At 54.9% G+C, this 266082-nt stretch overlaps 85 protein-coding genes across 85 annotated transcripts; 40 read left to right on the plus strand and 45 right to left on the minus strand.

The window, feature by feature from the left end:
• Nucleotides 1-2620: 2620 nt before the first annotated feature.
• On the plus strand, nucleotides 2621-4982 carry pit1 (Sporulation protein kinase pit1; the record flags this gene model as incomplete). Its single annotated transcript, XM_036634783.1, has 2 exons — nucleotides 2621-2737; nucleotides 2799-4982. 2 exons carry the CDS (start codon nucleotides 2621-2623, stop codon nucleotides 4980-4982), a joined length of 2301 nt encoding a protein of 766 aa, XP_036499839.1.
• A 4967-nt stretch (nucleotides 4983-9949) lies between these two features.
• On the plus strand, nucleotides 9950-12207 carry HSPA12A-2 (Heat shock 70 kDa protein 12A; the record flags this gene model as incomplete). Its single annotated transcript, XM_036634784.1, has 5 exons — nucleotides 9950-10152; nucleotides 10322-10921; nucleotides 10970-11221; nucleotides 11272-11800; nucleotides 11875-12207. The coding sequence occupies 5 exons, from the start codon at nucleotides 9950-9952 to the stop codon at nucleotides 12205-12207; spliced, it is 1917 nt and encodes a 638-aa protein (XP_036499840.1).
• Nucleotides 12208-14711: 2504 nt separating this feature from the next.
• CGCS363_v002936 (uncharacterized protein) lies at nucleotides 14712-15223 on the plus strand (the record flags this gene model as incomplete). The annotated part of the gene is made up of 2 exons (XM_036634785.1): nucleotides 14712-14876; nucleotides 15134-15223. The coding sequence occupies 2 exons, from the start codon at nucleotides 14712-14714 to the stop codon at nucleotides 15221-15223; spliced, it is 255 nt and encodes an 84-aa protein (XP_036499841.1).
• A 1403-nt stretch (nucleotides 15224-16626) lies between these two features.
• CGCS363_v002937 (uncharacterized protein) lies at nucleotides 16627-18210 on the minus strand (the record flags this gene model as incomplete). The annotated part of the gene is made up of 3 exons (XM_036634786.1): nucleotides 16627-17087; nucleotides 17146-17355; nucleotides 17418-18210. 3 exons carry the CDS (start codon nucleotides 18208-18210, stop codon nucleotides 16627-16629), a joined length of 1464 nt encoding a protein of 487 aa, XP_036499842.1.
• Nucleotides 18211-19370: 1160 nt separating this feature from the next.
• CGCS363_v002938 (Uncharacterized protein) lies at nucleotides 19371-20096 on the minus strand (the record flags this gene model as incomplete). Its single annotated transcript, XM_036634787.1, has 1 exon — nucleotides 19371-20096. One exon carries the CDS (start codon nucleotides 20094-20096, stop codon nucleotides 19371-19373), a length of 726 nt encoding a protein of 241 aa, XP_036499843.1.
• Nucleotides 20097-21438: 1342 nt separating this feature from the next.
• Nucleotides 21439-22147, minus strand: mpr1 (Multistep phosphorelay regulator 1; the record flags this gene model as incomplete). The annotated part of the gene is made up of 3 exons (XM_036634788.1): nucleotides 21439-21697; nucleotides 21869-22041; nucleotides 22127-22147. 3 exons carry the CDS (start codon nucleotides 22145-22147, stop codon nucleotides 21439-21441), a joined length of 453 nt encoding a protein of 150 aa, XP_036499844.1.
• Nucleotides 22148-29667: 7520 nt separating this feature from the next.
• CGCS363_v002940 (uncharacterized protein) lies at nucleotides 29668-30798 on the minus strand (the record flags this gene model as incomplete). Its single annotated transcript, XM_036634789.1, has 1 exon — nucleotides 29668-30798. The coding sequence occupies one exon, from the start codon at nucleotides 30796-30798 to the stop codon at nucleotides 29668-29670; it is 1131 nt and encodes a 376-aa protein (XP_036500746.1).
• Nucleotides 30799-32252: 1454 nt separating this feature from the next.
• IKI3 (Elongator complex protein 1) lies at nucleotides 32253-36563 on the plus strand (the record flags this gene model as incomplete). The annotated part of the gene is made up of 4 exons (XM_036634790.1): nucleotides 32253-32434; nucleotides 32742-33682; nucleotides 33733-34509; nucleotides 34558-36563. The coding sequence occupies 4 exons, from the start codon at nucleotides 32253-32255 to the stop codon at nucleotides 36561-36563; spliced, it is 3906 nt and encodes a 1301-aa protein (XP_036500745.1).
• A 167-nt stretch (nucleotides 36564-36730) lies between these two features.
• On the minus strand, nucleotides 36731-37925 carry CGCS363_v002942 (54S ribosomal protein L40; the record flags this gene model as incomplete). Its single annotated transcript, XM_036634791.1, has 2 exons — nucleotides 36731-37435; nucleotides 37488-37925. The coding sequence occupies 2 exons, from the start codon at nucleotides 37923-37925 to the stop codon at nucleotides 36731-36733; spliced, it is 1143 nt and encodes a 380-aa protein (XP_036500748.1).
• Nucleotides 37926-42231: 4306 nt separating this feature from the next.
• Nucleotides 42232-43340, plus strand: rhoA-0 (GTP-binding protein rhoA; the record flags this gene model as incomplete). The annotated part of the gene is made up of 5 exons (XM_036634792.1): nucleotides 42232-42299; nucleotides 42463-42490; nucleotides 42671-42868; nucleotides 42955-43089; nucleotides 43182-43340. 5 exons carry the CDS (start codon nucleotides 42232-42234, stop codon nucleotides 43338-43340), a joined length of 588 nt encoding a protein of 195 aa, XP_036500747.1.
• A 3281-nt stretch (nucleotides 43341-46621) lies between these two features.
• Nucleotides 46622-48438, plus strand: POLI (DNA polymerase iota; the record flags this gene model as incomplete). The annotated part of the gene is made up of 3 exons (XM_036634793.1): nucleotides 46622-46681; nucleotides 46766-47063; nucleotides 47120-48438. 3 exons carry the CDS (start codon nucleotides 46622-46624, stop codon nucleotides 48436-48438), a joined length of 1677 nt encoding a protein of 558 aa, XP_036500750.1.
• A 2037-nt stretch (nucleotides 48439-50475) lies between these two features.
• Nucleotides 50476-53091, plus strand: CGCS363_v002945 (uncharacterized protein; the record flags this gene model as incomplete). Its single annotated transcript, XM_036634794.1, has 3 exons — nucleotides 50476-51430; nucleotides 51477-52325; nucleotides 52376-53091. The coding sequence occupies 3 exons, from the start codon at nucleotides 50476-50478 to the stop codon at nucleotides 53089-53091; spliced, it is 2520 nt and encodes an 839-aa protein (XP_036500749.1).
• Nucleotides 53092-53311: 220 nt separating this feature from the next.
• On the minus strand, nucleotides 53312-53875 carry CGCS363_v002946 (Glutamyl-tRNA(Gln) amidotransferase subunit F; the record flags this gene model as incomplete). The annotated part of the gene is made up of 1 exon (XM_036634795.1): nucleotides 53312-53875. One exon carries the CDS (start codon nucleotides 53873-53875, stop codon nucleotides 53312-53314), a length of 564 nt encoding a protein of 187 aa, XP_036500752.1.
• A 533-nt stretch (nucleotides 53876-54408) lies between these two features.
• On the plus strand, nucleotides 54409-55518 carry CGCS363_v002947 (putative vesicular-fusion protein sec17-like protein; the record flags this gene model as incomplete). The annotated part of the gene is made up of 4 exons (XM_036634796.1): nucleotides 54409-54441; nucleotides 54549-54672; nucleotides 54739-55045; nucleotides 55104-55518. The coding sequence occupies 4 exons, from the start codon at nucleotides 54409-54411 to the stop codon at nucleotides 55516-55518; spliced, it is 879 nt and encodes a 292-aa protein (XP_036500751.1).
• Nucleotides 55519-56310: 792 nt separating this feature from the next.
• Nucleotides 56311-59874, minus strand: CGCS363_v002948 (DENN domain-containing protein; the record flags this gene model as incomplete). The annotated part of the gene is made up of 3 exons (XM_036634797.1): nucleotides 56311-56747; nucleotides 56799-59093; nucleotides 59175-59874. 3 exons carry the CDS (start codon nucleotides 59872-59874, stop codon nucleotides 56311-56313), a joined length of 3432 nt encoding a protein of 1143 aa, XP_036500744.1.
• A 1465-nt stretch (nucleotides 59875-61339) lies between these two features.
• CGCS363_v002949 (uncharacterized protein) lies at nucleotides 61340-61827 on the minus strand (the record flags this gene model as incomplete). Its single annotated transcript, XM_036634798.1, has 2 exons — nucleotides 61340-61540; nucleotides 61765-61827. 2 exons carry the CDS (start codon nucleotides 61825-61827, stop codon nucleotides 61340-61342), a joined length of 264 nt encoding a protein of 87 aa, XP_036500743.1.
• A 5104-nt stretch (nucleotides 61828-66931) lies between these two features.
• TRAPPC13 (Trafficking protein particle complex subunit 13) lies at nucleotides 66932-67962 on the minus strand (the record flags this gene model as incomplete). Its single annotated transcript, XM_036634799.1, has 2 exons — nucleotides 66932-67838; nucleotides 67892-67962. 2 exons carry the CDS (start codon nucleotides 67960-67962, stop codon nucleotides 66932-66934), a joined length of 978 nt encoding a protein of 325 aa, XP_036499781.1.
• A 1610-nt stretch (nucleotides 67963-69572) lies between these two features.
• CGCS363_v002951 (Uncharacterized protein) lies at nucleotides 69573-71556 on the minus strand (the record flags this gene model as incomplete). Its single annotated transcript, XM_036634800.1, has 8 exons — nucleotides 69573-69596; nucleotides 69654-70236; nucleotides 70290-70498; nucleotides 70545-70709; nucleotides 70760-70812; nucleotides 70866-70887; nucleotides 71064-71299; nucleotides 71355-71556. The coding sequence occupies 8 exons, from the start codon at nucleotides 71554-71556 to the stop codon at nucleotides 69573-69575; spliced, it is 1494 nt and encodes a 497-aa protein (XP_036499782.1).
• Nucleotides 71557-72953: 1397 nt separating this feature from the next.
• CGCS363_v002952 (Acetolactate synthase small subunit) lies at nucleotides 72954-73957 on the plus strand (the record flags this gene model as incomplete). The annotated part of the gene is made up of 2 exons (XM_036634801.1): nucleotides 72954-73726; nucleotides 73777-73957. The coding sequence occupies 2 exons, from the start codon at nucleotides 72954-72956 to the stop codon at nucleotides 73955-73957; spliced, it is 954 nt and encodes a 317-aa protein (XP_036499779.1).
• Nucleotides 73958-74098: 141 nt separating this feature from the next.
• Nucleotides 74099-75263, minus strand: CGCS363_v002953 (Ornithine carbamoyltransferase; the record flags this gene model as incomplete). Its single annotated transcript, XM_036634802.1, has 3 exons — nucleotides 74099-74139; nucleotides 74190-74880; nucleotides 74934-75263. 3 exons carry the CDS (start codon nucleotides 75261-75263, stop codon nucleotides 74099-74101), a joined length of 1062 nt encoding a protein of 353 aa, XP_036499780.1.
• A 1046-nt stretch (nucleotides 75264-76309) lies between these two features.
• CGCS363_v002954 (uncharacterized protein) lies at nucleotides 76310-79147 on the plus strand (the record flags this gene model as incomplete). Its single annotated transcript, XM_036634803.1, has 3 exons — nucleotides 76310-77132; nucleotides 77249-78208; nucleotides 78315-79147. 3 exons carry the CDS (start codon nucleotides 76310-76312, stop codon nucleotides 79145-79147), a joined length of 2616 nt encoding a protein of 871 aa, XP_036499777.1.
• A 681-nt stretch (nucleotides 79148-79828) lies between these two features.
• Nucleotides 79829-80029, plus strand: CGCS363_v002955 (uncharacterized protein; the record flags this gene model as incomplete). Its single annotated transcript, XM_036634804.1, has 1 exon — nucleotides 79829-80029. The coding sequence occupies one exon, from the start codon at nucleotides 79829-79831 to the stop codon at nucleotides 80027-80029; it is 201 nt and encodes a 66-aa protein (XP_036499778.1).
• A 1366-nt stretch (nucleotides 80030-81395) lies between these two features.
• On the plus strand, nucleotides 81396-82046 carry CGCS363_v002956 (uncharacterized protein; the record flags this gene model as incomplete). Its single annotated transcript, XM_036634805.1, has 1 exon — nucleotides 81396-82046. The coding sequence occupies one exon, from the start codon at nucleotides 81396-81398 to the stop codon at nucleotides 82044-82046; it is 651 nt and encodes a 216-aa protein (XP_036499775.1).
• A 283-nt stretch (nucleotides 82047-82329) lies between these two features.
• snu66 (U4/U6.U5 tri-snRNP-associated protein snu66) lies at nucleotides 82330-84346 on the minus strand (the record flags this gene model as incomplete). Its single annotated transcript, XM_036634806.1, has 2 exons — nucleotides 82330-83462; nucleotides 83521-84346. 2 exons carry the CDS (start codon nucleotides 84344-84346, stop codon nucleotides 82330-82332), a joined length of 1959 nt encoding a protein of 652 aa, XP_036499776.1.
• Nucleotides 84347-86662: 2316 nt separating this feature from the next.
• Nucleotides 86663-88878, plus strand: gla-1-0 (Glucoamylase; the record flags this gene model as incomplete). The annotated part of the gene is made up of 6 exons (XM_036634807.1): nucleotides 86663-86957; nucleotides 87014-87235; nucleotides 87283-87430; nucleotides 87481-87554; nucleotides 87605-87736; nucleotides 87800-88878. 6 exons carry the CDS (start codon nucleotides 86663-86665, stop codon nucleotides 88876-88878), a joined length of 1950 nt encoding a protein of 649 aa, XP_036499783.1.
• A 111-nt stretch (nucleotides 88879-88989) lies between these two features.
• Nucleotides 88990-89874, minus strand: nrk1 (Nicotinamide riboside kinase; the record flags this gene model as incomplete). The annotated part of the gene is made up of 3 exons (XM_036634808.1): nucleotides 88990-89526; nucleotides 89577-89682; nucleotides 89735-89874. The coding sequence occupies 3 exons, from the start codon at nucleotides 89872-89874 to the stop codon at nucleotides 88990-88992; spliced, it is 783 nt and encodes a 260-aa protein (XP_036499784.1).
• Nucleotides 89875-90566: 692 nt separating this feature from the next.
• CGCS363_v002960 (Peptidyl-tRNA hydrolase 2) lies at nucleotides 90567-91342 on the plus strand (the record flags this gene model as incomplete). The annotated part of the gene is made up of 2 exons (XM_036634809.1): nucleotides 90567-90948; nucleotides 91017-91342. 2 exons carry the CDS (start codon nucleotides 90567-90569, stop codon nucleotides 91340-91342), a joined length of 708 nt encoding a protein of 235 aa, XP_036500683.1.
• Nucleotides 91343-91696: 354 nt separating this feature from the next.
• On the minus strand, nucleotides 91697-93428 carry utp7 (putative U3 small nucleolar RNA-associated protein 7; the record flags this gene model as incomplete). Its single annotated transcript, XM_036634810.1, has 2 exons — nucleotides 91697-92668; nucleotides 92718-93428. The coding sequence occupies 2 exons, from the start codon at nucleotides 93426-93428 to the stop codon at nucleotides 91697-91699; spliced, it is 1683 nt and encodes a 560-aa protein (XP_036500682.1).
• Nucleotides 93429-93845: 417 nt separating this feature from the next.
• Nucleotides 93846-96391, plus strand: tsr1 (Ribosome biogenesis protein tsr1; the record flags this gene model as incomplete). Its single annotated transcript, XM_036634811.1, has 2 exons — nucleotides 93846-93954; nucleotides 94056-96391. 2 exons carry the CDS (start codon nucleotides 93846-93848, stop codon nucleotides 96389-96391), a joined length of 2445 nt encoding a protein of 814 aa, XP_036500681.1.
• A 196-nt stretch (nucleotides 96392-96587) lies between these two features.
• CGCS363_v002963 (putative urease accessory protein ureG-like) lies at nucleotides 96588-97575 on the minus strand (the record flags this gene model as incomplete). Its single annotated transcript, XM_036634812.1, has 2 exons — nucleotides 96588-97227; nucleotides 97388-97575. 2 exons carry the CDS (start codon nucleotides 97573-97575, stop codon nucleotides 96588-96590), a joined length of 828 nt encoding a protein of 275 aa, XP_036500680.1.
• A 514-nt stretch (nucleotides 97576-98089) lies between these two features.
• YPI1 (Type 1 phosphatases regulator YPI1) lies at nucleotides 98090-98670 on the minus strand (the record flags this gene model as incomplete). The annotated part of the gene is made up of 2 exons (XM_036634813.1): nucleotides 98090-98415; nucleotides 98472-98670. 2 exons carry the CDS (start codon nucleotides 98668-98670, stop codon nucleotides 98090-98092), a joined length of 525 nt encoding a protein of 174 aa, XP_036500679.1.
• An 810-nt stretch (nucleotides 98671-99480) lies between these two features.
• CGCS363_v002965 (Genetic interactor of prohibitins 3) lies at nucleotides 99481-101515 on the minus strand (the record flags this gene model as incomplete). Its single annotated transcript, XM_036634814.1, has 2 exons — nucleotides 99481-101126; nucleotides 101176-101515. The coding sequence occupies 2 exons, from the start codon at nucleotides 101513-101515 to the stop codon at nucleotides 99481-99483; spliced, it is 1986 nt and encodes a 661-aa protein (XP_036500678.1).
• Nucleotides 101516-102010: 495 nt separating this feature from the next.
• On the plus strand, nucleotides 102011-102829 carry CGCS363_v002966 (uncharacterized protein; the record flags this gene model as incomplete). Its single annotated transcript, XM_036634815.1, has 3 exons — nucleotides 102011-102049; nucleotides 102198-102304; nucleotides 102388-102829. 3 exons carry the CDS (start codon nucleotides 102011-102013, stop codon nucleotides 102827-102829), a joined length of 588 nt encoding a protein of 195 aa, XP_036500677.1.
• Nucleotides 102830-103230: 401 nt separating this feature from the next.
• On the minus strand, nucleotides 103231-106884 carry mug30 (putative E3 ubiquitin-protein ligase mug30; the record flags this gene model as incomplete). Its single annotated transcript, XM_036634816.1, has 2 exons — nucleotides 103231-104153; nucleotides 104202-106884. 2 exons carry the CDS (start codon nucleotides 106882-106884, stop codon nucleotides 103231-103233), a joined length of 3606 nt encoding a protein of 1201 aa, XP_036500676.1.
• A 2656-nt stretch (nucleotides 106885-109540) lies between these two features.
• CGCS363_v002968 (uncharacterized protein) lies at nucleotides 109541-110380 on the minus strand (the record flags this gene model as incomplete). Its single annotated transcript, XM_036634817.1, has 2 exons — nucleotides 109541-110222; nucleotides 110301-110380. The coding sequence occupies 2 exons, from the start codon at nucleotides 110378-110380 to the stop codon at nucleotides 109541-109543; spliced, it is 762 nt and encodes a 253-aa protein (XP_036500675.1).
• Nucleotides 110381-112635: 2255 nt separating this feature from the next.
• ARD1 (D-arabinitol dehydrogenase 1) lies at nucleotides 112636-114265 on the minus strand (the record flags this gene model as incomplete). The annotated part of the gene is made up of 8 exons (XM_036634818.1): nucleotides 112636-112793; nucleotides 112845-112942; nucleotides 112995-113260; nucleotides 113336-113539; nucleotides 113608-113712; nucleotides 113776-113859; nucleotides 114029-114104; nucleotides 114231-114265. 8 exons carry the CDS (start codon nucleotides 114263-114265, stop codon nucleotides 112636-112638), a joined length of 1026 nt encoding a protein of 341 aa, XP_036500674.1.
• A 3112-nt stretch (nucleotides 114266-117377) lies between these two features.
• Nucleotides 117378-118061, minus strand: CGCS363_v002970 (40S ribosomal protein S10-A; the record flags this gene model as incomplete). Its single annotated transcript, XM_036634819.1, has 3 exons — nucleotides 117378-117420; nucleotides 117521-117936; nucleotides 118023-118061. 3 exons carry the CDS (start codon nucleotides 118059-118061, stop codon nucleotides 117378-117380), a joined length of 498 nt encoding a protein of 165 aa, XP_036499716.1.
• Nucleotides 118062-118586: 525 nt separating this feature from the next.
• sde2 (Telomere maintenance protein SDE2) lies at nucleotides 118587-119453 on the plus strand (the record flags this gene model as incomplete). Its single annotated transcript, XM_036634820.1, has 1 exon — nucleotides 118587-119453. One exon carries the CDS (start codon nucleotides 118587-118589, stop codon nucleotides 119451-119453), a length of 867 nt encoding a protein of 288 aa, XP_036499717.1.
• A 305-nt stretch (nucleotides 119454-119758) lies between these two features.
• On the minus strand, nucleotides 119759-120291 carry cox12 (Cytochrome c oxidase subunit 6B; the record flags this gene model as incomplete). The annotated part of the gene is made up of 4 exons (XM_036634821.1): nucleotides 119759-119793; nucleotides 119843-119906; nucleotides 119959-120071; nucleotides 120243-120291. 4 exons carry the CDS (start codon nucleotides 120289-120291, stop codon nucleotides 119759-119761), a joined length of 261 nt encoding a protein of 86 aa, XP_036499718.1.
• Nucleotides 120292-120647: 356 nt separating this feature from the next.
• Nucleotides 120648-121158, plus strand: CGCS363_v002973 (uncharacterized protein; the record flags this gene model as incomplete). The annotated part of the gene is made up of 4 exons (XM_036634822.1): nucleotides 120648-120710; nucleotides 120775-120790; nucleotides 120906-120968; nucleotides 121025-121158. The coding sequence occupies 4 exons, from the start codon at nucleotides 120648-120650 to the stop codon at nucleotides 121156-121158; spliced, it is 276 nt and encodes a 91-aa protein (XP_036499719.1).
• A 260-nt stretch (nucleotides 121159-121418) lies between these two features.
• PPIE (Peptidyl-prolyl cis-trans isomerase E) lies at nucleotides 121419-121927 on the minus strand (the record flags this gene model as incomplete). The annotated part of the gene is made up of 2 exons (XM_036634823.1): nucleotides 121419-121553; nucleotides 121607-121927. The coding sequence occupies 2 exons, from the start codon at nucleotides 121925-121927 to the stop codon at nucleotides 121419-121421; spliced, it is 456 nt and encodes a 151-aa protein (XP_036499712.1).
• Nucleotides 121928-122486: 559 nt separating this feature from the next.
• On the plus strand, nucleotides 122487-126403 carry SEC31 (Protein transport protein SEC31; the record flags this gene model as incomplete). Its single annotated transcript, XM_036634824.1, has 3 exons — nucleotides 122487-122695; nucleotides 122752-126304; nucleotides 126359-126403. The coding sequence occupies 3 exons, from the start codon at nucleotides 122487-122489 to the stop codon at nucleotides 126401-126403; spliced, it is 3807 nt and encodes a 1268-aa protein (XP_036499713.1).
• Nucleotides 126404-126933: 530 nt separating this feature from the next.
• On the plus strand, nucleotides 126934-128066 carry CGCS363_v002976 (uncharacterized protein; the record flags this gene model as incomplete). The annotated part of the gene is made up of 2 exons (XM_036634825.1): nucleotides 126934-127081; nucleotides 127171-128066. 2 exons carry the CDS (start codon nucleotides 126934-126936, stop codon nucleotides 128064-128066), a joined length of 1044 nt encoding a protein of 347 aa, XP_036499714.1.
• Nucleotides 128067-128451: 385 nt separating this feature from the next.
• ustP-2 (Peptidase S41 family protein ustP) lies at nucleotides 128452-131327 on the minus strand (the record flags this gene model as incomplete). The annotated part of the gene is made up of 6 exons (XM_036634826.1): nucleotides 128452-128732; nucleotides 128795-129386; nucleotides 129448-129576; nucleotides 129635-130671; nucleotides 130734-131123; nucleotides 131177-131327. 6 exons carry the CDS (start codon nucleotides 131325-131327, stop codon nucleotides 128452-128454), a joined length of 2580 nt encoding a protein of 859 aa, XP_036499715.1.
• A 1342-nt stretch (nucleotides 131328-132669) lies between these two features.
• Nucleotides 132670-134894, plus strand: CGCS363_v002978 (uncharacterized protein; the record flags this gene model as incomplete). The annotated part of the gene is made up of 3 exons (XM_036634827.1): nucleotides 132670-132885; nucleotides 133045-133625; nucleotides 133769-134894. 3 exons carry the CDS (start codon nucleotides 132670-132672, stop codon nucleotides 134892-134894), a joined length of 1923 nt encoding a protein of 640 aa, XP_036499710.1.
• A 511-nt stretch (nucleotides 134895-135405) lies between these two features.
• Nucleotides 135406-137790, plus strand: CGCS363_v002979 (uncharacterized protein; the record flags this gene model as incomplete). The annotated part of the gene is made up of 3 exons (XM_036634828.1): nucleotides 135406-135754; nucleotides 135798-136568; nucleotides 136619-137790. The coding sequence occupies 3 exons, from the start codon at nucleotides 135406-135408 to the stop codon at nucleotides 137788-137790; spliced, it is 2292 nt and encodes a 763-aa protein (XP_036499711.1).
• A 5950-nt stretch (nucleotides 137791-143740) lies between these two features.
• Nucleotides 143741-145159, minus strand: CGCS363_v002980 (Protein WBSCR14-like protein; the record flags this gene model as incomplete). The annotated part of the gene is made up of 2 exons (XM_036634829.1): nucleotides 143741-145044; nucleotides 145117-145159. 2 exons carry the CDS (start codon nucleotides 145157-145159, stop codon nucleotides 143741-143743), a joined length of 1347 nt encoding a protein of 448 aa, XP_036499199.1.
• Nucleotides 145160-149395: 4236 nt separating this feature from the next.
• Nucleotides 149396-151364, plus strand: CGCS363_v002981 (uncharacterized protein; the record flags this gene model as incomplete). Its single annotated transcript, XM_036634830.1, has 4 exons — nucleotides 149396-149695; nucleotides 150048-150109; nucleotides 150205-150463; nucleotides 150516-151364. 4 exons carry the CDS (start codon nucleotides 149396-149398, stop codon nucleotides 151362-151364), a joined length of 1470 nt encoding a protein of 489 aa, XP_036499198.1.
• Nucleotides 151365-153880: 2516 nt separating this feature from the next.
• inhA-2 (Isonitrile hydratase) lies at nucleotides 153881-154733 on the plus strand (the record flags this gene model as incomplete). Its single annotated transcript, XM_036634831.1, has 2 exons — nucleotides 153881-154516; nucleotides 154578-154733. The coding sequence occupies 2 exons, from the start codon at nucleotides 153881-153883 to the stop codon at nucleotides 154731-154733; spliced, it is 792 nt and encodes a 263-aa protein (XP_036499201.1).
• Nucleotides 154734-155000: 267 nt separating this feature from the next.
• On the minus strand, nucleotides 155001-156029 carry GRE2-1 (NADPH-dependent methylglyoxal reductase GRE2; the record flags this gene model as incomplete). Its single annotated transcript, XM_036634832.1, has 1 exon — nucleotides 155001-156029. One exon carries the CDS (start codon nucleotides 156027-156029, stop codon nucleotides 155001-155003), a length of 1029 nt encoding a protein of 342 aa, XP_036499200.1.
• Nucleotides 156030-160336: 4307 nt separating this feature from the next.
• On the plus strand, nucleotides 160337-161566 carry GPDA (Glyceraldehyde-3-phosphate dehydrogenase; the record flags this gene model as incomplete). Its single annotated transcript, XM_036634833.1, has 2 exons — nucleotides 160337-160465; nucleotides 160679-161566. 2 exons carry the CDS (start codon nucleotides 160337-160339, stop codon nucleotides 161564-161566), a joined length of 1017 nt encoding a protein of 338 aa, XP_036500269.1.
• Nucleotides 161567-162871: 1305 nt separating this feature from the next.
• CGCS363_v002985 (uncharacterized protein) lies at nucleotides 162872-165201 on the minus strand (the record flags this gene model as incomplete). Its single annotated transcript, XM_036634834.1, has 2 exons — nucleotides 162872-164645; nucleotides 164705-165201. 2 exons carry the CDS (start codon nucleotides 165199-165201, stop codon nucleotides 162872-162874), a joined length of 2271 nt encoding a protein of 756 aa, XP_036499194.1.
• Nucleotides 165202-172088: 6887 nt separating this feature from the next.
• RVB2 (RuvB-like helicase 2) lies at nucleotides 172089-173610 on the plus strand (the record flags this gene model as incomplete). Its single annotated transcript, XM_036634835.1, has 3 exons — nucleotides 172089-172097; nucleotides 172150-172376; nucleotides 172434-173610. 3 exons carry the CDS (start codon nucleotides 172089-172091, stop codon nucleotides 173608-173610), a joined length of 1413 nt encoding a protein of 470 aa, XP_036499197.1.
• Nucleotides 173611-173810: 200 nt separating this feature from the next.
• CGCS363_v002987 (LIN1-like protein) lies at nucleotides 173811-175211 on the minus strand (the record flags this gene model as incomplete). The annotated part of the gene is made up of 1 exon (XM_036634836.1): nucleotides 173811-175211. The coding sequence occupies one exon, from the start codon at nucleotides 175209-175211 to the stop codon at nucleotides 173811-173813; it is 1401 nt and encodes a 466-aa protein (XP_036499196.1).
• Nucleotides 175212-175888: 677 nt separating this feature from the next.
• Nucleotides 175889-177140, plus strand: ufd1 (Ubiquitin fusion degradation protein 1; the record flags this gene model as incomplete). Its single annotated transcript, XM_036634837.1, has 3 exons — nucleotides 175889-175891; nucleotides 175952-176257; nucleotides 176310-177140. 3 exons carry the CDS (start codon nucleotides 175889-175891, stop codon nucleotides 177138-177140), a joined length of 1140 nt encoding a protein of 379 aa, XP_036500270.1.
• A 753-nt stretch (nucleotides 177141-177893) lies between these two features.
• Nucleotides 177894-179010, minus strand: CGCS363_v002989 (uncharacterized protein; the record flags this gene model as incomplete). The annotated part of the gene is made up of 3 exons (XM_036634838.1): nucleotides 177894-177999; nucleotides 178128-178535; nucleotides 178853-179010. 3 exons carry the CDS (start codon nucleotides 179008-179010, stop codon nucleotides 177894-177896), a joined length of 672 nt encoding a protein of 223 aa, XP_036499202.1.
• Nucleotides 179011-179851: 841 nt separating this feature from the next.
• CGCS363_v002990 (uncharacterized protein) lies at nucleotides 179852-180427 on the minus strand (the record flags this gene model as incomplete). Its single annotated transcript, XM_036634839.1, has 3 exons — nucleotides 179852-179924; nucleotides 180007-180219; nucleotides 180279-180427. 3 exons carry the CDS (start codon nucleotides 180425-180427, stop codon nucleotides 179852-179854), a joined length of 435 nt encoding a protein of 144 aa, XP_036500155.1.
• A 496-nt stretch (nucleotides 180428-180923) lies between these two features.
• Nucleotides 180924-181440, minus strand: CGCS363_v002991 (uncharacterized protein; the record flags this gene model as incomplete). Its single annotated transcript, XM_036634840.1, has 2 exons — nucleotides 180924-181191; nucleotides 181271-181440. The coding sequence occupies 2 exons, from the start codon at nucleotides 181438-181440 to the stop codon at nucleotides 180924-180926; spliced, it is 438 nt and encodes a 145-aa protein (XP_036500156.1).
• A 1584-nt stretch (nucleotides 181441-183024) lies between these two features.
• Nucleotides 183025-184076, minus strand: CGCS363_v002992 (uncharacterized protein; the record flags this gene model as incomplete). The annotated part of the gene is made up of 2 exons (XM_036634841.1): nucleotides 183025-183592; nucleotides 183925-184076. 2 exons carry the CDS (start codon nucleotides 184074-184076, stop codon nucleotides 183025-183027), a joined length of 720 nt encoding a protein of 239 aa, XP_036500153.1.
• A 3333-nt stretch (nucleotides 184077-187409) lies between these two features.
• On the plus strand, nucleotides 187410-188266 carry CGCS363_v002993 (uncharacterized protein; the record flags this gene model as incomplete). Its single annotated transcript, XM_036634842.1, has 2 exons — nucleotides 187410-187481; nucleotides 187541-188266. The coding sequence occupies 2 exons, from the start codon at nucleotides 187410-187412 to the stop codon at nucleotides 188264-188266; spliced, it is 798 nt and encodes a 265-aa protein (XP_036500154.1).
• Nucleotides 188267-190655: 2389 nt separating this feature from the next.
• CGCS363_v002994 (uncharacterized protein) lies at nucleotides 190656-191169 on the plus strand (the record flags this gene model as incomplete). Its single annotated transcript, XM_036634843.1, has 2 exons — nucleotides 190656-190979; nucleotides 191041-191169. The coding sequence occupies 2 exons, from the start codon at nucleotides 190656-190658 to the stop codon at nucleotides 191167-191169; spliced, it is 453 nt and encodes a 150-aa protein (XP_036500159.1).
• Nucleotides 191170-192474: 1305 nt separating this feature from the next.
• On the plus strand, nucleotides 192475-193244 carry CGCS363_v002995 (uncharacterized protein; the record flags this gene model as incomplete). The annotated part of the gene is made up of 4 exons (XM_036634844.1): nucleotides 192475-192555; nucleotides 192603-192655; nucleotides 192711-193156; nucleotides 193210-193244. 4 exons carry the CDS (start codon nucleotides 192475-192477, stop codon nucleotides 193242-193244), a joined length of 615 nt encoding a protein of 204 aa, XP_036500160.1.
• A 1612-nt stretch (nucleotides 193245-194856) lies between these two features.
• Nucleotides 194857-196224, plus strand: CGCS363_v002996 (uncharacterized protein; the record flags this gene model as incomplete). The annotated part of the gene is made up of 1 exon (XM_036634845.1): nucleotides 194857-196224. One exon carries the CDS (start codon nucleotides 194857-194859, stop codon nucleotides 196222-196224), a length of 1368 nt encoding a protein of 455 aa, XP_036500157.1.
• A 1262-nt stretch (nucleotides 196225-197486) lies between these two features.
• cdk-8 (Cyclin-dependent kinase 8) lies at nucleotides 197487-198703 on the plus strand (the record flags this gene model as incomplete). The annotated part of the gene is made up of 3 exons (XM_036634846.1): nucleotides 197487-197760; nucleotides 197818-198179; nucleotides 198227-198703. 3 exons carry the CDS (start codon nucleotides 197487-197489, stop codon nucleotides 198701-198703), a joined length of 1113 nt encoding a protein of 370 aa, XP_036500158.1.
• Nucleotides 198704-199188: 485 nt separating this feature from the next.
• On the minus strand, nucleotides 199189-199716 carry CGCS363_v002998 (uncharacterized protein; the record flags this gene model as incomplete). Its single annotated transcript, XM_036634847.1, has 1 exon — nucleotides 199189-199716. The coding sequence occupies one exon, from the start codon at nucleotides 199714-199716 to the stop codon at nucleotides 199189-199191; it is 528 nt and encodes a 175-aa protein (XP_036500161.1).
• Nucleotides 199717-200567: 851 nt separating this feature from the next.
• hsp60 (Heat shock protein 60) lies at nucleotides 200568-204556 on the plus strand (the record flags this gene model as incomplete). Its single annotated transcript, XM_036634848.1, has 7 exons — nucleotides 200568-200675; nucleotides 200741-200882; nucleotides 200939-202451; nucleotides 203940-204123; nucleotides 204182-204255; nucleotides 204311-204359; nucleotides 204416-204556. 7 exons carry the CDS (start codon nucleotides 200568-200570, stop codon nucleotides 204554-204556), a joined length of 2211 nt encoding a protein of 736 aa, XP_036500162.1.
• A 353-nt stretch (nucleotides 204557-204909) lies between these two features.
• CGCS363_v003000 (uncharacterized protein) lies at nucleotides 204910-205583 on the minus strand (the record flags this gene model as incomplete). The annotated part of the gene is made up of 2 exons (XM_036634849.1): nucleotides 204910-205416; nucleotides 205473-205583. 2 exons carry the CDS (start codon nucleotides 205581-205583, stop codon nucleotides 204910-204912), a joined length of 618 nt encoding a protein of 205 aa, XP_036499727.1.
• Nucleotides 205584-206028: 445 nt separating this feature from the next.
• Nucleotides 206029-208270, plus strand: nop2 (25S rRNA (cytosine-C(5))-methyltransferase nop2; the record flags this gene model as incomplete). Its single annotated transcript, XM_036634850.1, has 2 exons — nucleotides 206029-207572; nucleotides 207631-208270. 2 exons carry the CDS (start codon nucleotides 206029-206031, stop codon nucleotides 208268-208270), a joined length of 2184 nt encoding a protein of 727 aa, XP_036499726.1.
• A 951-nt stretch (nucleotides 208271-209221) lies between these two features.
• byr4 lies at nucleotides 209222-212275 on the minus strand (the record flags this gene model as incomplete). The annotated part of the gene is made up of 2 exons (XM_036634851.1): nucleotides 209222-209796; nucleotides 209848-212275. 2 exons carry the CDS (start codon nucleotides 212273-212275, stop codon nucleotides 209222-209224), a joined length of 3003 nt encoding a protein of 1000 aa, XP_036499725.1.
• A 2442-nt stretch (nucleotides 212276-214717) lies between these two features.
• Nucleotides 214718-216014, plus strand: CGCS363_v003003 (uncharacterized protein; the record flags this gene model as incomplete). The annotated part of the gene is made up of 3 exons (XM_036634852.1): nucleotides 214718-214859; nucleotides 215004-215185; nucleotides 215256-216014. The coding sequence occupies 3 exons, from the start codon at nucleotides 214718-214720 to the stop codon at nucleotides 216012-216014; spliced, it is 1083 nt and encodes a 360-aa protein (XP_036499724.1).
• A 288-nt stretch (nucleotides 216015-216302) lies between these two features.
• On the minus strand, nucleotides 216303-217491 carry CGCS363_v003004 (NAD/NADP-dependent indole-3-acetaldehyde reductase; the record flags this gene model as incomplete). Its single annotated transcript, XM_036634853.1, has 3 exons — nucleotides 216303-217021; nucleotides 217074-217194; nucleotides 217384-217491. The coding sequence occupies 3 exons, from the start codon at nucleotides 217489-217491 to the stop codon at nucleotides 216303-216305; spliced, it is 948 nt and encodes a 315-aa protein (XP_036499723.1).
• A 1235-nt stretch (nucleotides 217492-218726) lies between these two features.
• On the plus strand, nucleotides 218727-220673 carry CGCS363_v003005 (UPF0061 protein; the record flags this gene model as incomplete). Its single annotated transcript, XM_036634854.1, has 1 exon — nucleotides 218727-220673. The coding sequence occupies one exon, from the start codon at nucleotides 218727-218729 to the stop codon at nucleotides 220671-220673; it is 1947 nt and encodes a 648-aa protein (XP_036499722.1).
• Nucleotides 220674-221856: 1183 nt separating this feature from the next.
• CGCS363_v003006 (NADH-ubiquinone oxidoreductase 78 kDa subunit) lies at nucleotides 221857-224389 on the minus strand (the record flags this gene model as incomplete). The annotated part of the gene is made up of 6 exons (XM_036634855.1): nucleotides 221857-221974; nucleotides 222035-223939; nucleotides 224014-224028; nucleotides 224084-224135; nucleotides 224186-224209; nucleotides 224275-224389. 6 exons carry the CDS (start codon nucleotides 224387-224389, stop codon nucleotides 221857-221859), a joined length of 2229 nt encoding a protein of 742 aa, XP_036499721.1.
• Nucleotides 224390-226694: 2305 nt separating this feature from the next.
• ATG37 (Autophagy-related protein 37) lies at nucleotides 226695-227506 on the minus strand (the record flags this gene model as incomplete). Its single annotated transcript, XM_036634856.1, has 2 exons — nucleotides 226695-227247; nucleotides 227319-227506. The coding sequence occupies 2 exons, from the start codon at nucleotides 227504-227506 to the stop codon at nucleotides 226695-226697; spliced, it is 741 nt and encodes a 246-aa protein (XP_036499720.1).
• A 475-nt stretch (nucleotides 227507-227981) lies between these two features.
• Nucleotides 227982-228761, minus strand: CGCS363_v003008 (uncharacterized protein; the record flags this gene model as incomplete). The annotated part of the gene is made up of 3 exons (XM_036634857.1): nucleotides 227982-228037; nucleotides 228104-228211; nucleotides 228692-228761. 3 exons carry the CDS (start codon nucleotides 228759-228761, stop codon nucleotides 227982-227984), a joined length of 234 nt encoding a protein of 77 aa, XP_036499729.1.
• Nucleotides 228762-229026: 265 nt separating this feature from the next.
• On the minus strand, nucleotides 229027-230284 carry RNT1 (Ribonuclease 3; the record flags this gene model as incomplete). The annotated part of the gene is made up of 2 exons (XM_036634858.1): nucleotides 229027-229959; nucleotides 230018-230284. 2 exons carry the CDS (start codon nucleotides 230282-230284, stop codon nucleotides 229027-229029), a joined length of 1200 nt encoding a protein of 399 aa, XP_036499728.1.
• A 449-nt stretch (nucleotides 230285-230733) lies between these two features.
• RSM27 (Mitochondrial 37S ribosomal protein S27) lies at nucleotides 230734-231200 on the plus strand (the record flags this gene model as incomplete). Its single annotated transcript, XM_036634859.1, has 4 exons — nucleotides 230734-230772; nucleotides 230826-231031; nucleotides 231084-231130; nucleotides 231181-231200. 4 exons carry the CDS (start codon nucleotides 230734-230736, stop codon nucleotides 231198-231200), a joined length of 312 nt encoding a protein of 103 aa, XP_036500757.1.
• A 1238-nt stretch (nucleotides 231201-232438) lies between these two features.
• Nucleotides 232439-235024, plus strand: mcp2 (Meiotic coiled-coil protein 2; the record flags this gene model as incomplete). The annotated part of the gene is made up of 5 exons (XM_036634860.1): nucleotides 232439-232549; nucleotides 232664-232741; nucleotides 232790-233752; nucleotides 233816-234442; nucleotides 234494-235024. The coding sequence occupies 5 exons, from the start codon at nucleotides 232439-232441 to the stop codon at nucleotides 235022-235024; spliced, it is 2310 nt and encodes a 769-aa protein (XP_036500758.1).
• Nucleotides 235025-235794: 770 nt separating this feature from the next.
• On the minus strand, nucleotides 235795-236750 carry CGCS363_v003012 (uncharacterized protein; the record flags this gene model as incomplete). Its single annotated transcript, XM_036634861.1, has 3 exons — nucleotides 235795-235965; nucleotides 236040-236537; nucleotides 236646-236750. The coding sequence occupies 3 exons, from the start codon at nucleotides 236748-236750 to the stop codon at nucleotides 235795-235797; spliced, it is 774 nt and encodes a 257-aa protein (XP_036500759.1).
• A 2660-nt stretch (nucleotides 236751-239410) lies between these two features.
• Nucleotides 239411-241044, minus strand: CGCS363_v003013 (Ribose-phosphate pyrophosphokinase 5; the record flags this gene model as incomplete). Its single annotated transcript, XM_036634862.1, has 5 exons — nucleotides 239411-239487; nucleotides 239539-239842; nucleotides 239896-240100; nucleotides 240232-240257; nucleotides 240328-241044. The coding sequence occupies 5 exons, from the start codon at nucleotides 241042-241044 to the stop codon at nucleotides 239411-239413; spliced, it is 1329 nt and encodes a 442-aa protein (XP_036500760.1).
• A 2009-nt stretch (nucleotides 241045-243053) lies between these two features.
• Nucleotides 243054-243619, plus strand: rpc17 (DNA-directed RNA polymerase III subunit rpc9; the record flags this gene model as incomplete). The annotated part of the gene is made up of 2 exons (XM_036634863.1): nucleotides 243054-243188; nucleotides 243311-243619. 2 exons carry the CDS (start codon nucleotides 243054-243056, stop codon nucleotides 243617-243619), a joined length of 444 nt encoding a protein of 147 aa, XP_036500753.1.
• A 99-nt stretch (nucleotides 243620-243718) lies between these two features.
• Nucleotides 243719-244413, minus strand: rhoA-1 (GTP-binding protein rhoA; the record flags this gene model as incomplete). Its single annotated transcript, XM_036634864.1, has 3 exons — nucleotides 243719-244000; nucleotides 244063-244276; nucleotides 244346-244413. 3 exons carry the CDS (start codon nucleotides 244411-244413, stop codon nucleotides 243719-243721), a joined length of 564 nt encoding a protein of 187 aa, XP_036500754.1.
• A 575-nt stretch (nucleotides 244414-244988) lies between these two features.
• Nucleotides 244989-246557, plus strand: DEG1 (tRNA pseudouridine(38/39) synthase; the record flags this gene model as incomplete). The annotated part of the gene is made up of 1 exon (XM_036634865.1): nucleotides 244989-246557. One exon carries the CDS (start codon nucleotides 244989-244991, stop codon nucleotides 246555-246557), a length of 1569 nt encoding a protein of 522 aa, XP_036500755.1.
• A 75-nt stretch (nucleotides 246558-246632) lies between these two features.
• Nucleotides 246633-247379, minus strand: gpi15 (Phosphatidylinositol N-acetylglucosaminyltransferase subunit gpi15; the record flags this gene model as incomplete). The annotated part of the gene is made up of 1 exon (XM_036634866.1): nucleotides 246633-247379. The coding sequence occupies one exon, from the start codon at nucleotides 247377-247379 to the stop codon at nucleotides 246633-246635; it is 747 nt and encodes a 248-aa protein (XP_036500756.1).
• A 1937-nt stretch (nucleotides 247380-249316) lies between these two features.
• CGCS363_v003018 (uncharacterized protein) lies at nucleotides 249317-254410 on the minus strand (the record flags this gene model as incomplete). Its single annotated transcript, XM_036634867.1, has 5 exons — nucleotides 249317-252041; nucleotides 252091-253380; nucleotides 253448-253759; nucleotides 253814-253940; nucleotides 253996-254410. The coding sequence occupies 5 exons, from the start codon at nucleotides 254408-254410 to the stop codon at nucleotides 249317-249319; spliced, it is 4869 nt and encodes a 1622-aa protein (XP_036500761.1).
• Between the last annotated feature and the right edge of the window lie 11672 nt (nucleotides 254411-266082).

The raw sequence follows: 266082 nt of genomic DNA on the forward strand, positions 1-266082 counted from the left end.
GGTCTTTAATTTTTGCTGATGTTGCCGATGAAGCTACTGGTGCTGCGCGTTGCAATCTGCAACGCGTTATCCCATGTCGATGGCAACGCAGTATCCGTACAGCACATTGCATGGTGCCTTGAACAGGTACATGATCTCTGGGCGAGTGACTGATGGGGACGCAGACCAAGCTCTTTCGGGCAGTCGAGGCAGCGTTTCTGGGCCATCACTGCCGACCGCCCCGGACGTCGATACTCAGTCGGGTTGTGCCAGTTCATCAAGCAGCGACGCCGCCCCATCAAGTCACGTCCCATCAACTTGGATTGGACTGGACTTGGGGAGAGGAGCTGCAAATGCATGAGCACCCTCGTCGTCCCGTCCAACCGTCCGTCAATCAAGAGGAACAGAGAGGTGCGGGAGTGGGCACGATGAGTGTCGCTATGTCGGAGACGAAGGAACAGACACAACAGACAGCTCGCTGACGGCGGGAAACCAGCAGGATTATAATTCAATAAAGCCAATCTATGCCGCAGCGATCCCCAAACATTGAACTTGTTCCTGTTGAAATTTGCATTAGCAAAACCGAACGAGCTGCACTACGCGTAGTACGCCATTGCACACCACATCGAACACACACTACACACGGCGGGCGGGAAGACAGACGCCTGAACCAACGTCCGAACATACCTGGGTAATCTTACCAAGGTCGGCCCTGCATCCCACCATAATCGTTTTTATCTTATTTTTATTTCTTGTTCTGTCTGCGACGCTGTGCAGACTCACACACGGAAAAAAGGTACTTACAGACTCTCACAGTGAGAGCTTGTACCTCGCAGCACCGGCAAGGGAAAAAGGTACATCTCTCTGGAACACGCGCGCGCACATACACACACCTTCTCAGTCTCTCACTCTCTTGCAGTCACTTCACTTTCCAGACATCCTGACCCTTGTCTCGCAGGCTTGCCAGGTCCCAGACTCCTAGACCAGACACCCAGACCACGCCCCCCTCCCCTGGACAAGACTTGCCCACCATCCACCCACCCCCAGCGCAAATTGGCCCTCGCCCGCCAAAGTAAAAGGGCAGAGACGGACAGGAGAGAAGGAGGGCAGGAAGGAAAAAAAAAAAAAAAAGCACGACTGCCCGCCCCCCGGGATCATTAGCGAAATTGGGCCCCTATCGACGACAGCTCCGTCCCTTCCCCTACGCTTCCTCTCTGGTTTTCTCACCCCCCCAGATTCATTCATTCATGCTAAGAACGGGCCCCGGTCACCTTCGAGTCGTCGATGGCATAGTGGCCGGCTCCTCGCTCCATTTTATCAAGCGTTCAGTCAATCAATCGACCTCTCTTTCTCTCATTGCCCTCCCTCGCCCTCGCTTCAGGCCCTCGTCCTTCGCCCATCCCGACGCGGCCCACGGTGAATCACTCTCGCTGGATCGTAAGTGGGTTTCCATCTCTCGCTGTCCTTCGTCCCTCTCACTCCCGGCCTCTCTTCTCTCTGGCTCGCCGCTCTCCAAGCACACACCCGTACCCATCGCCGCCCATCCCCATCCCAGTCCTCTCTGCTGGTCTGCCTCTACTCGCTCTCACGGCCTCCCTCGCCCGCCCTCTCCCTTCTCGCTTCGCTCCTCCCCTCTCGCACACTCTCTTTCCTTGAAGCTGCCCCTCCTGGTCTACCCTCAATTTTTTTTTTTTTATTAACGCTCTTCTGCGACACAGCTGCTCCCCGCCAAAAGACGGATACCTTAGTGCAAGCATTACCCGTCGCCTAACGCTCTGGTCGGACTGCGTCTCCATAACCAGGTACATGCACCAGCACCTGCACCGGCAGTGTATGCACCCAAGCACATCGCACATACAATATCTCGCTCCTGCCTTCATGCTCAATCTCAATTTCAATCTCGACATCAAGCATACGGATACTGCGCTCCCCAAGGACAACCAACAGTGCAAGGAAACGACGTCGACCTTGTCCCCGTCGCCAATCCCTCCTCTCCTAGGGTCGCTTCCTCATCATCGCAATCTCGACCCACGCCTCCAAGAATATCGTACCCTCTGAACATCCACGCCTGAGGATCCATCCCCGATCGACTGGTTCTAGCTCCATTCCCACCCCTGGACCCTTACCTGGCCCTTTTAATAATATCGACCACCTCCTGACTTTGCTCGTCCCTCTCGAGTCTCCTCTCCTTCATCTGGTTTCGCTCTCTTGGTTTATCCCAGTCACTTCTCTTCGCGCCTTTTCTATATCCAACTTCTACGGTTCCAACCATCACCCACAAACAACACTCGCATACCATTTCCTTACTCTACATCATCTACAACAATCCACCTCCACCACCAACAACCTCTACATACAACAGCATACCATACAACATCGACTCGAAAATCAGACCGGTCTGAATGCTACAGGACTCGCATCTTGCTCTTGCACAGAGCTCCTCCTAAGCAGGCACAGCATTGGTACGGTCTAGGCTAAGACGCCTACGAAGCGGCCTTGACCAGCTGACTCGCCTCAGAAACACCGTCATCACGAGGATCTTGACTGGACTCAACGATCATATCCCCCCACGCACACAGACAAAATGACGGTCGCACACGATTTGACCCATCGAGGGTCGTCATCTCATTCTGCCAACAACATGGCTCTCGAAGATCGATTTGAGGTTCTCAAGGAGATTGGCGATGGTAGTTTTGGCAGTGTCGTTCTCGCCAGAGTCCGTAGCGCAGGTGCTAGCGTGGCTCGTCGCGGTACGGTGGTAAGTACCTGCAGATGGATCTTCGTTCTTGCAGCACAAATGGTAACGATTGCATTTCTAGGTCGCCATCAAAACCATGAAGAAGACCTTTGAGTCTTTCACCCCATGCTTAGAGCTTCGTGAGGTCGTCTTCTTGAAGACCCTTCCTCACCACGCTCACCTTGTTCCCGCACTTGACATTTTCCTCGACCCTTACAGCAAGAAGCTGCACATTGCCATGGAGTACATGGAGGGTAACCTGTACCAATTGATGAAGGCTCGCGACCACAAGTGTCTCGACAACGCCAGTGTCAAGAGCATTCTTTTCCAGATTATGCAGGGTCTCGAGCACATCCACGCCCACCACTTTTTCCATCGCGACATCAAGCCCGAGAACATTCTGGTGTCCACTTCTTCTCACCAAGACACCGTCGGTTCCTTCCGCAGGTATTCCGCCCTCGTCACGCCTCCCTCGACCCCCCCGAACTACACCGTCAAGATTGCCGATTTCGGTCTTGCCCGCGAAACCCACTCCAAGTTGCCCTACACGACGTACGTTTCGACGAGATGGTACCGTGCCCCCGAAGTACTCCTGCGTGCCGGCGAGTACTCAGCACCCGTCGACATTTGGGCAGTCGGCGCCATGGCCGTCGAGATCGCCACATTGAAGCCTCTCTTCCCTGGTGGTAACGAAGTAGATCAGGTTTGGAGAGTGTGTGAAATCATGGGTAGCCCCGGAAACTGGTACAACAAGCAGGGAGCTCGTGTCGGCGGCGGTGAGTGGAGAGAAGGTACCAGACTGGCCGGCAAGTTGGGTTTCTCGTTCCCTAAGATGGCACCCCACGCCATGGACACGATCTTGCAGGCGCCGCAGTGGCCTGCTTCCCTGAGCCATTTCGTTACGTGGTGCTTGATGTGGGATCCCAAGACGCGCCCGACATCAACACAGGCCATTGCCCACGAGTACTTCGTTGACGCCGTTGACCCTCTGCGGCCCAAGTCATCCGCCTCGAGAATCCTCGGTCGCAAGCAATCCGACATCAGCCGCGGCAAGGACTCAAACTCGTCGACTCCCACGGCTTCTAAGCCGTCTTGGTTCAGGAAGTCGCTCATCGGTCGCTCGGAAAGTGCAGAAGTTGCCGTCGCTCAAACAGTTTCTAAGGACTCAACCCCGAGACCCTCCCCCGTACCCTCGCAGACAACCAACGAAGTTCCCGTTGCCAAGACCCGCCCTGCTCAGTCCAAGCGCACGACCTGGACAAATGGCCCGTCGAACGTTGCCCCCATGCCGATACTGCCCACGATCCGCCCGATCTCCCCTCTTTCCGATGCCGTTACTGCTCAGGCCAGCAACGGATACAACGACTCGTACGCCAACGGCAACCAACGCCACCTACAGGCCGAGGAGAAGAAGAAAATTGGCAGGCAGTTGTCGGTTGCGTCCAGCACTAACCATTACGCCGAAATCCACCGTCAGCAAGCTGAGCGAGCCCTGAACGGCAACGGCGGTCTCGCCTCGCCCCCCAACGGCCATAAGGAGAGCTTCTTCTCCCACCTCAGGAAACGTGCCCGCCGCTTTTCTGGTCGTCACCAGGCCCCCATGTCTCCGAACTCCGATGATGTCGAGGCTCAAGCCGGCTGTGGTCCCTGGAACAGCAACAGGTCATCCATGGTGATTGACAACACGCCTACTCCTCCGCCGAAGCCCGCCGAAATCTACGAGCCGCTCGACAAGGCTTTGAGAGAAGTTCAGCAAAACCGCGACCACGCGCCCGTTCCCCCTGCACACCTGATCACTCCCAACAGCACCCTGAAGAGGCACCACTCACTGCCGCAGCACCAGCCGCGCTCTGTGGACAACCTCATGGGTGCTGCCCGTGGAACCGGCCCCATCTCCAGTCGCACGCGCAGGTCACAGGCGGTTCAAGGCGTCCAACACTACGACGCGCCCGATGAGGAGGACGAGTTGCTGGACGAGGTTCTGAACTCAACACACCGAGCCATGAAGCGCCTCGAGAAGGACGGAAAGCCACACATGGCCAACAACCTCGCGATGGCAAACCCGTACCCCACTCCGTCACCTTCAGCCAACGGCAACGGCGTTCTCTTCGGCGAGAACCACGAGGCAGTCACCCCCAAACCACTGGACCTGAAGAAGTCACACGGCGCTGAGAGCCAGTACAAGTGGCCCACGCCTCCGTATGAGGAAAGCGAATGGGCTGCTTCGGCATCGGCAAGCATCTGGGCTGCCAGCAACCGATTTTAGGTGACAACTGGCAGGCTTTCTGAGAGGGCCGCGGGGATTTCACCTCAAAAGTTTCTTGTGTATTCACATGCATGGGCCTGGTGTTTGGCGTTGGCCGGCGTATCAATCTCGTCATCAGACGAAGACGATGTTCACACCGGATTTCGATTTTCTTTCACCCAAATGTTTGGGAGCAGGGTGGCATTTCGATTATTCTACGATATCTTCGATACCACAAGGCGGCATTGCGTTCGCTATCGCGCACATCACAATTTCCTTCTGCTGTTTATCAACTCATCTGTTTCGAAATACCCGATACTATAGACTGGCGGGCAGCCGATGGCGCCCTCGACCAAAGACAACATTTCTTTTGTTTTCAAGGGCTCACGCGGGCAAGGAGTGGCAGTCTCCCAATCTGGTACAACACAGAGAATACGGTCCGAGGGATTGGGAGGGAAAACATATGGTTAGGGAATACAACAATGGTCACACATCTTTCTCTGTTTTAAGGGAGGCAAACAAAGGCACGATATTTTCTAGATTCTCTGCGGGCTGGACACGTCAGAAGATTCGGGGAAAGGAAAGCCATGTGGCCAAAGATTGCCCTGACGGATATTTCTCACATACACGGACCGCAAGGGGCGTACCCCACGCAAATGGTATACACAAGGGTATCTGTCTATAGCTACTTACGGCGGTATTGAGTCCAGCAGCGGTTCGCTGCTTGGAAAACGCTCTTTATTATTTGGTTTTGCGGATGAGGCGGGGGAGAACAAAAAGAACCTAGTCAGAAGGACAGGACTGTATGTAGGCGGACGATTTTCAAAGTCTCGCAAACTTATTTACATAATAGGTGGCATCCAAGAGATTATCCACTGTCATGACCCCCATCTACCGTTTCCTCTCGTTCGCAATCATGATGTGAAGCTTAATCACAATACTGGGATGGCCGCTGAGAGATTGTCAGCGTCGACCGCCGGGTGCCTGCATGGAGCTGAGGGCATGGTTCAGATGAAATTAAACGCTGGATTTAGAGTGCTGCATGGTCCATGCATGTGGGAGCGCGCGCGGGATGCAGGAGGATTTGTGTAGCTGTAGGTAGCTGTAGGTAGCTGTGTTGTAACGTGGCGGAGGAAACGAACGGGGCGGGAGGATCGGGCGGGCGGGCCAGGTTTGCTGCGGCCGGTTTTGGGGGCCGGAGGATGGAGACTTCGGGCGGCGGGTGGGCGTGGCTGTGTCTGTTCAAATGGCCCGACGAACAGGATTGAAAATGAATGAAGAAACGAGGGGTTTCTTCTGCGTTGGGATGACGGGAAACGATTATTGTGGAGTTTTTGGAAAGAGTGATTGGGTCTTTGATATGTTGTCGTCGTTGATGTTGAAGGTGAGGCGGACACGGAGGAAGGGGGTGGGGATCGGTGGGAGTTTTTGTGGCTGAGAGGGGTCTCAGCCTCCTTCCGCGGGTGGTTCCGAGATGTCTCTTGCTTTTTGGCGGGAATGTCTCTCGGAAAGAATAGGGTTGTGTTTTCGGGAGAAGAGGAGGTTGCTTTTGATCGAACGTTTTAACCGGGCGAGTTTGTTGTGTCGATTTGTCGAGGGGCTTGAGACTTGGTGTATGTGAGGTGGGCTGCGAGACGGCGGTTTAGTTCTTATTCTGGGGGAGGATGATGTAGTTGGTTGTGGTCAAACCGAACATGCTTTCTTTTGGCGGGTGATGGAAAAGGAAGCGTGAGATGTCGTGAGCCTGTCTTGGATTTCGTGCCAACTCTGTGCCGGGTTGAAGGGCTCAAGTAGTCCGGTTTGGATTGAGACTGACTTTAGTGACGACTTTGTGTTTAGATACCGAGGATTCGCTTGCTTCCGTGCTTCTTTTCTTTTCTTGACGGGAGGCTTGTTTGATCTTCTCTCCTTGTGTCTAAGCTGTGAGAACGCTCAGGGAAGCTAGTAAGCCACTTGACAGTTCAGGGAGGACTATGACAACGAGATGATTGAGCCTTTCGGGGTTCAGATGGTTTGGATTTGGTTTCATTTAGCCATCTTGACATGTAACGGGTCGGGATGAATACACGTCACAGATACAACGGCCAGGTACATGCGAGCAGCTTTTTTTCAACACCCACTTGTTGTGGGTGTGTGAAAAGATGTGTCGCGATTTTCAGCCGACATACGGATAACTGCCTCGAGATTGAGGTTGCACTATGAACGACTGGTGGCACAAATTGGAGCCGGAGTCCAAAGTATCCTCGGGGCCTGCATTCGTCCCGGCCCGTAATTTCAAACCCTCGGGACCTTGCAGCTAGGCGCAAAGACGAGAACGAGCTTGGTGTATGTGAGGCCCAGACTACGCTTTGCTGGGTCATCGCTGGGTTTCGAATTCTCAACTCATAAGATACTAGGAGGAGTAATCGACTGTCATCAGCTCTTCAATAGATACCTTGAGATGCATGCTATTCAACCTTAAATGTGTTCATGCTTACTTTCAGGGCAAGTGAAGCAAGTACAACGAAGACCACGAGGCATCGACAATATGCTTACAATAAGGAAGAACGGGTTTTAGCCGATGAAATTTGTATAAATATGGTCCAGAGTGAAAAATCAAAGCAAATACACGATCGTAGTGGCTGAGTTGACAAGTACAGAGCGGACAAGATTGACGAAACTAAGACTTAGGTAAACGATGAGGAGTATGGCAATGCGTAAGTGTCGGATGTTGTGAACGTCGAGAACTGGGTTAGGCAACCAGGACCATGGTCACTAAGTCTATGCAGATCTGCCTTCAATGATACTTCAGTCTCATGGGTCTCACGGAAGTTTGCTGAACAACAATACCGGCGTCTGTTTTGCCCGGGGTTGCTAGTCAGTGCCCTCTAGGCAGATAAGCCAGCTGCAGTCAGTAGGACCTAGACACTAGCCACCCAGACATCCAACGGATCAGTCACTTCATTGACACTATTCGCCGGAAGTCCATTCAACCTTTGCCAGTTGAGCACTTCTACCGGGCAAAGTCCCACTTGGTCTTTTACTGCAGGATTAAAGCTAGCGAGACCCATCTGAGCCCTGGATGTGGGTTGTCCACTTCCATGCCCTGAGTCGGGACGTCCATATCCCACAATACGGAGTAGCTTCAACATCGAAAAGCGACTGTAGTTTAACGGTTAGAATAGCTCGTTGTGGCCTCTCAACTGGTTCCGAGCAGATGGAAGTTCGATTCCTCCTAGTCGCAAACTCTTTTTTTGGGTTGATAGCCGTTGGCTGGTGGATACTTGTTACGATAGGGCTTTGATGATTGGCCATTCTGAGCAAGTTCGCTTGGACAACCAGATGAAGATCAATGGCAACTGCTCCTTCTGCCACGTTAGCCGCTTGCGTAGACAGACGATTGAAATTTGCGAGGTTGGTGGTGACGGGTAAGTCCTGCCTTGGCAAGACGAGTCTTTCTGCTCCACCGGTGTTACGTGACTGAACCACTCGATGGAGCTGCCCGGTGCCTGAGCGATTGCTTGCTAAGGCGTCGGCCCCGTGTCTTTCGGCATTGAAGCCCGAGCTTCGAAGCTGCAGCTCCACTGTATAGGCTCCTCTTCCTTCGTGCGTCTGTACGAGGACGCAATCGGCGCACTGTCGAGGGAGCGACAGCTGTCAGTGTGTTCCAGCGTGTCTTGGCATGGGAATACGAGACTGTTGCTCGTCATGGGCTACGCGGTCTGCGATATTTAAAGACGGACGAGATGCTGGAAAGACTCCCGTGCCCGGGCATTTTGAGGTGATGAGTGACGACGATAGGTACGTTGGCCCTTTTGCAAGCGAGACACGCCAAGAATGCGCCTCGGGAGATTTCCTGGCCGCCGGGCAAGTCGAGCGTTGTTTGCCGGCCGAAGGTGCCTTCTTGTTGTCGTCGGCGGCATCACGTGATGATGCATGTTCCCCTCCCCTCCTGTCCAGCCCAGTCAGGTTGCAGCGCTGCATCTCACTCACCTGCAGTGAAGAGCATCATCGGCCAATTGGTGGTGGCTTACCTCAGCCATTTATCGGCACGGTACTTTGTCCAAGTGACCTTCCCCAACCTTCCCTGCTCGCCCTGCGCCTCATCAGCGCAGCGCCAGTACGGATACAGCAAGTAGCCTTTACCTCAGGCGCACCAGCTCCAGCTTTCAAACACTCACAGCCCAGCCAGCTTCAGGAAGCCAGCAGGAAGGAAGCACTCGCCCTTCAGCCTAGGAACTCAACCCAACTCTTAACAGGCGACGTGAGGTACACTAGTAGAGACGTGGGGCAGTGTTTGCCTGCCTGTTCCGTGTTCTGCCCTGTCATTGCTCTGCACCGCACCACCCTGTCGCGAACCAGCACTGGCTCCTCCCGCTCTGCTGCTGCTCTGCCTGACGCTCCGACGTCCCCTCCTGCGGTTCACCACCACCACCACCACCAACAACCACCTGGCAGCGTCAGGGTACATTGCTGGTACACGCTCACACGCTCGACCAGCCAGCGCTGTCGTCTGCCATCATTCCTTCATCCCAAGGAAACCAGGGAATCCGTTAGGCAGCAGAATACTCTACTCACCAAACCGCGTTTCCAAACTTCAGACGTGGCTCAAGCCGACTTCGTATCTGTCGAAACCGACCTTCTGTCGTTACTTGTCGTCATCGTCGGCGGTTGCCGTTGCTCTTTGCTCCAGGCCCGAAGCCGTCTTCAACTTGTCACTTTTCCCTCCTTTTTTTCTGCCACCAAACCGCCCGCCTCCCACCGAACCCCTCCTCCACCGTCTTCCCCCCACGATCATGGTCCCGTAGCCTTGCTGTTCTGAAGAGACGATCTGCACTCTTGCTTTTTGCGCAACCTCACGAAACGACGACGTATCGCCTTGATCCATCTTTCCAGTCAGTTCGCCAAGGGTCGCATGCGAGGGCTTGTCCCGCTCGCTTTGTCTCTGCCGCTGGTCCCGTCGTGCGGATTATGGGTGTGAGCAGATATCCAGATCTGGTACTGCCGCCATGAGCTTCAATCTTCCCCTCCGGCCGGCCTCGAGCAGTCTACGGAACCAAGCGAGCCGGAGCAGCTACTTCACCAGCTTCACGCCCAACTCCTCCACCGAAGCCGTCAATGGCCCTCCGCAACGACAGGCTCCCCCACGTGAGCTGTTCGGCCCGGCCGATCGACTGATTGTTGGCGTCGATTTTGGTACCACTTTCTCAGGGTGAGTTGCGCACGCCTCGACGCCCGTCATGATGCTCATGAGATGTCTTCTTCTTTATTTGCACCCTTCGCTTTCGTGATGCTTCCTTTCATTCGCGGTGATCTACCCACACCATCATTGCACTGGCAGTCGTGCCTGACCCTAGTCACTTTGGCTGACTTCAGCTCAGCGTCGCCGCCGTCTACACGTCAACACCAGACGATGTCGAAATCATCAAGACATGGCCCGGCGGCAATGGCATCACGTCGGACAAGGTGCCCACCGAGATCAGCTATGACTTTCCTCAGAATGCCCCCGAAGGCACAAAACCTAATGTGAAATGGGGCTTCCAGTTCAAGCCAGAGGAATCCCGCCTTCGGTGTATCAAACTATTCCTTGACCGCTCACAGAAGTTACCTTTCTACGTGAGCCCGCTGGAAACGGCGGCGCAGCTAAAACGCTACAACAAGAACGTCCTTGATGCCGTTAGCGACTATCTCACACAAGTCTACAAGCACACAATAGACACCCTGACTCGAAGATACGGCGAATCCTTCATGGCGTCCACCAAGGTCGAGTTCGTCCTGACCTGTCCAGCGGTGTGGTCAGACGCGGCGAAGAACACGACTTTGCAAGCCGCCGAACGAGCCGGTATGGGGTCCATGTCGGAGATCCAAATGATCAGCGAACCCGAAGCCGCGGCTGTCTACACGCTGAAGGCCATCCAACCAAACCACCTAAACGTTGGCGACAACTTCATTGTATGTGATGCTGGTGGCGGAACTGTCGAGTAAGTCTTGCGCGGACGAGTACACGCAAACATTGCTGACGGCCGTAGTCTGATCGCCTACAAAATTATTTCACTCAAGCCGCTCAAGGTCGAAGAGTCTGCCGTGGGAACCGGTGGTCTTTGCGGAAGCGCATTCCTAAACTACAGATTCGAAGAGCACGTGAAGAACAAGCTCGGTCATACCCGGTTTGACGAGATGATGCACAAGAAACAGAAAACATGGCAGATGGGCCTCAGATATTTCGAAGAGTTTGTGAAGCGGAACTTCAACGAAGATGAGCACCAAGAGGTCAACGTACCGTAAGTTTACTTCTCACACTCGCAAAGGGAAATATTCTAATTTGGGCAAGATTCCCTGGGTTACCAGACGACGAAGAGGCCGGGTTGGACTGCGGATTTATGATCATGACGGCCGCCGAGATCAAAGAAATATTTGAGCCTGTCGTCAAAGAGGTCTGCGATCTTGTCCAGGGCCAGGTAGATGGGATCCGCCAAGCGGGCGGCGTCGTGTCTGGGATCGTGTTAGTCGGAGGGTTCGGCCAGAGCGACTACCTCTACCGCAGACTGAAGTCGCATTTCAACAGCGCGGCACCACCACCTTACACCGAACGGCCGACTCATGGAACCATGACCACACTGCAAGAGACTGCTTCCATCGAAGTGATGCAGCCTGTGTATGCCTGGACGGCTGTTGTGCGTGGAGCAGTTCTGCGAGGACTTGAGGGCAACATGGTGATATCGAGAAAAGCCCGGTACCACTACGGCACATCATACGCAACCGTGTACGACGAAGAGAAACACTCGGTCAGCGAGCGGTACTGGTCACCACTGTGGGAGCGGTGGATGGTGTCGGACCGCATGCAGTGGCACATTGCGAAGGTGAGTCTGAATTCTATTGCTCAGTGTTTAGCGTACCTCCGAGGGGACGACGACTGACCGACATGCGATTGCAGGGCGAGGCAATATCACCTCAGGAGCCTATCGCATTCCACTATACTCGAAACTTCCGCCCTGGGCAGTCCCTTACGGTGACAGACGATCTAATTGCATGCGAAGCGGACGAACCGCCCTCAGCATACACTCGTGACCTCATACACGTATGCACACTCACAACAGATCTTGCAGCAGTGCCACGAAGCTTGTTCACAAGGTTAACAACAACACGAGGCGTGGAGTTTGACAATCTTGACTTTACACTGGAGATGATTGTCGACAGTGCTGGTCTGGGATTTGAGCTGAAGGTGGACGGCGTCAGGTATGGCCGTGTCGACGCCGAGTTCCACTGAGGGTGAATGAGACGTAATGAAGGGTAATTGGCGCGGAAGAGGTATTTCGCACGAGGGCGTTTCGGCATGAAAGAAATTCGAAATGCGGACCTCGTGGGTTGAAGCCTCCCTTTTGTTATATATAGTTCGTGAGGAACCAGTCTCGAGAACACAATATCTCGCCAAGCAAGAAGCACATTGTGCCACAATTGACGCGTCCGACACATGCATCCGCCAGTGCTCCTCCTCTCCTTATTGGGAATAGACGGCAACTTTAACATGCCAACCAATCCCGAAAACGAGGCCTAACAACAGCAGCTCTGGGATCCCACAGGGCGAATACCCTGGACGACCCTGCATATTACATGCTCTGTGACATGCTCAACGGTCATATTTTTTCTTCTTTCACATCACATTCCCATTCTACGACGCCAACGGTGATACTACCTGAGCGGAGACGCCGGACCAATATCCTCGTGTCTGAGTTCTCGTCGCTCAGCTGGACTTGACTCCCGCGCGGGCCGAGTGAGGCTGTGCATGCGCAGCATGTAAGTCAGTGGTTGGGAAAAAAAGGTCGGGAGCCACGCATCTCGCCACAGCCCTGTTTTGGATGGAAGTAAGCCTATTGGGGGGGAGACTCCATCGAAAATCTAGCTGCAGCGATAATTGGCTCCTGGCGAAAGATTCACAGCAAGGCGAAGTGATCGGGAGTGTTGGGCAAACCGACACAACACATAAAGTGACATGTGGACACCTCTTGCTCAAGCCTGATGCCTGAGCAGTCAAGAAAACCTGTAGCACAGTCATGCAAAATCTTCATCATAAACTTGTTGTCGTCAACGTTGTGCTATGGAAGGTCTGGTTCCTATGTATGTCTGTTATCATCCGAGGTTGCGCTGACCAAAGTGGAGAGCGGCCACCTTCCTTCTTTCCCCAAAAGCATAGACGAAGCCGGAAAGAGAAACCCCTGCAGTGAATGCGGTAGAGAAAGGTCCTTGTGCACGTTGTTGCCTACCAGGGAAGCACATGATCCTCCCCAACGAACGACGCATGTCCTCCAATTTCACGCGAAACAAAAACGTCCTGAACCCATAACTTACTCGCCCAAACTTGTACTAAGCATCTCACAAAGGAAAGCGTGGCCATCGCGAATTCGAACCCTCGTGGCCCTCGGCACACCGGAAGAGGGGTCATCTCCTCCAGAACACCGAGGGAGTCCCCTGCTGCTCGACTTCGCTCTCGACCTCGCTCTCGCCCATCGCTCGGGATCACCACCAGTCAGCCTTACACCTAGCCTGTGCCTTGCCTTGGTGCACGCGTCCTCCTCTGTGGCCTCGCGGAGGTCTTCAGGCTCTAGGTATACAAGACTGAGTATTCATCATAGAGGGCAGTCAGACAGGCAGGAAGGCCCGAGGGCCTCTGCAACTGCCTTCGTCCGAGGTGCACGAAGTGCCTTGTGCAGCGTGACGAGATGATGAGGAATGGAAAAGCTTATCAACCGAAAGGAAACCAGACGAACTGTGGTTCGCACCAACGCCTCCAAAGACAGACAAATCGGGAGACTGCCGGCTCCCCCCGCTCAGTGATCGACACCGGCCCGCTCCGAGATCCAAGCAAGCGCACCTACCCACATCCCGGAACAACGAGACTGGCCACCAGACGTTCGACATACCTCTTAGGCATGACGCCGGGTATCTCTCTGTCGTCGCCGACTACTGTTCGACACGTACACCACTGATTCGGGCCTTGCTTGTCGCGCCGCTGGTCTGAAGCCTGACGGATGCACACCCGGTGGTGCTGCCGGCCCTTCACTCTGCCCTTTGGCTAGCGCGAATGCCTCAGGCGATATCAGTCCTATGCTGTACACATGGTCAAGGAAGTGGAAGTCGGGTCTCCTGTTCTCGAAATGGAACCCTTCCAAGACGTGGTCTGCGATGTGCTTCATCCTGTACTCGAAGTTCATGCCGGGATCATGGGGCAGTTCGGTGCGGAATTCGACATCATCGCAGAACCAGCAAATACAACGACTTGGGTAATTTCGCCCAAGATGGTCATCCTCGACATGGCGTATCCACTGGCCAATTTCGTCCTCTTCAAGCCCGAACGACCGCTGACAGCCCGTCCAGGCTTTGAATTCACAACCAAGCCGGCGTGGGCTTGATATGGCTGTCGTTTGCCCATTGAATTGCTGCTGCATAGTGCTCAGCGCCGTGAAGCTCGACGGAGCAGTCGATACAGAGTAGCTGTCGGGTATGCGATGACTGTTGTATTGTCCAGAAGATCCCGATGAATAGGTATAGCCGCTATCGTTGCTGCCGCCAGAGCTGGACTGCCAAGAAGTGGAAGACGTCACGGACGTGGACCCTGCTCGAGGAACGTAGCGAGGAGTAGATTCACGATCTGCGGAGGGATACGGATACCCGTATCCGAAATTGTGTCTCTCCATGGTGAAAAGGTTGGATCAACGCTGAAGTAAAACGAATGTTTGCTGTCGCTGACGAGATGAGCCTTGTACAACGTCAGATATGTTACGCCTTCAGAAGGGAACTGGCGAGGAGCTCACTAACTCCATCCATACAATATGGAAGCCAACGAGTCTCACCTCCGAGGGTCGACGCAACAGGCGAAAATGCGACGACAGAAGAGACAACGAGAGACACGAAGACGAGAGAGGATGGTATTCAAGCTGGGTGGGTGGGGAGTATGCCGGAAGACTGAAGTGGATGTTCACAGGGGATGGATGCTGCAGCCAAGTGCCTGCACTTCGATCCCTACAACAAAGTTCCAGCTTTCAACGGGCAGATGAGGGTTAGCTCCTGAACGATCCAGCTCAACAATAATGGAGAGAAAGGAACGAGGAAAAGAGGGAGGAAGTCTCCTCTTCTCTGCGTTGTTGGATTTCCGTTACGCGTCAGTCTTTATGGGCTGGAATCTTACGTGCACCAAGGACCTAAGCGGCTTGCAACCCCCTCGCCGGCGGCCTTCCGGATGCGAACCATGGCCATCGGCACGAACCCTCACCCTTCGGGACGGATAGCAGCAGCGGACTAGCTGGCTATCCACACCACCCTCGAAGCCAGCATCAGCTCCCACGGCCGGTATCGTTGACTCACCAATGTCGAAAGATGAATGTCAGCAGACATAGCTTTGGCCTTGGTCCGCGATCGTCTTCAAGGAAGGTGTTCGTCTCGGTCTGATGTCGTCTCCGAGCTTGTGCCCGCCGCAGAAAGATCGACGATCTTGTGGACGGTCAATGGACCTTCGGAGCTGCCGTCCGATCAGCTGCACTTGTGACAGCATAGGGCTAAGGATCTCCGAATGCACAGTCCCTTGATGTTGTACAGAGAAACCCGCACGGGGGTCGCCCGAGCTCTCGTCAAGGGCATCTTGGCCGAATTGGTCCAGGAGAATAGTTGCGTGAGCCACCCACTATGCGGTGTACACGTGTATGGGCAGTTGCCAGGGTGGAAAGAGAGACAGGCAGAGCGGGGGTTTGTTGGTAGTAACAGAGCAAGCGAGCTGCTGCGCGGCGCCTGCGGTGATACATGACGGAACGCCGGGAGAAGTCTCCCTCACAGACTCTGGAGCAATGATTGAAAAAAAGGGGTCGAATTGCTAACATCGAACCAAGGGAATCCCTTCCATGAGCGAACGTGGCTCGAAAATTTGTCTTTTTTTAGGCGTCGGATTCCAATAGTTTCTGCCTTCACTGGCGGTTGGAATCGCATGGCTAACTCTCACCTGAAAACCCACGAGTATCAGGTGCTGCAGTCGCCCTGGGCACAACGTGGTAGGTGACGCGAAGAGCCTGCAAGCTTTGGGGGGTGCCATAGACCCGGAAGCATCGCTCTGCATTGTTGCAGAGCCGCACAATCCTTCCTCTTTCATCCTCCCCCTCCACTGGTGAGCAGTCGGGGGAAGGATCCAGATTGACTTCCATAGCAGGTGAGGTGGTGCCGTAGGGAGAGAAGAGGGAGATCCGTCTCTACCACCAACCCCGCCCCACACTGGTTCTTGTGGATTCGGGCGTGGGAGCTGCAGGTCGCTGGCGCTGCATGTCTCTTGGGGTGGGAACCCGCGTCGATTGGTCGGCCATACCGGGGTTGTTATCCCATCCGCCCATGGGTGCTTGGGAAGCTGTGAGTTGGTGATGGATGGGATACGAAATGCGGCAACGGCGTCGGCTTAGGCCGCGGCGGGAGACAAGGGGGAAAGAAGCGGTAAGTCGTCATATGAATGCTAGTTGTGGAGGGGGTATTCGCCGGCGGCCAAGACTGATAGAGGAGGGCAAGGATGATAACGGCAGACGGGCTACAAATGTGCACTTTCTGTCATGGGCGTCGGTGCGTAAACGTGGGCCATGAGTATCATCATCATTATGGAGGAGGATTGGACGATATACGCCAAAAGGGATGGTGGGTGGCTACAGCTTCTTCATCATCATTCGGGACTACAAAGTACCCTAGCCTTGGCAATGATATTCTGGTATTGCATGTGCCCGCCGTTCTCGTCCCCGCGCTTGATGACGCCGGGGAAGGTGACGCAGGAAATGTTGCGCCCCGCGAGAGCTTCCTCGTCCTCCCCGCCAATGTCCTCCATGGTTGCGGGGTCGAACTTGGTCTCCTGGTCCGGGACGATGTCGGGCATGTGGATCCGGAAGACGGCTTTTTGGACCGCGAGCTGCCGCGACAGGTCCACCGCGCTGCCGACTAGGGTCCGGAGGGCCGTGTCGCGGGCTTCGGTGGCCTTGGCGTCGGTGACGGCGTCGAGGATGCCGTTTACGCGGGCGATGACGCCGTCTGTCGATTCCGCTGTTTCTGCCTGCATCTTCGTCTCCGCCTCGCGCTGGAAAAGCGCCAGCGTCGAGGACCGCCAGTTGTTGAGTGCTTCCGCGTCATCCACTAAAGCTCTTTTGTCAGCACCTCGTTGGATGGATCCGGCCAGCGGCAAGTGACAAACCGTAGCTTGACAAGGTCTCCTCCATCGCCCTGAATTTGTCCGCCTGCTCTTTGGGCAACCCGAAGAAGCAGTTCTCGAAGATGACATCCATGAGAATCCGCGACACGATGGACTGCAGCATGTGCACCTTCGCCGATGTCTCCAGGTCCGCGTACATGGGTACTAAACGCCCCAGCTCGTCGCGGATCTCCTCGCTGGCGGCAGCAACATCTGCGCTGGATCAGTCTACACGCTCTCAAGCTGCATGGCTTCCAAAGTGGAAAGAAACACACCTAGTTTCGCCCTCCGAAAGTGGACAATGATCCAGTTCTGCAAGCCGTTGCCTAACCTCATCATCCCCTCACAAAAGACCTCGTCGGACGTCTGCCCGTTCGTCCGCGTGCTCGTGCTCACAAACTCCTTCAGCCCCCTGACCTGCGCCCTCAGCTCCCCGACCTCTCGTCGCAAGGCGTCGCGGTCCGCGTCGCGGTGCTCAGCCTCTTGCCTCAGTATCCTGAGATCCGCGTCGGCTCGCAGGAACTGCTCGTTCAGCTCGCTGTGCTTCGCCTGCCAATAGACCGCCGTTTCGCTCTCGGCCTGGGAGAGCTTGTCGAGTTCCCTCGTGAACTCTTGCTCCATTATCTCGAGCTCGCGCTCGAGCTTCGCTATACGAGCATCCTTGTCCTTGAGCAATGTCGTACTGCTGCTGCTGCTGCTACCGCTGCCGGTGTTGACAGCGCTTCCTGTGCTGGGGGTATCTTTTGTTGACCTGGACTCCTTATCCTTTGCATCTTTCCCTGACTCGCGGGAGCTGCTGCCCTCGTCGGGCACAGCTGAGCTCGTGGGCGCATGGTGTGCGCGGGGCGGCGGCGCGATGATGCTCGCCGCGGCGCCTGAGCCGGGGCTCCGCGAGCTCGTCGTGTGTAGCGAGTGTGTGTTCGATCCTCCTTTCGATCCAGCAGTCGAGCCTCCCGTGGTGTTGTTGCTGCTACCGCTCCCGGTATTACTGCCGCTGCTCGTATTGCTGACACTGCCGCCGGGGCGGCGCTTGTCGGACATCTGGAGCAGCTTCTTATCTTTCGTCATGGGAACGGCGGGACAGAAGGGGGAGGAGGAGCATGCGGCTTCGGATGCGGTGCTGCTGCATGTTGTGTAGGAAGTCGAAGGGCGGGGGAGTTCGCGATGGAGGGGGAGGAGGATGGTCTCTCTATCCCCCCGCTTGGAGCTTTCGTTTGTTGCCTAGAGGTGGGGGGAGGGGAGAGCGGCCACGATGGTTGAGGGGAGGAGAACTTCGTCGGGTGCCTGCAGGAGGCAAAAGTCGTCTGGCGCCTGCCCTCTTAAATGGCGAGAGAGGAGAGATCTCACTCTGTGTATCCCTCTGTCTCTCGTGTCGGGCTGAGCTGAGCTGAGCTGGAGAGTGTCGTCGCAAGCAACCGGCGGAGGTCGCTACACAGTAGGTTTAGGTAAGGCAGACCTTGACGGGGGGGCATACGTATTCGTCCGTCGTGTTGGGGGCGAGAGCGGGGATGCTCGCTGAGTTGGGGGCTCCAGTGTCTATAACCCAGGTAGAGCCCGCCGTGACTGGACCCTGCCGGGGCCGTATTTTTAGCGGCCCGGCGGCTTGTGGCCGCGTGCTTGGGGCTGACAGTCGTGGGGGCTGGCGGTGCGGTTAGGTGGCCTAGGGAGCCCTGTGGTGATGCGCGTCCATTCAGACCCCTGCAGCTTCACTGCAATCTCCTTTGGAAGATCCTGGCGGTTCATCTGAAGCACCACAGAGAGACATGGAGGGACAATGGCAGGGGCCGAGATGAGAAGATTTTACAGTAGGTATATTGCCCTGGCAGTGGAAATGATGCTACTCTCAGGTCTTCCTACCTTGCCTGGAAGCGGTGTTTGTTACCTTGCCAAGGTTACATAAAGGAATCATGTGTTTTGGCTCGGTCTTGGGCACTCACTCCCTCCATTTGGGTATTAAACGTGAGCTTCACTTGCAGCATATCTCGAACTGTGTCTACATAGCGTTAGAAATAGAGGTCGAATCTGGTGTAATACTGCCGATGCTGCCCCAAGGCACCCTGCTTCTGCAATGGGACCTGATGGCGCCGACATGGCGATATCAGTTTGCCTGAAGTACCCCGTCTATGACTAGTTCAACTCGGGTGCTTCTCCTCATATGAGTCCGTTCGGCATATAGCTAGTCGAGGAGGTATCCTCTCTAGACATTCGTCCAGAACCATATCTCGTCCCTAAAAGTCGATCTCTGCCTCAACCTCGTATTCCTGATCGTCTACACCCTCAATCTGCTTGGCCCCCATACGACAGATGGCAATCTTTTCCACCGGCACGTCCTCCATCCACACGTAGTCATCGTACCGGTCAAGTATATCTCTCGCATCGATGGTCATCCTCGACCCCTTCTTGCCCCTGCCACCCTTGACGTAGATGGTGTTCACGATGGTGGCGTGCAATAGCAACGGCCGGTCTTCCTTGTCCATCACCTCGGACTCCTGGAAGACTCCCCTCAGCTTCTCGCAAAAGCCACGGAAGACACCGTCGGGGTCGATCGGCGGCGCGTACAGGACCGTGGCTTTCTGAGCGGGCTGGATGGAATGGAGACCGCGGAGGGTGAGGGAGAGAGGCTTCTCAGGGGTCGAGGAGGCTGGCCCGGCCAAGGGGGTTATGGAGGATAGGGGCTTGACGGTTGATAGCATCTCTCGCGGCTTCAGCGAGTGAAGTACTTCGACGGCCTTCTCGACGCCTTCGTTCTTGGGGAAGCTCATTACACCGAGGGTGAGGTGGAGGGTGCCGAGGGGACGGACGGCGTCTGAAGGGATGGCGAAGCTGTCTGGGCTAGTGACATCTGCTTTAAAGGATGCCAGGCTTTTCGACAGCTGGGGCCGGGAAGAGGCGGTGACGAGGGGTATGCACAGGAAGTGCGTGGGTGAAGTGCGTGGAGGAGGTCGAGGAGGCATTGCGAATGCCGAGGCCGATGTGGTCAGGGAGTATGACTATGATCTTAGCGTCTGAGAGACTCTTTCCAGGTTTCGGTGCAACGTTGACTGCCTTGCGTAGTTGGACGACTCAGAACCGTATGACCGATCCAACGATGCTCATGGGCTTTTGCGTAGATGATGTCCGGAATCTGCTAACCACGTTAGAGAAAGTGACAAAGTATAGAATCGAGGGTCCGTCAACGGAGACAGCAAGAGCCTCCCGACGGCCCGGGCCGAAGACTGGCGTCCCTAGTCGACCGTGCAGTTTCCATCTGCGACTCCCGGGGAAACAAGAGATCACGATCTGTGGGAACGGTAGTTGCCATAGCAAAAGACAGAGAAACTCGGCCGGTAGGCTGGCCGCTGGGCCTGGGGAGGCAGCTGTCTCCCCCAAAGCCGCACAGCCACAGAACCGACCGCTCGGAAGGGCCCCATAAGTTTGGAGAGACGTCGAGACGTACCAGAATCAGGCTATGGCGTCAATTTGTCGATCTTTCGCCTGGGCTTCGTCACAGCTCGCGATGATGTCAGTCCGGTCAAGGCTGAAAGGTGACGCTCGGGAGAATTTTGGCGGGTTCCCCGCTGCCCGCACTTGGAACTCGGGATGGAAGCCTGTTGTCAGCGAAACCCCTGTGGCTAGGGCTCTGGCGAAGCAATCAATATTCAAACCTGATATGTCTAATACTGTCTAATGCCAACAAAAAGATGTCAATGGGATTCCTTTTTTTCGGTTTGAACTTCTTTCGTGCTTGAACTAGTTGGAGATTTTCATAACGCATCTTGATTGTCTGCGTGGATGACGGCCTATTGATATCGGCCAAAAGGCCTTGCATTGCCTATCAAAACACAGGTTATGCTGCTGCCCATCTATCCGCAGAAGTGGTAAAGACCGCAATATGCATGCTGTTGATTGGGGACTATAGTAGGCGCAGATGGAACAACCCAGGGAACAGGTATTTAGAACCTTCTTGTTGTTCCAGTAGACTACCTCGGCCATCCGACTATTCTTTCGGCTGCCCCCAGCAGTGTTGAGGGCCTTCCGCGCAGATCAAGTCCAGGTTTCCATGCAAAAATTCCATTTTTTTTCTTCATGATTCAGAAACGTAAACGTAGGGGAGGGGTATGAGGAGAAGTAGGTTCGTGAGCAAAGCATCCAAGGTCCAAGATGGGTTGAAGAGCTGTAGGTCTCTTCGGGAAGGGCAAGACCGTCCCTTTTGTTCCACGTCCTTGCCGTCGTCGCAGCCATCGTTTCTAATGCTGGAGACGGTGCGGCTGATTCCGCGACATGGAGCGCGACGTCGTTGGGAGTCGTACGTCGGCTTTAGGCGTCGGTGGTGTTGTAGAACTTCTTTAGAACCTTCTCGGCGTCCTCGTACTCCGTCTTGAGCGCCTTGAGCGTCTCGGTAATGCGTTCCAGGCACAGCTCCTCATCCTTCTCCGGGGTGCCATCCTCGTTCTCCTTCTTGCCGTAACGCTGGATCTTCTCGCAACTGTCTCTAACCTTGACGAGGCCGAGCGTGGCCGATGAGCCCTTGAGGAAGTGACCCAATTGCGACAACTTCTCGAGGTCCTTTTCCTCTCTGCATTGACAAGAGATGAGAGTCAGCGCTGTCCAGGAGCATATTTGGACCAGCCCAAGGCCCACGGAAAACCGTTGGGCCGCGGGTAAGAGGGGGCTAAACGAAGAAGAGGGGGAAAGGATGGGTAGTGGGGGGCAAAAGGTGAGGGCGGGCGGTGATGATGCGACTCACAGAGCCGAGTCCATCGACTCAAAAGTTTCTTCTGCTTGCTCGAAGAAGCCAAAGACGATTGACTGGCTGAATTCGCGATCATCCTCGCTGTCATCCATCTCCAGGATCTGACCGAAGGTGACCGAGTCAATCGCGTCGCCAAAGTCGGTGGTGCTGAGGGGACCGTCATCGCTCTGTGCCCAACACCCCACGTTAGCCCTCACAGTCCAAACCGCCGCATGACCACAACATATTTTTCTTTGATGGTTGCTCACGTACTTTGTCCTCAGAGGCAGGCATTTTGGCGATTTGTGTTTATTTTGTTAGACTGGTTTCTTTTTTTGTTTGGTGATCAGGCAGGAGTTGACAACAGAGCGGATAAAGGCTCTAGAGGGGTAAGAGTGACCGAGAGTGACACTCAAGTGTGACTGGTGGCAGCACGGAGACACGGAGGAGCTACTGAAGCGAAGATTTGGTTAGAGAGCCCGAGGCAAGCAAGGAGGTTCAGTCCAAGGGTGGATCCCACGATGGATAGATGTGTGTGGTGTGATGTGGATTGCGGGATGGGAATCAAAGCTTGGGAATATCTGCGCCCGGTCCCTGGAGGCGAGGAAGGGTAATGCTGGGTATGATTTGGTTTCTTTTGTGCCGGGTAAGGGAAAGCAGCATCAATGATTGTTGGAGCTGCGGGTGATGATGAATGAGATATACCGCAACAAGGGCATGTGCAGCTGAGTGTGGGTATTCGGATGGAGGGGAGGAAGGGGACAACGCAGAGGCAAAACAGCCGCCGCAGAAGCAAGCGAAAGCGGGAGAGAAGGGCACGACAAATTACTTACAGATGAACGATGAATAGGGTCCGGGAGTGAGGATTGGATACAGCGAGCAGTTGTTTGGGCGAGCTAGAGTAGGAAAGGGTAAGCTGGAAGTCGGGTCCGATTCTGGTCGGGTGCGCATATAAGACGAGTTTGTCTGCTCTGCTAAGGTAAGGCGAGGCAAGGTGTAAGGTAGGCAAAAAGGCAGGTAGGGCTTCCGAGGTGTCTAATAATTTTTCGGCGGGGGATGCAGTGAGTGATGTGGGTAGGTGGACTTTTTGGAGGGGAAGAACTGCGTGGTGGGGTTGCGTTGGTGACTGCGAAGTACCTGGACTTGCTGGGTTAGGAGCGAGACGGCCCACGACGGGAGAGGACAGGACTGTACCTTCTGGAAAAGGAAGATCAAGTAGCGGCAGGGTTTGTAGTTCGTCTTCGGCTTTTGCTTATGCGCGAGGAGGTTGCAGCTGAATTAAGGTGAAGGAACCTGAGAGATGCGGCTGTTAGGTGAGGTTGAAGAAGTGATGTAAGAAGTATGCGGGCGAGGGTGAGGTGACTATGATGTGTATCAGGGAGGCGGGCAAAAAAAGAAGCGTTCAGGGTTGACAAAAGAGAAATCTCCCGAAATGTCAAGTGCAGCAATACGGCACGCGACGACGACAAGAGCAATAAGAAGCGTCGTCTAGGGTATCCAGTTGCGGCAGCCACCCTCACCTCCAGGACGAAGATGAGGATCAAGGTCAAGGTCACTGGGAGGTGAGAGGTGAGAGGTGAATGGGCAGGCGGGTTGAGCGAGTGCCGTTGAGCGCCTGAATTGAGGTAAAATAAAAGGTACACCAGACGCCAGGGTCGAGAGGGCCCTGGACGGCTGATTAGAAGCGGAAGGCGTGACGGCCGGGGCAGTAGGACCGGGGCACGAGAGGAGGGGAGATGATCTCTCAAAAAGGCCAAGGGCAAATCTGGGAGTGATCCCTAGCGCGATTTTGGTTGGGAGCTGCTGCAGTTGCAGTTGCAGGTGCAGGTGCTGGGTGCTGAGGGGGCAGGCAGAGATGCGTGCGACCTTACCTTCCGGCTGGGAAACGTGCGCCAGGTGTCAGGCGCCAGGTGAGGACAATGTGAGCAACTGAGATGCGTCGGTAAAGTAGGTACGGTGAGTTGAGGTGAAGTTCAGTGAGACAGGCTCACGAGTCCAACTAAGCCGGAAGACAAGCCTTGAGAGCCGACGGGTCTGGAGAGGAAGCGCGCTGCTGCTGCTGCTGCAACTACTGATGCCGATGCTGATGCTGTGGTAGTTTTGGTCCTTGTCCTTGTCCTGGTCCTGGTTGCGGTGCTTCTGCTTCTGCTTCTTCCCCTGCTCTTGCGGCAGCGGACGACCCTTACTGATGCCGGAAATGTTACTGCAAGGCCTGCGTGGGACGTTGCTGCGGGCAGACGTTGTACTGCCCAAGAGGAGGGGCGGACGGTGGAGGGGTCGTGGTGACGAAGGAGTGGAGGGGGGAAGGAGCGGGGGGCACGAAAGTCAGGGTCAAGCGATGATACGGCGGGATTGGGTCACCTTTTTCTGCAGGGCCTTCGTCCGGGTAAGGTATGTGGTACCTTAGTGGGCGTGAGTAGGTAGGCAATGTATGGATGTAGGCAAGGTACCTGGGTAAGGAAAGTACGGCGTAAGTAGGTCGGGAGGTAGGAATGTTGGCGGATGCGGTTGCTGTCTTTTTTTTTCGTGTCTCTCCCTCGTTGTTGGTTGGAGGAACGCTGCGGCAGGAGGTGGTGCGAAGTTTGAACGGTAGTGAGTAAGGTGGTGGCTCAAATACTAAGGTAGGTATGGAGACGAGAACCGCTGACAAGAAAGTCGGCGGACACAGGCAGGGCATGTACACTTGACGCTGGTCACTGCACTGCAGATTGACGGGGGAGTACAGCAGAGTAAGCAGCAGGAAAGTGTAACCAACGTCCTCGACCGCATCCGTTTAGATCACAGAGACGCTGTCCTGGCTTAAAAGGAGAATCCAGACTGGTTGAGACGAGATATACCAGAGGAACTCAAAGCCAAAAAGCAAGGCGGACGAAATAGCGAGTCGAGCATCACCGTACGGAAGGCAGCGATGACCCAGCCAGTGCGCCGCGAGGTCTGGCGGCCGCCAGAACTCGGGTTGGGAGATGCTGGACTGGGAGGGAGCTTGATGCTGCTGGGAGCTGGGAGCTGGGAGCTACCGCCGTATGTACGAGAGGGAAGGAGGAGGCTGGATATCCACCGCACGAGTTCTAGGCGCGCCGACCTGACCTCATACTTAATAAACTGATGGAAGCGTCGCCAGAGCTGCATCACTCATAGCCCTTGTCTTTCAGGGTCCGTCCGGGCGCCTCCGTCAACACACAACAGACGCAGCAGCTAGCAGCATGCAATCACTTTGACGACAGGAAGAATAGCTGCGACTGAAGTGACCGCCGTATCTTAGGTACCGAGCTACGGGAGACGGGAGTATCTGAACGACGAGTACCTTACCCCTCGGGCCAAGCATTCAAGCAGGCACCTTCTTAGCCTGCCGCTGCTGCAGCCCAACTAAGGCAAGGAACCCAAGGTGGATAAGGTAACCGAATACTGCTGGGGCAGAGCCTGCTAGCACCTTTAACGCGTCTGGCATCCCCCTACGTACGGGGCTCATCGTGTCATTGTCTTCCTTCGATGCAGCATCTCTGGTCACTCGTCCATGAGCTAGGGACGCCCTATGTAACCCGCCGGGACAAGGCACGCCTGTCCTGAGGGGGAATCTTCTTCTTCACCGACGACCGTGAAGTACGCCGTAAGTAGCTAAACGGAAGGAACCAACCAACCTGCCTTCCTATCTGCCTGCCTCAAGTTTAAGGTGAGGCTCTTCCGACCTTGACAGTCCTGCAGCTCGCCCGTGCCTTCCTTCCCTAAGGTACCTTTGGATCCGTCTGAAATGGTCTTCTCTTCCACAATCGCGAGCTCTTTTGTGTTATCAAATGAGGAAAAGAAGCAAATCCATTCACAGTGCAACTCCTACAAGTACCCGGCCCCTCCCTCCAACTCTTGGCTTTCTGTCACTTGCGTCCCGGCTACCTCTGCCGGCCTCTGATTTCTTTTCTCCATGCAATATCCGTACGTCGACCGCATTCGCACCAGTAGGTGAGTCCCGACGATCAGCCCTGATCAACCACGCACGTTCTCACAACGTCTTACCACGGGCGTTCTCGGCGCTCTATTACAGAGTCTAGACCATTGACAGTTCCCACACTTACCAACTTTCGCAGGAAATAAACCAGGTTCGCGTCATGACAGCGCCTGGTTCAGCGCCTCCAGCTGTCAGGATTCAATCCGAACACGCCGGATCACTTGTCATTTGACCGACAGCACCACAGCTGATAGACACGCACCGCTGTTACCTACCCGCCGTCGTTTTCCCCCTCCCTCGGAAACCTTCTAGACCGAACGTGGTTCCGTCCTCTGGTTGAGGATATCCATTCTGCCTTACGGACACATACAGTAAGTCTGAGCACCGACACAGGACAACCACGCTACCTACCCCTCCGTCTGCCGGGCCCTCCTTGCGACTGTGCCCGGTCGCCAGGATCCTGGACGATGCGAAAGCGCCGCCCTGCATGGCAAGCTAGATAGCATCTCTCGCGCCGCAGTCATGAATAGGTTATGATCAGCATCTTCCGCTGCCTTCCTTCGACTTCCTCTCGGCAACCTGGCGCAGCTTGGTCTCTACTTGCTTCCAAGCGGGCACTCACCGACTTTGAATCTCACTTCCGTCTCATCTTGAGGTTTACCTTTTGTTTCGCCTACTGCCGGTCGTTTATTGAATTTTTATCGGCCTCTTCTCTGCCACGTCCTATCAAGAGTGACGTGACGGCAGATTTGGCGCAAGGCTACGCAACCTTCCTAGAGATTGCGTCGGAAAAGCAAAGCCAGTACTCAGTAAGTGAGCTCTGAGGTCCGATTCCCAGCCATAGCTCCAGGAGTTGGTCGTCACTGGCCCCGTCAGTCAAACCCCTCCTTCAGCCAGCCCCTGACTAGCAGACGAGGCCAGTCAACGGAGTACGGGCGCAAATTGGACGATCCATAGGCAATGTCTCGATACACTCCAGTCACCCATCAAAGACCCTCGCTGGAGCTGTGGCAAATTGACGATACTTGCTCAACTATTGCGTCTGGAAACTCACGATGCCAATGGTTCACCACTCCACACCGATAGGAAGCCCCAGACATGGTAGGAGGGGTCGAAGCCAAGTTAAGGGCAGCCGCGGGAGGCAGAGATCGGGGAGCGAAAAAGAGGCAACTGGATGGGCCAGCAGCGGCGGAATGCAGGGTCCTAACCCCGTCCCCAAAGGCCTTTCGACGATCCGTTCCTGATTCAAGACGCTTGGCCATGCTGACATGCCACCCAATGCCACCGGCGCAGTACAGTCGACAGGGAAAGCTTGGTGAAATACCGTCCCACACCGCTGCAGAATCAACTCGTTGGAGCTCGTCGATGGAGGCTAGACTCTCTCGGCCGACGGTTGACACCCCACTTCCAGATTCTTTTCAGCAAAGGAAAAAAAGGAATTTCGTGTGGCCGGTGTGGTGGTGTTGTCCACCATGCTCTCCGTGATGGGGTTCCGTCGAGGTGGTTAACTGGTAGTGAGGTGGGGCTCCTTGCATATGCACTCTGGGGGGTTGGAGTTAGTTTCTTCCCAGACGTCATAACGCGCCTGAACGTCATCGGTGGGTCGCACCGCAGGCTATGCAAGGACCAGGGTGTATTGGCTGCTGGACGCTTCCGTTTTGGGTCAGAACCGTCTGTGGTCCACGCCGACGGCTGCCTCTAACCACCACCACCTCACAGCCTGCCGCCGTCGCCGCCGCATTCTCGCGGCTCTCGTCTGGCTGATTGCGAGTCCAGTGTGGCGGAGAGAAGAGTTTCTGGCGACAGAGACCTGTTCCGGTGATTCGGCGGCTTCGGACTATGGGCGTGGTCTCTCCTAGTTCATGCTGGAGCTCAGCCGCTCGAAGCTAGGTAACTCTGCGGCCTCACCAACGCCAAAGAATCCGGCAGGGCGGGACCGTAACGTGGCGGGCTCCGTGTTTTACGGAGATCCACTCCTGACGGTCGGGTTACAGATGCGGTAGGCCGGAAATCGGCATGCCGCTAACTGAGGACTTCATCTCCACGGGCTTCGTCGGTCCCACCACCACCACCACCAGGCCCATCTTAGTCGCCCGCTCGCTCATGCTCTGGGATCCAAGACATATCGCTCCGCACCTTCCAGAGCATTTTCGACGTTCTGTGAACAACAGGACGGGAGCGCAGCCGCTTCGATTCGTCTGATGATTGGTTCGGCTGAACTTGGGTGTCACGCATGCGCCAAGTCCGCTAGGATGGCAGTACGGCTCAGTAAGGAAGGGAGCCAGAAACGAGGTGAAGAAGAATTACCGAAGTGACAGCTTCTTTGACTCTTTCTCGTCAAACCTCGATCGTCGCATCAGTGGAGGAAAGCTCGATATCGCACAGCCAATGGCTAATGTACGGTGACATCTTTACCACCAGCTTCTTCAGAGCTTTGGCGCGAGGCCTAAGCCAGAGGATTGGCTCCGGTATTCATGACCTTGAACAATGGATTCCATGACGAAGGCGTTAGCGCGTTCAGAGTCTGAGCATTACAAGAGCCTGCCTGTGACAATAACCGACGAGTTTCATTCGGGGAGCATGCGGCTCGGAATCACAAAGCTTACTGTAAGTTCTGAGGGATGTTAAAGCAAACCTCTGCTGGCCTCCAGATCTCATCGCGGGTGGACACCAGATGACAGCCGGAGCCGATTTGTCTGTTGTACGCAGTAAATTCATGCTCACTCGCCCCCCGCTTTACGGCTGAATCCTGGCTCCACTCTGGCGGTCGGCATCCGTCCGAATGACAAGGGGCATATATCGGTCAAGCAACTTTGGAAACCGTGGTCTGCGGAACGGCCAGACGGTACGATATCGCGGCGGAAACGTTGATCCACGGGCGTGGTTCACACGAGCGACAGGTATTGGGCGATCGCGAGGCGACCTGCTCCTCCCCGACTGTGTCCTTCACCGTCTCTCGAGGCAGTCTGCGCGGACAACACGAGGTTCCCGCCGACGCTGCATGCAAGTGCGAGGTGACACTCCCAAAACCTGTTTTTTTGATCCTGCCGTGCGAGTAGCCTCCCTGCGCCGGCTTGGCCGGCTATCATGGCCCCCTGGGGCTTCGAGACGATGGTTCAGATGAAATCTGCATCTTTCCGTTGGTCGAGAGCCGCCGTTTCGCATTAGACTTTTTCTCTATTATTTTCTAGACGCCCGAAGAAAAGCAAACATTCTGCCCGGCCGGATATTTTGACGGGCAGCATTCTCAAGGCCGTGGTTGATACGGCTGAAAACGGACCAGACGTCACCAGCTCCGCCTGCTGGTGTAAGTGATCACGTGGTTTATAGGCTCTTGGCCGGAAGGACGAAGAGCGAGCTTCGTTCAACTTCGCAGCTGAGGTTGTACATGTCTTTTCTACTGAAACAGGCAGGTGGTTCTTCTACGAGAAGGGTGCTATTGATTCCATCTCGCAGCGCCGATCATGGAAGAAGGAATGTTTGCGCCGCAATCTGCACGAGGAACCATTAGGGAGGGGACGTGGGCAGCAGCAGCATTCCCGAGTGACGAGGGGCAGACAACATGGCCCATGAGCAGATGGCTCCGAGACGCGGTAAATATTGCTTCTCGCGGTACATTCAACTTTTGGAAGGATCCGGCAAAAACGTAACGTGGGGCCCAGTAAACATTAACAAACATACCCTGCAGATTCGGCTGCCGGGGTTCTCAAATAGTCTAACGGTGATGCTCCCAGTCCTGCCAACTGCTAGGGCTGTCGTGATACCCACATCACCGTTCTCCCAAAGGGCGGCCGAAAGGCCCCTTGGCAGGCATTCTTTTCGTGGAGACACCTATTTTTTTTTCCCTCCCCTCTACCGCCGTACCATTGTCCACTTACAATAAGACTTTGGTGGCCACACTGAGCAACCATGCCGCATCCTGCCAACCACCCTCGTTAGCCTTTGGGGGCGGAATCCGCTCTTCCGGGGCGTTGGGCACGCCCTCAAAATGCCGTGCTGACCACGAGCGGAGCTCTTGCGCCTCGTCGATTTCATGTCCAAAATCCCCGTCCATGTCTTCGTCGTCCGACTCTTCCTCATTTTCTTCAACCGCGAACAGCGGCCATCCCAGGATATTTCCCACCCACGAAGCGGCACCAGCCCTCTCCCCCTTGACAAGTCTCCGGACGGCAGCTTCGTCATCTTGAGTCGTGTCAAAGTCGAAGGCTTCGAGCTTCTCGTCCAGATTGACAAAATCGGGTCCTGGGACAAGCTCGTCACTATCATGGTGACGGGGGAAATATCCTTCGTCAGAGTGTCGCTCCATGGGAGTCAACATCTGGCTTCTGGTGCCCGCCCTGCTAGCTGACCGACTTCCAGGACGACTCGGACGTGCGGAATGGGTGTAAGCTCCGTCCATATCTGCAAGGCTGCCACGCCGGCTGCCGCGACGACTAGCCAGCTCCCGCTCGCGAGCCAATTCCCTCTCGAAAGCCTCGTCTTCCGCGTCCCTTATGCCAGTCAAGCTCGTGGAGCTCTCTCTCGACACCAGCCACGCCTGGCCCTTGAACTCGCGGCTCTCGTTGCTGATGAGTGCGCCAGTCCGCAGAAGCCAATCGCTGTCATTGGGGTCTCTGGCGGAGAAGTCATCCTTGCGGCGGCGGACAGTAGGAGATGTGGTGCCCGAGACGGACTTTCGGTAGTGGGCTTTGCGGTCGTTGGCGGCGGGGGCCAGGTGCGTTGCGGACTTGCTCTTGGTGAGCTCGGCGTGCGGTACGGAGGCGCGGCGGACGTGGGAGTTTGAGCGAGCGGGTGAGCGGGTCAGAAGGCCCGGCGTCGTGGGTGCGGATTTGCCCTGCAGATAGGAGGTGCTGTGGGCTGGCGAGGTGAGGTGGTCGGGCAGGGCATCGTCGTCTTGCATCGGCAGCCTCGAGGTGAAGGGGGCGAGAGAGAGGTGGTTCAGGTTTGTGCTGGAGCGGTTCTTCCGACGCGCCTGATTCGCGTACTGCTTATATGCCTCCTCCATTTTCTGGTGCTGCTTCGTATCAGGCCTGTCGTCTGGCAGGTAAGGTAGGTTGTGTAAAAGTATGGATGAGTGGACGCGAATTGGTTAGCCAGATGACGACTGGGGAGACGCAAAGCAAGGGTCTAAATGGGTCGTTGGTTCTGGTGACAGATGTGTATATGCAGGACAGGAGTTCGGGTGGTTTCGCTTCAGGTTATATGGGAAAATGGTTGGGAAGCGCCAGGAAAGCTTGTTGAGGAATGGAAAGGGAGTCGACCGGCTCGGCCATTGACGGGACAGCACAGTCTGTTGCAGCAGAGAGAGCTACGCCCGGGGACATGGCTTTTTTGCATGCGCTAATGGCAAAATCCGGGGCAGCCAGACTTTTGGCCGAGGAGGGAGGAGACGATCGGCTTCCAGGGCTGTGATTTGCTGGCCGGGTCCTGCGGGGAGGGCGGTGATTGGATGCATGATTACGTAGGTACAAGCCGACTGGCGAATGTGCTCGGGTAATGCTATGCGGGATGAGTGCCGGTCTGCTTTTTCGGCCCCCTCCCCTACGCAGTACTGCATATCCTTCCTCCCGTCATGCAACCTCTCTACGCGTTACGGAGGTCTTTGCGCTGTAGTTCTAGGCCTTGGTCGCCTGTTGTTCACTCTGATATGGGCTGACTCTAGCACCATGTTGCGAGACGCTGTTCATGCAAGCGGTGTTTTGTCAGGTGGTGTTTAGGGTCTCGCAGCGGCCCGGCTGTTACCTCTTTGCAGTGGCCGTACAACGATGGAACAAGCAAATGATTTATCAGAGTTTATGCCTTTTTTCCCCCCGTCAATATGGAAGAAAATGAATCGGAAATGGCCGTTACGAGAAACTCCGTGGAGCTTGCTGAACAGCTCTGGGATTGCTAGTCTACTTTGTGTGTCGTCCTAACAAGAATCTGGAAGGAGAAGAAAAAAACATGGAAGAGACGACGACAAGTGTAGCAGAGACGAGGCAATCCTCAACTGAAGCTGTGGGCAAGCGCGGAGGCGTGTGGCTTGCGGCGGGCGGAGGCGGGCTTGCCCCCCTTATTCCGGGATACCCAATCCGCCGCGCTGCTTGAAGCGCCCGCCCGCCGCCGAAGCAGAGGGCCCAGCGAGCTTGGGCCCCGCCAAGGTACTCAGGTACCTGACGGCGTGCGGCGCTACCAATGTTAGGGCGAGGGGCCTTTTAGTGTGCCCGCGTATGGGCCGCGACGGCGCATATGAGATTTTCAGCAAGTGAGGCAACGGAGGGGGGTCAAGGAAAAAAAAAAAAAAAAAGTTGCAGTACCAGAGGTGGGCGGGACACACTCACGAACGCAACGACTCACTCACTCACTCACTTGCTTCACAACCCGACCACCACCACCACCGATGACACTGCGGACATAACCGCAATCGGCCGAGGAATCACAAGAGCCGAGACTCACGAGCCAGAGTGAGGAAAAGACGATATGCGGAACCTGCGCAACATTCGATACGGCGCCTGGCTGCAAGAGTCACCGTCGGCGGCTGCCGTCACCTCGGCATGCTGGGACCCCGCCAAAGACGAGGTCCTCTGCACCACTGGGCCGACCGAGGCGAAAGCCACCATTGAGCTGGTGAGGCTGTCGGACCACCAGCAACAGCAGCAAATGTGTGGCGCCATTTTTCATCTCTGTCTATGCCTCTCCTTGCCCCCTTCCCCCCTACCCTCCATTACCTAGTTTCTTAGCGTTGTTTCTATGTTTAACGTTACAACCGGTTTTCCCTGTTTCACGATGGTTGATCGTTTGACGGTTTATTTCACCCAAGCTCCTAGACTTATATCCCCAGGGTCTTGGGCGGCGGTCATGTGGCTGTGGCTGTGATTGTTCAAGCTGACATGGCTACGAGTGGCTTCGGACTGTGCACTACACGTGTGTGAAGCGGTGACGGACTTTTGACTAACATGGCATTGGCAGTAAATCACACGTCGTTGCGAGCTGGGATGCGCCGAGCCCGAGCCCGGACCTGCCCGCGGACAGGGTTGTCAGCATCCACCACTTCAGCGACACCCTGACGACATGTATTATCCTCGAGGGGGGTGACATCGTCACGGTCCAGGAGGATGATGGCTTCAGCGGCGCTGGCGATGTTCAAATTGAGATTGTCGGCTCCATTGACGCCGGCATCGCTGCTGCGGGATGGTCCCCTGACGAGGAGCTGCTCGTCGTCGTGACTAAGGAGGGGAATGCCGTCTTCATGGGCAGGACTTTCGATCCTATCGCCGACGTCGAGATGACCGCGGAGGACCTCAAGCTGTCGAAGCATGTCTCTGTTGGATGGGGCAAGAAGGAGACGCAGTTCCAGGGCAAGGGTGCCAAGGCGCTTCGTGACCCGACGATTCCTGAAAAGGTCGACGAGGGACTGCCGAGTGTGAATGAAGACGGAAGCGCGGCTGTCAGCTGGAGGGGTGATGGCGCATATGTCGCCATCAACTCGACCGCTGGCGGCGCGAGGAGAGTCGTAAGAGTCTTCTCGCGCGAGGGTGTGCTTGACAGTGTCAGCGAGCCTGTGGACCACCTTGAGGGCAGCCTCAGCTGGAGGCCGTCGGGCAACTTGATTGCTGGCATTCAGCGGCTGCCCGAGAAAACGGACGTCGTGTTCTTCGAGAGGAACGGTCTGAGGCATGGACAGTTTACGCTCCGCAACGCTGATGGACCCCTGAGCGAGCATGAGAAGATCCGGCTCGAGTGGAACTCTGACTCGACCGTTCTGGCTGTCATCTTGAAAGACAGGATACAGCTGTGGACGATGGGCAACTATCACTGGTATCTCAAGCAGGAACTGCCATTGGCGTCCGAGTTTTCAGGGCTTTCTTGGCATCCCGAGAAGCCGCTTCGTTTCGCTGCCGCGACAATAGGTATGATGGCCCCTTCGGTTCTGAAGTTTATGGCGTTGACAATAGCTCAGGTGGTGTGAACTTTGCTGAGTACATCTTTACCGTGGCCCGCGGCTCCTTGAGCCCCCCGAACGATCACGGATCAGTTGCCGTGATCGACGGGCAAACGGTCAAGCTGACCCCTTTCCGGACGGCGAATGTGCCGCCGCCCATGGCATGGGCTGAGCCGGAGTTCCCTGCTAGCGTCGTTGATGTCGCGTTCGATCCTAGCAACTCGCTGATGGCGGTGCTGCACCGTAAGGGACTGGACGTCTTTGAGTGGCAGACGAAGGGAGACAGGTCAATACGTCCCAAGGAGCTGGCCAAGGTTGTCTTTGATGCGGCTGGAGTCCCGCTCCAAGTGGCCTTCTCGTCAAAGACGGAGTGCCAAATCCTGGCATCTGCAGATGGTCTCAAGATCGAGACCTACGCTCTTAATGCATCGGGGCTGAGTCTCACCAATACCACGCAGCTGAAGCCCACAGAGACGATGTCGTCCATCTTCAGCTACGAAGGCGATTCAGGGGTTGAAGCCATCGCTCAGGATCGCTCAGGCAAGCTGTACAGGCTGCCCAGTAAGCAAGCCCCTGAGCTGCTTGGGACACAGCTTTCAACCCAGCTTCCATGGTGCGAGGTCAGGGACATCAACGGTAGGCCTGTGGCTCTGGGCATGACCAGGAATGGTCACCTCTATGCCAACTCTAAGCAACTGGCCAAGAACGTTACCTCGTTCGCCGTGACCCCGGCGCATATTATCTTCACAACGAGCAATCACTTTCTCAAGTTTGTACACTTGGTGGACCCAGAGGGTATGTCATCGCCGTAAGATCAATGCTACCGTTGCTGACGATCTACAGAAATGGAGGTTCCCGGGGACGACCCGGAGATTGACGAGAGATGCCGAAGCATTGAGCGTGGCGCTCGTCTGGTCACAGCCACTCCTACCAACATGAATCTGGTCCTCCAGATGCCGAGAGGAAACCTCGAGACTATCTACCCCCGTGCTATGGTCGTTGCTGGTATCAGGCAACTTGTAGACGAAAAGAACTACGGCAGAGCCTTCGCTTTTTGCCGCACGCAGCGGGTTGACATGAACATCCTCTACGACCACCAACCAAGCCAGTTCCTTTCCAACGTTGGTCTTTTCCTGGAGCAGCTCAAAGACATTAGCTACATTGATCTCTTCCTGTCATCACTGAGGGATGAAGACGTCACTCAAACAATGTACAAAGACACGAAGCGCTCCCCGAGGTCGTCAGAGCCAGAGCCCGCCACAAAATCGTCAAAATCCAAGGTCAACAAGATCTGCGACGCGATCCTCAAGAGCCTGGCTCCCAAGAAGGCTACAAACCTCCAGAACATCATCACCGCCCACGTCTGCAAGGACCCACCAGCCCTCGACGACGGACTTACCCTTGTGTCGGAGCTCATGCAAGAGGACGAGAAGCTCGCCGAGCGCGCCGTCGAGCACATCTGCTTCCTCGTCGACGTCAATCGCCTCTACGATAACGCACTGGGCCTGTACAACCTCGACCTCGCTCTGCTCGTTGCTCAGCAATCTCAGCGTGATCCGAGGGAGTACCTCCCCTTTATCCAGAACCTGCACAAACTTCCGGACCTGCGCCGCAAGTTTGAGATCGACGACCACCTCGACCGCAGAGCCAAGGCTCTTTCCCATCTCAAGGCCCTGGACGCGTTCGAAGAGCTCCAAAACTACGTCGTCAAGCACTCGCTCTACCAGGAGGCCTTGGGCTTGTACAGGTACGACCAGGCGCGCCACCAGACCCTCACCGGCCTGTACGCAAGCCACCTCGAGTCGAACTCCAAGTACCGCGACGCAGGTCTCGCCTACGAGACTCTGCAAAACTTCTCCAAGGCGACAAGCTGCTACCGCGCCGCCGGCGTGACGTGCTGGCGCGAGTGTCTCTTTGCGGCACAGCAACAAACCCCCCCGCCGTCAGAGGACGCCTTCACAGAACTCGCATCAACACTCGCCGAGGCATTGTGGGAGGGTAAGGAGTACGCCGCCGCCGCCACAATCCACGCAGACTACCTCTCCGCCCTGGAGACGGCGGTCAAGTGCCTCTGCAAGGGGTACCACTTCGCCGAGGCCCTCCGCCTCATCGCCCGCGACCGCCGCCCGGATCTGCTCCCCACGGTCTTCGACTCCGGCCTCGTCGAGGCGCTCAGCAGCAGCACCGAGTTCCTCGCCGACTGCAAGTCGCAGCTCCTCGCGCAGGTGCCCCGTGTGGCGGAGCTCCGCAAGAAGGCGGCCGAGGACCCGCTGGCCTTCTACGAGGGTGAGCGGCCCGGTGGGCACGGCGACATTCCCGACGACGTCTCCGTCGCGGCCAGCTCGCGGATGAGCACCAACGCGAGCTTGTTCACGCGGTACACCGGCAAGGACGGCAGCGTGGGCACGCTCGGCACGGGGGTGTCGCGCGCGACCAGCAAGAACCGCAAGCGCGAGGAGAAGAAGCGCGCGCGCGGCCGCAAGGGCACGGTGTACGAGGAGGAGTACCTCGTCAACAGCGTCCGCCGCCTCGTCGAGCGCGTCGAGGGCGGGGCCAAGGACGAGGTCGGCAGGCTCGTGTTCGCGCTGGTGCGGCGGGGCATGACGGAGCGCGCGAGGGCGGTGGAGGTGCTCATGGCGGAGGTCGTGGAGGGGTGCAAGGCGGCTGTCAGGGAGGTGTTCAACGTCAAGGAGGAGACCGAGGCCGAGGCCGTCATGGGTCCCGACGGGGAGATGTGGATTCCCTCCGGGGCGGATGCCGTCCTGCAGGAGCATCTCGACGCGAGGGCGAAGAAGCTCGAACCGCCCGTCCTCGGGGCGTTCCAGAAGCTGACGCTGTTGGGATCGTAGATTCAGGGGTTTAGAAGCTTAGACGGGATGTACACAAAAGTTCTTTGGCAGAAATAGACGCGGCTTTTTGGGTCTACTAAAAGTACAATATTGCACATTTGAGATTTTACTTTGCTTGTTCATACATAACGCCCCGTTTCCCGACGTCTCACATCGTGGCATTCCCCTTATTGAGGCGGCGGATGGCTCTCCGCCGTGGGTGTTTCCGGGACGGCGGCTTCCGGGACTGGCGCAACCTCGGACATGCCGGCGGCGTTCAATGTTCTCGCCTTGTTCTTCGCAATAACCTCGCCAATCTTCTCGAGCATATCCTCCGTCAGCTCGGGTTGTCCGCGAGCACGGCGGGCCAGACGCTGCTGGGTGTTGAATTCCTGCAGCGGCGTGCGGATGGTGGCGGCGGCGTCCGGTGTCAGCCTCTTGCTCGCCTTCTTCTGCATCTCCTCGACCTCCTTCTTGAGGATGTAGTCTTCCTCGTGGCGGGTGCGGAATTTCGAGTACTTGTTGCGCAGCTCGTCGATGACAGTTTCCGGCATCGGCGTGCGGAGGAGGGTTGGAACGAAGGTCTCTTCACTGACTTTATCGCTCTTAGTATCGACTGGGTACTCCTCACGGTTGGGTTCATCTGCCTCGGGCCAGGGGATAATCATGTTGTAGCCCGGAATCTGGCGCTGGAAGTAGAATGTCCCGTTCGGCAACTTGCGGGGTTTGTAGCTACGGAGTTGGCGGATGATTACGTCGCCGGTCGAGCCAGTTATGGGATCTTTGATTGGGTGGACGAGGCGGATGGACGAGATGGGAACGGCTAACGGAGCGTTTTGCGTGGGGGGCGCATCTATGGCTTTTTGGAAGTTCTCGGAGACGGCGATGGTCATCTGGTGGATGTTAGCTTCTCTGCTTCGTCCCATAAAAGGGCATCTGCCGTACCTTGGCAATGGTCTCCAGCATTACGGTACCCGTCGACTTGTCAATGCTCTCGATGCGATCAATCTTGCCCTTCTCGGGGCCGTCGAGGAGGACGACGCGGTCCTTGGGTTTGAGGCAGAGTTGGTTGACACCCCCGGCCCAACTGCACCGGTTTTCGATCTCGCTGAATTTGAGACTGGTCTGGCGACTGTTGCGATTGACCTCCGAAGCGCCCCATTCGGGTAAGAGGTCGCGGCGCGGGGCCATGGTGCCCATACTCCATTTCTCCTGGCGGATGAGGCGGGAGGTCCTGATATCGTCGTTGAGCTCGTCCAGTTGCTGGCGCTGTTCCCTGAAGCGCTGCTGCCTCTGATCGGTTATCTCGTAGCCCTGGCGCTTCTTCATCTTTTTCGCGAAGACCTTTTCGGCCTGTCTCGTGCGCTTAATTAGTTTCTGCATCGTGGGCGAGGAGGGGGGCGGTCGGGGCCCGCCGCCTATTAGACTCTCGAAGGTCTCGTAGTTCGGTTCAAGATGATGCCGCCAAATTCATCGAGGTCCCTGGGCGCTTTGGCGGTGATCGCTGGGGGCGTTCGAAGAGCGGCGGCCGTGGTGGTGCTATCGACGACCCTCGAATTGGTGATTTGGAAATTTCAGACGGGCCGGTAGCTTCCAGGACCCCTGCAGCTGGCGCCGGACCGGGGCCACGCTGGAAACGGGGCTGTTCACGGATAAATGGTAGCGCCGATGCTCCGGATCAGTCTTCTGAGGTGCCCAGCTAGGTTTGACTCCGCTTTCCAAGGTTGTCACTGTCCCATTTGCTCGGTGTCAAGGATGGGTTGATGGACGAATTGGCGACACCCCCCAATCCCCCGGCCCAGGGGAGATGGCGGTAAGTACCCGCTCCAACACTTGGCTGGGTGGGATTCTATCCCAGCGCGCGTGTTCGTCGGTGCTCGCTCCGGAGGCTACTTCAACGGGGACTCGACATGTTTCGACCCGGCTCTCACAAGAGATGAGGTACGAATTGAACTCTTTTGAATGTGTCCTCGTCTTGCAATTTCCGTGGTTGATGCCGCATGAGTTCGTTGAAAGCATCTCATGGCTATCCAGGTTGACGGGGCCATCATGCAGGATCTACGATGATCCCTCAAGAACAAACCAAGAATAGTCATGGGAAAGGCTAGTCGGCAACAAGAAAGATAGTGGGCGGTTTGTTAAGTCGGAACGTTGTCTAGTCGTGCCGATGGCAACTCGTGATCGCTTCCATTTGTTGACTCGAAATGGGCCTCGAAATGGGCACCTCGGATTTATCGGGCATCTTTACTCGGTGATCCCATTATCAAACGCTGAGATTGTCAGAGGACATGGTTCGTATGGCAAGGAATTGACACCAAGGTGCCGGTCGATGCAGTGCCCCTTGCCAGCTGGTGAAGACCGTATGTGAAGCGGCTCAAGGGCGAGACATGTACACACCATCTTTTGCTGTTGTCGATTCCCAGCCTCAAACCGGTACGGCTGCTCCCTGTGAAAGAGAAGACGACGACGACTCCAAACAAATTCCGTAGGTACATTGAAAAAGAAGGCCGGCAGGTAGTGCTGTCGCTGTTGCACAGTTTAACAGGCGACGGCATTCTCGGACGATATTGGTTTGCTCCCAGCGGCCCTTGATATTCAAAGTCGCGGTCAGTGGTACGTCAGTCACAAACGCGCAGCGCAGCAGTCTATCAGTCTCCAGTCGGCGCACAGTCCCTGGAAAGTTTAAGGTACGGGCGTGTGGCACAGCTGCCAGTTGGCAGGGATTGAGTCCTAGATCCAGGACTTTTACCGCCTCAGTGCGTGACGGCGCCAGGAGCATTCAGCAAGGCGTCATTCGAACGATACGTACCGGCTTTATCTGTGCAGAAGGTAGCAGATACGGTCCCGATGACCTCTCCTCCTGGACCTCCACGTCCCTTCATGTGGGTGCATATGCACGAATGGCTGGAGCATACCAGCGTAGCTTGGAGCTTGTGCAAGCTAAGGCTTTTCTCTCCATCTCTAGCTGGAGGGGTCTGCAGGCAAACGAGGCCACAGAATTGTCTGGGGCAGCGTATCGCCGCTCGCCATGATGACTTGGCGGTGACTTGGTTAAGTATTGATCGCAGATACGTGAAGCATGGCAATGGAAAAACACGAGTTGCCGGCTAGGTCGACGTACGAACGTCCCAATGGCTTCGCCTCGTCTGGAAGGAAGTGAGATCAGGCTAGTAGGTCTCTGGTCAGACGAGCTAGACTCCCTCAGGAAGCAGTGTTAGTTTCCGGGCTGAAGCTGCGGCTGGGGCTGTTGCTGCTGTTGTCGAACGTTTGCTTGACGGTCCTAACTGATGACTGTTCGTCCTTGACTCTCATGGCGGCCATGAATGATAATCTGACTGAGCCCCCGTACATCTGGTTTCAGCCCAAGCTTGGACCCTGAAGGCAGCGATCTTGGCCGGTTCCCCGAGATGCACTCTGCGGCATATGCTTCAGCAGAGGCGACACTGACCTGGACGAACATCAGCGCAAAAGGGGTCGACGTCGAGGCATAGGACGACAAAGGACCTCGCGTCATGATCCCGGCGAATGATACGGGGTTCTTGTGTTGTCCGTACCTTACCGTCGGGATTCTTGCTTGGATATGTTAGTCGTCAGTCAGTCCTGGGCCGGTGTATCGTGTCTGTGCCTGGAGGATTGACAGTGAAGGACCTTGATCAAATCAAAGGAATAGGACAGACGGGGCGATGGCCGAGGAAGATCCGTTGGAAGATGAAGGCCTGCGATACTTGGGTACATCTGAGACCAGAGACCAAGGTCAGCTCGGCATTTAAAGGTGCTTTGTTCGTCACTGTTTCTCTTCATTGGAGGCCCACTATCCGAATTGCCAGTCACAACAGCTCCGACCATCATTGACACTTGCCCTGCCTTGGAGATCCAGACCCGAGCTTGGAGATCACGACCAGCAGCAGGTCCCTGGCCGTCTTATCGCACCACCGCGGCTTCTGACGCAAGCCCGTCTCTCCTTTTCCTCCAGACTGGATCAACAACAAAAACGCGTTTTGCGGACATAATCTTCAAACGACAGCAAAAGCTCCAGGCCTGTAATAACATCTCTCACTCTCTTCCTCTTCAGAACGGGCATCCAAAGGCAGGCCGTCATTGTGCATATCGGGTGTCGCTTAGTGGACGAGATTCCCACAAGGCCAGCAAGACAGGGGCTCTCTAGTGCAAGTTGCCACCCAATTGAGAGGTGAGGGAACCCCCAGAAGCCACCCCGCCCCCTGTATCCGTAACGGCCCCTTCCATCCAAGTCGCATTTCAATTCGCCTTGTTTGGCTGCCTCAGGACACCGCCTTCCCGACTCCCTACCTTAATAATAAGGACACGCGCGCACTCACCTGCCAACCGGGGCAACGAAAGTACTGATTGTATGGTTATCGCAGCAAAAGTATACCTCTTGTCGTAAGCAGGAAGAAAAAAAAACTACTACCTGGGGAAAAAAAAAAAAACCAAGGACACCCAGCCCGGCTCCCTCATCACACTCAACCGGCCGGCCAGCCCCGTCAGTCGGTCCTGAGGTGTGAAGTCCAGTCACTGGCCGGCACAGCCAGTCAAAGTGAGTTCATTTGAACTCAGTCCCGTCACTGTTACCGTCGCTGGTTATTTCAGCTGAGAAGGCCACACCACTAATTGCCAAATACGCACAGCACAGCCCGGTACACACCGTCTACAGCGTCGCTGCATCCCGTCTGCATCGACCTAACACCAGGGACCACGCTATCAGCACAGCAGGCTCCGCTCCGCACCTTTGCTTTCCTGGTCTGTTGCTGCGCATTACGCAGAACGGATTTAAGATACTTTACATTTGTCCAGCTGATCAACTGGCTACGAAGTATCTCTCTGTTATTTGCTTCCAGCTTCATCATAAATCAATCCGACCGCATAAAGGGTGAGCGAGTGGTCAAGTCTCCCGTCTCTAAGAAACCATCAGAAAAAGAAAAAGACAAGAAGCCCAGACCACTTCGCCGCCTGCTGCATCTGCCTGCATCTGCACTACGGGGCCCGGTACCGACCGCTGCCTGCCTGCCTTGCCTGCGGTTGCCGTACCTTCCTTCCCTTGCCTACCTACTGACCTACTACATACCTGGGTAGGTACCTGCCTTACCAGCCCAGCTGTTCCTTCATTAGCACTACCTAAGCCTGCGCCTGCACCCTGGATTGTTACCTTAGGCCTCCCCCTAATCCCACCCGCATCTTTGTCTCCCTCCCCGGCGCCGCTGTTGTTGCTGCTGCTGCTGCTGCTGCTGTCGCTGACTGCTGGCACTTCCATCGTACTGGCACTGGCCACTGCTGCTCCCGCCGCCTCGCCCTCACTCACAATCCTTCTCTCGCTCTCTGTCTCTGCTCTGCTCTGCTGGTCTCTCTCCCCCGTCCCATCTGCTCTGCCTTCTTTTCCCTCCAGTCCCTCTTCTGACACGCCCCCCCCCCCCTTCCCCAACACACAAGCCTGCCTGTTGTGCCTGCGCCTGCCCTGCTGCACTGCTTGCACGTCGTCGTCAAGTGAACTCCACCCGTTACTACCACGCCTTACCTTACTTCTACCCATCCCATTCTCTTCCACCTTCAGATTCCCCCTTCCGACGCAGCTCTTCCTTCTCCATCTTCTCCGCCGACAAGCTCAACCTCCCAACCGCCTCCAACTCAATCCGACCTCCAACGTCCACTCTCTCACATATAAACAACAGACATCATGGCTGAGATCCGCCGAAAGCTCGTCATCGTCGGCGACGGTGCCTGCGGTAAAACCTGCTTGTTGATGTGAGTGTCCTTCCCTCCAGCCTCTGTCTCTCCCTCTCGCCGCCTTTCGCGAGGCCCCAGCGAGCATCATCAATCATCGTCGCATCGCCGACGGGAAACTCCAAAACGATGCACCTCTCCTTTTTGCATCCACTCTGATCATCATCGCGCTGACATCAAGTAGTGTCTTCTCTAAGGGCACCTTCCCCGAGGTAAGATCATCTCCTCACGACAGCCGACGCGGCTTCCGCCTCCTGTTTCCCCGACAAGACCTGGCCGAGATGCAGCGTCGTTCCATCACCGCTTCAACCAGCACGACTTCGCCAAGCGATGCAGCACCCGCCTTTCATCAATCCATTTCCGATCCCGAAATTTTCTGACAACTAATTCAGGTCTACGTCCCCACCGTCTTCGAGAACTACGTCGCCGATGTCGAGGTTGATGGCAAGCACGTTGAGCTGGCCCTTTGGGATACGGCTGGCCAGGAGGATTACGACCGTCTTCGCCCCCTTTCTTACCCCGACTCCCACGTCATTTTGATTTGCTTCGCCGTCGACTCTCCCGACTCCCTGGACAACGTTCAGGAGAAGGTACGATTTTTTCACCCCTTGTCTACCAATACACGGGTCGCGTCCCGATAAGCAATTATCGCTAACACGTGCTCCTCTTCCTGTAGTGGATCTCCGAGGTTCTGCACTTCTGCCAGGGCCTTCCTATCATTCTCGTCGGCTGCAAGAAGGATCTCCGCTACGACTCCAAGACGATTGAAGAGCTGCGCAAGACCAGCCAAAAGCCCGTCTCTCCTGAGGAGGTAAGCTTATCCGCCCGTTCAGTTCGCCTCAGGCATCTCTACGCCGGCCAACTCCCAACATATCCATCGAAACATGCTAATCATCTCTACAGGGTGAGGAGGTCCGCAAGAAGATTGGCGCCTACAAGTACCTCGAGTGCTCGGCCAAGACGAACGAGGGTGTCCGCGAGGTGTTCGAGCACGCTACCCGCGCTGCTCTGCTTTCCCGCAGCCGGAGCAGCGGCAAGAAGCACAAGTGCATGGTTCTCTAAATACCCCTCTGGGCGAACATCCCAAAACCCTTTCTCCCTCTTCGACCTCACCCCCATTTGTAATCATCAAGTTCCCGGTCACCATTGTCTTTTCCCAATTCTTCGGATGAGAAAGGGTTTGTGGTGGCGGTCTGGAAGGCGGGGGCAATATCTGCCTGCATAGGTTCTCGGAATTTGGAGTTTTGCTCAATCATTGTGTCTCATAACAAACCTGGCACATTGGTCGGCGTGTCACCGTGTCTGGTTCTTCGGGGTTCTTTTACTGAATCTATTTTCTTTCCCTGCCGAACGGTGACTGGGAGAAGCAACAGCTAGCCATGACTCCGATAAGAAGCTGCGAGGGAGGCCGAGTTCAACCGCGGGTTGGCTCTTCTCTCTTTGGTCAATGGGGAGGAAAGGGCCCAGTGGCTGGCGTCACCGCCGGCTGCCAGGTGACGATATGAACAGTGAGTCGTTTGGTAACTTTGGGAACGGCGGAATGGCAATGGTTGAATTTTAAGCTGTGGGAATGGTGTGTCTAAGCCGAAGTGTCGCGACGAAGCCCGGCTACATCATAAATCTTGTCGTGTTTTTCTCTTTTGACGCCTCGCAGCTTTAGATGGCGGAGATGGACATGTTGTTTTTGGGCCGCTTCTTCTTCTCTCTTGTCGATTCTCTCAATCCAGGTCTTTGATAACTCACTCGTGGTATTCCCTGTTAGTGACATGGCGTCCTCCGCTCAACTTCCAGCTCGACCAAAAAGTGATTCGTCCGCGTCCATGGGCCACGATTCCGTCATAGCCGTCATACTCACGTGTCAGGGATCCTCAAAGATGGGATGAAAACACGGGGTTTGTCAGGCACCATCACTTCCAGAACGCGGAGTCGCGATGGACCGTGTAAGGTAACCCAAGCAACAAGCAAGATAGTCGCAGACGTTATTGGAAAGGGAGCCCGTTGTTTAGAGTTTGGTGTACTTGATGTCCCGATCTATAACCACATGACGGTCGTCGTTCTAAAGATAGGGCAGCGAGTGCCGGTAAGGGAAAGTAGAGACTTGGGGCTTTCTTGGGGTAGCCGTGGTTGCAAGGTTAGACGGCGGTGTCACGTTGATTACGATGCCCCGCCTCTTGGTAAAGGGGACGGCCCTGTTCCGTGGGCAGCAAGCAGGAAACACCATCACACGCGACTTGGGATCTTTTGAGGCCGGACAGATGCCTCATGGATGAGTTTGGGGGTATTTCATTTGATTTGGTTTCTCCTCATGTGAGAGGTCAAGGTTGCCGGGGAGGGCTGGTGAAGGCGACGGACTGTCTTATGCCTATCGTCTCTCAGTCCCTGCCTTTCCCTCTTTCTCTCACTCTCTCTGTCTCTCTGGTTGGTTGGCTGGCTATTGAGGTGAGAGCTACCATTGAGATAAGCTAGAGTTTGATCGTTTCAGAAGAGCGAATCCCGTTCCTAATCCGTCGTGCTCTCCTCTGCCCGTGCGTCGAATAACATCAAGTCATTTCTGAAAGAATGTGAGGGGTTGTTCAACTTTGCGTTTCTCATCGTCCCATGCGCCTTCGTCCATACGTTCCAGTCATTTCATCTTCAGCTCCTCCCAAGTCAGGTGATATGGTTGGGTGTGTTGATATGATGATGCTGCCTTAGGCGGGGCAGGTCTGAGGAGGGTGAGTTGTTAGTGAGATGGAGTCAGACGGGAGTTGGGAGGAAGGGAGAGCTGAGGGACAGGCTGAACGCGGCTGGGTGAGGCAACGTGAGGGAAGGCGTGTGAGAGAGGGGAGGCTTACAGCTCCGCAGGATGAGCAGGTCTTGGAGGACGAGGCAGTTTGGGCGCCGCACTTGGGGCAGGCGGAGGTGTGGGCGTTGGTGAGAGGCTGCATGTTTGCGGTTGTGTAGTGGGTAGTTTGGATGTCTTTTCTTACGAGACGGACTGGAGTTGTTCTTGGTGGTGTGAGGCGGTTTGAGTGTGGAAGAGAGAGAGGGAGAGAGGGTGCGAACTTGGGAATGTGAAGTAGACGGAAAGCGGGGTTCTTTTTATTCTAGTCCTTGACCCCCTCCTCTCCTTCTCGTCTCTCGCCTACTTTTGCTCCATCGCCGCACGAGGCGGCCGTGGGCTGGTTGGCGTTATTTTTTGCATGCCTGTGACCAACGCAGAACTATGGCATAGACTACACACACTACGCGCTGTAGAACTGACCCTCCTTGTGAAAGTGTCTCTCAGAGTGGAGGGTGTGGGTTTGGGGGTGTGGGCAACAGGCAATGGCATGGGAGCATGATGAGCTTACGGACGGGCTGGGTAAGGAACCGTCATGCGAGATGGAGGGCTTCTCGTTGGCTGGAGGGGGGGAACCAGGTGGTTTAGTTGGTTAGGTGGTGGGCTACTGCGTGGCTACGTGGGAGGTTTGACTTCACGCCCCTCAGTGCGGTTCGACTTTCGCGGCGGTCTTGGGTAGTTGTGGTACGTTCGGGATGGGCCTTGGAGAGGGCAAGCGAGCGAGGGATGAAAGTGTGGTGAGCGGGCGGGACGTGGGTTGGTGTGTTGGTGTGATGCGGTAGCGTGAAGTTCAGGCGGCGGGCAGCAGCACCAGAAAGCAGGCAGATTCAGATGGCGTATGGTTTGCGTCGGACTGGAGGTTGCAGTAAGTGCAGTATCAGAGACAGATGGTCACGTTCTTAGAGGTGAGGTATGGCAAAGTAAGGCGAGCTGTGAAACAGATGGCGACATGTGGACGATAAGGGCCCTTTTTGGCTGGAAAGAGCGCTTTGCAGGATGCGCGGAAACGACGCGCAGAACGCAGAACGATGCGCCGGGAGTGGTTGGTGGAGAGGGAATGGATATCTTCTGCGGCGAAGAAACCCGCTCCTCGGCGCCGTCTCGCTTTCGGAGGAATAAACTGCTCTTGCTGCGGATTTACCCCCCACTCAGGAAGGTTCATCCTTTGAATTGCGTAGCAACGACGTCCGGTGCCAAAGTAGCGTGGCCTGCGTAAGCCTTGCAGTTACTGGCTTAAATGGTAACCCGAGGTACCTACCTACCTACCTTACACATTAGGTATTCCTTGTCCTTCGGAAGCGGTCGCCGGCGTGGCCTGTCGGTCGGGTGACTCGGTGCGAAAGATAAGCGACCGTTTCGCGCGGGTCCAGTTGCCTTTCCGCCCGCTACATCCCATCCCATCCCGGAAGGCAGTGCCGTTGACGACACACGGAGCAACGCCGCATGGGCTGGCGATGGGGAGGGTTCATCTACTGACTCATCAATTCTTGTCTTCTTTTGATGAAGAAGATTGAACATCACGATGGAATTGCCCAGGAAAAGGGCGCCGAGGAGGAAGGATGACCGAATCATTCTCCACTTTGTATGTCTGCTCTGAAGTCGTTCACGGACCTCATTTAGTCAAGATACCAGCCATGCCCTATTTCACTGCTAACGCCGGCGCCAGGACTACGACTGCTTTTACGCATCGGTGCTAGAGAACCGGGATCCGAAGCTGAAGGCCCTGCCGCTGGGCGTGAAGCAGAAGAACATCCTCGCGACGTGCAACTACGTCGCCCGCCGGCGGGGCGTGAAGAAGCTCATGTTCATCACGGACGCCAAGAAGATATGTCCCGATCTTGTCATCATCGAGGGCGAAGATCTGACGCCATTCCGAGACATGAGCAAGACGCTCTTTGCGTTCCTCAGAGGCTTCTCGTGGTGTGGCAAGGTGGAGAGGTTGGGGTTTGACGAGGTCTTCATGGGTGGGTGTGTTGCCTCTTTGTCCGGTGCAAGGGTGTTTTTTTGCTGACGACTGCAGATGTTACGGACATCATCCAGTACAACATGTTTTGTCTAAACAGAGTATCTCTGTCGGAGTCGTTCTTCCATTTGTCGAGGCAGGATCCTGAAAAGGGGTTCGTCTGTGACTTGACTAGTGTTGCTGGGTGTGTCTACGGACCTGTCCCCGAGACAGGAGATCTCGACGACCCGAAGTATGTGCGGCTTCTCCTAGCAAGCCATCTGGCTTACCACCTGCGGTTGAAGCTAGAGGAGGATTTTGGTTTCACCGCGTCGGTGGGAGTGTCGACAAATAAGCTGCTGAGCAAGCTGGCGGGAAGCGTTCACAAGCCGCGAAACCAGACGACTTTGATGTCCCTTACGGACTCTGTAATCGAGGATTTCATGGACGCGCACTCGGTCAGAAAGGTGCCGGGAATCGGGTTCAGGACGTCGCGGATGCTGGAATCACATTATCTCTCGACGCAACCTGGTCCGGACGACGCGGACAGGGAGACGTCGCCGTTGAAGGTACGCGACGTTCGACTTCATCCCGACACGGCACCGGACTTTTTGGAGAAGCTGCTTGGCGGACCTGGCTCGGAACGCGGTGTCGGGGAACGGGTATGGGGGCTCTTGCACGGCGTTGACGACACCGAGGTGAAGGACGCCAGCGACATCCCGTCTCAAATCAGCATTGAAGACACTTTCAAGGGTTTGGAGAACATGGTGCAGATTGAGAACGAGCTACGGAAGATTTCCGCATCTCTTGTGAGACGGATGCGGACAGACTTGTTGACGGACGACTCCTCTCTAGATCCAGGAGGCCAGCGATGGATCGCCCACCCGAAAACGCTCCGTCTTTCCATTCGATCCTGGCCAACCGACGTGGCGCCCAACTTTCAACGCATATCTCGCTCTCAGCCCCTCCCCAACTTCATCTTCAACCTCAAAGATACCCCAGAGTCCATCGCTGAGCGACTCGTAACCGAAATCCTCCTCCCGACGATGAAGAAATTCCACCCTGCGAATCACAAGTGGAACTTGCAACTCATGAATGTCTGTGTCGCTAATATGGCTGCCAGCGGAAGCGAGGCCGGCCCTGGTGTTGGGCGGGACATCTCCGTCATGTTCAAGCGGCAGGACGACGTGCTGCGGCAGTGGAGGATCGATACCGCAATCGTCGAAGACGAGCAGCCTGTTTCAGACGATGAATTCGAGGAGGCGGAGTTGATGGATTTCGGGACCGGAGACTCATGGGAAGATGACGAGGAGACGGCACGGTGTCCTTTATGCGGACATTGCATACCCCCTTTTGCCCTGGCTGCCCATGCTCGGTATCATGACCTGGGGGACTAATGCCGCAACAGAAAGCGTATTATAATCCTGTACTCATCGCAACTTGTTTCGTCTTGCTCCTGGCCTAACATGTGTCATTGAGCGCGGACTTGGCGTTGATGGCGAGAGTCTTATTTTCCGGTCCTTACCTTTGTTTGGGCACAGTCAGACACTTCGGGCACTTGGCTCTATTACTTTTCATAGGTCTCATCGACGGGGGTTTGCTTACAAGATCTGCGGATCTTATGCTGAGAGTTCTATTGTCAGGGTCGTGGACGGTGATTAGCGGGATATCGTCTGCAGGTTCGAGGTCTGCCATTTCGATCGAGTTGTCTTTGGTCGCATCCTCGTTGTGTTGCTGTTGATGTCGTCTCCCGAGCAGACGGCGGTACCTCCTGAGGCAGTTGAAGAAGCGATCGACGATTTGAGCCATGGTTCTGCGACGTTGAATGCTGTGCGGTTTTGCAGCGGGTGGAGCTGATGCATGGATTCGTCCGTGTCCGTTTGCGAATCATGCCGGCAATCAGGTTTTTATGGTCCTTGGGGGGCGTTCCGGGTTGGAGCGGCAAGGTCGATGCAAGCCGTTGAGGTTCGAGGCTGTTGGTCAGTTTGCGGCCCAAAACGAGAACCGTTTTGGTCTTTCAAGACTACAAAAATAAGTGTAGGCATCGCGTAGAGGGCGGGGGAAATTGAAAGAAAGAAGTCTGGTCCTGGATTCGGAACCCAGGCTTGGGGAGATAATCATGATCTCTGTATTTCAGCTGGTATATATGCTGTAATATACTGGGCATATTCAGTTCCATTTGCTTCGACTCTGTTGATGAGATCATTGGCAGTCATTTCCCATAATATGAACCGTTCGTCATCTCGTGACTACGTAGCATCACTAGGAAATCTCCGAACAATCGTTCTTGGCCTGGTCTATCCTAACTGACGCCAGACTGCCTTACCTTCCCATTTTGATGGCAAATAATTCTTGAGCAATGGCCATTGACTACCTACCTGTTAATCACAAAGAAACCTTGTCGACTGTCTTGATTGCTCAGGACGTTGCTGCAAAGATATTTCTCGCAAAGACGAGCACAACCTCGGACAGATTCTAGAACGCGGCAAAGGTACAAACAGACTTGACAGGGATCTGTATCCGTCTATCCTCCCGGTGAAGGATATATGCATATCACAACGAACAAGAAGCAGATACGGCCGAATCGCGTTGCTTCCGACTTCATCTGAATACACCGATATCGACAAAAATAGAGTTGACAGCGGTACAACGGGGGGGCGGTGTCAAACGGGACGGGACACAACCACTCGACCGGGTCTAGCTCTCCATTCCTGCCAGTGTAAAGCTAGGGGGAGCTGGAGCTTCCAGAAAAGGGCGGCCCATCCTTGCATTAGCGCCTGCAAGCATCCGCGGAAGGTGGCTCGGGGAGAGACGTTGCAGGCGGTAGGCGCCAATCAGACGACGCACAGCGCACAGAAAGACCCGCTCGGCGTCACCTCCACAGACCACTGGGGGCGGTTATCGATAAGATCGGTACCTACCCCGGAAACAGCGTCAGCGACCCTGGACACTGCACTGATGCGGTATCCGCGTACTGTACGCCAGAAATGCTGTCTGCGTGCAACATGACAGCTGACGTCAGGGGCCGCTGGACTAGTCTCAGCGACGCAGCGCAGCACGGGAAGCCGCAACTACAAACAGAGCTCCTGTCCCCGTTACTCGTTGCTCGCACGTTTCCCTTCCCGTGTTCCTGTTCCTGTCCTGCCCAGTGTTTGCTACCCCGTTCGTGATGGGTACGGCCTGAAACGAAATCACCCCAACAGCCAGAGAAAGTCCAGTATCTCAATTTCAAGTCACCGCCACCCTCAGCTTGTGGTTCCCAATTATAGTCATCTGTACTCTATCGTAATCTGGAACCGGTCCCTCCATTCGCCCTGTAGCCCCTGTGCGGTATCGTTGGCGAGGTGAGGTGCCGTCCTCGCTCCTTCCCACCTCTGGGTGTTGCCTACCGTATTAGTTGCTTGAGGAAGGGACCGTTCGAGAAATCGCCCGATATGGAAACCACCCGCTCAGCTTCGCCTTCCCCGGCAGTACCTGCCACAGGGGAGGCAGACACACCTGCCGTGCAAAAGAAGCAGGAGGCAGCTTCGTCGATGCCATCGCACAACGACCCCAGGAGTACAAACACAGATGCCCCTCCTACTTCTGCCACCTCGCAACCATCTGACCCTGATCACAACATCAACACTTACCCACACTCGTCCAACGACCACGACGACGACCAATACAACTACACTTACTCTGACGAGGAGCACTTGGACACATCTTCTATTTGCTCCTGGGAGGAAGAAGAAGACGGCAACTGGGAACAAGACCCTGACAACGAAGACACCATGGGCGGCTCACGACGCCCCCACGGCCAACGCCGCCGCACCCAAACCGACCTCACCGGCGTCTTCTCTCTCGAGGAGAAGAACGAGATCATCAAGCTGGTCTCTGACGTTTTGGACAACATGAAGGATCAAATCAGCAACATCTTCCATTCCCCTCCCATCACACCGGCATCTACCGAGAACCCCCAGCACTCATGGCTGTCGCTTTCACTGCTCAAGGGCAGAGGCTCCAAGCCCACTCCCTCTCCCCAACCACAGCCCCAACTCGCCGGCAAGGAGAATCCCACCTCATCATCTGGCGGAGACGGTGCCGGTAAGACGTACGCTAAGGCCCACGAGATTGTCGAGAAGGAGGAAAAGGAGGCCATGACGCCCCAGCTGCAGGAGCTCAAGAAGGAGTGTCTCGTCGTCTTTACCAAGTGGCAGGGCAACGTCTTGCTACGCGTCAAGGACATTTCGGTCAAAGACCCTGACGCTGCCGAGGCCCCCGCCGCCCGTGGTGGTCGAGGTGGTCGCGGATCCCGTGGCGCTCGCGGTGATCGTGGTGCACCGCAAGGAGGTCGTGGCACGCCGCGCGGACGCGGTAGAGGCGGCAACCTCAGTGTCAAGACCGGAGGTGAGTTCGAATGCCTCACTTCATAGTCTTTACTAACCAGCTGCAGGCCCGCCAGCTAGCCGTCAGCCTGAGACCGACCCCTGGCTCATGCGGCGATTCCCTCCGATTTCCACAACCCTGTCTTCCCTTCCTGTTGAGCGTCGCAAGCTTGTCCTTCACACGGTTCTCTTGCTCTTGCTATCTCTGGAGCAGTACACCGCCTTCTCCCGCGTTTTCATGATGAGCCTCACATCCTCGCTCCATCTGACTCTCCGCACTTTTCAGGAGGATGAGGTCCGCGTCGCTCGTGGTCTCGGCAAAACCGTCTCAGAGGTAAATGCGGAGGAGGTCGTCGAGGAAAAGGCGGCAGAGAACAAGAATACTAGACGCTGGAAGGTCGGCCTCGCCGGAGCTGCGGGCGCTGCCATCATTGGCGTGACTGGCGGTCTGGCTGCTCCATTGGTTGCTGCTGGCATCGGCACCGTCATGGGTGGTGTTGGATTGGGATCTACGGCGGCAGCTGGTCTGCTTGGAACTCTCTCCTCCAGTGGTGTTGTCGTCGGCAGCTTGTTCGGTATCTACGGCGCACGTCAGACATCCAAGATGATGGACCAATACGCCAAAGATGTCGCCGACTTCGCATTCCTGCCGCTGCATGGTGAGATGAAGGATGAATATCGCGACGCCAAGGAGATCCCGCCCAAGGACCGACGCCTCCGTGTCGTTCTCGCCCTCAGTGGCTGGCTGACCCAGAAGGAAGACGTTGTCAATCCCTGGCGTTGCGTCGGCCACCAAGGCGAGGTGTACGCCGTCAGATGGGAGGTCGCCAACCTGATGAATATGGGTAACTCGCTCGAGACCGTCATCAAGAGTACCGCCTGGAGTGTTGCCAAGAAGGAAATCATCACGCGTACTAGTAAGTCTTGCCCGCGTCAAGTAACCAGTATAAAATGCTGACCTTTATAGTCTTTGCCAGTCTCATGTCGGCCATGTGGCCGATCGGCCTTCTCAAGGTCAGCAAGGTCATCGACAACCCCTGGAGTGTCGGTATGGTCCGAGCGGAGAAGGTTGGCATGATATTGGCTGAAGCCATCAGCCGGAAGGTCCAAGGCGACAGACCCGTCAGCCTCATTGGCTACAGTCTGGCTGCCCGCGCTATCTACACCTGCTTGATGGTCCTTGCTGAGCGTCGACAATTCGGCCTCATTGAGTCAGTCGTCATGATTGGCACGCCAGCTCCATCTGAGAGCCGCGTTTGGCTTGCGCTGAAGAGCGTCGTCGCCGGTAGACTGGTCAACGTCTACTCGGAGAATGACTACATTCTTGGTTTCTTATACCGCACATCCAATCTGCAGTTCGGCGTCGCAGGACTGCAACCGATTCAGGGCGCAGACGGTGTCGAAAATTACGACGTGAGCAACATGGTTAGCGGCCATCTGAGATACCAATACATGATTGGCACCATTCTCAAGAACATTGGCTGGGAGGACCTCGACTATGCCCAGATCGCGAGGGACGAGGAGACACTCCACCTCATGGACGAGAAGTACGGCCGAGACAAGAGCCAGAAGCCCACCTATGTCGACCCGGACAAGGAGGCAGTCCAGATTCAGGAGGAGGTCAAGCACAAGAACGACGCCAAGCTCGAGTCGAGAATGAGCAAGATGAAGATCCAGGATTAGGCTACGGGAAGCATCTTAGCTGGGATGATCGGTAGAGACATCGTTATAAAAATGGCATGGTTACAGGGGCGGAAAGGCGTGGATATTGGCATCATCCTTATTATAAGGTTAGCTTTGTTACAGGAGGAGTCGACGACGTATACTGTAGTAACAACACGAGAAACGAGAAATGCAAATTTGTCTATCAACGCTTCTCACCGTGCATATTGTATTGTGGGTATCATGACTCCTCCTTCTTGCTTTGAACGACAAAGTATTTGCCGGCCGTCCTGGACGCCGTCTCCAAGGGGTTCCAGTCCTCGACGCCTTTGGTGTCAACCTTGTTTCCACGCTGCCTCTTTGGTCGTTTCTTGTGGCCGAAGCGGACCTCCTTTCCTAGGACTTCCGATAATTGCTGCAGTCCTATCGTTGCTTCTGCTATGCCTTCGGTCGTCTCGTCACGTAGCGAGCGCAGAGGTTCTACGCCTGAGGTATCGACACTCTGTACATCCCGCACGAAGTGAAGCTGTGAGTGTAGGGTGCGGAGCATAGCTGCCTCCTCTGCTTCGGTTTCAGGCAGTGGTAGGGCGGAAAGCCGCAGGAGATGATGCAGTTTCGATCGCGTGATTGGCTCCTCCGCTGTTGACTTCGCATCGTCTGACTTTGGCAAGAGAGACGCAACAGACCACGTCGGCTGGGCGAGGACTTGTTGAATTGACTTTTGCGCTGAGGGCCGGGCAGCGGATGTGGTGAATGCGCGCTGATGGCGGAGGACGGCGCTGCAGCGCGTGCAGAGGGAGCGCATCGTGTGCTTTGTCTGACGAATCGATTCCGGATGCTGTACGTGGTCTTTTGGGTAGCTCGCGGGAAAACGTGGCAATTCGTCAAGGACCGTATGGCATGAAGTCAAAGTAGCTTCGAGGCTCTGGAGAATTAATCTGGAGCTCAGTCGGTGCTCAATGCAAACGACCCAGTACCTTGGCGTAGGTACCCCCAGGCAACCCCCCACCAAGCCACTGATAGCGTCTTTCTAAGCCACAGTGCCCCGCGTCATAGTTCGCTGCGCTGAGTGGGCGAGACGTGCTGTTCAGGTCGGGTAAGGCAGAGGGGGAGTCGTTCGGCTGCTACAACACTTGACGCTGATGCCAGCGCACGCAACACCTCGAAACCTCCTTACGCAACAACATCACACACCGTCCGTCTCTGCACCCTTGCGACCTGTCCTTTCCGGCTCGCTCGCACCCCATTTAAACCGAACCCAACCCCGACTTCCGATCCCTCCGAGAGTTCTTCCATCGACAGTACGATTGCCGTAGATTGTTGATTTCCTTCGCAATCATGGCTCAGGACCCGCGGGCTCTGCTGCAGAAGGTGCGTTTGATGCATGCGTCCCCCCCGGGAAGGCGTCGCCAGAGTGACGATGACCCGCCCGTGGGCGAGTAGTACTGGGGCCATGACGTTAACGGAGAGAAACGCAGGCAGACAAGACGCTGTCGAGCGCCGGCGGCGGCTTCAGCTTCTTCGGCGGCCGCGAGGAGAAGTACCAGAATGCGGCGGATCTGTACATCCAGGCCGCGAACGCCTTCAAGATGCAAAAGCTCAGTCAGTATTGTCCCGCCCATCAGTATGCTTTGCGACCCAAGGACCGGCACTGACGAGTGTGACCAGACCGCGAGGCCGGCCAAGCATTCGAGAAGGCGGCTCAGGTCCAGACCAACAACCTCAAGGAGCCCGACGACGCCGCCAACACCCTCGTCGACGCCTTCAAGGCCTACCGTAAGGAGGATCCCGAAGCCGCCGTCCGCTGCCTCGATGTCGCCGTGAACCAGTACTGTGCCAAGGGCAACTTCCGCCGCGCGGCGGGACACAAGGAGGCGCTGGGCGAGCTGTTCGAGGTGGAGCTGGGTGATTCCAAGAGGGCTCTCGAGGCGTACGAGGCTGCTGCGGGGTGGTACGAGGGAGACAATGCTGCTGCGTAAGTCCCTTTCGCCTAGATCGCTGCGAAGGAAAGCTGCTGACTTGAACGGAAACAGGCTCGCGAACAAGCTCTGGCTCAAGGTAGCAGACGTCGCGTCCCTCGAGGGCGACTACTACAAGGGCATCGAGAACTACGAAAAGGTCGCGGCGGCCTCCATCAACAACAACCTGATGAAGTACTCGGTCAAGGACTACTTCCTCCGCGCCGGCATCTGCCACCTGGCATCCGGCGACATGGTCGCCGCCCGCCGCGCCGTCGAGAAGTACACCGACATGGACCCCGGCTTCGCCCAGCAGCGTGAGGCGATGCTCCTCAACGACCTGCTGGCGGCCGTCGAGGCGGGTAACCAGGAGGAGTTCACCGACAAGCTGTTCCAGTACGATCAGGTCAGCAAGCTCGACAAGTGGAAGACGACGATGCTTGTCCGGGTCAAGAACACCATCGAGGAGCCCGAAGACGAGTTTGCTTAAGAAGTTTGTTGTTGTAATGGGAGTTACTCTCTTTTTTTTTTGGGTTAAGGGTTGCTGGCAGGGTGGTCAAATGCTATTATATCGAACGTCGAGAGCGGAGGTACAACAGGCTCCGGATACATGTGTTCGGAGGGTGAGGCATGATGTGCGTGAATAACGCTTCATGCAGTGAGCAGGTCCCTGGAGGGTCAAACAACGACACCCAAGAAGAGCCGTCATGGTAGTTTTCGTTTGAATAGAATCCACATCCAACCGATCCTCATTGATACACACACAGAGAGAGGCCATCTATCACCACGCATTGTAACATCCTGTACAGTCGACCTGGAAGGTCTTGTGTGTATTCTCATTGTTTCGTCTTTTGGGTCTAATTGCGTGTAAAAAGTCAACCATGTCAGGATCGTCGTCCGCAATGGCAACCTTGCAAAAAATCCCTCCCGCTCACCAATGCTTTCTCTCTACCTATTTGCTTGCTCAATCGCAATTTCCTGCTCGACAACAATGCAATTATCCGGAAATGGCTTCGGAATCCAAATTCCTGCTCGCAACTGGAGAAAAAGCAACAAAGACTCGGCAAAAAAAAACTGAAAAAAGGACAACTTCTGGTGAGACCCCCTGGCCTCTTTTATCCCCGGACTCCCCCCTTATGCCATTTGTGAATTTTGTACAGTTCTGCCTCCGGTCATTTATTAAACATACAGTCTCCCTATCGTACAGCTCCAGAAGCAGAAAGTGAGTTGGTCGTCAAATCGTGACCGGCGTGGTGGCCTGGCCTGCGTCATCGCCGACCCTTTACTTTGGCGGGCTGCCCACCATGCTAGGCACCATCTTGCGCAGGAGGCCGCCTCTGCGTTGCTCGGGTCGCGGGACACCCTGAATAGCACGCGGCTCCCTCATGAGGGCGGGGTCTAGCTTGGTGGGAATCCGAGTGACGACGGTCCGGTACTCGCCCGGAAACTTGGCGTTGGGTACTGGCACCGAAGCAGTTCGCCACATGTGGTCAGAGGTGTCGCCCAGGTAAGTGGGGATCTTGAGCTTCGCAGGCGCAGCAAAACCCGAAGCGTTGCTCGATGCGCCATGTGACATGCGAATGGTCGACAGACGGGACAGTCCAGACGTCAGTGTGGGACGGCCTCTGGCCTTCTTGGCCATGATGATCTCGTCAAATAGACGAATGGACGCGTGGGTAGCAGAGTTAGTCTCACGCTCATGGATGAACTCGTTAAATGCTAAAAGGCCGTTAGTGACAAGCAACGCGAATTTGATGCCGAAACACATACCTTGGGTTTCCCGCAACATGGTAGCGTACGGTTGTTGGTCGTACGGGAGACTCTTGATGTAACCATCCATGTCAAAGGCGTAAAGCTGGCCGTTGCTCTTCTGTTCCCTGGAGGGGCGTCCGAGATGCTTTCTGTACGTGTACAGCAAGCTAGCGAGGCAACGTACAAAAGCTGCTCGGACGCGATCAGGATGGAACGCTTCGCTGCAGACGATCGAAACGTGTCCCAGACAGCGACTGTGGGCGAATCCACCGCAATGAGAGCACTTATAGATACCGTCACCCTCAGATCTTTCATCGCAGACAGTACAAGTGGACGATGAATCGTGGGCAATCCAGTTGAAGCAGTGACCTTCAACCCACATGGTCGTCTCAGTGTTCCTCACAGGCTGGATCAACATGTTGGGCATGATGGTGGAGGCCGCAATGGTGGACTGCGCGTAGGTCGAAGGAGCATATCCGCCGTACGACGACTGCGAGTCAACCGAGATGGCAGAGACTGACATGCTCGGGTTGTGTCCGTTCAGGAACGGCAGGCTTGGTCGGTGGAGAGGCGGATGCTTGTCCATGCCGAAAGACGAGCTGCGGCGGGACTTCTCGTCGAAATGGCCAGACTTCTTTTCTCTAAGGGTCTGAGCGAAGCCAGAGTCACTCCGAGAGACTGGGGTGGTCGGCATCGGTGGGAAGTTCATAGAAACCGGTGAAACCGATGACTGCGGACTGGTCTTACCGGACTTGCTCGTATCAGGGCGGTCGGACTTGCCGTGGTCACCCCTCGAATGCAAGAAAGCATTGAAGATGGGAGGGCGCACGGAGTTGGGCGGTTCCGGTTCGCCAAATGACGAGGAGTTCTGTGTAACCCACTTGCCAAGGGAGCTAGAGCTGACGCTTGAGTTGAAGAGCGTATCGTTCTCTGCAGAGAAGGCGTCGTAGGGGAATGACTCCATGGCATACGGCGGAGGACCAACGGTCACTCCATACCGAATGTGGTGGGGTGCGGCCACATGAAGCAACGAGAGAAGCTTGCGGCGGTGCTGGCGGGGCAAGCGAACAGGCTGGGTGGTCGCATCAATCGTGTCCATGTCCAAGTCCACCAGCACATAGTCATCGTCCGGCAACTCAATCTTCTCGTAGCGTCTCTCGATGCCGACAATGTAGGGGCAGGGCGCGTCTAGCGCGGAGAGAAGACGCGCAGGAAGCACGGGAATAAAGATGCTCGCCCACTTAAGGGGATACAACAGATTCGCCAATGCATGGCACGCCAGGTGAAGCATGCCAGTGTGGGAAGAGATGAAGATGATGCGAGATTCGGACATGGCGTATTCGAAGAGGGCAACAATATTCTCCATCGAAAGACATCGAAACAGGGCATAGATGTCGATGGTTCTTGCCCCAGGAATCTCGTTCGTAGCTTCCTTGCGACAGTACATTCGCAATTCGCGCACGCCGAGCTCAACCTGTGTCTTAGAGCTCAAAGGGCTGAACGCCTCAGTGCACAGGTTGACGACGTAGCGCTCCAGCGGTTGCCAACGGCCAACCTTGGGAGAGCTTGGCGGGACTCGCAGGATTGCTCCATCAGTCATAGGCACCACAATGGCGCGCAACCACTCCTTCCAGAACGACATTCTTGTGACATCTCTGCCCAAGATGCCGTAGGCTCTGGGGGCCCAGAGACCGCTCTCGCCAGCAGTCAACCCGTCAATCTTGGATGCAGCACCGTGACGCAATGGTCTCAACATTTCTGTCATGAGACTGATCTTCTCCTCCACAGCACTGATTTGGTCATCCAGAGTATCACGGGCTGACGATCCGGAAGGAATCGTCGGCAGCTTCGCGAGCAGCTGTGACAAATGCGCACGTTCAGCCGCGAGCCGCACACCAAGACTGGCTGCCAACTCCCGCTCCTCGTTGGACATGTGACTCTGGCGCCACTGCTCGCATCGCTTCTCCACCTCGTCTGCAACCTCAGATGTTATCGCAGTCCAGATAATGATGGTGATACCATAAATCTTGGAGTTGTCGTCCGATGTCATCGTGAAACCGTGCCAGGTGGAACGGGGTCGGTCGTCTGAAGACACGATCTGGATGTCGTTGGGGAAGGCAAACATGGGGACGTAGTCAGGAAACTTTCCACGACGGCTGACCTCGTCGGTTGCATCCTTGGCAGGGTACCTGTCTAGCAACACGGGCTCGAAACGCCTCTTGAGGGGATGCATGTCTGGGTCTGTGTTGAGGGGCTCCGGGGGAGGAATGACAGAGTTGTAGTTGCTCAAGCGCTTGGAAGTCCTAATTGAAGCTGGTTCCAACGTGTTAGTAGGCCGTTGAGGACTTGAGGCTTGCGTAGTAAAGGAGGATGGACCTTGGCGGGGAATCGTACCGGCACCTGGCGTGCTCGCTCGCGGTGTGGTGGGTTGCTTGCGCATGCTGTTCATGTCCCTAAAACTCATCTTGCGGCGGATGCTTCCCTTGATGCTCCTCTCGATACTCCGGAGAGGGCTTCTTCGACCGCTCATATCACCCTCGTCGGCCTTGATACGCTCGGCTCTCGGGTTCACCATGGGTCTGGCCTGCGCCTTGGCTCCAGCACTGAAGGACAAATCCTCGAGGAAATTCTCCCGTTCGGCAGCGAACTTAAGGAGGGCCTTATCAAAGTCGAAACCCTCCATGAATGGGGGGATTTCGCCGTTGAGGCCATTCAGTCCGTTCAGGCCATTGAGGCCGTTGAAACCGGTGCCCGGAGGGCTGCTGGTGCCATTGGCAGCGACCTGGTTGAGCTGAGAGGGTCGGATCGTAGCGCTACTTCGGTTGCTCCTCGTGTTTCCGTCAACCTCGTCGAGGGTATGGATGGAGAAGCGGCCATTGGAGGCGCGGCCGCCCGAGTTCTGTCTCGAGTGGCGGGCAACGCGCTTGCTCGGAGTGGCGTTCACATCGCTATCGCTGTCCTCTTGTTCGCTGTCCTCGACGATGGTGGACTCGAGGTTGGACTGGGGCGGCTGCGGGGTAGTGTCATTGTAGGAGATGGACTCTACGCCGGCGATCCAGAAGTAGTCGGCGAGCGGCGTCGAGGAGCTGTCCATGACATGTCACTTGCTGGTGACCAGCCTTATGGCGATAGGGCGATAAGTTTGGCCGGCGAGTGTATTTTTTCCCTCGTCTCGTTACTTTGCACGGGGCTGGCCCGGGCTTTTAATCGCGAGAGGGTCTCGGGGTCCCTTGGGCGGTTGACTGGTCAGTCAAGGACTGGGGGGTAGTTGGGTAGTACTGCGGTGGGCGGACAGGACAGTGCAGGGGTGCCAGGATCCGGGAGGTTTCTAAGAAAAAGTCTCAGGCGATGACTGTAGGGAATCGGCTCGTTTAGCTATGGACGCCCGAAGGTCTCCATCCAGGACTGGAGAAGAGGGAGAGGAGACAGAAGGCGGTGAACGCACGAACCAGGGAAAAATGCGACGACCAGCGACAGCGACAGCGACAGAGCGAGCAGGCCAGCGGCGGAGCAAAAGGGGGCAAGTCGAGCAGGGAAGCCGGAGGTAATGGATCGAATCGGGATCGGGGGAGGAGGGGTGCTGAGACGGCGTGAAGGACGTTGAAGACGGCGGGCGGGCGGTTGATGGAGATTGAAGAATAGAAAAACCGTCCGGATGGTCGGAGGTCGCAACGCAAGAGCGAATTAACAACAAGAAGGAGAAGCCGCCAAAGGAGTGGAGGAGGTATGGGGGAGAGTGTTGATTGTTTGGCGGTGGTGTTTTTGTGGAAGACGAGTGTGTTGTGAGGAAGTGACAAGAGAGGTGAGGCGTCAGCCAGGTCGACAGATCAAGTTTAGGTTGGTTGGGTTTCGGTCGGTCAAAGATAACGGGCAACAGCGAGCGAGGAGGGCGAGGCTGTTTTTTTTCTCCTCTTGTGCCTGGCCCAAACTTTTTTCCCGTCCCTTTCGGTTTATTTTTTTATTTTTTTCGGCGGTGACAGAAGAACAGACGCAGAGCCTCCAAAAAAGAAAGAAACAGACTGATAGGAGATTGGCGAGTGAGGCGGACCAACAGGAAAGGCTAGAAAACGACAGAGACGCGGACGGAGGAGAGGAAAACAAAAACAGCCAGGCAGTCTTCAAGCCACGCGCAGTTCTGGATTTCTATCTTTCTTTTCAGTCCCCCCAAGGCGTCGTTTTCTCTTCTCTTAGGGTCAGGTACGGACAACGAGGAAGCGGCAGCGGCAGCGCAACGGACAATAAACGGCGAGCAACAACATGGGATGGCTTTGGACAGAATGGGAAGCTAATTTGGTGATCGGGCTCAACGCGAGAGTGAAAAGGGACAAGCACCAAGCACCAGGCGCCTTCATTCGTGGTTGCCGCTACGCGTGGAGGTCCCAGGAGGCCCTAGAGGAGGTGGCGTGTGGTTCGGAGAGGGGGGGAGGGGGGTGGTGGTGGTGTGGGAGAAGCGGGACCTGGCTCCTTTCCCTTTCACATTCACATTGCCTACCTAACCCCAAGGTACGGAGTACGGATACTGGGTGCCATTCACACCTCCCCCGGTACCTACCTTACTGTCAAGTGTCGACACTGCTCCTGATGCCCCGGACTTCGAGTTGCCAGTTGCAATACAGTGCAGTGCAGTGCAAGAAGCCAGCCTCCAGAGCCAGCCTCCAGAACTGAGGAAAGCAGTTCGACCGGCCGGGCCAAGGGGCGTCGGGGACCACAGAGCGATGTGGGAAGGTGGGAGAAAGCTGCTGCAGGCCACAGGACGAACTCTGGGCCCGATGAGACGTCGATTCGAGCTCAACTTTCAAAGAGTAAGGTGATTCAAAGTGTCGCTGGAGTCTGGCGGCGCCTTCGATGCTGTGCACCTGAGCACGACACTTGAATCCATCCCCTAAGCTACCTTGCACAACGTCTACCCCTGTTTACGATGTCCATATTGCCTAGCACATAACGATACGCCGTCCGGATACAGGTGGCCCGATGCCTTACTTACAGTGCTGTGATACCGCCAGTAGGGCTGTTTTGGCGGGACTGTCCTCGGTTTGTCCGCCGTCATTCCGGCTGGAATGCAGAGGTGCCTCATCTTCGTCATTCCATCTTCCAGCAGTGTCTCTCGAGAACCCTGAGCTAGTCTGTTCGGATAGGGGACACATGCCTCAGACGATGTTGAACCGGCCTGACGGATAACTGACGTGTTTCATAGCGACATGTTCGAGTTTCTTCTTCGAGATATGAATCTCACAAGGAGGGAAGAAGAAATGGCATATGCAGTAAGACGCCATGGCTAGATGTCTCTCGATTCCCGTTGCCGTGTCTCGCGGCGGCGACGGACCTCTGTTCAGTTCTGCCCTGTGTCTTTGGACTTGCTTCAGCTGCTGCCAGCGTACCACGGCCTCACCAGACAGACCCCGACCCCCAGGACCGGTCAGATAGTTGCTTTCCGCTGTCAGTGGCATCTGCCTGTCCATCCCATCCCACTCCATCCCCGGGGGCTTCTTCTATCAAGAGGTTCGCTTCGTGTCATTGAGTGTGCTCCGTGCCATGCCAGTCCCCGTCCGTCCGCAGCAATCTTGGCTTTCGATGCTCGTGCTCTCTGCCCATCTTTTCCCTTCTCGAAGATGGAATTGAAACTTCTCGTTCACTCACCGGATCTATCAACCAACACTTGCGTATTACCAAATTACTGGTGGTGTCCATGTGCTCTCCTGAACCGAAAGACAGACCATCTACCTCCTAACCCCGAGGCCACCGAAAAAGGCCCCTGTGGTCCCTGAATTAGTGTGCCAGGGAAGTGCCCAGTAGGCATCGACGACCCTAGAATGGACAGCGACAATCAATCAGGTCCCTGGACGGCTTCCCCTGGACCACTAACACGGTCGCGGGCATTTGCCTGTCGATCAACTGGCAACCGCCGTGAGCGAGCGCTCCACAACACCATCTTCCTTCCTCCGGCTTGCCCACTGTCGTTCACACTTCTGCCGTCCACTGTCGTCCACAGTTGTTGCTTCCATTCTGCCACTCCATGACAATGGGTGTCACCCACTGCGCAAGCCAGACCCTTTCTGTACAACTGGCCCACCATCGGGTTTTCCATATCCCCATCAGTCGAATGCCTTCCGGCGTCCAGGTTCTCCCATTTCTCACGGCGTCAAATGCAATGCTTCCCGTCTCCAAAAGACAGAGAAGCTGAGTGAGTGGGCTTCCTCCACATGCCCTCTTTCTCCTTCTCCGGCCATGTCCATCAGCGAAGGCAGCTTATCCACTCCCACTCCTCGGGGGGTCCTTCTCTCCAGCTCCAATAAGACATCGTCACTGATCACGGAATATGCCCCTCATCAAGTCTCAAGGCGCGACAAGGAAGCTGTAAATCGCTCTTCCCCTCACTTGCTTTTTTTTTTTTTTCTCACTGCCGCCCGATGCCCGCTCTACTCCTACCTACCTAGCATGAAGGCATCACATCGTCCTTGGCCAACTTCCCCTTCCTGCTGGGGACCGAGTAACACACATGCATCTGTACAGGTAATGCTGAGCTAGATCTGCCCAATGACAAGACACACATCTATCCCAAGACCCAAGCCTTCCGGGCCCTCCTCCCCAATGCGACGTGCCTGCAAAGCAACCTTACTGGACTGGACTTGGGCCGCATCCCATCCCTTCTGCAGACACACCTCTCCTCCGCCAACGCACGTGTACGACGCAGCAAGAAGCATTTCTCCCACGAGGAACGAATCCTGGCTTGCGTTTGCTCAAAGCCTACGTACACAACCTCACGCCTGCTATTATCTCTTACACACCACAACAGAAGAGGAAAAGATTTTTTTTTTTTTCTCCCTTCCTCCTCCCTAACCCACCTCCGCATCCGATGAAGCCTCCAGCCAAGCCGCCCGGCACATCGGTGACGAGTCGTTGCGGGCGACACGAAAAGATACGGTTGCTTCTGGCATGCATCCATCACAGCTGAGGTCAGAGTCAGGGAACTGCCCTTTGGACCCGAATAGCCGCGACCTGGCGCTTGGCCCATCCACTCGCTGGCTCCGACATGAAAGAATCTACGAGATGCAATTCCCTCGGAATAAACCACAGGAAAAAGACCCCTTGAGCAATATTCCTTCAGTGGGGTTGGCCCCCCACAAGCCCGCCGCCTTCCAGATTGTGATGTCGACACTTGCTTGAACAATCATCGTATCGACCCTCAGCCGCGATTCAATCCTGCCCTTCCCTGTCAGCGGCCGACCTGCCTGACGATTCATTTCGTCTTTTAGACGCCAATCTTGCCTCTCCCGCCCAAGCAAACAGATCCAAACGCTTTGCTAGGACCTGTTCATCCCGCCTCGCGAACTCAACAGAAGCCAGAGTTCTTTGCTAACCCAGTCAATCAGTTCCAAGTCGACCAGCCAACCATGCATCGACTTCAGGGGTCGTTGGGCGCATTGCTTCACACCCTTTCCTCTCGGTGGGTAAATTCGCTGCCCTCCCACGCTTCATACATAACCCATGGGGTTGGCTGCAGAAGATGAACCGCTCTACCACAATCCAATGAATACGAATGGCTCGTCGAACAGCGAGCCGGCCGGCTAGACCAGGCAGGCAAGCAAGCAAGCAAGCAACCAGCAGCTAAACTAGCCATGCAATCGAGCAAGCACCAGAGGCGGTCTGCATCCCACCGCTCGCTTCCTTGCCCGCCAGATGCACTTCGCCCCGAGGCGGCATCTATCAAAATCATCCTCCTTGCCGTACCTGCTTGTCGACCGACATGGCCCGCATGGCTCTAATGTGAGGGCCTGGCTTAGCATGCATTCGCATGTTTCAAAAGGGCCCGTCAACGGTAACCTGCCCGAGCCTCCTCGCCGTGAATGGCTCTTCACCCGCTCCGCCGGCCTCCCAGCGCTCCCAGGCATGCCGGGCAACCAGGTATTTCCTGATATTCGACAGAAAATCAGTTGAGCCCTTGCTCCCCGACACGGCTGCCAGAACGGGACACAGAGCAGAAAATCTTCCAAAATCAGCCTCTGCTAGCGCACAGAGAAAAAGATCGTCTCAGTCTTAAGACGCCTGATATCACGGCCCATGGCCGATCGTGGGCCCGAGATGTCGAACATGACGGACCAGGATCGGCGCACAGCTTCAACTGTCTGTGGGTGGTTCTTGGTGCGCACTGCTCGCCGCTCACTGGCCATTTCCGCCGCCGGGAACCCGTCGCGGAACTGGGACAGTCGTCATCAGCGCCAAAAAGCAACACCGGCAATTGCCCACGATGCCACTCAAAATCTCAAATGCTCGGTATGCCAGGTGCCCCATGTAAAATCTTTGGGGAATTTCTTCTTGGGTGAGTCGATTGCTCGACCCCAGAACCTGGAGTAATCCACGAAGCCTAAAGGGTTCATTCCCTCAGACCCGCATCACCGCCGGCGCACTTTTTCGGAGAATCTTAGTCCACTCCAGTAGTCTGTTGGGTAGGAACACAGATGCCTTGCTGCTTGGCCCCCCTGGACAGGATTCTATCCAGCAACCTTGGGACGGCTCCACGGGAAGGTCAGCCACTGCAGACTCCTATTCTGTAGCCAGCCAGAAAAGGTATGAAGAAGCCTTTGTTTCAGATCTCGCCTACATACCGACTTAAACCATGCCGCATGCCACCTTACGGGATACAGAATGGCTGGCACCTGTCGGCCTGGCCTATCTGTATTTGCCCCTGACACGCGATGGCAACTCATCATCTCGCCGGATTTGGCTACTCTGGACGTTTAACACGAGAGGCTGCTGTACCTGACATGCGGGCTGAGAATCCAGCTCGTGGCCACGAAGCCATCCGAATGCCCTCTGGCATCTATCTGACCTTGTCCTCTCAGCTCACAACACACCCAGACTCCACGTCTTGCAGGCAGTTCCGCACCGGTCTGCGTCATGTTAGCTCAAGTGGCCTGAGTCCTCCACGCTAGTCTCATAGCTGAGATCTAGCACGGTCGTCGACGGCTGACACCAAGATCGCGTACAGACCTCCGCAGAGCGGTCGTTGCTTAGATCAATTTCAGCAGGCCCATCCTAGAATGGAGAAGTCAAACCCGACGGCTTTACTGCTCATTGCTTTTTTCTCCCCTGCGAGATGGTCCAAGGGGTTTGTCCTTGGCCTTCCAACCAATTCTACCCCAATCAATCCTCAACGACGGCTCGGTCGTATCAGGGGGGACAAATTGATTTCGATGAAGCCAGGTGTCGATCCCTCTCATGCAAGGCGGCTGCAGACTACACGGGCTGCAGAACCAGATTCCCGTTTCGGACGGAGGGCACGACAGCTTCCACGCTGCAGGTCCCATTAGCCTATACATATTCTGTGCAACGTGATAACTCGTCGTCTGGGAGTCTCGTTGCTCATGCCAGTGAGGTGCTTTGGTGCAGCCGCGGCTGTGAGTTGCCTTTGCGGCCCCTATTCCCGTACGTAAAAGGACCGAAACTGGATGAAGGGCGATCCTGGAAAGCGATGAACTGGGGCTAAGGAAACGTTTGTCGGTAGTCTCAGGGCGCCGTTAGAGTTTTGAGATCTGGGATGCACTACTGGATCTAGAGCTGTCACTCTTCAGCCACTCTTGACATTTTTGGCACGTCTCAGGGATTCAGGAGGTAACGGCACGTTGGTGCAGATTCGGTGGCGCATCTGAGCGCGATGAGAAGTGCTTGTGATTCGGAGATATCATGGTATTTGGTGGCTTTTGCTCTCTGCTCGCAATGCCTTCGTCTCCCACCTTACTGCGAGAAATCCTTCTCCAACGCCATCGTGTTTGATCTTCAGGGTCTTCGTCCTGACTCCCTCCTCCTTCCCATGCGCAAAGGGATCAGCCCGACGTGCTTCTGCATACACGACGCGACGCTCGCCCCGGACGCCGACGGTTAGACAGCTGGCAACCGTGCAAATATTTCCCACTTCTCAGCAGCAACAATCTGAACAGCCGGCCCGATGAGATTTTTTCAGCTCGACAGAGCACGGGTCCCAGAAGCCGCCCTTCCACGCACAGAAACAAGCCCGCCCGGCTGCGCGGCCCAGCCAGCCCGCCTCCCGCGTACGTGACGTCCAACCTGTGCCGCTGTCTCTGGAACCGCCGCGAGCCCCCCTTGAGGCCGCCTCAACTGAAATAAAGGCTTCAATGTGATATCGCAGCCTCGCGTCACGCTACGTGCCGCGTGCCCAACTTGCCCGTCGACAGGAAGCCCCTGTTTCCCATTTCCCCTCTCCACCCGATACCCAGCACCCCGAACATGATCCTGCCGTCTTCTCCGGGCTCGGCGTGGGCCCCGTCCGCCTCGGTGACCACAAAGCACACCTGCTCCACCTCCCCGGGGTGCAGTACCGGCCGTGCCACGCCGCCGCCCTCTTCCCAGTTGCAGTCCGTGTACCCCAGCCCCTCCTCCAGGTCGATCAGCACCTTTTCCAGCTGGATGACGTCCTCGGAGCAGTTCTCCAGCTGCGCCTCGAGAACCCACTTCCGAGCACCGCCGTTCTTCCCCGACGCCAGCGGGCCGATCTTTGTGCGCACGATGAGGGAAGACTTGCAGATGAACTGGTACAGCTTCCGGAACGTGCGCGTCTTGCCCGACGTCTCCGTGGCCTCGTAGTAGCTCACCGTCACCGCGAGGACGTGGTTGCCCTCCTCCTTCAGGTCGAAGTTGACGATGCGCTGGAGCGTCTCCCCGGGCTCGAGGTCGGTGCCCTTGCCTTCCGCGGCGTCGGCCGGGTCTGCGGGCGTGAGCTCCAGCTTCTGCACCGCGCCGCCCTGCCCGGGCGTCTTCATCTCGGCCTCGATGCGCACATCGCGGATGACCTTGCGCTTCGTGCCCGGCGGCGGCTCGAGCGTGTCGTGGTTCGCGCAGAGGGTGCAGCTGAAGACCTCGCCGACGTAGGCGGAGCCGAAGCTCAGGGGCAGGTTGAGGATCGGGGAGAGGAGGAAGGGGGCGGGGTTCGTCGCGGCGGTGGTGTCGTAGGCGAGCGAGGCCGGGGCCGGGTCTGCGGGGACGTGGGAGGGCGTGAGAGGCGGGCGGATCGGGTGCTGGATTACTAGTGACGGGCGGGAGAGCCTATCTTCGCGTGTCAGATGTGTGGTTGTTTCGTCATTCGATGTGATGCGCACCTGAGAACTTTGAGGGAAACGGAGTGAGGCTCCTTCAGAGGATCGTGGGAGGGGTATCTCTGGTGGCTCATGTTGACCAGGTCGGAGGGAGTCGACTTTGGGTTGGTGATATCAGAGACAAGGACGATGCGACTTGGAAACAAGACGTGGATCGTCTGTGGAATTGGAATGACGGAGCTGTAGTGGGCCCCTGTCCCCGATGTTCCGTTATCGATAAGGACGATGCGCTCGTGGTCCCTTTCCCTTCGGCGGAGCTTCCCCGCGTTCGGTGTGGTTCGCTGTGGATTGGTGCGAGGCGCACTGTGGTCGGAGTAAACTCCATGTCTGACGTCGATAGGTGGTCGCTTATAACACGAGGACGGCATGAGAATATCAACCCCAAAAAGTTGATGAGAAAATTCCATTCTAATTTGAAATCCTGCGGCTTGGCTCATTATGCTAGTTTCATGACGTTCAACTGAAATATGCTGTCATCGGAGCTTCATGGGATTTACAAAGGAGAGAAGAGGAGGGATGATAGACCGCTCTAGTGGACTTTGCATGAGCTACTTGCACATCCCAAATAACCAGACCCCCAGGTGCTTTTTAACTTTATATGGAGTGAGTGATCAAGAATCGCGCTTCTTTCGCTTCACTCGCTCCCAGCTGATCTGGAGCTGTGTGGAGTTTCAAAGTTGCAGACGCTGCCTGTCACTTGCATTGAGGATCCAGCCCTTTTATTGAGAGTACACCACCTGAAAATCGTCTGATCTAAATGTGCCCCTCTTCCACCAAGTTTCGCACTTTTTATACGCACGAGGCTTTGATCTGATTGGTTGATGATCGCACTATTTGACTTGCTGCCAGTATGATCTATAGCAGCACAGCCGTATGAGTATAATGCGAGCAGAGGAGGAAGAAGGCGGTACAATACAGTGTCATGTTGTTTGAAGCTCATGGTAGAAGACTTGGAGCTGCTGATCGCTGCCAGGATGCCTTGATCATGGAAGGACTGTGACCAGCTCGATATGTCCAACATTGAGGAGGAAGGAGCAGTCTCCTGAGCTATCCACCACCCACTAGGTTGCGGCTGCCTTTTGGTTCAAATCCAGCTTCGTTCACGTCAACCAAGCCCGATGATAGGCCAAGTGGCCTAGAGGTATAACGCTCTGGTCCGTTAGTGAGAACTTGGTATGAAACCCGAATGCTGGTTTCGCAGGGTCGAGGTTCAAATCCGCTCCCGAGCTTTTGCTTTTTGTAATTCTTACCATTCCTGATATCGGTCGCTAAGCCATGTTCCTCCATATTCCATTGACATACAGCTGTCAATGTAGACATTGAGCACTAAGCCAAGAAAGCCTAAAACGACAGCACGCATGCCATACGAGCAAGGCAACACATCAAGCATCAAGTCTATACTACAATCGTCAACAGAGGCGTCGTCCTGTTTTACAGAGCGTGAATATTCCACACGTTCCGGAACAGAGGGAAGCACGTGTAACGTATCAGGGGCGTATCCTGTTTCGAATGCATTGGTTATTCCTATTATTTTACCTGTATGATCATGTACAATTTAACGCGCGTCCAACTACTCCAGCCCTGTACCCAGCGGTATTCCATTCAGTAGGACACTACCGGGCCCTGTCGGACGGATTTCAATCTTAAAATCGACACTTCTTACGCCATCCTTATGCCTTATTTCCTATAGACCGGGAGGAGGAGGCACCTTTGGCTCACGTCAGTTTGCAATTTCATTAACAGGTGTAATACGGACAGAACTTACTGCACCATAGCCTCCGGTTCCCGGGGGAGAGCCCGAGGGAGGAGGGGGCGGAGGAGCAGAGCTTGGCGGAGGAGGTGGGGGAGGAGCAGCCTCGCTCGGGGGCGGGGGCGGCGAGGCTCCAGGAGGCGCGGGTGAACCTTGCGCTTGCTGTTGCGCAGCGGCGTAGTATTGCTGGTACATCTGGACGTACGCGGCGTAGCCACCATAAGCAGCATAGGGGTCCTGTCCACCGTAGTATTGGGCATACTGAGCAGCGTAGTCGGCTCCAGCGGCAGGGCTGTTAGAGCCACCAGGAGCTGGGCTGGCCGACTGTCCAGCGCCGTGACTACCATGACCGCCGTGTCCTCCGTGTCCAGAGTTGTAGCCGCCGCCGCCATAGCCCTGGTAGCCGCCATGTCCGCCGTGTCCACCATCGTGGTTCCGCGAACGGTCGCCATAGCCGCCGCCGCGATCTCCATAGCCGCCGCGATCGCCGTATCCACGGGGAGGCCTGCTCTTGAACTCCTCGTACTGATCCTTGACGTTGGCGATCAAGTCTTCGCAGAGCTCCTTGGCCTTCTCGACCATTTTCGGATCAGGTCCACTGTAAGTTGGTTAGCGGAATTCTCGATAAGCGGGGGGTCGGCGGCTACTCACGCCACATGCAGATACATGTCCTCGTCGCTCTCACGGTTAGTGGCAGCCTCCAAGTATCCAGAACCGCGGCCCTTGATTTGCACACGGCACTGGGTCTCCTGCTGGATATGCTTGACATAAGCACCGCCGTGTCCAACAACCTGAGCACGCAGGTTGAATCCGGGGACCGACTCCAAGCCAATGGGGATCTTCTCCTCGGGCCATTTGCGCTGCGGAACATTAGCCAATGGAACCTAATCGTCAGGTCATACGTACACGACCATATTCATCTCTCTCGACCTGCTCTTGGTCACGACGACGAAAACGGCGCTCGTCGACCAATGCCGGGAGTTCCTGTTTCATGAGTTCCTCGATCTTGGCCACAGCTTGCTCGAGACCCGTCTTTGATGTACTCGTCACGTGAAGGTACAGGGGGGGATTCTGGACCATCGTTAGCGAATGAACTGGTAGACAGTGGTAACGGGACTGACCGCAGCCGTTGCCATGCTCTTGTCGGGATAGTAGCTTCCTCGGGTAGTTACATCTTTCAAAGTCAACTTTCGTTCCTAACGACGTAAATTGGGACGCGTTGCGTACCAGCACCAGTCTCTTCTTTAATCTAAATCAAGCAAATGGAGTCAGCAGGTGCCAAAGAGGGGTGATCTGTGTGAGCTATCGTGCTGGTAAGCAGGATGATCTCGACACAAATCAATGGATAGGAAGGGAAGCGGAATGCGCCCGAGGCGAAACCTGGGAAGGAAATATGATCAGTGGTTTTTGCACAGGAGTATTTACCATCTTCTGAGTCGACCCCTTGGTCAGGAGGTATCTGTTGCGGAGGTCGTTGACTTCGATGTCCTTGATGTAGTCTCCGTCGGCAATGTACATCTCGCCATTGATCGTGTTGGCCGGGTCCGGTGATCCATCCTCTGTTTTGATTTCGGGAGTCGCGGTCTTGATCGGGGGGACATCGACGTGTTGGATGCCTTTCTTCGCTTGGAGTTGCGCGTTGATGCGCGCAGCGGCAGCAGCTGGTGGCTGGTTAGTCTTTCATCAAGGTTCATAAAGAGAAGAGTGGTCGCGTACCGGCCGCGGCTGCGGCGTCCACGGGCGACTTTTTGGGCTCCGTCGCAGGGTCATTCGCAATCGGACTGCGATCTCTGCCAGACTCTGGGCGCTTTGCAGGAGGAGATCGGGAGCGACGATCGAATCTCGAAGCCTTGCGCGGCTCAGGTTCAGTCTGGTCGAAGCGCGAGCGCTTGGCGGAACGTCGCTCGGTGTCGTCCATTGTGATATGTCGATGCGGTAACACCGTTGTTTGCGTTGAAGGATGTAAGGATTCGTCCTGGCAACACGTGTAATCAACGCGATAGACGCCAGTCTATTGTTTGTGCAAAAGGACGACTCGGAAAAATTTTACGAGGTTTGAAGCTCTTTGGATGTGGAGCCTTGCGAGGTGGACAGGCCGACGTGTAGTGGCTTGGTCTGTGCGTTAGCCGGTCGCAACTTCATCACGGTCCCTGCCGTCCCTGGCGGCTCTTAAAGAGTTGTCACATTTAGTTCACTATCATTTTAGGTACTGGCCACGCAAATAAACGAGACATTGCTGACGAAAGAAATATTCCGTATGGAATTCTTGATGACGCCATTTTTACTGATTTAGTGACAGAACAAGCAGAGAATGTGAATGTCAGAGTAAGGTGTTCGATTGTAGCCTCTGTCGTCGTCTGCATTCACTGCCCAATACCTTATTTATTCAGTTGCCTGGCGATAATAGAAATAAGCCCAGTTAAGGGACCACTAGCAAAATATTACCCCCTGAGGCTTTGTGACCATCCTTGGCCATTGGAGTCGACATTTACTGCTCTTAAATCAGTGACAGACATGCACCAGCGCCGACTTCGGTCCGGTTGGCAATCGGCAAGTGGGACGAACGCCCGCTAAGCATCGACGCTACTCCCAGCAGAACACTAGACATCAAGATTTGATGTTCTCAATTGAGTCTTTCCTCTATGATGACCCAATCCTCTGACTACCAAGAATGGCCAACATGAGTCATGGTGCACTTCAGGAAGGAGAACTCAGCGCGAGCGGTGCACTGTTCCGCTGGCCATCAGATACGATGCTTCAGGACTTCGCAAGGCCATGTCAATGCTAGATCATGCATCTAGACGGTAAGTCTGGAGATCTAGTTGAGGCGAGAGTCATGATCCACGGAGTCCCTTTAGTGTTTGTCCGTCAACCACATGATCAGAAGAGCATCGTGCACACTCAAGCCATGGTTGCATCAAAGACTGAACACAAACCGGACACTTATTTGACGAACGGATTACTATGCAGCCTCTACCACAGGTCAGCTTCCGACACAGTGTGGGATGTAACCCCGCACCTTCCAACCGACCCCGCGATGCAGCGTTCCCACACGCTCGGTGAAAATCCCTGTCGGTAGCTGATCCGTGCTCCACGACCCCTGCGAACGGCCTGCTTCCCTGCCTCCGACTTGCCTCCGATCTATCACCCCCAAATTCTCCTCAAATTTTCCCAGTGGAACTTGACACACGGTGAGTCAGTCCGTTATCTGTCCGGCCATTGAACCCCGAGCTCACACTCAAGTTCAGGCTGAGAGCTTCGTCTTTTTTTCTGATCACGAGAGCAATTGGTTGTTCTCGCAATTGATCAGAGAAGATGGCGTCTCGTCGCCTACTTTCCACCTCACTATGGAGGGCCACCCAGGCACCTCAAGCGGTCCCGCTCGCTGCCGCCGCCCGCTGGAGCTCCTCTAGCAGCTCGACCTCGGCCATCGCATACAAGGCACTTCGACGCCGCGCCGCTCCTCTCCCCGTCAGCGACAGCCCGCCGGCATGGTCCGCCCAGGCCGCCGTCTCCAACATCCTCTACGAGACGCCCTCCCCGTCGATGGCTCCCCCGAAGCGCCATATCCTCAACTGCTTGGTCCAGAACGAGCCCGGTGTGCTGTCCCGCGTCTCCGGAATTCTGGCTGCCCGCGGCTTCAACATCGACTCGCTCGTTGTCTGTAGTACCGAGGTTGAGGATCTCTCGCGCATGACCATTGTCCTGACCGGACAAGACGGCGTTGTCGAGCAGGCCCGCCGCCAATTGGAGGATCTCGTCCCCGTCTGGGCCGTCTTGGACTACACCAGCGCTGCTCTGGTCCAGCGTGAGCTTCTGCTTGCCAAGATCAACATCCTGGGACCCGAGTACTTCGAGGAGCTGTTGGCTCACCACCGTGAGATCACGGCTGCCGACGTTGAACACCCCGAGGGCGCCATCGAGTCGCAAAGCTTGGAGGAGATCGCCAAGGACTTCCATCCTAGCAAGTTGGCTGCTTCCCAGGCTCTCCGCCACAAGCACGAGCACTTGAAGTCCATTACCTACTTCGCTCACCAGTTTGGTGGCAAGGTTCTGGACATCAGCACCAACAGCTGTATCGTAGAGATGTAAGTTGACCCCTGCTCTTGATAAGATGCCTTTACTGAGAATCCCGCAGTTCTGCTAAGCCCACGAGGATCGACTCCTTCCTGAAGCTCATCGGACCCTTCGGTATTCTTGAGTCCGCCCGCACTGGCCTGATGGCCCTGCCCCGTTCGCCGCTGTACGGCCCGAACGAGGAGACGATTCTTAAGGAGGCGGATGAGGTTGTTGACGCTAGCCAGCTTCCCCCTGGTTAAGAGACAATATTTTAGGAAATATCCGGCGTTGGTAAAACGGTACTGCCATCTTTCAATGCTACTAAGTTACTACACAATCTGTACCATTTTTGAAGAACGCCTCGCCTTTTTCTGTGACCGTGCAACGCCAAACCTGTCCCATTAGATCTTGCCCTTGTTGACAACGAAGCCCTCGAGCGCAGCTGCGTGATTATTAGTGTCGAGTTTGTACGGACGAGGGCACGATACTCACAAACTGCAGCCCACAAGCGGTTCTCCGCCTCAGGGAAGACGAGAGACCTGTCACTGTAGAAGACTTCGTCGTGCACCTCCTCAGGATGACGAGGCAGGCAGTGCATAAACTTCCAGCCTTCCTTAGCACCGCCACGCTTGGCCAGGTCGTTGGTGATCTGGTAGCCAGCAAATGCCTTGAGGCGCTTCTGTGTCTCAGCCTCCTGACCCATAGATACCCAGGTGTCGGTGACAAGGATGTCGGCGTTCTTGATGGCCTCCTCAGGAATGGTAGTCTCGCTCAGCTTGCCAGGAGAAGAAACTCCGTTGGCAGCGGAGGAAATGACAGCCTTCATGGCGTTGGGGATGCCATAGCCGGTAGGAGAGGCAACGGCGATGTCAACTCCCATCTTGACACATCCAATGGCGAGATCGAAGAGAACATTGTTGGAATCACCAATCCAGGCAACCTTCAATCCCTTTACACCAAGGTCCGCCTTGTCGGAAGTCTTGGAGGCGGGGAAGGACTCGTGGATGGTCAAAAAGTCGGCGATAATCTGCAGAGGGTGGTAGTCATCGGACAGGGCGTTGATGACTGGGACGCTGGAATCCTTGGCCAGTCCAGCGACGTCGGAGTGAGGGCCAACACGGGCAACCATGCAGGAGGTCATGGACGAAATGACTTTTGAGGTGTCATACAGAGACTCGTTGACCTATACGGGATTTAGTCTAGTGTCACTCGGGTCCAAGGACTTGTGCTTCTCACTCCAAGCTGAATGTCATCCTTGCCAAGGAACATGGGGTGGCCACCCATCATGGCCACGGCAGCTTCTGTCGATACACGGGTACGAGTGCTGCGCTTGCTGAACATCATGGCAACAGTCTCGCCCTTCAGGCCTGAAGCCAGAGCCGGGGGCACATTGCCGGACTTGACGGCGGTCTTGTTGGAAGCGGCGTTGCGGACGAGGGTAGCGAACTCAGCCGGAGTGAGATCCGCAATGGACATCAGATGACGGGGACCGGCCGATTGTGAGTAAGCCCGGCTCTGGAGGCCGTTGAAGGCTTGACGGGTGACACGGAAAGCAGATTGCCTCATGATGGGTGATTCAAATGACTCGAGCTGGCTGGGTGAGAGGAATAGAAGCTTGAGACAGCTGCGAACGGATTCGGGCTGATATGCTGAGGCCACAGATATTAAAGCAAGCTTCTGATAAGACGGACTCAGTAAGTTGCCGATCTCAGTGAGTCGCGGTGGGAGTCAATTGGTGTATTTAGAAAGAAGGTTGAGTCACTGTTGGATAGCTTCAATGAAAGACGATAGCTACACGAACCCCACAAGCCCTTCCCGCGCAGGTGCAGCAAACTCGGACCCATTCAGACAGTGCGCGGTTCTCACCGCTTCACACCGAAAATTTCGGAATCGCTCTCCAGACCCTGCAAATTCAGCGGGCTGTAGGGCAGACAACGATGCGGCTCACAGCGATGCTACAGGCGGAGACCTGACAGCGGGCAGCTCATGCAGGAGCCCAGACCGGACCGGTGAAACGGCCGCAACCGGACCTGCGCGCCAATGCCATGCGTGCTGGAAGCAGCAGCTGTCAGCAGCTCGACGGCGCATTGTGGAGAGGATTTTCAGTACAAGACACGGCTGAGGAAATGGTTGCGGTGCTGCGCAACGCTGCGCATGCGTGCCTGAGGAGGAGGGTGGGCCGTGCATATCCTGGTCAGGCACTCCAATCCAAGCTCTCAAGAAGGGAACATGATCCCCATCCCCGCCCCGGGCCATCCACACTTCGGCCGTCCCCTTCGACCTAAAGGTTCCCTGTGGCCAACTCACCCAGCTGACTAGACCTCGTCTCATTGGTTTCAGGTGACCTCTTCGGCTCTGCCCTGTCTCTTCAGCAGCACTGCCAGCCCAGCTGCGCTTCCCCAGGATGAACCAAGTTATTTGACATCATCACCCATTACGAATCCCGAATCCCTGGGCAAGATCGGAAACTCAGCTGCCCTTTCCCTCTGCATCCTGTAACCTTTTCCCTTTGTTAGTCTTTCTTGTCTCCAATACCACTGGTCTACGGCGATGACGGCCATCCTCCTACGATAATCCGCCATTTACACAACCAGAATCCCCCCCGATTCGCAATGTCCGACGAAACTGAACGAACACCGCTCCTGACGCCCAAGGGCAAAGGAAAGGCGGAAGACGACTCTTCGATGTCCGAAACGGCGCCGCTCTTGTCCGGCTCTTCTGGAACTCCTAGATACGACGGCGAACGAGACGACCCCGACAAGGCGAGTTTCTGTTGCGAAATCTGTCGAAGTCCTCAACCGCCACCATCCATTTCCGGTGCCTCGCTCGCCGGGTCGCATTCATCGCACACATCGCTCAAGGAGAAGAAGAGCTCCACGCCATGGGCCTCCATCATTTCCATCGTCGTGCTTGCGACGCTGGCCGTCTGCATCATGCTTGTGGCTTTCTTCGTTCCGGCAGCAGTGGAGGAATACGCTAAGCAGGCCGCTGTAGTCGAGCCAACGAATCTCTCCCTCGAGTCCATCACAACCAATGGCGTACGGGCTCGCGTGCAGGCCAACTTCAAGCTCGACGGGTCCAGAGTCCAGGATCCCACCTCTCGAAGGATAGGAAAGTTTACGACCTGGATTGTAAGGGCGCTTGGTACCGAACAGACCAAGGTCGGCGTCTACCTGCCAGAGTACAACGACGTTTTGCTTGGCACCGCCGTGGTACCGCCGCTTTCAATCAGCATCGTGGACGGTCAGACTACCAAGGTGGACTTTGTCGCCGAGTTGTCGCCCGGAGATGCGGAAGCGTATCGAAAAGTCGCAAACGAATGGCTGGATGGGAAGCTCGATCAGCTGAAGGTGCTCGGAAAGGCCGATATCCCACTCAAGTCCGGAATCCTCCCGCTCGGAACCCACGCGGTCAGCGAGATCTTGACGTTTGAAGGTCAATCACTCTATCGCTCCTTTGCTTCGTTGTATTTTGGAGAAAAAGTTCTGCTTTGAATTGATCACGCTTTGCTGTATTTTTGCTTAAACACACCAAACTAATACCTTGTATAGCGAAACAAATACCCTCGCTGCCGACGTACAATATCTCGAGACTCAACTTCCGAGACGTGCCAGATTCCGATGGACGATCAGCCGTTGGCGCCGACGTTGCCATCACGGCGTTCAATGAGTATCCAATCAGTCTTGATGTGCCCGAGCTAGGATTCGAGGTTCTCATCCCTAACTGCAACTCTTTTGACCCCTACATTCTTGTGGCCGACGCCACCACCGAACCCCTCACTATTAGACCGCATGCCGAGGTCACCGCCAACGTATCGGGTATCATCCGAGAGCTTCCCAAAGACCTCACGAGGGTATGTCCCAATTCGAAGTCGTCACCATTGGACAAGTTCTTGGACCAGTACATGCATGGCGAGGCTGCGACTGTCTACGTTCGTGGGCGGAAGGTTCCTGATTCTAACACCCCTGGCTGGGTCGGAGACATCTTGTCAGAGATTATGGTACCTGTGCCATTCCCCGGCCAAGGGTTCGATAACCTCATCAAGAGCTTCTCTCTTACCGATGTGAATTTTCAACTCCCTGATCCGATGGCGGACCCGGATGAGGATGACGGAAACCCCAAAGTTTCCGGCACTGTCCAGGTTCTCGCCGGTCTGCCAAAGGAGATGAATTTCGACATCAACGTGACCAACATGCGAGCGACAGCCGACGTCATGTATCAGCACAGGAAGCTCGGAGAGCTGAACCTCGAGAAGTGGCAAGCTGCCAACTCTACCAAGATCGAAGACGCTAAGAAGAAGGAGCCGCTTCTTAAGATCACCTCTCGCGTCGAGAACGCCCCTTTGAACATTACCGACGGCGACGTGTTGACAGACGTCATGCAAAAGCTCCTCTTCGGCGGAAAGGAGGTGATGCTTGACGTCAAGGCTGGTGTTGACATCAAAGTCAACACGGCCCTCGGGAATTTGGTCCTGAAGGACATCCCTGCTGAGGGCAAAATCCCAGTAAAACGTCCGTATTAGCTCTTGATGCTGTTCGTCTTATCGTGGGTTGTTTTCTTATGTCCCTGCCTGCCAGCGCGATGAGTCCTGGTTACGGTAGAGCTGACTTCTGGCAGCCTTGCCTGGCAAAGCGATCGGCAGCGTTCGTCCACAGGTTGGAGACGTCAAGATAATCGACACCTCTGAGACGTCACTGACGCTAGAGGCGTTGGTTAATATCACAAATCCCACGCCGTACTCTGCCTTTGTGCCATACGTCAACATTCACATTGTAAAGGATGGCACCATTCTTGGCAGCGCCACGGCAGAGAACCTCAACGTTGTTCGGGGTAACAACACCAACATGGTCGTCACGGCCAAGTGGGATCCCACAACCCACGGCGACGCTGGTCGCAGGATCGCCAGCGATTTAATATCTGAATATCTTTCTGGACGCAACGTCACATTTGACGTGAAGGCGCACCGGGGAACTTTGCCATCGGTCCCCATCATCGGCGAGGCCTTGTCTAAACTCAACATCACTATTGCCGCCCCCAAATTAGACCTTCCTGGAGACGGGGACGAGGAAGATGGAAAGAAGAAGGGTCACTTCATTAGAGACGCGACGTTCCACGTATTGTCGTCAACAGCGACATTCACTTTGGTATCCCCGTTGACTTACAACACTATTTACGTCGATTGGGTAAACGCGACGGCCTACTACAACCACACTGAGAAGGTCGGCCACATATTGTACGACCTGCCCTTTGCGGCACCGCCAGGTACGTCGGAAACGCCGAGGTTGCCTGTGGACTGGTCTATGGGATCAGTAGGCTATGATGCCGTGAGGAAAGCGATCGGAGGCGCTTTGAAGCTCGATGCCAGCGCGAATGTATCGGTTCGGATTGGTAATTGGAGGGAAACGGTCTGGTACGAAGGCCAGGGAATCGGGGCGAGCATTCGTTTGTAAGTACTTTTGGGCTGGGTTTATGGCGTTTGGGTGTCAACAACAACAAATTGGGCGGCGGTAGCGCAGGAAGCGCAAAGAAACGTGAATTACACGCGAAAATGTACTAGATGAGTCACATGGCTGCAGTCACACTAGACTCATCAGTCCCTTGAGTATCAACAAGATGTTTGCAACAAGCTGTTTGAAAGTAAGACGCCGAATACTTGTTGAAGTCGGATTCATCGAGGAACAGGTAATGACCTGTTGAGAAAACACCGTTAACAAGCGGAAGTGGTCAACCAGTCTCCGGAACAAGATTAAAGGCCCGTTGTTTCCAGTCGAGAAATGCTGCTGGCGATCACAGTGCATGGGCACAGTGTGGTGTACACTTGGCGTCAACGTCCCACCATTGAACCTCCATCGTTCGTCAAGCAATCAAGAATCCCATCACACCTCAAACTCTCGGCCGATTGAGTAGCTGTACGAGTTCCGACTTGTCAATTGCCGGCCAATCATTTTCCACATCACAGAACAACAAAGAACTCGAAAGGTCTGGAGCTGTGCCCTTCCAGCCTTCGATCACGAAAAACCCACGCCAGTTCCCCCCCTCCCCAAACCGGACATCAGAACATATCTCGCCACGAGGCCGAGATCGTCAAAACTGGCCGCCTACGGTTAGGAAGCATCCCAGCTACCAGGAAAATGGCCGCCTTCTCCCCGTACGCCCCGCGCAGGCGCCGTTCTCCACGCGTGGTCATCACCTGGGTGGGCGTCTGGCTGCTCGTCGTCACGTTGACGTGGTGGTTCGCGACGCGGCGCTCGGCGGGGGCAGCCGAGATGGCTTCATACGCGGACGCGGTCATCAAGGGGAAGGAGATCCCTCCGGAGGCCGGCGGTGACTGATTTTCTTTTTTGTCTTGATATCTCATCTCACGGACCATCCCTTGTATCGATACCAATTTTCCTTACTTCTTCGAGTGTCTTACTAGCCGGGAACACAGACACAGACATGGGCGTTGGAAAGCTGTCACAGAAGCATGGCGGAGGGGGGAAAGAAAAACGACGGATGATCGGCGCCAGCTTCTGGCCCCCTCTCTTCTGCCCCCACGATGGGACAGGGCACGGAGTTATTTGATCGCGGGATCAAGATTGGTGTTGCAGGAATGAAAGATGCGGCGTGTGGCGTGCCTGGCGCGGCCTGGAATGTCACGATTGTGACGTCGGGCTAGTCACATCATTGCGGCACCGGGTTGTCCCCCCTCACTTGGTCCAGACACAATATTTCCACCGAGGGGGCTTTCACGTATTCTGGAACCAAGGAACGCCGAGATACGGCCTTGTCAGACATCGAAGGATCGTGGGGTAGCAAGCTGCGAGGATTGGGGGGTTAAAGCCTTCGGGGCGGGCAGGATTGGCATGCAATTAGGTTCGCAGAGCTACCGTTTCCTGGAGATTAGCCTAGGGGACGAAGACTGGAATTTCCAAGGGAGGCTCAGACCCGGGTTTCTGGGGGAGCAGGGCGACCAACAACGCTTCCTCATCACGATCACCAGGGGCAAGTGGACTGTCTGGCTGTCAGGCGCTTTTTCTTGTTTTTGATAGTGGTGTAGCAGCAGGGAACCGTAAACATCTCAGCATCGTTTCTTTATCACACACTTCTTATTATATTGAACACAGTTACACAACAACAGCTTCCCTTTTTTCCACTGTCTTTCTCTACGCACGTGTGTCATCCGGACCTTTTCCCTTCATTTTACCGTATCTTTACTTATTCCCAGCGCGGCGTCAAAGTGAGCAAAAGCCACATGGTACATAAGGGCCCTTTGTCCTAGTTTCGCCGCTTCCAGGATTAGCAGCAACTCCCCTCGGACTCAGCCAGCGCCTCGCGCTTCTGAAACGGGAGAGCTAAGAAGAACGGCAGTTACGAAGCGCAGGAGTGGCTCAAGCCTGCTTCAAAGGCGGCGGCGGTCAAGCGGGAAAAAAAGGTTCAGGCAAGTGTTCGTTTTCGATCGGCGACGCAAGCCGCGTGGGCTCGCATTTACATGGAGTCGAAAGGTGAAGCCATACATTAACCGCCGCTCTTCCCGAGCAGCTGGAAACTCTTGGCCTGGTCTTTTCAACTTACCATTCCATCTTAGCGCGCACCTATCTCGGGTTACAAGAATACTCAGCGTGACCACTACAGAGAACAGGAGCCGTCCGATATTCCAGCCGACACTCCTGGAGATTGTCAAGACTCGTTTCCACCGGAAGCTCACACAACCACAACATGAACGGCCTCGGCATTATGAACATGGACATGAACGCCCACGGGGCGGCCGTCGCGCGGCCGAGCCCCAGCATGCCCAACCTAAGAGTCACACACGCCGACGCCCTCGCCCAGGGCTGCGGCCGCAAAGACTGCTTCCACGACGCAGCGTCCCCGGACTGCGAGCTGCACGGCAACCTCGTGAGGGACATCATCAGATCCCGCCGCGAAGAGCGCCGTGCGAGGCTGCAGCAGAGATGTCGCACACAAAGCAGCGAGGCGCTGGCCATGTCGGCTGCCGCCGCGGCCGTGTCGGCGACCAGAAACGTGACGCCGCTGAGGCGGCAGTTGAGCCAGAGCAGCACAAAATCCGAGAGTCCGAGGTCGACCATCTCGTCGGACTTCTCGCCGTGCGTGTCACCTTTGATGGAGGATCTCATGCTCGAGGTCACGGATGCGATTGAGAGCAGCGGGACACCGCGTGAGGTCACAATGCTGCCGCAGAGGCGGACGGCGTATGATATGGACGAGATTTACAGGCTGATTGACGAGGCTCAGAGGGAATACGAGTGCCTCGCTCAACCACCCATCGCAAATGCGCGGTTTGATGCGACGGCTCAACCGGGCTGGATGAGAGAAGATTGCTGGGGAAGTTTGACGGATCACTCATAGTCGAGTGGGGGCACCAGTAGTAGAAAACCACGACGACAACAAAGAGCCACTTGGCGCCGAGGTCCGGCTGAAAGGTAGCCGGCCAAGGAGAATGCACGCAAACGAAGGAGTACACTCATACCCAAATGGATGGAGCAATGTCAGAACGGGACCTCACCAGTTGGAGTCTGAAGGATTGCGAATTGTGTCAGCATGGAATAAACCTGATCAATCTTGGAATTGTACATATTAAGGGTATGCACCTTTTGTCCTGGTCCTCATCACCCTCCCAAACCCCGATAGCTTATTGTAATCGAACACCGGCCTCGCGCCGTTTCGCCGCTGACGAACTCATGTTTGCATTCTCGCTCGAGTCGAGGACGCTCTGCGCCTCGCGTCGCTTCTCGTCTTCAATCTTCTTTAGTCGCTTGTCGGTCTTGCCCTTGCCGCTGCCCTTGCCGTGGAACTGGTGACTCATGTGCTTGAACGCCTCCTTCTGGTCCAGAGTTCTGCCGTGATCGTCAACGTACTTGAGCTCGACGTTAGGCTTGTATCCCTTCTTGAAAAGCTCGTCGACGGCGCGAGACGCCTGCAACTCGCGGTGTGCGTTCGCTTGTCGAGCACGCTCTTCCCTATCTCGGGTGGACATGGCATCGAGGCGGCCGCTGTTTCTGTCGCGCTCACGTTGCATCCTGGCACGCTCATCCTGCTCTCTTTCGATGCGCTTCTTTTCTGCCAGGAACTCGCTTCTCTGCCTCTCGCTCATATTCAGCTCGGCGCCGTGCGAATCCTTCAGGATGCCACGCTCTCTCAGCAAAGCCAAAGCAGAGCCAACACCTGCGTTGATCGTCTTTTCCTCGTCGACTCCTGTTGTTGCGATGTCTGTAGATCCCGCTCTTGCTCTATCGACAGACTCCTCGCGTTCTGGATGTGAGTCGTCGCCCATAGGATGGTCCTCATCATCGGAATCATCCATTGCTGTGACGGCCTCCTCGACGGCCTTCGACTTCTTCGGCTTGCGTTCCTCCTCCTCATCAGGCTTCTTCAATGCCGACACAAATTCGGAAATCTCATCAATCACCACACCGCCGCTTTGCGCCTCGTTGTCAGGTTCGTCAACCTGTCCTTTCAGTTGCCTCGCGATGTCCTCGGGGCGAGTCCTCTTCCTCTTCTTCAAAGCGCTCTTGCGCTGGATTGCTAGAGAAGCCTGTAGGTCTTCGTCGTCGACAAAGTTGTCATCCTCGACTTTACGCTTCTTCTTGAGGGCAGTTGCGCCGGAATCGACATCCATCAGATCGTCCTCGGCTGCTGCCACATCAGTAGGGAAGATGTCATCCTCATCGACCGGCTTCTGTCTTGTTGACTTGGACTTCTTCTTCTTGGGCTTCTTGACCTTAATCTCGGAAATGTCGATGTAATCTGAAGTGGGGGCGTCCTCTGCAAGTCAAAGTTAGCTCAGCACACGCTTGCTGCGGATAAATGGGCCAATACTTACGGACGACATCATCTAGGTTGATGCTCTTCAGCATCTTCGCCTTTTCCGACGCCTCTCCCAAGATATCACCCAGCTCTGCTATCGCACCGGATCCATCGAGTGTGAATTTCTTTGCCTTCTTGCCGTAGATCTCGTCGTCGTATTGTTGAAGGATACCGCGCTCGGCCCCATCGTCTGTCGCATGAACGTCGTACGCTGGCTTCTTTTTCTTCAAATCTAGTGTCTCTTGCAGCTTCTCCCGTGCCTTCAGGTCCAAGTTCTCTAGCTCATCACCGTCCTCCTCGTTTTGATCGATAGTCGAGTCCTTCAGGGTCAAAATCTGCTCGTCGCCATCGAGAAAGTTATCCAGCTCGTGCGCCACCTTGACTCCAGCCAAGTCCTTGGACGTGTACTCGATTGCCGCGAGTGCAGCCGCTTCAGCAGCAGCCTGCTCCTCCTCCAGCTTCCTCGCTTTCTCGATAGCCTTTTGCCTCTTCTTCTGCGCCTTCAACCAGGCCTTCGCGTCGACGTCGCCTCCATCATCTTCTTCACCAAGACCCTTGCCTTCCAAAGATGCGAAACGCTGGGCAGTATCACGTTCCCTCTTCAGGGCGGCTGCGCGTTCCTCCCGTTTGCGCCTCGCAGCTTCGGCGTCGCGAACCTTTGTATAATTGTCGTAGGCCTGCGCCTGTCGGCTTTCGAGTGTGCTGGGTGCTTCCTCGTCGTCGGAACCAGATCTGTCGCGCTGCGATTCAGCAGGTGCGGGAGCGGCGCCAGGCACAGGCAAGGGCTTCATGCCCAGCGACACGCGAATGCGGTTCGTCTCCTCGATGGTCGCAGCGTCCATCTTGGCGGGGGGAGGATGATAGACTGAATGGGTGGATGATTAGAATGGCGCGCTCGTGGTGACGTTGGCTAGAGGTGCGGCAATCCAGTGAAGTTGAAATGTGGATTCGCAGATCGGTTCAGAGCTTGGAGATTATTTGGGTACACCAAGGCATCTTGAGCGGACCTTCTTAGCAAGGCTGGGAATGCTGAGGCCAGTGCCGGCGCAAGACCCACCCATCGTGGCCAACCAGAAAAGTCTGCGGCTCATCCAGCCGGACCCGCCCTAGTGATCTGGACAACGCTTAGCTAATCAAGGTGGGGCGCAGATTTAGTACATATCGCAGCCTTGTGAATTTTCTTTCCTCTCTCTTTTCCTTTCTTCAACAAACACGGGTCTGTGTCCAGCGATCCTCTTCCCGTCCGCGGGTTAGAGTTGATTACTGCGACAGCTCGATCACCAAAGGAGCCATCAAATTCTCATGATGTCAATCTTCCGATCGACAGATCCAAGAGAGACCGGTCTTTGGGAAGCCATGTTCGCTTCGGCTTGAGCGTGGTGGAACATTGTACTGGGGACGTCATATTCCTACCCCTTCATCCGAGATCGTCGATCAATGAGGTTAGGGAAAACCATGACTTGCCCAAATATTTTCACTCGTAGGTATTTTTCCTGTGATCGTCCTGGCGCAGATTTTTCAAAACTGCTGTCTGCTGCTTGCTGTTGTTGCGCCACCGTGATTTCCTCCCATCTCCAGACGGGATGGCGTCTAGAATGGCATGACTTTCCAAGTCGTAATTACGAGCCTTGCTCGAGCATATGCTCTGTCGTGATTGCGCCCAGAGCGCATCTGCTCATAGACGAGGGAGCATGCCCATCCAGAAGGTGAAGTTCACGACGTGGTTGCCCGGTCTGGTCAAGTGCAAATTTTGCGCCTGCTCCTTCCTCACCAAGATCCCCGTCGCGAAGTGTAAAACGCTTCACAAAACATCAGGGTCGATGAGCACATGAAAATTGCTACAAGCAGAGCTGTCAGATTTTTCTGCGGCCAGTTGCTCGGCGCATTCGTGCCTGGCGCTGTCATCCAAGCAGACCATTCCGCGATGGATATTGCACCTGCATCAGGGTGCCCACCCTTCCGCTTCCAGATGGCATCAAGGTTTGTCGGTTACGGCGCAGATCCCCGTTCTGGGTATCCCGGCCGGCCGTCAGAACGGTCGAGGAGTGGGAGCTGGCCGGTGCGGGGTGCATCCCGTGTGATCTGGGGTAGCTGTTCGCACATGTGTCGACCTCCTCCGGCCCGATATCAACAGGAGACTCCGCCCTGCCATCCATCACACATGCTGCTCGACACTACTGCACGGTAATGGTGAGGGTGTCGCATAACGCTCTGTCCGTCTTCATCCAGGCATTCTCCGAAATGACGCAACTTTGGGTCTTCGAACTAGTTAGAAGGTCTTGCGTGTACTATGTACACTTACTACACAGTGACAGCTTCAATAGAGCTCGTGCAACCAGGTGTTGAATCCGCTCACAAAATCCATAACCTCCGTCGTCATTCAGCTCCATCCCCTCGCACCTACCAGTGTAGGTTAGCAAGACACAAGCTAAAGTATTTCCCTAAGACGAATTTGGCGATCAAGCCATGCTTGACGTGTCTGGTCATTCGATCAGACTAGGCCTCGGGACGGGGGTTGTGCGGGGGAGCAAACGCCCTTGTCTCCTCCACCTCCGCAACCCCAACCTCATCTCATCTGTCCGTCATCACAAAACCACCAATAACACACTCCAGTTCCTGGCGGATAGGACCGAACGGCAAGGTTGTCTGATCTGCTTGCCGACATCATTCGGACCCCTGTCGCCATTTCTTGGTCTTGGCCGAGTTGCCCTTTGGAAAAGCAAGCAGTCTGGCCCACGTGCGCCCTGTGGGATACCGTAGGAGCCGTAGCTGAGTGCTACCCTCCCAGCAGGACATAACAACTCCCGAAATTTGAGGGGAAACCAACGAGACTGAAGTCATAGACAAGGCCGGAGTGCCGATCGAATTCGGGGGAGCTGTTGGGAGCAGAAGGGGCTGTTATTGTCAGTTGGGGCAAAGTTTTGGGTAAGATGGCTCGCTGATGATGGTCTGAGAGGACAGAAAGTTGGTTCTGAGATGGTTTGACCGACATGAGTCCACGATCAGCACTGAAAGGGGGCAATATTGGATCAAGAGGCTAATGCAGGCCAACTTGACAGCTCGGTGATACTCTGGCATTCGGGCCTTCAAGGCACATCGGATCGAACCACCCTGGACAGAGACCCTTTTCGTGCCCCTCGGCGGGATATATAATCACCATGGTTTCCCTTCAACATGTCATGTCAGGGGCACTGGCAATCAACAAAACCGAAATCACCCAGCCCATCATGAAGTTGTTCACTTCTGCCCTTCTTCTCGGCTCCATCGCCACCCAGACTATCTTCGGATACCCTGGGGCGAGTGTGATGAAGAGAGATGTTGACTCCTTCATCGCCACGGAAACCCCAATTGCCCTTGCTCAGTTGCTTTGCAACATCGGTCCCAATGGGTGCCATGCAGCTGGTGTGAGCTCTGGTATCGTCATTGCCTCCCCAGACAAGACCGATCCTCCGTGTAAGTGAACGCCTGGTCTCCTCAGAGTTTTTGCGAAGTCAAGCTAATCCTCATAGACTTCTACACCTGGACTAGAGACGCCGGCCTCGTGTTCAAGGCTGTGGTTGACATCTTCACCAACAGTTACGACGCAAACCTGCAGACCAACATCCAGAATTACATTGCCTCTCAAGCCCGCCTCCAGGGTGTGTCGAACCCTTCAGGAAGCTTGAGCGACGGTTCCGGCCTTGGCGAGCCCAAGTTTGAAGTGAATTTGGCCCCTTACACGGGGGCTTGGGGTATGCCAGAGAAACTTTAAGACACATTACATACTGACAGCTTTAAGGACGGCCTCAGAGGGATGGCCCGGCTCTTCGTGCAATCGCAATCATCGGTTACGCCAAGTGGCTGGTTAAGAACGGATACTCCTCGACCGCTTCGTCTGTTCTTTGGCCCGTTATTCGCAATGACTTGAACTATGTCGCTCAGTACTGGTAAGGAGTGCAGATGCTGGCCCCAATGCTTGGTGCTAATCCGCTTCTAGGAACCAAACCGGCTTCGATCTTTGGGAGGAGGTTCAGGGAAGCTCTTTCTTCACAGTTGCCAGCCAACATCGGGGTAGGTAGATCCAAGGCTCACCGATTGCTCGGCGCTAACATTGGACGCAGCTCTCGTAGAGGGCAGCGCACTTGCCAAGTCATTGGGCCTTTCTTGTAACTCCTGCGATGCCATTGCTCCTCAGGTTCTGTGCTTTCAGGGAAGATTCTGGTCTCCATCGGGTAACTTCATGGTTGCCAACAGTAAGCTCAACGTTCCGAATTCCGGCCGTTAGCGGTGGCTACTGACACACACAACCCGAATAGTCAACGGCAATGGCAGATCCGGCAGAGATGCCAACGTTATCCTGGCCTCCATCCACAACTTCGACCCGGCGGCCGCCTGTGATGCTGCCACCTTCCAGCCATGCAGTGACAAGGCTTTGGCTAGCCACAAAGTTGTAGTCGACTCTTTCCGCACCATCTACACCATCAACAACGGCATCGCCCAGTCCGCTGCCATCGCTGTCGGCCGCTACCCGGAGGACAGCTACTACGGTGGTAACCCCTGGTATCTTAACACATTGGCCGCTGCCGAGCAACTCTATGACGCTCTTTATGTCTGGAAACAACAAGGCTCCATCACGGTGACCCAGACTTCCCTGGCCTTCTTCAGAGATCAGCTCGGCTCTGTCGCTCCTGGCACCTATGCATCGGGAACCTCGACGTACACATCGCTGATCAATGCGGTGAGCGCCTACGCTGATGGCTTCATGAACGTGGTCGCAACATATGCCCAGACCAACGGCTCTCTTGCCGAGCAGTTCTCCCGAAGCAACGGACAGCCCCTCTCAGCAGATGACCTTACCTGGTCGTATGCCGCGTTTTTGACAGCTGCCCAGAGACGTGCCGCTGTCATCCCTCCTGGCTGGGTTGGCAGTGCTACTTCTGTTCCTGGCACCTGCGCGGCCACTTCCATCGTTGGCTCCTATACGAGCGCCACCGCAACCTCTTTCCCTGCCAACCAGACTCCGGGCACTGGTGTGCCGCCCACAGCAACGACAACTGGTCCTACTCCAACTGCTACCTCTTGTCCCGGCTCGGTGCTCGTCACTTTCAACGAGAGAGTCGTCACGCAGTTCGGCCAGACCATCAAGATTGTTGGAAACACTGCCCAGCTTGGCAACTGGAGTCCAGGCAGCGCTATCTCTCTTAGTGCTTCAGGATACACGTCTGCCAACCCTGTGTGGTCTGTGACGATCGAACTGCAGGCCGGACAGGCTATCCAGTACAAGTACATCAATGTCGCCAGCGATGGTACTGTGACCTGGGAGGCCGACCCTAACCATACTTACACCGTTCCCTCGTGCACCACAGCGGCGACGAAGTCTGATACCTGGCAGTGATGAACGTGTACTTGAACTTCGGCCTAGCTTGGCATATTTGGATTTGGATCATAGGTACAAACGGAACCCCTGTACATAGTCGGGAATAAGTATATGAGCAGTAAAACGTTATTACTCGGCCTTCTCTGTCGCCCTCCGCTCGAGTTCTGTAATGATGATCTCGATGGTCCATTCCAAAGTCGCCTCCATGTCGATATCCAGACCCTTGCCGAGCTGGGCCTTGATATCCTTTTCTTGCAAAACCTTCTCGTTCAGCCTACCCTCCACATTGCCCTCTTCAAACAACCACTGGTGCGCTTCAACATAATTAGGCCAAACAATCTTGTCAACATAACCAGGCGGGTCCTTCCAGAAACCTTCCAGAGTGACATAGCCATCGCGGGCCTCGCGCCGTTGTTGTGCCTTGGCTCGGCTGACCAGAAGAAATAGCTTGATGTCGATAAGGCTCATCGTAGTCTCCATTTCCTTGCAGTACAGAAGGAAGCCGTCGAAAAGGCAAACTCTCAACTTGCCCTCGGTGAAGATGGCGTGTCCGGGCTGGCCTGGTTCCAGCCAACGGCTGACCCTTGCTTTCATGGCAGCAATCTTTTCATCAGAGACTGGGCACTTTCCGACAGAGTTTTGGTCCTCCTTGGAGTCTACGAAAGGCTATTCAAACCGTAAGTATATTTGAGAGCCACAACTCTTTCGCAACTCACTGGAAATGTCCCATTTTCACGGATATGAGTAAGGGCCTTATTCATGTCAGGCACTGAGATGGCCTCAGGGCAGTCCCAGTCGAGGAGCCCATTCTTCGTGGGGAGCCTACCGGATTATGTCAGTCAGATAACGATATCAGACATCAGAATTTACTTACTCAGACTCCGGCTTGTAAAAGTCATCTTCGTGGAGGATAAAGGTGTTGGGGAAAATATCTCGCAACAAGCGAGCCAACGTCGTCTTGCCGCTTGAGGAGCAGCCGCTGAGGCCTATTACCACGTTGTTGCCCCCGTTCATCGTGAAGGATCCTTCTGATATGAGAATCTTGACAACGGTTAGCCAAGGCACTCTGACGTAGAGTTATTTTAAAGAGACTGTCTATCTTTTGCCGCCTATCTTCCCTATGTCACGCGACATGTGTACATACCAACGACGACGGACAGTAGACTTGCTGACAGAGGAAGCAAGCGGTTTCTTATGAAAAGAGAACAATGAGGCTCTTGACAGATAAATAGTAAGACCTACCAAGTGAATGTAAAGGCGGGTACACCCAAATATCGCAGTCTAGACAGACCGCCTCGTAGATATGTAAGCGGGAGATGGACAGAGCCAAGTCTTCATCCAAGATGACCACTTGCAGTAGCTCAGATCTCCGAATCAACCCCCACCATGACCCCTCCCTCGCACGGGCAGAGATTCAATGGTGGAGACAACCGCTGAAGGGCTCCCTGGCAGCTGTCCAGGTAGACCAGGGGGGTTTCAGCCACACACGGGGCAGCAGGCAAGCCCCTGACGTGCGTCATCCGGCCAGGCACAGCGCTGTTCACTGCAGCAGCATCTCCAATTGCATCTGCCCACAAAAAAAGCTCGAGTTCATCCCAACTTTCCGCCGTCTCCCAGCGCCGTTATCTCCCAGCGTCCCGTCTCCCATCGTCGTCGTCGTCTCCCAGCGTCGCTCCCCCATCTCGAGAAAACCAAGAACGCCAACAATGGCCATTCACGACGCCACCACGGGGCAGAGCGCTGCCGTCATCACGACAACCCTCGTTGCCTTCCTTTCAGGATTCATGCTCGGTGTCTACACGATCCGCGGCTACCTCATCTCCCCTGAGCTGCGCGCCGAAGCTCGCGCCAACAAGGAGGATCCCATCGAGAGCGAGGAATCTGATATCGACGAGGACGATACCATCCTCGATCACGCGCCTAACTGGTCCAATGCCGAGGCCGCCGACGTTCGTGATGGTCTGCGCCAGCGCAACACTGCTGAGAAGAAGGCCAAGAAGCCGAACCCGGAGAAGGCACCGCTTGCTGATTCGAATGAGGAGTGCAAGCTAGTTCTTGTTGTCAGGACGGATCTGGGAATGACCAAGGGTACGTTTCCCCCCCAAGACCAGAACCCCTGCTTGTATCTCGAAGCTTACAAACCATTGTTCCTATAGGCAAGATGGCAGCGCAAGCCTCCCACGCAACCCTCGCATGCTACAAGTCCCTTTCGAAGGCCGCCACCCGCGACCCGTCTTCTGCTGCCGCCAAGATTCTATCCCGCTGGGAGCGCCTCGGCCAGGCCAAGATTGCCGTCCAGATCAAGGATCAGAACGAGATGCTCGAGCTCATGGGCAAGGCGCGCAGCTTGGGTATCACCGCCGAGGTCATTGCCGACGCAGGCCGCACGCAGATCGAAGCCGGCAGCTTGACCGTGCTTGGCGTCGGTCCCGCGCCGAAGAGCCTGGTCGACCAGGTCACCAGCCACCTTAAACTGCTGTAAACGAAAATGGAAGGAATCCGTATATGGATATCAAGACTTGGCACGAAACATAGACTTCAGGGAACATACATGAAATGAGCGTAATGGCGTACGGTATACAAAAGTTGGCGATGGGCTTGATTGTATTTCACATAGCATGTGGGCATTAGCTGTCTCATCGATGATTAAAAAGTCCAATTTGGTGAACGTTTCAATGACGAAGAACTCATCACTGCCAGTCGATCTTGAGCGTGTTCGGTACAATAAATCGTCCCAGTGTCGGGTATTCATGTTCACTAAGGGAGCAAATGCCTAAACGCCTCTTACATGCAACCAACTCCCGGTCCAACTTTTCACTTTTACATAGACCGCCCATTATTCCTTGCGCGCAAATCTCGACAGCGCCGGGCCCAGATCCGCCTCGACTTCCTGGTGCTTCCTTTCTCTCGCCTTCTGTCGCTCCTCCCAGATCGCATCCACCTTCATTCTCTTCTCGTCGATGACGTTCTTCTTGCGCTGCTTCCTCAGGTACTTGCTCAAAGCGCCGCCCTTGCCTCTCGCTCTCTTGCGGATCTCCTCTTCGATTGACAGGGGCTTGGAGTCCAAGTCCTTCTCCTCCCGACGCTGCTTCTCCGACCTCAGATCGATGTTGCCAATGTAGTTGGGATCCAGGGCAATCATCTCGGGCTGGAGCTTGTTCAGCAGGCCCTTGACTTCGGCCTCCTGTCTCTGCTTGGCGGTCTCGAATGGGTTGACCTCCAGGGCGTCGAAGTTGGCCTCTCCGGCGCCAGGGACGATGATGGACGAGAACCCCTCGTCGTGACCCATGCCGAGAACATCCTCGAACGGGCACCACCTCACCCGCTCCATGCGCTTGCCCTCGCCACCCCACGCCATATAAGGGCTCTGCACCTTCTGCTGGACGGGCTCGTTCTTGTTGAAAAGATCCTTCCAGATGCTGGTTTGGGTTCCCCAGCCAACAGCCGTAAGACCGGTGTCGGAAATGGCCACCGATGACGCGGGTTGCCTTGTGAAGTAGCTGTTCACCTCCCTGAACATTCTGATATCCCAGACGGCCATTTTGCAGTCCTGACCGGTCGAGACCATGTAGCGACCTTCCCTGTCGATGGCCATTGACCGCACAGGGCCTCTGTGAGCCAGCAGCTTGACGAGAGGCTCTGACTGGTTGGGCGACCACAAAGTGACCGTGCCGTTCTGGTGACCGACATGAAGAACGGCGTTCCAAGGGTTCTGGGTCAGCGATGTCGGAGGGCCGAGTTTAGTGGGATACTCGGCGACGATGTTGCCGGTGGAAACGTCCTGGTACTTGAGCCAGCCAGTCGCCGCCTATAACAATTAGCAAGGTCCAGAGGAACAATTCATCAGCTGTACTTACCACTGTACCGAGGAGGAAGTGGTAGGGAAGGAATTCCATATGCGTGACCTCCGTATGTTTCCTCAAGCAGTGGATCTCGACACCATTCCTGTCGTAGATGTAGGTATACTTCTTCTGCGCAGCAGCGAAGAACTGGTTGTTGTGAAGCCATCGCACATCCCTAATCGTCTCACCAAGCTGGATCTCGCAGCCCAGCTTGCCTTCCCTCCAGTCGAACGTCGCGACGTGACCCTTGCGACCCGCCAGTAGCAGCTCCCTTCCATTGCGAGTGTACTCGCCCAAGTACGGTCCAAGTTCCTCAAGCTTCAGCTCAAAGCGCTTCTGAGCCGTCGAAACAGCAACACCCTCGCTAATGTCGTCCTGGCGAACCTTGTACGTCCTCTCAAGCTCCGTCTCGGCCTCGAGGAACCCGCCGGTGTTCTCGAGCAGGATCTCGGCATCCTTGGCCTTGTTGGCGGCATCGCGGTACTTGTTCTCGAGTCGCGACAGGTTGGTGCGCAGCTTCTTGTCCTTGATGTTCTTGACGTTGACGCTCTTGCCGCGGCCGTACGCCTTGTTCGCCTCCCTCTGCCGGCGGATCCTCTCGAGCTTCTCGCGCTTCTCGCGTTCCTCTCGCGGGACGAGGGCCGTACGCTGCTTCACCTGGACGGCGCCATTGTCGTGTGTGTTGTTCCGAGATATCGTCTTCGTTTCTGCGCTGTCGATCTCCATATTGGGCGACGCCGTCGTGGTCGGATGCGCGTGTCTTGTGCAGATGCCGTCACGGGGGTGGTAAAAACAGCGAGACCCGGAATTGAGAGATCAGCAGCAGCAACTTTTGCACCATGTACCGGGCGGTCCAGCAAAATTTCTTTATCTTATCGGAACACTTTCCTCGCACTGACATTCCACTGTCGGTGACGGCATCCAATTGGCGCAGACATTTTTTAATGGGGCTTATCGATAGCGCACAAGTGCACTGGAATTTTTCGAACAACCCCGCCATCACAGGCGCAAAACCGAAATTCGAGTCCAAATTCGGGGTCGCCTTGATTGCTGTCACACCGATTTTCTCAGTCGTCTTGCGAGCAACTTGCGCCCAAACTGGCTTCATTACCTTTCCGATTCAAGGCTGGAGGCGACGGCAACATGTCTGCCTCGGTGAGTCACTCTCATCGACCAACCACCAAGCAAGTCAACAAGTCCTTCAAGTCAGGCAAGCATGCATCCAAGGGTGCGCTGAGGGACGCCGCCAAAGGTTCGCCAATCCCCAATATTTCTCCCCGCACAAAACTTCGGAGCGCTCGAGTGGTGTATTTTGTCGCACGAACATATAAGAAACTGACTGTCTCTCTACAGGCAGACTCGGAGGCGAGCGCGGCCAGCGAAAGACACCCCACCAGCAAGTCATGTCCAAGTTCGACCGAAGAAACCAGGCCAAGCAGCGCCAGATCGCGAAGCGCAAGGAGCATTTGGAGGAGACGTCGATTTTTGCCGGAAAAGATGGAGCCCCCAGGACTGTCGCTGTTGTGCCCCTGTGCAAGGACGGCAACGCCGCGACCGCCATCAAGCAGTTGAACAGCAGTCTGGACATCGAGGCCGAGGTGTTGGAGACGCCGTTCCGAGTTCCGGTCGACCGCTTCAAGCAGAAGTTGCAGTATATCCCCCTCAAGCGCGACTTGAATGCTGTTCTGGACGCCACCCGGGTCGCCGACTTCGTGGTTGTCATGCTCTCGGCTGATATCGAGGTGGACGACCTCGGTGAGCTGATGCTGCGTGGTCTGGAAAGCCAGGGTCTGTCAACGCTCTTTACCGTTGTCTACGGCTTGGACAAGATTGAGCCGGCGAAGCAGAAGACGTCGACTCTCGCCTCTCTCAAGTCATACATCACCCACTTCCACCCTGAGCAGGAGAAGCTGTACAGCCTGGAGAACAGGCAAGAATGCTCCAACCTCATGCGCTCTCTCTGCAACACCACACCGAAGGGCGTCAGGTGGCGCGAGGACAGGAGTTGGCTGTTGGCCGAGGAGATCAAGTTCCCCAACTCGGGTCTTGACTCGACTGTTGTTACCGGTATCGTGAGAGGAAGAGGCCTGAAGGCCAACCGGTTGATCCAGCTTGGCGACTACGGCACATTCCAGATCGAAAAGATCACTTCTGCGCCTTTGCCGAAGCAGACCAAGAAGGGCGAGATGGCGGTGGAGGAAGACGAGGCGGAGAAAGTTCTTGATACCCCCGATGAAGACCAGGATGACCTGGCTGAGCTGGCGCCCGACGCCGTGATGGATGATGATGAGATGGAGGACAACGAACCTCCCACGATCAAGAAGGGCGTGTTGCTTGACGACCACCACTACTTCTCCGATGACGACGGAGAGGAGAACAACAGGCTAAAGACCAGAGTTCCCAAGGGAACGTCCAACTACCAAGCGGCGTGGTACCTCGGTGACGACGTGTCCGACGATGGATCGGACATGGAGGATTTCGAGATGCAGGATGAGAACAGCGAGGAGGATGAAGCCCGCCCTGAAGACGGCTTCGAGGGCTACGCACCAAAGGAGCCCACCGAGGCTGCCCCCTCAGAATACGGCGGCAAGTCAGAAATGTTCATCGAGCCTGATGAGGAGGAGGACGCCAAGGGCCTGGCGGCCTACCGCGCCAGGAAGAGCGATGAAGTCGAAGAAGACAAGGAGTTCCCCGACGAGATCGAGCTGCACCCCAACGTGCTCGCTCGTGAGCGTCTCCAAAGGTACAGAGGTCTCAAGTCCCTGCGCACGAGTGAGTGGGTTCAGGACGAGGACAAGGCTTTTGAGCCGGAAGAATGGCGCAAGCTGCTCCGGATCCCCGACTACCAGGCTTCCCGCTCCCGCACCACCCGCGAGGCTCTCGTTGGCGGTGTTGCTCCTGGTACGCGCGTCCACGTTCACCTCAGGGGCGTTCCGGCGACATTCGAGAAGTCCTACGACCCAAGCCGGCCAGTTACTCTCTTCTCTCTCCTGCGCCACGAGCAGAAGAAGACGGCTGTCAACTACCTCATTAACCTCAGCGCCGACTACCACCGCTCCATCAAGGCCAAGGAGGAGCTCATCGTGCAGTGCGGACCTCGCCGCTTCACTGTCAAGCCCGTCTTCTCCCAGCCGGGCAACACCCCCAACGACGTGCACAAGTTCTGCCGGTATCTCCACCCCGGCCAGTCCGCCGTTGCCACATTCATGGGTCCCATCACATGGGGTGCCGTGCCTGTGCTCTTCTTCAAGCGCTCCGAGCCTGTGGCCGAGGGTTCGGAAGAGGCGGAGAACGAGTCGACCATCGGACTCACCCTCATCGCCACGGGTACCGCTCTGCCGCCTTCGACGAACCGCGTTATTGCCAAGCGGGTCATCCTCACTGGCCACCCGTACCACATCCACAAGAAGATCGTCACGATCCGCTACATGTTCTTCAACCGTGAGGACGTTGAGTGGTTCAAGGCTTTGCCGCTGTGGACGAAGCGCGGCCGCAGCGGTTTCGTCAAGGAGCCCCTCGGTACCCACGGATACTTCAAGGCAACGTTCGATGGCCGCATCAACCCGCAGGACTCCATCGGTGTCAGTCTGTACAAGCGTGTGTGGCCTCGTAACGCTATCCCCATTGAGGGACCTCTTCTTGAGGCTGGTGCTGGCCAGTCCGAGGAGGGTGATGTGATGATGGAATGAAAGAATAAAAAAAAAAAAGCTCATGACATGGATATATCAAAAAAGGCTCCGGGAAAAATATAGATATTAGCAGTAACGTCGGCTGTAGATACAAGCCTGATGCCAATGCCGGAGTTCAAGGTTCATATTACTTTTTCACCCCCTTTCAACAGGCCGAATGAATGATCAACTTTCCACGCTCCTTGTCCCCCCGTTTTTACGCATTGAGAGTGTCCAGTCCCTCCGTCGGCCTGGGTCCACCAACCGACTTGCGCTGCTCCTCCGCGCCGGCAGCCTTCCACGCGCTGATGATGAGGTTGACGATGTGATCAACGCCAACGTTCTTCTTCACTTGCGCGAACACGGTTGGGCCTCCCTCGCGCATCTTGCGCGCGTCCCTCTCCATGACACCAAGGTCCGCACCGACAATCTCCGCCAGGTCCGTCTTGTTCACAATCAGCAGATCACTCTGGGTGATACCCGGGCCGCCCTTGCGGGGGATCTTGTCGCCTCCAGAGACATCGATAACGTAAATGATGTAGTCCGCCAGCTCGCGCGAGTAGTTGGCCGCCAGGTTGTCGCCTCCGGACTCGATCAGCAGCAGATCGGTATCGAACTCGCGGTGCAGGTCCTCAAGAGCGGCGAGGTTGGCAGAGATGTCCTCGCGCACGGCGGCGTGAGGGCAGCCGCCGGTCTCGATGGCGCGGATGCGCGGGGCGGGGAGGGCCTTGTGGCGGGTGAGGAACTCGGCGTCCTCGCGGGTGAAGATATCGTTTGTGACGGCGGCGATGTTGTACCTTTCGCGGAGGGCGTTGCAGAGGGCGAGCATCAGGGCAGTCTTGCCGGAGCCGACGGGTCTGGAATTTGGTCAGCACGCGCGAGCTCTCGTATGTCTCAATGGAACAGCTCATTGGTGTGGATGGCTTGAGAGGAGTCCCATCGTTATTTCCAGGAACGGAAAGGTGCTGAGCGGTTTTCAAGCTCCAAAATCACCCAAGTCTGCGCAGCTTGACTTACCCTCCAATACCGATGGTGAAAGCTCTGTCGGCCCAGGTTCTGCCCTCGACAATGGGCATTTCGCGACCAAGGTAGCTTCCAGGACCGTCGAGGATCTCATGGGAGTGGCCGTGCTCCTGGGCATTGAAGCCTCCATCGTGGGAGTGGGAGTGACCGGCAGGGCCGTCGTGGGAGTGCGTGTGAGACATGTTGGGTGCAATTGGATGGTACAGAAGACAAGAGAGATGCGGAAAGTTGGGTATATCACGACTTGAAGGATGAGTTCGTCCGGAGAGCTTCAACTGGAGGGGTTGTGGGAGGTTTAAGGGTCGCGGGGTCAGTGAGCTTATCGATAAAGGTACCTATCTCAGTGGTCGAAGTGGGATGCGATTTTCCCCACGGCCGCCGCCGGCCATGCTGCGGGGATAGCGCCCGTCGCCCTTGCGACCAGCAGCATGAATAATGCCATGTACGTATTTGCGATCAGACGGAACAGGAGGTCATAGGATCTTTCATGAAGCTACACCCGCATGTTGGCGGGAACCCTTGTAAACCACCTCAACTTCGTGTACTGGGTAGACTCAGAAGCCTCTACGTGAATACTTCTAGCATATATCCTCTTAATCTCGCTCGCCCTCACCAGGGGCGGTGTGCATTTAAGTCATAAGAACCAACCCAACGCCAATCAATGCATGCAAAACAGTGTAATAATGGACACTTCAGTCAAGCCTTTGACTGCGGCTCCTTGCTTCCCTCGCTCGCCTCGTCTCTGGGCTTGGGCGGCTTCGGCACCCTCTCATACGCGTTGGGACTCGGCCTTCTCTTCTGCTTGCCGTCGCGATCAGATTTCCTGCCATGGCTATGGCCATCATGATCGTCACAGTCGTGATTCTTCTTCTTGTTACTCTTCCCCTTGCCCTTGTGGTCGGCCGAAGGTACCCTCCTCCTGCCACCGCCGTCGGAGTCGGAATCTGAGTCTGAAGAGGAATCGGAAGACGACTCATCGCTAGATTCGTCGACACCTTTGGGACGGTGGTAGATACAGCATACTATTTTCGAACTATCAGCGATTGGGAATGCACAGAGAAAGGCGGCGCAGGCTTACCTTTTGAACTCTTGCGTCCAAGACCCTCATTGTCAACAACGTCCTCCGCCCACCTCACCGACGGCCTGGTGGGCGCATGCGCACCCCTCAGTCGCAAGATCGCCTGTGTACCAGTCCGGCTCTGGGTATTCGTCGTCTCCGTCTGCGTTTGTGACGGGCCGGGAGTCGAGCGCTGTTGAGGATCTTGCACGGCCGCCATGTTCGCTGTGTGGTGACAGAAAGAGAAGTCGGTGTGTGTGGTTGGTCGTGTGCCTTTAATTGAGGCGCTCCGCACCAATAAATCCTCAGCAAGATTACCCCGCGGAAATTTCTCGAATTGCAGAATGCGCTGCAGCACTGAGTCGCAGTGTCGCTGCGGTTTCGTGCCTGGGAGTCAAAAGCTGCGTGGATCTGTCGCGGTGAGGAGGATCGAAGATATTCAGGGGTCGTCGTGGTTTGTAATTGGTGTTGGGGGGGAGGCTCTAGAACATTGGCCTGCGAAAGAAGGTGGGATGCTTTTTTGTTATTTTTCTGGCATGCAGCTGAAAGTCCATGGTACCCCACGTCATTCCTGGGCCCCACATCGGAGGTACACCCGGTCCAGCCGCCCGATGGCACGCCGGGTCGTCAACTTCCGGAACCGGGGGTCTCAACGGTCCGGGCCGGTATGTTAACAGTGGCTTTTCTTCGTCATTGGGATTGAAAGCAGGCCAGACTATTTTCACAATCGCAATCGCTGATTCCGAGGGTAGCTGATGTCATGGTGTATCAGACATTCGATGTAGTCCTACGTCCCTCATACGTGGTCAAGTGTCTTTGATAAACAATCGGCGTTACAACTACCCGACCTACGTTGCATTTACCGCCACAGCCAAACTGCCAGTAGCGTGCGTGGTCTCTCTCATCGTCACTTGGTTACACAGCCCATTTCCAACAAATACGTTAATCATACAATGAACTTTCATTATTCATGTCTTCAGATGATGTACATGGAGTGATGATGTACAGAATATGCTACAGTTACACAGCGCTACGACGCAGCAGCAGCCCTCTTGGCCTGCTTCGCCGCCTTCTTCGCACCCTTCATACTCTTACGAGGACGAGCCTTGATGTCCTTCTTGGGCGGCTTGTTGATCAACCACGCGTTCATGGGAAGACGCTCGCCAATGAACTTGCCCTCGGGGGAGTAGACCTCGACGACGGGCCAATTCGGCTCCGGGTTCTCGGGTTCGGCGGCGGGCTTGGGCTTCTCCTTTGACACGGCATGCTGCTCTGCCGCCTGCTCCATCTTCAGAAACGGATCAACAGCCTCAGGTTCAGGTTCGGGTTCAGGCTCCTCCAGAGACTCCGGTTCTGATTGCTCGGGGAACGAGGACATCCCGTCGAACAGGTGCCTCGTCCGCACCTGTGCCACGATCTCGATCCAGCCGCAGCCTTCGATGAGGATGTCGGTGGCCAGGACACGCCACGGGAGGTCCTCGACCTTCATGTTGGCAACGTCCTTGCGAGTCAGAGGGCCAGAGCGCTCCTTGGTCACATCATGATTGAGCTTGAAGGTTCCGGCAAGCTTGATTGTCTCGCCGGTTCCTTGGACTGTGAGCTTTTCCACCTTGAGGGGCGCCTCTCGCGTCTCCGCTTGGAACTCGATGGCCTTTTCGGTGGAGGTCTTGTGTTCCGGGAGAGGTGTGAAGTTGTATGCAAGGAAGACCAGACCGGGGGTCTTCGGGGTGATGCGAATCAGTCCGCCGCCGAGGATGAGAGACTGTTTAGTGTTCAGGCTATGCTGCTGCGGCTTGATTCTTGACTCCATGACCAGGGACGACCTGTGTTCAGGCTTCACGTAGTTCTCCAAGTTCGAACGAGCAACACCAGGAAGATCAATCAGCTCGCCCTTTCCGTTGCCGAAGGGTATACGGATGGGAGATGCCGTAGTACCAGGGAGAGTTGAAACCGTAGGCATCTCGGGGTAGTTGGTCTCTGGTCGAACGGGCGGCAACATAGACGTCTCATCCAGGCGCATGTCGTCTTCCACATCTTCCGTCACGTAGCGCTCATTCGGGCCGTCCTCCTCTTTCGCGAAGAGGGAAATGTTGATCGGTGTTTTCAGGGAGATGTCGGCGGTGGTACCCTTGGGAAACACAGCATCGAACAGCTGGCTCTTCCCGACATTGACCTTACCAACCATCCACCCAGCCCCTCCACGTTTATAAATCTTGTCCTTGAGCGGCTTGGTCCACCATCCCCTCTTCGCGCTGACACAGCTCACGTTACCGAGCGTGACGAGCTTTCCGAACTTGCCCAAAGAGCGGCGCAGCACCTCGCGCATGTACGGCATCATCCTGTCCACCATCTCCGCCTGTGGCGCGAGCAGATCCGACCGGGTAATGACGAAGTCTATGTTGAACATGCGATCCCTGTAGTACCGGCCCGCCTTGTTCCTACGGTTGCGATGCTTGAGGTTGGCGTCGAGGAGCATGTGCAGCTTCGGGATGAACGACATGGGAAAGTCGGCGGCATCGATAATGTGGTAGATGTAGTTCTTCTTGAACGGCGACTCTTCGATCGTCTCCCGTAGGGAGTCTATGCTCGGGTGGTAGATGGGTTCGCCCTCGTGGTGGTGGACGAGCCTATGGCATCGGTCGCAGAGCGGCACTCTCCAAGACGTCGGTCCTTTGACTACGTTGCGTTAGCAGATGTCCATCTCAAGCTTCCAAGCGACACATACCGGGCCTGTTCGACTCCAATTCCTCCCCATAGCGCAAAGAGCGAGGATCAAGTCCCAGCTCCTTGAGCTTCTCCTCGCCCAGATTCTGCAGTGCCGCTTCAACAACCGCGTCCTCCTCTTGCGCTTCCCTCCCAGCCTTTTCTTCCTCCATGGTGACATATTCTCGTACCGCCCTCCTTTTCAGATCGTAGTAACCAGCCTGTCCAGGCTCAGCCGTTTGGCTGAGTGCCCCGCACCCACTGCATATCAAGGGCAGGTTCTTGGCCAGGACGTGCGCAGACTCGTCGACCGGCGGTTTCGCGAGAATTTGTTCGGGTGTGAGCTCGGTCGCAGGGACCATCTCGTTATGCACACATCTTTGCTGCCTGTAGGGAAGCCTTCGATGCGCATCTGCCGGCGCAAAAGTGTGTCGCGTGCTAGCTACGCTGAGGCTTGGGCAGAGGTACACTGGCACCTCAGCCAGAGCGGCCCGGTCGCCAATGCTCAGCGCGCTACGAAGCCATCTTGGCGACAGCGCGCGATGCATACTCGTCCAGGAAAGCAATCACCCAGAAAAAGTTGCATGTATTAACGAATTCGGAGTGTTTCCCGCTAAGATTCTCACATTCAACCCCCCCAGCTCAAAAATTCCTGTAGATCCCGGTCCAAGCTTGCGCGATAAGCACCCCAACTTTTTTTCCCTTATCCGGATAATCCCGGCCCGTTTCAACGCAAGGGTCGCAGCAATTTTCCAGCATCTCGACCACGCGACTAAGAGATCGAGGTCCTGAAGTGGGTGAAGCAGTAGTTCCTCTGGGTAGTAAGATATCTGGAGACTTCTCAGACAGCCGCCAAGATGGTCAACGTAGGAAAGAGATGGCATGCTCTCAGAGCTGTAAGTGTTGAAATTTTGAGGATTTTTACTCCTGCGCAAAACGACTTGAACATGAAGCTAACAGTCTGAATAGAAGGTACATATGATTGCTCGAGACCCCGATTCACGATTCCCGGATGGCTCCAATTGACACGAAAACCTCTTGCAGATCCTTTCGGTACGCCACGGCCCCGGCGCCGCCATCCTCCCTCCCAACGTCACAAGGATACACATGGAGTTCGCCAAGACCATGGAAGGCGGCCACATGGGGCCCAGGTCCGTCAACCCTCACCGCACCCCTCCATGCTCACCGGCGCATGGGACGGCTCCTACGAACAGATGCTGATACCGCAGTACAGAAAGTTCTGGCAGAACATGCTCCGTCGCTTAAAGTACCACAACCCCGCCGTCCCCATGATCGTGAACCGCAAAGCCACAAACGAGGGCGCCGCCATGATGCACATCTACTTCAGCAAGGGCGCACCCATCGACCCCGCAACGCTACCCCAGAACCCCTCTTCCGCCATGGACGGAAGCAAAGCCCCAGAACCCACAGAGAACGAGCGTGTCGTCAAGCTCGACATCAAGGACAAGCGCTCCGAAGAGATTCTGGAGCGCTTCATCGCCGAGGCTGAGGCCACTCCCGTCACTCCGACCGAAGAGGAGCTGCGGGAGATGGAAGAGGTGGAGAAGTTGCGCGTGAAGGGAGAGAAGGATCGGGTCGCCAATGCAAAGATCCGCGATGAGGCGAAGAAGCAGAAGGCGATGTTGGACAAGGCGCGTGCCGAGGTTGCCGTATAAGCCCACGAATGGCGGTGCGAGGAGGAAAATGTATGAATACCATGTACAAAATGTACCAAAAAGAATCTCTACATGGACCGGGGGCTCCATGGACAGCTTCATGATTGACATACACCTGCCATTAGGGCCGACTCTGGTCACTGTGCTTCGGACGCATGGAGATCGGAAGTGACGACAAAGAAAAGTCTTGTTTTGTTCATTATAAGGTAATGAGGGCTTACACCCATGTACATCCAAGAAAAGGCCAAAGCCAAACCGAAAAGAAACCCGACAGGCTGCGAGCCGGTGCGAATTTTGCTGCCACCCTATCTAGATGCGTTTCAATACCCTCAGACGGCTTCAGAGCCGTTGTCTGTAACTCCGGATGCTAATGATTTCTGTGTCGTTGACGCGTAATACAATTATTTCAGTCCAAAGCCCTCGCTCTCGTGAACAGCAGTCCATAACATTTGTTCCAATCTTTCCCTAGACCCGTAGCGCCGCAAGGACAACATGTTAAAGCATGTTCGAGCAATGGGATACCTGTTCTCATCTTCGCCCAAACACGTTATCTTGATGGGAAGCAGAGCAGCTCCCATTGCCGGCACTCGATCAGTGCCCGTAATAAAGGACAGCAGCTTTCTCTGTTCTTCTGGTGTCGCCTCCTTGAAGGTTTCCCAAAACCAGCCGACGACCGGTTCGACACCGTCAGGAGTCTTGGTCCCCCAATTGTCGTATTCGGCCACACCTCTGAGAGCATCCACGTCGAGTGCTGTGTCTGAACCTCTCACCAGCAATTCAATTTCTTCCGGCCTGAACAGTGACAAGGCGTTGCCTCCACAGACAGTGTAGAAACCACGCTTGAAAGGCTCGAATTGGCGCGTGACTGCTGTCTCAAGCAGGTACCGAACATAGAGATTCACGTACTCCCACTTATTGGCGTTGGTCACTACCTTTCTCTCTCCGCCTGGGCAGAGAGGAACTTGAGTAATGATCCCGTACTTCTCAACATCGACAACAAAGTCGACCTGGAAAGTTTCCTCAACATCGCCGTCAAACTCTAGCAATTGCCGAAGTCCCGCCGCTAGTCGTGGACGGTATTCTGCGAGATCCTCCAGGGTGTAATTCATACTTGGTCGCGGATGGGCGGAAGGCCCGGTTGAAGAGCTAGGCGCAGACGCAAGAAGCTTGCGGAAAGCGAAAGGTGGCAATGCCACGTCCAGGATAGTCGAGTTGTAGATGGCCAGACCCATCACGACGCCAACCAGGAAGTACTGGTCAGAAGTCTCGAAGGAGTTGGGGTTGAAATAGCAGAACTGGGAGTCCTCGTCGTAGATGAACATGCCTACGCACATGTCAGACAAGTCCTAAGAAGATACAGGACAGAACTTACCATGGTCAGGGTTAAAGACCTCCCGGACGAGGAGTAGAAACCATTCTTTCTTTAGACCGCCGGCATCGAGGCCCTCCTCGCCCTTAAAAACGATGCGCAACCCCTTCTTGATGTCTTCGCTACCGCTTCCAATGACTTCGCTCACCGCCTTCAGGCTGTCATCCACAAGGCACTCTCTTCGAACATCGAGCACTAGAAACTGAGTGACAGCCCGCCGCGTCATTATGCTATCAAAGAAGGCATCCCGAGCTTTGGTCATTTGCTGTCTGCGGGCATCATGCTCTAGAATCTGAGACTTCGCCCACATACTCAACAGGAATGGATACTGGCAGAAAGAAAAGCGGCCCCGTTTCAATTCCCAGGCCTCGAATTCGGCCACTAGGTCGGTGTAGTCAATCATGGTGTTGTAAAAGTCGCTCGTCGGAATAATTTGCCCGTGCGCCTGAATACCGCCTCTGTGGGTGGTGCTACTGGAAGTGCTTGCCGTCTGATCTGGCCGTCGAATGTGCGTCATGTTATTGGCCGCAAATATGAGAGCCAAGACCCGCGCGGCAGCTTTGATCTGCCAGTCTTCGCTGTAAACCATCTTCTTCGGTTGCTCCTTTTGCTTTTTCGACGGAGCATTTTGAGTTCCAAGCGCCGCGTGAAGCGAGGCGGCTGAGTGGTGACCTGCACTCATGTTCGGAATCAACCCAGCGGTGATGTCCACCCTGACTTCCTGTTTCTTCTCATTCTGTCGGATGAGCCTGTATGTCAAAAAGCCAGCGGCCAAGTCTTTGGCTTTGATAAATCTGGACTCTGTATACCGTGCGAACCAAGTAATAAGATGGTTTTGACAGGTATTTGACGAATTTGATATCAAGCCTAAAATTCGTTTGATGATGACGGAATGTTGTCCCGAAACAGGTCCAGTCTTCACAGCCGAACCTTCTTGCTTGGGCACGTCAGGCCTTCTCGTCTCCTTCCGACGCCCTTGTCCCTGGAAAGTGTTTGGCTCGCCGTGAAGGAGCGGGTTTTCCAAGACGACGAGGAGGAATCGCAGGTCCTCGGGGTCTGTCATAGGGCGACCAGGTCGTTTCAACAGATTCTCCGTGGCTTTCAGGAGTGCTCTATGAGTATGCTCCTGTCCGTGAAGTAGCTGAGACTCCAAAGCTCGTAGTTCCGTGGCCGACAAAGGGTCTGGTACTGGCGTCCCCGGCTCAGCACCGGCCCCTGCCTCTCGGTTCATCTCTTCATAGACGGCCATCCAAGACTCAGCTGTGTTGAGTATCGTTCGATACCATTCAGCGACTTCGTTCCATTCAACCTGCGCAGAGCGAGGCGTGACGAAAGACGGCGTCTCATCAATTCGATGTGAAGCCGACCTCTTATGTCGTGCCCCACTTTGACTCTGACTCTGACTGCCTGTCCACCATGTTCCGTTCTCGGCAAAGTCTCCCAGCAGAAGCAGTTTAGGATCGAGGTCAATGATGGGGGTCTCGCTGCACTGTTCCGGATGCCTCGGCTCGGGTCGTGGAAGGGAGGGTCGTCTTTGAGCAGACTCACTCCCTGACCGGACTGCCGGGGCTGGGCGACGAGACAAGAAGGACGAATTCACACAATGGAATGAGTTGAAGCAGGTCATGATGTAGTCCTCAAGAGGCTTGAAGATTCTCTTCGGATCATCAGCTTGCCAACATCTCGGGTCCGCCGGCCGGGGTCCACTAGCCTCGGCCGCGAGTTGCCGCATGGAGGGGGGCCGTTCCGGATATGAAGAGGAGAAGGATCTGGACGGTGGGGGCACTCGTTGCGGGTTTGGGTGCAGCGTGGGCTGTTCTGGGAAAAGGTAGGCCGGTCTGTTGTCGTGACTGTTCTGCCGCCTGTGAACTCCGGAGCCCATTTGTCGCGAGGTGCATGGGCGGTCGCCATTGTCCGCGTGGCTAGGGGCCAGGTGCTTCTCAAGAACTTCGCGGCGCTCATCTTCAAAGCTCGAGGTCCTCCTAATGGCCCTCGTCAAGTGGTTGCGAATGCATTGCCGGATCAGTCTCTTAGTCTGGTCGAGGGAAATGGGCCTGGCCTCGTATCGGTCGGCAGGGCGGGGAGGTTGCTTCTGGGGCGAGGTTGAATCCTGGGACGGGCGCTGAAGCCATTTGGGACCAGCGTTGGCCCTCGCTTGCTGATCGGGAGGGAGGTCATTAATGGTGAGGCACACGGTGCATTTGAAGACCCTCAGGTCGCGCGGCCAGCGCACGAGGGAACCACAAGTCATGCAGTTGCCTGTAGCAAAGTCTTTGCTGCCGCCATCTCTGCTGCCGTTGGCACCACCGCGCTTGTGTGTGTTTTTCTGCGTGTTCCCCAATGGCTTGGTCATGACGGGCGCATCATCGGAGTCGGAGTCGGTCTCGTAGGTCGTGGGTTCAGGGCGCTTCTTTTTGGAGAACAGCGCTGGAAAGGGGTGGCTCATGGATCGGGAATGGGTCGGTCGCCGCGGACGTCTGGGGTGGAAGTCGGATTCGGAAGAGCTCTCGTCGGCAGCATGCAGTTGGGAATTATCCAAAAGCACATAGTCTGGCAGTCGTCCCAGCTGGCCAGGCGGTGCAGTTAAAGAGGAGGGGCTGTGTATCCGGGAGATAACATCGGCGGAAGGTCGACGGAGAGGAGGAGGACGAGGAGGTGGAGCATGACGTTGCGACCAAGGAGCCATATTTGCGGGCGAGGTCCAGATCGTCGTCTAATGTCTGCGACGGCAGGAGCATTGGGGCCTCTGCAAGCAGCAAATCGGCATGCGCGCAGCGGGCTGGGTGTATAAACGAAGGGACGAATAAACGAAACAGGACAAGGAAGGCAAGGTTTTCATTAAATTGTTAAAACCAACCAAGCACTCAAGCCAGGTAGGCAGGAACTTGGGAAGGACACTGCAAACTGACTGGGACCTGACCTGCGGCACACGCGCACACAGGCAAGACGTGGAACGGCAACAGGCAGATGACCTGGACGTAAAAGTGGGATGGGATGTTCGGGACGGGGGAGGAGGAGGAGCAGCTGAAGAGCTGGAGCTGGAGCTGCCGAGTGTGCGCCTTCAGTCGGTAGGCATTCCTAAATGGCTGGCGGAGTAGGGATGTAATACGTAGTAATAGCCAGGCAAAGGTCGCAACAGGGAGGCTCTGCACCTGCTTCTTGTCTCGTCTAATGTTGTTGTGTGTGTAAGTCAACGTCGGATCGTCAGGTCGGCTGAGACAGGCCGCTCTGCAGGAGGAAGATGGTTTGCGATACAAGTAGGGATCTTTGCTGCAGGCGCAAAGGCAAGGAGGAATTTCCCGATGCGCCAGCTACAGGATTGCTGCAACGGGCTGGAATTAGCTTCAAGGCCATAACATGATTAGAAGCGCCATCGCGGACGGCCAAGTGACCTTATTCTGCAGAGAGTGCTTAAACACATCATTGGAGTCGTTTGTTTGTTGTTGGCTACTGCAGGACCAGAGCACTTAGGCAGGGCAGCTAATGGAACTGACCCCTTTAGTGTCCCAGCCAACAATTTGCGCGGCGCACGCGGGCATCAGGCCAGACGGTGACAGTGACAGTGCAGTCAGTGTGTTGCATCTAAGTGCATGCATCCATTCGGATGTAGTGTTGTTGTTGCTTCTCCTTCTTCTTCTACCTGACGATGCTCACAGAGTCCTTCCATCGAGCTTCCCGTCCCCTTCCATGCCCGTCCGTCGCCGTCCCTCGTCCGAGTCCTCTTCTCCATAGTATTACGTCTCGAATAATCCGTACCCCCGTGAGATGACGGCTTTTTGCAGTGTGCAGGGCATCGGACACAGAGCAGCCCGGGTCCTGAGCTGGACAATGGACATCCGAAGACGCGGCAGTCTCCCGATACAAGACACAGTTGGCCCTGGATTGCCTACTCCCTGCTGGTTGCTGACTGCTGCTGGGCGAAAAAGGTGAAATGTTCTGGTAAGGTGCCCCAGCCAGGCGCATCATCTCGTATTCAGATGCTGGGCGCGAGGTCCCTAGGGCGAGCGAATCATCGCAACACCTGGGCCGAGATATTACCCAACCGGCCCCCCCGCGACTCAGCGTGGCTGGCTGGCTGTGCGCAGCTCCCAATGAACCTCCCTGTCACATCCCTAGCACCACAACAACATCACACACAATGGGGCCCTGATGCCTCATTAACGAGGTGCCTGGGCAGGCCTGTCCCTTTCTTGGAGCGCCTTGCATACGGTACCTACATCGCATGAACTGCTAAACACCCTCGTGTAATTAGAGTCTCCAGAAACACCAAACACCACGCGAACCGCGTCTGTCAACGTCGACAGGAAGAAAAAAAAAAGTCTGGACCCTGTGGAGCGATAAGGAATGCTGCAATTTCCATATCGTCCCCCCTTGTCACCCTCAAATGTTTTTTTTTCTGTTAATCAGGGTCCTGGCCTACCACCTTAGCAGGGATCTTCGGGACTCAAGGCGACCTGACCTGCGGAAGGTTGCCTCGCCTCATCCTCTGGGCTCCAAGCATTGGTCCCATTCTCCCAGCAGGTCCTCCCCAACCCGGCGAGGGGCATCATTCAGTGCAACCCCAACCTAAACCACCACCGAGACCTGCAATTCCGTCTGCAGGGGGGCCTCTCGCTGCGGCGCGCCTTACCTCCCGCTAGCACTCGGTGCGCTGCACGCTAGTGGCCCAAGGTCGCACTTCCCCGCAAGCCGGAGGACGGCCGGTTTGTTCCTCTTGCCCCAATTCCTTCCCGACAGCTGTGCCAAGCTCCAGTGTCCTCCTGCCTGTCGTGGGTCCCCGTTTCGTCCTGATGACTGGCGCCGATTGGGTCCTTGCTCTTACACCTTCAACTTCATCCCCAGCAGCTACGGACATCTTTCACGCAACACACTGCCTCGGCCGTTTCAGCAACCTGCCTCACCCGCGAATACGCTTTTCAACATCCCAAGCCCAGAAAATGCCCGTCACAGCTCGTCGACTGGGGTCTTCCACGTCCGTTGGGAAAGCTTCAAAGAGCCCGGCCATAATTGTTCCCCACTGACGTCAAGCGTCGTCAGTTAGGTCATTACGCAATGCTCGCCGGCCGCGAATGCTGTTTGCGAATGAGGGCACAAAGACAGCACGCAACGCGACCGATCGTTACTCGTGACCATGACCATGACCATGACCACGGCTGCGGACTAAGGCCGTTGGCCTGGTTTTAACATTTCGATTTTGGTTGACAGCTTGGCCGAGCGCCAGGCACAGGTATTACGGTCGCGGTCACAACAATAAGCCCACGATGCTGGATTTGAAAATGGTCGTATTCTCATTCGCTCATAAAATCAGCGGTCTCTACTCAACGGCATCTCTCGCCGACTGTCTACTGAAGCATCTGAGAGAATTGCGGGGTTATCGAGAACGGGCAATTGATGTTCTTGATCGTCTCGTCGCACCAGTTCTTCTCCTGTGTGCCGAGACCAACCATCACCGCCTTGTCGGATGGCTTGGTTCCCTTCTTCAGGGTGCCCTCCATCGTGACCTCGAACTCGCCCCGGACAATCTTCAAGTCTCCCTTCAGCTCTGCCAGAACCTCACCGCTGCCCTGGTTGCGCAGCTCGAACATGCTGATGCCGTGGTCAATCTCGAGCGGGCTGGGGTTGTAGACCTTCATCGTGTTGGCGAATCCGCTGCCGCGAGGCGATGAGTTGACCTGGGCGATCTTGGGGCCCTTCATGCCCACGATGTGCACGTCCTTGGCGTACTTGACCTTTGCTGACAGACCAAGCGCCTTGATCGTACAGTCACCGTTGTCGAGTCTCAGGATCAACTCATCATCGCACATGATGGCCTTGACGAAGGCCATGAAAGCGTTGCGGTCGATGATCTTGATAGTTTGGTCTGTGACGACGACTAGCGTGCCGCTCGACTTGGTCTTGACCTCGGGCAGATCCAGCTTGCCAAAGACGCCGCCATTGTACATCATGTCGACGGTCATGGGCTGCATGGTGGCGCCCATCGGTCCAGTACCCGTGACCTTGCTCTCGATGGTCATGACGAAGGAACTGGAGAGTTCATAATCAGCACGACCGCGACAAACGAATTTCACGCGAACTTCGCGATTGAAGGAAGATTTGGCTTACTCCTCCGTCGGCTGGGAGATCTTGATCAGCTCCACCTCCAGCTTGGAGCGGTTCAAGATGGCTTGGGTAATGGCATCCATGTTGATTGATTGGTCTATTTGTTGGTATGTGGGCTCTTGAGAGTGATGACGACGGACTGATGTAATAGAGTATAAGTGCTTGCTGATTGTTGATTGAGATTGCTGCTGATTTCCTGGTTCCAGAACAAAAAGACAGCCAGAGGAACACGAAGCTTATATACTATCATCCCAATTATATGGCGGTCATTGTTCCAGCGACGCCAGAACACATGCAGCTTCAGCTGCCATGTGCCGGAAGCTGCCACAGCTTGCTTTGTGCCTCGGAACTTGCAGTCTGTCTCCAACAACCCACCTCCACAACGCGCTGGTTCGCATAGCTTTTCGCATAGCTACCCTGCCACCCAAATAGAGACAGGCAGGGTCCCGGGAAGCAACATTATGGGACGAAGACAATCCAAAAAAAATTCAATCCAACAAAAATTGATGTGGCGGTAGCAGTAGGTAAACAAACGGGGACCGGTCGCTTATGCGGCGGGCCAGATCGATCGTCGACCGAGCACCTACCAGATCCTCCTCCCCCAAATCCCCAAACGGCAATTCCCTGTGCGTTGAAACACCATTACGGCAGAGAAGACCCGCCAAGCGACCAAGGGCAGGCAGGAGCCAGCTCACGCACCGCACCCGCAACCGCACCCGCACTCGCACAGCTGACTGTTCACCTACGACTCCATTAAGCAAGCAGGCGGCGAGCCCAACCTTGCCTCGCCTCTGCTACGTTCGCTTGGACGTCCCGTTTCGGGAAGCATAGTCGCTTGTTGTTTATCCGCCCTTTCTTCCTCCTCTACAGCCTCGAACCCCGGACCCGCGCCTCGGCCGGCGGCAGTCTCAGCGGCAGACTTACAGCAGAAGCAGTGTCAGCGGCAGAGCAAAAGAGAGAGCGAAACCTCCTGAGGGGGGAGGCTGTGTACCGATACGATGGATATCTCCGGCCTGCAACTCAGCCGTCGGGGAGAATTGACCTGACTCAAGCAAAAGAATATGGGTAAATAGGTGAGAGCTAGAAGTGAAGCATAATTTGGCCAACGTATTGGGCTATGCATGGTCCTTCGGTGACGCACCCCGTTGTGCGGGGAAGGCATGTCGAATCTCGGTACGCTACGTTGAAGATGTTGTCTGCATGTGCTTTTCTTCGTCGGTTCAAACTCTATGGGTGGATGGCCGTCGCGAGAGGAGGCGCGGGAGGATCATCGATTGGCGATGTCACGCAGTATTAACGCAAGTAAGGCAAGACTTATGGTAGGGATGGCGGGGTTTCGCTATTCGAGGCGGGGAAAGATTGGGTGGTGGGTTGCCGGGTGTGTGTTGGCATTCAGCAAGACTGGATGGCTGCCATGCGGAGTAGAGTTGCGTAGATTCTCGTCATCTTTTGCTTTTGTTCCTTGGAAGGTGAACTTGGGGCCAAAAAGTCAATCTGGCTTGGGTGGACGGGAAACGGCCTTTGATAATGACATGGAAGCCTGCAGTGTGCTTTTGCAGCACCTTAAGAAGAGATGGACGATGAGCCAATGAAGCAGGTCTCAATCGGGAGACGATCGGTGCTGTCATTGGATTTGGTGCAGCCAACTTGGTGCAGAAATGAGTTCTTGGCGCCGATAATTCAGATTAAACCCCAGGCCGTGTGTCGTAACCATGAGCAGTACTCGTAAAAATACTCAGTTACAGTGATTTCAACCTCAGGTACGACGAAGACGACGAAGACGACGAAAGCATAGAAACTACGAAATCAACATCCTAATACCATTCTCATAAAATCAACAAGACAAATGGCCAGGCTGTGCTTCATCGCTCATCAATTCTCTCGAGAGCCATTCGACTATAGAATGAAAGACTAACAACAACCATACTTTTGTCACCGTCGCCAGCTTTCAGAATCCTCTCTCTCAACTCCGCAACCGCCCGAAACCGTGAACCCACCCCGTCATCAACATCATCAATCATTCGCAACAAACACCTCACTGCGCCACGACCTCCGGGTCAACAACAACAACAACATCAACCGCCCGCCCACCTGCCCTACAACCGTCCCACCAACCTCGGCCCCTGACTCCGATCCGATGCTTGTCTAAGTAAGGTAACGTTATGAGATGAGCCAGATAAAGAGACCTTGTCTTGTTTTTTTTTTTGGAATGTGTGCGTGAACAACAGCAGGGCAACAACGACACTCCACGAAGGGTAAATGGTATTTGGCGTATGTTTTTTTTTTCTGTGCTTGTGTTTTTTGCATTGGTGCTTAGTGGCATGCGACTCGCACAAGCTTACACTCCGGTGGCATCGTCGAAGACGATAGCAGCCTTGATGGCGCTCTTGTTGCGGATAGACTCGAGAGCCTCGCCGAACTGCTCGAGCTTGAAGGTCTTGTTGACGATGCCCTTGGTGCGGACCTTGCCGGAGTCGAGGTAGTCGATGGTGGCGGCTGGGGTTTTGTCAGTAGGAATCTTAGAGAAAAGAGTGGGAGTACACTTACGGAACATGTAGGTTTCGGAGAAGGATCCGAGAATGGTGATCTCGTCGCCGAAGATCTTGGAAGGGGGCCAAGAGACACGGGCGGAGTCGGAGTAGACACTAAATGTATGATCAGTAGTTGTAACGAGGGAACACACCCCGAGACACTCACCCGTAGACGACGAGCTTGCCGCCGCGACGGACGTAGTTGATAGCGTCCTCGAGAATCTTGACGGAACCAGTGGCCTCAACGACGACGTCAAAGCCGTACGGGTGGTCCTTCTTGAGCTGGGCGAACTGTGCCTCAGGCTCCTTGCGGGAGAGCTCAATGTAGTGGTCGGCGGCGTCGAGGCTCTTGGCAAGGTCCATCTTGAGACCCTGGGGAGCGGCGATGGTGACGTTGCAGCCACCGTTGTGGCGCATGAGCTGGGCAAGCATCTATATCACACACACAAAATGTCAGTAACAATAGCTCGGCCGGGTTGTCACGGAGCTCCGTCCGAGCGGACTTACAAGACCGGTGGGGCCGGCGCCGAACATCAGAACGCTGGATCCCAGGCGGGGGCGGATCTTGTCCAGGCCATGGCAGGCGCAGGAAGCGGGCTCGAGGAGGGTGGCATCGACATCGTTGAGGTTGTGAATCTTGAAGACTTTGCCGGCGGGGTATGCGCAGTATTCGGCGAAGCCACCGTTCATGGTGACGCCGTGGGCCTCGAACTGGAGGGGTGGGAAGAATGTCAGTGTGCGGGTTCCGGTGCCGTGTAAGTGGGAAAGTGGGGCCGTACCTTCTCGCAGAGCAGCAGCTCTCCGCGGCGGCAGTAGAAGCACTCATTGCAGAGCTCGGAATTGTCGGCAGCGACGCGGTCGCCAACCTTGAAGTCCTTGACTTTCTGTTTGTGGCGTCTTAGTGTGAGTCTTTGAGGGTTGTTCAATGATTTTGGCGAGGTACGTACGGGTCCAACAGCGGCGACAACACCGACGGTCTCGTGGCCAGGGATCAAGGGGAACTTGGCGATGAACTCGCCCTCGTGGATGTGCTGCGACGTCTGTCAATATCGAGTCTCGAGTTTCGGCGAGAAAATCTTACCAAGTCTGTGGCCGTCTGTTAGCTTCGCGGGTCCTCAATGGCGTCTAAAAACCATGCATTGGGGGTGAGGGACATGCGCAAAACCACTTACCAGTGCCACAAACACCGCAAGCCCGAACCTTGACCAGAACGTCATTCTCGCGGAGCTCTGGGAGAGGAACCTGGACAATTGACCAATCCTCAGGCTTCTCGTATCTGGGTGAGGGGTCAGCCGATCGCCGATGGAGGGGTAAAATGAAGCTCAGTGAGCCAAGCTGCAAGGGACGCGAGGGGTCGTCGAGAGCTCGAGAGACTGTTCATCGATCTGGGGAAGAAGCATACCGGAGAGCCTTCATCTGCTTGGGGAGGTTCGACATTGTGAAGGTTGTGTTGGGTTGTAATTGGGTTTCTGGAGAGATTAGCTGCTCGAAGTTGGATCAGTAGCCCATCGACGTGTAAGTACGAAGGGCTAGGGCTAGCTAGGGGAGGAGAGCACCAACGTACAGAAAAAGCTCACGACAGAAGAGGAGGGGAACGGTGAATAGGAGCTTGAAAGTGAATGCTAAGTAATTGAGGAGGTGGCAGCAGCAGCTTATATAGCAGCGTCATTAACAAGCCCGCGTTCTGAGCAGCGCGGGGAATGGGCGCATCTTGGGATGGAGAGGGGGGGCAGGCAAGCCAGGGTCCATGGTCTGCGTGTCTGAGTTCAGGGTTCCGACATCTCGACGCTCCCTGGGATCGAGCCGGCGAGGCTCGCCAGTCTACACCGAGTGTACTTTTTGGAGTAAAAGGGCCAATATGCTGTGGTACCTACGCTTTGCGCCATGAGGTAGAAGTAGTGGGATGGCTTCTAGCTGCATCCCGCATCCACAATCCACATATCCACCTCCGCGTCTGCGCATGCATCGCCTTCGGCCCCTCGTCCAGCTCCACGTACCACCCGGCCACCTTATGATCATAGTACATACACGAAGCGGCATGCCATGCCCGTGGCGAGACCCGGTATGCTCTGGCCAATTCATTGAATCGGTGAGGGAAGAATTGCATGGGCGCCAGTGAATGAAGGAAGGTCAAGGCAGGGTCCCATTGTAATGCCCGTCACTGTGCTCTTCACCCCTGTTGCCCCGCCTTGGGAGCTCCCCGCCAGCACTAGCTGCGCACTCGGCGTCATCAAGCAGGGCTGCCACTGGCAACCAGAACTTGCTGGCCTTGAAAAATTGGGGAGGGGCAGGTTGCTTGACTGCGGAGGGCAGCTCAGTTGTAATGCCGCAGCGAGCGCAGGGAGAAGTGAACAGAAGTTTGGAACATATTGAGCTATGAAGTGAGGGGCAGAACCAGAATGGCTGGCGACGCGCCCAAACCCCACTTGACAGATGCCAGGCAGTCCGATGTCTGGCAGCAGCTCATCCCACCTCGATGGGGTCGACAATGTGCTCTCCAGCCAGTCAGACGATCGCAAGACGGACAAGATGCATCGGAAAGGGAAAGAGGGGGTGAACTGGGCCCTGGTCCTCTGGACTCAATTTGCAACTCCGAGAGAGTGAGCGAGAAAAACTGACACCACCATCAGCGAAAAAAAGACCACCTCCAAAGCTTCTTCTCTGGTATTCCATTGCGTTGCGACTGGCAAGCTCCACTTGGCCACCGCCCGCGGGGTGCTTATCTCGCACATCCGCCATCCTCCCCGAGAGACTGCCCAGCAGAGGAGTGGCAGGCAGCTCGCCTCAACAAAACCACCCTCCCGTAAGCTTCAGGGAGTGTGAGAACGTGGTGACACTTCACGGCACATGACATTGAACTTATACACTAGCCCCCTGGCCTCGACCGCGTTGCCGCTTCCATGCCCGCGCCCGCGACAATCCCTCAGGCTGGCTCTGTCCACGCGCTACCCTGGTGTGGTGGTCCTCTTCCGGCCGTTCCCCGGTTTGCTGGCCCTCTCCGTGTCCGGCCCTTGGCGTGGAGACGCTCCCTCCACCTGGAGCTGGCTTACGTACCGGGTTGGCGCGAGCGGGTGGGATGGCACGGATACGGATGGCTTCTCGAGGCTCTGATATGATTTTCCACCGTTTTGTGCGACGCGGAATTTTGCGTTCGGTGGTTCAGTGGTTCATGAGCTTAAATCGGGCCATCGCAGTCATGCTGTGCCACAAAGTCCTATAGCCTGCAAATGATGTTGAATGTTCATCTGATCGACTTGTCAATGAGTTCGAAAAAGATTCGTCGCTTACGGAGTATTCGGAGGGTGGTCAATTGTGTATTTGTAAGGTGGTGTGTGATTGGAGATGGCCGTGGAAAGGACTCTGAGGTGACTTGCACGCAAAGTAAGCCGATACTTCCTGGATCAGCCAAAGCCACCCCCATCTTCATCCCTCCTTCTCATCCCGCGGCTCGGGGATATCGAGGCAACAGTGTCCGGAAACCGGTAAACATGCACGAAAGTCAAACAGTAGGAGGCAGGGGAGGTCAGGAAGGCGAGACAGACATGCTGCAACCCGACGTGAGGTTAGCAGTTGGCAGTTGGTAAACCAGTTAGTGCGTTGAGGAAGGCGTCTCCGCGTCCCTTCCAAGCCAATCTTTCGCATCTCACTCGCTGAGACAAGACAGCAAATAAAGGTGTGGAGATGGTAATCGCTTCCCGAACTTACGCGGGGCACGAATGAGACTCTTGCAAGAGCATCGGAAGACCTGGCAGTCATGAGATTCGCGCAGCAGCAGCCCAGCTTCAGCAGCAGTCACCGCCACTTCGTCGAAGCATGCCCAACACTCCTCGGCATTCCTACTCGAGCACACCTGCTCTACCACACTTGCCGCTTCTGGGCAGGGCTGGCGACAGATTCACGGCGTCAAAGCAGGTTGGCTACCACACGGCTACATCGCGCATTGCTTCTTTACAGGGGCTGTCTCAAAAAGTGCAGTGTACGATACGTTCATTCGTGAGGGCAGCTTGCTGAAGCTATTTCCTACGTGCGTCTGCGTCGGCGTCGGCGTTGGCGTCGATGCTTACCGCAGGAGAGCCGCTCTCAACATTCCCAAAGGCCAGACCGATCCCTTTCGTTTCCAGCCCGACTCCGAGAACACCGATAAAAAAAACCAGGAGTCCTCGTTTCTTTTTTCTTTTCCCATTCATTCCCCTTGACATGCATACCAGAGGTTTCAAACATGACCTCTCGAGATTTCAGCACCACCCCCACGTGCTCGACCGGCAGACACCGCTGGCTCATCACAGCGTTTGCAAAGAAAAGAGACACAAATTGTGGCGTTTCACGGTTTGGAGGAAGCAGCACAAGCCGCAGGCTGCAATTCATGACCTTTTGATGCAAACGATTTCCGAGGATCTAACCTCCAAACTCCCACGATGTTTCCCCCGTAGTCTGTGACGTTGACAGACGCGCGACTGTTCCGGCCATCCACTTTTTAGAGTACATGTCGGTGCCTTTTTTTGTTTTGCCAATGCGTCTCGAGAGTAAAAGCCGATAGGAAAGAGACCTCTTACGAGGGGGGAGCGCCACGGCCACGGCCAAAGCCACCACGGCTACAAGTAGTCAGTTAGCAGACTGTCTTCGAGATTGGTAGGAATGCGCCGACAAAGTCCAGACGAGATCGAATCGCCAGCGCGTAGGGGGAATGCTTACAACTGGGGCTCGAATCCACCAGGGGCACCACCCTCCTTGCCGCCCTCGCCAGCATCACGGCGGCGGTAGCCACCCTCACGGTCACCGCGCTCGCCACGGCCACGGCCGCCGAAGGGCCTTCTCTCGCGCTCGCCCTCGCCGAGCATGCCGCGGGGAGGAGCGTGGGAGCGCTGCTGCTTGATGTGGGTGGCAGGAACGATCTCAGCGGGGAGGTGAAGCCACTCGCGGAGGTAGTCGAGACCCTCGGGGGTCAGGGTGTAGTAGTAGTATTGCCAGGAGAACTGGGTCTTGACATAGCCGCGGGAGGTGAGGGACTGGCAAGCCTTGACGACGAAGAGGTTCTTGGTGTCGATATCGGGGTGCTTGGGGAGGTTGTAGTCCTTCTTCGCGACGAGGACACCCTCGCGGAAGAGGTACTGTTAAATTTCCATCGTCAGCATTCTCGTCGACGAGCTTACGGCGTGCAATTCTCCTCGCGCGCCGGCGAAATGGTAATTCTAACCTCGTGGATCTTCTTGCGGTCGGCCTTGGGAATCAACATCGTGGCGGTTGTCGGGTCGCTTGCTGGTCGATGTTGGGGAGGGTGAAGTCGTGGTGGCAGGAATATAGAACGTACAACAGCGACAGTCGCTCTTGAATTTTCGAAATCAAGCCCTCGTTTGTGTGGGCCCCACTTGTCTTTTCGGGCACACTGGTCGCAATTGCTGGATCGGGTGGGCCTTGTCACGTGCTGGGCGAGTCGCTCCAGTGGACGGTTAGGTGTTTGCCCACTGTACTTGGTGCTCTGAGGTCCCTCGATGGCCGGTGCTCCTCCCCCGCTGCCGAGAAATCTACTGTGGCTTGAGCGCTGAGCCACCTTTTTTTCCTTTTTTTTTTCGTCTCTTCCCTTCGCGCCAAATCCCATACCCCCGGCCTTATCGCTGATAAGCGTAGCGTCACCAGGTGAACATCGCATTTCATCGCCTCGCGTGTTCGTCACATCGCAACCTCATTACACCGACGATACCGACAACCACGACGTCAGCAACAACAATATCGACAGCGACAACAACGTCAAGCCTTCGAAATGGCCGTGAAGAACATCAACGTCTTCGTCAGCACGTTCGCTGGCCTAGGCCCGTCAACTTTGGTGCTTCCTGTGCCTTCTTCAACTACTCTATCGGATTTGCGTCAGCAACTGAATGAGCGCCTGCCCGCGACTGAAAACCGCCTGATCTTGACGACTGTATCAAACAAGGAGTTATCGCCGTCCTCCACAGCTCAAGTTGCCGACCTCCTCTCGTCTGAATCAGATGACTTCGTCTCCCTGCGCCTGTCGCTGCCGCTATGTGGTGGCAAGGGTGGTTTCGGATCCCAGCTGAGAGCTGCCGGAGGTCGCATGTCATCCAAGAAGAAGCGCAACCAGGGAGACGCCAACAACTCAAGCAGAAATTTGGATGGCCGACGTCTGCGCACCGTGACTGAAGCAAAGGCTCTGGCGGAATACCTCGCCATTAAGCCGGAGATGGAGAAGAAGGAAAAGGAGAAGCGCCGCGAAAGATGGGAGCAAATCGTCGAAATGTCAGAGAAGCGTGAGGATGAAATCAGGAACGGCGGCAAGGGTCGGGTGGACGGCAAGTGGGTCGAAGACAAAGAAGAGGCAAATGAGAGGACTCGTGAGGCCGTCCTCGCGGCGATGAAGGCTGGCAACTACAAGGACAATCTGCTCGGCACATCGCAAGTGTCCACCGGCTCTGAGGAGACGGATGAGGCCATGACGAGCGATGAAGAGGATGAAGAGGGCGGCAGCTCCAAGGAATCCACGCCTCCATCAGAACCGGCGAAGACCTCCAAGGATAAGCCCAGAACATTTTTCGGCTTTGACGAAGACGATGAGTTTATGAGCTCCGATGAGGATGAGCAAGATCCTAAGGGTAAGGGAAAGGCGAAGTGAAATCAAGTGTTCTCTCATTTTCATTGAGAGTACATATTTGTAATGAGTTTGCGCCATCGGAGGCGAACGGAGTTCCGGGAGATCAGTTACGGGAAGGCAGCGAGCTTGCGTTTTTGATAAAATAACAATGATGGACGGGCGTTACAGACAGTTGGTCACGAATTCACATTCAGCGCCTGTGTGCGCTTTTAGCCTTGTCGCACGACACATCCTCCGATGCTCTATTTGATGTCTCAATCCATCTGGAAGTAATACAGTCGCCCGGCTCCTCCGTCTAACTCGCGTACAGCCTACTCCAATATCGCTTATGCGTTCAGGTTGACGGGGAAGTTGCCGGCCTCTGTTCTTTGTCAGCACGAAGTTCCTTGATATCGGGATTTGGTACTGACCGCGCTGCTCATCCCAGCGCTGGTACCAGCCGGAAGGGCAGAGGGAGCGGTAGCCGAGCCAGAACTACAAAACGTTAGTTGTCGATTCCTCCAGCAGCACTTCAAGATAGTCGGACCTGGCGGCAGGGGGCGAAGTCCTCGCCCTTGGCGTTGATGCACTTGTGGTAGTCGACGTAGTTCTGCCAGCAGTGCTTGGTCTGGTTCATGTTCGGGAAGCGGGCATCGGTGCCTATACAAGCTCAGGTTAGGCATTCGTCCATAGTGGCCGGTGTCGATTGACGCGGTCGCATCGCGGGTATCGTGGGGTCGGTCGGAGGGCACATACCGGCTACAAGTTACGTTAGCCTCGGAAAAAGATCAGGCCATGCTGGGGGGGGGCGAGGGATATTTCACGACGTACCAGTGACGAACTTGAAGGGCTTGGTAACGAGTTCCTGATCGTCGGCCATTTTGACTGCGTGGAGGTGCAATTGACTGGAAGTCGGTTCGGTGATGGAGCAGAGTGGGCAGCGACGTGCGATTGGTGTTGTTGCAGTGAGATCAATTGAAGGTCGTTTCTGCACCAAGAATCAGGTGGTGAGTGGTGACGGGCGAGAACGGGTGTGGATGCCTGACATGCGCCAATCGGGCCTCAGGCATTGCAAAGGTGGGCCGAGCTCCCGCCTAACATCAGACCAGACTGATGGTAGCCGGCTCAACTTCTAAACACTCATTTCGAGATCCAATCCCGATCAGCGAACGACTGCTCCCTCAGCTGTACCGAAAACCCGAAAATCTCCCCTCAAAAAACACAAAAACCGTCAAAATGCGTCCTACTCTCGGTCTCCGTGCTTTCCGCCCTACCATGCGCATGAGGTCCCCGGTTCCTGTATGTTAAAAAACCCGCTGTCTCCAAACGGACCGCCGTAGCTAATTGTGACGTTTTCCCTCAGGCCGAGGACCAAGTTGGTATGTCCACCCCCGGCCCCAGCCATTGAAGCCTTCCACGATATCGGACATGAACATCGACGACTGCGACCGCCCTTGCGACACCGAATGCGAGCGCTGACATGAATTGCCGTAGGCCACACCGTCTCCCAGAGACTGCGCAAGCTCCGCCAGATCCCCCCCGAGTTGATCCCCCTCGGTATGTCAGACCCGGAATATGAAGATGCCAGCCCGGACTATTGTTGACGTAATCAGGTGTCGTCGTTGGTTTCGCCCTGGCCGCTGCTACCTACTCCATCGGCCGCCACTTCATGACCGACAGCACCATCCGCATCAAGCGCCAGAACAAGGCCGCCGCCGATGCCGCCGAGGCCAGGGAGCACCACTAGATGGTGAACGGGATAATGAGGGGAGACGGTTGACCACAGTGTCGATGTGTGATTAGGGGGGAAACATTTGTATATGTCAACGACGACAGACAGATCCAAAGGCACTAGAGACGCTGTTTTCATTTTCCTTTCTCAAATGTGCTTCTCATCCCAGTCTCGGGGAGAAGGCCAGGTCCATTTGTACATTCGCAACCGTGTGAACGCCATCGCTATGCCAAAGAGAAACAAAAAAGAGACCCAAGTCAAACTTCAAATCCCCCTCACTCCGGCCTCGGTCCCGCGACATCAAGCCCCTCCAGACCCTGCATGGGATCATCCCCACGCACTTCAACCTGCGCCTGCTCTGCGGCGAGTCTGTCCTCTTCACTCACAGCATTCTCAGCCAACCATGATTCCTACGAGCGCAGTCAGTATCGATATGACTCAAGCGGGACCTGTGGTGACGTACTTGTTCCCAAAGCGCCTTCTTGCTACCGAGACCTTCGTCGGCACTCTTGGGTACCTTTGCGGCTGAAACTTTGAGGACTCTCCCGAAAAATTCCGACTGGTCCATGTTGTCGATTGCTTCTTTTGCGTCCTCGGCGTCCTCGTACTCAACATAGGCGAATCCTCTATGAGGCTCTGTTGAGTTCGGCTTGTCGTTCTTGGGGAGCGATACGTCTGCGATCTCACCGAACGGTATGAACGCGTCGTGAACATTGGAGGCTGTGACTGCAGAAGCTAGGCCACCCACAAATACAGTGGCCTTCCAGCGCGAGGCGTCCGTCATCGTTTTTAATTATTTTCCGTGGTGTTTCGGTAAGTTGGCGCGGTCAAGATCAAATTATCGTGAATTTCAGAAGCGGCTAGCAGCCTCACTGAGAGCAATTCGTTTGGTTGGCGGGGTTTCAGTGCAATAGCTCTGGTTCACTCACCATTGGCTGAGCCAGACATGAGCTCTGCTGAATGCACGTGACGCAATTTTTCTAGTGCCAGTGTAAGGCAGGCGACAGGTGCACGGTCCTAGGTGGACGTGGAGCCTACGTTTTGGGGGAGCTTGAACCTGGATGTGGGCTGCAATCTGGCATCATAACCCAAGGATAGAGGCCAGCGTGCTATTACCTGCAGTCCATAATCCACGGCAACAGCCACCTTTCTCGCAAGGCTAGGCTGCGTTTCTTCACCACGTCTGTATCTGGGCCACCCCCTCCAGATTTTTGTCTACTTGTATTCAGCCAATGCCACTTTGTAGTCGTGCTTGAGTTGCCTCGACTGGTAGACCCTTTTCTTTGCTACGATCCTCCCCTCCCTCCGAGTGCAGTCCTGGGGACTGAGTGATTCTCGCAACCATGGTTCGCCTTCGCGAGATCCCGAGGACCGCGGCCTTCGCCTGGTCCCCCGACCCATCCAAGCCTCTCTTGATCACTGGTACCAGAGCAGGAGCTGTCGATGCCGATTTCTCTGATGAGACCAAGCTCGAGCTGTGGGACCTCAACCTCGACAACCAAGAGCAGGGCCTTGAGCTGCAGCCCGTAGCCAGCATTAACACCGACTCAAGGTAGGCATCGCCGACGTTCAACCTAACCAAGTTCGTCACTCACGGGGCATCCCTAGATTCTACGATATCGCCTGGGGCCCGCCCGACTCCGACCACCCGCGGGGTATTATCGCCGGGGCTCTGGAGAATGGCTCCCTCGACCTGTGGGATGCCGAGAAGCTCATCGATGGCGACGACGATGCCCACATGTCCCGAACGACGAAGCACTCCGGCGCAATCAAGTCACTCCAGTTTAACCCCCATCGACCTCAGATTCTCGCAACCGCCGGCGCAAAGGGAGAGCTCTTCATCTGGGACGTCAACGATGTTTCCAACCCCTTCAGACTCGGCACCGCCGCCGCTCGCTCAGACGACCTGGAGTGCGTAGCATGGAACCGCAAGGTTGCGCATATTCTGGCTACTGGAGGATCTGGTGGATTTGTCACCGTCTGGGACTTGAAGACGAAGAAGGCCTCCCTGACGCTCAACAACAACAGGAAACCCGTCAGCGCGATCGCTTGGGACCCCAACAACTCGACCAAGCTTCTGACCTCCACATATGATGACACTGCCCCCCTCATCTTCCTGTGGGACCTCAGAAACTCCAATGCGCCAGAGCGTACGCTTCAGGGACACGAGCAGGGCGTTCTGTCTCTGTCTTGGTGCCAGCAGGACAGCGATCTGCTGATTTCTTGTGGCAAAGACAACAGGACCTTGGTCTGGAACCCCCAGACCGGTGACCGATATGGAGAGTTCCCCGAGGTTACAAACTGGACCTTCCTCACCCGCTTCAACCCCTCGAACCCCAACCTGTCTGCTACTGCAGGCTTCGATGGCAAGATCGCCATTCAGACCCTCCAGAACACCAACCCCTCAACCACCCAGGCTGCGACACAAAACAACCTGGACGGCGAGGACTTTTTCACAAGCGCGCAGACTCAGCCCCAGGAGGCTTCCTTCTCCTTGAGCAAGGCGCCCAAGTGGTTCGAGCGCCCGATTGGTGCCAACTTTGGCTTTGGCGGCAAGCTCATCATTTTCAAGCAAAACGCTGCCCAGCGAACCTCCAAGATCTCCATTTCGCAGTTTGCTGTCGACACTGCTGTGGGTACTGCAACTGAGAAGTTCGAGGAGGCCCTCCAGTCTGGAGACATTGTCAGCCTTTGCGAGTCTCGGAAGGAAGATGCCAAAAGCGAGGAGGAAAAGGCCGATTGGCTTGTCATGGAGACTCTTACTGCCGAGAACCCCCGAAAGCGCATCATCGAATATCTTGGTTTCACCGAGGAGGAGATCACCAACGGAGTTTCCAAGGATGAAGAGGAGAAGTCCGAAGAAGTCGCTGAGGAGAAGAAAGAGGCGAAGGACGACGACAACATGTGGGGCGATGGCGAGGGCGACGGCGAGGACTTCCTGTCCAACTTGTCGGCCAACAAGGGAGCTAAGACCGATAGCCCCTTCCACCTCCTCGCTGACACCGATACTGCGGTTGAGAAGTCCATCACTAAGGCTCTGATGCTCGGCAACTTCGCCAAGGCTACCGAAATCTCTCTGAAGGAGCAGCGCTGGGCTGATGCATTTTTGATCGCTAACTGCGGCGGCCAGCCGTTGGTGGACAAGGTGCAATCTGCTTACTTGGCCAGCAAGGATGGCGTCCCCAGCTACGTCCGTCTGTTGGGGTCTGTCATCGCCAAGAACTTGTGGGATGTCGTGTACAACGCGGACCTTGAGAACTGGAAGGAGACGATGGCTATTCTGTGCACTTTCTCCGACCCCAAGGAGTTCCCTGATCTTTGCGACGCTCTGGGAGACCGCATTCTTGAAAGCGGTTCTCGCAAGGATGCCTCGTTCTGCTACCTCGTCGGTTCCAAGCTCGAGAAGGTCGTCTCTATCTGGATCAACGAGCTCGAGGAGGCTGAGCAAGCTGGTGTCAAGGAGCCTAGTGATGATTCAACCTTCTCTGTCCATGCTCGGTCTCTCCAGCACTTCATTGAGAAGGTCACCATCTTCCGCCAAGTCACCAAGTTCCAGGATACGGAAAAGAGTCAAAGCGCGGACTGGAAGCTGTCTGCCCTGTACGAGAAGTACACGGAGTATGCCGATATCATCGCCGCTCACGGCCAACTTGCTGTCGCGCAGAAGTACCTGGACCTGCTGCCCGATAACTACCCCGCGGCAGAGATCTCCAGAAACCGCCTGAGACTTGCGACTCAGAAGGGTGCTGCTACCCAAGCCGCCCCCAAGGCCGCTGCGGCTGCTGGCCGTCGTCTGGGACAGACTCCCGCAGTGAACAACGCGAGAGCCACCCCGGCCTATCAGCCTGTTGCTCCGGCTGGACCTACCTACGCTGGTTCTTCTGTGCCTGCTGCAGCGTCGAACGCTTATGCTCCCCCTGGACCCCCCATGGTTGGTTCTTCTGTATCGGCTGCGGCGTCAAACCCGTATGCCCCTACCCCGTCCATCAACTACAACCCGGCGCCTGGCGCAGGTTACAACCCGGCTCCCACTCAATCACCGTACGCGCCGGGACAAGGTTACCAGCCCCCGGCCGCTCAGCAATACGGAGCGCCGCCTACTGGTTACGGACCACCTCCTAGCAACTTCGGCTCCGTGCCCCCGCCTCCACGAAACTCAACGCCCACATCCAGTTTCCGCCCTAAGGAGAGCTGGAACGATGTGCCTCTAGTCACCAAGGTGCCTACCCGTAAGACCACGCCCAGCGTGGCACCCATCACGGCCCCTTTCCCGGGCCAGGCGACCCATGGCAGCGCTCCTCCTCAGAGCCCCTACGGCCGCACCGGCTCAACTCCTCCACCACCTCCTCCTAAGGGACCCGCCCCTCCTCGCGTTACGTCTCCTCTTGCCGGCCCTCCTCAGGCATTCCAGGCACCGCCTAGGCCGACATCAGCGGCGTCGAATGCATACGCACCTCCCCCGCCCCAGGCTGGCGCACCGCCTTCCATGATGCCGCCGCCTGCTGCTCGTGGCCCGTCCCCGTACAACCCGCCCCCGTCTGGCGCCCCTCCATCTAACCGCTACGCCCCCGCGGCGTCGGCACAGCCTCAGATCAGTCAACCACCCATGGGATCAGCACCACCCCCGGGTAGCCAGCCGCCTCCTAGAAACCCGTACGCTCCGCCGCCCCAGGCGGGCACACCTCAGAACCAATATGCGCCGTCGCCTTACGGGGCTCCTCCAGCTGGTGCTACTGCTCCTCCGCCCGCCGCATCCAGGCCTCCTACGGGACCTCCTCCCGCTGCTGGCGGACCTCCCCCTGCTGCCATCGCCACTCCTCCTCCCCCGAAGGCAGCAGCTCCCCCGCCGAAGCCGAGGCATCCCGCTGGTGATAGGTCTCACATCCCGGACCATGCCCAGCGTCTCGTAGACATCATGAACTCAGACATGCAGCGTGTGACATCGCGGGCGCCTGCATCATTTGCCGCCCAGGTCAAGGATACCCAGAAGCGTCTCAACCTTCTGTTCGACCACCTTAACAACGAGGAGCTCGTCAAGCCCGACACTATCGATCAGCTTGCGGCTCTGGCCGAGGCTCTCAACGAGAAGAACTACGAGGTGGCCCACAAGATTCAAGTTGAGATTCAGAAGGAGAAGACTGACGAATGCGGCAACTGGATGGTAAGTACACCTCGGAAGATGTTGATGAGATCAAAAAGCTAACAGGAACGTCAGGTGGGTGTCAAGCGATTGATCAGCATGAGCAAGGCCACTCCATAAATGCCTTGATTGAAGTGCTGGTGGCGTCAGGAATGGGTAGTTGATGATAGCCAGTTGCAACTTTTACGTATACATTAGAATTAAAACGAATGAAGAAATTGTGTTGAAATGCCTGAATATGACGAGATCCTCGACGTTCTTATGTCATTTCGTACTAAACCCGCAAAGGATTAAATTGGCAACAGTAAAGACGACAGTAAAGACGACGGAGACAACGAAGACGACTACAAAGATAGCAGCTGTGACGATGATAGTAGGACTGTAGAACATGTAGTTTCCAGAGCACGGTGATCTAAACATGAGATAATCAATTTTCTTCCTTCCTGTTCTAGAGCGATTGCTTTTCATATGGGTTCATATACTCTATTATGTCCAATCGTCGTCGTTCAAAGGGGTTGCTGGTGAAATGTTGGCCCTGTCTCCGATAAGATAAGCGCAGGTCATTGTGCCACCACCAAATTATCCATCCACGTCACACGTCACACCCTCACCCTTCCTTCCCACGTCCAAACACTCCAAACGACAGCAAAATGGCGGACACGACGCCTGAAGATGCGGCTGCAGCACGCGCGGCAGAACAAGCACGCCTCCGTAAGGCAAAGCGCGAAGCTAAGATTCGTGCTGGCGGCACAGCCAGATTGAATAAGATCACCGGTCTCGGTGGAGGCTTCCAGCGAGGTACGATTCGACCCTGTTTGAAGCAGTAGCTTGCAGAGCTCCCTGCCGTTCCCTCTTTTCCTGTGATTTCGTACTGAGATTGAAAGCAGATGATCCCGTCCCATCCCCAGATGCCTCCTCGACGGCAGATTCTCCCGCTCCCTCCGCCTCGCCAGCTCCCTCTCTGCCTAAGCCAGCGACCGCCGATCACGCCGACCCCGAGGAAATCGACATCTCGCAACACTTCTACCAGCCTGCCACCACCCCGCGTCCTTCAGGACCTCCTATCGACCCCAACTCGATGAGCGAAGATCAGCTGCGACAGATGATGCTTGGCTTCGACCGTCCCGGCCCCGGAGCTGGAGGCCCCCCGCCCATGAACCCCTTCGCGGCCGCTGGTGGCATGCCCGGCGCCGAGGACGACCCCTTGATGAAGATGCTATCACAGATGATGGCAGGCGCAGGCGGCGCTGGTGGAATCCCAGGTTTCCCGGGTGGTGCAGGAGCTCAGGGTTTCCCGCCCGGATTCCCTGGTATGCCTGGCATGCCCGGCATGCAGACCCCTCAGCAGCAAGCGGACGCCAGCTCCGCGTACCTCTGGCGCATCCTGCACGCCGTCTTCGCCATCTCTCTCGGTCTCTACATTGCTCTCTCCACGACTTTTACCGGCGCCAAGGCCGAGCGCGAGCGTACCGCGCTGGCGTACAGCTACCCCGTCGGCAGCGACGAGGCGGTCACGGATGTGAATAGTATGGAAAAGGGCCGGGAAGTGTTCTTTTGGATGTTTGCTACGGCCGAGGCTATTCTTCTGACTACGAGATTCTTCATCGACAGGGGTCGCGCGCCGCCTAGTGGGATTGCCTGGACCATTGTCTCGTTCTTGCCGGGTAATATCAAGACGTACGCTGAGACGTTGCTGCGGTATGGTCAGATTTTTGTCACGGTCCGGAGCGATATCCTTGTCTGTATTTTTGTGCTCGGAATCTGCTCTTGGTTCCGTGGTTGAGGATGACATCCATGGAGGGGTATTAACATCCATAGCTTAGCATGGTCAATACTACATCTGAAGCCCGCAGTTTGAGTTACAGAAGGTCACACCAACCTACAGGCGCGTGATGTCTAAATGTAGTGATTAACTTGCTCACATTATCAATCTTCCAACAACAATGTACCGGGCAGCAAAGCCTCACGATCGGGGAGAGCAAAGTAGAGGCACCAAGCGAAAAGATCAATGTATTATGCGTGAGTCTGTAACGACCGTACTATTATCATTGGATCGGCAGTCGGTTTCTGAACGACAGCTGAAGAAGCTTTCGAGTCTCATTTGAAGAATCAGAGATCAAGCACGTCATACACTGCCTCCCTTTACCTTCGGAGTGAATTTGCCTCGTTTAGTTCCCGTGGACTTTGTCGTTGTTGTATCTTGAGCCGCTGAGTCGGGGTTCTTCGTCCCGCATAACTGTACGTCGGTACGCGGGCAGAACCCGAACGTTTGTGGCGCAGTTGCAAAATCGCCAGACGGATCCAATTGCTGTTTTGACTCCGTGGTCGGCCGGCTGCTGCTCATATCGCATTTTAAGTTGTCCGAACACACCGAGAACGGTGCACAGCTGTTGGTACAGACGCTGACCCGGACTCGTCCGTCGCTGCAGCTCGTAGGGAACGTCTTGCACTGCCCGCCCGGGCATTGGCCTTGGACGTTCGGATCGCAGACCTTCAACTCCACATTGTTACCTGTCCTAGGCTGGCCAGCCGGTAGGCCGTCGTAGGAAATAGGATCATAGTCGGTGGTGAAGGCTGTCGCCGACTCCGGCGAGGGTACGCGGACGGCAGACCGGCTGGGAGGGGCCTTGGGCGCGCCGTTGGCGGTCCTGGACGTATACCCCGTCGAGCCCTCCACGCAGAGGCTGAGGTCCTCGAAGGCGGCGCGCGCGACGTCGTGCCACAGAGCCGACATGTTGTACACGTTATCGAGAGTGAAGTACAACCTGCAGTCGGCCGCAGCGTAGCGGAACTGAAGAGGGGTGGAGACATCGTCCTCGCGCAGATGGTCGCGGAGGTTGAAGCCGACGTAGTTGATGTAGATACCTGTCTCGTTTCTGCTGGCGGGCAGACGGGCATTTGCCGTCTCGTTCAGATTTCTAGCCCACGAGATGTCGATGTCTAGGTCGTCGCTGTAGTACATGCGCATGCCGCGAGTTCCGCTGGCCGCTTGCATCGGGCCTGGCTTAGGCGCGCCGCCCACGACGACAGTCCGGGCGCCGCCCTGGGTTGTTGCGAGTTCGACGAAGATGGCACAGGCGGAGGAGCAGGTTCCGTCGGTGAGCTAAGAGGATGGGAGTGAGATAAAAGATTTATGAGTAAGGCTTTGACGTATTCGAACTTACGATAACCACGTCTTCAGGGGCCCACACAGCTTCTTTCCTTTCCGCATCGTCCTCATCCAAGTAGCGATTCAGAATCCATCCGTCGAATGCGGCGGCGTGGAAATTCGGGTTCTTGAGGTCATATTCTTCCTGTGATGAACGGTTAGTGCAGTCCACGTGCGAAGCGCCACGCCAGTTGACGACTTACAACGAGAGAGAAGTTCTCATCCTTCTCCTGTCTGGGACCTTGATACTCCTCCCAAGAGGTGAAGTTGACCCCCGTCTCGGCATTGACTTTTGTTGTGATTACCCACTCATCCGCCATGAGGGCCATGGCATTATCCCTCTGCGTCTCGTTACCAACCGTCCACCGCTCGTAGATGCTTGTCGTGGACGAGCCCAGAACGTTGCCCAGCTCGTGGCTACGTCGCTGACTTCCCGTGAACGGGTCGACTCCTGGGAAGAGTTCCCGGAAGAGTAGCAATGCGATGCCGGTAGAGCCGCCATAGTTCTTCTGCACATCGACAATGATGTGAGCGAGTCCCCTTGCCTTAGCACCGTCCATGAAGTCCGCAAGCGACTGGCTGAAATTGCCAAAGTCCCAGTCGTACTGTTCGAAATGGGGGATGCTGATCACTCCGGTCGATATATCATCGTAAAAGTACCCAGTGATAATGCCGCCACCGTAGAGACCCAGGTCGAATTGGACGATGTCTGGGTCTTTCGGGAAGGCCCCATAACTTGCCTGGTTCCAGTTATCGGTCGTCCCGGTCTCTCCGGTCCCGTTGGCGACATCTGATACTTCTTCCACAGACTCATTTCCAGAGGGCTGTCCTCCAAACACTACTGGGAGTGGGACCTCCTCGTAGGATGCAGGCAGTAATCCGAGGACGAAGAAGTTGTAAAAGTCGCCCCCTGTCGTGAGGGGACCGGTGAACTCGGGGTTATTATAGATGGCGGTCCAGGAAGTCTCCCAAACTGTCTGATCTTCACACGTGAAGTTCAAAGTCTTGCCGGGGTAAAAGGTGCTTTCACCGGCGAAGATGCTGTAGACCCCATGGATGTCCTGGACCGGGCTGTCCATGAGTTCGTTCCAATCGGCATTGGGTTCAAGCATGCCCACGGATTGTAGAGCCGCAAATTCGGTCAGAAAATCCACTGCTGGTCGGCCGTTGATGTGGGACACAGCGGAGATGTAGGGTTCAATGCCTTTGGTGATGTTATTCCTGCGATTGATAACATCGCCTGTTTTATCAAGGTTAGCCGTGAGAAGCTTGTCATAGCAGGCTGGAATTGATTGTCCGTACTTGCAAAGTAGACCTTTGGGATCTCCTTCCCATCGATGGATGCCGTGACGAGAGGCCACGGGCTGGCGAAGGAGAAGGCGGAAAGCACGCCCGCGAACAGATCGACGTGGGCATCATGGACCGAGTAGACGAGGTACTGTAAGGTGGCCTCGAAATCGTACTGGTTCTTAAAGACGCCCGCCGTAACATTCTTCTTCAGATCTTCCAACCCTTGCATAAGGTCAAACGCAGGCTGTTGATAGCCTTCCGGCGGATCTTTGAGGTACGCTAGGGTGCTCTGGAACTGCATCGTGGTGTTGTAGTAGTCGATAAAGCGAAGAGCCATTGCCTCGTGGAACGGGACACTGGTCAGGCACTCGTACGCATCGGCGGCGTAGAAGTAGCGTTGTCCTATCTCAATCAGCACAGTCCATGCCTACGCTGCAGCTCTCTACTCGTCTCACCTTTGTTGACGGCATCGATGATGCGTCCGCACATGGGCGTCTGCTCAGGCCCATCTTGGCGGCGTGGAAGTTCTCTCGGTCGAGCCGACGGACGTGCAATGGCAAGACCGCAGCAAAGGCTCAGCAGCACGGTGAAGTGTCCCAGCAACATCGTGGGCGTTGAATGGAGCGCGTTGAGTATGGACCTTGGCAAGAGAGCATCATTCAAGAGCCTCTCCTACGACGTGGAGGGAGTGGCAGCTTTTTCACCAGCGTCTGGCACGCTGTCTCTTCCTCATCAGAAGACAAGCAAGCCATGGATCATGCTGACGCTGCGGCTGATGTGCCTTTCCAGGCCCGTTAGCCCCTGTCGAGCCCACCCTGGCTGTGTTGTCATGATCAGGGTGTCGATTTTGCGACCAGGCACCAGCTTTGATACCGATTCGACTTAAGAGGCGGGCTGGGCCATGGTGTCTAGGCCGTTAATCTCACAACCCTGTTTGTGGCTGCATCTCATTGCATCACCACAAGAAAGCTTAGCTGACCACGTGAACACCCCGGGTTGCTCTTGGAGAAGGTCTGCCAACCAGCTTGCCAACCCATCCAACCAGACATATATGTTTGGAGTTTGAAGATATCGCCAACATGGTAGCGCCAGTGGCATGAAACGGCTCTGTCTCCCCGCGATTGCCGCAGACCATGTGATAGGTTGAGCATCCCGTGCCTCCAACTTCTATGAAGTGCTGAAAAATTCATGGTTTGAGGCCGCTAAAGGAGTAAGATTCTGGCTTCGACGGACTTCTTGGCAGCGCTGGGAAGATCTGCGGCTGAGGCGACTGCACGAAGCCTCGAAAATTCTGGATCAAAATGCCAAAACAGCCCAGCTAAAGTCTTACCCTCCCGCCATTCTAGCCGAGCCGATTTTTCGTAGGCTCGGTTAGCCTGCAAAATAACTCAAAAATACCGCGCTACCAGCACCGATCTGGTTGCCTGGTGTTTTCTCCACAATGCTGCAGGACATTTGAACATGAAGTCGAAAAGAATGAGGTGCGGGAGAGAGCCAAGAATGAGACATGCAGGGGTTGAAGGCATCGAGCCTCTCGCGAGCAATAGGATTCGTGAGACTAACGGATTTGGTGTTTACGAGATGCGCAGCCCCTGGTATGTGCATGCATGAAGGATTGAAATGTGACCACCCTCCCGATAGGCAACAACTATCCGTACCAGGGATATTCGTACCTCCACAACCCGTAGCCTTACGGAATGCTCCGCAGTCAGCAACCGCGTGCCTACCGTCATGGAGAAAGAGTGCGATTCGTCGGTAGTTGTACCCGGGCGTTTCTTGATTCTGGTGGCTTTCGCCCTCATTCCTAAGCAAGAGTTTAATCCAACTTGCAACATTCGAGAAGCCCTGCTGATTCGAATACGTATACCCAACTAAGGTACGGAACAAAAGCAGACTCTCAACCTTTAAAAAAGCCGGGAATTATCGTTCGCAGAACATTTACACAGGAATGGACAATCTGGGCGAAGAGAAACCTCCTACGAGGCGGAATCCGTTCAGTAAGCGCAAAGTTCTGCATCCTGCGTTGAGCGAACGTCCAGAGCTCGGGCCGGATACATGGAAACCGCTGTGGAACGGGTTACTTGAGAGCGATGTCTTCGGGAGCTGGCAGAACCCAGAGTATCAGTGGATGCTGCGTTGCGTAGGAGGACCAGGCTCGGGCAAGGTGAGCACGTTGGGACGGGTATGGGTGTTGTAGTTGAAGTTTCGCATTACGCATGGGCGACACGGATCTTTCTATCACCTCGTGACTGGCTTTATGACTTGTAGGCCAGATGTCGCCAATTTTAAGATCTGCCCGCTGACCATTTGCATTGTCTCTCAGACGAATTTGTCGGCCGTCGTAACGAAGAGGTTGGAGGATAGTTATAACGAGGACACGGAAGCCGTGGCCTCCATCTTCATCGGGGCAGACGTGACATCGAGCGGCACCGCCTTCGTCGAGGATGTCCTCACCAGTGTGTTCCTCCAGCTGTCCGCCAAGTACGCCGACGTCGACGGCGACATGGCGAATGCGAAGTATCAGCTGTACTTGGAGGCCTGGAAACACGGCCACCGCGACCGGCACCGCATTAGGCTGGTGCGGGAGGCGCTCTACCTGCGCCTCGACATGCTCGAGAACAAGTTCCTCATTATCGACGACTTCGACAGATGCTACCCCGCCGTTGACCTCTTCCTCGAGGACGAGCTGTCCCACCTGGCGACCAGGGGGCTCAGGATCTTCCTCACCTCGCGTATCTCATGCCTCGAGGAGTTCCCGATATCAGCAACTTGCGACTTTTGCCAGAAGGAGAGTTTGAAACTCTTCTGGGGTTGCGAGAGCTGTGACGGGAAGGGGGTGCAGCACGAGAATACATATACTCTCTGCGAAGATTGCGTCTACAATGAAGAGGCTTGTGAGAAATGGTATGTAAGTTGCAGCGTCAACCTGATCCTTTCGTCCTTGAACTGTGTCTTTGGATTTTTGGATAATCCGGATCGTGATACACGCACATCTGTTCCTTCACATTACCGCTGAAGCAAAGCTAACGCTGGCTGCTGTTGTGAAGCGGCGATTCCGACAACTTCGTCCAGCCCTATGGCCACATTGATTTGAACCTCAACGACAACGGCCGGGTCGAGCAGTTCATCAACCACGATCTCGAGACCGAACACGGAGACCTAGGTCTGGGCAGCTCAACCCCAGACAAGCTCCCTCCGCATTCCCGGCTGGGCCGCCAGCTTGCGGCCACGGAAAACGGCAAGGCTCTCACGGAACTACAAGGCAAACTCGTGAAACAGGCCGAAGGCAATGTCAGCCTTGCGCGTCTCCGCCTTGACAATGAACACCAGGCGCAGTCGGCGGAGAGCGTGTTCTCGCCGTTGGCAGACGTCCTGCCGGTCAACATCGTGGGCTTCTTCCGCGCCGGGATGAGGCGCGTCGAGGAGCAGCCGCCGGAGAGGCGAGACCTGGGATTCAAGGTGATCGCGGCGGTGACGCACTACAACTACGGCCTGGGCATACCGTATGAGGCCCTCGACAGGCTCCTTCGCAACCCGACGAAGACGCTGACGAGGCAGCAACCCCTCAGAACACAGTCAGCGCCGGTCGTGTCCGGCGTGAAGAGGAAGGCGGGGCCGGATCCGGCGCCGACTCACGTGCCGCACCGCAGTCTCGAAGAGATGCTTCATGCGGCCTGTGGTTTCGTGGTTATGGTGCCCCTAGGCAACCGGCCACTCAGGGCCTACTCCGAAGCTTTCCACGAGTACGCGCGGCACTACCACGAGGATCTGAGGTGGGCACACGCGCAGCTCGACTTTGATAGTGTCAGAGTCGATGAGCAGGGCAACGTGGCCGAGAAATGTAACTTGGTAGAGTTCGGCCTCGAAGGGATGAAACGCCGCGGGACCTTCCAACTCGCAAAGAGTGGACGAGAAGACCAAATGTCTGACCAGAACATGAAGCCGTTCATCCCGCAAAAGAGTGACGGAGGGTCCAGGTCTTCTGCTTTGAAGAGGCAGGAGTTCAGGAGGCTACGTGGTGCCGAGTTCAAACTTCCTGTCATATCTGATGCGTTCAGATTTGATTCCGCCGGGCCTGTTATTATGCCTACAGATGCAGTGGCAGACGCGGCGAATGTGACGGCCCCCAAGAAGAAGAAGCTCTCGAGAGCATCTACTCAGGCATTCGTCTGAAATGAGAATGACGAGTGTGTATGTAATCACCAGAGATATCAGAATACTAAATAATTCTTGTCGTTGTTCCTTCTTCAAAAGGTTTGTCTGCTTAATCACGTCAATATCAAGAGCACAAAATTCACGTAAGTGTCGATACTTACATTATGTATGAAATCAGTCTTTTCCATAATTGATGACCTTCATATAAAACTCGAAGTCTCAGTTTTCTGCGTTTTCCACATGTAGCCACACATGGTTCAGTCAGAACATCATGTGACGGTGGAGGTCTCTAGAGGAAGCGGTCGATCTTTTTAGGCAGCTTGATTGCGGCTGTGGTCAGCCCGCAGACGCACACATATCCTAGCCCGTTATTTTAAAACGTTCCCAGCCCCCGCTTGGCCAGGGTTTGGGTTGGCTATGCTGACATCTTCGCAGACAACAGACTGCGTCTCGGACTAGTCTCCTCACCAATCAGCAACTTCACCACATACGTCGGCGCAGTCCTAACAGGAATTGATAGCGGCCCGTCATGGGAATCTGCGACTTCTGCCAACGGAACGTCCTGGAGTCGGAGAAACTCTGGGGTTATCACCACTCCGACTTTGACAACTTCAGGGACGCGGCAGAATCAGGATGCGTCTTCTGCGAGAGACTGGCCAACGCTACGCAAGACTTGAAGTCGTGGTTCGATAACGCGAATGGGACGCCGGCGCTGTATAGATGGAATACGCGCAAGGCTGCTCGGATGAGGGACACAAGCAGCTTTTTTTCAATCACATTCCGTCCGGTCCCGGGCCGGGAAAAGGGAAAGGCCAAAAGCGAGGACCTCCCGGAGCTTCGCTTCGATCTGTTCCCAGAAGAAGGCATGTCGCGACCTTGTTGGTGAAGCCCCTATACCCAAAAACTGAACGCACCTCACAGATCTGGGCTTCATCCCCAACGAGAACAGCCTGGGCGCGGGAACAGACTCCGAAGAATCGGTGACGCAAATGGCTGAGTGGGTGAGTAGATGCGATAACGACCACCACAACTGCAAACGCCGTCACGGCAGCCTTGACTTCATCCCGACGCGCGTCCTCGACGTCGGCACGGAGAATACCTGGCCGCCAAAACACGTTAAGCTTGTCGATACCAAGGAAATGGGCGTCAAGGGGCCATATATGACGCTGAGCCACTGCTGGGGAAAGGGCAAGTTCGTGCAGCTCACCGAGAACGACTTGGAAGAGTTCACCACGACGGGCATCCCATGGGAGACGTTACCTCACGGGAAGGACATCTGCAGCAATGTCAACTTCGCGCAGGCGCTAAAGATTACGTGGCTGTTGAAACAGCGGTATATCTGGATCGACTCGGTCTGCATCGTTCAAGATAGCACAGAGGACTGGAATGTGGAGTCGAAGCTCATGCACAAGGTGTACCGCAACTCCTTTTGTAACCTTGCAGCCGCCGTGTCGGAAGACCACACCGGTGGTCTTTTTCGGCAGCGACGGCAACCAGCTGCTCCGTCAGAAGATGAGATGGTTGGCCTATCCCAAAGGCGACGGCCAGCGCCTGCTGTTACCCCCACGCGCTATGTCCCGAAAGGCGCGTCTCCGAGGTTTGGCGGTAAAAGCTGGAGGATCCTTCCTTCGGACCTCTGGGACCAGGACCTGCTGGGATGCCATCTCTACACTCGCGGATGGGTCTTCCAGGGTATGTCTTCCTTCCAAAGCATAAAACTTATCTGACAACCAGAGAATAAGAGCGAATGCTCTCACCCCGTCTCATCCAGTTCGGCCACCGGCAAATATTCTGGGACTGCGCCACCAAGTCCGCCTGCGAGATCCTGCCAGACGGGCTCCCCGCCTCCCTCGACACCAGGGCAGGTGTGGACCGGTACTGGCGCCAACGCCTCCAAGACGCCGCTATCACGGTCCGCCCGCTGGTGGACACCTCGGAGGGGTCTCTCGAGAAATTCTGGGAGAGCGCGGTTCGCACCTACACCGCCTGCAACCTCACGAAGTCGAGCGATAGAAACCCCGCGATATGGGGTGTCGCAAAGCTCGTCAGAGACGCGCTGGGCGAGGAGTACGCGTACGGCCTCTGGTCGACGCGAATCGAGGAGCAGCTCGCGTGGCGGGTGACGGATCCGGGGATGTCATCTTACCCGGACGCGTCGAATGAGGCCCCGTCGTGGTCGTGGACTCGTCTCCAAGGGACGATCCAGATCCCCCCAAGAGTCCACGACCCGCCGCGGTTTTACAAAGTGGTGAATCACCAGGGCGGTAATCTCGAGTTCCAGTTTGAGAAGACTGTCTGGGGTCGGATCGAGGGCGAGCATAAGAGGATCTGGCGGGAGGAGACCAAGAACATGGACGCTAAACTTAAGCTTGCCGTTTCCAAAGCGAAGCGTTTCCATGGCCATGCCCCTAAGACTGAGAGCCCGGCGAGGGGTGACAAGCCGAACCTGGACGAGGCCTCGGCCCTCCGGTCCAAGGCAATCGCTCTTCGGGGACACATTTGCAGGGGCAACGTTCGAGCTGTCCCGAAGGGTGGGCAGTGGGAGTTCACCATTGGTGAACCTGGTGCAAAGCAAGTGGTTTTCGCAGCGCATCCTGACGTCGCGCCCTCACAGAACGAGACTCCCTGCTATTTCCTTCTTCTGGCGGCTTCGAGGCACTTTATCGATAGGTTGGGGGATAAACTGCGAAACAAAGACTATCTCGAGGACGAAGATATCGTGGATGAACAGCATTTTGGAGTCGGTATATTGGTAGAGAGAAACGGCAATAATCTGTCAAGAGTTGGTGCTGTTTCGTTCCGGGATATTTGCAAAGAGGATTGGAATCATTTCCGACGGGCCTGCGGGCAAGACAACGAGGCGTTGAGAGACGATCTCGACGCCAGGACCGGGGAGGATTTCTTGCTGATATGATTCGTGCGGCTTCCTATTTGCTCTCGTCGTTTATGGTCGAGAACGGGATATACGATGCAACTCCTCAAATCCAGACACCGGTGGTTCTCTTCTTCCACGCTACCTCTAGAAATGTCGCTCGAGAGAGGGCCACCAAGGGCATGTTCGTTCGCCAGCAGTACAACCTGTTGGGTTCACCCGGTCACACGCGTGCGTATCGCAGAAAACACTGCATCTTGCGTATAAATGCGGTTGTGCATAGCTCTACCGACCAAACGAGGGTGTTGCAATTGGTGTCATCGAGGCAGAGTAGCAAATGTGTTGATGTATGAAGGAGAACTAGTCAGGAGGGTGCAGAGTCTTGGAGGTTGGAAGAGGACTGCGCGGCCCAGGCGCACAGATCACTACGGCAGCTGCCCACAGATGCCCCCATACAAAGTCGAAATAGGCATGTAAGCGTTGAAATTGATCGAGAACAAATGAATACGAGCTTTGTGAGAAATGACTATAGATATCAATTAGATAAAATAGGGACAAAATAGAGAGATGTCGACAGCCAAGCACCATGACTTCATCGTTGCAAACCGACTCGACCAGGACGGCTTCTGGAGGCCTCCCGACGTAGGGCCGACACACAAGCCCATCACAATTGACAACACGACTTTCATAAGATCCTGAGTACCTGTGACTTGGCCAAAAAGCATCAATTTTGCGTGATCTTATGGTGTTGTAATAAGTCCCCAAATAGATCCCATCGGACCCCATCTTCACTGGCGACCGATCTGACGGCGGGACCCGATCCTCATACTCATGGATCCACGGCGAGACTTCAGGGGTCATGAACTTTGCCCTTGACGATGACAATCAAAGAAATCTACTAAACCCCATGGCGGCCAGATCATTCCAGACTCCCGTTCCTGTTGGTGATGAAGGCATGTGGCTACCGGTGTTAGCCTCAACATTACGACTGGAAAGACAAGACTGACTGAGGTCAACAAGTCCTTGGGACGGTCCGCCGCTACATTACGACGGCTGGCAAGATCGTAATTCCAGCATCTGAGAGTATACTGCTGGGCATTTATAAGCGGCTCAGCACATGAAAGTGACACAGCGATAAAAAAAGAAGCAGGTTTTCGCCGTCTAGTCACGAAGAAAGAAGGCCGGTTGCGGGGTTACTCGTAAGTCTTTTGCTCATCTCGTTTTGTTCACAACTTCATACCGTGCAATCATATAGCATCTCATCTACAATATCATATTGAATATTTCCGCTCGCACCGACCCACATAGCCACGCGAATCAAGAGTCAAGCGGCAAGATTCCCAATCTGAGCTGATACGAGCTCGGCGGACACAGGCGCCGTTCTCCAATTCCTTCAGATATTGCTTATCATGCCGCGTGCTTAGTATAAAGAGTTCACCGAGCCGGTAGTGGCCACTCCCCGCCAAGCCTATCCTTGACAGTATCAGGAGAAGATCATTTCATAGTAGGGATTTGGAGTTCGTTTGAGCAGTGGCATTTCGAGAGCGAGTGACCTTCTATTTTACGATAAGATAGATCCAGGTATTCAGGTGAACGAGGAGGGGGATTGTGAGATATGGTCCGGAAGGATAGTTATCTTGGGCCTGTGACTGGAAGGTATCAACTCAACATGAGATCTTCAAGAGAAATCTTCGAATTCTTTTGTTCGGAAATCGACGTAGCGTCGCAATACAAACGAAGCTGAACGCTTCAGTCGGCTATTCCGCTCGTCTTCACGCCTGATCTACTGGTCTCTATGCAGAGAAACTGAATAGAGTCAATATCTGAGATGCAGCTCATAATCTTCATATCAAGTCTCCCTTTCCATCACGAACGCATCTCAAATTTATACGTGAGTATTCGACCGTTTAACTCTACAGCCTACCTTCTACTCATTTAGAGCTAGCCCTCTCATCAGAAACGACGCAAATATTAATTGTGAAGCTCTCCGCGGCCTTATTCATTCTCTCTGCTGCCGTCCATACAGATGCTGTCATGAGGTGTACCTGCGTTGGCGTCCAAGGCGGCTTAAACCCCAGACAAGTTCAAAATGTGAGCTGCACGGACTACAGCAAGCGGTGGGATCCTTTTCACTGCCTCGATCTCGACAGTGTTGTTGCTTCGCTGTTTACCAGCGGCTGTAAAAAGACCCCTGGTGGAGCTTCAAAATTGGGAGGAAGCACGACGCTGCTCATCGGCATTTTATGAGCGTTTCGTGTAAGTTTATAGTTCGCATATGAGATGGGCTCTCACCAAAACCGTGCGGCCAGTACATGCCGGATCGAAAGTGAGCAGGAATGCGAAAACGGCCTAATTCTGCAACGGTTTGTAGTGCTGAAAAGGCTCACTCTAACAAGAGCATGTACTTGGAGACGTCAAACGTCCTGATTCAGGTGAGGCTCAGTTCAATAAGCCATACATAAACTTCAGACCCAACAAGTTCACTACTCATGCATGAGCCCCCATACATGAATCCAGATGCGCTGCTTCTCCACAATGAGTTGTAAAAAGTCAATATGAGTCTGAGTGTCCTGATACTATTGAATGAGCATGGTACTTCGTGTCTCTTTCTCACATATGATTGCCCTCAGCGGCGTGTAAATGTGAGCCGGCGTCTTCGTCAGCAACCTCTCTGTCTTCTTCAATTGATCCAGAATCTCATCAGAGTTATGTCGTGCGTGAACAATTGTGGGCGGACTGGAAACGGAATCTCAGACATGGTCGGAGAAGTTCCGCAATTCGATAATGCAAGCATGGGCGACTAGCGTTCTCAACAGGATTACAACGAGGAGAAAGACAAACACGCCCATGTTCATTTGTGTATACTTTGCAAAGAGCTGTTTGAACTATTGGTACAAGTCGATGCAGATGCGATTGGTTCTACGAACTGTGCTCTGTCACTTGCTCTTCCTAAATGAGAATACGCATGGTAGTCACAGGCACCGCGTAGCTTATCCATCGGCCATAGTCACGTCCCAGTCTGGCTAAACAGCTTTACGCGAGCAGCTCGGATACTTCGTATCCAGAACGACAACAGTGCCGCTTTCGCTCGCTCGGCTTTATGCGTCATTGTCGGTTTCGATCAGCGCAAACAACGGCAGATGAAAACATCATGAACACAAATAAGAAGGAATGTTCAAACGCAACTTCGTACAGAATGTTCTTAGTTGTGATACTCCTGAAGTCTGTTGCTTAGTAACATCAGAGTTGATGGCATGTGGCGTTCCCCTCTAGTTATGATCGTAGACAAGTGACGATTCAATATTGAGATGGCAGGATGAGTTGAGAAGGCAGACTTTCTTATCGATTAGCCACACTCGCCATATAGTTCATGCCATTACCTGTTTGTTCCATCATTTTGTGCCTCACACTGCTCATCTCGTTCGATCACATCGACATGAGCACCATGATGTTCCTCAGCTCTTCTGCGCTCTTGAAAACCCGCGCCTGTCGTCGAGGCATTGAGATGGGACGGAGGCGCTCAATCATGCACGAACCCCCAACGACAAGAACGAAGTTTGGTCCTCGCATACGGCACATCTCCGTCTTCCGTCCCTCCGCTCGATAACACGCCCGATTTGACGCCGGCGTCGGGGCGTTACTCAGCCGAGCACGTGGCTGTGTAGTCGTTCATGCGTGGATGGATCCGTTCTCGCGCAATCAATGACAACCAGAAGAAAACACAAATAACCTACACAAAGTGCTTGGACTTTACCAACTGACAGGCAGTTGACACTTTTCACGCCACATCTCATCCCTCTGGGCACCGACCCCCATGTTCGCCGGTTGAAGCCTCACTCAGCCTCCTCGGACAACAACAGTGGCCCCCCACGGAATACCGCATCAGGAAAGCCAGCCTCTTCTTCGTGTCAAACCGTCAACAACAAAAGCCCGCCCTCGCAAAAGCGACCCGAAATATCCTCGTGAAAGATGGTCCCCGAGGGACGCAAACGCCGATCATTCTCGCCGTCACGTTATTTCAAACACCAGAAACCACTAGACCAACCTCGGCTTCGAAACCCTCCCCAGCGTGCCTCACCGACGGGCACTAGCCGGTAGCCCAAGGAAACAAGGAGGGAAAGTAGTCGAACGCCATCTGACTAGAATTAGCTGATCTCCCTCTCCCTCCTACCCAAGGTCTAAGACGCCCGCCATCCACACCAACAAAATCGTCGTTGGCAGGAAACTAGACAAGCCACACCTCCGTGCCCTCCCACCCAACCAACCGTAGGGCGAAGAAGGGGTGCATAAGGGTTTAGTTGAGATAGATCCGAGTAGTAGTCAGTAGTAGTAGATTCACACGGCCGCCGACAGCCCAAATAGCACACCATTCGTCCACCGCTTTGTCCCTTTTCCCTTATCTTCCAACCATCGTTTAAAAAATTCCCCGTCACCGCCGGCCGCTCAGATCTTTCCCCCGCGATCAAGAAACCGCGGGCGCTTTTTGGGGCGGGAGAGGGGTGCCGGGGGACCATCTCTACCCCACCACGGGCATTCTCCCCCGCCATCCAAGACATTGACGAACCTCACTGGGTGTGATACGGGCCAGAATGGATGAACGGGATTGCGTGTAAGCTAGCGGGAGACATGCGGAAGTCATCTCCGACTTAATATCGCAGAGATGCAGGCACGGAGCAGCTGAAACATATACCCTCGCCAAGCGCCGTCGTTTGGGTAAGGTTGGGGAATCTGGTGTTGTAAGGCGACTAGGTATGTGCAGGGTTGGGATTTAGTCAAGTCAAGTCAAGTCAACAGGCTGACTAGGACTAGGCTAGTTAAGTCACCCTATTGACTAATACTAGGCTAGTCAAGTTAAGTCAGCTTATTAAGCTGACTTAACTTAACTAGACTAGTAGACTAACTAGTTAGACTAGCTAGTTAACTAGTCTAGTCTAAATTAGACTAGTTATTAGTATATATATTAAAGTATTTTTATAGCTAGTATATTTATATAAACTATTAATATTTAACTATTAGATATATATATATTAATAGCTAATAACTATAGTATAATTAGTATTTAATTTAATTAACTAATTAATTAATAAAAGGGTTTTTTAATTAATTTATATATAACTTAACTAGTCAGAACTAGTCTGCTATAATTTGACTAGGACTAGGCTAGTTAAGTCAGTATAGTGACTAAGACTAGGCTAGTTAAGTCTAGTCAACTAGATTAGCTGACTTAAGTCTGACTAAACTAGTTAAGTCACTAGTCTGACTAAATACTAGCTGACTAGTTTGCCAACCCTGGGTATGTGAGTGAGTGAGCGAGTTGCGCATACGTGATCGACATCGAAAAAAAAGAGGAACCTGCGGGGTGCATCCGCACCACGCGGTCCTGGCTTTCACATGTCAGAAAAAAAGCTGGTCTCCCCCCGAGGGACCTCCAAGACTTGGGCGTGTTCAACCCTTGCAGGCCTGCGTTTGTGTCAGTCCACAGGGAGCAAAAAGTTGAGATGGCAGATCCAACTCAACAGAATTGGAAGGGAGCATCATGATCATTCGAACCCGTGCAATATGCGACATGAAACTTATATGGCATAATGTTGTTCAATAGTATTTTATTGACCGAGTAAAAAAAAAAAAAGTGAAGAACTAAGAAGGGTATCCAAGAGCAGCCGCCCTTATAAGTTAGTAATAAATTTGGTGTAAGATTTTCTCCCGGACACAAGTCGTCGTGTCGTCGCCTCCCGCCGGCGGCCTGCATTTGAACCAATATCCCCCCTCTTGGAAACCAGCCTCATGAGCAGGATAATCATTAGCTGGCCTGACCAACCTGGATAACGTCCACAGAGCGCCGTTCCCGTTTCTGATTCCCTCTAATCCCATGATGCTGCTTGCAACGAGATGAACGCCTGCTCCAAACAAATTGGCTTGTATCGTGAACCAACATATACATATATACTCGCACTTGGTTGTAGTATGACGACCTTGGCCCTCGTCATTTTCCCTAGAGTGCGTTAAGCTGAGCCTTCAGCTCCTCATTACCCTTGACCATATCTTCCAGCCACTCGGCCGCCATTGTAAGCATGGTGCTCTTGCTGAAGCCGCCACCTTTGAGGCCAGGTACGAGATCGCAAAGATCGTCAAAGCCTTCCTTGATCAGAGTCCGTCGCTTCTGCTCGCTTCGGATATGGTTTTCACGTTTCTGAGCCTCCGTCAGGTTCTCACGGGGCGGTTTGGCGCCCGTCCCTGACTTGCGTCTGCGACTCGCTGTTCCATTCTCTGCTGGTGGTGTGGCGGAAGGCTCCGTCTTCGTCTTTCGCTTCCGGGCTGCCTTTGTGGAAGGGCCGCTCTCCTCATCCTCCTCGTCGATGTCTTCCTTGGTGTTCCTGCTTTTCCTCCTCTTGCGGGGGGGAGCGTCGGCATCCTCCTCCTTTTTTAAGACCTCGGAAGATTTCCGGCTGTGTCCCTTCCCTAAAGCGTGTTCGCCATTGGGGCTTGGAGGGCGTGTATTGTTTGTGCTTTCACTCCGTTCCAGACATTCCATGTATCTCAGCTGGCCCTTTGACAGGGCGTCGTATGATTCTTTCGGGTCAGGAACGAAGGCATCGGAGCGGCCAAACCGGGCGTCTGTACCCCACTGGATATCGATCGGAGCCTGGCTCGTTCGTTGGGTATTCACTCTTTCGCCGGGCGCCGGGCCGAAGAACATATCTGCGAAGGTGCCGTCGTGGTTTTCGGTCAGGTCGGTCTGAGCAACGCTACCTCGCTCTGCTCGTTTGAAATCCTCCATGGGCTGGTGCCTTAGGTGGCCCACCGGAGGGCCCAGGGAATGCGTCACGTCTCGGTTGTTGTTGCTGAACATTGCGCTGGAACTTGTGTTGTTGGATCTTGATGAAGATCCATTCTGTAGTAATGTGGCAGCTGCCAGAACATCGGCCGAATGGTGCTGGTCGAGAGACTGATGCTGCTGCTGAGGAGGTGGTGGCGGTGGGGGCATCAAGTTTGAGCCCATAGACATCATGTCAGGGAAATCGGTGTGTGGTATTATGTGGCCTGGGGAGGCCAAAGGTGGTGCTGGGGACTGGCCAAAAGACGTGGCCGTCCCCATGAAGGCGGGTGGTAGTTCTAGCCAAGCATCGCTGAAGTTGAGGCCTTCTCCGTACGAAGGGATGTTATACTGGTCCGCTCCAAGGTCTTCGAAGAAGGAACTCAATAACTTCGAGTCATCTGCGGTCAGGATGGGTGCGCCTGGAGCGGGTTCGGGAGGAGGATCGAGGTTGAAGTCTTGGAAGGAAGCGTCAACGGCATCTGGAGGAAGACGATGTTAGCATTTACCACAACCGGTAGCACTGGGTGAGAATGGAAGACGTGGGTTCATACAGCCGAAGGGCAAATTGGGGTCTGACGGCTGCGTCGAACCCATCCTGGGACGTTGTATGGCGAGCATGGATGCGTCTTGTGGCAACGGGACGAGAGTCGTCGAGACTGGTGATTTCGCCGGGGAGAGACGAACGGTACAGAGGCTCGGTTTGTGTAAGAATGAAGACGGACGGCTCGGCGGTGGATATGCGCATTCCTCTGGGGCTGTCGATATACTATAGGCACATGGCAGGAGGAACGTGTTTCGAGCGGAAAGTGCAGTGCGTCCAATCTGTATACGAAAGGCCCGCCTAGCTGAGATAGGGCGTGCGGAAGACGTTAAGATGTCGGGCAGTCTTTCGTCTGTCTTGTGATATGGTGGGGTGGCGGCTTGTTGTTGTGGCAGCAGCAGTAAGAAGTAGTTGGAACAGTTTGGCGGGAGACTGGAAGAGGCTGGTGGGTATGTTTGCCGTCTTTAGGAGCGCGCCGTGGTAGAGCAGGAAGAGGCCAGAGTCGTGCTCGTCAGGTTACGTAGAGGCGGCGGTGGGGTGGTGGCTGCGCTTAGGCGCCGCACCGAGTTTCTGGATTTCTAGTGCTTTGCCAGGAAAGGCGTGTTTGCCTCTTCTCGCTCGTCTGAAGAGCGGGGGAGTGAGGGGTGGGCAGAATGGACGGTGGTGTTGAGAGGACGGGCGTGCGAGACGAAGGCAGCCGTGCCAGGTAAGGAAGTTGAGGTGAGGTTAGGTGAGGTGAGGCGAGGCGCGAGGCGAGGTAAGGACCTGGGAGGCAGAGCAGAGCAAGAGCAGCGCAGAGCAAAGCAGACCTGACCTGACCTAGAAAGCAACACACAGCTGGCTCGGCTTGGCTTGGCAGAGGAGGTGCGGAAGGTGTAGCAGTGCAGCGTCTGGATTGAGCTCATGGACGAAGATGTCCAAGGTCTACCCCGAATGGCGGACGTTAATGCGGCCCATGCAGGGCTAAGAATAAGAAGACCCTTGAGACGTGTTGAGCAGCTGGCGAAGAAGGTCGACAGCGCAGTCTGGTCTGGCCTGAGCCTGAGCCTGAGAGTGACGGGGCCAAGAGGTGGACGGGGGTACGTGTGTGTTTGTCGAAGATCGGATGCGAGCCCGAGTTCACTTGGGGCAATGCAGCATTCTCTGACGAACATAGACGCGCTGATGTTGGTGCGGGTGCGGAATCTGATTCTGACCTGACGCTGGGTGGTGCTGATGGTCAAGCCGAGCGGCTTCTGTCTTTTCACCCGTTCGTTCGCGCCCTGTACGAGTGAAGTGTACTTGACTTGTTGCTTGCATGCCCGGGCCAGGAGCTAGCTGCAGCAAGCAATTGAGGGTGTCTTCCCGTTCCTCTTGTCAAATGGGACCCGAGATAAGATCAGGGTTAAGGGAAGCGATGGTCACGGGCCCAGGACGGAGGGCTCGAAAGACCCCGTGGTTTTAGCTGCGGAAAAATGACGAGCAGGAAATCAAGGCGCTGCTGCTGAGTCGAAAAAGAATGAGTGTCTGGGGCACCAAGCAATCCAAACGGCTTCCCCCTGTTGGTTGTTGACCGGGGGGGTTGTTGAGACCTGAGAGGAGGGGGTGTGGAAGCCCGGCACGGTCACGGTCACCTGCAGCGAGCTGCACGCCTCCGCAGTTAGTGCCAGCTGCAGCTGCTGGAATTAGGTAGGCAGGCAGGTGGTGGCCAGCAGAGGGCCCTGAGTCGGCGGTCCTTCTTCGTTGTCGGTTTTTTGTGTCTCTTTTTTTTTTTTTCTTATTCCCTGCGCCCAACGATTGGCCTGTGGAGACCGTCGGATCGTGCGGACATGAGACAACCGGGGGAATCATCCAAACGGTGCTGATTCAGCGGCGGATGACAGCAGCCAGGAGGCACATATGATTGGGCACTCGCAGACAATGTGTCATGCATCTACCCATGCTACCCATCTAGGCAGCTCGACCGGCGCGCCTCCGAGGCGTAGCGGGCTTATTCACATACAGCGGCATCACATGCCAACTCGGAGCTTTCTCGACCCTCAAGTGTCTCAATGTCTCCTCTCCTCTCCTCCTCCTTCCTCCCGCTGTCTTCTGTCAACTCTCCCTCCCTCGCCCCAGGAAATACCCTCCACCTTGCCGTTCTAGGCTTGGCGCGACAAGTACTTTGTACCGGTGCTCCGCATCATCGAACCTCCAAGCTTTCCCCAGCCCTTGGGGTAGCTTTCTTAGTTCCATCCGCACCCGACACCTTCCTTTCCCTTGACGCCGTTTGGCCGCGACAAGTTTGCGAATTTGCTGCCCATTTTGCCCATCTTTCGGCCAAACTCGTTGCTTCCATCTGTCGCTTGGAACTAGATCTGTTACACCGCTCTCGTCTCGCCTCGCTCCGCGCTACGGACCAGTTGCAAGTTGCGCTTGTCGCCGTCCAATTGAATGACATTGCCGCTCCAACGTTGTTGCAGTCGCATCTCTGTCTTTGTCTCTGCCTCCGACTCCGTCTCCGTTCTGCCTCTGCTCTGCATCTGTCTCGATCCTTTCGAGTCTCGCCTCCTGCCTGCCTGCCTGCCTCAAGTCGTAGTCCCAGGCATGGAACGTGTAGACTAGCGGCCGACGGATTACACTAAGGCACCTCACAGACACTCTGAACGGTCCAGCTGCCTCCAAAGGGGCCTCAAGCTAATGCCAGGTGGTCTAGCAGAACGGCACCAAACAAAGAAACAAATCACCGCCTCGGCCGATACGAAACGGCTGGCCGTCCCAGCCTGCTACTCTTGATTCCAACTTGTCAACTTCCCAAACTGTCAATTCCTCCAGGCAAGAGGAACAAGCGCCGACGGCAAGGCAAGACACTGCACTTCAGATTCTGACGGCCGGTCGATCGCACTGATCGAGCCGGGAGTCCAAAGGCAAGCAAGGCCTCCCCTGTCCAGCACAGCTCAGCATCGCTCTCCATCTGCCGAGCCAACGCAAAACACCGTTCCCTTCAGGTCTCCTGTCAACCACACAAACTTCAGACTCGCTGTGAAGTCTTTTCTTCTTTGAGCCCGTCGCACTCGCATGGATTGCTGCGCCTAACCCTCTTCTGGTGCACCTGCGCCAAGTCGTTACCGCGCACTTCCTGGCTGTCAGCGTGAATACCAGCGTGACAGACCACCTGATTTCCCTCTGTGACCTCTCCAGCCAATTGCAGCCCGCTAATTTCAGGCTGTGGCAGACTGCCCAGGTGAAGGTACACTACCTTACGCAGTACAGTCAGTGGCAGCCCAGTCATCAAAGTCTCTCGGTCACGCTTGCCACATCCGACCTTCCTCCAACCTACCTGCCGAAGTATCCAATCGACACATGCTTCTCGGAGAGCAATTCTTCCCCCCCTGCCTCCCCGCCTCCCCGTCTTCTCACTTTCTGAGGTCTGCAACCTCCGTCACTCCGTCACATCGTGGGACACACGTTGCCTTCCCCACAATTTCTTATTTCATTCCCGCCTATTCATCTCTTAGTACGCAAGGTACGCGATACTTTTCGATATTGGGCACTGTTCTTGCCCTGCCCTTGGCACTCGAGGGTTGGCGGCAGACGAACCGCCGTCACGAGACCCCACGAAGCCAATTGGCAAACATCCTCTAGGTCGCACAACCAGCTCACCTTACCCTGGTAAGACGCGCCCATAAGTTCGCGGTCCTGCTGCTCATCCACCTACCTTACTGCGGAGTACATATCCGCCCCCTGCTACCTCCCATTGTTGTACTTGCCCAGGCACTCCTCCTGCAGGACGCGTCCATGGCCCGAGGCATCTGGCAATCCTCAAGTGAAGGAATCGCCGGGCAGTGCCGAGAGACACTTGCTCTTAATAACCAAAAAGACCTTTCGTGCCTACACTACCTAGATGCCTCCAACCGGCATGATTCATACCTACTATGCGAAGCGGGTTGTCCGCTTGCCGCGCCTCTCCCCCATACCATACCTGACCTAACCTACCCGACCAACCATCCATCCTTACCTTATGCCTTACCACAGCTCGACCGTTTCTGCGCCGCCCTGCCATCACTCATTGCTGGCCCTTCCTTTGCCTGGGGTAGCACCCCTTGTCTCCAGCCACATATCCTATTCACACACAATACATCCCACCAAAGTCTCATTCGGCCGGTTGCTTTTCACTCCATTGTACGGTTACATCATCGCGTATCCAATGCACAGACGCATCCTCTGTTTTTGATACAGATCGCTGATTCTATGATCAGGAACAGTGCCAGTCCATCTGCCGGCACTGACGCCGAAGCCTCATGGCTGCCGTCGCATCTCGTCCCTCCGCAATGCTACCTCGGAGTCAGATGCCAATCCGCCGGAATGGCCTGCTCGAGCTCCAGGGAATTCCGCCAATCCTACGGCCCCTCCTGCGGGCCTATTTGCTGGGCTATGCCTCCGCCGTCGGCCCCAGGATCTTGACCCTGTTGCTGCAGTACATCACCAAGAGGCGCCGCAAAAACGGGACTGATGAAAAGCAATGCGCTGGGTTCGTGGCGCAACTGAGGCGAATAGTCTTCGCCGGCCTCGATCCACAACGTTTCCCTACGTTTTGCGCCGTCATCGTTGGTGGTGGCTCTCTGTTAGAGGTATGTCACTAGACACCAGTGAGACGGACTCGGACGCCGGCTATGTGAGAAGGTGGATCGTCGTGTCTTCAGCTGAGGCTAGACCCCTCAACTGTGTGGCAACAAGACGACATGCGAACTTCAAAAGCCGTCTTTGCCATTAGCCCTGCCGTTGATAAGACGAAGAGTCCAATCTTTGGTCATCTTCAGCCTTTAATGCTGCTGGTTGTAGGCTAGTCAAAGCACACTGCGTCCCTTGCATTCATCTCTTTCTATAGGACGTCTGCAACTCATCTCACTGGCTTGGCTTGGCGTCCTGGCTTTCTTTGGCTGGATCCTTTGGCTTGTATTGATTGCTGAGATACTATGATAGGAACCACTTCGGAGGCTTCTTGAGCAGACTGCGAAAAGCCTCAGTGAGGCTACGCGTGTGAGGTATGTAGATCTGATATGATGGCCCGCTGTCGAGAAGCGCCGAGTCTCGTGTTGTGGGGTTCGTCTGGTGTTGGCAAATTCTAACTCGGGTCCAGGCTTGCAAGATGCAGCGCCACCTTCATTGCCGCCTGGTTTAGTCTGAAGCTCCTGCAGTCGAAGAAGACTGCGGGGTTCACAGAAGTAGTTCCAGTCAAGTCCGATGCTCCGCCTGGAGTCCAGGAGAAGGAGATACGCTACGCCGGGCGAACACTCGACTTGACCCTATTCACACTCACTCGAGCTCTCGATGTGCTGGTGGGCGAAGTATGGTCTCGTAGGCGTGCACGTCGCGTAGCTCAGGGCAAATGGACGACGGTAAGACCAAATGCTTCCGACAACAGTTACCATTCGTACTCATGCTCGCCAGGTTGAGTCAATCATCGGCAGGTTCACTGACCCATGCTTATTCGTCTCCTCATGTGCTCTGATCATGTGGGCGTGGTTTTACAACCCCTCCAGGCTCCCAATTGCTTACAACAAATGGATCAGCTCGGCGGCAAACGTAGACATGCGGCTGATTGAAGCTCTCCAAAGGCTGCGTGATGGCAAGCTCATCTACGGCAAAGATACTGGACAGGCAGAGTTGCTTCAGGGCATGTGCGCCAAGTACAAGTGGCCGATGGACTGGGGAGACCCAGCAAAATCCGTCCCCATTCCCTGCGAGATGGTCCACATGGGTGTCGGTCCGTCGTGCGAGCTCCATGCGTTGAGCCGTTTCTATCGGTCGTGGAAGTGGTCCATGGCCATGTACCTCCCGCTGAGCATGGCGCTCCTCGTACGGGGGCCCATCAACAAGAAGAGCCTCGTACGGGCTTTGCTCTCCGCATCGCGGTCGTCGGCATTCTTAGGAACATACATTACCTTGTTTTATTATGGCGTCTGCCTCGCGAGGACCCGACTTGGGCCTCACATCATTGGCAAGGACCGGGACGCAAGACAGACGATCGACGCGGGATTCTGCGTCGGCACGGGGTGCTGTCTCTGCGGCTGGAGCGTTCTCGTCGAGACGCAAAGCCGTCAGAAGGACATGGCTCTCTTCGTTGCCCCCCGAGCCATGGCTACGCTGCTGCCACGCCGGTATGGCATGGACAAGCAGTGGAGAGAGACGGTTGTGTTTGCTGCTAGCACGGCGGTAGTATTTACCTGCATCTTGGAGAACCCAAAGCGTGTAAGAGGTGTTCTTGGTAGTGTACTTGGTTTGGTGTTGCGCAACTAGAGTTGGATCTTAGCATCATGGGCACAAGCCGGATAGAGGGGTGCAAGATGGTATAGAACATGGGGCATATGATTGAAGATTTGGTTCCGTTGTACTTTGTTGTAATGTCAGTTGGATAGAGCATTTCGGTTTCAAGAGTGGAGTTTCCAAAGGGTTGTACACACAAGGTTCATAGATGTGGTGGGCGACGGGTTGGGGCCGAATTTTGGCCTCACCCACAATCCAGTCACCGTCCAGGTTCACGAATGAGTCACAGCACACTCTCCACTGCGTGTGTCTTGAGGCAATTGTGGTCGTGAATTTCCAACAAGCAGCAAGCACGGTAGCTCAGGGGTAGAGCGCTGGGCTCATAACCCAGAGGTCCCTGGATCGAAACCAGGTCGTGCTATCACAGATTTCTTTTTTGCTCATATCTGAACCTCCATTTTTAGACGCGACTGACTTTTTTCTTGTGCTACTGCGATTACTTCTCCTGCAAGCATGCATCTTACTATCGCCGCCGCCGTCGTCGTTATCGTCGTCGTCTCTACTATCGTCGTTCTTATTACATGATTATTGCTTTTGTTACTCTCATTATTGTTCTTTCTACTACTCTTATCTAAGCACTTGTGAGCTCTATTATCATCGTCTGTAAGGGGAGTGATTAAGTACTTGAGAAGCATAGCAGCGTAGACACAGGAGAATCAGTCAGTTTATTTTGCATTTCTCTTTTTCCTGAAGATCGTGAATTCCATTTAAACCCCGCCTCGTCTGCCATTTTGGCATTCATTTCCACTTCCGTTTGCTTCGTCGTTTGCGCCTAGTCTGGGCATGTGGACTACCATTCGACGTAACGTGAAACCCTTTTCTTCATTCCAAATGTCCCCGAAGAATCAAACAGTTCCCAAATAGAGGACAATCAGCCCAGGTGATCACCAGTTGGACACATTCATAATGATAGCTCAACACCGCTGCCGGGCTACCATCCAACGAAGTTCTGATAGATCGACTCCGTTATCGGTGCGACGACATCGCCAAGGTCATGATTGCGTATGCTGTGGTCGGCGAATCGACGGACTACGGGCGTAGCTCATTGCCGGCGCCGATCCATCTCGGGGCCGGGTTTGAGTTTCTCGGGGATAAGCGTCCTGGGGCGGGGCCGGGACCCCGCCGCCACGGCCGCCCACCGCAATCAAGTAACGACCCCCGGCGAAGAGGCCCACTGGTCATTTACCTCGTCCAATCCTACGCCTTGGCTTCTACCCTTCAATTGAACTGGCAAACTTAGTTCCCATGTCTTTGCATGATTCAAGCTCTGCTCGGCAATCAGAGTTGATTGTGGGCTTCCGTGCTGCGACGTTGACGTTGTAGGACGATAGCGTCGGCAGGCGAGAATCTACAAAAGCATTATTGATTGCAATGATTGGACCCTTCGGAACCGGCAATTACCCTGGCTACTCGACCGTTAGAAATGGAGCATAATACGCAATGTTGACCCATTTTACGAATGGCAAGCCAAATCTTGGGCAGCAAGCAGCGGACCAAGACTTGCAGCGGCCATATTCGCAAACTTGGGCACCGCACACTGCGCGGTAGAAGCTGGTAATGTCTATTGCCAAGTCCACATCTGCTCAGCTGCCACGAAAATGTCAAAAGCCTCTGGCGCAGATTCTTCTCAAAAAGGGGGATCATTTTTGCTTCTGTCATCTGGGTATCAGCAGCCATCATCGCAATGGGCCAATTGGAGCCTCCATTCGATATTAAAAGGCAAAGCTTGGCGCAGATTCCCACGAGGTATTCCGGAGGCTCCCCCGCCGCAACAGCCCCTTTCAATAACTCGACGTTGCCCTTTGTGTTGTTTCCGGGACCCCCTGCAACGTACAACAACCAACAGTTGATTGCCAGGCAGTCACACAGTTTCTTTGGCAAACCAGCTCTCGCGCTTGGCAGAATGCCATGCGTTTTAGACCAGATCAAAGAAGCAAGTAAGGAGACGACTGCAGAGCCAAGTCCTAAGAAGAAAAGGGAGGAAAATACCCTCAAAATCGCTCAGCCTATGCAAACAGACAGACAGCATACAGAGGAATGTTTCCTAGAAGCCAGTGATACAACCGAAACGAGGATCCCTGGCGTGGATCACATCGCGCCGTTCCTTCGGGTCGGGGCTGCCTGCGTGGGCAATCTGATTCCGAATGCCGGCCCCGGTCCCCTCCCTGAACCTCTTTCCTTGGCCCTGGAGGAAGGCTGAAAGACAGATATGGAATACTCTTCGTATTGCAGAGTATTGAACGTATAAGAACATGCTGCCCACTGATCACACCCTCTGGAGAAAAACAAAGCGCTAGAGACCAGGGTCCTTTCCTTTACCCACCTTCCTTTCTCTCTCTTCCCTTCCCCAGGCCTTTCACCTCACTCACTCACCTTTGAAATTTCACTTCTCGCCTTCACCTGGGCTCTGCGATTTTTCTTCTCCCACAAACAGAAACTTCACAAAACACCATAACCCCCATACCTCAAGCAGTGCTTAACCGCCGAAAATGAAGTTCACCATCTCCATCATCGCGGCCTCGCTCACTGCCGTGGTCGCCGGCAACCCTGTCCAGGCGCGCGTGGACACCATCACCACCCGCGCCGCCAATGGCACCAACTGCACCGCCGCCCTCCCGGTCAACTACGGCGCCCTCATCTTCAACGGCCTGGACATGATCGACATCTGGGGCCCCCTCGACGTCCTCCAGCTCAACGCCCACGCCTACAACATGAACGTCCACCTCATCGCGCCCACCATGGACCCCATCATCGCCGGCGTCGTCAACGCCAGTGACCCGACCCTCAACAAGTTCGGCTCCAACTTCTGGCCCGTCATCCAGCCCACCGCCACCTTCGCCGACGACCTTGACCTCGACGTCCTCATCGTCCCCGGCGGCCCCGGCGTCCGCACTGCCGGCCTCGAACCCATCGTCGAGTACATCAAGGAGACGTACCCCAAGGTCAAGTACCTCATCACCATCTGCACCGGCGCCAGCCTCGCTGCCCGCGCTGGTGTCCTCGACGGCAAGCGTGCCACCACCAACAAGCGCGCCTGGGCCCAGATGACTGCCTTCGGCCCCAAGGTGAACTGGGTTGCCCCAGCTCGCTACGTCATTGACGGCAACATCTGGTCTTCCTCTGGTGTAAGTTCATCTTCAACTCAGTTCAATAGGCAAAGGAACTTCTTACTGACGTGAGATATAGGTCACCTCCAGCTTGGATCTCACCTACGCCTTCGTCGCCGAGATCTACGGCCAGAACCAGAGCACCCTCATCGCCAACACCATGGAGCACACCCCGCTCGCCGCCGACGACGATGTCTTCACCGACATCTGGAGCGTTCCTCACACCAACAACTAAGCAAGAACGAAGAATCTTGGTTTTGGGATTTTTTGATCGTTTGGGTTTCATTTCTTCTTGGGAGTTGGTTGCATACAAGATGCATAGCAAGCGAGGATTTTCTTTCGAAAGAGAACACTGCACCGAGGTGCAGGGATGAAGCAGAGATTTGGCCCGAGAGCCATTAGAATTCAGGTCTATCTGATGAATACAGGCCAAAGTTTCCCATACACCTTCGCTAATCGTTACACGTGATATGCTGTTGCTTTACTGTGAAGTTCCCTCAGTTCAAGCAGACTTGGACGCCTTCTCGGCGGCGAGCATCTGGTGAATGCTCTCCTTGAGCGTGACCTCGAGAGGGGTAGGCTTGATCCCCAGAACTTTCTCCGCCTTGCTAGTGTCGATGGTGTAGGTCTCCTCGATCTTGCCATACCCTGGACGGCCTTCCGGAACCCTGCTCTTCAACTCAGGGACCTGCTCGCGAAGGATGTCCGCCGCGGTCTGCCAGTCAAAGTGCGTACCGATGATGAATCTCTCACCAGCAGCCTCGGGTCTCTCAATGGCGTTGAGCAGAGCCTGGGCAACATCTTTGACGTCCGTTGATGCGGCAAAGTCCGTCGGGAAGACCGACGCGGCGCCAACCAGCTTCCACAAGAGACCGACCGACGTCGCCAACCGGTTGAGGTCGAGCTTGCCCAGGTAGGGACCAAATACCCAAGGAGGGCAGATGTTGGCCAGTGTGAAGGCGGCATCCTTGTTCTCGCCCATCCACTTCCACATCGCGCTCTCAGCGAGTCCCTTGGAAGCGCAGTACGCCGCCACGCCGCTGTCCGTCTTGGCCGCCTCCTCGTACGTCATGGGGTTCCAGTCCTTCTCGGTGTAGACATATCCCGCGCGGTAGCCCTGTGACAGGTCGATGACGGACGCGAACGATGAGACGTTGGCGATGCTCTTTACTTGGGCGCCATACTGCTTCGCGGCCTCGAGGATGGCGACGGAGCCGTTGATGGCGGGTTGAAGGAGGTCGACCTCGTTGTCCTTGGGGTCGACGATGAAAGGGGACGCTGTGTGGACGATGCCAGTCACGCCGGCGAGGGCGTCTTTGTAGGACTCGTGCTTAGTGATATCCGGGACGATGGCGAAGGTGAGGCGGTCTGACGAAGCGGCTTCGGGGAAGGTTGAGCGGAGGTTGGCAAAGGAGGATTCGGACCGGGCCGTGGCGCGAACCTTGTAGCCGCGCTCGAGGGCGAGACCGACCACGTGGGTGCCAATGTAACCGTTGGCGCCGGTCACCAGGAGTGTTTGTGTGGATGCCATTGCGATGTAGGTGTTTGCGTTTGGTTGTGCGAGTTAACTTCGTTTGTTGGATCTGTGTTCCTGGATGTCACATCATTTCTTCTGCCCGACTTTGAGCTTCATTATATACTCTTGAAGCAATACCTTGCGAGTCATAAGCACCGTCTCACTTCATGATGATTCGCAGTATAGAGCCTTGACGGCGACCCCGTAGGCCCCAACGTCGTACTCCAGTCCGGCACTTGCAACGCAGCGGATGGCATTCAAGATGACACCATTCGGAGGGATTGTTAATACACATTGTGGATAAGCAGACGACCTTGCGGCTCTGAAGTCGCTGTTTACGGTAACTGTTTTGACCACTTGGTCATCCTGAATCGCAATGCTCCATTCAATTTCCCCGAGACGGATGAAATCTCACCCGTGTAAACAGCAGCTTCTTTGGGAATGAGTAAGCGATGGCTTGGTAAGACGAATTGTCCAGTCGACAACTGTATGTAAGGTTGTGATGTCCGAAATGTAGTCCGGCCTTAAGTCTTCAAGTGAGAGTCGAGTGTCGTCGACAACGGGCTTTTCGCCGAAGTTCTCAAGGTGAAGTTGCGGCGATAAGCTGGTCGTGGGGGACCGTGGGGGTCCAATGGCGGCAGCTGCACTGGAGGTGGTCAGCAATTGTCTGCTTCTGGTGTTGCATAACTGCACAACTTGTGCACATTAGTAATCCCGACTTGGGCCGACGTCATCGGCCTATTTTACGTCAAATTTACCACACCAAAGCCGAACACCACCGGTGGAGGGTTTCTCGGTGTATGTCGGGTCCACCTAAGGTGAACGCTGCTCACCGAGACGGAAACCTCGAAATACTTGAGCCCAAGATCTCATCTAGATTACTTTTCCAAGCGCAAGGGGCCCAGATATCATGGTCACACGATTAAAGATACACGCCTCACGCATATCTCTGGCCAATGAGCATAGTCGAATCGAGCTCCGCCAGGCTACTCGTCCTCAAGCAGGATCATGATAGATCCCGAGTTCCATTCGTGATGCCGCTGTCACTCAGGCACGAGGCCTCCCGCGGTAACCGCAAGAAGGAGAGCCCACTGATTATGCAAGCCGGAAGGTGGATTGCGATTTGCAGGACCAAGCTGCCAGCGCTGACGACGTTCCCGACTTACACGCCCGCAACGTCCCGGTTGTCCAGCCGCGGCTGCCAAGCGACCCACTGGATTGGACACGAACCCCAGGTCGTTGAAGAGTCTCTGAGGCTAATCGCTGCTAGATGAGACGAGGTTCCAGATCTCCAGGCACGCGCTCCTGTACCCCGGCTCGGCAAACGGTAGCTTAATGTATGGCATCGGGGCAGCGGTCGGGAGGAACCGGAACCGGAGCGGAAATCTGGGGTAGGTCGGGTCGAACCTCGACGAGGGCGCATCATTCCGGGGCGGCTGGCGGCAAACGGGGCCAGCTCGATGCTTGGACGACTACGTTCCCGTAGCCGTGCTCCATGTAAGTCGGACGCACCCTGGTAAAGGTGAACTAGGAAGACAACGACGTCCCTATCGAGGCCATGGGAGCACGGCCAGATGAGCAGTGGCATATCGCAAGTTTCAACGTTGACCGCACAGCCTGCGCCCTTGGCATGTCAAGTTTGTAAGCCAGAGGCAAATGTAAGCAGTGAAGAGTCTTATGATCTGACAAAATCTGCTCGTCTGATTTTGGACAGCTCTAGCAGGCTTATGAGGAAGCTAGCTGAAGAATTTGGCCGAGCGGCTCAACCACCTTGTTTACTGTACACGGAAAGGACCAGGATGCTCCTCAGGGGTACATATCGTACGTGTCGTTGGTGGAGGGAAAGTGACGGTAGAGTCATATCATGCCAGGTCGATCGATGTTCAGACCATGCAAAATGATCCAATCTTGGCCGTGGCGCCGCCAGCTGGCGGGCGTCAGAGGGACCGGCGGCAAACACAAAGACCGCGGCATTGACGTTGACGGGTATCCTCGGTAGCGGCCATCGTCAGTCCCGATATACTCGGGAGTTGCAAGACGACATAGGCGAAGCCAGGAGCTCTGGGGGCCGATGAAGCCGTGATGCTCCGGCGCTTCGGGCCAGGCGTTCTGGCTTGTTAGCTCATTGGGTTGGGGGAGTCGTGAGCAGATCTCGGACCCCACCCAAGCCGGAATGGCACCAGCCCTGTTTTGATGGACCGGGTTTGCAATCAAGCGGCAGGCCAAGGCCCGAATGGCAACAGGACTGAACTGATTCGATGTACCTCGCATGTACACCAAGTTGGCGATGGCGTATCAGTACCCAGAAATGGAATTGCAGCAGCGGTGGATGTGTATTTTTGTGCACATGGTTCCAACATGTTCCAACACAGACGAGGGAGCGGAAGTCGGATCCAAATCAGGAGCGGTCCATATTGGATGACCGAGAACGGAGTGTTAAACGGCCCTTCTCGCCCATTATCTATGATGAGCTAAAATCAGCCGAGTCGAGGAAGTGCCTCATGGACCAGGCAAGGCGTTTCATTAGCTGGGCTCAGTCAAGCTTGGCGGGTTGAGCGACAATATGGAGCAGTGAGTGATTTATGGAGCTGTCGATTTTTTTCTCTCTCAGGTCAGGTCGCTGTCGGCGAAGGTCAAAAAAAGCCGGCGGCAGGGATGTGTGATGCATGGTGTTTGGTGCTAGGGGCGTCTGGGAGGATTGGCGAGATGGTGAGAGGTGAGCTGTTTGAACCCTGTGGCATGTCGTGTCTTGAATCCAGTTGAGAATGACAATAAAAAGAAGCGACCCTCAAAAACTGGAACGGTGAGAGGATCACAAAAGGCGCCAAAGCTTTGGCGTGGGCCATTGTGCATGGTGGCAGTGGTGTCGGACATTGTTGATGTCGACCAGGGGGTATAGCTGCGAGCTGATGTAACGAGGGGCAGGCCAGCAACGCCCAGCAGGGGGCCAAGGATAAGGTGCCGGAGCTGACTTTTTTTCTCGCTGGAAACCCAGGGAAGCTGCGGCGTGCCCCTCCATTGCCCCTCCTTGCGAGAGGTAGACGACTACCGACCGTCCTAACCCTGACAATGCTGGCCTGCTCGAGTCGTCGGTCCGGTGAAGAAGAAGTGACACCACCACAGCGCCCCGCCGGGGAATGAGGCGAGGGAGGATACGATAGATCAGGATTCAGGAGAAACAAACCATTGCTTAGTCGTTCATCATGAGATGTTTGATGGAGGAGGCATGGAGCTCGGACAATACGGGATGTAGTTGAGGTGTCAAAATAAGTGGTGAGAAGGCAGGGGCCGCCACAGTCGCCGTCAACACGATCCTAGCGCCGCCGCACCTGTGCTGTGTGTTTTGAAGTACCCTCCCTGTCTTTTGGTTATACGGAGGTCGGATGGCAAGATGATGGATGCCGACATTGGATGTAATGATTCCACTGATTGGCATTGGCAAAGTGACACTGGCAAGCTATACCAAGCACCCGGAGGGTATCAGGTATCCGGCTAACGCATCGACACTCAAAAATGGCAGCAGCGCCTTCCCGCTTGATGCCCCGCCTTGGCTGTAAAAAGACGCACACCTGCTTGGAAGGAGTGGATGAGAAGGCACGACATGGGAAAGTACGAGACACGCGTTACGGGAGGAGCTTGCCTGTTGCCAAAAAGTGTGTGTCACTCACCAGCTCACCCGGCGTCGACCGGGCAATCGCCCATCTCAACCATCCCGTAGCCTGCACCGGCGATACTGGGAGTTACCCCTGCGGAGTGCCCCTACCTGGTACCTCCCTAACTTGCGTCAAGTCCGCACCCGCATTGAGGCTGGTGGTGGTGGTGGTGGTGCTGGCGAGGTATGGTAAGTGAGGTGTGTGAGGTGCACTTCCTACCTCTCCATCTTAGGTTGCTTTAGTCGGGTCCCTCTTTCTTGGCCTGGGCCACCGCACGGCGTGGGCGTGGACATGGGCGTGGGCATTGGCGTTGCGTTGGAAAGACCACCCCACCATCTTCCCTCAACCAAATTTACAAAAGGATCTCGCGCGCCCTTCCACCTCCATCCATTCCGTCCCTCTCTCTCTTCTTCTGCCATTGAAAATCTCTTCCACACCTCGATCCATCTTTGATCTCGTCAAACCGACGTGATACCTAAACAAGGTGAGCACCAGCTCCGTCCATAGCTCTAAGAGCTGTACACAGCTTCTGCAACCCCACTCTGCCCCTCGATAACCAACCCCGCCATCGCCGCAAACTTCGTCATATCACAGTTGTCGTCTCAGAAATCTGACTGACTCTCGTCATCTTCACAGACACTTTTTTTTATACACACCTAAGCAGACAACATGGCTCCCATCAAGGTCGGCATCAACGGCTTCGGCCGCATTGGACGTATCGTCTTCCGCAACGCCATCGAGCACCCCGAGGTCGAGATCGTTGCCGTCAACGACCCCTTCATTGAGACCAAGTACGCTGTGAGTATCACCCCACCTACCCCTCCAAACTCGCCATGACTTCACATCCATCACCACCACCACCGCTGTCATCTACATCTCGCCACCCGCGTTTGGTAAACAAGAAGGCCGTCATGAATGGAGGCCAATTGAAACCATGGGTCGGGACGGCCGGACACATGCTATCACTCATATCAGCCCTATCTGTCACATTTACTGACTCGCTCTTCACAGGCCTACATGCTCAAGTACGACTCCACCCACGGCATCTTCAACGGCGAGATCAAGCAGGAGGGCAACGACCTTGTCATCAACGGCAAGACCGTCAAGTTCTACACCGAGCGTGACCCCGCTGCCATCCCCTGGAAGGAGACCGGCGCCGACTACGTCGTTGAGTCCACTGGTGTCTTCACCACCACCGACAAGGCCAAGGCCCATCTTCAGGGCGGTGCCAAGAAGGTCATCATCTCTGCTCCCTCCGCCGATGCCCCCATGTACGTGATGGGTGTCAACGAGAAGTCCTACGACGGCAGCGCCGACGTCATCTCTAACGCTTCTTGCACCACCAACTGCTTGGCTCCCCTCGCCAAGGTCATCAACGACAAGTTCGGCATCGTTGAGGGTCTCATGACCACCGTCCACTCCTACACTGCTACCCAGAAGACCGTTGACGGTCCCTCCGCCAAGGACTGGCGTGGTGGCCGCACCGCTGCTCAGAACATCATTCCCAGCAGCACTGGTGCCGCCAAGGCTGTCGGCAAGGTCATTCCTGAGCTCAACGGCAAGCTCACCGGCATGTCCATGCGTGTCCCCACTGCCAACGTCTCCGTCGTTGACCTGACTGCCCGCATTGAGAAGGGTGCCAGCTACGACGAGATCAAGCAGGCCATCAAGGAGGCCGCTGAGGGTCCCCTCAAGGGCGTCCTGGCTTACACTGAGGACGATGTCGTCTCCACCGACATGATCGGCAACCCCAACTCCTCCATCTTCGACGCCAAGGCCGGTATCTCCCTGAACAACAACTTCGTCAAGCTCGTCTCCTGGTACGACAACGAGTGGGGTTACTCCCGCCGTGTCCTCGACCTCCTGGCCCACGTCGCCAAGGTCGATGCCTCCAAGTAAATGTGCTGGGCATTGGAGGATGTTGATGAGAAGTACCAAGACCGAAATGGTCTTTTAATGAAATAAAGAAACGACCAACAAAAGCAGTAAAATCGGAAGATGGGCAGTCTTTCAGAAGGGAGGGCAACGATGACGCAGAGTCTCGAGAGGCCGGGAGGGATTATGGTTGTGTCTTTTCCTAACAAAACTCCCAAACTACATGTCCTTATGACGTCTATGAAATAGATTATGCCTACCCATCACACAAAGTTCCTCCATCGCAAAGTGAAGTCTTGCTGTCTTTTTTCCTGCCAACGCGCGTGGGTTGTAGCGGCCGCCGGACGCGTACGGTATCAGTCTTATCGGTCAGATCATGCCTGACTGTCGGTAGTACGCGGTGTTCCGCTGATAAGTGAGGGGTTGCCGGTCACTCTGGCGGCCGTTCTACCGCTGCCAGACACAGATCGAGATCGTCACTGCCGTACTGCTGTCACATCATTATGTTCACCATCTTCCCCTCTTGTAACGTTTTCTTTTGGAATTCTTTTGCATTTGGTTCCGAGAGATCTAGGCTAGAGTATCTTCGCGAGTTGTCATCGTCTTCTTTTTTTTGCAAAGTGTGAAATACCAAGCTGAATCAGAGAATTCCTCTGCGTCATTCCTCAGGTCCTCGACGCGGGACACACGTACACACACCCCTGATACCGGACCCCCTCCGCCCACTGACCGAGATGGAAAAAGGAAAGAAAACCGACTAAACAAACGACACACAGGGGGGGATATCTTTTATGTACAAAAAGCCATACACACAGCCCTGGTTTTCCCGTAGAACGCCAAGCTTGAGAGTGACACACCAAAGAAGGAGGAAAAAAAAAAGAGAAGAGCCAAGAGGGAGGCGGTGTTGGTGGTAGTGATACCGAAACCGATGAGAGTTTTTGAGTGACAAGAATGAAAAAATAATTGTGAACCGTGCCAGGCTACTGGTGAGCTGCCCTGGGGATGTGATAGAGAGGTCATGTCATACAAGACTGCACAAACACACGCGCGTGGGAAAAGAAAGCGACTTCTTCCTTCACCCCCCAACGATTTCCCACCTGTGACTTGAAAACGCCGTTGCTGAGCCTGACCGTAACGCTGACCATACAGAGATGATGAGGGAAACGGGAAAGGAAAGGAGTTCATAATACATGTTCATTAGGAGGGCCCTAATGCCCTTCTTCTTGCTTTGTTCTGGGGTGCTTGGCTTCAACTTGAGCCGTCCGCGAGCGCAAGGGAGCAGTCGGCGACCGTCCGGGTCTTGGACGCACCAGCATCTCCGCCGGCATGCTATGATGTTCCGTTGGCCGCTGAGACTGTGACCTCGGCGCGCCACGAAACGTGCTCCTGATGAGCCCAGCGTCGCATGATCCTCAACGCCGAAGAGACGGCTTCCTCCACTGTAGTCCACGGACCCATGTTTGCACGCATCGCGCTGTCCTCGACCCGCTCAGCAAAGTCCTGAGCCGACTTCCATGCATTCGAGCGACCTCGTTCGTGACCAATGATGGCTACCGCGTGTGGGCTTGGGTCGATGGACCAGTAACACCTGAGAAGCTCCTCATGGATCACGCCCTGGATCTGCCAGAACAAAGCCTCTAATGGTCCGCTCCTGCGCAGCTCCGGTCTCATGACGTTGAGCACCGGTAAGATGCTGCCCCATTGCTTCGGATCTTGGGCCTTGCTCTCTATTGAGCGCGCGTCCACCACCGCCCTGAAGCCAATCATGAAGGCCAGAGCCGTCTCGAGACCCAAGATGACGCCCAGCTTGCTGTCTGAGTCTGAGCTATGCCCACTTCGGTCATTTTTCCGCTCCAGCAGCATATCGCGATCATGCTTCAACTTCGTTCCGAGCTTGCTAAACCGTGCATATCGTTCGCGCAGCGCTTGTATCTTCAGGGGGTTATACGGTTCCCTGACATCCCTCGTTTGCGGTCGGTCTCGGTCTGCTGAAGGCGGAGCTGCGGGAGTATGGCCGCTGCCGTCGCCAGGAGTGTTTACCGAGTTGCTCGAGGCTACCCTTGACATTGATGTCGCGGCCTTCGAGGGAGTTGAGGGGGTAACAAGCTTGGAGCTAGAGACCTCAGACGTCCTTGGCCGTTTGACGGCAATCGAGTCGCCAACATTCTCCGTGCTTCCGATGGGCCTTTTCCTTGCCTGGGGCGGTGCTGGGGGCTCTATGCTCACAGATCGCTCTTTCTTAATTGCGTCCTTCTTGGGCGGAAGAGCCAGCAGTCTCTGAACCGTCTTGGAGATCTTCCTTGGATACTTTAGAGTCACCATCAACCTGTTGCGTGGTTTCTCCTTGATCTTGTCCTTAACGTCTTTCCGATCTTCCTCCTCGTCCTTAACAATCACATGCGGTCTCTTGTTGCTGGTAGGCGACTCTGGTGGATGCAGTTTCTGGCTTGGTGTTGATCCCTTAGTCGGTGTCTTCTTCATCCGAGCCAGTTCCTCCTCGACCGCGGGCGGTAATGTGGGAGACAGAAGCGCCGGCAGCCTGACGGGAGACTTTTGTCTTTTAGGTGGAGGCGGCGGCGGTGGCTCTGCCCTCGAAGGCTTTGGTGGTCTGTTTGGCTCGCCATTGTCATCGCGTCTCCTTTTATCTTTGGGGTGAGAGTCCGAATCGTTCGGCAGGTGTAGGGGTGAAAGTAGCGGCGGCATTGCACTCCTTGATGACGGATCTGTCTTGCTCTTGCCGCTTAGAGAGGGGCTCGGCCTGTTGCCATTGATGGAATCGCCCCTGGCGCGTGATACTGGCGACTTGTTGGCACCTGAGCCCAGTGCCGCCTTAAGAGCGGACCTTCCATTTGGTAAAGACGACGAGGCCGCGCCTGATTTGCTGTCCTTCTGCGGTGTCCTATCCAGGGAGGTATGCAACTCTTTTCTTTTCGGGGTATCATCTCGGGGCGTTCGCGATCGATCGTCAAGCGGGGTGCTGGCTTCGGGCCGCGCTCGTTTTTGAGGTCGCAGATCGCCGTCGGCATCGTGGACTCGTTTCCGCTTCTCTGGGGTATCATTGCTCTCCTGCGTTGGCCTAGACCTTGCCTCGGTTCTACTTGATCTAGTTGGTGTCGTTAGCGCCATGTCAGATAGTACAGTATACTTCTATCGCAATCGCACCTGTCGTCATTAGGAACATCGCGCGACTTATGCGCCTTTGATTCCTTTGATGCTTCTGAATCTCGTACCCTGTGGGCATCGGTCTTCTTTGGTTCGCGGTCGATTCGACCGTCTGTTGCCTCTCTCCTAGAGGCGTCTGTCTTGGGGGTTCCCGAGTCGGTGGGTGACGCGGATGCCTTCTTCTGTTTATTCTTGTAATCACTCAGCGACAGCTTGGTAACTGTCTTTTTTTCCATCTTCACGTTCGACTCCTTGGCGGCGATTGGATTCGGAGGTTCCTCGCGCATGTCATAGTATGGACGGGTGAGTAACATGCCGCGATCAGCGTCGGACAGCAGGGTCATGTACTGCAGGCGTTGGTACTTGAACTCCTCGAAGACCTTGCTTTGATCCGGCGGGACGCGATAGCGTTGGTCAGGAGTGATAGAGAGGTGGTGCGGTCGGTCGGGCAGAATGCGCTGGGCCAGCAGTTGGACCTTCTTCGCCGCTGCTTCCATTGTTTGGGGGCGTTTGCATGCCGGGGGGGCATGAAGAAAAAGGGATCGCGATATGCGCGGCCACAAGCGCAAGATTAGGCAGAGGAAAAGAGCGATGCGATGGCGGAATGCGAGATGTGATGGTCGGAGGGCGATATTCAGGTTGAGGTCGAACAACAAAGGGTCGCGATGGCAGCGGCCAATGCGAAGTAGATGGACGACGAAGGAGAATGAATGGGCGCCGGAGCAGAGCACTCAAGCCCTCTCCGTAGCCCACAAGGGAGAATCTTCAAGTCGGCGGCAATCAGCGCCGACGATGATGGCGGTTGTGATGGTGTGGCCGGGGTGGGCGCTGCGAAGGAAATGTCGTGATAGCGTGACGTGGGTGTTGGCGGTACCGGCGTTATCTGGGAGGAATCGAGGGCGGGATGCTTCAGAATCGACAAGACGCGACCAGATGGGGTAGTATCAAATGGAAATCATCTAGCGAGGGGAAGTTGAGTGTGGCGATGGAGGAGTCGCGTCGTCGAGGATTAGGCGTCGCGGGGGCTCGTGGAGGAAGTCGGGGGGTCGGTTCTCGTATCGAGTTCGCCGTGGTTGCGGTTGTGATTCAGGACGTGGTTCGTCTTCTTTTGGTGGAGATGGTTGTCGTGGCAGTGGTAGTGGTGTATGCAGGCTCCAAACATCAGCCCTTGCAGCAGCGGCAGCAGCTCAGATGACCCGCAGCGCATTTCCCAGCGTGGCCTGCTGCTGCAATGATGCGATGCGAGGCGAAGCGAAGCTCAGCGACGCGGACCTTGAGGAGTGCAAGACAAGATAGGTCTGGTCAATGGACGCGAGATGAGTCGGTGCGAGGTGTGCAAGAGTGTGTCCAAGCAGTTGCGCCGGATCCAGACGGGGTAGAGGACGGGACGACGTGCCGCAGGTCGATGATACGGGGGACAAGGGTCAAGGTAGGTGGTATTGAAGGGTCAGAGTCGGGTCGGGGAATGGTGGACGGGAGAGGAGACGGACGGTGCGGTCCAGTGCCAGAGCGAGAATCCGTTCCAGCAGCCCAGTAGGAGCAAGCACCTGTGCCAATGGGAGTGAGAAGGGGGGAGAGAGCCAGACCCAGTCCGATGTGCAAAGTGCGAGCCTGGTCACCGGTAGCAGTCCGTTGGCGCGTCGGTGAGGGCCGGTAAGTTAGGTGCCTAGGTAGGTAGGTAAGGTAGACACACCCAGGCTACCTAGGTCAGGTCAGGTCAGGTTAGGCAAAGTTTAGGTGTGCGATAAGGTGAGGTGAGAGGTAAGGATGGGAGGAGATGGGGGGAGAGCAAGGCGAGCCACGCGCTACCTGGCGGATACCGCACCACCAAAAGCCCAAGGTTGGCACGTTGAGGGAAGGCACGCAGATGATGCGTGAGGGAGCACGGGAGTTGCTACACAGTGGAGTGGACACCGCCTTACTGGAATGAGCTTCACAGCACGAGGCTCCTTACCTTACCTTACCTTACCTACCACCTTGGCTTAATGGAGCCCAGGCGTGAGGTGCTGGTGTGGGCCGCACAACCAGTGGTTGGTGGCCACCGGGGAATTTTACGTGAGCCCAGACGCGTGCTCCTCGTCTGCTCGCCGTCGGTGGCTCCAATTACACGACAGCTCAGCGAGTTTCGTTGTTGATTGCCTCCCAGCTGCTGAGGCGCCCGAGAGGTGCAAATACAGGTAGGCCATCGCCAGGGCACGCACCAATCCTGAGCTTTGGGATTGTTTGATGTGAGACCCCAAGGTTCCTCTTCCGAGGAAACACACCTCAGGGACGGAAGTCGCTGGTGCTGGAAAATGCCCGATATGGTGGCTCTTACCTTAGCAGGCGGCGGCAGTGGCTCCCTGGGCAGATGGCCGATGTTCTGGTCCGGGGCTGCCCAGTTCTTAGGCACCTCCACTGCCTACCTACCTAGGTAGCACTGGGCACCTACCTTAGGTAGGGAGGTAAGGTAGCTTCAGGTAATCGCGGCGCGCCCCGGCCTAAGCTCTCACCGATGGGAGATAGCCCGGGCCGGTACTTACCTAATGACAGCTCGTACGTTTGAGGTGGCCACACCTGTCAGATACAGGCCAGTCCGCGGCAGCTGGTGCCCGCTGCAATAACGAGTAGAAGGCAAATTAGTAGGCGTTTAGATACAGCATGAGTAACGGTAACGCAGGAACTACAACCAACAAGGTGGACAAATACGATTCAATTTAAACCAAGATCGTTACACAATCTGACTTCTACACAAACCTTCTATCTCTTTTCGCATTATCTGTGGAACAAGTCAGCGAGGCGAGTATTTCCAAGTAGATTTCACTTTAATTATTTTTAATGTCATTTAATGCTTGTGATGCTTAAGTCAACCTTTTTATTTTCCTAGGCATGCTACATTACCCTAACCCTGGGAACGGGATGCCTAGTGTAGTCTGCGTTGCGCTGGTGAATGCACTTTTGCTTCCGACCTCTGTGGTATCTCGATCCATTCCAATGCGCCGTCCATGGTATCTCAAAGAAAAGATATGCGCCGTTATCTTCGATAATCAATAGTTGCCGTTGGTAAGGTACGCCAGCTCGTGGCCGTTGGGACTCAACTTCTGCCTCTTCCTTGCAGGCTCTTCGCTTAGTCTCGATGACTTCTCAACCTTGACCAGCCTGTGCTCGTGCTCGCTCATTTGTTTGATGATTGTCTGGACCTTTTGTCCCAACTGAGCCTCACCGGGCTGCTCCTTGTCGAGGTGGCTGATGATAGCTGAATACAGCCCCTCCGTCGTCAAATTGTTCATTTGCGAATCCAGCGAAAGATATTGCTGGTCAACAACCTCCATCCTTTTCTCCATCTTCAATTGAACATTCCCCAGGCCCTGCTCAAATCCATCCATTCGCTTATCGGCTTTGGCTCTCTGCTCTTCGAGATCCTGGATCCTCTCCATGTGTATCTTTTCGGTCTCTATTATGGAGTCAATCGTACCACGGACAGCCTTGAGGCTCTTCTCGTTCATGTCCACTTGATCCGACAGCTTTTTGATCGCAGGGTCGGCTGTCTGCCGAGGGGAGGGCACCGCCGCCTCTGCCTTTTCCGACCCTTGTCTTGTTATTGTCGAATCTCTCGAGCAACCGTCGATTGAGGCGTTGCCAGTTTCCAACACGATGAGACGTTTTCGTATTTCTTCAATCCATCCCCCGACCATTGTGAGGAAATTCTTGTTGATTGTCTCGTGCGTTGCTTTCTTGACAAATGTGTCGCCAACCGTTGAACCAAGCGTATTAACTTGTTTTTGCAACGCGTCCATCGACGACTTGATCTCATTTACGCTGGCAGTAAATTGCTGCGCATCCGGCAGAGTCTGTTTGGGTAAAGTAGGCTGCTGCGCCTCTGCTCTTTGCTGGCTTAACTGCTGTTGCATTGCGTCAACTTGCTTGGCGAGCTCCTTGGGCGCTGATTCCAGTATGGCGGTACGGGATAGGTGCACGATTGAATCCACTTTGAGTTGCGCTATGTCTGCTTGTAGTCGCTCCCAAGAAGACTCCAGGCTTGTGGTGCGAGTTGCATGCTGTGCTGATGACGATTTCAGATTTTGCAGCTGCTCATCGTGCTGTTTTGCGTCTGACTCAAGCTTCTCTAGGCGAGACCGAAGACTCTTTAGATCAGCTGTGAGCTTATCTTGTTCGCTGTCTCTGAGCGTCTGTGCGGCTTGCTGTTGCTTCTTAAGATTATCGCATTCCTTCTCTAGTCGCGGTAGCCTTGTCACGAATCCCGAACAGGCTTCGTTAATGATGTCGGGGTCTAATTGTCCCAAATGATTATCGTGTCGACCCAGGACATCCCTCAATTTCACAATGTCAGCGATACACTGTTGGATGTCTGACGCTTGTTTATCCTCAGCTGCAGCGTCAAGTGTTGGCGCAGGTGTGGGTTTAAGCTGGGCTTGACTTAAGCGCTTGATAGAGTCGACCTGTTCCGTAAGTGCGGATGAGGTAGTGATGTGCTTTTTCTCAACCTCTTCTTCCAACTTTGAAAGTTTGGCCTTGAGAGACTTATTCTCGATGTCCAGAGCCTTACGCTGGGCAGTCTCAAATGCGAGTCCCTTTTTAAGCTCTTTGACGTCTTCTTGGTGCTGTTTCTCTAAGTTGTCAAGCCGATCCACGAGACTGCTTGTGCTGGTGGCCGTGACGGCGCGTTTGTCCTTCTCTTGCTGAAGATCAGAATAGACCTGAAGGATAAGCGAGGCAAGCTGTTCGGACGATTCCACAGATCTCGCGTGCGCAGCCTGCTCCTCTTTTCGCAAAGCAGCAAGGTCGTCCAGGTCTTTCTTCTCAGACCTGCGATGGGTCTCTCTCAAAGACGGGAACTCGGCATACTTGTGCTGCGACGCCCTGCGTATATTTTCCCTTTCTTTCACTCGGGTCTCGACCACCTCCCTTCTCAATTGTAAAGTAGCGTGCTCCTTGTTTCGATGGGATATACTTTGCAGCGCTTGCGTAATCTTTGCGTGATGAGAAGATCCTGCGGCTAGCTTAGGGCTCGACGGTCTGGAAGACACTGGCGTTGTTGAAGCAGTCGGCAGTCCCCGAGGTGCTGGTATCATCGTTAGCTGTGATTTGTTGTTGACGCTACCAGGCAACTTACATGGCGGCCGACCATGAAATCCTGCTGAACCGCTGTTCTGTAAAGGGGAGGAGAAGCTTCTTGGAGGGGGACGCGGGGCAGCTTCTCGCGAGCCTAATACCTGCCTATCGCGGTGATGATCTAGCTTGGATCTATCGATGTCTCGACGTTCGCGAGAACGTGATCTGGAACGAGACCGAGAACGAGAACGAGATCGATCATAGCTTCTGTTGCGGTCACGGTCGCGATCTCTGTCCCGGTCCCGGTCATAGTCCCGATCCCGACGATCTCTCTCACCGTCGCGTCGGTCCGAATAGTTATAGGTGTTTCGCTCGCGTCGGTCGCGATAATCGCTGTCGGAACGCCTAAGTGTCGACATGTTGCCGAAGACGAACGGTGGTCGGAGAAGGAGAGGGAATGGCGACGGTGGGTTTGCTCAACATGCTCCGCAAATTTAAAGGTGAAGGCACAAGAAACAGCGAATGCTTCGGGTGTGATCTAGTGTCAGTTGATGATGCAAAGAGAAAGATCCAACGCCAGCACTTACGAATTGCTCGAAAGGCAGTTTGCAGTGCCGGAAGGAACGAATAGACTGTGAAAGAAGGAGCTGCCGAGGGGCTTTCTTTTTTTCCTTCTTTATGTTGCGACTCTTCTTGTAAATTGGACGTCGGCGGTGGCGCGCTATGCAATTAAATGCCCCACGCTACGTAGGGAATCGCGTTTTAATTACCAAAAGCCTACCCTGCTCACTCCACAGTCGGCACTGTATGGGAGTGGGTTAGGTGAGGGGAGGGAAAGCCGCCGAGATCTGAGAAAGGGAACGCAATCGTAACGTAAGGTTGGGCGAGAAGAGTCGAAGGGCGACTCTCAAAAGTGTATCAATCGTGGGTGTGCAGACCCAGCGATGTGCTGGGGTGGATGAGGTTGTGCTGGGGTAGTTGGTTAGGTATGCGAAGCACCTGTGGTAGACATGCAGGTACTAGAAGGCAAGGTGTCGGGATGGATGGGTTCTAGAGGAGGGGAAAATAAGAAAAGGCCGAGTATTTAACTGATGTGTTTGCGCATGAACTGTTGGCAACGAGGAACTGTTTGCTGCTCACAATTCGCATGGACATGGGCGGCAAACGATTCCACTCGCGCAGGGGATCGCTTTGTAAAGATGATTCGCGAATCGCGACCGAGCTCAATTCTTAGACGTGGTTCAATAGTCAGTGGGGGGCATGCACAGTCGGGCGGGCTTTGGGGGTTCAGTGTCAGGCGTCAAATCGGTTTGGGTGGTGTGGTGGAGGTGGGGTTCGACGCTTAGCATTCTGTATTTTTAGTGCCTTTCCGACAAAGGCACGCAAAACCGCATGCAATTTCGGGCCTCTATCTGTTGCGCAACCTTCTGTCGATCCAGTATCTACTCACCGCTGAATCGATCCGTTTTGCTCAAGAGACACATGCCTTTATCTGTGTGGTTCTGACCCTCGTCAACAATGGGGGGATGCCATGTCCAACCTCCCATTGCACCCCTTGCAAGTTGCATCCAACTGCATCAAGTGCAACAACCAGCTGCAGGAAGGTCAAGCGCGCCACAAGTTATTTCTTTTTCTTTCAAATGTGTGACTCAAATGCAGTGAAAAGCCGCAATTGCCGCCCATTTGCCATGGCATCCCAGATGCCGTCAGATAAGTGTAAATCCCACAAATCGCTGTCCGTAAATCATTGGGCATTAGAGACGTCAGTTTAGGTCGAAACGAGTACGAGAACGCTACCATGGCGGGGCAAGTGACAAAGGCAGGTAAGCAAGTAAGCCGTCACAGTGCCCGTGGTCGACCTCTTGTTCTCCTGCCTCGTGCAAAGTATCTGGATGGGTACGCTGGACAAGAAGATGATAGTTGCATGTGTGAGGAGCGAGATTCAAGATCTGCGACAATAATGAGATTGGCGGTTAAGTGACGCAAGTCTGCCAGCTCCCTGTTGAAAGGGGAAGAATTTTAGGTTTCAGACGGCATCGGCGAGCCTCTTCGGTACAGAGCAAGTTACCTGGAGTCGTCCGGATAGCGGTCGTCGTCGCACAGTGTACGTGCCCCTGCTAAGCGCGAGCCGCGCCACGCTTGGGGAATAAGCGCGAGCCATGTCTAAATTTCTCGGACGCGCTGTCCAGCTTTCAGCCTCGAGACGAAGTGTTTTTGCGTCGCATTGCATCGCAACCATCCAATTCACCATCTCCACGACATCGAACCGCTTGGTACACCCTTTCAAACCGACGACGAGGATCCTGCACCGGTAGGATAACACATATTCAAGATGGCTGCGGTAGGTTTGAAGCTCCTTCGGACAATCCTTTCAAACTGACGTAGACCTGCAGCCCGTCATGACCGTCTCCGAGAGCAAGGAGCTCAGAGGGCTCAATCTCATCGCGGCCCACTCGCACATCCGGGGCTTGGGAGTCGATGCCACAACATTGGAGCCCAGAGCTGCGTCTCAGGGCTTGGTTGGACAGGAGAAGGCCAGGAAAGCCGCCGCTGTTATTCTGCAGATGATTAAGGAAGGCAAGATTGCTGGCCGAGCCTGTTTGATCGCTGGTCCTCCAAGGTAAGGCCTAACACGCCGCTTCCGAGCTTGCTCAATTGGCTAATAGAATCCATCTAGCACTGGCAAGACTGCCATCGCCATGGGCATGGCCCAATCCCTAGGCCCCGATGTCCCTTTCACCAGTCTCGCCTCATCCGAGATCTTCTCCCTCGAAATGTCCAAGACCGAAGCCCTCACACAAGCATTCCGCAAGTCCATCGGCGTGCGCATCAAGGAAGAGAGCGAGATCATGGAGGGCGAGGTTGTTGAGATCCAGATTGACCGCAGTGTCACCGGCGGTGCTAAGCAGGGAAAGCTGACGATCAAGACGACCGACATGGAGGCCGTGTATGATATGGGCGCGAAGATGATTGATGCGATGACCAAGGAGCGCGTCATGGCCGGTGACATTATTTCTATCGACAAGTCCTCTGGCAAGATCACGAAGCTTGGTCGGTCGTACGCCCGCTCGCGCGACTACGACGCGATGGGCGTCGACACGAAGTTCCTCCAATGCCCTGACGGGGAGCTGCAGAAGCGCAAGGAGGTCGTGCACACCGTCACTCTTCACGAGATTGATGTCATCAACTCTCGTACACAAGGCTTCTTGGCTCTTTTTTCGGGCGACACAGGCGAGATCCGCAGTGAGATTCGCGACCAGATCAACACCAAGGTTGGAGAGTGGAAGGAGGAAGGCAAGGCCGAGATTGTGCCGGGTGTCCTTTTCATCGACGAGGTTCACATGCTTGATATCGAGTGCTTCTCATACATTAACCGCGCTCTGGAGGACACCCTTGCGCCTGTGGTCATCATGGCCAGCAACAGGGGGAACTCTCGCATCAGAGGAACCGACTACCGCAGTCCCCACGGCCTTCCGCTGGACTTCCTTGACCGCGTTGTCATCATTCACACCAACACCTACAGCCCCGACGAGATCAAGCAGATTCTTACTATCCGTGCACAGGAGGAGGAGGTTGAGATCTCCGCCGACGCTCTGGCGCTCCTGACCAAGATTGGCCAGGAGGCTGGTCTGCGCTATGCTAGCAACCTCATCACGACATCTCAGCTGGTGAGCAACAAGCGCAGGTCAAAGCAGGTCGAGATTGCCGACGTCCAGAGAAGCTTCTCGCTTTTCTACGATCCGGCTCGCAGCGTCAAGTTTGTGTCCGAGTCGGAGAAGCGCCTGATAGGCAAGGACGGCGCTGTCGATTTTACCGTCACTAATGGCCATGGTGAGACGATGGATTTGAGCTAAGCGTGGGAAAGGTCTTTGAGTTGGGCGTTCTGGGCAGTAAAATAGGTAACCTCCCAATAGGTGACCTCCCATGGGAATATGTGATAGATTATGTACCATAAATGATTGCCTCGTTGCATCGCAGCGATGCCAGGAATGCAACCCTTTTGATTCCCTAGCTTATTCCGTCGCGTCTCAGTGTGAGGCATGCAATTTAAACATTATACAAATGAGGCAACTCTGCTCCAGCCATCCTCGCCTACTGATCTGAACTCAACTCCCTCGCCGAAATATCCGGCGTCTTGCCATGCCTTCATTGTAGGGCCGTCGAAAGGGCCCTGCTTATCGGCCCCGTCGCGTCCATCCGTCCATCTGAACTCCCACATCTTGGCGGAACTCCCTTCTTCGGCGCTCTCCTCTTTAGCCGGTTCACGCCACTCTTCACCGGTTTCTCGCTGCCACTCTCGGACGAGCATTTCCCTCTCCTCGTCGTATATCTCAGCGTGATCTCGACTTAAGAGTTTATCCGCGGCGTCGGTGATGGCCTCAATGTCCTCCTTCCTCTTCGCCTGCTCAGGGGTCAACTCCTTCTCGTGATCCACATCCATCGCCTCGTCGGCCCCCTTGTTCATCTTCTTCAACTTCCACTTGGGTATCTTCTTCTGCTTCGGCTGCCCCTTGGCCAGCCTCGCCAGCGCCTCCAGCGGCGTCTCGCCCCTTTCTAACCTCAAGATAAGCGCCTTCAGCAAGTCTGTCGTAAGGATGTCGTCGTTTTCCATGCGTAACCTCCGTGCCTCGGCCTCGCGCTTCTCATGCGCCTCAGCTGCCTTCTTCATGTCCTTCTTGCTCAAGCCGTCTAGCCACTTGTCGTGGACTGCATTCGGGTCCACCGCTTTCCTGATGTAATTGCCATCTTCATCAAATCGGCCCTCCTCCTGCTCTTCCTTCATGTTGAATGCTTCAACCTTTGGAGCGTTGCGCTTAAGACCGCCGAGGCCGACCTCCTCATCAATACCCTCCTCCTCTATCGCAAGTTCTTTATCCTCCTCGTCGTCGCTGCTCTCTTGCTCGTCTAGGCGAATTTGGCCACCGCTTGTACTCTTGAGGTCCTGGCCTTCGATCTGAGTATCCTCGAGGAAGCGCACGGCTTTGTCCTTCTTCCCAGAGCCCTTGATTGCCTCCTGCGCCGCCTTGCCTTGTTGCTCGTCGTCATCATCGGCCGCAAACATGTCGTCGTCCTCGTCATCCTCGTTCACGTCACCACCCTTCGAACCGTCGTTTTTAGCATCGTATTTGTCCAGCTGGTCCAGAAAGTTCACGTCGCCCTTCTTCCCACGGTGCCGCTCCTCCGCGCGACCCTTGAAGTTGCGCTCGTTGTCTGAATCGCTGTCGTAGCCGTCCAGGTTCACTGCGCCGCGTTTCGTGGCGCCGGCACCGGCACCGATGACGTCGGCGTCGAGAATCGCATCTTCTTCTGGCGCGTCGGGGGCCAGGGCTGAGGGGTTGCGCACGTCGAACTTGAGCTTCTTGGAGTCATGGCCTTCGTCGTCGTCGTGGTGATGCGTTCGCGCGAACGTCTCGCCTGCGCGTTTCGGGCGCGCTGCTGAGTGTCTTGACGACATCTTTCTGTTTGGTAGTACGTCTGCTTCGTGGAATGTTGAGAATGTTTTAGAGAAAGGTCATGTCGGCTGGGCGTGTTCTTGGGAAGCTTCGTAGGTGGATGCAGCTTGACGGTACCTGAGCTAAAGACATCAAAGACCGGGTGGGTACCTTGTCGTCCGCCCAGTTTGCATGTGCTTAAATGTACCGTCTGGGGTCTTGAGTTTGGCGATTTTTAGTGGAACCTCTTTGAGCTTCCCTGCGTTCACGCTTCCTGTGTAAGGTACTTAATACTTTAGATTTGAAGTTGCACTTTGACCAAGGCCGATAATCATTTATAGTAAAAATGATGGCAGTGATAAGTAGTAGCAAAAATTAGTAGAAAGGCGATAGTAAGCATTGTAAAGGTAGTTAGAGACGAAGATAGCGAACGACGACAGTGGACGACAGAGGACGACAGCGACGCAGGAAGTCACTTTTTAGTGGGGGTTTCGTCATTCATCAGTTGCCTTCGGCCCCACGTCCACCGACCCTCCATCACTCATCTTCCTCAAAGCCAGAGCTATCTCCTCTGCCTACTAAATCACTACTGCTAGGGCAAGCTTCCTCTGCCTACTTCACCTTTCGGCCCCTCGGAACTTCCGCTCTCCCTCGCCCTATCAATCAGACCTTACATCTTCCGACCGACCGACCGCCAAAGATGGTGAGTTACCCTGGTGTCCCGTTCACCACTCCCAGACCCAAGCTAACCTCGAGCTCCCAGTATCGCTTCGACCCCAGCGAAGCCGACATGTACAACTTCGCCCGCGGCGGGCGCCGCCCTATTGTCCAGCGCTTCGACGAGTACTACCGATGCTACCCCATGGTTATGGCCCCTGGCGCCGAACGCCCCGAACTCAACTATGGTTCGAAGATCTTCCTGCCTCCTTCTGCGCTTGACAAGGTCTCGAAGCTCCACGTACAGTGGCCGCTGCTGATGGAGATTATAAACGGCGAGAAGGGAAAGCACTCCCACTCCGGTGTGTTGGAGTTCGTCGCGGAGGAGGGCAGGGCTTACCTCCCTCAATGGGTTCGTGGAGTCTGCTTCGCACCGGCGGCAGGGTCGCTAACGTGAGACATAGATGATGGAGACCCTCCAGCTCGATGTCGGCGATATGATCCAGGTCAAGACAACCTCTCTCGAGCTCGCACGACTGGTCAAGCTTCAGCCGCAGTCCACCAACTTCCTCGACATCAGCGATCCCAAGGCCGTGCTGGAGAAGGCGTTTAGGAACTTTGCCACGCTCACCAAGGGTGACGTTTTCAACTTTGAGTACAACGACGAGATCTATCACGTGGCCGTTCTAGAGGTCAAGCCCGAGACGGATAAGATGGGTGTTTGCATGATCGAAACTGATGTCGAGGTTGACTTCGCCCCGCCCGTCGGCTACGTCGAGCCCGAGAAGCAGCAGCGCGGCAGCGGCACGAGCACCCCTCGCAGCGTCCGTGGAGGCGGCCTCCCGGCTGGCGGCCTTCTTCACAGCCAGGGTAGTATGGCTCAGTCCATCAACTACAACGCCATCGCGCCCTCCGCGACAACGACCAATACCAACTTCTACGGTGAGGGCCAGAAGCTCAACAAGAAGGGTAGTAAGGCGTCGACACCGAAGCCCGCCACCCCTGTTGCCGGTGCCTCCGCCAACGCCCCAGCCGTCCCCCCCCTTCCCCGTCGGACGAACGGCCCAATGCCTCTGCGCCTGCCTCCTAACAAGCTCTTCTTTGGCTACGAGATCAAGCCTGTGAAGACTGACGCCGACAAGGAGCGCGAGAAGGAGGATGCAAACCGCCCTCACTTTGCGGGCTCAGGCCAAACTCTCAGGGGCAAGCGCAAGGGCGAGGGTGAGGACAAGCCAAAGGCGCCTGAGAAGAAGGGGCCCAACGAGGGTCAGAGATTGGATGGTCGCAAGCCTTAGAATGGATGGTTTCAAAATGAGTCTTTGGCCTGGATTCTCATGATTTGGGCGGATCGGCGTTCGGGGATAGGGTCAGGTGTCATTCAGGGCGCATCGTTGTAATTACAAAGGCATCACGAAGGACAGTCAACTGCGGACCAGGGTCCACGAGAAGAACGAATCGAATTTCAAGCAGGGTGGTGGTGCGTTGTCATCGTGGTCTGGACGTTGCCTTATTGCTAGTGATCTGGGTCTCGTTACATCACGGCATCGGCCAAATCATGATATGTCAATGCGTATCTTCGGCTCTATCTAAGAAAAGCAAGCTAAAATGGCAAGCTCAGAGCTATACGCGGTTCAGAAAGCGTCCTGTCCTGTTCACAGAAATCCCAAAGCGAAAAGAAGCTTTTGCCACCCATCTGTCAACACCCTGATGCTCTCCCGTTGCCAATCCTGAGCTCGCAACCGCAACCAACCGAGACCAAGAAGAGTGCCAGTCCTATAGGGAAAGACGGAAACTAACCACGCAGTCCTGAAATGGTCGAGAAAGAAAACGCGGACACCCAGAAGAACCAGAAAAGTGCCAAACCAATGCTAGCAAGCTTGCCAAAACCATTTCACCGCCATGCTGAAAAGTTCGAATGTCGAATGTAGAGTTGTGTAAGTTGCTGCGCAAAGAGCAGCTTACATACCCTCCATCTCGACCTCCTGGCCCTCAAGGAGGTCCTCAGAGCAGCGGGCCTTGGTGGTGGCGATGTCAGCTTCCATGGTGACCTAGACCTCGCCATCGAGATAGCCCTGGGCGTCGGAGTCGGAGGGGTCAACCTCCTGCTTCTTGACCTTGACGAAGGCATGAGCGACGGAAGGAGCGAGCGTGGAGCTATTGCCTGTTAGATTTACACTTAATCGAACACGGGAAGTCGCGCAAGGGGAAGGGGGGAGGGGGGGGAGGGTACTTGCCTGCGCTCACGAATGTCATGCTTACGAACGTCATGAAGGACAGCGGACATGATCGTCTTCTTTTCCTCACCGTCCTTGATTTCGGTCTTGACGGGGGTCTGGTCGGCGTTCTGGACGAACTGGATCTCGTCGTCGTGGTTGTTGTCGTTGGTGAGATCGATCTTCTGGCCGTTGAGGCCAGCAGCGAGGCCACCGGCAGGGACCTGGCGCTTGGCAGGGCGCTTCACGTCGAGGTCCTCCTCGGAGTCGTCGCCGCCATCGTCGACGGCACGGGCAGCGCGAGCCATCTGGGCGGTGGCCTGGTTGGCGCGAGCGCCGGAAGAAGGGGCAGGGCGAGAGCGCTTGCCGCGGGCGGAGGTAGGGGTGGCAGGAGCAACGTTGCCGTTGGCGACGTTTCTTATGCCCTGGTTGACACGCTGCTTGGCATTCTTGTTGATGACCTTGGACCACCGCTGGCTGTTTGGAAGCGTTAGTGGGGGTTTTCATGATGGCGGACGAAGACGACGAAGACGACGAAGACGACGAAGACGACGAAGACGACGAAGACGACGAAGACGACGAAGACGACGAAGACGACGAAGACGACGAAGAGGGATGAGGACGAGAGACAAGGACAAGAGGCGACGAGCAGAGGCGACGAGCAGAGACGACGAGCAGAGACGACGTGCAGAGGACGAGCAGAGAAGAGCAGGAGAGACGAGAAGTGACGAGAAGTGACGAGGAGTGACGAGGAGGAGGAAGACAACGAAACCAGGAATGAGAATAAAACTTACTTAATGGCGTCCTTGCTGAACTTGTAGCCCAGTCCGGTCATGATCTGGTGGGCACGATCCCAATTGATGCCGCCCATGGGGGCGTTGGGGACGTTCTGGAAAGCGGTCGCAAAGATGGCGTCAAGATCGGCCTCAGCGGTCCAAGCCTTGGGAGCCATGATGAGTAGTGCTAATGTGGTTTCTGTTGTGTGTTGTGTTGTGCGAGGCGAGGTTGAGCGGTTGTCGCGAGGTTGTTGTGTGGAGGAAGAAGAGAAGGTTTCGAGAGCCGCCAACGAGGGCAGAAATAAATAGCCTCGACGAGTCCGAGAGTCCGAGTCAACTGAAAAAGAGGGAAGGAGGCAAAGGGCTAGGCTAGATTGGACTCGCCTTGAGCAGTTCGTGAGAGAGCGGAGACTGATGAGTCGTCGAGCACATATTGTCCCGGTGATGAGTGAGAAAAAGGGGCGCTGTGAGGGATGCAGTGTGGATAGACACGCGGGGGCTCACGCACATGTACATTGTCTGTCATGTCTGAAAGATATTAGCAACAAGGCAGTGAAAAGCAGCAAGGTCAAAGGACTTACTGGGGGAAACGAACCCGTAATCTGGCAGGTAGACCAACGGATGATGTATGATGGCGAGTGATATGAATGATCGAAACGATAATAACAATAGGAGCACTGGAAAAGCCCCCCGCTTAGCCGTACGTATCCGCCCGGATGGCTGAAATCTAAGAAAAGTCGTCATCAGGTTAGACAAATATCAGCAGCGAGTGTACTTCATAGAAGGGTAGGAGAAAGCATCCATGTTTCTCATTTCCGATGTGATTGTAGACTCTAAGATGATTTCGAGTCCGTATGCAGTTTCGCAGCCAAGTCTTCAGTCCAAGCGAGCAACCAAAGATTCCCCCCAAGTCATCCAGAAGTTTCACTATCCCCCAATGGCCAGTATATTCAGTTCCCTGCCTCTCCTTCCCCGAATATTCTGTTCCAGTCGGTCGATGTGAATCATGCTGTCGGCTTAGATCTCAGCCTTGACAGACTGCCAGTCGGCGAGCTCCTCAGCGGCCTCGGCTTCGTTAACCTCCTTGAAGCTGTTTTCAAGACGTTTTCAGCATGACAGTGACGAAGAAACTGGGCAGTGGAAAGCGCGAATCATGAGAAGTTGCAACTTACTCGGGGCGGGGAGGAGCCTTGGGCTTCTTGGCCGGCTTCTCCTCCTCCTCGTCATCGTCCTCCTCGGTCTTGGCCTTCTTGGAGGGGGTCTTGCGCTTGCGAGGAGTAGCGGTCTTCTTGGCCTTGGGGGTGGAGGCGGCAGAGGCGCCGTTGCCCTCACCGTTCTCGGCAGCGACGGTAGCCTCCTTCTTCTGAAGCTTCTGCAGATGCTGCCTATGAACGGGGGTTAGCACGGATCTGATATGCGTCGAGAAGAAGCAGCAGGTGAGTACACGACAGCTCCAGCGGTGTAGTTGTATCCTTTCGCCCGGACATTGGCCAAGACCTCGTCCCACTGGTCCTTGGTCGGCTTCACCACTGGCAGCAGAGCGATGAGGAGATCGGCATGAGCCTTATCATCCCAGATGGTAACAGGTGCCATGATGTGTTGTATTTGGGTTGGTGGATGAGAATGTATGGGGTGAAGTGAAATGTTTTTTGTGAAGTGAGGTAATGTTGTGAAAAGGTGGAAGTGCGATGGTGTTGTGTTTGGAAGAGGAGAAGTGGAGGTGAGGAAGAGGAGAGTATAAATAGAAATCAGCAGAGGGAAGGGTGAGGCAGAGGGAAGGGTGAGGCAGAGGGAAGGGTGAGGCAGAGGGAAGGGTGAGGCAGAGGGAAGGGTGAGGCAGAGGGAAGGGTGAGGCAGAGGGAAGGGTGAGGCAGAGGGGAGCGATCAGGTGCAGTAGGCAGGCAGGAATCTCGAAAATGGGAAGGAGATCCTCACTTCATGGTGATGGCGGTGAAGCCATATCCGCAAGGCTCGAGTTCCTCCATGATGGCATTGGGAGAGATATTGGAAGTGTGACGGTGGTTTTTATGAAAACCGCAAATTGGAAGCAAAGAGGGAAAGAAGTGATGGAAATAGGCAAGAGGGGGTCTCACTTTAAGGCCGAGACTGTGAAATTGTAGCCACAAGGCTGGAGGTTCTGCAGTACAGTATCGTACTGCTCCACGGTCGGGTTGACGGCCTTGATGAGTGCGATGAGAATCTGCTGATCGACCTCTGGGGTCCATCGCATAACGTTGCGAGACATCGTGGCGATTTGGAATAATCTTGTGATGACGGAAGATGAAGACGAGCGAGATGACGAGTAGAGTGGATCAACAAGAGAGGAAGTTGAGAGAGGAGAAGATGCGTCAAGGAGGCTGGGGAAATAAGAGTAGGAGACAAATAAAAGCAAAGCAAAGAAAAGCAAAGAAAAGAGCAAGGCAGGAGCATAAATACCTAATGCCTTCCCAAGTTATGTCGGTGAAGCCCCAGAGGTGGGCTTTGGCGACGACCGCGTCCTTGGACTCCTTTGTGAGACCGTCTGCTGACTTGGCAAGGAAGTGGAAAGCCATCACCAAAGACTCGAGGAGGACTGGGTTGTTCCATTTGCCAGACTTGTCGGCCATTGTGACTTCGTTGTTGAATATGTTGATGTACTTTGGGGTTGACGCGAGAGGTATATGGGAGAGAGAAGAGAGGACGAGGCGAGAAAGTTGTGTGGGAAGAAGACGAATGCTCGTAAAATAGAGCAAAGTCGAACAGTGGGATAAGGGAAGAGCTTGGGGCACTAGACCAGAAGCTACCAGGAAAGAGACGACGACGAGCGACGACGAGCGACGACGAGCGACGACGAGCGACGACGACGGCGATAACGACGGCGATAGTAGCGACAAGGACGACAGTAAGGCGGAAAAAAAAAAAAAAAAAAAACCAGAAAAAGTAGTCGGTCCAGCACAGGGAAAATAGGCAGTCTCGTCGAAAAACAAAGAACAAGGATAATGATCAGAAAAGGTACCTACCGAATGCCGTTCCAGGTGACATCCTCGAAGCCCTGTCCGCGGAGACGAACCTCGATGGCGTCCTTCTTCTCCTTGGAGAGACTATCTCCCTTCAACTCGTTGTAGAAGGACATCATGAGGCTCGTAACGAACTCCACGTTGTTCCAGCGGCCGCCCTTCTCAGACATGTTGTCGGTTTGCGTGGCGAATGCTTGTTGTGGAGGTTGCTGTACAGGGCGCGGAAAGCGAGAGTGAGAGCTAGAAGTGGTGCTGTAGATGGTTGATGGAGAAGCGAAGGCTGTAGTGTGGTAGCTAGGTGGGAAGAAAAAGGCCGGTGCCCTTGGGTCAGATGTAGCGGGAAGGGGTGGAATGGGAGGGAAGAAATGAACCTCCTTCTAGAAGAATGACAACTTGACGCGGGTCTTAGCGGTTGGCTTTGACAAGCGGAGGTGCTTGGCTGAGCCAAACCATTCACCTACCTACACGGAGACATAGGAAGCCAAGCTGCCACAAAGGTGAAGATCGAGGTCGAGGTCGTCCAAGTTTCTCTGCATCACCACAGGCGCATATTTCATGTTCTCCGCTGTTGTTTCTGATGCCCTCTCTTCTGTCTCCGGTTCCATCTGCCTCTGACCAGAACTCTCGTCTCACTTCTAGGCTCCTCATCAAATCCATCTCAAGATGAGAGTCGTAACTGTTTCAGATAGTCATTTGCTGAGAGACCACTTGCAGCGATGGAAGAAAAAAGAGCCTTTGCAGGCCAATAGCACTCGACAGGAAGTGGTACTCCACACCAGTACCTCAGAGACACCGTTGGCCACTGGTATAAAATAAGCTGGACTACATCATAACAAACTTTGCGTGGGATTTTGCAAGGAAAATCAATACGTTCGGAATTATCAACTAGCATGCCCTGTGGCAGCTCTGTACCTGAATAATCCTCGCCACTAGCAAAAACCACAACTCTCGTGGCATCAAGACGCATAAAATCAGTAGGTACACCGAAAGCAGCACCCAATCAACTCCAAAAGCGCCCATCGTGTTCAGTTAACCCTCGCTCCTGATGCCGCGCTCGCTCCCATGCATAACGCCATGACTTTGTTCGACAGATCCGGGAAAGTTCAGCCTAGGAATAGCATCAACTCTTCCCAGAAGGAGTGTTGTCCAGAACGGTGTCGGTTCTCCTCGACAACGATTGCAATTGCAGCCTTCCTATGTTTCGCCGGGGAAGCTGTAGGGGTGTGGGTCTGACCCGGTTAAACCAGCCGTAGGATACTCGGAGGCGTAGGCATCCACAGAAGAATTGTTGCTGTGAGCGGCGAGAGCTAATACGGCTTCATCATCGAGAGTTTGGTCCTGGGGTGGGTCGTCGAGCTTAATACGCTTGGCATCGTGTTCCTCGGTCTCTTCATTGTCGTCGTCATCCTTGAGAGACATGTCCAGGCTGTCGTCTTTGAGGGGCAGATCTATCGACTCAGGCAGAGATTGGAGGCCATCAGAGAGCGCAGTAAGAGGTGGCAGCGGTTGGTCGGCCTGCGTAACTTGATCCGGTTGAGGTTGGCCAGGCTGAGGCACTTGGCCAGGCTGAACAACCTGGCCCGGCAGTGGGGGAATGGGCATCGGTGCAGGTGGTTGAGGTTGCTTCTTGGGTCTGCCACGACCCGGACCGGGACGCCGAGTGATGGGGTTCATCGTTGGATCAACTTTCCTTGGGTTGTCCGAGCTTCCTCCGTTGGACTCGGCCTTGTGTTGAGCGCGGCGGAGTCCTTGGAAATGTTGGCTGAGACCCGTCAGTGGTGGTCAACGTAGGCAGCAAGCATCTCGATTGTTGTCGAGAAGAGAGAAGGAAAAAGTTAGGGGCATAGCGACCATCGTCGTATGTAATACACCGCTGTGCGTTGGGTTGTAAATCGCATCCTCAGACACTGCATGAGAGACCTCGGTAGACAGGGAAGGCGCATTTCCGTCGCCTCGAGCACGATAAATCCCTCTGGAGGCAAGCCGACGAGAGATAGCATTGCGCGATAGTGGGATAGAAGTCGAAGGACAAAAGAAAGCCACAAGTCGTCCGAGGCACGAAAGAATTGAGATGCAAAGGAAACTTTGACTTACCGACATCCTTCATTGGTGAAGCCGTAGCCCAAGGTACGCATGTGGTTGCCGATGGTTGTCCATTCCGAGCCGGAGATGACGCCAATGTTCTTCACAGACAAGATGGTGAAGAAGAGGTCCTTGTCGGCCCTATCATTCCAATTCTTATTCATTGCGATTGACGGAAGGCTACGGGCGATATGCGACGATGATATTCGCGACTTATACTGATGGATGGAGACCAAGGTGCTAGTAGTCTTAACAGCTCTACTCGATCAAATGAGAAAATTGGTAGTGAGCGGCGACAGACCGACGGAACTGAGATTGAAACTGGGGCAGATGTTGGGGCGCCCGTGCCAGCTACGCCAAAACGGGTGGGTCACGTGGTCTCGGCCTAACAATTGACCGAAGGGAACCTTAGCTGCATCTCGTCTGTTTCGACGCTACAAGGGCTCTAGATGCTAGGTAAAGACGTCGACGGGTTGGAAAGGGGTCATTAATTCCATTTATGAGCTTTCTTTGGATCTTCAGTCGGGCCTCGAGGTGCGGGAAGCATCAGGACGCGACGGGCTGGAGACATCGATGATAGAGGGCGAGAGGAGTAGATGATCCGTGCATAGCCGAGGTTTAGCCTTCTAACCCGGACCATCAGGACGGACCAGCAAGAGGGGAATCTGGATGGCCGTGGTAGAGCGTCTAAAATGCCCTGCCCAGCCCGGACCTACTTACATTCAGACAGGCGAGCAGACTTGAGAAACATACAAAATCATGGAAAATTTGGCGGAGGCTCTAGACACATTAATGGGGGTTCATAAGTGCAACAAGACCTGATGTCTGTTTCCTGCCATTGTGCCTCTCTCTCTCTCTCTCAACGGGCAGCCTGTGCGTCGGGCCATGCACAGGTCCACGCCGTTTGAGACAGGAAGACGCCGCCTGCCGCCCCCTTCGAGGCACCACAGTCCAAGACAACTCGATATATGACAGTGAGCTTTCTGTCATGATAATTCTGGCAGGTCTCTGGCTGAGACATGCGGGATAATGGCGTGGCTACGTGGGCGTCCTCGCGGTCTCGAGGGAGATCGACCTCGGGATGCATCCATGACGATCTGTCTTGTCCGCACTTGAAGCCATACCCGCCGAAGCAGAGCGGTAGAGCGGCTGGACTACTTGTGCGAAGAGTGCCGGCGACGCGCCGTTTGCTAGGTGCAACGATGATCACCTTCTTGAACAACGGAAAGCTTCATCGGAAGCTTACAATAGCGACTGAAAAGGGGCGCTTGCGCCAGCCAAGGACAGCTCATCCGCGTCCACCACCGCCGCTTTAACTCTGGTGCTGCAGCTCCCGGCGTCTGGGCTCGGCGTGGAGAACTTGGACCTCAAACAGCTTCCAAAGTCGTACTGGCGGTGCTGCAGCCGACCACCACCCTGTCGGCACGCCAGGCAACTCTCAGGCAGCAACGGCTACGTATCGCTCCACATCACGTGGTAGCGTGAAATCTCGCGACATTGCCTTACAGTGTAGTGCCACAGTGCGTCGCCCAAGGTTCACGGAAACGCGTCGCCCGACCACTTCATCTCATGCCCTCCAACTTCATCGCGCCTCGCCATGGCAACGAGGAAGCCCGAAGAGACCTATTACGCCATTTAAACGGGTTCAATGTGCATCAATCGATTTTTGTACAATTTCTCGCGGTCTTAAAGTTGCTTTTACTCGCCAAATGGTCAATTCAGTCGTCAATTGTCAAGCTCTACCAATATCTCGATTGACCCCTCTTCCGATGCTTCTTCCCACCGCCAGTACCCGACATCCAACCCGATCAAACACGAGCCCGAAATTGGGAGCAAGTGATTGATCGACGAGCGAATCTAGGGGGCTCTGAGTCGGCCCTCGAGGCTCGAACTTTGTTTGCAAATATTCGCCGCATCTTGCATCGCATCAGTCCGTCAACGCAAGCCTCAACAATCTAGCCAGTCGGTTCCTAGCACAACACCCAGGTGCGACAACCAAACCAAACATGCCGAGAACCAGGCATCGGCAGGCATCATGCGTCGTAACAAGCGTTCGTCGACCACGCATGGTGCGGTCCAGGTTTTTTTTTGTTTGACGACTCGATGCGGGAGGGCCGCCAATGAATAGTGCCAAATTGAAGCTGCAACATGGACGCAGCCAATGGGCCCAACCCCCTCCATTTCTCAGCTAATGTATCCATCTTACCTTACTCAAAGTATGAGTCACACACCCTTACCACTCGTGTGTCTCATCCCATTTAGATCCCTGTTGCGTTTCCAAGTGGTCCGCGGGCGTTCCTGGATCTTGCATCACGGCCTTTTCTGACCGGCCCAGAGTGACCCCAGCATCGCCAGAGCTGCCCAGCTCAATTGACGAGTCAATTCTGCCTGCGAGTGCAAATGGCCGATAGGACTTGCATGTCAGTGGGTGCGCTGGTCGGATGCCTCGCAATTCCTGGCCCTTCGCTCAAACCTTCATTCGTCGGGGAAAGTCAAGTGTGCTCCATCGTCGGCTGCGTGCAGGGGTGGCTGCGGCAAAAGAGGAATGGCGAGGGAAAACCACTTTACGCGATTACACGGCCCCCGCGACACCACTTTCACCACTTCCACCACCACCATCCATCCAGCTCCCCTCCCACCCCTCCACCACATCGTCCTCTCATCCACACACTGCATCGCCCACCAAACCTCACCACCCATGGGTGCCATGCTCTTGCATCTGAGCCTGCACCACACCACCCCCCTCCACAAACGTCACACCCCAGAAAAAAAAGATGCTCGCTGTCAAAGCCTGCCGTAACTCCAGGCAACAAGGAACTATTTTGATTTCCTTGTGTCTCAAGGCGGGTTTGCCACTGGCAGCTCAATAAAATGTCGGCCCAAGCGCGCGCGGCGTCTTCCCTGAAAGCATGCTCTCGTCTTTCTTTTTCCTCATACTGTACTGCTAAAATTCCAACTACTCTCTCTGCAGCTCCGCTATCCATCGCCGCTGGCTCCATCCATCGTCTTCGGTCCCCAGCGCAGCATCAAGCCGACATGCATATCCATCCATCCCCTTTAGCCCCATAGTCCCAAGGCCACACCCTCCAAAGCAGCTATAACTACCGTTGATGCCCCCGGGGTTGTTTGGCTGACAGTTGTCGAATGCCTCCTTGTCTGCCTCTTTTGTCCGCCTCATCTTCCTTGACCACCCACACCAGCGAGTGACTGATCTCGCCCCCAGTGGTTGCACCATTTACAAAACGCAACCTGCTGACTTGGGTGCCATATATCTCTTCGGTATCGCCTCACCGATCTTCACAGTGACTCATTTCCTTCAACCCAACTCCACAGTTGCCTGTTGTGTGCTGCTTGACTGAGTCTCCCGAAAGCCTCGGCAATCATTGCTGTGCACTTCAAATTGGCCCTCCTCCTCCAGCTCACTGCACCCAAACCCGACCTCACCCTTCTGTGGCATGATCAGATAGGGGCGGCAAGCCACCAGTACTTCTTCCAACATGTCCTCCAACACAGACAACCAGATGACAAGGTTTCTCTTCGCCATCTTGAAACAGAAGAACTTGAAGGATGTAAGTGATACTACACCCATATTATATCATTATCAGCCTTTGGCTCATCACCCATCCAGATTGACTGGAATGCCGTCGCCCATGATCCGATACTGGCACAGCCCATCACCAACGGCCATGCTGCTCGCATGAGATACTCCCGCTTCCGTTCGGCGATGCTAGGCCTCGAGCCTCAGAAGCGTAACCGCGCCGCCGTGAACAAGAACCGAGTTACCAAGTCGAAGAAGGAGCCGAAGCCGAAAAAGGAAGAGGACGACGACAACGACCGAGTGAAGCCAGAACCCGGGACAGCAGAGTCAGAATCCCGCGCGAGGTCGCCCGTTAAGGTCAAGCAGGAGCACAACCAACCTCCCTACAGACAGCAGTTCACACCAGCATCTATGGCATCACCTACTGCTCCTGAGTGTCAACCGACTTTCCAACCTCGACTTCTCACACCCTGCAGCGACGACATGTTTTCAGCACCTCAAAATCTGCAGTTCAGCCCCTCTGCTAACATTATGGGAGCCCACCCTACGTTCGACATTCCGTCGATTATGCCTTGCGCCCACGACCAAGACCAGCATCACCACGAGCACGAGCACAACTCTTGGGGGTCAAGTCCCATCTACTCGGCGTTCGACGCCGCATACGATATTGAAGGTTTCGGCATGGGTGCTATGTGTGATCACCAGCACGGTCAGGGGCATACCACCGATCTCCACGGGTCACCAACGTTGGCAACCTTGATGCCTGAACACATGAACATCAAGAACGAGCACTGGGATGCTCAGTTCCACTCCTAATAGACTGTATTAAGGCACGGGCAGGTGGGATATCTATACATGTCGGCTTCAGGTTGGAAAAGGTTGGAAAAGACTGCCGTCATTTGCTTTCTTCTGTTATCTCGTGCTGGTCACTCCGCTCTCCTCTTTGGATTGCCCAGTTGTACTAATGATGTTACGCAACCCCTGGAAGGCGTCTGGTTTGATTAGAATGTATGCCCCAGAGTAGGGTACTTTAGAACCTTTCAAGAAACATGACGATCCAATTCATACGTTCATACCCTCTGTTATTTTTCCCCCAGTCGTGGACTGTGAAGATTGCGTGACAGCTCAAAGGCGAGGCCGCTGCTTCAGACATTGACTTACACGCCCCACTACCCCCGTTGTTCACAGTCTCGCTGCTAATGCGCTCCGAGGCATCGTACCCCCTCAGAAGAAGGTTCGAGACGACCCGCCTCCCATTTATTCCCTTTGAGGTATGGAAAACGCCCGAGGTCGATACTTCCTATTTTGAATGAAAATGGGCTAATTTCTGAGATAAATTCTGGAGATTCAAGTGATTCTCTCACGATTTCATCTCTTCGTATGTTGCAAACTGATTTGATTAGCTGAAGGACAACAGTAAACCACGGTGTATAGAGACGGCGATGATGGTAAAACACAGTGGCTGCAGTAACAATGACGGCGGACGACGACGGCGGACGACAGTAACGAAGACGACGGTGGCGAGACCACAGGAAAAATAGCGGTTACCTTCCCAAGATTCGGCCTTCTTAATCTGATTTCTGGTTACCTGGGTTGTCGCGCCTGCCTCTCTTCTCTTCGGTCTCGCACAATAATCTGCTGCCTATTTAATTCTGTTCCTTCATCCAAAGTCAACTGCTCTCTCTTTTCTCCACCACCATCCCGTCCAAAATTTCTAACTCCCTTTCCCTTACACAACAAACCAGAGCAAAATACTTATGTGAGTAGTGTCTTGACACATGACCCGAAATATTTCAACTCTGACATAACATCATAGCAAGCATTCCTGCAACAACATACATACAAAACTCAACACATACCAGGTATGTACACCATTTGCCCCTTCTCACACATTTTCATACACTGACTCAGGTTCGAAAAAAAGAATTCACCACCATGGCTGACAAAACCACTCCCGCTGCTGCCTCCGCCAAGGAGCCCACCGCTGGAGATACAAACTTCATGATCAACATCTTCCGTCACATGACGGAGAAGCCCAACATTGATTGGGAGGCCTTCGCTGCCACCGCGGGATTCAAAAGTGCTGGCGTCGCTCAGGTTAGTTCCTTCATTTGGGGCTCTTCAGTGATCATGTGCTAATAACGTTGGGCAGACCCGGTACGGTCAGATTCGCAAGAAGTACGAGCTCAACTCGATTGTTGGCAGCCCTGTCAAGAAGAGGAAGGGAAACTCCACTGCTGAGGAGGAGTCTCCTGCCAAGGTTGCCAAGACTGGCGGTCGCGTCGGCACCAAGGGCCGTAAGGGCAAGGGAAAGGCAGCGGTCAAGACCGAGGACGACGACGACGCCAAGGACGGTTTTGACAACAAGGGAGTCGTCAAGATGGAGGGCGACGATGAGAACTAGGGTTACTTCGTGAACATATGGCGAGGGGTAGAAATCAGAGGAGAATACGGACTGAGGCTTGCAAAAGTAACTTCATACGTCAGTCCGAGAGCCAATACAACTTCTGAGCATCACAAATGTGGTGTTCTGCTATTTCCAATTTTCAACATCCTTCAAATCGAAGTCAAGCTCTTTGCCACGTCTAGTCTTGTTCAACGCAAACCTCCTGCCTTAAATCGGCGCCGCCGTCTTTCACCTCTCAGGGAAAATTCAAGTTGTTTCCTTGAAGAAATCGTCTCGACTGTAAGGACACCTGAAAGCCGAAATTCCTTCCGTTTCCTCAGCTGTTTCCAGTTCAGACCCAGCTACTCGAATTGACCGTACTTGCCTCGCCGATTCTGGCTCTAAGATGCCTCAAGAAGCCTAAGGCTTCAGCAGTCAGGACTCCATCCTATTGCGTAGTCTCTGTTGCTGTGTTTGTTTCGCCTCGTTCAGATTCAAGCAAGAAGAGGGCAACTTCCCCGATGAAAGAGAACTTATCTTCACAAGGCGAGAGCTATCCATGGTGCCCGCCTCGAGAGCAGGCTATTTCGGCAAGCTTCCCAGCTATTTAAAACTTCCAGATCTTCCTCAGCCTACCAAACTTTTCTTCTTTCCTACCCATCTCTAGATCTGGTGTCGATTTCACAAAACCAGCACCCAGCAGTCCTTCAACTTTTATCATCAACAACACCACATCATCCACACAGGTAAGCTTGTCTGTCAGCTATTTTTGTTCATTTTTTGGATCCAGACTTATACAGCGTCAGCCCAGACCACACTATGCCTCCCAAGAAGAATACCGAGGCCGAGGGCAGCGCCACCGCTCTCAGCGAGACCGAGACTCGCTTCTTGAAAGCCATGTTCGACCACATGAACTCTCGTCCCGACATAGACTGGGACAAGGTCGCCACTGACTTGGGTATGACTGCGAAGTCGGCCAAGGAGCGCTTCCGTGTGCTGGGCAAGCGCCACAACTGGGGCACCAGCGCGGCTGGTGCAGGCGGCGGCAACGGCTCCCCTGCCAAGGGCCCCCTGGCCCCCAAGAATGCCAGCAAAGTCGCCAAAAAGGCGACCCCTCAGAAGAAGGGCATCGCCCGCAAGAAGGTACGTGGACTCAGTTGTCGCTTCTCACCACACCGGATGAGACTGATCAGAAATTTTCTAGACCAAGAAGGACATCGAGGAGTCCGATGGAGATGAGGACATCTCCTCAAAGCTCGAGTCCGACTCCGACGGCAAGAGCGCCGCCCATGATGAGTTCATGAAGAACGGTAACGGCAGCGACAGCGAGTAAAGGCATTTCCTTCGGCTTATCATGAGACTTTCCCGAACACGGAGGGCAATATGCAAGGAATTCCTACGCAGATGGTGGATATCAAGAATTGAGCAGGATCAAATCAGTTTTGGCAGCTAGCTAGGGAAACGAACAGGATGATCTGCTCTCACTCTGAACTTCAGTAATCTCGTGATATTTGTTTCATTTTGATGTGCTGACACTCTCCCTAAGACTGGATTATCAGCAAGACTCCTCTCTCATAGACTGCACTTGAATGGTATGTTCTGGAAAGAACCAGGTTGTCTAGATGCAGCCCTTCACAAGAAAGCCCAGTTATTCTTTGGCGTTGGTTACTAATTGCTTCCCTTGGGTGCTTGATGGATTTGATGCATTCTCTCTCCCATCTTTTGTTCCTTCTCTTGCAAAGTCGAGAGCAAGGCTAAAAAGGGATGACAAGCTCTTTCAGTGGGTATGTCTGGTCCTCCCATTTAACATTTGAAGCTGCAGCGCACCAGCGTTGGGCTTAGATTCTTAAATAATCAAGTCCCCATGTGCTACATTGCTGATATCTTTTGGACTGCATGTTCGTGCTGGTATGCCAAGGTCAGACTAGCGACTTATGAGGTTGAGCACAGGCAATAAACGCAGCTTTTCAGAACCACCAAGAGGGAAGGAAGAGCCTGCCTGACAAGTCAGAGACAGCAGTCTATACTACTTACCCAAACTCGAAGTGAAACGTCAGGCAGCTTTTGTTTCTGAACAGACTTTTCTGGCTTGCGAATATCGACGCGAACACCTCCCCTAACATCTATACCTGGACCAGTCTATCAAAATAATCGTGAGTACATATTTTTCCTAGCCTCAATTTCTAAGAACCTGTCACTCAACTTCTTATCACTTTGATTTTCCATTTTCATCCTACTTCAGTTTGAGTGAGTGGACATTTTCCCAAGACCTGCTGCCAGCATCCTGCCTTTTCTCACACACAATCTCCTGCCCTAAGTAGGCTGTTTCTGGTCGCCTAAATTATTCAGGCGCTGTCTACCGTCCTCTCTTCCCACTCTGCCTAGTTTCTCTCTCTTGCCTATCGAGCCCACCCAGCGACTGCCTTCCTCAACCAGCTCCCACATCCCCAAAATTTTCGCATACCTCACTTGAATTTCATCGGTACTATCGCATCACCGTCACACTCCATCTCAGCTCAACTTCTGCCAAAGAACAAACACACGTTCATTCTAACGCACTCGGAAGCTTTGCTCTACTCTCAGCCGAGGCCACGCACTTACGAAGTCACCTCATCACCCATCACCCATACAAGTCATCATGTCTACTCCTGTCGGCACAGATGCTGAGGGCCAGGTGAAGTTCCTCGTGAACTGTATCCGCTTTTCCAACAACGGAAGAGTAAGAGCCCCGCAAACCCGGAGGTGCACAAAAACTGACCACCACAGGTCGACTTTGAGGCTGTTGCCACTGAGTGCAACATCGCCTCGAAGGGTGCAGCGTGAGTAGCGTTCCAAGCGTCCTAATGCCTTCAGAAACTGACCAATAGCATCTAGTGCCAAGCGATTCTCTCGCCTGCTTCAGCAGCATGGCATGAAGGCTAGTGATCTGGCCAAGCCCGGACCTGCTGGCACCGCGTCTCCTGCCCAGACTCCCACCGGAGGAACTCCCAAGACCCCCGCCAAGAGCACCACCAAGGCAACCCCGAAGACCAAGTCTGCCGGAAAGCGCACCGCCGCCGCGGCTTCACCCAGCACCAACACCAAGCGCGCCAAGCTTGCTGCCTCGCACCCCGCTGTCTCGTCCTACAATGACGAAGACGATGAGGAGGACCAAGAGGAGTTCAAGGTCAAGAAGGAGGAGTCCCACTCCGCTTCCGCCGCTACCGGTTCGTACTACGAAAACACCCGAGGCCGCGATCGCGACGACGACGACTTGCAACTTCTCTACGTGGTAGAGAAGACGACCGGTTGCCCCGTCCACGACACCGCCGAATGCCGAGGTCCCCAATCCGTTTCCGTCGCGAGCGATACTAACACCGACTCTTCAATACAGATGCTGCCGCCGGTGACGACCAATTTCAAGTTTAACCTACCTCAGGCGCCATTTTGCCACCATGGTTGGGGATTCATGATGCCAGATGCGACAATACAACCATGGCAGGAAATGAGCACACATGGAGATGGGAATGCGGCTCATTTGGTTGACACATGTAAAGTTTCCCCCTCGCCTCCTCGGAAGATGAAGCTAACTGGATTGTTTACAGAAGCGAAACTGGGTAATTTGACGAGGGTGACCTTGGTTTGATCTCCAAATTCCTGTCATTGGGCGGGGAGACTGTATCGCACTTGGGCGGGGAGACACTGCGAAGGATAGGGAAATATACAAGCTTGACTTCACTGCTATTTGCCTCATTTTCGTGACTTCAATTGATTACACAAGACTTGTAATATGCACAGCCGTTGGGAGTACTTTGCGCAGATGTACCGGCCAGATCGGGCAGGTGGGGCAGATCTTGGCTGCGGGGGAACAGGGATGTGGCGTCTTGCCCCAAAGACCGGCGATGCTAAATTAGACTACACGGGCCTGTGTAAGAGCTTGCTTCTTTCAAGGCGACGCTGATTTCATGCATGGACAATGCGCCATTGATCCGAATCAAAGATAGAACAATGAAAGTGACATGATGGCGAAAATACCGGGGTCATGAAGTAGAAAAGGGCCGGCCTGTCCAGCCTTGGTTGGGACGAACTCGTGGTCGTAGCACCAGCCAGGGCGACGACGAGAATCTCGCAAAGAGCCTCATAACCCTTTTGGTAGGTACTGTCAAACAGCATAATCGCAAATTTACTGCAAGATAAATTTCAACGAAGGCTCTAAAACGTCTTCGGGGGAAAATAAGTACAGTGACTCAATGGCAACGTCTTCAAGCACCTCCTGGAGGACGCAATCGATCTAGCAGCCAGCAGTCATTCTGTGCTAAAAGTCAACTGTTGTATCAAGTCCTCCAAGTCAGCTGTCCAGTCCCAAAGCTTCCAGGACAAAAGCTTCTTGGCCAAGGGTGGCAGTCAGACCTATGTGAAGCAGGTGCGGTCCCAACTCACCTTCCTTCCTTCCTCTTCCCAGAAAAGATTTTCATCTGCATCCACGCTAGCTGGTTTTTTTTCACACCATCAGACCGACAGGCTGCCCCACACCTTCGCTCTGGACTTTCCAACTGCACCTTCCCATCAGACCTGGGCTCCTGCCATCATCTTTCCCACGACCACACTCTGGTGCCAGTCCAGCCCTCTCATAGGCGACTTTCCTCCCCCAGCTGCCCTGCCCTGCCGCCCATATGCCCAAAAATTCCCAAGCAAGCCACCTCCGAAAATTTCTTCCCTTCTCAACCCACCCGGTCTCTTCCCTCCCAATTGCCTCGAGAGGCACCCCAATCTTCGCATCAACAACCCGCCATTCGTCTTCTTTTCAAATCAAGCACTCAAAGAAGGACGATTCCGCATCAGAAAACTCCAAATATCGGACCAATTGGTAAGTTTTGCTCCGAGAACCTCCCATCTGCATCTCCGCACTTGCATCGTGGGCCGTCGGGAAGCGCGACTGACATTTTCGGCAGATTGAGGCGACCCGAGCTACTTCTTACTCTCACGACACAATCTTCTCTCCGACAAACTTTCTTGTCTACTTTTACACACTGCAATTGCAATGGACGACTCTGCTGGCGCGCCTGGCGTGGACATTGAGCAAGATTGGGATTCTTCATCGGATGCTTCGACCCCGCGGTCTGCTACTTCTACGAGCACTTTCTTTTCAGACCCGGACTCGCCTGCATCGTCTATCGACACCGAGATGTCTTTTTTTGTCTCTGGGACAGATGGCGGAAAGCATTTCTGCAACTCAACAAATTCCATCGGCATCACACCCAACCATCCTAATCACACTGTCGTCGGCCAGAAGATTTACACCGTTGGACAGCTACAAGCCATGCGCGATGAACTTACACGAGCTCGCCATAGACAAGAGTTCCCAACCACGTCATCAAATACAGAAGACCCGCAGACCATCGTCGAGGATTATCAGTTCCTTAAGCGACTCCGAGATATCCGCGGCGATCTTCTCAAGCCACCGCCTGCAACATACAATCAACTTAAGATCGAAATTACGCGCCGCATCAAGACCCGCGATGAAGCCGAAGGAGGCTCAACCAAGCTGGAAGAGATGGACAACCGAGTTCAAAGTTGGATGGGCTCAATCAACAAGGAAGCTCGAATGCTGGAGATTACGCAGGCCGCACTGCAGCGCAAAGGCATCAGCAACCCCACACAAGCCGACCTCGACGCCATCGCGGAGGAGTTCATGCAGATCGCCGAGCGGACGCTGCTTGACGTCGCGAATCCCCTGCGCATGAACGCCACTCGCATGGAAGGCAACATCAATCGCTTCGACAACCAGCTCAATGGCCTCTCTGATCTCAACAGCGCCGTCAACACTTCAATGAGTGCTCAAGTCAACACACTCAACACCGTCTTGACAAATCTTCAAACCAACATGAGCAATGCTGTCGGATCCTCCACACAAGCCATGAGCACAGCAATGGGAGCACAGCTTTCTACTCTCAACACCATGCTGTCGACTCAGAGCAGCACGCTTGACGGCTCGCTGAACATGCTCAACACATCTCTAAACACCGTCACATCCGACTTACAAAGGTTGACGGCAAGCTTGCCCAACATCATCGCCGCAGCAGCGCAGGCGGCAGTCCAACAGCAACTCGCGAATACATCGCACCAGCATGCTTTTCCGCAACAACATCACGTCGCCACAGAAGCACCGCCCAGCTACATCAGGAGTGCTGCCTCGATACATTTCCCACCGACACCCACCACTCCTCTTCCAGTATATTATCACACCACCCAGGAAACAAATCAAGACATGAGCCAACAGGACGGCAAGAGGTTACAAACGGGGCGCGCGCCAGCATCCACATCAAGGTTAAGGAGGTTTTTCGTAAGGATCACCAGGATATGGGGTTTCAAGACAAGGAAATGTCAAAAGGAAGGGATACTGGCATAAGTTTCAACTGCTCGGGGAGGCAGGCAGTTCTGATCTGCGGCGGATAAAAATACATCTGATCACCACGCTTTGGAAAGATCACAGACATGATGGGAGGACATTGGTTTTGTAGATCATTGGCAGCTCTTCCCTCTCGATACGAGATTAATAATTTCATCCCACACCAACTTTGAGCATCATGGCATCGCGAAGGCCTTACCGGGACGTGAATCGCAGTGACACCGTAGACATGATTCCATGAGAGCATGGCCTTGCTCCTGAGATGTCCATTTGCTCACCTTCGGTCTTCTTCATTGACAAGCAACGGGCGGAGACTGAGGGTCACTTGGCGACTTCGTTGCATGTGTCTTCAACTTCTTCGTCTTCATATCACGGCCACGAGCACCTGCTTGGCAAGCACTGTGATCTCGATTACGGCTGTCACCGCCATTGTTTCCTTCTTCGCAGACAACCGCCTCCCGCCACGTCACCTCTCAGGTCTACGCATTGCATCAACCGAAGCGACTCTCGGAAGGCCATAGAAGCAGACCAGCTGGGTCTTCCAACAGACTCGAAGTTTTGGGATTTTCAAAACCTGCAAAAAGACTGTCTGTTTTCTTTGCTTTCTCTGCTGCCTTTTGCGTATATTTGACCCTCGTCCATCGTCTCCGGCCGTCGTCTCTCGTCATCTCTCGGTGCCGCCGTCTCTATTCCTCATCTCTGGCTTTTTGGGAAAGAGTCTCCTCGGAAAACGCACTTGCCCAACTCCCACCTGCCGTCTGGTCTCCAGGGAAAAAAACGGCAGTCACGACAGAAGCAACTGCTTGGAAAACCCAACGTGCCTTCCTAAATCTCCCCAGCTACCACCTCTTACCTTCCCAAGCAGGATTTTCCATCCCTCCCAACCCACAAAACCCCCAACTCACCAGTGGGATCACGAACTTTCTCTTCAACCCATCACCCACGACACTGAAGTTTGCAAACCAAACTTGAACAATACAATACACAACCTCATCAGGCGTACAAAGCCTCAACATCACAAGTAAGTACTCTCAACCTGTTTGTCACCTTCATCTCATTTCTTGACTTTCCTTTCAACTTGACGCCCTTTAATCTCACTTTGAGCTGCTTTTTTTCACCTTCCTAACCTTCAACTTCACGCGAAAAAGCCCTTTCACCTCACCCAGGCTTGAATGAGTGAGAGAAAATTCACCTTTGCTTGTGCGACGTCTCCTTCCATCTCACGTGTGATAATCTCTGGGCTAATAATCCAAGATTACAGCATGGCGCCTGAAAAGCCTGTCTCAAAGGTCGCGGCCAATTCGCGTTCAGCCGTTGAGAATCACCGCGCGAGCAACAAGCACGATCAGAATAAGGCCTTGGAGAAAGTGCAGATTCCGGCTGCAACCAAGTCGAAAAAGGACCCAGGAGTTGATAAAAAAGCCTTAAACCGTCCTCCTCCTCCGCCCAGGCGTTCTGCTACCCATCAACTCCCTTCCGAAGAGCAGAAGAAGGCGAATGGCCGATACACTGGCCGCCGGCTGGTACAATGGAACCGTAAGATTCCGACCTCGACTCTACTTCAGCTATGTCGGCTAACAGTGATTGACACAGGTCAGCCGGTTGCCGAGAAGTTCTTGCTCGCACTCGCTTTTGAATGCGAAAAGAAGGGCATCGAATTGCCATGGGATGAGGCTGCCCATAGATTCCGGCCCAATGTCACTGGCAATGCGGCCAGACAGTATGTCACGAAGATGTCTAAGCGACACCTCGAGGAGGGACGAGTCGTCCCCCCACGAGGGGACCTCAGACGCTTTGACAACCGAGACACCTGGGGAGTTGTCCTTGATAAGGACACAGGCGAACCGCGGGCTGTCTCCTGGGACGAGGAAGTCAATGAGCCCGACAAATTCCTCGTCGATGAGCAGACGGTCACGATAGAAGAAGAGGAAGATGCTGCCTTGGCTCTGACCCAGGTAGGTGATCTGCCCTCACTTTGAGTTCCATTACTGACGGTAGCTAGCGCCCCTCAATGGGCCCGTCATTCGAGGACTACCCGCAACAGGGAGCATCCCAGCAGCCAATCGACCCTGCCCTGGGAGGATTTCCTCTCGTGGGAGCATTTCCTCAGATGGGAGTTCCTCAGATGGGAGTTCCTCAGATGGGAGTTCCTCAGATGGGAGTTCCTCAGATGGGAGTTCCTCAGATGGGAGTTCCTCAGATGGGAATCCCCCAAATGGGTTTCCCAATGGACTCCGATCATGCCTTCAGCATGATGCCGGCGGCGAACCCACTCCCTTTCGGTGATCATACAGAGCTCCCGGGAGCACATCAATTCGCGCCGCAGCCCAGCACGCTGGCTAGTGTCCCCGATCTCAACTGGGAGCAGGACATTGGAAGTGCCGACAATGGCAGTGAATTGCCCCAGCCGGACTTCAACTGGCTGAAGTTCAGGTCTGACGACATCACCGACGAGGACGAAAGATACTGCCAGGGCTGAAGTTCAGGTCTGGTGAAATCACCGACAAGGACAAAAGATCCTGCCAGTAAGCTTGCTGGGTGGAAATGCCTTGGGTTGGCTGTTGAAGGAAAGAGGAAAACGGCGTTTGCTTTTACTGGGAATGAGAGATACGCGAAATGTTAGATACCCATGATGACTTGACAATTGGCAAGTCGCACCGAATTGACTTCTCTCCGGATACATGCAGTATCCCTTGCGTCGTGAATGATGTACATAACACGTAGATGAGTCGATAGCCCCCGCGAGTAGAAAATTCTGAAATTATCTGCGTTCCGTACATTTGATAGAGCACCATCCTTCTAGTCTCCTTGGGGGAAGATTGCATTCTGGTTCGCTCCGGATGTCTCCATCACCCATTCAACACTTTCAGTCATGTTCCAAAATATACACACCGGATGTATGTGTCAACCCGGTCCAGCAAATATTTACAATATAAACAATACGCTGAAGAACAAATCCCAGGCTTACATGCCATCGGAAATCATGGCATTGATGATCTGAACGTGGCGATCCGCGTTTGTCTCGCTCCATTCATTGTCGTAGTTGAGGCCATACGGCCAGAAGTGTTGGCCGCCGCAACTAATCTTGGCTTCGTCGCCGTCCCAGGACTTCAGCAGAGGTAGAGCCGTCTTCCAATCGCCGGAGGAGCACAGGGAGTTGAAGGCCGTAGTTTGGCCGACGCCAAGCGTATGCGCAATTTCATGGAGTGCCGTCCGCTCGTCCATGAAGGCGCGGTCTGAACCGAACCTGAGGTCGCCGCTGACGCCCGCTTCCGCCGTCGGCACGCCCGGCGTGTAGTAGACCTTGACGGACTTGCTTGCGGTGCCCAGCTTCGCGTGCCGCGCGACGGCGGCTTCCATCGCGGCTTCGATTTTCTCGTAGGCCTCGGTTTGGTCGGATGTGGGGTTTGCTGCCTTGTCCAACGTCCAAGTGATTGCGCTCTGCGCAACAGATGCGGATGCGGCGATAACGGCAAGGAGAGAGAACTTCATTTTGGCTGGCTAAGAGGGTATTTCGGAACTATCAATTACGATGCGAAGGAATTGGCATTGAAAACTGAGCAAAGCTGGATGAAAGACACGATGGCGCTGATGAAATGGGAATCGAGAACTTGTTCCTCGATTGTCTCTACTTATGTATCCATCAGATGCCCATGTCAGAGAATAGGAGAATCTATGGGTATCTATCTATTCAATGCTCATGTCTAACCGAACCATACATACCTGCAGTCAGATTCCCGGTCAAGTGACGATGCGGCTGACATCTCGAGAGGGGCGCGTCACGGCACTCACTCGCCAACGTTTCAAGTACAGTAAAGTTGGAGCAATACTGGGCAGAAGTACATAAACATCTATGAAAAGAAACAGTCGACAATGCGAGACAATTGGATGCGACGGAGACCCGCAAGATAAATACGGTGTTCGATCAACTTAAGCTTGAAGAGGCTATCGGAGTGTCGATGATAGGAGTCGCCGAACCCAATGCAGCTATTCCCAACCAACAGCTAGAACCCTTGTCAATTAATCGGCATTGTTCGCGGGACAATACCATGTGCGGATGTGAGAATGGGACAGATACCATTGGAAGACGGTGGAAATGCACAAGGTGGCGCTAGTCCGTTTTGGTCATGGCGCACCAATGGGGCCTGGTTTAGCCGAACGTCCGAGATAAATTTTTGGAGCCGGCGCAACAGGAAGCTTCTCCAATTCTATCGTCACTGAACTTTTTCTCCTCCTCGAACTCCTTGTGAGCGAAACTCTGCGCTTCCAAACGGCGATACGATTCAATCCCTAGTTCTGTATTTCTTTTTTCTTATCTAGATACCCTCATAATAAGATCCAAGATGCAGCGCGCTCTTACATCCCGCGCCAGAGCGTCCATCGCTTCCTCCGCCGCTACCAAGTTCCGCCCCGGTGCCGGCCTGGGTCAACAGCTTCGCTTTGCCCACAAGGTACGTTTATATGCCTCGTAGTAGTACCAATCATATTGGACAAGGTATACTGACTCGTCCTGTAGGAGCTGAAGTTCGGTGTTGAGGGCCGCGCTTCTCTGCTGGCTGGTGTTGAGACTCTGGCCAAGGCCGTTGCCACGACACTTGGTCCCAAGGGCCGTAACGTTCTCATTGAGTCCAGCTATGGCTCCCCCAAGATCACAAAGGGTACGCTACAGCTCTATGAAGCTACGGAATGAACGTCAAGCTGACTGTGGGTACAGACGGTGTAACTGTCGCCAAGGCCATCACCTTGAAGGACAAGTTCGAGAACCTCGGTGCCAGACTCCTCCAGGATGTCGCCTCCAAGACCAACGAGACCGCCGGTGACGGCACCACGACCGCTACTGTTCTCGCCCGCGCCATCTTCTCCGAGACCGTCAAGAACGTCGCCGCTGGCTGCAACCCCATGGACCTGCGCCGTGGTATCCAGGCCGCCGTCGATGCCGTTGTCGAGTACCTCCAGAAGAACAAGAGAGATATCACCACCAGCGAGGAGATTGCTCAGGTCGCCACCATCTCTGCCAACGGTGACCAGGCTCTCGGCCGCATGATCGCCAACGCCATGGAGAAGGTCGGCAAGGAGGGTGTCATCACCGTCAAGGAGGGCAAGACTCTGGTGGACGAGCTCGAGGTTACCGAGGGTATGCGCTTCGACCGTGGCTTCGTCTCCCCGTACTTCATCACCGACGCCAAGTCCCAGAAGGTCGAGTTCGAGAAGCCCCTGATCCTTCTCTCCGAGAAGAAGATCTCCGCCGTCCAGGACATCATCCCCGCTCTTGAGGCCTCCACCCAGATGCGCCGCCCTCTCGTCATCATTGCTGAGGACATTGAGGGTGAGGCTCTCGCCGTCTGCATTCTCAACAAGCTCCGTGGCCAGCTCCAGGTTGCCGCCGTCAAGGCTCCTGGCTTCGGTGACAACCGCAAGTCCATCCTCGGTGACTTGGCTGTCCTCACCAACGGTACCGTCTTCACCGATGAGCTCGACATCAAGCTTGAGAAGGCCACCCCCGACATGCTCGGCTCCACATGCTCCATCACCATCACTAAGGAGGACACCATCTTCCTGAACGGCGAGGGTGGCAAGGACTCCATTGCCCAGCGCTGCGAGCAGATCCGTGGTGTCATGAACGACCCCACCACCTCCGAGTACGAGAAGGAGAAGCTCCAGGAGCGTCTGGCCAAGCTCTCTGGTGGTGTCGCCGTCATCAAGGTAGGTGGCTCCTCCGAGGTCGAGGTCGGCGAGAAGAAGGACCGCTTCGTCGATGCCCTGAACGCCACCCGCGCCGCCGTTGAGGAGGGTATCCTGCCCGGTGGTGGTACCGCTCTCATCAAGGCCTCTGCCCTGGCCCTGAAGGACGTTAAGACTGCCAACTTCGACCAGCAGCTCGGTGTCAGCATCGTCAAGAACGCCATCACCCGCCCTGCCCGCAGCATCGTCGAGAACGCCGGTCTTGAGGGCTCTGTTATCGTTGGTAAGCTCACTGACGAGTTCGCCAACGAGTTCAACAAGGGCTTCGACAGCGCCAAGGGCGAGTACGTCGACATGATCGCTGCCGGTATCCTCGACCCCTTCAAGGTCGTCCGCACCGGTCTCGTTGACGCTAGCGGTGTTGCCTCTCTGCTCGGTACCACTGAGGTCGCCATTGTTGAGGCTCCCGAGGAGAAGGGCCCTGCCGCCGGTGGTATGGGCGGTATGGGAGGTATGGGCGGCATGGGCGGTATGGGTGGAATGATGTAAAAAAGTAAATGATGACCACGTCTTGTATTAAAAACTCAAAAAGGGGGCATGGCACGGTGTTACTATTTAAAAAGGATGGATAACTGCGGCCCTTTGTACTAATCTCCCCTCTTTACCCCTTTCTACAGAGATTCCCCGAGGGGATTGAAGAGATCTGTATGTACAATAGCACTAGCAAGTTATGTTGCATGAAGAAACCAAATCAGTTAAAGATAAAAACCCAAACCTCCTGATTTTGCTGTGGTAGAGCGATGTCGTTGCCGTCTTCCTCATCATCGTCGTAGTTGTTGTCGCTGTCGTCGTCTGTCCTTGTTATTACTTCTGCTACCGTCGGCCATGTTTATCTTTACTATTGTGACCCTCAGTAGGAGCAAGTTGGAACACAGGGTGTAGCTAATAGTACGCAGACACAGGAAGGCGGCCTCTCAAAGAAACCAAGCTAGCCAAAGCCAAAGTCCAAGCGAGACAACAAAGACATTGATCCATTCTCGTGCATTGTGAAGAGTGCACGGTGACGTCTGTCAACTGATAAGGGGGGCCTGAAGCTACCTAGGTAGGTGGTCTTCAGTGGGTGAGAACAGCCCACAGCCACTACTTTAGTTGACTTAGGTTGTCGGTAAAGCTTCTTTTGGCCTGGAGCTGACAGGTGCCTCGAGGCAGCCATTGAAACGCCCAGTCAAGCTCACGGGCGGCGGCGGGGAGCAGGCACCCATTATCATGCCTCTGTGACTTTTTTATCTGGCAACCTGCTGCAGAGCTGCACTGAGAGATAGAGAGAGAGGCGCATGGCTTCAATTGCCCTGCTTCTGGGCTCCATCCCACCAAGTCAGCTCTTGACTGCCGCCTGGGGGTGATTCGTCAACGCTCTGTGGCTGACGCAGTGTCACGTGCTGTGCTCCAATCTCACCGGGACAACAACCCCACCATGCGGGTGTTTTTCTCGCCCGCTTCCCCTCCACGGTGACCCAACTCACTCCGGTTCTGTCCAAGATACCTCACCAACCCGACGCAAGCTGTTGCCTTTCCTGCCACCACCACCATCCCAAGTGCAGCATCCTCCCCCACGGCCGGACCACTTGATCTCATGTAGGCTTCCATTTTCCCCCTCCCCTCTGCAATCATTTTAATAATTGCCTATATCCAATTTACTGTCCCTTTTTTTGCTCCTGCTAATCTGCTCTCAGCCCACTTTCCCGCCTTCTCTCCTAGCCACACCCCCGCCATAAACCAGCATCATGGTGAGTACTAAAAGCTTCCAAGGATCAGCCGTCTACCTCAACACCAATCTAACCACCGGCGCAGTCTCAATCCGGGTTCGTTTTCACCTTTCCGCAGAGCCTCACCTCCCGCGCCGACGACATTTGACGGGCGATTGAACACCGCTCGTTCGATGACGATCCCACCCGAGGCGGAGCAGGCCAAGCTGGCTCCATCCCCATTCCCGCGAAGAACCGCCGCAGTGCTAACCCGACTTCCCCCACCAGAGCGACCGTCTCGCAGGAGTGCATAACGGCCTACAACGACCTTAAGCTCTCCAAGAAGTACAAGTACATCATCTACAAGCTGTCGGATGACAACAAGGAGATCGTTGTTGAGGAGGCCTCGGCCGATAAGGACTGGGAGAACTTCCGTGAGAAGCTGATCAACGCCACCTCCAAGACCAAGAGCGTACGAAACCCCCTCTGCCGCGTCATGAAGCTGGAGGCCAATGCTAACTTTGCATCAGGGTGCTGTTGGCAAGGGCCCCCGTTACGCTGTCTACGACTTCGAGTACAGCCTTGCCTCTGGCGAGGGTGAGCGGTATGCAGCCCCGCACCAACCGTCTTGGAAGCATCAGGAGCTAACCCGAGAACAGCAACAAGATCACCTTCCTTGCCTGGTCCCCCGATGATGCTGGTGTCATGGTCAGTTCTCATCGCGCGGTTCACATCAATTGCTGTTGTCGCTAACACCCGTGCAGGCCAAGATGATCTACGCCTCTTCCAAGGAGGCCCTCAAGCGCTCCCTGACCGGCATTGCGACCGAGCTCCAGGCCAACGACGCCGATGACATCGAGTACGACTCTATCCTCAAGACCGTCAGCAAGGGCATGGCCGGTTAAATTTCCCATTTTTCTACCAAATTCCCCCCTTCCTTACGCGAGAAGGAGCATACACTTTGGCGGCTGCAAGTCTTCCGGGACGACTGACGACGATCATGGAGAGTTTACGATGAATATGGAGAGCCCACCTTCTCCCCTGACGATTTCTGGGTCTGAGTGCTTTCCACTCCGCGTTTCTTTTGGGGCGTGACAAGTAAATTTCCAGATTTGGCTGCCCGCCTGGTCATACCAACCCATTGCCATAGGAAAACATCTCATGCTGGAATGCAGAGCATTCTTGTTGTTGCCCGACGACAGAATCACTTCTTTATTAGACCATTATCTATGCTTCAGTCCCTTTCCGTGATGCTACGTCATGATTTTGTTGCCTGGTAGTTTGAGCGCCACAACGCCGACAGTTCCTCCGCCTTCTTCTCGTCCTTGAGCCTTTGCAGCAGGAAGCCCTTGAGATCGTCCCAAAACTCTGCCGTCTCCAGTGCAGCCTCACCAATATCTCCTTGCGCGGGGTCGTTCGCGACGGGGGCGGCAGGCTCAGCCGGCTTGACCGCCGCAGCTCCACCAATGACCATGACCGAGAATTCCACCGTGGACTGATCCTCCGCAAGCAAGTCCTTCAAGACCTTGCTGTCCGGCACGGGCTTCTTGTTGTGCAGCAGCTTCATCTTGTCCACGGGTATGCGCGACTGCGACTCGACTTGCGTCTTGATGTCCAGGATCGACGTGTTCAACGACTGAGAGGACAGCTTGATATCCAAAGGCGGGTTGCGGAGAGACTTGAGAGCGACGGTGACGGATCGTTCTTGGCCGGGTGCGAGGCTCGTGGGCTTGCTCATCGCCTTGGGCATCTTGGGCAGGATGTACTGCATACAGTTAGCTACACTCGCGCAACGTGCAGACAAATATAAATGCAGCGTACAGGAGGGCGAGGAGGGAAGTTCTTGGGATCCTCAACATGATCCGCCGACAGCTTGGCCGGCCGCGATTCCAAGGTCGCCAGGAACTGCCTGGCAAAGACCACTTCAGCCATGTTTGCGTTTGGGCGTTGGGAGTTTTTGCTCAAGCGATATTCGATAAAAGTCGAGAGGTCGTCGGTTAAGGTTTATTCTAAGCTATTCGTATGTATAGCGGAAGTGAGGTGAAGGTTAAAGCGATCGTCTTGGGGCGTCGTCGTCCTTGGTGTCGTCCTTGAGCTTCGTCCGGTGTCTCCTCTGACTAGGAATACACAAGGAGGGATGGATGGCGGGGCGGAGGCAGCTGGGGTGTGGAGCACGAGCGCTGGACGGCGTGGCTTTCCCCGATAGGGATCACAATCTTATCGGCAAGTGGTCCGTGCTCGATAAAAAAGTTTTGGAGGGACCATTCTAGCGCAGTAATTTTTTGGCGACCGTCCCGCCGGTGTCTGTTGTACATCCTCCATCACCATATACCCATTTCCCTTTTCTCCCAGTTTCGACACGAATTGACCGGTCAAAATGGGTGTCGGACGTCGCATGAAGAAGCAGGGCCCTCCCGAACCCCTGTCGGAGGCTCACTACGCAAAGTTGAAGCGCAAGGCCGGTATTCCTGTCGAAGCCGTCGAGGCCCCCGAGACGAAGAAGAGGAGGACGACGAAGCCCGCGCCCAAGGCCAATGGCGCGAAGACCAAGGAGGTGAAGAGGGGCAAGGTTGCGGTCCCCGGCGAAATGGCGCCCAAGGTCACCAAGAAGAAGTCAAAGAAGCAGGCCCAGCCCGACTCGGACGAGGAGATGTCTGACGACGACGACCTTGGCGACTTCAACGCTGCCGACTCCGACATGAGCGACGAGGCCGACGAATTCTCCGACCTGGACGCGGAAAAGCTCGGCGACGACTTCATCGATGGATCAGACGACGATTCCGTCGTTGACTCAGACGAGGAGCGCGGCGGCGGCGGAAAGCACATGTTCTCGGAGGACGAAGAGGACTCGGACGGCGAGGAGCAGCTCACAAAGGCCAACATTGAGGGTCTCGCGAGGCGGCTTGACAAGCAGCTTGCCGAGGAGGCGGAGGATGCGGAGGCTGAACTCCAGGAGATGGGTCTGCAGACAAACATCGACGGCGACAAGCCGCATATCCTGGACGATGAGGAAGATGAGCTCGTCTCCAAGACCAAGACCATGCTTGCCCCAGACCTGCAGCTTCTGAGAACCAGAATCACCGAGAACATCAGAGTGCTCGACGACTTTGCCAACCTGCACGAGGAGGGTCGCTCGCGCGCCGAGTACACCTCTCAGCTCATCAAGGATATCTGCGCGTACTACGGCTACTCCGAGTATCTCGCCGAGAAGCTCTTCAACCTGTTCTCTCCTCGTGAGGCCTTCGCCTTCTTCGAGGCTAACGAGTCTGCCCGTCCCGTCGTCCTCAGGACAAACACCCTGCGCACCCACCGTCGCGATCTTGCCCAGGCCCTTATCGGTCGTGGTGTTACCCTGGAGCCCGTCGGCAAGTGGTCCAAGGTTGGTCTGCAAGTCTTCGAGTCCAACGTTCCCCTCGGTGCCACCCCCGAGTACCTCGCCGGTCACTACATCCTGCAAGCCGCCTCTTCGTTCCTCCCCGTTATGGCCCTCGAGCCTCAGGAGAACGAGCGCTGCCTGGATATGGCCGCCGCTCCCGGTGGTAAGACGACACACATGGCCGCGATGATGAAGAACACCGGTGTCATCGTCGCCAACGATCCCAGCAAGCAGCGTGCCAAGGGTCTGATTGGTAACATCCACCGTCTGGGTGCGCGCAACGTCGTCGTCTCCAACTACGACGCCAGAGAGTTCCCCAAGCCCATGGGTGGCTTCGATCGTGTGTTGCTCGATGCGCCTTGCTCTGGTACTGGTGTTATTGCCAAGGATGCCAGCGTTAAGACCAACAAGACCGAGAGGGATTTCATGCTCCTGCCGCACACGCAGAAGCAGCTTATCCTGGCCGCCATCGACTCTGTCAACCACCACAGCAAGACCGGCGGTTACATCGTCTACTCTACCTGTTCCGTGACTGTCGAGGAGAAGTAAGTCTCACCCACATCTCAACCTACTACCAAGCAATACATGCTAACAACCACCCAGTGAGGCCGTCGTTCAATACGCCCTCTCCCGCCGCCCCAACGTTAAGCTCGTCGACACCAACCTCCCCTTCGGACGCGAGGGCTTCACCAGCTTCATGGGCAAGAAGTTCGACCCATCCCTGAAGCTCACCCGCCGCTACTACCCGCACACCTACAACGTCGACGGCTTCTTCGTCGCAAAGTTCCAAAAGATCGGCCCCACGCCCGACAAGGCCGCCTCCCGCGACAGGTCCGGCCCCATCGCCGGCGAGCCCGTCGACAAGACGCCCATCACCACCGACGACGAGAGCGGCGCCGACGGCAAGAAGGACGACTTTGGCGGCTTTGACGAGGAGGAGGACACCGAGTACATTGACAAGGCCAAGCGTAACGCCATGCGCAGGAGAGGTCTCGACCCTAACGCCCTGTCCAAGGAGAAGAAGGGCGGCAAGAAGGAGGAGACCAAGAAGACAGAGACCGCCGAGTCTTCCGAGGCCGAGGTCGAGAAGCCCGCTGAGAAGACGCCCGAGAAGAAGGAGAAGAGCAAGAAGAAGGCGGAGAAGAAGGCCGAGGAGAAGACGGAAGAGAAGCCGACGACAACAGAAAAGAGCCCCAAAGCCAAGAGTCCCAAGCAAAAGAAGGACAAGAAGGGCGGAAAGTAAGAAGCGAGAAAGTTTATTAGCATAGGGGAGGAAAGTTGGATGATTTCTCAGTGTTATCTCTATGTGGTTGTAGACGAGAGGGCATTATGGCGAGGTCCAAGGGTCGTCGTTGTCGAACCCATTTTGTTGTCGTTGCATTATAATTACCTATTACTAGGGAGTCGGAGCTCAAAAAGGGACTCGGGAAATCAAAAAAAGTTGTATGAACAAAGCCGTTTGAAAAGCCTTTTCCGAGGCTGCCGTTGCATCAAGTGTCGTTTGATAGTTTGCCGTTCCAAAGTTGCCTTGCGTCCTGGCCGTGAGGCCATATTCGTCTGTCACCGTTCGACTATTTTGCCATCACGATCACCAATGCCCAGCCGGCCCGAGAATGAAAGAAATGGGATATTACTAGTCCAGTACTCCAAAAAACCAAAATTGTCTAAGCAAAGCTTTTCATCAAACGTCTCTCATGTGCCAGCCAACCAACTACCACCTTGATGGAAGTGTGAAGGCCTCTGCTTGTCCTTAAAACAAGAACCAAAAAAAAAATGCAATCGAAGCATGGTACAGAATCGACGCAAAAAGCAATCCAGCCCTAAAGCTTCATAATGAACCCTTTCCAGTCCAAGCCTGGATGGTATCAGAGCCATTTCTTTCCATGGTGTCTTCCCTGTTGTTCGTAGCGGTCGGCGTTCCCTTGCCGGACCTCTTTTCGTCATCAAAGCCGTATGTCGTGAGTCCTTCCACAACCTTTTTTCGGAGAGTATGTTATACAGAGGAATCCAGAATGTCGTCACCGGAATCGTCGTCGTAAATGCTGCTCGTCGTAACCTTCTCCCAAAAAAACGCCTCCGTCATAACTCGCCCGGCGTTCGCCAACCGAAGCCGGGGGTATTAAAGTGATATGCGTGAAACAAAAAAAGAGCATCAAGTGCCTCCCGAAGTAGAATGCTGTTCGTGAGATGAGGTCTACTGGGCAGTCCTCTGATATAATAGAATGTCGCGAATCGCCCACCGCCATGCTTCGCGATCTCTTTCGCCGACACCCAGCCACTTCTCGCACTTCTTTCTCCACCTGTCTTCCTCTTCTCTCTGTCGTCGGATGAACTCTGGACCGACATCGAACTCTTCGCCGACCAACCATTCATCCTTGACCTCACTGACGCGACCGGGCTCCTTGGAGTCGCCCTGGTTGTCTTCAAGGTCTGGAATGTCTTTGAAGACGTCTTCGTCGTCATCCAGGGCGTTGAAGCCGTCCATAGGATCGGGGATCTCGGACTTGGGGTTCGACTGGGGACCGAGCTTCAACCAGCACATGTTCTGTGGGTCGAAGACCATTCCCCCCACAACTTGCACGCCCTTCGTATGGCTAATATTCGTAATTAAAGCCGGTCGGGGGGTAGTGGCTTCCTTATCGCGCATCATGTGAGGTGGTAGTGATGCTGTCGAAGGTGACGACGCGGGTGGTGGGTCGAACGCGTTCAAGACATTTTCGTTGCCTTCCCAACGGAAAGTGTCAGGGTTGTAGAACATGCCCTGGAGATCTGGGGTGATGTTAGCATTTGAAATAAAGAGTGATTGATCGATGCACTTACGTTGTGGTGTCTTCTCTTTGTTCATGTTTGATATGAGATGAGGTTTTAGTTGAGGAGGGTTCCTCTTCTTCTTTGATCGTACCGATGGTTGCGGCATTCCGGGGCTGAAAGTGTTCCTCGACGATGACAGTTGCGAGACGCGTGAAGACGTGAGAGGCGCCAGTGGGCCTGATGGAGCTCGCTGGGCAAGCGAGGTCTCCCGAGCAATTCGGCTAGCCTGGGTATCACGGGCAAAATGGGGCGTGTAATCAGACCTCGCAGGGGATGAGAATGGTGCCGGGGAGGGTGTGGTAGTCCGATCGGTCTGCACATTCTGGTAAATCTTATTGCGAAGCGGCGCCTTGACAGGTTGTCGGATGAATTTCGCCTCGGATTGAGCTGAGGTAGGCAAATCGTCGAAGGCATCCAGCTCATGACCATCGCCGAAATTGCGGGTCCGGTGAGGCTTGGTCATGTTGCGGAAAGAAGAGCTGGAGAAGACATCGTGAGTGATATGATCCGAATGCCGATTGAGCCTCTTAGGACTAGGTGAGCGCATCGTAGACCTTGAAAATGCCCTCGAAGTCGGCCGCAAGTCCAAGGCATTCTCGGAATCATGGCGTCGGAAGGTGCGAGAAGTTTTCGTAGTCACGTGTTGCGACTGGGATTGAGATGCCCCAGCAGGGAGGAAAGGTCGTCGTTGCTGAGCAGCGAAGCTTTCCACCGTTGTAGGGCGGGTCCTCTCGACGGGCGTTTTCGGTCGCGCCCCTGACTGTTGGCGGTTACCCTCAGTCCTTGAAGGTGGTCTCTCAAAACGAGAGCCAGTCGGCTTGGCAGGTGAGCTGGAGGGCTTTATGTTCATAGCTGGTAAAGACCTCTTGAATCGCAGCAACTGCGAGTGAGTGGTTGTCGGCTCATTCCGCAGCGATGTCGTGGATGTCCTAGAGCCAAGCTCTCTTCTGCGAGGAGTGGCCGGAAGCAAAGAATGAGCAGGAGAAGGCGTTGTGGGAGTAGGCATGCTGTGAACACTGGTGACTGAGGACTGAGATTGATGGCCGAGACGAGACTGAGACCTCCGTGAGCGAGAAAGGATGGGCCCGCCGCTCTCAGAAACAGGCTCCAGGGCAGACATTGTCCTCTCATGACTTGGCCGCGGCAATCGTGATGGCGTTGGCTTGCTTGAGAATGTGAGGGAGACGGCCGTCTTGGGGCGCGCTGGGCTTGGTGGTCGATTGTTGTTGAGGCGAATGTTACGGTGAAGTGTGAGTTTTCCGGGGTTGAACACATCGCCGTCGCCGACATCAAGGCCATCCAGCAGGTCTTCGCCCTCCACCTCAGCCTTTGGCGTCTTGAGGTTCGGTGGCTCTTCTTCAACCGGTCGGGCAGGCGAGCGACTGAGCTTTCTCCTCTTCAGCCTCTCCTCGAAGTTGACAGGGCCAGTTGGCAGCACGAGTCCTTCAAACGTTTCATCCTCGCTCTCAGCGGTGAACGAACTTGATACGCTGGGGCTCATGGCCGAGACGGACGAGCTTCTATTAGAGCGTGCGTCTCGTCGAGTGCCCCCATAACGAGTACCGAGGCTGCCCTCGCCCCAGTCCAAGTCATCGGCCTGGTTTGATGGTGTCTTCGGAATGTCTTTGCGAGTAGAGAGCTTGAGCTTACCATCAGAAGGCAGCTCAAAGTCATTCTCGAAGTCGTCATCCAAAGGCTTCACGTTGCCCTTGGAAGGCGTCGGGGGAGTGATAAGTGAAATAGGTTTCGGAGGCCGGGTCTTCGACACTTTGATGGTCTCCGATCCATCGCCGAAGAAGTCGTCATCATCGTCGTTGTCTCTGAACTTGTCCAAGTTGATAGCACCCGATAATGTGCTCGTCCTCGATTCAGTCGACTCTCTGCGGTCGATCGACTCTCTTCGGTCCAATAATGACGGGGCAAGAGGGGTCTTCATAGGCTTCGTCGGGCTGGTTTGGCTGGAGCCCCCGCTAACTTGCCTGAGCATGTCGGGGAACTTAGAAGCGTCCTGAGGCTTGATGCGAAGTCCGTCCTTTGAATCCGGTAGCACCAAGTCGTCCCCCCAATCGTCCTGGATGATCTTCTTAATTTTTCTTCCTCCTAGTCGCTTGATGGTGCCGCCCATGAGAGCGGATGAAGGTACGTTTTTGGGTATGGGAATGCCGGCTTGTGTAGCTGCGGCTATAGCGTCCATGGTTGACTTCTCATCGTCGCCGGGAACATGTACATGGGTCTCCTCGTCAATGACCGATTCGAGTTCGGAGCGAAAGGACATGTGTGAGGACGCCGAATCACGACGTGGCGGGGCGTTGGTGGTGGCGGTAGATGCGGTCCGGAAAGTAAGGTCGTCGGATTCGATTTGGAAGTCGTCATCGTCCCAGTCCTCGATGTCGAGGTCGACCGCCGGCAGGCGTGGCTTGAGGCGTAAGGGTTCCATATTTTGGATAAGTTGATTTGTTTTGAGTCGCGCAAAAAGAAATTGAGTTCAAAGGGGACCGAGTCGTTACCCGAAAGACTCCCGACAGCGCTGTTCCGGTCGTCAATGAAGCAAGATCATATCGTCAACAATGACAGCAGTTATGGCTCGTCGACATAATCTGGGGGGAAACGGTTGTTGTCGCAAGCAAAGGTGGTGTGTCGGGGAGCGTCGTGGGGTGCGCAACTGTTTTCTTTTTGTGGGAGGGCGTAGCAATGGCGTCGTGGATTGTTATGTGTCGGTATCGCGGAATTTTGGGGAATGTGCGATGTGTCGGCTATTGGTAGAATGTTGCCAGAGACGCAAACAGATGCAGACAAGAGCAAGTGGAGGTCGATCCAAGAGGACGGTCGTAGGGGTACTGTAGTTCGGTTCAGGGTGCAGTATCTCGTCGAAGGGTGACGTTGCGGAGTAGTAGAAGGAGATCAGGGCAGTCGTGAGGTCGGGGGGATTGACTGGATTTGCGTCCTTGTTGGACGATACTTGGGTGAAGCAAAAATGGCTGGGAAGCTGGGGGTCGATGGACCGGGCCAAACAAAGCGAGGTGGGCTGGGTCGGGTCCAGTCAGCAATGGAAAGGGTGTGGAAGGAGGTGGTGGGTGGCCCCCGGTGAAGGCACAGTGGGCGTTGCGTGGTGGTGTTGGCGTTCTGGTATGGTGTTGTCCAGTGCCAAATGCGGTGGTGTACAGTGTGAGGTGAGGTGAGTGAGCGCAGCCCAGGTGAATACGTACACCACGGGATGCAGGAGCACCGCGTGCGTGGTGGATGATGTGGTGGTGGGAGGCTGGTGTTGCGCTGGGGGGATCCCACTACAACTGGGCGGACACGCAGACACTGCAGGCAGTGTCGACGAAATAATCGGGTCACTTCCATTTATATTTCTCGTTTATGATCTCAGGATCTTCACACCCGACTCATCTGCCTCTCTGTTACTGTGCTGTATCATGGCGGATATCCTGCTTGTTGTTTTCTCTCTCTGCTTTGTTCGCCACTAATATCCCCAGCGTATTCGAATGGGGGAATCGGCGAGGATGAACATGTGCGGATCCCAGGTTCCTGGGCAGCATGTGGCGGGACACCGGATGACCTGCACAGAATGAAGAGTGGGCAGAACAGGTGGGAAGGACGGGACGAGCTGCGCGGGACTCGCAACGGGGGCCCCAGGGCACCCAGCAGTGAATCATAATTTTTCCCAGGGTGTTCCACGTGATTTAGTGGAGACATCAGACGGTGAGCACACTCATGGCGCAGCGGACTCATTGGGCAACTGCCAGGGGATGCGGGGCTGGTTGCACCTGCACGAGTTTGACGCGTTCGAGGCGCGCCTTGCCCTCCGCTGTCCGCCGGTCCAGGGACGACAGGGCCACCAGGGGACGGCGCTGCACTTATTTGATGAGAAAACGAAGAGCACCAAATCATGGGCTGCAAACTGCACTCCATGTGTTTCACCATTCGACGATATTATTCCTGATATTGCTCTTTCGTCTGTTAAGGTTAAATGCGTTCAAATACAGGCTGGGGATTTTTGCATCGTCAAAAATTAGGTAGAGAACTGCTCCGTGGGTTGCTGGCAGAGAGCTCCTAGGCTGTTTGTTTACACCTGCTCTGCTGTTGACAGTTTACACCAAAACAACCTACGTACTCCCCCGTTCGCTGCTTGCTTGCACTTGCCACTTCCTGCGTTCCATCCTCCGTGCCCTCCGTCCCGTTCCTGTACAAACCTAAAGCAGCAGCGACCTTGGTGCTCTGTACCTTGCATGAGGTAGGTACCGAGAACGTGAACGTTCGGCACTTGCGCTTGTATCAGGCTGCCTGAGGCGCCGCGTGGGCTGCCTGCCACTCGACGCACCAACAGCCAGCCATCATCGTCTGCCTGTCTGAGCGCCGCAGCTGCCTAGCTCCCAGCCCGAGGACCCTCGAGACCCTCGAAACTTCATAACCAGCCGTTGACTCAGACAATTGAATGCCTTCATGTTTGAACCCTTTGGCAAAAACAAGCTCACAGCTTTGCTGTCATCTGTTTACACTCCCACCGGCACCAAATTTCTCTCCGAATGCCCAGTGCTGTCTCAGTCTGACCTTCCCCCGCCTGTCTTACCTCTTGCACCTGCCTACCTTGCCCAAGGTACCTACCTACCTACCACCTCGACCACTCAATCAACCAAATTTGGAACTGTATCACGGTCCAAGCGGCAACACTGATCGTCCTCGGGGTCGACATTCCATACGGGTACTCTCAAAAATTTAATCACGCAGACCCTGAGACCTGACGCCAGAAAGAAAGAGACGAAACTTGCGAGAAGCTGTCAGGCTAGATCAGAGTCGTTGGATACACCTACTCCTTCCTCATTATTACTTCATTTCGGAAACCAGCTACGGCAATCTATCTCACTCATCAACAGCCATGGCATCCGGCCACGTTCTCCGGTTCCCCCGGTCGGATAAGGAAGGCGCTTTTGTCATCGTTCATGTCACGCCAACTCGTTCCAAGGCCTTGGACGTCAAATTGGTGGGCACCGATGGCGTGGAGCCCTATGCCGTCGCATGTGAGTTGCACGCTCGTCATCCCGCCCTCCCTGGCCGACGATCACCACGGCCCGGTTGGGTGGGTCTTGGCCGACGTTGTTTCATGCGTCGAACTCGTTCCTTGCCAGTAGCGAATTCTCGTGCTAACAAGCTGTTTTCTGCAGTGCGTCATGACAAAGTCGTCTCCCTTCGTGTCAAGAGCAGCCCTTGCTCCGACGAAGAATGGGTCTCGATCCTGACTGCCGTCATCAGGCAAGAGCCGCTTGACGACGTTGAGGTCGTCGCTTCAGTCGAAGACGAGTCATCCGTCACTCTCACTGTTAGAAAAAAGGGGAAGGAATTTACAGTAAGTCCCAATAGCTCAACCTCATTACCAGCCGTGTTTTCGGAAGGCCTGGCTGACGATTGGTCGTCAGCAACGTCTCGGCGCCATTGAGTTAAGCCACAGCCCACGCGAGTTGATAGAGCTGTATGACTGGTGCGGCCTGTCTGCACAAACAGCGGGCGATGCGAAGGAGGCTCTAGCTGCAGCGACCGCTAAAGCCAGTAAGCTCGAGGAATCCGTGCGGGAGCTCAAAGCACACCTCGACGAGCTAATAGTGGCCAAAGAGGCCCATGAGACGGAACTCCTCGAGAAGTTCCGCGACCTGTTAAATGAGAAGAAGGTCAAAATTCGTCAGCAGCAGAAACTTTTGGCGTCAGCCGCCGCTCCGGGGAAGTCGGCGGCCCCTTCCGTAAAGGAGGAGGACCCAACGCAGGAACAAACCTCACGAGGCTCAGGCGCCCGGAGAGCTGCGGGTAAATCCAGGCCAACGAAGAGAAAAGCCGCGCCGCCGCCGGTTCAAGAGGATGAGTCTACTTCCGAGGAATTCGAGAGAATGGATCTCGATGCCAATGCAAAACGCCCAGCCGAATTGTCTGATCAAGAGCAGAATACGACTGAAGACGATGACGCGACGGCCAGCGAAGACGAAGACGAGGAGCCGACAGCTGTCCCGCCAGTGAAAAGAGCTCTTTCCAAGCAACCGGCTCCGGTCAAGGAAACCCCCAAACCAGCAGCCAAGGACGTTCCGCCGCCCAAGCGCGAGTTGCCCTTTGCCAGAAAGAAGCAAGCTGCTGCTAAAGCCCCTCCGCCGCCCGTGGATAGCGAGACGGAGTCGGACGATGAACTATGAGGTCGAGAAGACGAGTGGCAACAGAGTGCAAATGAACAGCTAGATCGGCACACGCTAGAACGGAGTGTTCGAAGCTCCCTTGACAGTGCAGAGTACGCTGCCTGTTCCCCACAAGTGAGATCGAATTGGCCGGAGCTGTCTGCAGACGGGCAATCCTTTCTCGCGACTATCGAGACAAGACAAGTTGAATTATTCATTAAATTTATTGGCCCTAATACTATAGAATCGATCTCCTGGAAAGAGAGTCTCGAAACAACAGACCTTCAGCAAAGCTTTTGACTTGCATGCTTAGCGAGTGTCCTCCGGGTCGAACTTGTCCTGCCAGAATCCTCGGACATGCTTTGACTTGCCGGCCTCTGCAATCTCGGTTACCTCTCTGGGCGTCAACTTGATGGCAGGCAGATGGTTCAGATAACTCTGCAATCTGTCCTCCTTTGACGAGGTCGTGACAGTCACGAGGCCTTGGTCTAGGCACCATCTGAGTCCAATTACAGACTCACTGACACCATACTTCTTTGACAAGTTGGCCCAGATGGTCCGGACAGGACTGTCGACGTCAGAGGTGATCGGTGTCAGGGGTGCATAGACCGCTACGGCGATGTTGTTCTTGCGGTGGAAGTCCAACAAGTCGCCGTGTTGCAAGTGGGGGTGGAATTCAATCTGGTTGATGGCGGGCGGGGTCTTGGCGGTCTTCAAGATTACCTCGAGATCCGACTGCAAAAAGTTGCTGACACCGATTGACTTTGCTCGGCCAGATTCTTTGATAGCCTCGAAGTCAGCCCACTTCTGCTGGAGCTCCTCTTCGGAATCGGCAAAGAAAGGGGCGTGGATCAGGTAGAGGTCGACATATTCAAGACCCATTTTCTTCAACGTGCGAGTGAAGGCCTCTTCAGTGTCTTGCTTCTTGTTGCCCGCGATCTTGGCAGTGACGAAAAGCTTCTCTCTGGGGACACCCTCCTTCTCGGCCTTCTTGATGGCCGCGCCGAGCTCCTCCTCGTTCCCGTAGACTGGCCTGTCAGGGCGTGCTCAATGACGATGTTGCAGGGTCCCTGCACATACCTTCGGCACCATCGAGATGGCGGTAGCCCAGCTTCACGGCCATGACGGTGTTGTTGACAATCTTCTCATCAAAACCAGCGCCGCCCGTCTTGTAGTTGGCCGTGCCCAATCCATACGCGAGCTGCCCGTACGTCAGCGGTCCATCACACGTTGCAGTCTAAGTGTGCGGCAGCGTGGCAGCGATCAACCGGCACATTGGTGCATTCCCATCCCAAGCGACCCTTATGGTGCTGACACACGGCAGACCGAGCTAGGATCCTCCCGCGGGCGTGGGCACCATGCCCCAGGAACAACAACAAGCGTCACTCACCATTGGGATCTCATTGCCATCATTGAGTTTGAGCCAGGGAATGTAGGGGACCTGCTTCGGGGGCGTGCCCGAGGCATCAGGCTTGAAGGTCGAAAGAATTGAGTTCATTTTGCGCTGCTGGAGCTGGGGACTGAGGGGTCGTGGAATGGAGTGATGACGAAGCCAAGATGATGTTGTTGACGGCAGTCTCGAGCTCGTTCTCGTGAGGAACATACGGTTGTGTAGAACGTTGAAAGGAGGGGCAGAAGAGCTGAATGGGTTTATATTTCTAATCAGATGGACCTATGCTTCGTTTTTTCGTTCAGACCAGCCTGTGGAATTCACGTAGTGTATCAGGGAACGATGGGACGAGGGGACCAGACGATACCAAGCAAGCACGCCAGCCACATCTTGCCGGGTTTGCGTATTCCCCCTTCCCTCGCTTCGATAACATGCAGCGGACCGTCATTAACCGTCGCGGCGGATACTGCACACACTGTCTGGATTGGCCATTGACATCATCCGTACAGTCTCGGTTCGGCCATCAACACGGGGTCCTTGATGGAACCCTTGGCAACGGTTACCAGCCAGCCAGGTAAAATTATCGGGTCTATCGGCATGCTGGACAGACAGGGGCGAAGCTGAACCCGTAAAGGCTTGAGAAGCATTGTTTTTGACAAACCGTAATTGCATCAAGCTCGTTGGGCGTGTTGAGGTCCCGTCTGAAGCACAGGGCAACATCATAGAACCCCACCTGCCACGGCCCCCAACTGCACCTGTCAGGGTGCGCTGAAATCTCGCGAGCGCGGGGCTTTTTTGTACGCAGTTCTGACCAACGCCTATGACGGCATGCCCGGAGCTCTTGCGTGACTTGACCGTCGGTCGGCACACGGGCCGAGGTGTTGAGAATAACGGAACACGACACCGTCGGACCTGAGCCGGTCACCGAGCAGGACTTCAATTATTTGGAATTGCGGCTTAATAAGACGAACACGAAATGAAGGACTCCGTGATCGGAAACGGAGTTGGGGCCGGCGACCGTCGAGATGGTCGCCGAGGTTCTCTATCCGGGTGCGCATTTCCAGTGGAGCTTAGGTCAGCACTCAGCATGGGTGTTCCCCAATCGCCACTGAGAAAGCTCCGAGGGGTCGAGTCTTCAACACCGACGGCGATGGGACGGCTTACACTATCATCATTATTAGCAAATTGCAGTCTTTGCCTCTGAGGGGCAACTTTTTCTTTAGTCCTCATTCAATTCAAGATACCCCAAATCTCACGTTGCCTCTGCAGTTCGTCATAAAAGTCTTTCATTAGACTGAGTACCATCGCATGCGCTATTGACTTTTTTGTCGCAATCCGCGTATATGCTCTCGAGACTACTTTCCCGCCGCGCCGTCCCAAACGCCTTCACGAAGCCCCTCATGGCTGCACAACTTTCCAACGGCTCCGCCACGACAGCGAGCGGCCACGGCCGCCTCCCGCTAGCTGAATTGCCAAAGACATGGCATTACACCTCCTCTCTCCCCGCCGACTCTACCTTTCCCACGCCCGCCGACTCTCACAAGACACCCCGCGATCAAATCACCCCGCGCCAGGTCCGGGAAGCCGCCTTTACCTGGGTGCGCCCCGAGAAGGCTGAGAACCCAGAGCTGCTCGCCGTAAGCCCTGCTGCTCTGCGCGACATTGGCATTAAGGAAGGAGACGAAGAGACCGAGGAGTTTAAGCAGACTGTTGCCGGTAACAGGCTACATGGGTGGGACGAAGAGAAGCTGGAGGGAGGATACCCCTGGGCGCAGTGCTATGGCGGATTTCAGTTTGGACAATGGGCCGGCCAGCTCGGTGACGGACGAGCCATCTCCCTGTTCGAGACGACGAACCCGGAAACGAAGGTTCGGTACGAGCTGCAGTTGAAGGGCGCGGGTATCACACCGTACTCCCGCTTCGCAGACGGCAAGGCAGTTCTGCGTTCCAGCATTCGCGAGTTCATCGTCTCCGAAGCCCTCAACGCCCTCAAGATCCCCAGCACGCGCGCCCTTTCCCTGTCTCTCCTGCCCAACACCAAGGTCCGCCGCGAGACCATTGAGCCGGGCGCCATCGTCCTGCGCTTCGCCCAGTCCTGGATCCGCCTCGGCAACTTCGACCTGCCCCGCGCAAGAGGTGACCGCGCACTCCTGCGCACTCTCGCAACGTACGTCGCCGAGGATGTCCTCGGCGGCTGGGAGTCTCTACCCGCGCGCCTCGAGAACCCGGAAGAGCCGGCCAAGTCTCTTGAGCCCAGTCGTGGCGTGCCCGCGACGGAGATCCAGGGGCCGGATGATTCTGCAGAGAACCGTTTCACACGGTTGTTCCGTGAGGTCGCACGGCGCAATGCGCTGACGGTGGCGAAGTGGCAGGCGTACGGCTTCATGAACGGTGTCCTGAACACTGACAACACGTCAATCATGGGGTTGAGCATCGACTTTGGCCCGTTTGCGTTCATGGACAACTTCGATCCCGCGTACACGCCGAACCACGACGATTACATGTTGAGATACAGCTACCGCAACCAGCCGACCATCATCTGGTGGAACCTCGTGAGGTTCGGCGAAGCGCTGGGTGAGCTCATCGGGGCCGGAGCCGGCGTGGACGAGGACACTTTCGTCAACCAGGGCGTCGAGGAGAGCCAGGCGGAGGTCCTTGTCGGCCGCGCTGAGAAGCTGATCATGCAGGTCGGCGAGGAGTACAAGGCGCTGTTCCTGGCGGAGTACAAGCGCCTCATGACCCTGCGTGTCGGCCTGAAGAACTTCAAAGACAGCGACTTCGACGACTTATTCAGCGGCATCCTCGACACGATGGAGACGCATGAATTGGACTTCAACCACTTCTTCCGCCGCCTCAGCTCCGTCAAGCTTTCCCAGATTGCGGACGAGGCGGGAAGGAAGGAAGTTGCAGCGCGCTTCTTCCATGCCGAAGGCGTCACCGACAAGGGTCGTGCTGACGTCGCCTCGTGGCTGGACAAGTGGCGCGCTCGTGTCGTCGAGGACTGGGGTGAAGACAAGGACGACGAGAGGGTGGCGGCCATGAAGGCTGTCAACCCTAACTTCATCCCCCGCGGCTGGGTCCTCGATGAAATCATCAAGAGAGTTGAGAAGGAGGATGAGAGAGATGTGCTGAAGAGGGTCATGCACATGGCTCTGAACCCATTTGCGGACAGCTGGGACGGGGCAGAATTTGATGGAAAGGTATACAAGGGGGACAAGCAAGAGGAGGAACGCTGGGTTGGGGATGTGCCCAAGTTGAAGAGAGCTATTCAGTGTAGCTGTAGCTCTTAAATTAATGCTACATTATGAGTAGTAATCTACTGCACTCTGGCTATGGCTGAGTATCAAACATTGACGTTTCGTCGATTTTCGTGACACGGTTCCGTGGACTTGTATGAGGAGATATGGCTCGAACAATGTCGGTTCCCAGCGGTCTTTTGTGTAGTACAGACCGTGGGATATTTGCGACTTTGCGTCTTCTGTTTGTGGCCGATGCTGTCTACAATCGCACAAGGCCCCTTTCCGAAGGCCGTGAGATTAATGGCGGATGTTGTTTAAGACTGTACCTCTGTGGTGTCCTTGGGTTGTTTAGTGGAAAGTCTTTCACGTAGCCCAGAAGCCTCTGAGGGCCAGCAACTTTCACTCACCTTCATGAGCGGCTTGTCTAATTGTGTGGTTAGCTTTGATCTGTCAAAATATGACCAGCACGCCGGTTGAGAATCACCACACTGCTGGGCGCGAGGAGCAGGGGCAAAAAAAGTTCTTTCAAATGGCAAAAGGCAGGGTTGAACCCATAACCATATTATGACCCAGCGAACAGAAGTGTCAGGGACTTCAGGGCGCAAGCACATTGGCCAGACCTGACCAACTGAGCCATCAACACCTCTGCTCGCTGTTGAATACTAATGGAAGGAATCAGACCCAAGTAGGTAACTGCCGTCAGTTGAAAGCCAGTTCAATGCAAGAACCACCTGCCACCTTCCAACGGGTTCATCCTTCGCTATGCCTTATACACATAAGCAAAGCCTTCCAACGCTAGGTATCCTCATCTCTGCCCTCATAGTACCATTGCTATATTTGCCCCCATCTCTGTCCCCGTCTCTGTCCCCCTCTCTGCCGCCGTCTCTGTCCCCGTCTCTGCCGCCGTCTCTGCCCCCGTCTCTGTCCCCGTCTCTGCCCCCGTCTCTGTCCGCTTTGCCGTCTTTATCTTTCGTTAGTTAAAGGAAGAAGGCAGAGACTACTCATAGCATTTCACACATCATCCTTGGCACGAAACCGACAACACCGTGCAGGAAGACTTCGTTAACTAATCATCAATTGCTTTCACATCAAGGAAACAGCAGGTTGAAGTTATTTACTTTCTTCAACTTCCACCCAACTCTACCCTCGCATCCTATTATGTACAAGCAATGCTCCCATCCCTGACAAAAGAACTTTCTTTTATTCTCTTCTCTACGATCGTACAGCCTACCCCTCATGCTCCGTACGCAACCTGGCCCATCGGCCTGTCCTCCTCCATGCCTGGTGCCATGAAGTTGGTCTTGGGGTTGCCAGTGGCCTTGGCCGCAGAGCAGCGGGCCATTGTTGGCGAACTGAGAAAGCAAATTAGCTTCATATTCGACTGCAAAATTTGGAAAGCAGGAGCAACATACCTTCTTGAGATGACGTCTGTGAAATAAAAGTTGTCAATAACCTTCCTCAAAGGCGAGCCGGAGGCCTTGGTGCCCTTGTTCTGATCAACCAGCTGAACCTTGCTCAATTGCTGCAGAGCGACGGGCTCAACAACGTCGTAGGCCGCCAGGGCCGGGCTGACCTCAACCATTCTGTCACGGAGCTGGGCAACGTCGTCGTAGGGCAGGGGGGCGCCGAAGAACTCGCTGATGGCACGGATGATCTTCCAATCCGTCCTGGCAGCGCCAGGAAGAGAGGTGGCAGCGCGGGTCATCTGGACACGACCCTCGGTGTTGATGTAGGTACCGGCCTTCTCGGTGTACGCGGCACCGGGGAGGACGACGTCGGCAATCTGGGCACCGCGGTCACCGTGGTGGCCCTGGTAGACGACAAAGGCGTTCTTGGGGATGTCCTTCTCAGAGATCTCATCGGCACCGAGGAGCCAGACGAACTTGGGGGCGGTCTCAGCAACCTCGGCGGAGGGAGTGGTGAAGCCGACCTCGAAGGCACCGGCGCGAGAAGCGGCTCTCTGGAGAACGTTGTATCCGTTCCACTCCTCAGTGAGGAAGTTAGCGGCGTTCTTGTCGACGAAGGCACCAACGGTCTCGTAGAAGGCCTTGGCATCCTCGTGGTCAGTGACACCAGAGCCCACGATGATCATGGGGCGCTTGGCAGCCTGGAGCTTCTTGCCGAAGGGTCCGGCAAGAGCCGACTTCAGAGAGGCGTGGTCGGTACCCAAGTGCTCAAACTCGAAAGTAGAGTCCCATGTCTCGCCAACAACACCGATCTCGAGATCAGAGCGGAGCCATTGCTTGCGGATGCGAGCGTTGAGAACGGCGGCCTCGTGACGGGGGTTGCTGCCAACAATAAGGATGGCATCAGCCTCCTCAATGCCGTAGATTCTGGAGTTGAACAGGTAGTTGGAGCGGACGTCGACACCGTGGGCGATGGGCTTGCTTCCGTTGGGCATGTCAAGGGCCAGGTTCTCGGAACCGAGCTTGTTGGCCAGGTCCTTCATGGCAACCAGAGACTCAACCTCAGTCAGCTCACCGGCGATGACCTTGAACTCGTTGCCCTTGGGCTGGATGTGGTGGTAGGCGTTGGCAACCTCCATAAGGGCAGCCTCCCAGTCAGCGGGCTCGAACTTGCCGTCGCGGCGGATCAAAGGCATGGTCAGTCTCTGGGTCTTCAGGCCATCGCAGGCGAAACGGGTCTTGTCGTTAATCCACTCCTCGTTGACGTCGTCGTTGAGCCTGGGGAGGATACGCATGACCTCGAGGCCACGGGAGTCGACACGGATGTTGGAACCGAGACCGTCGAGGACATCGATAGACTCGGAGTGCTTCAGTTCCCAAGGTCTCGCACGGAAGGCGTAAGGCTTTGAGGTGAGGGCACCGACGGGGCAGAGGTCGATGACGTTGCCGGAAAGTTCGGAGTCGAGGTTCTGCTCGAGGTAGGTACCAATCTGGATGTCGTTGCCACGGCCGAAAGAGCCCATCTCGGGGGCTCCGGCAATGTCGTTGGAGAAACGGACGCATCGTGTGCAGTGGATACATCTGTTCATGGAGGTCTTAATGAGGGGTCCGATGTTCTTGTCCTCGACGGCACGCTTGCCGCCCATCTCGTGGAAACGGCCACGGTCGGCACCGTAACGCATCGACTGGTCCTGGAGATCGCACTCACCACCCTGGTCGCAGATAGGGCAGTCGAGCGGGTGGTTGGCGAGGAGGAATTCCATTACACCCTCGCGGGCTTTGTGTGTAATCGGGGAGTTGGTCTTGACGACCATACCGGGCTGTACGGGCCATGCGCAGGAGGCGATGGGCTTCGGGGCTTTCTCGACTTCGACCAAGCACATACGGCAGTTACCGGCAATCGCAAGCTTTCTGTTCGTATTTGTCAGTGGGGGGGTATCCCTCGGAATGGTACCGGTCATCGACTCGATCGGAGGATTTCGTACTCATGATAGCAATATCTGTTACGGAGTCAGCAAATGACATTCAAGATGGTTTTCGAGCGGCTGGACAAACCTGGGCACTGTTACGCCTGCCTTTTCGCAAGCTTGAATCAAGGCGGAGCCGGCTAGATAATCATGAGCAGGAGTCTCCGGAGCCGTACACTTTACTCCTCACCTTCAACAGAAACCTTCTTTCCGTCTGCGTATCATGTTAGCAAGGCCTATGAAGTCCAATTGGACCCTCGTCAGGGCGGGCGGGCGTACCGATTGTCAGCTCAACTTCGGCATTCCTGCGAGCTGTGGTTGCAAAAGTTCGCGAGGCATTGGCGGCCTGCTTGCCAGTCCGCCAAGCCGAACGTGCTAGAGAGTGCCGCAGCATCGTGTCGCCTTGACGGATTGAGACAGAGACGAGACGTGGGAGGGCGAAATGGTGGGAGGCGGATTGAATCTCACAATCGTTGACGTCGGGAGGGAACTGCTCTTCTGTCCCGGGCCATGGGGATTTGGTGGCGCTAGTGCGTAAATCGCGATTAATTTACATCGGCCGTGATTGGTCGAGCCGGCTGGGAGCTGTTCGGGGCCTGAGGCACCCACTGAACCCACCGTGCACCATTTAATCCTCGGGTAAAATTTCATCGCGAAGCGCCTTTTCTTCTTTTCCTCCTCATCAATTGTACACGGGCACTTATCGTAGGTGAGCTTGAGCGCCGCAAGGCTGCTTCTGTCGAGCCTTCCTCTATCTAGTAGCTCCAGAGAAACATTTTTGACGCCGTTTATGGAAGCATGGGAGATTTCTTCAATGACCGCTGCCTCTTACCGCCGGTCGTTACATATCATGATGACGACAAGATATTTGTAGACTGTACGTGGATTTGCTAGTTCATTGCGAAGGCCATGTACAGGTGCACACATTACGTGCTGTGACATTTGCCACATGTGTCGCTGTCATGCGTTCACGTTGGCCTCGTTGCGGCGATGGAGACAAACATATGATATTCGGGCCTTAGGTGCAGGTAGATAGACGGTCCGTCCTTCCCGTCACCCTCCTCGTCGATTACATTGGTCGAAAACCACTCCTTCCAAATTCTTTCAACAACTCCAGCGAGCTTGTTGAGCCTCAAGACCGGGATGTCTCGCCTCCACTTCCGTCTTTGGTAGTGCCTGCATCAACTTCCTTCTTGAGAGCCGCCCGATACCCGGCCAATATGTTCTCAGCGTGTTCATGATAGCCGTAAATCTGAACGAGCTCCTGGCCCGCGTTGTAGAGAGACCACTGAATGGCACCTTGCCTAGCCGGCAAATTTTCTGGTGGCGCGACAGGAGCTGTGTATGTCGTCTGAGTTCGGCTGTGGTAAGCAGCGTAGTTGGCGCCAGGCGGCAACGGTGCTTCGATGTAGGCCTGCAAGACCTCCTGGTCGTGAGGCGTGAGAGAAGTGTCCGTCTCAACAGGCCCGTTCATCGCTTCCATTTTCTTCGCAACCTGAACGATGCGACGCCGCTCTCGCTCATAGACGAACATGATATTCTCCTGCACCGCCGCAAAGTGCTTGTCCAGCTTGTCGATGGTCTTTTCGAGACGCTCGCCATTGGTCTTGGGTGCTTCAGAAGGCTCAAAGAGGGATTCTTCCAATGGTACGAAAATGGCCATTGCCTGCGCATTGGCTCGGAGACTCGGGATGTATTCCTCCTCCTCCTCCAAGGGATTACTCGCCTCTCCTGCCGCGTTCGAAGGCGCATCGCCTGCCTTGCCTCCACTGCCTGCGTCCTGCATCCTGTCGACGAGTGTTCGGTAGCCTCAATCCATTGAAGACAAAAGGGTAACTTGAGTTTAGTACGGTGGGTGCCGTGAGGCGAAAGAACCGGACTTCGTTCTTCGCCGGATTGGGTGGGAGTTGTAGATGGGGCGTTGAGGTTCAGGGAGGGTCTAAGTCCGCGCTCGATTAAAGCGTGTTTCTAAGCCAGGTACAGGTCACCTTGGGTTCCACGACTGACAAGGACCCTGAGCCCAATGCACAACTCATAGGGAATGGGATGTTTCCAGCCCCTACATCGAGAGAACACGAACAAAATACGAAAGAATACAGAAATAGAACTCTTTTGGTCATTTTTGCTACTCATCGTGTCTTGGTCATTGTCGATTGGTTTTGCAGCGAGGGACATGGTGACAAAGTGCGACGTGCGTGGGAATCGCAATATGCGATGACAAAGTTAATTGGTCTTATTCAATGACGACTATCCTATTGACTATGGTATACTTGGATGGCTCTTCAAATGGCAATAATGGCTGCTGATACCGCCCAATGATGCTGTAATACTCTCGCTGAATCAACCCCTGCTCGGCTCGGCATTTACCCCCCGGTGTGTTGTACAGAAATTTTGAAATTTGGACATGTCGTTCTCGATCGTAGGGTGAAACGTCGCTTGAAGATGAACTTTTGGTCAGACTTGTTCGGGAGCGGACTGTCGTGGGTTGTGGTGTAGGGAGATCGGCCCGATAAGCCATGACCGAGTCGAGCGACGAGTTGATGTTCAAGTCTAGCGAGCCTCTCAGCTTCGTCCAGACTAACATGCCACTCGTCTTGCTCAAACAAGCGGCTGCACCCCAACGCGGCAGCAGGCCATGTCATCTTTCCATCCATCGTAGGATTCTGTACGCGGGCTTCTTACGTCCCACGCGAGTGTTGTCATCTGGACGGCAAGACTTTTCTCACGTATTCCCTCATCAGCTTCAGCCCTGCCCGAACCAAGTCCTCTAACCGTCTGTCTTTCCGCTTGCGCATCCAGAGCAGTATGAAGGTTAATAGGACGATATCGATGGCGAGATGTTTCATGACGATCCACACGAACCACCGGACCCAAGCCATAAAGCTGCGCTGCTTTCTAGACTTCCACTCTCTGCCGGTCGTTATTTGCTCCCTCAAGGCGGCAACTTCAGCCGTCAGTTTCTCCAAGGCACGTTCCACGCTGCGCGACCAATTACTGCTCGGTACAAGTGCGTCGTCCTCTATGCCGTCGTTGTATCCCAACCGCCTATCGGAATCTCGCTCGGCGGCATCGTCTTCGCTCATGGGACTGAGTATCTTCATGGGACCCTCCGATCCGCTCAACGGTTGCAGGAACCGGCGGGACTCCGTGGTGTATCCCGTTCCTTTCGGCGAGGAATCAGTCGAGCTCGGGCTGTTGTTTTTTATCTGATTCCACACAAATTCAAGTTCCGCGACGAGTTCCTTCGCGTCCCTACAGATGGCGAGTCAGTGGCGGCCCGGTCGTGATGCGCGCTCGGAAGGGAAGGAGGCTGGGAGTCTTACGGCGTGGTCGCGTATTTGTGCATTGTCTCTATCAATGCCTCGATATATCGTCTCTTTGCTTCCGTGCGCGTCAAGCTCTTTTGAGAGTTCCAGGCATCCCACTTGTCCTTCTCGCGTTGCAGCTCGTCGGGAGGCATTCCGGAAGCCGAGGTCGGGCGCTCCATGACGCCATCGACATCTCCCTCCATCGCTTGTTTGTACAGGCCATAGAGTCGGAGTCTGTCTGACGGCGGGGGGCGCGAGGCCCCCGTTTTGGGGATCTTTTTGACGGTATTTAAGGCATGGACGAAGACGCGGTCTATGGGCGGTGGAAGAGCATGACGATACAATTAGCCGGGGAATTGCACTCCCCACAACGGGAGAAAACTAAGGGAAGTAAAGTTTTCTGGTTTGCTAAAAACTCACCCACAGAGTCGGCCATCTAGAAGACCGTCCTGTACGGACAGGACACCGAACAATTTCGATTTGGGTGGGTGGGTGAAGATTGGAGGTGAGGGAGTCGCGTGGATGTCCGAGGTCTGAGTCGGCGGCAGGGTCGGGTTGGGCTCGGCTCAACAACCGGGTGAGATAACTTAGATAAAGCGTACCAACTGCTTCACCTCCACAAGGGTGCGTAGCAGTGGCAGCTGAATTAAAGAGACAGGTGCTGGTAAAACGACAGATTTAGGAATCCAGCACGCTGACATGCATGTTGAGAGAGCTCCGCCATGGAGTTGCACCTTGGAGTCGTCAACGAGGAACTGGACGAGACGTGGTTGGCGGCCGCGGGAAAGGTAAGATAATACCGGCTAGGCAAGTTACAGCGACGGGCGGGTACCGCCAGACAAGGTAGGCAGGGCAAGCTAGGTAGGTAGGTATCCGTTGTTCGGTACCGGCAATCAGCTGCTGGGGGTCTGGGAGGTGAGGTGGTTAGAGAGCAGTTCGCGCCGATGTTAGCAACAGCTGGAGCACCAGAGCAGCCAAAAAAGGTGGTGTGCGAGTGCGAGTGAGTTGCCGGTAATTCTTTGCCTCGGCCGGTCACGCAACGACGCAACGCAAGCCCACGCTGCCACGCTACCGACCTCTCTCCACAGCAGCACAAGGACACTGGAGCACCAGCCGGGGGTGGGCGCGCGGGCCTGACGCGGGCTTGTCAGGGGTTTGCGTCTCCGAGATCCCGACTAGCAATTTAATCTCGCCCACCCCGCGTCGTGCTGTCCGTAGTGCGATGCCGCCTGGGTGGTCGGTCGGCCGAGACAACAAACACGTGAAATGCGGGCAGCCGGCCCAAGGTCGAGCACGTCTGGGGTTTGCGGCACGCTCCGTTGGGGAATCCCTCTAATGTTATGTTTTCGTCAATTAAGTTCCGTTAATTGGCGCTAGAAACCACTTACACCTGGCTGGCCATGCACAAGCCGAGGGACGTCTGTTCTTCCTGTCCGGCCGAACGTCGTCTTTCGGCATTGCTGACTCCTGGCACGCGTACACGCTCAGCTGCGCTACGACTGGTTCATCACGAGGGCGATGCGTTTTCGTCCCATATCAAAATCGCAGAGCTTCCCACGACAGCCACATTCTCAGCGGTCAAGGAATTGAAGCATCAAAGTGTCTGATATTGGTATTGTATGTATTGGTATCGGGGGTATAAGCTACTTCGAAACCTGACCATCACCACATCCAACCTGCGTCATCACGCTCTGCAAAGTTCATCCAGTCAATAATGTAATGCCTAAGACTCCATCCCATCCAAGTCATCGCGAGCTTTGTACAAAGCCACCTTCTTATCCTGGTACGTCTTCATGAGTTTTTTGTTGCCCAGTGCAGCTGTGGCTGCTTTCTGTCCAGCCTCCTTTTTGTTCAGATCGCTGCCCACTCCAAGAAGTTTGTTCTTCTCGCCCCATCCATCCAGATACACGCCAACAGTGAACAAAGCCAGCTTCTTATTCAACTTGTCCTTCTGTTTGGCGCTGGGCAAGTCTTCATACCGAATGTTGATGCCCTTAGCTCCAATGAGTTTCGATAATTCGACTTTGGGGGGTAGCCTGGACTCCTGTGGTGCCGCTGAGCTTCCCAATTCCTTCACGACATGAATGTCTGGAGTCCTGTCGGCAGATTCAATCTTGTCCTTGATTGTCATACTCCAGAGCGAGCGCAGCCATTCTCCGGCCCGGCGAAGACCGTCTGCATCAGACAGGATGACAGCAGCAACATACGCCTCGAATAAGTCACCTCTGACTTTCCTAACTTCTTGCGGGTTTGCTTTCACCGCTATCTTGCTGTTCGGGTCAAGCTCAGCCGGGAGGATTGCTCTCTCGAAAAGCTTATATTGCGTAGAATAGTCGCCGAGGTTGGCATTCTTGATGAGGACTTCTCGTATCTGGGAGCACTTTCCGGTAGGCAAGCCTCCGAATGTTTGGAAGATGAGGCATGTCGATAATAGCTCCACGTAAGCGTCTCCGAGCCACTCGAGGCGGTCGTAGCTCAGGTCGCCCTTGTTCTTGACCTTTCCTTGGTGAGTGAATGCAGCTACCTCCAAGACAGGATTGTTGATCTTGGGTAAGGGTGGTAGTGTGGCGGGAATGTCTGAAGCGGTCCAAGGTCGGATGGCTGAGAAGGAAGGAATTGGAGGCCCATCGAGTGAATGTGAGTGTATGGCTTTCTCCTGCAGATTTGTAAGTCTGGCCTTCCTGGTATGGCATCACTTTGTGGAATATCCTCACCTTTGACTCAATATTATCATTCTCAGGCAAAGACTCTTCTTCGCCAGCGAGATACTTGAACGACGGAAGGAGTTTTTTGCTGAGGCTTCGAAGATTTTGTAGAATATCACCCTGAGGCGTTGTTCCCTTGGGCGATTTGCTCAGCGCCTGGAGACACTTGATGAGTTCATCGCCATGAGAAACAATCAATTCGACGGATTCGTTGTCCGTTTGTCTTCTCTTGCTGGGAGGCAAGCCCTCCGAAGTTGAGCTGGGACGTTTGCTCATCGTGAAAATCGGCGCTTTGGGAAGGAAAGAATTGGGGTTTCGGGCAATTTGTATCGCTATTCAAGCTTTTTGCACCGAGGCTTTTAGTGCATAAACGAACACTCGACTTAGCGCATGGGAAGTTTCCAAAATGAGAAAATTGATTCATTCGACATTTCAGATGCCATTTGAAAGCACTTCCAATCGTCAATTTGCATCCCTGTCACCCGAAGCGCGTCCGCCAGTGGGTACCTTACCCAGTCGACCAGCGGTAGAAAGAACGGGACCCTACCCGCCGCCCGCCTGCCTGGGGCCTGGTTGCAAGTCAGCGGTCAATCGATAATCCGTGCGCACACCCAATTGGGCAGCGCAAACCAGCCAAGTGGGTCTGGAATTGAACGTCTCTGTTAAGGTCTTGCATATCGCGACAAAATTCCGATCCCCGTCATCGACCTGCGGACGAGGCAAAGATGAGTGTACCACGCGCGAGGTTGCTGGACCTCATGAAGGTATGTCGCTTGGAAGAACTTATCGCCCGTGAATTTCGAGCTGACAGTTGTAGGCCCGATGCGAAGTCTTTGCGACAACATTTAACCCCGAGGGTGTCCGTACGGGCAACAAGATCCTGCGCCAACGGTTGAAGGGACCTGCTCTTGCTGCCTACTACCCACGCAAGGTTCTCACTGTTCGAGATGTTCAGAAGGAGTTCGGCCCTGAGCTCACGACTCTCGACTTGGATGAATTGGACAGACTGGACCACATTGCTGGGTATGCTCTGGCTTGAGGAGAAACAAGGGATTCGCGCTGATTAGAGTTACAGGTTGAAGGCTAGAGGAAAGAGTGCACCCAAGAAGGCGAAGGAGAAGGGTAAGTCTTGCCGTCCACTTCGTTTGGTATCCACGCTGACAGCCTCGCAGTCGTCAAGAAGAAGAAATAAACGCTGCCCACGTAGTCAACTCTGCTGTACGATACCCTGCGCAACCGGCGAACAAACTCCTCGATACCAACCTGTCGAAATGCTTTCGACTTATGCTCTCGATTTGCGGCGCAATTGGTGATATCCTCCGGAACTCGAATTTGCGTCCGCACCGCAGTCAAAGACCTCTGGGTCGTGCTGAGACACATCAGCCGCTGTCAGCCTACAATCGGAAAGGGGTGACGAGATAGAGGCATCCAATGTATTATATACGGTGTATGTGAAGGTCTCTCATAGCAAGAGCTGCAATGCGTAGACCGATTTGAATGACTTGATGAAAAATCTCAGAAAGGGTCGCTTGCTGATATCCTTACCTAGCCTGGGAAGACTGTCTGCCTTTCTTTTTTTTTTTTTTTTTGTTCCGGAGGCTTGTATAGAGAAGAAAGGATCTCAATGACGGCCCGAGGTCACTATGTCTCCAAAATAGGTCGAAAGCACAGTTGAAATTCACGAGGGCCTCCCAAGGTGCTGAAATGCTACAGACCTTGCACCCGCCAAATGGCCTCCTGGTACACGCAGGAATTTCACGTTAAGCGGTTGCCAAAACATCAGAATATCAGTGATATTGAAGTAGTGGGGCAGTTGTCCTCCCGTTCAGCTAGCTAGAGCAAGACCTCGAAGTTGGTGCCTGCAGACCAGACGACCCGACTGCCACTCAGTCGTCCCAAAACAGGAGGATCGTTCTCGGTTTTTGTTGGCAGTCAACAATCGTTCTTGCCTCCTTCAACACCTACAACCGCCTTTCTTGCCTGAGAAGAAAAAAGTCACCTCAGCAACGCACCTCTCCTACCTCACACCCAGGTCGGATTTAGAGCCAGATATCTACTGACTTGTTGTTTCCCGACTTTGTGGAGGATTTTCTCAGTGAGATCTACCACAAATACCACAAGGAGGTACCTGTACAGTCCAGAGTGGTCTCCTTCCCCTCAGCTGCCTCTGTCGCTGCCGCCTTTCTGCCTCTCCCTACTTCCACATCTCGACCACCCCAAAAACAAAACTCTTCTCTCTCCCCTTCACCCTCACCTTCACCTTCACCACTACAAACCTCCAACGCAGAGAGGAAAATCCCACCCGCCCTCCTCTATCTGCAACCCTTGCAAAGGAATCTTTCTCATTTCTTCTGCCACTTTTGGGCAATACCCTGACTTATTTTCTGCAACGTATCGACTCCTCGATAAGGCATCGTTCGCGAGCCCACCATGTCTACTCCCGACTCCGCTTACGCTACTTCGAAGCGAGGCTCGCCTGTTACCTCGATGCCCGTCTTCGGAGAGGAGTACATGAAGCAGTCGCCCGAGTCTGTCGGCAACGTAAGTTCATCTCTTCTGTCTATTGACTCATATCAGCTTGGGTCTTTCCGGGCCAATGACCGACCTCGTGGAAAATTCGAATACCACAAGATCTTTGCTGACGAACATCGAAAGGGTCATTCGCTCGGCAACCTCAAGCCGGGTGTCTCGACCCTTGCTTCTTCCAAGCTGATCAATCAGAATGCTTTGAAGGTTGGTTCTTCGACCCGCCATCTGCTGCCTCGCTCACAGCGACAACAGAAGAAGACCAATCAGGAGTCGACCACTATTGCCGGCACGAACCCCATGGATATGCTCCTTGCTAAGCTTTCGGAGCAGCAAGCCGCGCTCGACCAGCAGAATGAGGCTCTGAAGAACACCGACGACACTTTGTACTCTCGTGTCGTGGACGACTCAATTCCCTCGGCCAGCACTTCTGTCCCCATTACCCCCGCTACCGATACCTTTCCCAGTACTGCTCCCACAACTCGCCCCGCCAGCGCTACTCTTAAGGAGAACCGCGGCAACATGGAGGAGCTCCTTCGTCTCAAGATGGAGCTCGCTCGAGCCCAAACCAAGATCACCCGCCTCGACAACGAGCTTGCCCAGACACGTTCCGTGAAGCAAGATGACGAAATCATGCAGCCAACGCCGTCTGTTCGTTCTAGCATGCTTGGCCCTGAGAACAGCTGGGGTCCGAATGATGACAGCAGCTCGGATGCAGGTGCGCCCTCCGTTGGTGGCTACAGCCGTTCCCGTGGCATCTGGGCCAACGTCAGACCTCCTTTCTCCAACAGCGGCGCAGCCATGCCTCCTCCTGACTCCCAATCGATGGCAGGAGAATGGTACGGAAGCGGCCGTGGCGGCTTCAACCAAGGCTTCATGGACCCTGTCGGGCCTTTTTCCGCGGGAGACAGCTACCGCGGAGATCGCATGAACCAGGACACCGAGATGTTCTCCCGCCCTCCCAGCAGTCGCCGCAACAATCGCTACGAAAGCAGCCGCTGGCCTTCTCCTCAGCCGTATGGTGGCTCCAACTTCCAACCTAGCTACGGAGGCTTCGCTCCCTCACCCTCCCCGTTCGACCCCATGGCTGGCGGTATGGGTGGTCCCGGAGGCAACATGGGCTCCGGCATGTATCAGGGCTACAATCCGCAGTCCATCGGAAGTCAGCTTTCGCCCCACGCTACCGAATTCACCGCCGCATCTGGCTGGAAGAACGAGGTACGTCGGGATGGTCAGAGAAAGGGTGTTAGATCCAGCAGACTGACTGATCAACCCGAGCAGGCCATTGCTTCCGAGGGTCAGACTTACCTTCCGACCACTGAGCCTCTCAATTACCGTCGCTTGTTGGACCGCAATGTCAACTGCAACTGGAAGTACATCGTCGACAAGATCGTCTGCAACAACGACCAGCAGGCCTCCATCTTCCTGCAGCAGAAGCTCAAGGTCGGCACTCCGGATCAGAAGTACGAGATCGTGGAGGCTATCGTTGCCCAGGCTTATCCTCTCATGGTCAACCGCTTCGGCAATTTCCTGGTTCAGCGCTGCTTCGAGCACGGAACTCCCGAGCAAGTGGTGAAGATTGCAGAGGCCATTCGCGGCAACACCCTGAACCTTTCCATGGACCCCTTCGGCTGCCACGTCGTTCAAAAGGCCTTCGACTCGGTTCCGGAGGACTACAAGGCTATCATGGTTCATGAGCTGCTTCGCCGCATTCCGGAGACGGTCATTCATCGCTACGCCTGCCACGTCTGGCAGAAGCTTTTCGAGCTCAGATGGTCTGAGAGTCCGCCTCAGATCATGAAGTTTGTCAATGAAGCTCTCCGCGGCATGTGGCACGAGGTCGCCCTCGGCGAGACCGGCAGTCTCGTCGTTCAGAACATCTTTGAGAATTGTCTCGAGGAAGACAAGGTAATTTCAAGGCTTCATCGTATCACCTTCTTTGCTAACGAATGTATCTAGCGCCCCTGCATTGAGGAGGTTCTCGCCAACATTGACATCGTGGCTCACGGCCAATTCGGCAACTGGTGCATCCAGCACATTTGCGAGCATGGTGCCCCAGCCGATCGATCTCGTGCTATTGACCACGTCATCCGCTACGCTGCTGAGTACAGTACCGATCAGTATGCCTCCAAAGTTGTTGAGAAGTGCCTCAAGATTGGTGGTTGCGACTTTCTCGGCCGCTACCTCGACCGTGTGTGCGAGGGTCGAGTCGACCGCCCCCGTATCCCCCTGGTTGACATTGCTAGCGACCAGTACGGCAACTACTTGATTCAATACATCCTCACCCACGCCGGCATGCAGCATCGCGAAGTCGTTGCCGCTCACATCCGCAAGCACATGGTTTCTCTTCGCGGATCCAAGTTCGGCTCTCGCGTCGGCATGCTTTGCACCAACCCTGCGGTCGCCACCCGCCCTGGCCCTGGAGTCGGTCCTGGAATGGGCCGCATGGGTGGTCCCCCTCGCTACGCTGGTAGCAACAGCTATCGTTGAACTCTCTTCTTCCGGCCGTTCGCAGCTTGTCGCAATATTCTCCATATTGTCACGAGCCCTCCATGTTCTCTCTTTGCGTCACTATTGTCCCCACCCCTAATCCTCACACCCATACCCATACTCTGATTTTCATCAGCTCTGACGAAGTCATCGCACCACAGCATATGTCCGTGCTTACCAACATTTTCCTCGGCCATTAATTTACAGATCAGCTGTCATCCTACTCTCGACAAGTTATCACTTGGTCGAGTGCATTGGACACATCATGGTTATGGATTTTGCAATATGGAGGAGGTGCGTCAGTGTGACCTCAAAACCCCGTTCGGGGCGTTGGAGTTGCATCGCGAAACCCGACCAGAATGCTGCAGTCTATTCATGGCGGAACATCAACAAATCCAAAAAGTCCTCGAAACGTCTTGCGTCACAGCCGGAAGGACAACTTGGAGGAGAAGAAGATGAGCGGCTGGGCCAGCATGGAATATCAGAACCAGAAACGCAATGATTGTATGTAGTATTATCACATTCCGGAAAGCTTTGGAGTGTGCTTCGGTCCAGATTGGACAGCATCTGCGGCGGTCCCTTATCAACATTAGGTAGTTTCGCTAGAGAATGTCTTCTTACACTATTTTGATGATGAAGTCTCGATGTAGTGAAAGAAAAGTTTGTTTGCAATACCGCCTTGGCCCAGAAACCTACGCCGTGAATTTATGCACCGAATCTAACCCAACGCCGCAAGACAGTTTTTGAAATCCCTACCATCTACCACGGATTTACGTGTCCTTGCTTGACTTATCAGCCTCTGGTGCTGAAGTCTCATCAAGTGGAGGGAATTCAGCGTCGACTACAGAAGGCTGGTCTCCTGCTTCTGCATCTGTTGTAGTTGGTACATCCTTCTCCCAGGGTTTCTTTGGCACCGCACGCTTTCCAAATGGCTTGACGCACTGAATGATGTAAGTACGAGGAAGCGGGGAATGTCAAGTCCCATAACGATTGAATCCCATAACAAATAACTTACTGCATCCCTGATGACAGTGTCGGGTATCTGTCTTATTCCTGGGATAGGAATGCCCTTCTGTAACATCTGGAGCATCTCCGCGAAGCCGACAGGATACGCTGGCTCGCCTCCCTCGGTGTCAGCCTCTACTTGCGGGGGAGCCTTCCGCTCGACGTAGAGCTCCCCTTTGGGAGCGGCGGCCTGCCATGACGGCGTGTCTTCTGCTCCAGCGTCGTTCTTGGTTTCGGGGTCGGTCTTGAGGTCATTGAGCTTCGACGTGAGGTCCGGCACGTCGGTAGCTGTGGTCGTTGCTGGCGACTGGGACTTGTATTCTTCGGGGAGGATGTCGGGTGGTATGTGGTCGGGGTGGCGGGCGAGCCAGTCTTTGTAGCTGTTGAAGTCGATTGTCACGCCGATGCGCGAGGCGTAGTAGAAGATCCGGGCGTGGGTTGCGAGTTCGGAGGGGGTTCCTTTGGGGTTTGCTGTGTTTGGATCGCCGAGGATTGCGGTGAGGCCGGACTGTCATGGACGCGGTCAGCTCTCGCCATAGGAAACGACTGGGCCGGCCGAAGGAGGGAGAGAGAGGTGCGGAATCCGGTGCTCAGTTTGTGTCAAGGTGTGGCTCACCAGGAACATCTTGTCCTTCTTCCATGGGTATGTGTCAAAGGCCTTGAACATGCCATCCTCATCAGTAATTGCGCGAATGCGCTCTGCGCCTGAGAGCGTTGCCATCGTGGTCGTCGGGATGCGGTCTCGGCCGTGGCTTGTTTGGGCTCGTTGCCGAGGTGTAGTTGGAGGGACAGGAGCTTGGCTGTGGTGGGGGAGAGCTTGGGTGAGGTAGATGCGATAAGATAAGCGGGGGACATGCACCCCGCATTCGGCCCCGTCCGGATTTTGTGGGGGCTCGGGGCCGGTTCTGCATGGATGTGTCCGGCTTTTACTTGGACATCAAGTCACCCACCACCTTGTGAGCTGGCTATCTCGAGTCGGGTCTTACCAAGATTGATTCGAAAGTTTTTGTTTCATAGCTCTTGAGACTTTAGGCAGCTTAAGATGTTGGAACTGCTTTTACCTTTTTGCTGTTGAAGCTTGCTATCAAGGCTTGCGAATGATACTGGCTAACCAGGTAGAGTACTGTTGATATGTAGTATTCTTCTGTCCTCATTTATTATCCTTTCACGGGCTGTTTAGAATCTCATTAGACGCATTGTCTCTGCCATCGTTCCTGTTGTCGCCCCTACTTCTCACTGTTGTTCCTCTTCACTGGGATAGCAAACTCATCGGGAATACATTCGAGAATCCGCCCCTCTGTATCATCGTCCAGATGAAACTTTCCTTTTGGACAGCTCTTGCCTTTTTCTCCTGGTAGGGAATGTGGAAATAAAGTACCTCGGAAAAGGCTAGAGCCCGATTAAGATACGAAGAGGAATCCGGTTGGTTCTTGGGCTTGGCGAAACTTGGTACGAAAGACATAACCTCAGGACGCTCAGAATATTCCACAAGGTAGCTACGGCACACCCTCCTGGGCGACAGGTGACTCCGAAAGACGACCGCAGATTAATTTAAAGACTTCGCGGACCCAATCTAAGATTCTTTCTGTCATTTCCAACACAGCTTTGGAAAAATCCCATCTAACAACACTTCCTCTTACACCACCAACACTTGATAACGATACATTTACCAATCGTATCCAACTAATCATGCATCAACGTACTTTGCACCTGGTAAGTCTCCAAAGTCCAATAATGAATCCCATTTGGCTGACAATCTCGAGGCACTGCGCCAAATTGCAACGCCCACAGCTCGGTTGTTGGAACAACCCTCCCCCATCCTACCAATGGTGAGAGCGGCCACTCGGCCACTCACTACCTTGCGCGCATTTGGACGCAACTTTGCGTCTTTGCAGCCGCGTACAAACATTGTCTCACCCATGCCGAGTGGAGCTAATCGGTGGTTGCAACATCATCGCCCTACGGCCCTGCGCACTCTCAGAAACCCTACACCACCTATCACTCTGCACACGATGGAAACTCGTGTCCCTCGCCTACAACAACATTACAACTTCTCAGCAGCTAGACCATTCACAACAACTCAGCTCTTACAACCGCGTCCTGCCTTTCCAGCAGCTTCACCATTCTCAACCGCTCAGTCCTTACGACAGCGTTACAACTTCCCAGCCGCAGGACCAGTCAAAAACGCTCGGTCATTCCGGCGACGTTCCCAATTTTCCGGGTGCCCGTTGTCAAGAAATCCTCAGCATTTGCAGCGGCGTCGTACTCGGATGACACTTACGCCCAACACTAGGCCTACTCGTTCTAACAACAACCATGGCCGCCAAAAAACCGCGCCAAAGCCGACGACGGAAACACCCCCAGAGGAGCCCTTCTTGTACCGCTTAGTAAGGTACTCACTTGTTCTGGGCATTTTTACGCCAGTGGCGTACCTGTGGTATGAAATGGTGGAAATCGAACATGGACGCACAAAGAGTCGAAAGGAGATGATATTCGACTTCTCGTGCGTTGCAACACTCATCTTGGTGTGGCTGGGAATTCTCACCATGCCGTGAATGCTATAGAAATCTTCAAGCAAAGGTGAACCAGGCAGATAGTCATAGTCAGTAGTGTCACATGGAATTTCGACTTCGCTGCCGACGTATCCTCCACTTAATTCCACGTTGGTAATTGTAGAATAATCACTAGTATCTCCGTATTCCATAATTCACAGTACCACATAGTTCAAACAGACAGAGGTTTCGTATATCTTCATTGCTAGATGATCTAGTTCTAAGTCATATGTCACGATATCTACGTCTACGCTCACGATACGCAAGCGGGCGGAAACTCCCCAGGACAAGCCCATCTGAGTTCCTACGGAGTGTTTATGTTACGTGGACGGCCTGCAGCAAAGAAGGGCCGTCGAACTAGCGCTGACCGCAAAAAGAACGCGCCACTCCCCACGTTAAGAAATTGAAATAGCCAATATCGCAGACAGGGAACAGTGTGATCCATGGGGCATAAGAGTGTGTATAGCAAGGCCGCAGTATCAAGAACCGCTAATCGGGCCGCTGTGCAGAGAGCCTCCATCGTAAAGACGAGGTCCTATGTGTGTAGTGTGTAGCAAGATGGCTGGCCACGCAGGACCGCCAGTGAGTGGCTCTGTTTCCAAGCGGAAGCAGGCTAGAATGTCGTGGATGATCCGGGTAAAAGAGTAAAGAAAACGTCTAGAGCATCCCTGGCAAAGCAAGAAAAAGATGCCACACTTGACCACCTCCTGAGCTGAACGCCGTAAAAGCAACAATTGTTGCCCAAATCTCCCTAGAAGTAGTTGTGGAATCCAATAAACCCTCCGATGCAAAAGCCGATGATCTTTTCAAACGCCATGAAATGATGCTTTTAGTTGTGCTGGAAAAGGACGCTGATCGACTCGCCGTGGTGGACACGACGAATAGCCTCCGCGAAAACGGGAGAAACTGGTAATTTAGTCAGAAGCTGGGAGACACTCGAGAGCTGGGAAAACTCACCATCCAGGAAGCCAAGCTTAGGGCACACCTTCATGTGCTCGCCCTGGGGAACGGTGTTGGTCACGATAATCTTGTCGATGGCCGAAGCGTTGATACGGGGGATGGCGTCACCGCTGAGGATGCCGTGGGTCAAGAGGGCGTAGATCTGAGTAGCGCCGTTCTTCTTGAGGAGCTTGGCAGCCCTCGTGATCGTGTTGCCGGTATCAACAAGATCATCAACGAGGATGCAAACCTTGTCCTTGACATCACCAACCAGCATCATACTGGCATTGCGCTGCTCGCTGTACTTGGTCGGGCGACGCTCCTGTGGCAAGTTATGAGTCCCCGCACCTCCGTCTAAAGAAACAGGTCACCTACCTTGTGAATCAGGGCAAACGCCATGTCCAGCTCATCAGCAATGGCGGTAGCGCGCTTGGCTCCGCCAGCATCAGGAGAGATGACAACGGCGTCCTTGAAGTTGGGGATGTTCTGCTGGATGTACCTCTTGAGGAGGGGCTTGCCGTACAGGTTATCCACCGGGACATCGAAGAAGCCCTGGTACTGAGGATCATGGAGATCCATCCTGCAACCATTAGCAATTGCTTCGAAAGGAAGCAACGAAGGGCAGGTGTAAAGGATCCATAAAGCGCTCTTGTTGGAATCGGCATGAGCTTGCGCGCGAAACAGCGCGACACAGCAGAAGAAAGAACTTACGTGATCTGTTGTTTGTTAGCGAAGTGCTTTAGAGCCAGCAGGTCTTGGGCACATCCTTCTTGGGTTGCGCCCGTGGATATTTTGGGGAATACATACCACATGGTCCGCACCAGCGCAAGCCAGCAAGTCCGCGACCAGAGTGCCAGCTTGGGCAACCCATTGCTTGTATCCCGGCTTCGATTGGAAGCCGTTGACCTGGCTCTGGTTCTCGTAGTCGTGGGTGGTGTAGCGGACCTGCGACGAGATCGAGTCGTGGTTGCGGCCGTGGCCATTGACCTTGGCATCGCCGTTGCCGTTCTTAAAGTAGTCGCCGCCATTGGCGCCGTTGCTTCTCTCCTCGTTCAGCTTGCTCTTAGCCAGCTTGGAAGCAACGCCGTCGATGCCATTGGTGAGCCCAGCGGTGCGCGGAACGCCAGGAGCGGGGGTCGCGGGAACGCTCTCGAAGGTGTAGCCGTTCTTGGAAGGTTCTGAGGCGGACTTGGAGAGAGGCGCGCCGGCCTTCTTGTAGGGGACGTCGGGCTGTCTTGAGTAGGGGAACAAAGGCATGACAGCAGTGACTCTCTTTGCAGAGCCAGTCTTGCAGGCAGAGATCATGATGCAAAGATCCATGAAGCCGTCGTTGACAGAGCCGGAGGCGGTCTGGATAATAAAGACATCCTTGCCGCGCACCGAGTCCTTGATCTCACAGCGAGACTCGCCAACAGAGAACTTGGTGAGGACGCGCTCGCAGGGGTTAAGGCCCAGGTTGTTGCAGACGCTGTCAATCAGCTCGGGGTGGGTGTTTCCACCAAGGATAATGATGTTGCGGACCATGGTGTCGCTGGTGTCAGGGCTTTGAAGATGGGGTATCGAAAAACAGAAAGTAGAAGATGCGGTCGGGCGAAACCGGCGGAGTTCAAGCCGAAATGTAGCAGCTCTTGGGCTCGAGTAGGGCGGAAGAATAGGAGCTGTATGTGCCTAGCTACAATTAAGAGCTTTGCAGGCGGGGTCTCGGGTTGGAGGTGAGGATATTGGTGGTGGTGGGATGTCGTGTGCGGGATGGAGAATCGCGAAGGAGCAGTGCCGGTCTCGGGTTTGCTTGAGGCGTCAAAAATATCTGCTAGTGGGGTGCGAGGCGACGTCACAGGTTCTTGGAATGTGCCGAAGCCGAGGGTAGGCGCAGAAAAAGTTGTCCAGAAAGGTGATGCCAAAGGCTTGAGAGGGCAGACACTCGAAGGTGCGATCACTACAGCAGCATGACGAACAAACTGTCGAGGAGAAGATTTGGAGGAAGGGGGGGGAAGACGAGGAAAGAAAAGCTGGTAGCGGCGGGGATACCTTTGAAGCTGGGGTTGTCGAGAAGTTGTAAAGGAAAATCTCTGAGTGGATAAGTTTGTTTGGGACGTGGATTGCAGGTATCGGGGTCGGGGTCGGGTGCGGTCGCCAACCATGTGGACTGGGGGAAGGTGGGTGTGAATGGGCTGCGTGGTGGGGTGGAAACGGGTGCTTCAGTGCTGGAAAGCGAAGGACACACAGGGTAGCCAGGTGCAGAATCCGCTCGTTTAGGTTAGTCCGGGCAGGTTGGTGCTCTTCATGACTCCGATCTCTGGCAGAGATTTTGCGCCAGTGGCGCCCTGGCCATGCACTGTGTTTCTAGTGGTTGCAAGGCCCTGAGCCTCTTTGGGGGCGGCGCAGAACGGCCGCTGTGGTACCTGGAGCGGCAGCAATGACAGCGGCCAGCCGCGGCAACATGACAGTGTCGGAAAAGAGCTCCGTACAGGTACCACAACCACCCGGACAGCATAAGGGAACGCTGTGATCGTGAACATGGGACGGCCGTGGGATACTGAGATGGGATGCGCCTGTAACTAGGTAGGCTTCTGCTCAGACAATCCTGACTGTGACGGTCTGAAGTCTGCAGCCCAGGCTCTTCGTTGCCTCGTGATTGCACATTCCGGTGATGCATTTATGACAGCAAATAAATACCTCTCGTTATTTCTGCAGACCAATCTCAGACACAGAATGGAGGGAATGAGAAAAACGAGAGGTGCAGAACTGCCTTAGACTCACCACCGGCGGCCACTGAAAGCCGCCAACGCTGTTCCCTGCGCTCATTGCGCAATTCCTAATCAGTACGTACCTGGCGACATTAGCACATGGCGAGAGTGGGGGACTGGGCAGAGTGATTGGGCAGCTTAATGCAGCCTTTTTTTTTTCTTCTCTGTCTGCTCGTCCATTGCGCGGTGTCTCATGCAGGTTGCTGCAAATTGTGACTACCGAACGACCTTACCAGCGACCGCGGGGCAGTAGCAAAAATATTCACGGCAACCCGCACTGCACCTCGTGTACCGTGCCGTCTTGTTCCTACTGTGCGGTGCTGTACGGATCCTAAACTTTCTCTTCGTTGCGTGAGGCAGACCGACCAGGCAGGTCTTTTGTTTGGTTTGGTTTCACAGCTGCCTTGGACGTTGAACCGAGCTTACTGCCAGTCTCCGGTTCCGTTGGTTTCCTAGCTTGCAGACAGAACTCGGCCAAGAACCGTCATCTAGAGGGCCAGCCTGGGTGTTCAACGTTGTGTGACTCGACCTGTCACCATCCGGCCTCTCAGGTGCGCTTACCAGGTTCCATTTCGAGCGACAGGGACATTAGTCTAGCCTTGTTCACCTTCCACACCGACACGACAATTTTCACAACTCCGAAACGCGACTTGCATTCGCACCTCTCGTCGACCGCCGTTGCCGGTAGCTAGTCCTGGTCCTCCCCAGCCAACCACCTTCTCTGTTTCCACGGAGAGCTCTTCCCGAGACCTCAACCCCAACTCCTACGCCAAGTACACCGTCACGATGAAGATCCTTGAGGCTCAGACGGCGGTCCTCACCAACTACGAGGTCTACAAGCACCTTACGGAGAAGAAGCTCGGTCAAAAGAAGCGAGGAGAGCGTCGTGGCCCTGGCAATCTCGAGACCCTGGCCAAAGAAGTGCGTTGCCCAATGACCAGTTTTTGAATTTTTTCTTCAGAAAATGTCACTGAAGAAAAAATATGAATAAAATTGGGTATCTATTACTTGTACGTACGCCCATGACTGACTCATCCGCTCAGCTCCTGCAGTACCTGCGTACACCACCCAACCCGCTCTGCCAGGACCCCATCACCTACCACCCGGAATGCATCTCCCAGCTGTTGGAGAGGCTCCAGCCCTATGACCTCGCCAAGGGTGAGGTTGTAATGATTCTCAACCTCCGTCCCGCCTCCGTCGCTGCGTTGAATACCGTCATCGAAGAGATGACGGAGCGCTTCGACGAAGCCCAGCAGGAAGAAATCGTCAACATTATCGCTGAGGTTCTCGGATCTTTCCCCCAGGAGGCCGAGGAGGAGGAGGGCGGCGAGCAAGCGAACGGCACGGCCTAGGAGACCAACCCGAATCACTCTGCTGAGCCCAATACGGACCCTGACTACGTCAGGTCGCCGTCTCCTGTGCCGAGTCCTTCGATAGAAGACTGAAAGCCTTCACATGATGGCACAGCCGCCTTCACTCTGTCCGCCCGCCTCACTGCGTGTTTTGACTGCCGTGGTGCAGATGTCTTCGAACGCCAACTTGATGAGCTCCCCGGTCATGGCAGAGCACTCCATGTACCTGTCTACTCTCAAGGACTGAGCCATCTGGTAGGCTTCTTGAGGGTAGATGATGCCGTTGGGATCGGTCTCGGATCTCAGGTCCCGCTTCAAACCTAGGATGAGGATAGGCAAGCGGTCAGGTCTGCGGAAGGACAGTTTGACCTCTTTGAACCACTGTCCCAGGCGTCAGGTTGTGAAGATGTAAAGGGTTCAAGGAATGAGACAAGATAACCTACTAGTCTTTGTATGTTGATGAGACTGAGCCGCTGGCTTATGTCGTAGCACATGATGACCAGGTCGGGCTCAAGAAGCTTCCAGTTCTCAGGGCTATTTGTATCATAGAATTCCAGCCGATGTGGTGTACTACCAAGCTTAATCTCGAATATGAATGGTTGGTCGATATCCCTAAGCAGCCTGATGGGGCCAGTCCCTTCTCCAGCACTCAATCTCCTATTCACGGCATTCACATTAGCGATGACATCCCATGTGGAGACTGGGCTTCACTGGAGGGATACGCACGATAGGAAATACGTCTTTCCACATTTCTCATCTCCAACTAGCAATATCTTGATGGCATCTCCGTCCATGGCTGCGGTTGTCCGCGGGTTCGGGATTGACTCGGATGTCGTCCTGATAACAGGATGTCTGGAACAGATTGGCTCAGCTGCCGACCGGTCCAGACACAGTTCGACGCACTGCCCGCCAAACGGCCCCCCGGTCCCGTCACACCGGTCCAGACCTCCAGTCGAAGTGGAAACCAGCCACTGATAGACCAGACATCAGCCACACTCTGTTTTAATGGGCGAATTTTTTGCTCTTCAAAAACGCCTATGTTAACTGCCCCTCCAGTGACAGCCCGCAGCCCAAAACGTACCCGCATGGAGCCGGCCTGAACCCCTCCAAAATTTAACGTCGGAGTCATATGAAGAAGAGCAGCAGGCTTATGAGGCCCTTACACGGTTTGTTTTGGGGCTCAACTCTGCATCGTCCGCCAAGCCAGAGTCTGCTGTTATTGAGACGCCTGGACAGACTATTACACGATTGCCGAAAGATTTTACCCGCCCACACCCATCAACGCCAACGCCACCACCACCACCATCTCAGTCCCCGTCTCATCGCTCACACCCCCACACGATACCTGAGCACCTCACAGGCCGCAAAGATGGCCGAGGTGCCTGGAAAGTACGACTCATGGGAAAAAGAGCGTCTCATCTCCCGCATACGGCACCTCGAGCATGAACTCGACAAGCAGAAGGCTGCAGCCTCCAAGGCCGTCGACGGGGCAGCTGCACCTCCGCCGGCAAAGAAGCGCAAGACGAAGAAGGGGATCGACCCTTCGCGTTATTCCACGCGCTTCATCGCCTTGAAGCTAGCGTATCTGGGGAAGCGGTATGGTGGTTTCGAGTACGCCGACTCAGCGGCTCTGCCCACCATCGAGGGCGAATTGTGGAACGCACTCACAAAGGCGTGTCTCATTTTCCCCGAGGACCCGGCCGTGGTCAACTTTGACTGCTGCGAGTACTCAAAATGCGGCCGTACGGATCGTGGTGTGAGTGCGTTTGGGCAGGTTATTGGACTGAGGGTCAGGAGTAGCAAGCCACTACCCAAGCCGGACCCTGCTCCGACGGAAGGGGATGCGGATACGCCAATGGAGGGCACCGCCGAAAAGACAGAAACCGAGGAGGAGACCAAGAAGAAGCCCGAGGTGGAGTGGTCAGACGAAAAGGAGATTGACTACATCAAGACCCTCAACCGCCTTCTGCCCGACGACATCCGCATACTGGCGTGGTGTCCTTCCCCTCCGCCAGGCTTCTCGGCGCGGTTCTCCTGCGAGGAGAGACAGTACCGCTACTTCTTCACCCAGCCCGCCTTCGCGCCGACAACAGGCGTCTCTGCAGACGGCCTGAAGGAGGGCTACCTCGACATCGAAGCCATGGACGCGGCGGCGCAGCTCTTCGTCGGCGACCACGACTTCCGCAACTTCTGCAAGGTGGACGGCGGCAAGCAGATCACCAACTTTGAGCGGCGCATGTTCGAGGCGGGCGTCGAGGAGGTCAAGGACGTGGGCTCAGCGCTGCCGTACCTCGGCCTCAGCTCCGCGGACGGGAGCAAGCTGCCCAAGGTGTACTCGTTCAACATCCGCGGGACGGCCTTCCTATGGCACCAGATCCGCCACATGGTCTCGATCCTGTTCCTCGTCGGGCAGAGGCTGGAGAAGCCCGAGCTCGTGGCGGAGCTGCTAGACATTGAGAAGACGCCGAGGAAGCCCAACTACGACCTCGCCAACGACACTCCGCTGGTGCTGTGGAACTGCGTGTTCCCCGGCGACAGGGAGAGTCGGACGCAGGAGGGCGAGAACGCGCTGAAGTGGGTGTACGGCGAGGCGGACATCATGGAGAACCTGTGGACGTACTACCGGACGAAGAAGATGGACGAGCTGCTGGCCAACAGGCTGCTTGACCTGGTGTCGGGGCAGGTTCAGGGGACGGAGAGCCAGGCGAAGGGGAAGAGGGTGTTTGGTGGCGGGCCGTTGGGCAAGTTGGCCGGGGAGTATGTCCCGATTATGAAGAAGCAGTTAACCCCGACGCCGGCCGAGATCAACGATCGGTTCGCGCAGAGGAAGGGGTTCAAAAACTCTGAGGAGATGAAGGAGTCGAAGAACTGGAGGAAGATTATCAAGGATGCCAAGGTCGCGAAGAAGGCGGCTGCTGCGGCTGAAGCGGATGAATAAGATGCCGCATCCTGTTGAAATTAAAATATAAAATAATGAGGAAAAAGTTCATGATTTCATTACGCGAGCCCCTGTTCAGCTCTGCCATCTCTCGTCTATCTTGCGATTGCCCCCGCCATAACTACCGCCGCCCTCTGCTTCCCACAGACAGCCCCTAACACCCCTCCACACCGTCTCGACAATCTTCTTTCGAGGCAGGATCTGGGGAAACACAACAACCAGGTCCTCCTCCCCCTCGACGATGACAATCAGGTAGTATCGCACCTCGAAGCCCTTGAACGCCTCATTCACAAGGACGTCCTGAATCTTCTCCGTCGGTATGAAGCGCGTCGCCGCGGCGTAGAGGTAGCTCCCGCTAGACGAGCTCGTCTGGATGCCCAGCCCGCGCAAGACAAGCAGGCTCTCGGTCTTGTGCGTCCTGAGAAGCGTCGCGTACGCCGCCACTACGCAGCCTGCGACCAGGACGGGGAGGGGCACGGTGTTGGCGGAGACGAGACGCTGGGCTAGACGGCCGGGGACGGACTCGTCGACGAGCCGGAGAAATTGCGTAAGCGCTTCGCCCGAGAAGAAGCCGTCTTCCGCGTACTCGTCTCGGATTCGCGAGCTTCGCAGTGGCGTGAGGAAGGAGGCGGCGTTGGGGGACTGGACCCAGGCGGCGCGGAGGAGGAGGATCGAGGAGAAGAAGACGAGGATGCGCAGGATGAGGAGGAGGAGGGAGAGGACCTTGACGGCGAGGGTCGGCGGCGGGCGGGTGGTTACGGTGAACTCGGCCGTCGTGGGCGAGGGGCGCCGGACGTGGAGGCGCGGGGAGGTCGTGAGCATCTTGGGCGATGCGCCGGGTGTCGCGGAGGATGCAGGGCTGTAATTATCGTGCCATTGGTGTTGCGGCAGCTTTGAGAAGACGAGATCTTCTCTGAGGGTTACCTCGACATCGAACGAATGCGCAATTGCAACTTTGGATGTCGAAGCTCGAAGCTCTGTTGGCGATCAGCTACCTTCATCCCCTGTCGCGCGCCTCTCAGCAGTGCCAGTAGCACCAGCACCAAGGTGCAGCTGACGTAATCTCCACCACTCGTCGACTGCCTGCGCACGTCCCACCAGCGCCGGAGGGTATATGGTTCAGTTAGTTGGCGGAAGTTACCGGCTGTAATGGTCAAGTTGGTTGAAGGCTTTCATTATTCTTCTCCCGCTACCCCATATCCATTGGAACCCCCTAGTGGCGCCCAGTGCGAATGCCGCGGTGGCTACTCACTCGCACGGGTAACCTGCGATGCTGCGATAGCCCTAAGCAATGAAGATGATACTTGAGGGAGGTTTCACTCTGCAGAGGCATCTTCACCGTCGCATGGCGTGCTGGATTACGATCGCTAGGGGCTTGGGGTAGTGGCTGAAGATGGAGATGTCAACTCCGTTTCTTTTTTGATTTTCTTGAGATTGATTATGACGACTCGCTCCCATGCATGCGTGCATGCATGCTCCCTTCGTAGATGATAGGCGACACGATAAATGGACGCACTTTTGTCGGTCGCATGCTGTATGTGGACGATTGATTGCGTGGTGGTGGTGCTTGGTCCGCTGATTGCAAGTTCGCGATGTCTTCAGTGGATCGATGTACACAGTGCTCTACACACATGGTTCGATTCGTCCCAACATAAAGCTTTTGTTTTATTTTTGCGCATGTCGCCAGGGCCTGAATCAATCAAATCAGACGAACTACGTTCAAATGAGACCGTCCCGCTCTGTCTCATCGGCTTAGTGCACCGAGGTAAACTGGAGGTTGTACTTAGAGAGCCCGCCTGGTGCAGACGGCAACAGCGGCAGGCGACGAGGATGGCGGGAACGACCAAGGAGCTCTCAGGAAACGTAGTTGGAATAACACGGCAGGTGGTCTGGTTCAAAGTTCATATATAAGTGCGGACTCGATGTCAAATTGCATCCTTCTCAATGTTCAGCCTGTACGTGGCCATCCTGAATCGAGCAACTAACTACATACACTGTCATCCTCACCAAAGGGAAAAAAATAGACACTCTCACGACGAGAGGAAAGCAAGAAATAGAAGCAGAAAAAAATCAAGGTGTAAAGAAACGCAGGCGGATGGATGTCTCCCCTGCTCCAACTAGATGAACAAAGATGCCGTGGGGCAACATTGTAAGACGAACGTTTCCAGCACTTTTCGGTCCCCTCCCCCTCCATCTTTTTCCAATCTCGAAAACGAGGCGAGACGGCCGGCGTCGACCTGTCTCAAGCCCCTCACCTTTTTTTCAACATACATTTTCTCGCATCTCCCAGATTTCTTCCTCCCCCGGCCTGCGTGTCCGTCCTATCACGTACATCGCCGCTCACGGTATCATGTTTGTCCTTTGCCTCGCGGCTTTGCCCAGTCCAAGATCCAGCCATCATCAGTCATCATTTGAGAAGGAAGAAATGCAGCAAACACAAAATAGGTTGTAGAGAAGAAAGAAAGAGAATAAGTAGTAAAATCGCTCTGCGCTCGAGACAAAAGTATTCATCAAGGATAGACTTGAAGTGTACAAAACGGCGCTTTCTAATCGGAATTTTTCAGCTGTCGGCTTTCGTGGCATCGGAGACGATGCTGCACTACCGCGAATGGTCGTGTTCCTCTGTCGTCGAAAAGTAATGGTATCAAGGTTCATCGAAAAACGCCAGTCGCCATGCAACGAATTGAATCGAAACATCAAGGGGGATAAGTGAATATTAAGGTGTGTTGTGGTTGGGGTGTTTGGTAGGCTGGCATGGCCTAGATGAGGTCGCTGGCGTTGAGACCGGTGGGAAGCGTTTTTTGTCTCTGAGCGCTGATGGGAGATCTCAAGGTCTCACGACCGTAATTGACGGGCATGGGCACGCTCTCGTAAGGTGCAACCTCGTAGTTGTCTTGTCTGGGACGCATGGCGACGGAGTCCTTGCGGCTGCGGCTGCCCGATCGGAAGCGGTCGGTGGCTTTGGAGATACGGCCAGCAAAGCCGTTCTCGCGTTCGCTGAAGCTGCGACCGCGGCTGTGACCCTTGGATGCGGGAGCAGCCGGGGCCGGGATGACGGGGACCGTGGTGTCCATGGGCGCAGCGGTGGCGGGTTCGTCATCGTCCATGACGATCTCAATCATGCCAGAGCCGATGGCGCCAGCGCCGTTGTGAGCAGCATATGGCAAAGGCGCCGGCGGCGGAGGAGGCGGCATGGCGAGGTGCTGCAGCTCCTTGAGCATGGGCGGAGGAGGTGGCGGGGGCGGGACGCTCATGTGGTCGTTGTCCTCCTGGGAGGCGCGCCTGGAGTGGAAGAGATGGACTTCTCCCGAGTTTCCTCGTCGCATCGATGGGCCGCGTGAGAGTGCGCTGGGTCCGCTGGTCTTGGGAGAGGGTACGTCGATCGGTGGAGCAGACATGCTGCGAGGAATCATACCGCGGACTGGAGGCTGATAGGTTGTCTGCGGGAGGAGCGTGAGAAGGTCGCCCTCCTTCTCTTTCTCAGGAGATTTCTGGTTAGGCGAAGTCACAGGAGAGTGTCGCTGCGCAAAGGTGGCCGGGATCGGAGGCACCGGAATGTTCTTTGCCTTCTCCTTGTCGGACTCGATGATGAGGCGCATAGCCTTGGGGGTTGCCGGCAGACCGATGTGGACGTTGGAGCTGCGGGCGTACATGCTCCTGTGATGGGCCGAAGGCGAGTCGGCAGTGTGGCTGCGGGGAGGAAGATCGAGGCTGTTCGGCGGCGGCTCAATGCCGATGCGGATCTGGTTGGGATGAGGAATGGGAGGCGCTGAGGGGCGTTGTGCCAAGGACTTGCGACGCTCCTCAAGCTCGCGGGCAGCCTCCTCCTTCTTTCGCTGTCTCTCATCCTTCATGGCCTTGAGATCTCCAGCATGCTCAGTCGACGGAGCACGCGACTTGGTCTGAACAGGAAGGACATCGCGGGGCTGCTCAATGTTCTCAGCCGCGTGGCGACGTCGGCTCTCAGATCGATCACGTTGGGGGAACTCTCTGATGAGCTCAGGAGAAAGTGCTTTGCGAGACTCGACCTGGCTTGTGCTCCTGTTGTGTCTGTTCCGGAAGTTCTCTTGGGCGATAACAGCCAAGGCAAAGTCTTCCTCATCTTCGGATCCCTGGTAATGCGCAGGGTTGGCAGAAAGGGGAAGAGGTGATGAAGGAGACCTGACGTGGGAGCCGGTGCGATCTTGGCTACGACCCCGGAGGTCCAGCGCAGTAGGACGGTGCTTGCTTTCAGGGCTTCTATGGCGAATTTGACTGCCTCGGCTTGAAGTACGGCTGGCTACCTTGCGGCTGGTACTTGCCTTCCTCACGGTGGCGGGATCCATGGACTCGGGCAGCATCTTGGGGGTGCTCAGGTTGATGAGGTCCTCAGGCGACATAGGAATGGGTGAGGTGGGAGAACGCTTAGGCTTGGGCCAAGTGCGGTTTGAAGCTCGGCCACGCTCCGCTGAGGCTTCGCGGGAAGCCGTCTTGCGATTGCGGCTGTGCTCACGGTCTCGGCCGCTTGAGCCGTCCCGTCTACCCTCTCGGCTTCCATGACGGCTGCGCTGCTTGCGTTGTTGAAGGCGTTGGGCGGTGTCGAGACTATGGATATAGTCTTGCTTGCCACCAGTGGTGTTGCTACGATAGCTCCTGCCAGCGGTGGAGTGAGAGTTGACGGAGCTGGTGACGGAGCCCGGACCACGTCGTCGAGAGGGCCAGTGAAACCGGGTTGAGGAAGAGATGGACTGCTCGGGGGAGAGGGTCTCGTTCGCCATGGGATTGTCGAGGCCTTCCAAATCGAGTTGGAGTCCCTTCGGTTTACGGTCCCGAGAGCCGTTTCGCTGGTGCAAGCTACCTTCCATCTTGATAATCATCCTGGCATCAGGAGAGGGGGGAGGGGGGTCTCTCGAACGAATGGTCAGCATCTTGTATTGGTCGCGCATCATCATGGGGCTAGCCGTGGCGGCCCTCTGCAAAGTCAGGCCGGCAGCGAGATTGTCTTGTTCGGCCGACGACATGCGTACGTGGATGGCCCCCCCTTCGGCCTTGAGTTGCTCACGCGACAGGTCACCTGGAACCTCGCCGATGGAAGGAAGACGCTTGCGGCTGAAGGCAGAGGTACCGGACCTGGCAGAGTTTGGCGTATTGAACTGGCTGCGGTTGGGCGGGCGAATGAACGCAGTCGTGACGTCGAAGCCGCCGGGCGAGACAGCCGAGTCGGCGATGGGAGTAGGACCGGCAGCAATCGGGGTCTGGCCTCCATCAACCTGGGAGAAGAACTTTGACTTGCCTCCCTGGTCGCCGAACGTGGTGATGAGCTTCAGCGCAGACGTCTTGGCGATGCTTCTTTGAGGTCCACGGTTGACACCAGGAGGTGAGAGAGGCGGCGACAGAATCTCAGGAATGTTTTGGTTGACATTTTGGTTAATGCTCTGGAACGTGACCTGGGCAGCAGAAGGAGAAGTCCAAGGCTCATCGGACTCAGCTCCGGTGCAAGCAAAACTAGTATCGGGTTAGCTGAATGGCCAAAGTCAGTGTGAGGAACACATACCATCGGACTGCCAGCTGCTGCTGTCCATGCATGACCGCCCATTCTCCCCACTTCTTGATGATGGATGCCTGTCGTTCCCAGACAGCGGGGAAGAAGAGACAAGTCAGGATGAGAGCCTCCATGTACTTCTTGTGGGATACGTAAATCTCGATGGCATCGCTGTGGTCGCCCATGCCAATCAAAATGGTAACAGCAGCGTGAACATCACCATGCTCAAGCAGCCTCTGGACGTATGTGCGCCCTAGCTTGTGTTGAGATGATTGACCTCCGATGCCGCTGAGAGCCAGCAACATCCAGTCGGATGATGTCATGGACGATGAGCTTGCTGCCATAACATCGGCGTCAAGATCTCCAAGCCACCTGAGAAGAAGGATCCGGGCAGGTGCACCGCTCTTGTGCCGGCTCAACTCCTCCCTAATCAGGTCCTCAATCTCCTTGTTCCACCCGAAGATGGTGCTCAGCATTTGTTTGCGAAGGTCATCGTTAGTAAGACGACTGTTGTCGGACATGGCCGGGTGTTTGTAAGGAATGTCGCTCAACCGGCTCCTAGTATACTTGAAGAGGTCTACAACCTTGTTATCAACGGGGCTCGGAATGACCTCGTTTCGCAGACGCGATGGCCTGGAGCGGCGCGACCGGTATGAAGACATCGAAGTGCCGGTCAGCATCGAGGTTCCGCTCATTGAGTACATGTCCCGCTCCTGGTACGGCGCGGCAGACGAGGGCAGAGAAGATCCGACGGAAATGTAAGTGTTTTCAGTGCCTCGCGAGATGGCCGAAGAGGGATAGACACCGGGTGTCCGGGATCCGGAGTCGGAACCCTTTGACACTGCAGAAAGTCCCATGGAATGTCCGCTGCGGCTAGAAGCCGCGCTTGCGGAGTCGGCCTCATAAGGATCGAGCGCCATCTTGGGCCCCGTGCTGCCCGTCTCCTTCCGGCCGACGATGCGGTCGAACGGTGACATGTGGTCCTCGTCGCTCTCAGAGATGCCCATCTCAATGGTTCCGGAGGTGGCATCGGAATCAGTTGCGATGGTGGTAGACGTCTTCTGCGATTGCTGTTCCTCGATCGAGACGGGTGGTGACGGCGGCAACAAGTTAGCCGGGTGCTGCACATTGGCCACAATGATGGACGGAGTGTTGAGGTCGAACTGCTGTACGGTGTTGTTCGCGCCAAGAGTGAATAGACTGGCACCAGGGCCGTACACGGCCAGGCCTCTGACATGCTCAAGCGTTGGGATGCTGTCGTAAGTGACATGCTTAGTACGGACATCCCATGATAGCGTTTCCCTAAGGTGATGATTGTCAGTGCATATCCTAAGCGCGCGCGTAGGTCCATGTGGCGAGTATGACGTACGAGTCAGAATATTGGATAATGCGGCCGTTCTTTGACCAGCCCATCCAGTTGGGTCCAGCTTGATAGTTGTCAGTGCGCTTGAGGATTCGAACAACCTTGGCCGGGTCGTCGCTGCTGTACGACTTTGACACGCTCCAGACCCGGAGGTCGCCGTCGTGGGTCTGGGCCGCCAGCATGTCCGACTTCTGCCGGGACGACGAGGCGTGCCAGTTAAGGGTCACAATTGGTGACGGCGCTCGCGATGTGCCCAGATTGTGCAGAATGGTAAATCGTGGCTGCAAAGTGGCAACCAGCAAGGAGCCATTCTGGTACCTATCGAGGGGTCAGTCTCATGCAGCCACGTCTTGGTGTTTCTGCCAAGCTTACCCAATTGCAAACGTTCGACAGTCTGCAGCCGGTGCAAGTGCCGTCACTGCAATTTGGTCAATAGTTCTCGAGGAGATATGTTCTGATGTTGTTGGTTCAAACAGAATGATGTTGCCCTGGGTGTTGCCTTTGCTCATGTTAGCTGTTACTCCGTCCCCAAAAAATGATAACAGAATACCTACCGAAAGCAACATTGCCGTTGCGCATCCATGCGGCGGTTGTTAAATGTTCGTATGAAGCGAATCGAGCAACTTCGTCGCCCGTCATGAGATCCCAAACGATGGCGGTTTGTCCCGCATCGTAGCTCACGACCAGTCTTCCGGCACCGACTTCGCTCTGGGTGTCAACGGCAAGTAATCGAACTTCGTCCGAGTGCCGCGAAAATCGCCTCTCGATTGTGAGGGTATCGTGGTGGCAGCAGACGATGGAGCAGCCTTGCGCATACAAGAACATGGAGGCCGTGGCAGCGCATGGCTCAAAGTAGCGCAAAATGTTTGGCTGCGGCATGTTGAAGTCTTGCATCTCATTGCCCCGACCTCTTGCTGAAGACCTCCCGGAGCTGACGGTGCCGGTTCGATTTCTCGCGGAGGCGGACATGATGGCACTATATCCTTTTTCGGATTTCGATCTGCAACCCGGTGCGATGTTAGCCGGCAAGCCGCATTTGAGGAAGACGGCATCCACAGAACCGCACCACCGCAGGTCCTTGCCCGCGGGGCGCTCTGAGCCACTTCAACCCGAGAAGAGCGTGCATGACTTTTGTGAGACAGGTCTACTCACCAATCCGCGGCAATACAGCGCCCGTCCGGCTGCTTCGTGGCGAACCAAGAACAGTCGGGAAGCTACACCTCTTCCACTTCAACCATCACATGAAGCACTTCCCAATGTCCGTTCCCGGACCGGCTGTCCTTCCACGTTTCAGGGTTCCAGAGTTGCGGATGCTCGGCGTAGGCTTCTTTCGTAAAAGGCGGTATCGTCGGCTTGCCGTCGTAGTACAGGTGGTGGTGGTTGTGTCGTCGTGCTATGGCAGTGTCTCTCTTTTACGGCGCGGGGTTATTACCTCTCGGTCTACAGCGGGTGACCAGGTAGAGAGAGGTAGGACAGGAGGGAAAGAAGAAATAAAATTCTGGGAGACGGGGTGTTAAAGATGGTTACAGGTTACAGTCTGTCGGGACGGGTTGAGGGGGGGTAAAGACGCTATAGACGCAGTCGGAGGGTGTGAAGAGATGCAGTTGTCTCTGTCGAAGGCGGCACTGTTGGTGGCAGAGCGAGATCTCACTGGATAAGGTGAGCTCGAGGGGGTGTGCCGGCGCTTGACTTGCAGGTTGGTTCTGTCACTTTTGCAACACAAGGTGTTGGTGAGCAGAGAATACCCTTTTGCTTGCAGCAGCAACAGAAAAGGGAAAGAAAAAGGAAAGGATCGAAAAAAGGCCGATAGAAAATAAGAGAGGTTGCGCCTGAGGGGGGGTGGACGGGGATGTGATGGAGCCAAATAGGACGAGAGTCAAGCAACATGGAGCATGGCGCCTAAGTCGTGAAGATGGCTTGTCACTGGACGATCAGCCCTTGACCATAAAATTAGAGCTTTTCGTTGAAAGGTCGAGGTGTCTAGGAGCGGATACGGTCCGGCTCATCTGGTCAAGCCAAGACGCTGCATGGCTCTGGAGACCAGACTGGGGTGGTCGTCGACGACGGACCCTGTCAGGCCAGTCGAGGGGACCGGACAAGGTGCGCAAGGTGCAAGCCACTGCGTGCCGAGGGGGTCAGAATTGGGGGAAATGCAGCATGTCGACCGGGGTTCGAGGGATGGTGGAGATGGGCGAGGTGCGAGAGGGGGGTCTGGTTGGGCGGGTTGTCGAGAGTCGAGGCAAGCTGTGTGTGTCTGAGCAGGGCAGTACATCAATATTTTGCCATAATTAGGTCTTTGGATGCTAGTTTCTCTCGCGAGTCGAGGTGATTCGAGTATTTCGCATCGAGTCTTCCGCTTCCTTTCCTGCTTGCTGCGCTGCGCTGCACCGCACTGCACTTGCACTGCACCGGCACTGCGTTGCGATGCTAGCCTTGCTGGCATTGCTGGCATTGCTGCTGCTGCTGCTCCCATTACCACTTGCTGCTTGCGATGTTGCCCGCGTGCGTATGTGCACGCGGAGGGACAGGAATATCAGCCTATCAAGTCGAGGCGAGGCGGCGCTCAGCCAGCTTGCGTTGCTTGCTGCGACTGCTTGTTGCGACGGCCCCGGCCAAGCCATGTTGTCCAGCAGCTTTCTCTGGACCCTGGCCTCGCAAGACAAACAGCATAATGGATCAACCTCAGATGAAGAAGCGCATCGTCCCGTGTTTGGTTGGAAGTGACGTCTGGCGGGCGGCTGTTTCCAACAAGCGTGTCTCGCTCTGGAGCTCTGCTGGGGCTTGCTCCCCCTGGATGATTTGAGCTCGCATTATCAAAGCAAGCAGCAATACCTATCCTAGCAGAGGCATTGTCCACTGGGAGCGCCAAATGTGCCTTACAGGCTGCTGTGACATGCGCAATGCGCGGTAGGTGCACGGAGGCTGCGTGTCCCGTCTGCGAAGCGTGAGTGCGAGTGGTGCAAGTGGTATGACTCCCCTCGTCTCGGCGGTGGTCACAGTGGTGAATCCTGGTACAAGTCGCCTTGATTCGCCTCCTCAGCCATCACTAGTAGCTCTAGGACGGTCTCGTTGACGGGCTCGAGAGCCTATCGAATGCGTGGGTAGGGAGGCCGACGAAGAGCGGCGGGAATGAGCAAATGCGCGTGGTTGGGGGAAGACGAAGCGACCTGAAGCATGGAAGCAAGCAAGCCATCAAGCAATCAATCGACGCAGCAGGCAGCGCAAAGAGGGAGAGGAGACGGGGCCAATGTCAAAAATGGAGAGAAGGTGGGAACAGCTGTCGAGCTGTGCTCGCTGTGAGGTGGTGACAGGGGACCGGGGTTGAACAGCTACGCGCCGAGGAAAGGGTGATGGCGCCTAAGGAACTTGCATGGGGCCAATCCGGAGCCGCATGTGCCTTGTGTTCAGCAGCTGCATTGCAGGGATATCCATGGCCATGCTCCTGACTGGTTCGTCCCCTTTAACTTCCCGTTGGACGCTCCACATCGACCCGCTTTTCAGTAGTCGGTACGAACCGCCGCCGCCTCTCGTCGGCGCAACGGCGGCAAGCGCAGAGGTAGCCGCTACTTGTGGCTGTTTCCCCGTCTGTGCCACCTCACGAACTTCACCTCATCCAAGCGACGAACAACTCACCTCGCCCATTGCTTCTTTTCGCTGTCAACCACGCACGGCACATCTCTGCGGGAGCTGTTTCTGCTTCATACCTACACACGTCCAGTCTCCATCCCACGCACACAACCCCTCCGTACCAGCCACCACCGACCGACCCTCCTGTCCTACGTTTCGCTGCCCATTCTTCAATCAGCGTCAAAGGCATTGTTCTGCCCATCCCTCACAAACGCCATTCGTCAATCGCACTCTAGAACATGGCCCATCAAAGACTATCTCGTCCCTGTCGTCCCCGTTCCTATCATCGTCGCTACCGTCTTCAAACTCTTCACCTTACGTCTCCGATCGACCCCTTTGTGCCAGGAGCCAGATTCGGACGGACGCCACCCTGCTTCCTTCGCCATCGGCTGTGCCGGCGCGGGTCTGGAATCTCCTCCCGCTGGCCGGCACATAGGCGGCCACCATCCATCACCGATCCCCACACCCGCTTCCACCTTGGACCTGCTCGGAGCTCGTGCTGTGTTCCCCTCTCGCCCTGTCTCGCCTGCACACAAATGGAGCGATTCAACGGCCTGGCAAGGTGCAATCGCTGCTGCGTGAAATGCTGGCCCACATCCGCGAATGCAGCCCCAAGACTATTTCCAGGATTGAGGCTGCAGCAGCACCAGCACCAGCACTGCATTCGCCTACCGTTGGCTCATCAACATCTGCGGGCCGATCACTACCACGACTGCTATGCACGACACATGCCCCCAAGTCGGATGCGTATCAGATAGACGTCTGTACCATTCGGATCCGGCTCCAATTCAGCTCGCCCATTATCGTCTGTCTGCCCAGAACCAGCCTTCGTTCTACCTACCTGTCGTTGTGGGGAATTGGGTCAATATCTCGGTCCATCGCAATATCCCACGCATTCAATGGGATGCACTTCATTACATCACCTTGATTCGACGAGGTGCAAAAGCACGTCGAATGTCTCGGTGCAAGATGAACGACTTTCACCGCATCGGCTCAACATCCTCTCCGGCCTGCTTCTCCAATTCGCTCCTCTTTCACACCCTTTCGAACCGATGGGTCTGGCCGGGTCTGCCTCTTTAGACCCCGGATATCAATTGCACGCCGCAACCCCTGAAAACCGTCTGATGCCAGCCCAATGATACTTGGAGTTGGAACAGCCTCGCCGTCTCCTGTTCCTCTCACGGCCGCTAATGAGATCCCACACCGCACACAATGGCACAGCATGCAACCTCACCGGCCTCTTCCCCGTGCATGAACGAAGCACACAATAAGGTATGGCTGCATCCTCACGACAGGGTTCATCCCACGCCGCCTCATGGACGAAGCATTGAATGGAGCGACGGCCGAACTGATGCCACATGCTAGAGGTACGTAACGTGTCTTTGCCCTCCTCCGCGTCCACGATGCTACGCCGGAACGGGTGGTCAACCCCCCCGCGGCAACCATCACCACTTTCACGCTACACCTCTCAGCTCGGGTAGCCGCTTCTAATGCGAATTCATCTTTGGGTCGTCAGGCACCCAGCTTGACAGCGTGATGTATCTGACGTGCAAATTGTACCTGACGTCTCGTCAGCTGTTGTCTTACATCCCATTCACTGAAGAACAGCCAATTGACATGAGCAATTGAGCAAACTTTTCATGGCGCAACTGATCAATGGCATGGCACCGGGACCGGCGGGCCAGGCTTGCAGCCGGTGAAGAGCCCTTCTAGTGCCATCGAATCGACGTGCTTGTGGCGTTGCCATGACTTTTTGCAAACATCCCAAGTTGCCAAATGTTCTTATTGTCAATCGGCAACGTCTTCACCGGATACTAAGGACCTCGAAACGACGGACAGCCACGATGACTGCTGGCAATTGTGTGGTCTTGCTGGAAGCAACAAGGCTTGATCAACTGATCAGCGCCCAATTCCGACTCATTGATCACGCAGTCAGTGAGCTCGTCGATTATTGATGACCAGCAGGCAGAACAATCCGGAGCCGGAATTTGATGAGTTTCCCTCCAATCGAGCGATGCGGTGACGGGCAGAGCTATGGAACCCCTGTCATGTCGTACATTGCCTTGGTCCGGCAGCAGGGGTCAACTGTTTGCTTTGCCGTTGAGCTAACCTTTCTAGCTTTCAGGAATTGGGTCGTTCCTGATCGACTTCCGCCTTGCTACCGGATGTTGCCCTTCCCCTCCGTCCAGGCCGGATGTCAGATGTTTGTGATTTGATTTCTGGCCTGCGTATTTAGCAGCTTATCGCTCGTCAGCTAAGATCCGCCCATCGCGGTCGCGGCCACCTTCGCCAATGTTGTCTGGCACGTCTTGGGCCGCAATCACCAGCTGAAAAAACAATGATCGACGCTCGTCACAGTATTTCAGTATTCACGGCGCGCTATCCTGGACCCTGTCAATAGGATTCTGTCACCCAGGTCTATCAGAGCCGGTGTTGCGCATCTGGTTTGCTCTCACGTTTGATGCAACAGTGATATTCATGCTCGGAAAGCCACAACGGGCATGGCTAATCAACTAGGACTTTGGACGAGTCGCGTCGAGAGCTCTAGGCCCTGTGCAATTATGTGACATTTAACAAGAACACCTGGGGACAGGTCCGATCTAGTTCTACAGGATGAAGCGATGGAGCATTGCAATCACATCTCATTTACTGCGCTCAACCACATTCAGTGACTCGAGACCTGACTGGTAACGCCCTCTTTCAAGCTACCGCTAGGAAGGGAGGGGGGCCCTGGATGCTTGGCAGCTGTTGCCCCACGCACTGCTGCTCCATCTGACATTGGATCGCTCAGATCAACGTCAGGATCTCACACGCCAGGAAGGGGTCGAGGGGCGTCGAGGGCATCCAACTCCAAAAACCCCCATCCAGGCCACGATCGTCGGCTGCGCCTGTTCACTCAGCACTTCCACCATCGAGGCCGCACGACTTCTGCGTCTCTTGTGCTGCCAAACGCGAGATGCTGAGCTGCTACATCGGCTCGCATTACCCCCGCGGCCGAATACCGTCTCTCCTGCGTCTTGCACCGGTTCAGCGGCAGCGCTAAGAACCAAACGATTGCGATCGCTTCTACTCTACAGATTTTTGTCAAATCACACGACCTCGACTCGAACATCGCGCCTCTCGGGCGACACGGCAGTATCGATAACGACGAGAGATTCGAGGATACCGCGCAGGCCGCGATCTATTTGGGCCTACAGGAATGCTCGCGGCCGGGGGGGTCACTGCGTTTTGTGCCACGAATGGGATGCTGTAGTACTGCTTTTGCATCTTCATTGGCGGTCAGCCATCCCTCGCACACATGAAGGGCGTCACGTAATCATCGATAAGTGGCCCGTCACAATGCGGATTTTGCGATTGGGACCGCCCGCTCATATATCCACAATGAGGGGAAATACCCCATACGAGGAGACTTCCCAGAACGTCTGGAGGGCCAAAGAAGGCCTTCCCGACGGCCGCGCTCTGTTATTGTTTTTGCTCCCACGGAATGCCCGCGTCCCGTGACAAAAAGGCGATGCGGCCTTGTCCTGGGCGTTCGGCTACGAATGGATGAGGGTTGCCTACTCAGATATCACCAGAGGTGGTGAAAAACCTCGTCTTCGGACTTCGATTGGAGACTTGACATGTCTCAGCGTATGAGTAACACACCACCTCGTGGCATCACGGAATCTGCGCCTCTGAAGGAATGCCCGTCTGGGCTCCTCGCTTACCCCTGTCCTGTCATCCCTCAGTGGAGCATCAGCATCTGAACTGACTCTCTCTCACTCTCAACCGCCCGAAAGAGGTTGTCAGAAGACATGCCAAAGCACAAAATCAGAGCATCTTATCAATGAAAACCCAAGTTTTCTGGGCAACTCGCAGGGGCGCAAACAAGACCAACATCCCGGCCGGGTGTTCCTCTTTCCCCAAGAGCCTGTCTGCCCGATCACCTTTTGGCTACTGCAGCTCTCCATCTGCAGAGATCATCACCGCCGAGCAAATCCTGGTCTCATCACACATGCTTCTTTGTTCTCTTCACCACACCGTCACCTCGTGCTCGTCGGGTTCTCGGCCAACAAGAGGAGCTTGCTCCATCTAGTGGCTTGAGCACTACTCTATTTTTCGATTATTCGCAGGCCCTGCTTACGTCCATGCCAGAGACCGTTTTTTTGCTGTGCTCGTGCTGACTTACAGCTTGTTGGACCCCTGAGGCCCAGCCGCCCTGCCACCCGCATGCGGTCTAGTCGCGTGTGATTCGGACGGCGCTATCTGTGACTTTCGCCATGGACCCGCAGCGAGACCACCCCGGTCTACGGCCGGCACGAGCCATAGGCACCGCGGACGACGGGCACGCTAGGGCTCGCGCGCGCGGGGAGAGGCGGCGGAAGGAGGAGGGGGGAGGTCTGTTGGTGGTGGTGGTGGCGGGCGGCGAGCGGCGACGGACCGGGGGTTTGTGCACTCCAGGTCCCCCATGTGTGATGGGAGGTGAATGCAATCGGGCCTTGAAGGTTGGTGGCGTCGGGGATGTTGTTGATGACTTACATAAGTTCAGGTCTTGGACGTTGTCGTCTTCTTTCTCACTTACGAGCCCATTGCTTGCTCCCTCGTATTCCCGTCGCCATGTCTCGGGAATTTTCTAGGGTTTTCCCTGAAGCCGTTGCATGTCTTGGAATCTGCGTTGTCTAGTTCAGACACTGGGAGCAGCAAGAGAAGCAGAGGGGGCTGGGAGACGCGGGATGGAAGACTTTCCGTGCCTCGGGAATGACGATCTGTGAATCTTTGGCGGGAAGAAAGAGCAAGAGAAGAATTCATCGTCCAAGCGGTGAGCGTAAAAGTGATGCAAGATGCATATCCCGTGGTCATGTGCCCTTGTCCAACGTACGAGGGTATTGGGCGGCGGCGGCGGTTGGAGGGACCTTTTCTTTCCCCCTTGGGCTTGCGGCCTTTTTTCCTCGCCTTGATTGTTCGTGCCACGATGATTCCTGCCCTATTGCTTTTTCCACGTTAAACGCCCATCGTTGGGCACGTGGTCCTGTGCGACCCGTTTATCGGGAAGGTCGAAAAGCGTTGCCTTTTCAGCTTTGCGATTCGTGGGGCTGGCAGTGATTGATTGGCAGATATCGCACCTTATTTTAAAAATCGGGCTCCCTCCCATGGACTTTTTCTTGACTGTTCCGTTCTCGTGGGCCGAGAACGGCGGCGCAAGGGGAGGGGGTGTAACTTGATTTTCGTGGGATTGAGGATTTCGGGCGCTTGGGTGCGTTGTTGGTTCTGGGGGCGATTGATAGTTGGCCTACGTAAGTCGGTGAGCGACCACGTTGAATCCCCGTCTGCAGAAGAGTAGTGAGTCATGATGGACGGTGATATTCGTATTAACGCATTAGTCGCAGTAGAATTGATTAAGTCTATTGTTGTGTTGAGCCAGAGTTGTCGAGCTGGCTTTCCGCCCCAGCCACCGCTGGTTGCGATTCCAGCACAACTTGTTGTTCTTGGCAATTTGGTCTCAGTTGAGTTGTCAAAGTCCCCTTCTCGGATCTGAGTGCCCTGCTGGGGTTGGTGAAGTGCCATCGCCTCGCCTCCCACCTGCATCCGTTGACATGAGACCCTGTTCCGGAGGAAGTGCATAAGAGGGTGACGGGGATGGGGATGCGGGCATAACCGACGCCCGGCTTTCGATGACCCGCCCCCGGTTCCGGGTCAGGGACCCGCTCCGGGGTATGCGGGGCCGGGTTCAGTCTCAGATCTGCCCCGCCTGCCCCGTTCCAACGGTGCAAAGGTCTAATTTGACGACGTCTGAGACCGTCAAGCTTTTGTTGGAGAGCTCTAACGGGCGTAAGGGGGACGTGCAGACGAAAGTGGTCACGAAAAGCTTGAAGAGTCTTCTATCGAGGGTGGATATAATGTGAAACCCTTCAGTAACTAGGCTCTAGCCGTAAGCTCCAATCTCTCGGGCTTCACAACTCCCCATATCCTATCTTTACCCGTGATCCTTTGGTCATTAGAACTGGGGTCGGTTTGAGGTTGTTGCGGCTCAGAGTCCAGGTAAAGTTGCTGAAGCTTAAACCGAGCACGAGTCAACTCAATCAACCTCGGGTTTTCATTTCCAAACAGAGCCTGCAATTATCGAGAAAATGCCTGTCTGAAGCAAAACAAGCCATAGCCATAGTGCCAAGAAAGTCTACAGACGGGTTTGAGTTCTGTCGTCTCAGCTTCGCTATAGACACATAGACAACACAGCCTAATGCGTAGCTGTCATCTCATCAAGCCCGGCGGGCAATTTTCCATTACAGTAGCATCGACATGTTAGAACCAAGGTGATGGTAGAGCTTCGAGTCAAGAGATTTGCTCCGCAGAGCGCTGCAATAACCATGCGAACCCTACTTCTGTTACAGAAAGTTCATCCGGAGAATGTGTGGCTGTTGACTTGCCCGTGACGTATATAAAGCCGGTCGTCAACACAACAACTACCGGACCAAGTCATCAGAAAACAGCATCATCACCTTCACTTACAAATTTCTATCACACTAGTCCCGACGTTCATTAACCATGCGTAACACGTACCTCCTCTCGTCCATTTTCTTCCTCACTTCGGTCTTTGCGATGCCGGGCGAGTTGATCGAGCGCCAGTCGGGATGCTCAACAAGCACTCTCGCGGGCAAATGTACCATCCCTGGAACATCGAACAACTTCTTCTGTCAGGTTGGGAGCCCGGCGTGCTCTGGAGGTTTGACCACAAAGGGCAGCATCAAGATTACGAACTGCTCTGGGCAAGGAGCGGCTTGCACAGCGTCCGTAAGTCACATACAATCGTCCGCTTTTGCGTAAGGGTAAGCACTGAAAAGCTGGTAGCAACTGTGTTGCCCCCCGTCCAACGAGGATTAGTCAACACAGGATTCCGCGAAATTAGGTTCGAAGTAGAGGCAGGAGAAGAGGACCATAAACACATAGACTAAGGGATGAGGAATCAGCACAGGCTATGAAACCAGCTTTACAACCAAGGATATGATAGAGTACATATACGGACTCAGTTCAGATATACACGCCTAGTACATAGACTTAGCACAAGCTCCTGGGGCTTCTTGATCAAATATTTCATGCTCATTCTCATGGTACTCTTAAGCCTCTCAGGCTAAGTCATGCATTGTTTTATCCTTCACACTATGAATAGGAAACTTACCTTTTAGGCGGTTTATTTAACGTTCCTCCAGTCTTGGTTGAGAAGTTAGCAACGCTAACTGCTTAAATGTTGTCTCGGTCTTGATTATACGGGGATGCTATTGACGATACGTAATTAGAGATCCTTTGTTGGCTTATTAATGATGCCTATACTAGTCACGAAGTTCCCTGCTCCATCTATCATCATTCCTAAATGGCCCATAGCACCGAATATGGGCTATTATAGACTTTCCGCAACTCTGGGAAAATCGAGCCTTCAAAGTTCGCTGCTGTTGCCAATTAGATACGACTTGGATTGAAGGCTGTGTCATACGGTGCCTCTCCGGTGTCAACAACCGCCGAAACGCGCTGCCCTGAGGGTTGGTGGAAGACCATGCCGAACGACACATCCTCTCAGCTCCCAGAAGAAAGCTGGCCAAATTTGGCTCAATCTTCAAGAGCACATCTTCGATGAAATGAGCGTAGAAGGCGGGTATTGATTGGTTCCTTCCAGCACTGTTGACGGGGCAGCCGAGGAACACTCCAACCTCCCAGCGCGTCAAACTCAACCACATCAAATATTTCAACTGCGTAAAGTCTCAGACATTCTATTTCAGTGGTTCGATAAAAAAAAAGAGCTATCCTGAAAAGTCGTAAGCATGAAATAGATGTCGGAGTGTTGCTGTGGGTGGAGCCTCATCGCGAGTATGCCCCGCCAGCCCTACTTGGTCCACCTCATCGCACACTTCCACCACATACGACCATACCCATTGGAAAACTCGGGATCCCGTCCGCTCTCCCATAGATAAGCCAATGAGGGCTGGAGTAGTAGTCGGGTCGGTGACGACCGGCGAATGCCCGGTGTTGTATGTTTTTTTGGTGTTTTGTTGTCATCTTTTGCTCTCCAGAACACCTAGTTCGAGTATGCTGAACTACCCAGTGATAGCAGTATCGTAGGTATCAAACAAGCTCCTAAGAGGGCTACTGACAATGCTATAGTGTCTGTTCCCTGAACGTGGATAGTGAGCTGTCTAATAACAACTCCGGACCAGTTCTTTTTTCATGAGTTCCTGGCTTCATCTCATATTCCTCGAAGCCACTCGCGTTCATATGTTGTCGATTGCTTTACTCAGCGCCCATAGACCTCATCGCCCATTCAACCCATTGAGAATCTCAGGATCCCATCCGCTCTCCCATAGATAAGCTAGTGAGGGGCTCACATCTAGACAAACCCTCACAGGGAACTGAACAGACCCACAGACTGTGCCATAGCATTGCCTAGCCGAATCGATTTCCAGTTACCTTCATCTCACGCATTTCCTAATGCCGTAGCACACATTTTATGATGTTGCAACACACATTTCCTCCTGTCGCAACACGCCGCTTTGCCCAGCCTTCAAGCGAGCCCTCAAGCGCTCCGTCTCTTATGGAGGCTCCAGGGCCTGTTGGCCGAGAGAATCTTCGTCGTGCGGAACTGGGACACCCAAGACCCTCCGCGCGAACCCTTCGTCACCCGGGGCCTCACAGGCAACATTTCGTGGCACGCCATCGGACAGGAGTCATTCACTGAACCCAAGATCAAGAGCATAAGCGTACATGCCGATGTCCTAAAGCGCTGGCAAGGCCTATGGATTGAGTGGCACTTGCGACATGCTAGTTCTGACGACGACGACGACGACGACGACGACGACTGCGTCTATGGAGAGCTGCTGGATGACCTTCTTTATGAGTCAGAGTGCAGCAGCAGCGGAGGAGACGAAGAAGACGACGATGGCGACGAGGGAAAGCTCTTGCGCTGCTGCGACACTAACCGGCCAAAACGAGCACTGCCCCCTCGTCATCGAGGCGTCCAACACTGAATATACCACGATTCACGATTACGT

Source organism: Colletotrichum siamense (assembly GCF_013390195.1).
Source record: "Colletotrichum siamense strain Cg363 chromosome Unknown KSG_Cg363_contig02, whole genome shotgun sequence".
In the NCBI taxonomy this organism is placed as follows: domain Eukaryota; kingdom Fungi; phylum Ascomycota; class Sordariomycetes; order Glomerellales; family Glomerellaceae; genus Colletotrichum; species Colletotrichum siamense.